The following is a 288358-nucleotide window of genomic DNA, read 5'->3' as shown; positions in this document are numbered from 1 at the left end:
ACAATGTTGATTCTACTGAACCAGCCGAAGCAGGGTTTGTGCCACTTTTGTAGGTCTAGATTGATTTCTGTAATTAATTTATGGAAGTTTAATTCATATAGGAGCTTTAGTGTGTGTGGGATGTGAACCCCCAAGTATTTAATGGAGGTTTGTTGCCATGTAAATTGAAACCTATTCTTAAGTTGGGTGTTTAGAAATTTAGTAGAGTATAGAGGCATAAGGTCACATTTTGTAATATTTGCTTGGAAGTTGGATATTTTGCCATAGAGCTCCATTTCTGAAATGATATGTGGTATTGTGGAAAGTGGGTTGGTGATCGTAAAGAGTAGGTCATCGGCAAATGCCATGACCTTGTATTCCTGGTTGTCTACTTTGAGGCCCTTGATCTTTGAGTTATCTCTTATGCCCTGAAGAAATGGTTCTAGGATGAGTATGAACAAGAGGGGCGAGAGGGGACAACCTTGTCTTGTCCCATTTGTGATTGAGACTGGTTGTGAGAGTTGGCCATTTATACGAATGCGCGCTGTTGGTTTGGAGTAGATAGCTGCTATCCACTCCATCCAGCGAGGCCCAAAACCCAAAGCGAGCATTGTGTGTGTGAGTAGGGACCAATTGACCCTATCAAAGGCCTTCTCGGCGTCTATTGCTAGTATGGAACTGTGTATCTTATGTGTATGGGCCCAGTGGATTAGATTGATTACTTTCATAGTATTGTTTTTTGCCTCCCTACCTGGAACGAAGCCTGCTTGATCCTGGTGTATCAAGTTCGGAAGGAATGCTTTGAGTCTGGTCGCCATGATCTTTGTTAGTATTTTTAAATCAATGTTTATTAGGGAGATGGGTCTATAGTTGCCACACATAGTTGGGTCTTTGCCCGTTTTTGGGATGAGTGTAATAGTGGCTTCCAGAGCTGCTCTGGGTATTTGGTGAGAGAGGCTTTGAGTATTGAATGCCTCTGTATAGGGGCGCGCTAGTTCTGCGGCAAATGTTTTATAATATTTCCCTGTATAACCGTCTGGGCCTGGGCTCTTACCTAGTGGTAAGGATTTGACTATCCTGTGAAATTCCTCGGGTGTAATAGGTTCGTCTAGAAAAGCAACTTCGTTAGGTGGGATTGTTTTCTTGATTCTAGTATGTAAATATGCGAGGATTTCCTCTTTGGATGGTTGGACCTTGGATATGTTATATAGGTTGGTGTAAAATTTCTGAAATTCCCCCATTATGTCAGGCATTTTTTTGGACAGAATCCCTGATTCCATTTTAATTTCGGGGATAAAAGTGGATTGTTTGATAGGTTTCAATGATTGTGCAAGTAATTTACCCGCTTTCCCTCCTTTTTCGTAAAAGAGATGTTTTGTTAAAGAGATTTTGCGTTTGGCGTGGAGTTGTAGTGTAGTCGTGAGTTCTGATCGTTTATGAATGATTGATTTGTATGTGTCGAGGGATAAATTGTTGTCTTGATGTAAAGATTCTAGAGATTTAAGTTCTTTTGTCAATTGTGCTATTTTTTTTCCTCTATTGCGTTTGGCTGCGGAAGCAATTCTGATAAGTTCACCTCTCATTACGGCTTTATGGGCTTCCCAGGTGAGAGGAGGAGCTATGTCATGTCTGGTGTTCTCATTGAAGTAAACACTTGCAGCCTTTTTTATATGAGTAATATTGTCTGTGTCGTTTAGTAATAGGTCGTTTAGTTTCCATTGGGCTGATGGGTTTTGTAGATGTGGGAGCTTTAGCGAGAGTGTCAACGGTGCATGGTCCGACCAAGTGATTGGGCCATATGCAGCTGCTGAAACTAGTGTTAAGTATCTGTGTTGTAAAAATATCGAGTCAATCCTAGAGTAGGTGTGCGCCGGAGGGGAGTAAAAGGAATAATCTTTCCGTGTGGGGTGTAGCAACCTCCAACAGTCAAACAGTTGTGCTTCGTGTAGTGTAGAGTTTATTTGTTTCCTAATTTGAGTTGTGTGAGGTTGCAGTTTGGCCGTGGAGTCCAGCTCCCCGTCCAGAGAGACATTTATGTCCCCTCCAACTATTAGGATACCCTCTTGAAAGTCAGATAGCTTACTTAGTACTTTTTTCAAGAATTGGTTTTGTTTCCTGTTGGGTGCGTAGAGATTGGCTAAAGTTACTGTGACTGTGCCCAGGACTCCCTTAAGAAACAGGAATCTGCCCGAATCATCTGTTAGTTGTTCCTGAAAGGTGAAAGGGGTGTGTTTACCTATAATTATCGCTACTCCTCTTGATTTAGATTCTGAGTAGTGGCCATAGTATCCCTGTGGGTAATCTTTATTCCGTATATTTGTGGTTGTTCCCTTACGTAGGTGTGTTTCCTGAATGAAAACTATATCTGCTTTCTGTCTGTGAAAGTCAGATAGTGCTATTGTTCTTTTTTCTGGAGTATTGAGGCCTTTGGCATTTTGAGTAAGTATAACGATCGAAGCCATCATCTAATGTCAGGTCTAATTTGTTTGACGAAAAGTGTAATAAGTCCTATCAAGAGACAAAAGTATAATGGTGGGGTGTATATCTTTCCTGCAGGGGGGTGTAATCGCAAGAAAGTGATTGATGTGAATATAGTATCAGTATGGGGTTTTTCTTGTTCTTTCGAGTGCTATAACGTTATTTATCCACTTGGAATATTGTTTTGATAGATATTATTATATACAGCACCTGTAGTTTGTTGGATGGTCACACTCTTATGCAAATAACATACAATTTTATCGAAAAATAGGAATATTAATAATTAAGATAAAAAGAATGTACATAGACAAAACCTGTCGTATACAACTGTTTGCAAAATATTACTCCTATTACTGGGCAGTAAAGCACTCCTCAAATAATTGCGTTGCTTGAATCTGAAAAATGAACGTAAACAAGTGGTCAGGTTGCTATGGAGTACTAGCAATGAAGTCCTGTCACTCGAATATGGGCTATGCCTCAACCCTAGGTAAAAGGGGGGAAGTCGTAAAGGGTATATATGGGGCTGCGGGGGAGAGGGAGACGGAGGTGGGGAGAGGGGAGAAGACAGTTAATGCACAGAAGGGTGGAGAAGGGTCGTTGATTCGGAAAGTGGGGATAGAAAGGAGTTATTCTTCCCTGTGGTGGGAAGTCTCTCTCAGTCAATGAGAGATAAGGTAATCTATCTAGACGCTACCGATAGATACCTATTTGTGAATGGGGGATCGGTGTGCCAATACTAAGGGTGAGGATCCCTGGCACTCATATCCTTAAACGATTAGTGAATTAGTAGTCTTACGGAGACTTGTGTTTAGATCTAGCGCTAGATATCATGACCATTTGGAGAAATGGGTTGCACAGCTGTGAATACCAACCGCGAGGTAATTGGGTAGTATGAGAATGGAGTAATGAGCGTGATGAGAGTGGGAGGAAAGGAGGTCGGCCTATACAATATAAGAAATATAACATTTCCTTAACCTTAACTGAACCTAGGTTATAAACAGCTGGCATTCAGGGATCTTCGATATGACATTTTGCTGTAGTCTCAACAAATCGTATAATACCAAATAAAAGATTGAAAATAACAATTTTTCAATAAACATCGTTTAACATACAACCTGTCCTCAGTTGTGAGGTATAAGTGGTTCGATTACGTGGGATGTTCTTAGTAGTCAATAATATAGTTCCACGTAAATTCAGGACTGATATCTTCAATGTTAAAGGGGTGCGCTGTGTGGTAGGTTCGAGAGAAGAGTTTATTGAAGAGTTGATTGGAGATGGTGGGTGGAATTGGCTGATTATACGTGAATACTCCAGCAGATGTAGGAGTAGAGGTTGTGGAAAAGTGTAGTTATTCTAGTCTGGACGTATATTGTCGAGAGTTCTTTTATGGTCGTCTGACATGGTATTGTAGATAATAGCGCGGGGCTTCCGAGTAGTATATGAGACGTGGGTAAAATCATAGTTCCCTTATGGAGGGGAGTGCATGTTACGGAGGTTGATGTTGTCTGTTGGAATTCTTGGTCTTTGTTGCGGTGATATAAACTGTTGGTCGTTTCTTCGTTTTTTGGCAGGTGTGACCCAGCGTTGTCTTTGGGGAAGGATTGTGGTATCCTGTTGATGCTGTATCCCATTCCAGTCCATAACGTTGGTGACAGGTAAATCGAGAGCTTGAAGGAATGGAGGGACATCCAATATAGATGCGATTGACAGTATGTTGCCTTTGTGGTTCACTATTAGAGCAAAGGGAAATCCCCACCGGTATTTGATGTTTCTGTTCCGGAGATGTTCCGTTATCGGTTTTAAGGCTCTGCGTGCTTGAAGGGTATATCGGGAAAGGTCCGGGTATATCTGCACTGGGTGCCCGTGGAATAGGAGTGGTTGAGAAGTGTCCCTTAGAGATTTTAAAATATTCTCCTTTATGGAGAAATAATGTACCCTGCAAATTGCGTCTCTTGGTGTATCAGGCGACAGGCCCCTAGGGCGCAGAGAGCGATGAGCCCTATCCAGTAAAATTCTATTGTCACCTTGTTCTCCCAATATAAGGTTAAAGAGCTCGGATAGGATATCCTCTAGGTTCTCACCTTGGGATTCCGGTAGGCCTCTGATTCGAAGATTGTTTCTTCTCCCGCGATTGTCTAAATCATCTAGGTGCCTCTGTGTAGAGGCCAAATGCAGGGCATGGGAGTCTATAGTTGTTGAAATATTAGTTAATTGAGCTTGGATCACATCTCTTTCTTCCTCCAGATCAACCACTCTGAGATTAAGCTGACGGACCTCCGTGCCAATCGCTTCCATTTTCGTGTGAAACGTGGTTTCCAGATTTTTCATTGAGGTTTGTAGGTCATTTTTCATACCTTGTAGGTCCGATTTCGAGGGCAAGTTCTTCAGTAAAGTTCGAATATCGGCCTCCTGTGTTGTGTCGTATGAGATATGCGATACTTCTGAGGCTGAGGGGCTGCTCGGTGGCGGGTCTGTGTCCGCCATTACTAGAGGGGACGCTGCGGCCTCCTCTCCACGATCCGGATTTTCTTTGAAATAACGGGTCAACGTACCCGATTTCGTGGATGGTGTTCTCCCTGTATGCCCCTGAGTAGTACCTTGTTTCTTATGGTTGCCCATTTCGCTTTTTAGTCTCCGATTGCAACGGATTAGTGCCCGGGTCCTTTGGAGCTAATTCAGCAAGCGTCCATTAGGCTCCGCAGTCGGCCACGCCCCCCTTATATTTAAATTCTATGTGTATATTTATGTCATATTTTTAAATAATTAAGTAATTTTGTTAATTGCAATTTAAGAGACCCGACTGACAACCCAGGCAGAAAGTCCAGAGAATTTAGTTTGCAAGACCTATATTTAATCCTGTGACTTTCCAAGACTCCATAAAACCTGTACATGAGGGGGTATTGTTGTACTTGGGAGACTCTGCTGAACACAAATATGAATCTTTTAAAACGGTAAAACATATAATGACAATGATATCATCAGTGAAAGTGAAAATTGTGTGTGAAACACACCCATTTTCAATATCTTGGGTTGTCTACTTTTGCATGATGGGGGTAATTCTCTTCCTGGACTGTCATACAGTCTCAAAGGCAAAATAACCAACCTGGTAAATTTCAATGTGTAAAACCGAAATGGTCAAGCCTTATATTTGACCCTATAACTTTGGGGGATAATGCTGTACTCATGAGACATCACTAAACACTAATATATGTGCATTTTATTTCAGTAAAAGCTAACAGTATTATGACATTGACAGTTAAATTGCCATGCAGAACCATTGAAATAACAAAAATGTCTAATTTCTCACACAATTTTAGATTTATTTTCCTATAAAATTATGATTCATACCTAAATATTTGGTGTGAAATGAAAGTCGTGTTTCTCCTGAACAAAATGAGATATCATAAGTGTTGGTATGTAATATGAAAGAGATAAATTATGGTTGAACACACACACATATAGCTCAAATTCTAGGTCTTGTTTGATCAGCACTTGTACAATTGCCTCCAGCCTTAAGAGGTTAAAGAGTTGTAAAAAATAAAATATGCTTTTTAAACTACAAAATACAGATTAAGGAACACCACACACAAAATTACAGTTTAAAATTTTACACGTTTACTCAAAATCACCTATTTTAGCAGACACATATTTGGATACGTATCATGCTAAAGGAACACTATATATAATATTAGGAATACAAAACTGAATTCCTAACACTAAAGTGTCCCTCTGTCTAAGCGGCCCCTCCCGGCCATGAAAGAGTTAAATAACCCTTTAAATACTTATAAATTAAATACTTGTTTCATGGAGTTAAACTCTGTGTAAATGCAGCCACGAGAGGCAGTCTTAACCCTGCAATATTAATATTGCAGGGCTAAGGGGACAGGGACACTGCACCCAGACCACAGTGAGAGAGCCTATATTGTCCCTTTAAGCCCACTACTATGTCACAGTACCCAGATATTGGTGGATCCTACACTAATTTGAACATGGGTTGCAAACATGCTAACTACCATACTTACTACTTAAATAGTGCTGCTGCTAAATAACTATAACTTAAACTGAAGTGCATTTAATAAATCCAATGTAGGTGCATTGTCAATATATGTCATTCTAAATATATGTGAGCAAAAACACAATTAAAAAAATAACGTGCCAAAACTGAAAAATTCAAGTGACATTGCTTGTATGTACAGGCATATATTAACAATACATACAATTTGGCCAAATGGTAGAAATGCATCCCCGTAGCATGTTTGCTACGATAGGTTATTTTAGGTATCTTTGTAAAATGTAAAACTGTATGTGTGTGTGTCACTTAATCTGTATTTTGTATAAATGTTTGTCTTTACAGCAGCACGCCCAATTCCACTTTTTTTCTAAATATGAGTCCAAACCAGATTCCTTATGGGTTGAGCATCCCACACCACCCATCTTCTTCTGATGCCCCTTTGGAGGTGAGTTCAGGAAAGTATTGATTTGATTAGGTGTTGGATAGCAGTGTCACCTTTGTTTGACACAGAATAGATTTACTATATGCATTGATTACTCTAATGGACAAGGAGCTCCCAGTGCCAGGACTGCCACCACAACTACATACAAATCTATAGGGCTCACAGTGCCTGGACTGCCACCACAACCACTTACACAACTATAGGGCTCCCACTGCCCGGAATGCCACCACAACCACTAACACATCTATAGGGCCCCCTGTACCAGGACTGCCACCACAACCACTTACACATCTATAGGGCTCCCAGTGCCAGGATTGACACCACTTACACATCTATAGGGCTCCCAGTGCCCGGACTGCCACCACAACAACTAACACATCTGTAGGGCTCCCAGTGCCAGGATTACCAACACAACCACATTAATAGGGCTCCCAGTGCCAGGAATTAGCTTGTTGGTCAAGATTCCTGTCATCATTCACGTGATTTTCTCTCCCTCTCTCTTGTTTTACCACTTTTAAGAAATCCGAAGCACTTTGAAACTTCGGCACTTCGGACATTTGTAAGCATCCGAATGTCCGAATTGCACGAAATTCGTCCAAATTTACATTCTGAACGAAATGAATTGCACATGTCTAATTATTATAGGTTACAACTGTCACATATTTAGTTAAGTTTACTTATTGCCTAAATTACTAAAATAGAGGGGTATACAATGGCAGTGACTTTTTTAACAGCAAAAAAACCCACCTGAAACATATCAGGAAAACAAGGTTTTTTTGTTATGCTAAAATGTGGTGATGGTGATTTGTGCGTTTTCTATAGTGACTGCATTTATTGATACCACATTGTAACAGAACTATGCTTTATGCCTGGACTTATAATGTAACAGAACACAGTTGGATTTATCCAAATACCTATTTCAAGAGAAATTCCATTACCGGAGAATGCAGCCCAGACTACCGAACATTGGACCACCCAGGGGAACAGTTAAGTGATATTTTACCTCCCAGCATTGTTGCTGCCGTTCGTATGATTTCACACAAATTCTTTGTGCTCTGAATAGATGGCCGCCATTTTGGGACTTTACACGTGTTCGCGGCCATCTTACGCACAAACAGTGGTGTTTGCCCGTGAACGCATGGAACTAAAAACGGATACGCAAACAGGCGAACACTGCTGAGACCTCCATGAGCCCATAACTTCGTGCTGGAACTACCGAACAACCGGCCGTTCGGTAGTTATACTTAAGCTTACATAGGGATTCCAGCTAACACCAGGAATACTATGGATGGCAAGGAGTTCGTGGGGTTTTAATGCACGAACAGGGACCGACCGCAGGGCCAAAACTTATGGAACTCTTTTCGGCTAGAGAATCTGTGCGGTCGGTCAAAACTTCAAAGACCCATAACTCCCGAACCCCTCAACCGAATGAGCTGGAATTTGGATATGTTGTTCCCCTGAATGAGAGCTACCAAGCGGTGTACCCCCTGTTTTCGGGGCACATCCAGAACTTGAGTAACATTGTGTATGTTTTAATTGTGTTACATGTTTATCTGAGGGGAGGAGACGTGGGGGTTGTACCATGTATGTGATTGGTTATTGTAGTTGTAGCCCTTCCCAGGGCAGTATTGCATAAAAGGAGACCCCTGTCAATAAATCTCAGTTCTACTTGACCCTTCAAAACGTAGCCTTGTCTCATTCTTGAAAGGGAATTATATTGGATTATTACCTTGCTCTTTTTACAGCTGAACCTGACTCTCTCTCTGGATCTGGTGGATGGGACTATACCAGCTCTACTTTTATACAGCAACTTGCCAGGGAAAAGGACATCTTCAATGGCTGATACCCTCTCACTACCTGGGTAGCCGTTACACACACATTTTATACAGTATACCGTCTTTCTCTTAAAATAAGACAGGATCTTATATTATTTTGGGGAAAAACATGTGCTAGAAAGCCGGTCTATGTTTGGGGGAATTCCCCCTAACATAGACTAGTTCACTAGGGCATAGAAACCTGCAAATCTATGTTTAGGGAAATTTAGCCAAACACAGCTTACTCGCTAATGGAATCCCGCAAATCCATGTTTGAGGAAAATTCCCCGAACATAGATTAGCGAATGACTAGGTCTTATTTTCGGGGTAGGGCTTATTTTCCAGGAAACATGGTAATTACTGCTTTGTAAAACATGCAATCCAGGTATAATGGGGGGAGGGGGGGGAGGCATATCACATGGAGAGATACAATTGCTTTGATTAGAATAAGACTCTACTAATCTCATGATGGCAAAAGTTTTGGATTACAGCATTTACAACTGCATTTTGGATCTTTTTTTTCTTTCCTGTGTTTTTCTGTCATGTGCTGTATACAGTTATACTGAAAAAAACAAGAAAAAAAAATAATGACAAAATTTTGTGTTCTAAAATATATTTGCTGTTATACTGCGTACATCTGTATAAAATCTATTTTTCTTGTCAGTAATCAAAGAAAACTGTCAACATGTCCATATATCTGTAAGTCAACTTACAAGAATGGAAACAATAAAAACTCAAACCCGCCTGACAGATTCTGTTCAGTGAGAGAAAACTAGAAACAAAGGGCCAAGAAAAAATACAATGAAAAAGAGAAAAGTATTAATGTGTATTATCATTATAATTATTATTATGTTATTAGTTATTATTGTGAATATCCAGCATAGTCTATTTATCGTTTCCATATAAATGATGAAGATGTCCTAATGGATTTATCCTCTGAAACAAGAACTGGTAGCAACTGGCCAAGAATTTCACAAACTAGGACAATATAAAAGTATGTGATAGTTACCTATATATGTGCTTCATGTAGATGTGCTAGTTTTTTATATTTTAGGTTTTAAATAGGATTTTGTTCTTTCTGACCAACCACTTGTCTTTTGCCACAACCTTTGCCATTACTCACCATGAAGTCCAGATAGAAAATTGAAAGAAAATAGCTACACATGTGACCATTAGTGATGTACTGAACTGTTCGTCCGCCACGGCGGGCGAACACATGCGTTGTTCGATTCGCCCCCTATTCATCATCATTGAGTAAACTTTGACCCTGTGCCTCACGGTCAGCAGACACATTCCAGCAAATTAGCAGCAGACCCTCCCTTCCAGACCCTCCCACCTCCTGTACAGCATCCATTTTAGATTCATTCTGAAGCTGCGTTCTTAGATAGAGGAGGGAAAGTGTAGCTGCTGCTCATTTGATAGGGAAATGGATAGCTGGGCTAGAGTATTCAGTGTCCACTACAGTCCTGAAGGACTCACCTGATCTCTGCTGTAAGGACAGCAACCCAAAAAGCCCTTTTTAGGGCTAGAACATCAGTCTGCTTTTTTTTTTTTTTTTTTGGTGCAATGTAATTGCAGTTGCCTGCCTGCCATCTTCTGTGTCAGGCTCACAGTGGATACTGTGCCCACTTGCCCAGTGCCACCACTCATATCTGGTGTCACAATAGCTTGCATTTAAAAACAAAACATTTGTTTTCACTGTAAAAGATTGAATAGCAGTTAGTTGTCTGCAAGCGTCTGGGTGTCAGGCCTTCAGCGTGTACTCTGCCAACTTCTGCCAGTCCACTTTGCCACTCATATCTGGTGTCACAATAGCGTGCCTTTAAAAAGAAAAAAAGGTTTTCACTGTAAGCTAATAGCAGTCAGTGTCCTTAAAGCGGGTGTCAGGCCTTCAGCGTGTACTCTGCCAACCTCTGCCAGTTTAATTTGCCACTCATATCTGGTGTCACAATAGCGTGACTTTAAAAAGAAAAAAATGTTTTTCACTGTAAGCTAATAGCAGTCAGTGTCCTTCAAGCGGGTGTCAGGCCTTCAGCGTGTACTCTGCCAACTTCTACCAGTCCACTTTGCCACTCATATCTGGTGTCACAATAGCGTGCCTTTAAAAAGAAAAAACGTTTTTCACTGTAAGCTAATAGCAGTCAGTGTCCTTCAAGCGGGTGTCAGGCCTTCAGCGTGTACTCTGCCAACCTCTGCAAGTGCACATTGCCACTCATATCTGGTGTCACTATAGCGTGCATTTAAAACCCAAAAACTTTTTTCACTGTTATAGATTGAATAGCAGTTACTTGTCTTCAAGCGGGTGTCAGGCCTACAGCGTGTACTCTGCCAACCTCTGCCAGTGCACATTGCCACTCATATCTGGTCTCACAGTAGCTTGCACGCATAGTACCACTAATCCCCCAAAAAATGACAGGCAGAGGCAGGCCACCCCGCAGGGGCCATCGTGGTCGTGGTGCTGTGATTCCCTTTTGCCCTAGAATAATGCCCAGTTTTCAGAAGCCACGTACCCTGAACTTGAAAAGTTCTGAGGACATAGTTGACTGGCTAACACAGGACACCGAATCTTCTACAGCTTCCGCTCGGAACCTTGACACACCATCCTCCTCCAGCTTAGCTTTGGGCACCTCTCAAGATACCACTCACCCGCCTGCCGCCACCACCAACACTAGCACCACAGCCGCTTCACTTTATCTGTCAGAGGAGTTATTTACACATCCGTTTGAAGAAATGAGTGATGCGCAACCATTATTGCCAGAGGATGTAGATAACAGGGATATGTCTCAGTCAGGCAGCATTACACACATGGATGTACGGTGTGATGATGATGATGTTGTACCCGCTGCTGCTTCCTTTGCTGAGTTGACAGATACAAGTGAAGCGGTTGATGATGACGATGCGTCCATGGATGTCACGTGGGTGCTCGCTCGGCAAGAAGAAGAACAGGGCGAAAGTTCAGATGGGGAGACAGAGAGGAGGAGGAGACGAGTTGGAAGCAGGGGGAGGTCATCGCAAGGAGCTAGTGGCACAATCAGACAGCATGCATCGGCACCCGGGGTCAGCCCGACAGCACGCCAATCAACGCATGCTGTGTCCACCACCAGAATGCCGTCATTGCAGAGCTCAGCAGTGTGGCATTTTTTTTGTGTGTCTGCCTCTGACAACAGCGATGCCATTTGCAACCTGTGCCAAAAGAAACTGAGTCGTGGGAAGTCCAACACCCACCTAGGTACAACTGCTTTGCATAGGCACATGATCGCACATCACAAACGCCTATGGGATCAACACATGAGTACAAGCAGCACACAAACTCAAAGCCGCCATCCTCCTCCTGGTCCAGCGTCAACCACTGCTGTCCTCCTTGCCCCCTCTCAACCATCCGCCACTCCGTCTCTCGCCTTGAGCAGTTCCCGCTCATCTGCCCACACTCAGGTGTCTGTCAAGAACATGTTTGAGCGTAAGAAGCCAATGTCAGAAAGTCACCCCCTTGCCCAGCGTCTGACAGCTGGCTTGTCTGAACTATTAGCCCACCAGCTTTTACCATACAAACTGGTGGAGTCTGAGGCGTTCAAAAAATTTGTGGTTATTGGGATACCGCAGTGGAAGGTACCCGGACGAAATTTCTTTGCACAAAAGGCAATCCCCAACCTGTACTCGATTGTGCAAAAGGAAGTAATGGCATGTCTGGCACACAGTGTTGGGGCAAGGGTCCATCTGACCACTGATACCAGGTCTGCAAAGCATGGTCAGGGCAGGTATATCACCTACACTGCACATTGGGTAAACCTGCTGACGGCTGCCAAGCATGGAATGCGTGGCTCTGCAGAGGAGTTGGTGACACCGCCACTACTTGCAGGCAGGCCTGCTGCCACCTCCTCTACTCCTCCTACTCCATCCTCTTCCATAACCTCCTCGGCTGAGTCCTCTTCTGCTGCTGCATCTTGCTCCACATCAACGGCACCCCCCAGCTCCCCAGGTACTATTCCACATCCCGGATACGGCAGTGTCACGCCGTCTTGGGTTTGACTTGCTTGAAAGCAGAGAGTCACACCGGACAAGCACTCCTGTCCACCCTGAACGCACAGGTGGAAAAGTGGCTGACTCCGCACCAACTGGATATCGGCAAAGTGGTTTGTGACAACGGAACAAATTTGTTGGCGGCATTGAAGTTGGGCAAGTTGACACATGTGCCGTGCATGGCACATGTGTGTAATCTGATCATACGCTTTGTGCAGAAGTACACAGGCTTACAGGACATCCTGAAGCAGGCCAGGAAGGTGTGTGGCCATTTCAGGTGTTCCTACAGGGCCATGGCGCACTTTGCAGATATCCAGCGGCGAAACAACATGCCAGTGAGGCGCTTGATTTGCGACAGCCCGACATGTTGGAATTCAACACTCCTAATGTTCGACCGCCTGCTCCAACAAGAAAAAGCCGTTAATGAATATTTGTATGACCGGGGTGCTAGGACAGCCTCTGGGGAGCTGGGAATTTTTTTGCCACGTTACTGGATGCTCATGCGCAATGCCTGTAGGCTCATGCGTCCTTTTGAGAAGGTGACAAACCTAGTCAGTCACACCGAAGGCACCATCAGTGACATCATACCATTTGTTTTCTTCCTGGAGCGTGCCCTGCGAAGAGTGCTGGATCAGGCAGAAGATGAGCGTGAAGAGGAAGAGGAAGAGTTGTGGTCACCATCACCACCAGAAACAGCCTTATCAGCATCGCTTGCTGGACCTGCGGCAACGCTGGAAGAGGATTGTGAGGAAGAGGAGTCAGAGGAGGATTGTGGCTTTGAGTAGGAGGAGGAAGACCAACCACAACAGGCATCCCAGGGTGCTCGTTGTCACCTATCTGGTACCCGTGGTGTTGTACGTGGCTGGGGGGAAGAACATACCTTCATTGAGATCACTGAGGAGGAGGAACGGGAAATGAGTAGCTCAGCATCCAACCTTGTGCAAATGGGGTCTTTCATGCTGTCGTGCCTGTTGAGGGACCCTCGTATAAAAAGGCTGAAGGAGAACGACCTGTACTGGGTGTCCACGTTACTAGACCCCTGGTATAAGCAGAAAGTGGCTGAAATGTTACCAAATTACAACAAGTCGGAAAGGATGCAGCATTTGCAAAATAAATTAAAAAGTATGCTTTACACGGCGTATAAGGGTGATGTCACAGCAGAACGGGAATCTAACAGGGGAAGAGGTGAAAGTCATCCTCCTTCTCCCACGACCACGCCGGCAATGACAGGACGCTTTAAAGACGTGTTGTTGATGGAGGACATGCAGAGCTTTTTAAGTCCTATTTATCGCCACAGCCCTTCGGGATCCACCCTCAGAGAATGACTCGACCGACAGGTAGCAGACTACCTCGCCTTAAATGCAGATATCGACACTCTGAGGAGCGATGAACCCCTTGACTACTGGGTGTGCAGGCTTGACCTGTGGCCTGAGCTATCCCAATTTGCGATAGAACTTCTGGCCTGCCCCGCTTCAAGTGTCCTGTCAGAAAGAACCTTCAGTGCAGCAGGAGGTAATGTCACTGAGAAGAGAAGTCGCCTAGGTAAAAAAGTCTAGATTACCTCACCTTTATTAAGATGACAGTGGGCGATACATTTGACTAAAAATGGCCTGATGAGATGAGCTGCCTTGGGCTAAAAATGGTCCACACACTGCTGTATTTTAGCTCTGAATGCCAGTTGACTTGCGTGACTTATCCGCCACCAACTAGGGTTCAAGCAGAAATGTTTTAGGGCACTTTCTGCCTGGGAAACAAACATCAATTTTTCTGGCCACTGCTCCAGCAGCGGCTGCAACAATACCTAAATTTTCAGGCATGTGTACATGCCTAATTTTTCGGGCCTCTGGTGCTGCACTGTGGCTTCAAAAACCAAACCAAAAAAAAGGCACATAACAGGGACTAAACTGATAGGAATAGTACTACTTAACACACCACTCCTATCTGGTGGCACTTTAGATTGCACGCGCAGTGCCCCAAATTTGAAGTAGGAGGACCGACCAAGCATCTTTTTCCATTTCCCGCTTCCTAAAATCGATGCCACATACACGTCCCCTGATAGGGTGCCAGCTCGTTATTCTCTTGGGCGCCAGCTCGTTATTCTCCATACTCTCTGCCTATACTCATCTATTTAGAGTGAATTTCCTTGCCCCTGTCAATATTATATAATAGGTAATAGTATTACCATTATTACACAATTAGCCACTATAGGGGAATGAGTATAGTATCCCTTTGTTATTTATAAATGATACAATAAAGACTTTTGTCCATTACTCAATTTACTTTAACAAAGGGTACTAACCACGGTATTAGGAAGCATTACTCTGCTTTCCCTTTCTCCCTCTATTATACACCTGTGCTCACTAGGATTTGTAGGTATCACTTTTTTATAGTTGTCTAACCTTTTCCTATGCCAGTTTTAGATCTCCTTCTTGGGAGATTTTTTTTTCTTTTTTCAGTTTATTAGCATACTTTCAGGGACCCTTGGTGTTGTACGTGGCTGGGTGGAGGAAGAGACCTTCAATGACATCAGTGAGGACAAAGAACGGACATGGCTAGCTTGGTATCCAACTTTGTGCAAATGGGGAGTTTGCGGTTGTGCAAATGGACTGTTTGCGGTTGTTTGCGGTGCGTTAAACGGGGAGTTTGGTCTGTCACTGTGAAGCGGGCGTAACCCTTACACTACCTGATCGATACAACATCATACAGTAGGTCCCCCACTCATTATTTTTATGGCCCCCACCCACCGCTCACGGGTGGGGGCGGGCGGGAGGACAGTAGGTCCCCCATTGTGATTTATGGCCCCCACCCACCGCGCAGGGGTGGGGTCTGGGGGGGCGGCAGTAGCCCCCCCCCTGATCCTTATTTACTGAATATTCCCCTGTATAACAATGTTTGGCATTTAGTGAATATTCCCTATTCTGCTCTGTGTCAGTGTGTATTAGGGTCTCTGAGGACAGGTTTCAATCCATATCTGCCAAGTGACCCTATGTAGGGGGAACAGTCCCTATTCTGCTCTGTATCAGTGTGTACCAGGGTCCCTGAGGACAGGTGTCAATCCATATCTGCCAAGTGACCCTATGTAGGGGGAACAGTCCTATTCTGCTCTGTGTCAGTGTATATCAGGGTCCCTGAGGACAGGTGTCAATCCATATCTGCCAAGTGACCCTATGTAGGGGGAACAGTCCCTATTCTGCTCTGTGTCAGTGTATATCAGGGTCCCTGAGGACAGGTGTCAATCCATATCTGCCAAGTGACCCTGTGTAGGGGGAACAGTCCCTATTCTGCTCTGTGTCAGTGTATATCAGGGTCCCTGAGGACAGGTGTCAATCCATATCTGCCAAGTGACCCTATGTAGGGGGAACAGTCCTATTCTGCTCTGTGTCAGTGTATATCAGGGTCCCTGAGGACAGGTGTCAATCCATATCTGTCAAGTGACCCTATGTAGGGGGAACAGTCCCTATTCTGCTCTGTGTCAGTGTGTATCAGGGATCCTTAGGATAGTTGTCAATCCATATCTGGCAAGTGGCCCTATGTAGGGGGAACAGTCCCTATTCTGCTCTGTGTCAGTGTGTATCAGGGATCCTTAGGATAGGTGTCAATCCATATCTGGCAAGTGGCCCTATGTAGGGGGAACAGTCCCTATTCTGCTCTGTGTCAGTGTGTATCAGGGATCCTTAGGATAGGTGTCAATCTATATGTGGCTATTTAGCATCACCTTCTGTTGCTGATGAGTATTGGGCTCTCTGTCTCGCTGTAGTAGCAATCTATTTGATATTGCTCTCTAATCAGAGTTGCACCCTGCTATATCAGCATCTAATGCAATCTTATACCTCATCAGGTAGACTGTGTTGCCACCAAGGTACCCCCTAGGCAGCATCGCTTCATTATTTTACCCATTTAGGGATTTACACTTTTTCACTTAGGTGTGTCTCACCTCACTCTCCCTTTTCCCGTTTACATGGTTTAAGTTTTTCTCTTTATATATTGATTTATCGATTCATTTATTAATTGATTTATTTAATAAAGTCTAAGATTTTAACTGGTTTAATTTGCATATCCCGTATAATTGTATATGCGCTATAGGACAGATTTCTCTCTTGTTTCTCTCATTCATACTATTAGGGTTACCCCCTGTTCTGTCCTCGAACAATCTATTTTGGCTCCTTTTCTCTTTATTAACCATATGAACTCTAACTTGTTTCTCTGTGTGTATTGTAACAATGTAAGTGCTTGTATTTTTGCTGAATAATGTATAATCTACCTTATCATCTATAACGTTTACTAATTATAAGTATACCTCGAGAAATGGACATTACCATTCATTATAATATAATGGAGCTGTTACTCTAACTGTATTCAAAGCTTAAACTTAGTCAACAATTAATACTTTTATGTCTCTAAGTCCCATACGAACCAAACAACCTTAGACAGTATGTTTCTTACGTGAAGTGCCTTCATGATAACGTACATTTTTAATTAATTACAATATGATGTTAAATTTAAAAGCATTGTGTGCATTTATCCCTGTTTTAGATGCTGCAAAGGCACTTGTTTGCATCATTTCCCAAATCAACTAATGCAACTCTCTTCTAACTGGTCCTTCCAAAGCCCATGCTACCCTGCCATAGTCTATAATGAATGTTGCTACCCATCACTACTCCAACACCTCATCTATTTGCTAATCACTACAAATTAATTATTTAACCTTTAGAAATTATCATCCTTATATTACTTAACTTCCAGTTCAAAGCTCTTTAAAAATTAAACCTCTTATTACATTTCTATAATTAAAAACAATACAATTAATTTTAGTCACTTTGCTTTTCCAGCAACCTTCTCATGCACTCAGTTCCTGCTACATCCAAATGTAACATCTTGCTTCCTCTCATCAAACCTTATCATAGTTGGGATGGAGCTCCAGTACTCCGACAAAGTACATCCGCCAAATCTGCTTCCTCGTAGCTATCAGGGACCCTAGAGCACTTCAGACCCAGTCACCAAGGCCTGACTGGGATCACTGAGAGCCTTTTCCACCCTGGACCAGGCTACAGTGTTTATAGCTCTGGACCAACTTTCCATCTGCAGATTTTCCCAAACGCCAAATTAAATTTGGTGATGGTTAAAACAACAACTAACTTTAATAGACATAGCACACATATTTTAGGCCCCCAACAGCCACATTAACATACAATAGTGAGAATAGAGCACTATAGTACAAGGAAAGGTGGAGTCAGACAATAGCAAGTGCTGATAGGAGATTGAGAAGGGACAAGGCAGCTAGTTTAAAATGGTCTGGCAGTGTCCCTGGGACAACACCCTGCTGGGGAAACAATAAGACAGGAAAAATGGGGAGGGGGAGAGGCATAGACAAGCAATACATTCAGCATACCCTGCACCAATAATGGGTATAGGGTGACCAAAACACAAAAGGAATCTGGGGACCCACACATAGTGTCTGGCTTCCATCCCCAGTGACAGTGACTACTGTCACAATAGTCTTCCACTTTATAATTTTCATGGGTCATTTTCTTTTTTATGCCTGCGTACCTTGTGTTTCCTAACACAATTAGTGACATACTTGTGAATAAACCTGCACTAAATGAGAAATGTGATAGGTGTATTGTGTTTTTTGTAATGTGTGGTTGTTATTTTTAACTTTTTTCATAAGTAAATAATTGGAATATATATATGCTTTACATATATAGAGAGTGCCGTCCATGCTGTTTTATTTCACAAATTTAACACATACCCAGGTGTAATGACAGGACCTTGGATGTCTAGATAAGAAAACAAACAAGTTGGTTTTGTTTTTATTGCGTTTGTAAGAGGGCACATGTATTGATTGTTTATTTTTTTGTTTTGTTTTTTTAATGTATTTCTATATAACATACTTAACAAAACTTTCCTAGCTAACTACTGCACTTTTTTCCCTACAGTAATCAATAACTAGCTTCTTTCTTAAACAAACATACAGTAAGTACTATGAAAGTACTTTCAATTACAGCAGTGTTACTACACGTTTCCTCTATTATTCTCAATGTACTTGAATTTGGAGCAAGCATTTAAGTCCAGTGAAAATGAGACCAAATAACAAAGTATTTCAGTATCTCGTAATAGCTTTTTGTTGGACAAAAAGTATTTTACAGTGAATGGTATTTGGAAGAAGTGTCCTTTTAGTTCATTGCTTTGTTTGATTTGAGCAATGATGCTCCTTACACAACCTTTCTAAAATGCTATTAGTCCAACAAAATGATATCACCAGATACTGAAATATTTCTCATGGTTAAAGACATTCCTATTTACAATATCCCTAGACATTTATAACTAGAATACATTTTTTAATTCATTGCTGCAATGACACAATATGCTAGCTAATCTGTTTCGGCCAGATGTTTCACACACAGATGCAGGTAAACAATACATTTTTTTTTTAATAATTGGCACTTACTCAATATTATTTGATACTATTCATGGAACATTTTTGCATTGCCAGTTTTTTATTTTAGTTTCAATTAAGCATATTACTGAACTGTTTTTCATGAATCTCAAACTTTTTTGTCTGACTGTTTATTTAATTTATTTGTTTCTCTTCTGAAAATATACAGGTTTGTTTGCCCAAAAGTTGGACTGAAACATGGATGGAATTCAACAATTTATGGATTGCTGCTGGACAGCTGATATCTGGACCCAGAGGCTTCTACTATGGACCGAGATTGGAAAAAAATAAAATAAATAAATAATTGGCCGCTAGCAGCACTAGCAGCCAGTGACCAAACCGTTACAAATCCTTTGCCCTGATGCTACTGTTCTTTAACCCCCAATAATGTCAAATTGAGATCCATAATAACCATTGCCACTAATTTTTTTTAGAAATGCCCTCACCTGACACATAGCAGATGGGAGGGTATATGGAGGTTAAATACCTCCATTATAGTAATATGGGGGTCTTAGTGACCCTTGTGTCACCAAGAGATTTTTAATTCATCACAGAGGATTATGATATTAAGTCTGTGTATGTGGGGCTGATGTGCCTCCAGCCTCATCATTCCACCTCTAGCAGACACAGCTCAGCTCCAAAAAAGGACTCCAGCAAGTATGAAATATAAAAAGTGGCTTTATGAAAATGAAATCTATAAACAAAGGGCCTATGCATTTCCTTCTGTGTAGGACTTCCTCAGGGACTAAACAATAAAATAGCTTACACAATAAAACAATGACAATAAAATATATCACCATATCATGCCCCCCATACATTGGGGGAGACACCCTTATGTTCCTAATATCATCATCCTCTGTGAGTGCAGTCAGATTCATAGTAGGGGTTGCATATTTTTAACTATATTACACCATGTTTTTCCATTTTTAGGTTTCAATTCTATCCATTTGTATTTGTGGTAAATGTTTTCTAACTATTTGCCTATTGACTACTAGCACTTCAGGCAGGGAAAGAGTACTTCACATTATCATTCACTTGCAAAAAGAAAGTGAATGATAATTTGTGAATGTGCATCCTGCCAGATGTCATCGGTTTATCTTCCACCAACATGCGGTTGTTGATTAATCTCTGCTTCCTGTGCCTTATATTGTTTCCGATGCGGATATTTCCGAACACTGTAACAAATTTTACAGAATTGTTTATACAGACCGAATCCTGATTCGGTCATTATTATAAGACCTTGTCCATTTGGACAAAATTCAGGGAATAATCCTAATAATAGACTTGTTTTTGTACCTACATTGCAACTGGCATGATGAACTGTCATGACTTGTGTAACCACAGAACAATCCATATCACAGGGGTAATTCTACATCATAATTCATTAAAAGTGTTTTTTTATATTTTGTCCATGTTTTTTTAAAAACACCATGGCCTTGATTTAATTTTAATGGCGAAAAGTCAATAAATATCAATTGTTTTCAGCCAATATTTATTTTTTCAATCTGTTTTTTATTGAGATGGTTGCAAATAACAGACGATGCATAAAACCAGCATAAGACTTATTCAACTTGGATATAGGTACAACATGCAGTGAAGGCTAGCTGGCACAATAAACATCTCTTTTTATAAGTAAGTCGAGCCGTGAGTTGCATGAGTATAATGTGAGAATAATAGAGAGTATTATGCAAGGTTGAAGAACAGGTTATTGCAAATCCACAGCATCTAAATACAGGTTGGCTATGGTGGCTCATTGTAGTACTGCACTTTCTTTTTAGAATACTCAAGGCAGAAGTAAATAGTCTATATGCCAATATTTTTTTTTAAATGATGACTGTATTTAATGCCAGCAGCCAAACACAAGAAACAAGTCAACTGCTCACGAAAAATCCAACAAAAAATGTGATTCATAAGCGCATAGGCTTTTTAAAAAAAAACTATTTGCAATATTAACTCAGGTGCGTATTCCCGTTGACAAATGCTGGGAGACAGTTTTATGAGATCACTTCCTCTTAAGTGCTGCAATATGTAAATTGATGATTGTCCCTCACCAACTGCAATCACCAATCAGGTTGCACTAGCAGATATCTGAACTCCCATTTGGACTCCTTAAAGGCCAGAGTTAGTTTTGCCTTGATTGCCGTGCATAAAAATTGGTGGGGCACTGCCAAAAGTGTCCCTGTGGAGGAGCCTTGACTGGATGAACCTCCAAGTCTTTGTCTCGTTGTCGTCATTTCTGATGTCACTGGACATTTCCTCCTGGAGGTGTCTGGATAGGATACAATTAAATCTCCCTGTAAGGCCTTGCAACACAATCACCAGCTGCAGAGGGTGGTCAGTACTGGGCTATGCAGATTGCCTAGCGCTATTCAAAGTGAGAGGTCGCTGCTGTCGGAGGGAATTATATCATATCATGACAAATTGTCATGATATGATTTAGCAGCAGACATGGAAAAATTATCCCTCTCAAATTCTAAAATCGTCACACAAAAATTGTATTATACTCCTTGTAATTTGTGATTTGTAACTACCAAAATAAACTGAAATCTTAGACATCTGATGTACCCTTTAAATTGAGGCAAATTTATTAATTTATTTAGAATTACTTTTCTTAAGCTGCACTATACAAATTATTTGCCAAAAAAGTAAAACGATTTTTTTGCATTTATTTGTATTTTTTTTTTATATATATATATAATGAATGAGCACTTAAATAAGTGTATGCCAAACCAAATTAAAGCTCTTTTTGTGTTTTAAAAGACGGCGCATAATATGTGCTGGTGCAAGAAATGAGAATGATGTAAGTTGCTGTTCAACATACATATAGCAAAAACGCCAAAATTGATTTTGTCTTTAAGTACAAAACAAGCAAGCTGAAGCTGCGTAATGAAGGGGTTAAAAATGCTTCTCTCTTTTAGTTCATTTGTTCAAGTATAGCTATTAGCACTTGAATATGATTGAACAGTAAATTGCACCCTGAAAATGTGTGTACCAAAAGATAGAACTAAAATAATATATTTTATAAAGAATTTTTCTTACAGTAAAAAAAACAAAAACATATTGCAATAAAGAAAGAAACAGGAAAACATTCTGAAATAGTTAAAGTTATTGATCTCATACAATCTGCGTTTGCCATGCCAGCCAAAATAATCAAAACACTGGTTGCATACAAATGACATATTGTGTTTGCATGTTTTTTGAGTAAGTAAGTACAATATCTGTGTAATTATTTAACCTGCAGATTATTACAGCACTGATTTTGCTTCTCCTTGAAATTAATGGCAATAAAAAATCACTGAATAGGTATAATGGTTCCAATACAATACACACATAACACAAACCGTTGCATATACAAAAGTATAAATAGTGGCCATGAAAGTGAAATATATTGCTAAAATATGCTACAGTTATTTCCGTGCATTTCTTGCATTCTTCAAGCTTTATTATAAGTCATCCATTATTTTATTGAAAGCAATGTATATAGCAAGTGGAATGCCATTCCATAGCAACACAATAATAATAATGTGAAATAATGTTTCATGTATAATCACTATGAAACCTTTTCAACTTGACTTATTCATCAAATATTATTACATCTTTAGATGTGTTAGTTAAGAAAATAGTTCATCTATGAACTAACAGATATCTATCAGGGACTATTATAAAAAGCCAGATAAACAGATAGACACGAACAGACAGACTGGATGATAAACAGGGGGATAAATAGATACAGTAGATCGATAGAAAGATAGATAGATAGATCACCATGGATAGGGGTTGTTTCTGGAAGGGACAGCTGACACGTGAACTGGGGTGCAATTGTCCCCAGGTCTCTAGAATACAGGAATTGTGGGCTATAGTCTCACATCATTCTTCTGCTCACCATACAGGAATTGTCCGGGGCCTTTTCAAACCAAACACTTTAATGGTTTGTGATAGGGATAGTAGTCAGCCATTTCTGTGTTCTCTAGGTCCACTGTTATTTTACCTGGTGGACTGTAGGATTTCAGATTATGAGGGAGATGCTTGTTTGAAAAGCTGAAGATTTTTAAATTAACCACTGTAGACAAACAGACAGATGGTAGCTTTTGCAACAGACAGCCAGGTAGACAGACTGTATATAATATATCAAAGGAAGTATGAACTATACATAAAGAAAGGGCTGCTACAGCTAGATCGAGAGAGAAAAGAGAGAGAGAGAGAGAGAGAGAGAGAGATAACAAAAGAGAGATAGATGATAAAATCCCCAGAACAGAAACTTTAGCACATAAAATAGAAAACAATATGAACAAACAGTAGATATTGCAGCATACAATCTTATTCTGTCATGTATTACTTGAAATAATGGAAACCTAGTGAACCAACACAATCTAAACGAAGTGCAGGCAAGTTGCATAAAGAAATTCCTGTTTGCACACACTTTTAAAACATCTTCTTGTTCTTTAACTAAAATCTATTTTCTATAACTTTTGGGCATCAGTAATCATATTCTAAATGGTATTCAGTACACACATTGTTGCTTTTTGTTTCGTAATACTGGTTAGATTCCATGTATTTTAAATATTTGGTTTTAGGTTAAAAATAAATAATGTTTAAAGGAATAAACAGATATAAGCACATCATTTGGTTTAAGGGAAAATAAGTCATTAAGGGAAAATGTTCTACAACATTTTAAGTAGGACCAAGTCATGTATGCATCCTAAGTCAACAATAACATGTTATTAATAAAAAATATAATAATAAAGGAGACGTACTCAGTGGCGTACACACAACCCATGGGGCCCCGGTGCGAAAACTGATCCGTGGGCCCCCCCCCCCCACGCGCGCGCGCTTACTCTGCGCGCGCTGGGGCCGCAACACATGGCGGCGGGCACCTGGTCGCAGGGCTGCGACCCCTGCGACCACATTATGTACGCCAGTGCATGCATAAACACATACACTTAAAGGACCACTACAGACACCCAGATCACATCAGCTCAATGAAGTGGTCTGGGTGCCAGGTCTCTCTAGTTTTAACCCTGCAGCTGAAAACATAGCAGTTTCAGAGAAACTGCTATGTTTCACTGAGGGTTAATCCAGCCTCTAGAGGCTGTCTCATTGACAGCCGCTAGAGGATTTTCTGCGTTTCTCACTGTGAAAATCACAGTGAGAAGACGCTGAACGTCCATAGGAAAGCATTGAGTAATGCTTTCCTATGGGCGGTTTGAATGCGCGCGTGGCTCTTGCCACGCATGCGCATTCGGAGCTGAGAGGCGGATCGGGGCGGAGAGATCCCCAGCGCCAATGGAGTCCGGCGCTGGAGAAAGGTAAGTGCTTAAGACACACACGCACACATTAACTGACAGACACACACTCAGTGACAAACATACATACACACTCACTAACAGACACACACTCTAACACTAACACGCACACTCCAACACACACTCTAATACTAACACACACACACACACACACTCTAACACTAAGACAAACACTCTAACACTTACACACACACACTCTAACACACTCACACACACACACTCACTAACATACACTCACACACTAACACACACTCACTAACATACACTCACACACACACACACTAACACACACTCACACACACTCACTAACATACACTCACACACTAACACACACTCACACTAACACACTCACACACACTCACACTAACATACACTCACACTAACATACACTCACACTAACATACACTCACACTAACACACACACACACTAACGAACATACACTAACACACTCACACACTAACACACACTCACTAACATACACTCACACACACACTAACTAACATACACTAACATACACTCACAAACATACACTCACTAACATACACTCACTAACATACACTCACTAACATACACTCACACTAACACACACTCACACTAACACACACTCACACTAACACACACTCACTAACACACACTCACTAACACACACTCACTAACACACACTCACTAACACACACTCACACTAACATACACTCACACTAACACACACTCACACTAACACACACTCACACTAACACACACTCACTAACATACACTCTCACACACACACGTTTTTTTTTGTTTTTTTTCTATTTAATCCCCCCAGCCTCCTTACCTGTGGGAGAGCTGAGGGGATTCCCTGGGGTCCAGTGGTGTCACCCGGCGGGCAGTCAGGCTGGTGGGCGCGCGAGGGAGCACTCTCCCCTGAGTGCTCCCTCTTCAGCTCCCTCGCGCGCCGCGTACTGATGCCGGAGCCGGAAGATGACGTCATCTTCCGGCTCCGGTTTCAGTGCGGTGCGCGAGGGAGCTGAAGAGGGAGCACTCAGGGGAGAGTGCTCCCTCGCGCGCCCGCCAGCCTGACTGCCTGCCGGGTGTAAGCAGGGCCAGCCTCGGGGGGCCCGGAGGTGGCCGGCTCCTGGGCCCCCCAGGAGAAGAGGCTGGCCCAGTGAGTACATACCTGGGTCGCAGGGCGGCCGGGCCCCCTGGTGGGCCGGGCCCGGTCGCAGCCGCGACCCCTGCGACCCCGGTATGTACGCCACTGGACGTACTGAAGATAGGGACATAGGAAGAATTCAATTCGGAAATAAATAAATATTTGCTTTGCTATTTATTTATATTAAATTAAGTATTTGAATTTTTTTTTTTCCAGTAATCAATGTTTGTCCTTTTTTAACCTTAAAGAAAATGGAGAGTTTAGTAAGGTATCATGCTAACAGATATTAATGTAAAGTAATAATTCAATCATAAACATTGTCTTTTTTCCATTTTGTAGCATGTATAAACTCTACCAGTATGAACTCCATTGCACAAAGAAGCATGTACAGATAATTATTTGAAATCAACATTCACTCTATTGTTCTTTACTGTTGCTATCAGTGACAACAGGTGTGTGTTATAAATGCCTTTAGCGCTTTGTCACTGCTTCCTGTGACCACCTCAAAACCCTTCAGGGATACCAGATGTGCTTATCAGTTGATCAGTCTAGGAAATGTTTCTGTGGGACTGTCCATGCCAGAAGATAGTAGGTCAGAACCCCAAGTTTAAATCCCTGGTGCTGGGCATGCAAGAGCCCTGTCTCCCACTTTACTCCTGAAATATTGTGACAATAGACATCCCAATTGCATTTACATAACCTTTGTTTGTTAATGGAATAATAGAATAGAGGCAATTGCCTCGGTGCAAAACTGATCCATACCCCCCTTTCCTCCCTCTCCCCCACTCCTTATTCCCCCTCCCTATTCCCCCCTTTTGCTCCCCGACAGACACACACACACATACACACTTACACATACATACATAGACACACACACACAGACACATACAGACAGACAGATACATACATACACATACACACAGACAGACACACACAAGACACACATGCATACATACATACATACATACATACATACATACATAGAGACAGACACACATACATAGACACATACATACAGACAGATACACACAAGACACACACGAGACACGCATACATACCTACAAACAGACAGGCACACATGCATACAGACAGACAGACACACACACACAGACACATACATACAGACAGACACACACACAGACACATACACACATACAAACAGACCCCCCCACACACACAAGACACATACATACAAAGACACACATACATACAAAGACACATATATACAGACAGACAGGCACACATACATACAGACACACACATACACAGACACACACATACACAGACAGACACACACAGACAGACACACACATACACAAACACACACACATATACAAAATGTTTAAGTCACCCTCCTGTTTCCTACCTTTTAGGTGCAGGAGGGTGACTTTCCCTAGGGTCCAGTGGTGGCTCAGGTTGATGGAAGTCAGAGTTCCCACTCTGACTCCCTCCTCTACTTCCTCCCGCGCAGGCTCTGTGTGATTGCTGGGAAGAGTGACCGGGGTAGTCACTTCCTCCCAGCATGTGATGTCATCCCAGGATGCCCAGTCGCGCTGTTAAAGCGCTACAATGCTGACTGGGCCCTTCGAAAATCCATAGCCATCGGGTGGCCCTAACAGCCCTTGAACGGCGGCCCGGCGGTTTGCTGCGTAGGCTGTGGCCGCAAAACATGACGACATGTGAAAACCTGTACGCCACTGGCACCACCGTTGTAAGCCTTCCCATGGTTGGGGAGCACCATGACTCCTTTACTGAGAATTAAATAAAACTGATATTAGCTTCTACCCTCTCCTCACCTCCACATGCACTCTGCTAGATCAGAGTAAATCAGAAAAACTGTTGCAGTTCAAGCCAATCAGGTTATTGCATGTGAGCTATAGAAAGACATATCAAACTAATTACAACAGTTTATTTCACTGTTGTCAGGGAGTACAGGCTGAGAGATTGTGAATAAGCTACATGAGCCCCAAAAGGAACCAGCAAACAGAGATTATGATAGCCCCATTATTCAACTTGTGACATACAGGTGGATCAACCTCAAGACCTCTTGTGTTTGTGGGACAAGATAGCTTTCATTTCACATTTTTAAATGCTTTGGTTAATTTATTTCAAATAGCTCTGAAATTGCAGAGAGGTAAGAGAGGAGCTGTTTAAAAACCAAATCTTACAACAAAGGTTAATTGTACAATTAAACTGTAGTTCAAAAAATATATCCCCACGGCTGAGGCTTTCACAGTGTATAATAGAGGAATGAAGTTAGATAAGGAGGAATGAAAAGAATATCTGTTATGACACATGCAGTAGGCCCTTTGCTTAGCTTATTAAGATATGGTCCCTTGTATTTCTGTAAGCGAATTATTCAAATTAAACTTTTGTACTTTTTATTTGGTTTCTTACAGAAGATCATTTTTATTTTTCTTAGCTTCAATTTGATTTTTCTCCAGAACCTATTGTTCTAAAACTTAAATGTTCATCTCATGCTTTTCGGATCCCAGAAATTCCATGGTAGAATAGACATCATCTTGGCTAAGATTTTGTACTGCAGCATTTGGTCAATGTTGTTTTTTTGTTTTTATATATATATATATATATATATATATATTGTCTAACCGTTAGACTGCTGCTTGGTGAAAATAAATCTACACTGTGTAGACTGAATAATGTTGATATATTTATTGTTAAAGCAGTCAAACTTGGTTCTAGATCACAACCACCATTCCCCTGTATGTCCATGGGTGGGGGCTGGGGAGACTCTAAGTCCTCCACATTCATTTTGATTATAGCCCCCTACTCACTGGCCAAAGGTGGGGGACACTATGTTATTATTACTATATTATTATTTAATTAGAGGCCCTGTGTGTGCATGGGGGTGGGAGGCATTATGTTCCCTGTGCTTTCATTTTTTTTTAACCTTTCTATGACTTGAGGCTGCCACCTGATGCTCATATTTGGGGGCACATGGTAGTATAAATTATGAATGAATTGGCAACAGTGAGCAGGCACTGGTTGTTTACTGTTTAGCAGACATGACTCCACATAGTGAGTGGGAGTAAGGAGGAGAAATAAAACCACCCTCATATTAATGTAGCGGTTATAGTGACCCCCACAGGCAGTTTATAACTATTTACCCACTGCCAGCTAGCTCCACCAATGTCCAGCTCGAATGATGGCTATTTCAGTTGCTTTGGGACTAGGGCCAGTGGTGTATCCTGGTTTTGTGCTTCCCACACACACACACTGATACTGACACACTACACACACTAACAGACACACACACACACATTAACAGACACACACACGCTAACAGACACACGCACACATATTAACAGACACACACTAACAGGCACACACACATTAACAGACACACACTAACATGCACACACACACACACACATTAACAGGCACAACCCCAGTGGTCACTGCTGATTTAACCCCGTAAAAACCGTGAGACCAACGTGTGAACACACGTCCCAAGCCTGCGGGACTGACACAGAGAAAATCATCCAAGTAGTGTATCCTGGTTTTGTGCTTCCCACACACACACACTGATACTGACACACTACACACACTAACAGACACACACACACACATTAACAGACACACACACGCTAACAGACACACGCACACATATTAACAGACACACACTAACAGGCACACACACATTAACAGACACACACTAACATGCACACACACACACACACATTAACAGGCACAACCCCAGTGGTCACTGCTGATTTAACCCCGTAAAAACCGTGAGACCAACGTGTGAACACACGTCCCAAGCCTGCGGGACTGACACAGAGAAAATCATCCAAGTAGTGTAGCAGCGAGTTACAAACCGCTTCCTCCCACACCAACCACTCCAGGAAAACATTCAAAATAAAAACAGGCGATCGAGCATCCGAAAAAAAATCCGAGCAGATGGTGGTAGTCCGGGTGCACTGGAAGCAGCCTAAAGTCCGCTTCAAAATCCGCTTTCGCCATAAGAGCCCCCATACCCGTAGCTCAGACCATCCGAACCGCTGCACAGCTACGCATCAATATCATCATTCACAGATCCCCCAAATGAGTAGGACAAGTGATGAATCAGCCGAAACCTGCCCGGCTCTGTCTTGGGCACCACGCCCAATGGGAAAACCAATGACAGCTCCTTGTTGAGCTTGTCTGCTACCACTTCAGGGTGATCCTGAACCTACTTGAGGTTCTGGCAGACCCGAGGAGAATCCCTAGCCCGATGGGGAATCCAAAACTCATTGCGGAAACCCCCAAGCAGCAGCTCTGCTGCCTTGTGGTTCCTATAACAGTTTAGCAATGGGAGCATCGAGCCGATGTCCGCCGGTGTCCTCGCCCTTCAGGACCTTAAAGCAGCAGGCTGCAGAGTGAGAACCCCCACACCCAGAACATTCCTGCTTAAACTTGCATCTGGCCCCCCACTTGCAATGGCTTTCAATGAACTGTCAGCAGCAACTCACTTGCCTGGGCAAGGCCAATGCAGAGGAGCATCCCACCGCGCCGCCACCCCCCCCAAGAAAGGACGACATACCCCCTGGATGTGAGGTCGGGCAAGTCATAATCACTAACCACAATCCAATATCCATCTGATCCCAACCAATGGATGGGCGACTGGAAATGGGCTGCAGTGGACTGCCCTGCTGCCCAGGTATTAACCATAGCCCATGGGGGAATTGAAGCAAGCCTCGCGGCCGCAGACAAGCAGTTTCGCGAGGTCGGGCCTTCGCTCCTGAGCCCAGGCGAGCCTATAGCCTGTTCACCAGGGGTGAAACATTCAGGTGGCCGAGCTCACCTCTGGGAACCCCCTGACCGCCGGGTGGGGAGGCAGCAATCATCCACAGATGAGCCAGAAAGGACAGCCTTGATGTTCATACTCAGACCTTGACCGAAACAGCACTAGGCAAGCAGGTACACAAGGTAGCAACTATCACGTAATTACTAAGCTGTTACCAACTGATAATTAAGATGGCTGCAATCCTGTAAGCTGCCTACCTATATATACTAACCCACTCCTTTGCCCCTTAATACTCCTCCCACCATTAAAGATCTCCTTACCATTCTATGTATACACTCCCCCTCACACTTACATGTCCCTGTTCTGTCTAGGCCTTGCCTGACTCCTCAGGGTCTTTACTGCAGTTGCTCTTTTTTCGTGGGTCTTTCTGCCTTACATTTTGTCTTCAGCAAGTGAAATGTATTCTTGATCAGGTTGAGATTCAATTTCTTTGCCTTAAAAAACTCCTGGGTAGCTTTTGCAGTATGTTTTGGGTCATTGCCCATCAGCAAAGTGCAGTTCAATAAACTTTGCAAAATGTTGCTGAATCTGAGCAGACAATATATCCGTATACACTTCAGAATTTATCCGGCTGCTATTGTCTTCTGCCACTAGTGACCCAGTGCCACACTACCTCCAACATGTTTTACAGATGATATGGTATTCTTTGGATCACGAGCCATTACAAGCCTTCTCCATACTTTTTTCTTCCCATAATTCTGGTACAGGTTTATCTTAGTTGTGTCTGTCCAAAGAACGCTGTCCCTGAGAGTGTTTGGGTGGGTAATGGGGAAGTGCTAATACTTACTGAAAAGTTTCTCTGTCACTGAAATACTTATGAAGATGACCAGGCAGTCTGGTTCTATCATTGGCGGATCCAGGGGGGGGGCAACGGGGCAATTGCCCCCCCCGAGATTCTCCCCTGCCGGCTAGTGCAGGGCTGGCATTGCCCAAGCGCCAGCCCTGCAATGTGCCTGCGGACCGGGAGGGAGATCAGTGATCTCCCTCCCCGGTCCGCAGGCACATTACTGACAGCCGACCGGAAGGGGAGGGAGAGAGGACCCGGGAGCTGTTACCAGCAGCTCCTCCGGGTCCTCCTCTCGCGAGATTTGGAGCGTTGCCGCGGTTACCACGGCAACGCTCCAAATCTCGCGAGAGTGAACTCTAGCCCTGGAGCGCGGGCTAGAGTTCACTGGAACCACTGGACCACCAGGGATTCCCCACTGGGACCACCAGGGATCCAGAAATGTCCCCCCTCCTCCTCAATAAAGGTAAGAAGGGAGGGGGGACATAAATATGTTTTATTAAATACATTTTTATTTTTTATTTTATTTTTTTAATTAAAAAGCCTCCCTTCCCTCCTCCCCTCCCCCCATACACACTGACCCCATACACACACTACACACACTGACCCCATGCACACACTGACCCCATGCACACACTGACCCCATGCACACACTGACCCCATGCACACACTGACCCCATGCACACACTGACCCCATACACACACTGACCCCATACACACACTACACACACTGACCCCATGCACACACTGACCCCATACACACACTACACACACTGACCCCATGCACACACTGACCCCATACACACACTACACACACTGACCCCATACACACACTGACCCCATACACACACTACACACACTACACACACTGACCCCATACACACACTACACACACTACACACACTGACCCCATACACACACTACACACACTGACCCCATACACACACTGACCCCATACACACACTACACACACTGACCCCACACACACACACACTGCCCCCATACACACAAACACTGCCCCCATACACACAAACACTGCCCCCATACACACAAACACTGCCCCCATACACACAAACACTGCCCCCATATACACACTGTCCCCATATACACACTGTCCCCATATACACACTGTCCCCATATACACACCGTCCCCATATACATACCGTCCCCATATACACACTGTCCCCATTCACACACTGTCCCCATACACACACTGCCCCACACACACTGCCCCACAAACACTGCCTCCATACACACACTGCCCCACAAACACTGTCCCCATACAACACTGTCCCACAAACACTGTCCCCATACAACACTGTCCCACAAACACTGTCCCCATACACACTGCCCCACACACATACTGCCCCGCACACACTGCACACCTATACACACACAGTGCCCTACACACCCTGCTGCCCCCCCATACACACATTGCCCCAAACACACACACACGACCCCCCCATACACACAGTGCCCCCCATACACACACTGCCCCACACAGACATACAGTGCCCCCATACACACACTGCCCCCTAACACACACACTGCCACCCTTACGCACTCACACTCACTTCACCGCTCACACACACACTGCACCTTTCACACACACTTCACCCCTAACACACACCACTTCTCCTATGCCCTATATCCCAGCAGACCCCAGGTAAGTTGTCAAACTGTTCTTAAACGGTATGACTACTTACTCCGGGGTGGGATCCTGGCACTACTGGCACCATAACTACTACACTGAGCTGTAGTGGTTATTGTGCTAGGATTATTTTTTTTAAATAATCTACAAGTGCCCCTCCCGAGATCAGGCTCTGGATCCGCCACTGGGTTCTATCCACAAGAAAGTTTATTGGATATCACAGCAGGGGCAGATCTAGAACCAAATCTCGGGAGGGGCACTGGTGGTGGGCTGTAGGGGGGTGAAAAGGGCTGCAGTAGAGAGATAGGGGGCTCTAGTGTAGGGGATCGGAAGCTGTACACATATGCGGTCACACACAGTGAAACACAAAAACACACAGATACACACATGTACCCACACTGACACATACTCACAGATACACACATACATACTGACATACAAAGATACACACACATACTCACAGATACACTCTGACACATAGCTAAACATACACACTGTCACAGACACAAATTGCAGTTTACATATTGTTAACCACCCCCTGATTCCATACCTTTTGATTGGGATGGCTGTTGCTGATGGGGGTCTGAGCTGACTGCTCTCTCCTCCCTCCTTCTCTCTAAATTTCTTCTTCCTCATTCTTCTCCGTCTGCGCAGTCTGTATTCTGGGAGGAAGTAATTTAACATTGAAGGGGCCCAGTCTGCAGCACCCAACTGAACCCCTGATGAGGTAGTTCCCCTATGGGATCTGCACTATTTCTCAGGGGTGGGAGGGAGGCAATTGCCCCGTTGCTCCCCACCTCCAGCCTTGGTTCCACCATTGGTGGAATGGGGGTGGGAGGATAGAGACAGTTGTACAATATGCAAGTGCATGTAGGGCTTATAGATTATTGGTCTCATTATAAGTAGGTGTTATTAACAATGTCACTTAACCCCTTAACGACCGAGGACGGTTCAGGACCGTCATCTGCATTTTAGCGTTGCTGACCGCTGACGGTCCTGAACCGTCCTAACGGTGTAATGTACTTACCCGATCGCCGTCATTCCCCCGACGGCGATCGGCGGTGCTCCCGGTGTGGGGAGACAGCCTGCAGCCCAGGCAGTCTCCCCTTGGCGGAGTAGGACCCATGGGGCCATAAGATCGCTCAACAGAATGATCACATGGTCACAATAGGTGTCCATGTGTCTGCCTGCAGGGGGACTGCCTATGCTGCTAGTGTAAAATAAAAAATAAAAAATTAAAGGTACATGTTAATAAAAAAAAATATATATGTGTGTTTATATATGGTATATAGACATATATTATATCTATATATCATATATATAATGTCATACTAAGTATATTTTTATATTAATATGTACATATATTTATATAAAAATACACTTATAATTAAATTACACACGTATATATATATATATATATATATATAATATATATATATAATAACTATATATATTGAATATTGTAACGGATCCTTACAAGTTCCTGGTGTCTGTTAGAATAATCAAGGGAATTGCAGTTTATATCCTCTGTTCGTTCCATTTCGTCCGTTCGTATGGGTTTGCACGAATCCACAGTGTAAAGTATAGGTGGCCGCCATTTCGGGACTTTGCACGTGTTCGCGGCCATCTTGCGCACGAACAGCGGTGTTTGCCAGCCATCGTCTGGAACTAAAATCGGCTACGCAAACAGGCGAACACCGCTGAGACCTCCATAGCACCGGGGATTCGTGCCAAAGCTACCGAACGCCCTGCTGTTCGGTAGAAAGACTTAACAAACTATGGGGATTCTAGCGACCACCGAGATTCGACTGGATGGCACGAATTTCATATCTTTTCACCATACGAACGGAGACCGACCGCAAGGTCTGTGCGGTCGGTCAAAACTTTGGAACCTTATAACTCCCGACTAAGGCTGTATCCCCTGTTTTTGGGGTACATACAGAACTTAGATAAATTACTGTACATGTTAATTATGTTAAATGGTTATCTGAGGGGAGGGGACGTGGGGGTTGTACCATGGATATGATTGGTGATGTAACTTTTGCATGTAACTGTAATAAAAATCAGGCTGGGTGTTCCAGTCCTCAGTTCTTCTTGACCCTTCAAAACGTAGCCTCGTCTCATTCTTGGAAGGGGATCATTTGGGAATATTACTCTGCTCTTTTTACAGCTGAACCTGACTCTCCCTCTGGATATCCTGAATGGGATTATACCAGCGTTACTTCGACACAGCAGCTTGCCAGGGAAAAGGACATCTCCAACGGCTGATACCCTCTCACTACCTGGGTAGCCATTACAAATATATATATATATATATATATATATATATATATATATATATAGAAAAGTAATGAAGGGAGCACACTAGGTCTTAAAAGATAGTGCAAAATTATTTACTGCATTCCAAAGAATACATCGCTGTGGTATACAAACAAATCAACGTTTCGACCCTGCTGGGTCTTTATCAAGATCACAGTGCAAAATAAAAATTACTTACAATTTATACATAACCGTGTGTTAAGCTTACCAGTAAGATGATCGGACAGCCTGCAGACTGAAAACCCGGAAGTGAGAACCACCTCGTGACTTCATGCGTGTGACGTAATACGTATTGCGTGGATAGCGTAGTTGCTAGGTAACTACGTTCATAGAGTAAAAACAAACGCCCGATAGAGGCAAAGCGGAGAAGAAGAGGCTACACCAGCCTACAGACATGTGCAAATAGGAAAACTACATCCATCTCCCCAGAATCTGCATATGTGCATCTATATGCGTGCTAAAACTAAGTGCAGTGAGAAAAAGTGCATACAAAACGTCAAAGTGGAAAACTTACAGTGTGCAAACTGTGTAGATAAAATATCATATGCAGACTAGGATCGGGTTGAGTCACATATTAAAGATTAGTTAAAAGGTCACGTTGTAATATATACCAATACAAGGTATATGGGCGTTGTAATATATACCAATACAAGGTATATGGGTTTAATCTTTACTACTGTACCATATTGTGGGCCTTTGAGCTGGAAGCATGAAGTTATAATGTGGCTGAACCTACTCTACTCATATGAGTATGTACAATTGTATCCCACATTCACATTTATTCTGTGGAGATCTAAACCTATTTTCACTCTGTCTTATCTGTTATTTATACCCTGTATACTAGGGATTCTTTAACGACTCAAATTTAGATCTATTCCGTGTATGTAGCACGTCACGGAGCAGACTATAATAGCTGATTTGCTTATTGCAGAATAGACTGTGTGGGTTTGTACATTATGGAGAAAATAACGTAAAGTGGTAGACTATTCTATAATTTAGAGATCGGGAATTGCAGCTTAGTTGACAAGTCTAACAAGAAGTGTACTATGGAGCTGCAGACATTATTTTCGGAATACTAGATGATGTCCTATTGGGGCATAATTCAATTTACAGCTATAGGAATCCTAATTTAAAGAAACATGGACAATACAAGATGTTCATTAAGTCCATTTGGAGTCACTGTGTTGAGGTGATGAATCCAATGGGCCTCGCGTTGTAGGAGCAACTTGGATCTGTCCCCTCCTCTCGGTTGTGCAGGGACATGGTCGATTGTAATGAACCGTAATGAAGGTAAATGATGGTGACTGGCCAAAAAATGTTTCGCAACGGGTTTTTCGGTCCGTTGGTCTCTAAACGCCGTCATTATTCCGGACCGGTGTCCCCTGATTTGGTCTCTCAAAGTCATATCGGTTTTACCGACGTACGAAAGTCCACAGGGGCATGTAATCATATATATGACGTGTGTGGTCATACATGTAATATAGTGTTTGATTGCCATTCTTTTACCACTATGGGGATGGGCGAATGTCGATCCTGTCAGCATATGGCTGCAGGTAACGCATCCGCTACATTTAAAACAGCCTTTTTTATGGATAAGGGGTGGTTTGGCATAGCAGTGCCGAGGATCGTTCCGAACCAATAAGTCCCTTAGGTTACGGCCACGTCTGTAGCTAATCATAGGGCTCTGTTTGAATTTTTTAGGAAGACTTGGGTCCGATTGGAATATATTCCAATTTTTATATATGGATTTTTTAAGCGACGAGGTTGCCGTGTTGTATGTCAGAGGAAGAAAAAGCTTATCCTTTATGTTGGACTTTGTAGTTTTAATCTGTTTGAATTTACTCAGAGCTTTATCTTGTGCAGTATCCAGTGTCCTGGGATGGAATCCCCTTGCTAAGAAGCGGTCGCGGACTTCTTGTAATTGCTCTTCGCATTTACTCGAGTTACTATGAACCTTAGCACTCGTAGAAACTGTGATATGGGTAGAGAGTCCTTAATATGTTGAGGATGGAAGCTGGTAGCCGATAATAGTGTATTACGGTCAGTCACCTTTCTGTATAAGGTGAAACCCAACCGGTTCTCTTCCTTAAAGATGGGTTGCGAAACATTTTTTGGCCAGTCACCATCATTTACCTTCATTACGGTTCATTGCAATCGACCATGTCCCTGCACAACCGAGAGGAGGGGACAGATCCAAGTTGCTCCTACAACGCGAGGCCCATTGGATTCATCACCTCAACACAGTGACTCCAAATGGACTTAATGAACATCTTGTATTGTCCATGTTTCTTTAAATTAGGATTCCTATAGCTGTAAATTGAATTATGCCCCAATAGGACATCATCTAGTATTCCGAAAATAATGTCTGCAGCTCCATAGTACACTTCTTGTTAGACTTGTCAACTAAGCTGCAATTCCCGATCTCTAAATTATAGAATAGTCTACCACTTTACGTTATTTTCTCCATAATGTACAAACCCACACAGTCTATTCTGCAATAAGCAAATCAGCTATTATAGTCTGCTCCGTGACGTGCTACATACACGGAATAGATCTAAATTTGAGTCGTTAAAGAATCCCTAGTATACAGGGTATAAATAACAGATAAGACAGAGTGAAAATAGGTTTAGATCTCCACAGAATAAATGTGAATGTGGGATACAATTGTACATACTCATATGAGTAGAGTAGGTTCAGCCACATTATAACTTCATGCTTCCAGCTCAAAGGCCCACAATATGGTACAGTAGTAAAGATTAAACCCATATACCTTGTATTGGTATATATTACAACGCCCATATACCTTGTATTGGTATATATTACAACGTGACCTTTTAACTAATCTTTAATATGTGACTCAACCCGATCCTAGTCTGCATATGATATTTTATCTACACAGTTTGCACACTGTAAGTTTTCCACTTTGACGTTTTGTATGCACTTTTTCTCACTGCACTTAGTTTTAGCACGCATATAGATGCACATATGCAGATTCTGGGGAGATGGATGTAGTTTTCCTATTTGCACATGTCTGTAGGCTGGTGTAGCCTCTTCTTCTCCGCTTTGCCTCTATCGGGCGTTTGTTTTTACTCTATGAACGTAGTTACCTAGCAACTACGCTATCCACGCAATACGTATTACGTCACACGCATGAAGTCACGAGGTGGTTCTCACTTCCGGGTTTTCAGTCTGCAGGCTGTCCGATCATCTTACTGGTAAGCTTAACACACGGTTATGTATAAATTGTAAGTAATTTTTATTTTGCACTGTGATCTTGATAAAGACCCAGCAGGGTCGAAACGTTGATTTGTTTGTATACCACAGCGATGTATTCTTTGGAATGCAGTAAATAATTTTGCACTATCTTTTAAGACCTAGTGTGCTCCCTTCATTACTTTTCTATATATATAACGCGGGACTGCACCTAGGCTTATAATACTTGAAAGCTATTTGAAAGGAGGAGTGCCTGGCTTTGGAATTTTTTCTATATAATAAAATACAAATAATAAGTAATTTAAATTAAATAAAAAAATTAAAAATAATAATGAAAATTAAATATATATATCTATATGAAATGTTATTCTAACTGTATTTTGATATTAATATATATATATATATATATATATATATATATGTGTGTGTATATATAAATAAATAAAAATAATACAAAATATACATATGTCCATATACAAAATTACATAAATAATTATATAAATATACACGTAGACTTCAAATATATAAATATGCATATATATTTAAATTCTACGTGCGTATTTATGTAATATTTTTACATAATTAAGTAATTTTATTGATTGCAATTTGAGGGACCTGCCTGCCAACCCAGGCCGAAAGTCCAGAGAATTTAATTTGCTAGCACTGTATTTTACCCTGTAACTTTCTATGACACCCTAAAACCTGTTTTAATTGGGAGACTTCACTGAACACAAATATTAGTGATTCAAAACAGTAAAACATATCACAGCGATGAGATTGTCAGTGAAAGGTGTTTTTTTTTGCATTTTCCACACACAAACAGCACTTTTACCGCTGATATAATTGTTGTGATATGTTTTCCTGTTTTGAAACACTAATATTTGTGTTCAGCAAAGTCTCCCGAGTATAACAGTATCCCCCATGTACATGTTTTATAGCGTTTTTGAAAGTTACAGGGTCAAATATGTGGGTCAAATATTTTTACATTGAAAATGGCCAGGTTGGTTAGGCTGTCTTTGAGAGCGTATGGTAGCCCAGGAATGAGAATAACCCCCATGATGGCATACCATTTGCAAAAGAAGACAATCCAAGGTATTGCAAATAGGGTATGTCCAGTCCTTTTTAGTAGCCACTTAGTCACAAACATTGGCCAAAATTAGCGTTCAATTTCGTTTTTTTCTTTTTTCACACACAAACAAATATGAACGCTAACTTTGGCCAGTGGTTGCGACTAAGTGGCTACTAAAAAAGACTGGACATACCCCATATTGAATACCCTGGGTTGTCTACTTTAAAAAAATATGTACATGTGGGGTGTTATTCAGAGATTTATTGCAGGTAATAGTGTTAAAATGTCACTATTGATAAATTAAAAAAATGTATGTTTTTAAACCGCAATATCCTACTTATAGCCCTATAACTTGCAAAAAAAAAGCAAAAAAGCATGTAAACACTGGGTATTTTTAAACTCGTTTTTTTCATTCGCTTTTGTAGATGAGTAAAAGATTTTTCAAGTAAAAGTAAAAAAACATGTATTTTTTTAAATTTTTCATCATATTTTATATTTAATATTTCTTTATTGTTGGAAAAAATTCCTTTTCAATTACACTTATTTTTTTTTTTTTAACATACATAGACAGTACCATCAGATATTTCATATAAATGTATACATACTTCTACAAAAGATTATGATATGATCTAGGTAGCCTACATCATATCCCTTACCCTGATGGCATCCAAATTTAACATAACATGACAAACATTACAATACTTGGGAGCAGGAAGTAGTAGAAATTAGTTAGTTGTCTAGGACGATCTTAAACTTAGATATCATATTATCAAAAATGCTGAATGTATTTTCTATGATTAATATGAAGCTCAGCTCATCTTTACAGTTCAACTTCTGGTTATCATACGAAAGCTATATCCTATGTCCCTGTAGATAGCGTTAAACAATATTTAGATAAGACAAGAGAGGAAGAGGGAATCAGATCAGGTGAAACAGTCTTTAATTTTCGATAACCACTTTTCTAGGTGGTGTATATGTTTGCTGTTATTATTAGAGAAAGCAACCCCTCTTTCCATTTCAAGCTGATATAATAATTGGGTTATAAACTGTCTATTATCGGGTGTATAAGTTTGTTTCCAAGATCTTGCTATTAATATCTTCGCCGCTATAAAAGAATGTATAATTAATATTAGTTGGTCTTTTGGGAATCTATTCCATCTCAGGTGGAGTAACCCCGTATATGGGTACTTTTTAACTTTAATATTAAAGAACTCTAAAAAAGAGTAGATTGAATCCCATAAGTTCGAAATTTTTGGGCAACTCCACCATATATGTAACATGTCCCCTTCATATTTTTGACATCTCCAACATAGAGACGAATTTAATGTAGATATTTTGGCTAGTCTCGTTGGTACTAAATACCACCTATGATAAACTTTAAAGAAAGTTTCTATTAAGTTTAAACAGTGTATATATTTTCTTAGAACTTTCATGGGTATACACCAGACCTTATCAGTCAAAACTATATTGAGATCTTTCTCCCATTGTTTTTTCGCCGTAGGGTGGATATCTGAGTAAACTTGTCTGATCAAATCTGTGGCCAGGGAACATATTGATTTTGTTGTTTCTTTCTCAAAGATCTTATACACTAAGTTGTTTAAATCGCTCTCTCTTTTTAATAAAGATTCGTTTATAAATCCTCTAACTCTAAAATAAGAGAATATCTCTGTATCAGGGAGGTTTAATTTTAATTTAAGATCGTTAAATGGCATCAACTTTTTATTTTGAAGGAGATCTTTGACATAAATCTCTCTTTGCGATCTCCATTTAGAGAGATTCATATCAGGGATAATCCTTTCAATAACTCTTATATTTGCTCCTTCAATTATCTTAGTTGATATCTTGAGTAATTTTTTAATTCGGTGCCATTCTCCGATCAAGTGGGATACAATCATAGAATTAACTTGCATTAAGTGTATATTATAATTAGTTCTATCGTCCCAAATCATAAGCGAGAGATCTTTCTCAGTTATCCTTGTCGATTCTATCTGATACCATGGTTGTTTTCTTGAATCAATGCTCCGAAACTTGTATATATGGGAAATTATACTAGCAGCATATATGTCTTTTATTAATGGGAGGGCCATTCCTCCTTGATTTATTTTTTTTGTTAAAATTTGGGATTTTATTCTTGGTGTTTTCCCTCTCCAAATGAAATTGGAAAAAGAGTGTTGGAGCATATCCAACCATGGTTTCGGAACTTTCAGTGGGATCATGTTGAACAAATAAGTCCATTTGGGAATAACATATGCTTTTACTGTGTTAACTCTTCCCCACCAAGAAATTTCTAAGGGACGCCAACTCCTTAGAATCATATTAGTATGTTTAAGTAGTTTTAGAAAATTAGTTTCTAATATATTCTTAGGATTCGCCGTAATCATAATTCCCAGATATTGAAATTCCTTTTTAGTCCAGTGAAATTTATATTTTTCTTGGAGAGAGGCTAAAACACGGAGATTTATATTGATTGATAAAGCTATTGTTTTTTGGAGGTTTATCTTATAGTTAGAGACATCCTCATATTTCTCAATTTCCTTCATTAAGTTAAAAAGTGAAGTCTTCGGGTCTGTTATTGAGATCAATACATCATCTGCGTATAGGCATATCTTAGCTTCTACGTCTTCAATTATCACTCCTCTTATTCCCTGATTTTCTCTAATAGATAAAGCTAGTGGTTCGATTGAGAGAACGTACAACAGGGGTGACAATGGGCATCCCTGTCGTGTTCCATTGTTGATATCGAACCATTCAGAGCATATATCGTAACCTATTATTCTCGCAGATGGACCTCCATATAAAGCCTTGATCGCCTGTGCGATCCATCCCTCAAAGCCAAATGCACTCAAAACCCTGTTCATATATCCCCATCCGACCCTGTCGAAAGCCTTTTCTGCGTCAATCGACAGGGTCAGAAGGGGCGTGCCTGTTAAATGGGCATATTCAAATAAATCAATAATTCTGCGAGAATTATCACTTGCATGGTGACCTCTAACAAATCCTATTTGATCTATGTGTATTAATTCAGGGAGTATTAAATTAATTCTATTTGCCAATATTGCTGCATACAATTTAATATCTATGTTTATCAAAGAGATAGGCCTATAGTTTGTTATTTCTGTTGGTGATTTATTAGGTTTCAAAATAGGTTTTATATTGGCTCTCAATAATTCCTGGGTTATTTTGCCAGAAAAGGCCATCTCATTAAACGTTGCAGTCATATTACGAACTATAGTTTTTTTAAATAATTTGAAAAACAGGTTTGAAAACCCGTCCGGGCCCGGAGCTTTTGATGATTGTAAATTATTTATAGCTTCTTCTACTTCTAACTGTGTTATTTTTTGATTTAATTTTTCTTTTTGAGTCAAAGTAATTTTAGGAATTTTTATTTTATTTAAATAGCTTTCTATTGCCTGCTCTGTAGGTGTATGTTGGAGATTGTATAATTTTCCATAATATTTCTTAAATGAGTTACCTATATCTTCTGGGGACAACAAGACTTTACCGTCATCTATAATTTTATATATCTTATTTTCCATTTTGTTTTTTTTAAGTTGATCAGTCAGTAATTTGTTTATTTTATTGCTTCGATAGTAGAATTTAGTTTTAAGTCGTTTTAAATTAAGTTCTATTCTTTCAAGGATCTTTTGATTTATCATATTTTTGTATTTTTTTATCTGATTAATTATGTCTTCTGAAGATTTTTTTATTATTTTGCGCTTGTAATTTATATAATTGTAGATAAAGTTCCGATATTGGTGCCCCCCTCATTTTTTTTTCATAGCTCGCGAGCTTTATGAAATATCCTCTGGTGACAGCTTTATATGTACACCATACATTTTGATTAGATGTTGTTTCAGGGAGATTTTCCTTGAAAAACAAATCTGAAAGATTCTTTATGTATTCAATATTTTGTTTTTTTGCTAATAGGAAATCATTCAGTTTCCATGGCGAAAAGTCTTTCTTCCCATTTTCTTTAAATTCTAAAATGAGAAGATCATGATCTGACCATGTATTAATTTCAATTTTGATTGTTTCTAATCGTTTTAAAAGATCAAGATCTCCCCAGCACATGTCTATCCTTGCTGAGGTTTTATGTGCCGATGAAGTATGGGTATAGTTATACGAAGAAACGAATGATGAATAGGGTAGATCCAATAATTCACATAGCTATATGCAAACCATTGAAAAAGACCCCATTCATTGCCTACCTCAAAGCTGCAAAGTAGGGGGTAACCCAGAGAAAATACACAGAAAAGGAGACCCTTGAAACAAGGGGATCCTGAGAAGCAACTTTGGACACGGAAAAGGCACTTGAATGCCCGGTAACAGGAAAGAGAGAGAGAGTAATAGGAGAATGAACAGGTGAGAGATAATGAATCATAACCTGTACCCCCAACTTGCTTGATATATCATACTAGTACAAAATAATAGTAAAACTAGATGAATAGCCCCGCACGAGGGCTATAGAGGAGTAACAAACAAGAGAACCCCCAAAAATATCTCTCCAATAGCTGCCTAGTATAATATGTGGATACAACCACCTTAACTAGGGCAAACACACTAAATGCCTGCTACCGTTGGCAAACCGAAAAGTCACCTAATAAAAAACTATAAAGTGCTACCTAAAAGTGTGAGACAAACATAAGAAAAATAAAGTAAAGGAAACGCTCGACGCGCGTTTCAGCGTGTATGCACGCCGTCGTCAGGAGCTAGTCGTTTACTTTATTTTTCTTATGTTTGTCTCACACTTTTAGGTAGCACTTTATAGTTTTTTATTAGGTGACTTTTCGGTTTGCCAACGGTAGCAGGCATTTAGTGTGTTTGCCCTAGTTAAGGTGGTTGTATCCACATATTATACTAGGCAGCTATTGGAGAGATATTTTTGGGGGTTCTCTTGTTTGTTACTCCTCTATAGCCCTCGTGCGGGGCTATTCATCTAGTTTTACTATTATTTTGTACTAGTATGATATATCAAGCAAGTTGGGGGTACAGGTTATGATTCATTATCTCTCACCTGTTCATTCTCCTATTACTCTCTCTCTCTTTCCTGTTACCGGGCATTCAAGTGCCTTTTCCGTGTCCAAAGTTGCTTCTCAGGATCCCCTTGTTTCAAGGGTCTCCTTTTCTGTGTATGGGTATAGTTACGTTCATTAGGATGAAAAATTCTCCATAGATCAAATATATCATTTTTTTTTGCCAAATTGTTTAAGCAAGCTGCTTGGTTAGCTAGACTTCCATCTATACGTTGCCCAAATTTTACTTGTTTATCTAGTTTAGGGTCTGATACACAGTTAAAATCACCCGCTATCAATAGTATTCCTTTACGAATTGTTTCTACTCTTCTCATTATTTTCGATAGATATCTAATTGGAGCTTTATTTGGCAAATAGATGTTCAGTAAAGTATATTGGATCTCGTTTATCTTACCTATCCATATAATAAATCTCCCTTCTGTATCGCTTTCAGAATAATCACATGAATAATTGATCAGACTGGAAAACAATATTGCATCCCCTTTTTTTTTTTATTTGATCCGATGCTTCCGCAATAATTTAAAATTTTTTATAGTTCCAATAGTGATTATCTTGTTTTTTCCAATGGGTTTCTTGAATAAAGGAAATTTGAGCTTTTTCCTTTATTAGGGTATTATATAGATATGCTCTTTTATTTGGGGAGTTGAGTCCTTGAGCATTTATTGATATCAATTTTAGCATTTTTATTGATTAATTTCTAATCGATCCCCTGTAAACTAGCGATTCCCACAAACCCTTCCATTTTCAGCCAAGTATATGTACAAATACATTTAGGAGAACACGACCCCAACCTTGGCATAATAAATCAACACGCTATCTGCAGAGTTGCTCCCGCTGTGCTGAACGCTCCTGGAGGAAGTCCCGCACCCAGGCAGACTATCTTCATTATAGATTCATGTTGCTTTCGTACAGCGCAGCCCTTGCCCTCGCCAAACAGTCCTACTTTTCCTCTCTCATTAGTTCATGCTCCCGCAATCCCAGACGTCTCTTTGACACTTTTAATTCCCTTCTCCGCCCTGCTGTGGCCCCCCCTCAAACTAACCTTACAGCTGATAGCTTTGCATATTACTTTACTGACAAGATTGAACAGCTAAGGAAACAATTCTCCCCTCCTTGCCGTTCTCTTTCTCAACCACACATAAATCATGCTTTCCCTACCCTTCAGACTTTCTCCCCAGCTACTGAACAAGAGGTGGCTGCACTTCTCCATTCCTCTCGCCCCACCACTTGCCCACTTGATCCTGTCCCATCTCACCTCATCAGATCTCTCTCCCCTTGTCTTGTGCCTATCCTAACACACATCTTTAACTGCTCTCTCTCTTCTGGCACTGTTCCTGCTGACCTTAAACATGCCACTGTAATACCTATCCTGAAAAAAACATCTCTTGACCCGTCCTCCCCCTCGAACTATCGTCCCATATCCCTGCTCCCTTACTCATCAAAGCTTTTGGAAAGACTTGTCTTTACCCGTGTGTCTCACTTCCTTAATTCCAACTCTCTCCTTGACCCTCTTCAGTCTGGCTTCCGCCCTCTCCACTCTACTGAGACCGCTCTTATCAAAGTGACTAATGACCTAATCTCCGCTAAATCCAAAGGTCACTACTCCATATTAATTCTCCTTGACCTCTCTGCTGCCTTTGACACAGTTGATCATTCTCTCCTCCTTCAAACTCTTCAATCACTCGGTCTCTGTGACTCTGTCCTCTCTTGGTTTTCCTCCTATCTCTCCCAACGCTCATTTAGTGTCTCCTTTTCCAAGGATACCTCCTCCCCTCGCCCTGTCTCGGTTGGAGTTCCCCAAGGCTCTGTCCTTGGTCCCCTTCTATTTTCTCTTTATACTGCCTCTCTTGGAAAACTTATTGCCTCTTTTGGATTCAACTACCACCTGTACGCTGATGACACTCAGATATACCTCTCCTCACCAGACCTCTCCCCGGCCGTCCTGCAACGTGTCACTGCTTGCCTCTCTTCCATCTCTGACTGGATGTCGTCACGCTTTCTCAAACTTAACCTCTCTAAAACTGAACTCCTTGTCTTTCCTCCTCCTAATACTGATCCTCCTCTCTCACTCTCCCTTCAAGTCAGTGATATCCACATAAGTCCATCCCTACAAGCGCGCTGTCTTGGCGTCATACTTGACACTGGTCTCACCTTTGAGTCTCACATCCAGTTTGTTGCCAAGTCCTGTAGGTTCCAACTCAAAAACATAGCCCGCATCCGCCCCTTTCTTACGCAAGATGCTACCAAGGAGCTTGTCCATGCTCTAGTAATTTCCCGCATGGATTACTGTAACCCTCTCCTGATTGGTCTCCCCAAAAGCCGTACTGCCCCGCTACAGTCTGTAATGAATGCTGCAGCTAGACTGATTTTCCTATCCAGTCGGTCCTCTCACACCTCGCCCTCTGCCAGTCCTTACATTGGCTCCCTGTATCCTATAGGAGTCAATTCAAAGTGCTAACCCATACATTTAAAGCACTGAACAATTCCAGCCCCTCTTATATCTCTTCACTGATCCAGAGGTATGCCCCTCCTCGTACCCTCCGCTCTGCCCGCGACCACCTCCTGACCGCTGCTCGCACCCGTACGGCCAACTCACGCTTGCAGGACTTCTCACGGGCGGCTCCTCTCCTATGGAATAACTGTCCTACTGCCATCAGACTCTCCCCTAGTCTTCAATCATTTAAGAAGGGCCTTAAATCCCATCTCTTCAGGAAAGCGTATGGCCTCCCAGAGTAATCTCTCCCTTACATACCTGTCTCTTGCTCTCCTATGGGATAGTGCTTTGCTCTCTCCTCCAGCTCTGCTCACTCCTACTTGATATTTCCTATCCTAATGTTTCTAATACCCCACCTCCTATAGACTGTAAGCTCATTTGAGCAGGGTCCTCTTCAACCTATTATTCCTGTAAGTTTTCTTGTAATTGTCTTATTTATTGTTACATCCCCCCTCTCAAAATATTGTAAAGCGCTACGGAATCTGTTGGCGCTATATAAATGGCAATAATAATAATAATAATAATAATAATAATAATAATTTAAAAACAAACAACAAATAACTCAAGATGCTAAAAAGCATCAAACCTGTATAGCTCCTGCCGGTTATGCAGCACCTATATATTGGAATACAACAAGATTCCAACATCAAAGTATCATATAGATACCCACAGGGAGGGAGTCCTAATTGGAGATAATAGGGGACAGTATATAAAACTAGGGAGAAGAGGAGTAACCTTATCTTTAAATATTTTCATAGACTGTATTTTGTAATCTTATCCTACAACGTTTCCAATGGCATAGCCCAATAGCTTCTAGTGCCTAATTACTTCAAAGCATTTTTTTTTTTTTTTTTTATCATACCATGGATAATTTCTGTGCTATAGTACTTTAACATATCTTAATTTCAAATGCCCTTTTCTTGTGCTTACAGTGCGTGATATCTAAGAAATGGATAATTCCTCTTTACATACATATTTCCTAGTGGTTTCTTACATACATTGCCTGTGCATAATTTCATGTGATAAATTACACTATGTTCCGTGTTCAATTTCTCAAATACCTTATATCTACTATATATATCATGCTATATTATATACTACTATTACGTACTCTTATAATCCTTAATATCTCGCACTATGTTCCACAACTTCGCCATGATCAATTTACAGTGCTCAATTCACCGTGCAAAATTCTTGTGTTATATCTTATACTATTACGTTCCACTGTAATATGTGATTACTGTGAGGATACCCCCTAAATATTTTCAACAAAACAATACTTGAAGTAATTAATACTTAATGATCAATTACACTAAGTCCAATAGGTCTATAAAGACTTTGGTGCATGCTTTTTTTTTTAGTGTCTTTCCAAGACCATCTTATTAATCTATTATGGGATTGATAGTCCTATTGAAGTAGTAAACCACTTGTAGTCTATGACTGATGTTCTGATTTTACAGTCTCTTATTTTATTTCCCCCCTTTTTTTTTTCCTTTTCATTTCTCTTCTTTCTTTTTTTATTTTCTTCAATTTTCCTTTTTCCCCCTTTCTCTTCTTGCCCATTTTCTTTTCATTCTTTTCCTTTTCTTTTCATTTCTTTTCATTTCACCATGTATCTTCTTTTTTTTTTTCTCTCTCTTTTCTCTTTCTCTTTTCTTTCTCCTTTCCCTCTTGCTCTTTTATTCCTGGTCTTGTCTTCCACTTTAGTTTCGCTTTACTTCTCTATATGTTGTGACAGCCATTCATTGGCTTTCTCGAATGTTGTGAATGAAATCCATTCATTATGGTAATATATTTGCAAGAAAGCAGGATGTCGCCATCTAAACCTCATATTGTGCTTTATTAACGTTTGAAATATTGGTGAAAAATTTCTTCTTTTAGCTCTTGTGTGGTAAGAGATATCAGGAACGGCGAATATCCCTTTAAATTTTTCTTCTGTTGATCTGTTGTTTTTTAAGGCAAACAAAATTTGGTTTTTCGTGTCATATGAATGAAACGCCACTATTACGTCTCTTGGGGAGTCATTCTTGATACTTGTAGGCTTAAAGATTCTATGGCATCGGTCCATTATTAATTAATGAGGACCTAGTGATAATTTGAGGGATATAAACAGCTCCTTCAGAAAGTCTTTCAATTTATCGTTTGTTATATCTTCTGGAATATTTCTGAATTTTAAATTTGTTCTGCGGGCCCGGTCTTCTAAGTCTGCTATTTTAGGTTCCAGTTGCTCCAATTTGAGCTCCATTTCTTTGTGGGACTCTCCAAAGGATTGAATCTGAAGCTCTGTGTGATCTTGCTTATCTTCTATTGTTTGTATTCTAGTTAATACTTTAGAGATGTCATTTTTAAGGTCACTGGAATTTTCCTGGATCTCTTTTTTTATCTGTTTTAAAGCATCATCCAATAATGATTTTATAATTTCTATAGTAATTGTCGATGTTTCTGTAAGCGGCAAAGTTGTATCAATAAAGGAATCTAAGGAGAGGTCTTCGTTGATACCTTGAGTTTTTTGAGGAGAAAAAAATGTAGAAAGTCTCTTTTCTTGATTTGAAGATTTCTTTTCCATTTTTGATGTTGCTTTGAGATCCTGTGATCGTTTGGAAGCCATTTTTTTTTTTTTTTTTTTAAATGAGAAATAGAGGGGTTATCCTTTAGATTCGGGGTTTGTTTTCCACGCTTATATATATATTTTTTTTCCCCCTTTATTTATTTGTTTGATATTTGTTTGTTTGAAGCCAGGCTGCTTTTCTAACTTAGTTTTTTTTTTTTTGCCCCTTTAATTTCTGCTTCAGCGATCTCAATAAGATAAGCGGTATGCAGCCAGATCAGACCCGATATGCTGGAGTATACTGGGAGCTTTTATCACTGCTCCTCCGTCGGTGGTAAAAGAAAACTCCGTCTCTTACCACGCGGTCTCACCGGAACAGCCACACCGAAACAGCCACTCAGATATCCAGGTATCGCCAGACAGACAAACAGAATAAGAGGTAAGTAGAGATTATTTAGAAGCTGGTTGAACCGAACACCATTGGAAATGGTTTTATCCCGGGCAGTGTTTTGAGCGGTATCATGCTTAGTTTAGCGTGGTCTCAAGCAGCAGCTACCTCGCGCTGATCATCTCCGACGGCTCCCTCCCCCTTACGGTTCGTACACCTTCCGGTCTACGTCATCACGTCCTCCTTGTATTTTTTTAAATTAAATTACATGAGATTATATAAATAATGGTATGTAAAGAAATCCCTTTTTGTCCTGAAAAAAACTATATACAATTTGTATAGGAACAGTAAATGAGAGAGCGGAAAATTACAGCTAAACACAAACACCACAAAAGTGTAAAAAGAGGCCTGGTCGCAAATGTACAACTTCACAAAAACAGTCCGGTCCTTAAGGGGTTAAAGGGACTCTGTAGGCACCAGAACAAATACAGCTTATTGTATTTGATTTGATGAGTAGAATTATTCCCTTCAGGCTTTTTGAAATAAACACTGTCTTTTTTAGAGAAAATGCAATGTTTACAGGCTAGTGACAACTGAACTGGCAACTCCTCAGATGTCTACTAGAGGTGCTGTTTGGGGCAGTGCTGCACACAGTACAGTACTGTCATTCAGTGTCTCCACCCTCTGCATACAGACACATAACTTTCCTCATAGATGCATTGATTTAATTCATCTCTATGAGGAGATGCTGATTTACCAGGGCTGTGTTTGACTTCTGCTACTCTGCCACTGGTCTGCCTCCTTGAAAGTCTCAGCCAATCCTATGGGGAAGCATTGTGATTGGCTCAGACCACCAATTCTGATGATGTCAGCAGACAGCAGGCAGTTCAGGCAGAGGCAGCAGTGCATACTTGAATACAAGTAAGATGTAACTATATGTAGGGAGGCAAGAGGAGGCAAGGGGGAGCCGGTGGGGGTGGAGGGTCAGTAGCCTCTACTGACTAAGTGTCACCAGCAAGTGGATTGCTGAAAATACTCCATACCAGCAAATGCTGAGGAGAGGCTAAATCTGAAAATAACAGTTTGTGCTGTGGTGCTGCCCCCCTGACGTGTTGGGTCTATCCACTTAACCCCATGAGATGCCATGCTCTTTTCTTCAATGCTTATGGTATGGGTACACCACTGGTCATTCTTGAACATGTTTTGTGACATGATATGAAGGGGTTAAATATTGCAGCTAATCAGCTTGCATATCTTCTAGTCCCCCCAGGATGTCAGCTGTGGTACCTAGGTGTACTATACAATTTATGTCTTGTGAGTTCATACTTACCTGAATTATTTTGTTTAAATGTTATCACACAGTTTTATATAGGTATCTTTTATAGGTTTGAGTTGTATCAACACTGATGTATGTCTTTTTTACTTCTCCATTTATTTTTGTAAGTGGCATTTTGAAAAGTCCTGCTGAAGCATGTAGACCTCCATATTTTAAAAACAGAAGAATATTGCTTGCATCAAATATAGGCATCAAATCAGCTTTAGCTTAATGAAGATGTTTTGGTGTATACAACATGCCCTGCAGTATTACTGCTCAATTCTCTGCTATTTAGGTGCTAAATCACGTTTGTCTCTATGTATGCAGCCTTAGCAATACCTCCACAGGCTGTCATATAAAATCAGATGCTAACTTGTTTTGTAAGTTTTTATCTCCTGCTCTGCAAATTGAGCTTCAATCATTCACAGAAAGCTCATGCAGGATCTAGAAGGCTATTAACAGATTAGGAGATAAGACATTCTTAATAAAACATAATTTGTAATAAAGGAAGTTTAAACATTAGATCTTTCTAAACAAGAAGTGTTTATGGAAGGCTGTACAAGTCACATGCAGGGTGGTGTGACCATGGCTTTATAAACCAAGTGATTTAACTTCTAAATGGCAGAGAATTGAGAAATAAGACTCCAGGAGAATGATTTACACACTAAAATCGCTTCATAAAGCTATCATTTTCATGGCTATAGTGTCCCTTTAACTAAAAACACACTAATGCAGACATGATTGTTTTTACATTTCCTTATCTGAAGAAATTATGAGGAAAATGGTTATTTAAAAAAAAAAAACATATATTGTGCAGCAGTGAAATTTTATTTTAAAGGTAAATGAAAGTCTTAAATGCTATTGAGGCAAATATTAATTGTTCATACCACTATTATTTCTACAATTTGGAAAGACCAAATTGCAAACATATCTGGCTTAAGTCAAATACATAAAAATAAAGCATTATAAAATCTTCAGTCAACCTGATGAAAGAGTCATTTTTCATGCAGTACATTTATAGTTGGATGATGATAATATTAATAATGATAATGGCCTATAAATAGGAACAGATATTTCTATTGGGGATCAAAACTGTAAAATCTTGAGAAGTCGACCATTGCACCAGTCGCATAAACCTTTAGATAGAACTGTACCTAGTTCAGTCTACAATTCTTATTGCACTTAAAAAATCAACTCCCAAGTGAACATTACAGTTTAATGATTCCTATTTCCCCTTCTTGCTTCGTCTAAAAGACTTCATTCTTTATAACCAAGGCTGATCTATGAGCACTATCCACAATAGATGCTCCATAAATTAAGTATTATATGAGGAGGTGTTTTTTTCCCCCTCTCTACCTCCCTTAGTGAGAACCTGTTTTTATATATTCTTCTTTTTTCAAAATAAAATTTACAGCTTCTTTCCTCTACATCTTGCAGTATTCGAGACTGTAGGCAAAAGTTTGCAGCTTACAATAGCTGCCATGAATCAGTTATTTAAACATGACATGCAGTGAAAAATTAGAAGTTGTTGAGCAGTAAGGGGGCCGGGGAGGAGAAAAATACAAAAGCAAATAAATAACAAAAATATAAATAAAATGTGTCTGGGAAGAAAGGAAATAAGTAACAGTGTTATAAAGGAGAACATTTTGAGAAAAGAAAAGACCAGAATAAGCACAACATCCTTGTAGTGGACATGTACTTCATAGTTAAAAAAAAAAAGTGGATCTTGGTCCTGAATGTTCAATACTAATTATATATATATAATTCCGTGCTTATTTGGTGTCTATCATCAGCATGCGTAGTATGCTGGAGACAAATGAACAATGGTGGCAAGGCCCCCCTCTGTACAGTCCTCTCTCTGCCCATTCTCAGGGAAGTCCCTCCTCTTCTTGCAAAAAGTTTTTTTTTTTCTTTTATGGGAGGAGCCTTCTTTTAAGGCTTAGTCCATCCCAAAACAGTTGTTTATTGAAATACTGTTTTTGGTTGAAGTCACCCTTTAAAGTTGGATGTTTTTTTTCTACTGATGACGTGTTTCAGAACGGTTTCATAACAGTTGGTGTACTGTATTTATGTTCAAACTTTATTTGTGACACATTGTCCATATATTTGTTTCATGTGTTTGTTATCATTGAGAAGCATTGGATTGGACTTTTTCAAGCACTGAAGTGATTTCGCAAGAGGACATTGAGCAGCTGCAAGGACTTAATGTTGGCTGTAAAATGTGGCTGTTAATTAATATTACCAATTAGACTCTTACATTTATACATAAAAGTGAAAGCATAGCACTAGTAATCTACTAGTATATGGTACTACATCTCTTCTTTACGAATGTTTCAGGTGAATACCTGGTTGTAAAGCAAGCACCTTTACTGGTCAAACTTTGTCGGAGATATAGTCCAGTTTATGGTCCCTAGTATGAACTGTCAGGCAATGTTTCTAGTCAATAGAAACATTGCATACAGCTCACACTGAGCACTATAAACTGACTTCTTCTCAGATGAAGTTTGATCAAAAAAGGTACCTGCTTTGCAATGAGGTATCCAGCTGCAACATGAAGGAGAGGTGTAGTACCACACACTACTTACATAGTTACATAGTTAGATAGCTGAAAAGAGACTTGCGTCCATCAAGTTCAGCCTTCCTCACACCTGTTTTTTGCTGTTGATCCAAAAGAGAGAGAAAAAAAAAAAAAAAAAAAAACCCCAGTTTGAAGCACAATTTTGCAACAAGCTAGGACAAAAAATTCCTTATTGACCCCAGAATGGCAGTCAGATTTATCCTTGAATCAAGCAGTTATTACCCTACATTGAAAGATTATATCCTTGAATATTCTGTCTTTGCAAGTATGCATCTAGTAGCTGTTTGAACATCTGTATGGACTCTGATAAAACCACTTCTTCAGGCAGAGAATTCCACATCCTGATTGTTCTTACAGTAAAAAAACCCTTTCCTTTGCCTTAGACGAAATCTTCTTTCTTCCAGTCTAAACGCATGGCCTCGTGTCCTATGTAAAGTCCGGTTTGTGAATAGATTTCCACACAATGGTTTGTATTGGCCCCGAATATATTTGTATAATGTTATCATATCCCCTCTCAGGCGACGTTTTTCTAAACTAAATAGGTTTAAATTTGTTAACCTTTCTTCATAGCTGATATGTTCCATTCCTTTTATTAATTTTGTAGCCCGCCTCTGCACTTTTTCTAGTGCCATGATATCCTTCTTTAGAACAGGTGCCCAAAATTGCACAGCATATTCAATATGTGGTCTTACCAGTGATTTATAGAGAGGCAAAATGATATTCTCGTCCCGAGAATGAATGCCCTTTTTCATGCATGACAATACCTTACTGGCCTTGGCCACTGCTGATTGACATTGCACATTGTTGCATAGTTTACTGGATTACTAGTGTTATTCTGTCACTTTCACAAGTAACACTGAGGGTTAACAATTTAGACCTGGTTTCACCTCATTAGTCTGTCTCATGTAAGTGTTTCCACTGTGTTCTACATGTATCAATAGCTGTACAAGAACTGGAGACCTTCCAATTGGTCGGCTTTGGTCTATGATTGACTAAAAGAGTTTAATTACAATTATTTTAAAATAAAACACACAAATATTTATTGTGCTTCTGCAATCTCATAACAAGTTGAAAGATAAAAGATCCAAACAATAGAGACTGATGTAACACATTAGCCCTCACGCAGCTATTTCTAGAACTCAGATTTACATTGAGGAAAAAAAAGCACTAACTTTTAAACCAGTCTCGTTTTACAATGAAATCCAAGGGGGAACATGAGGGAACATTAAGCACAAAAAGATAGACCACACAGCAATTAAACAGCTATCATAAGAAGACAAAAGGAATAGTGTATTATGTGTTACACCTTGCAGCCATGCAAGATCCCAAAGGAAGTTTCACTACTAAGACCTTCTCTCACCGGAGTTTGCAGGAGTCAGCCTGTAGCACTGCTACATCAAGCTTCTAATGGAATCCAGGGGGAACATGATGTCTTTAATCTAAAAGGAAGACAGAAAGAAAAAAGGTTTGCCTGTGTTCACATTTTTCACATACAATGGGCAAAAATAGAATCACACAATAAAAAGCTAAAAGCTTCCTGACTCTTTTACCCTTTAATGAGTAGGAGTCACATTGATGACAAATTCTTGTGTATTTCACATAATAATTCCCAAGTCAGGATGAATGACATTCATATTTTGAATAAATGTGTGTTGGTAAAAAATAGTGAAGGTCATATCCATAAATAGTAGATTAGTTCTAATGTTGAAAGCAGAAATGACTTTAAAAGGTTGATAAAAGATAATTTTTTAGTTCATAAAATTTGTGTTTTGATTGCATCGAAATGTTGTGCTAAAGTCTAGAAATAAGTGTTTTTTTATCTTTGAAACATTAATGATGTGTGTATGTGAATGTTGTATTAACACTAAGAAGCAATATTTTGTCCTTGGATGAGTCTTGAAAAATATTTACACATTCGTAAATATGATTCAGATATTCTTAACAAATAAATGTCACATTAAGATAAAAATATTTTTGTTCCGACATATAAACATAACTAAGACACGCCTTTTTTATTTATAGATATATAGCTCAATTTCTATTAATTATTTTTTCTTTTAATATGCTTTACATGTCAACTGCAATGCATCAGCTTATATTCCATGATTCACCCCTCACGTTCCAGACTTCATTCTATGCCTTCACTTTTATTTCGTTTTCATTAGGTTTTTTGACAGCATACTTTAATTTGGGGGTCGTAGACACACAGACAAGCTTCTAAAACATCCTCATTATTTTTAGGCACTCATTTTGTGATTGGAATTCTGTGACAGAATTGTAGCTATGTATAAAAATGATGATTAACAGAAGTAATAGCTACATTTACGCTGGATTAACAAATAGATTCCATGTTACTACGAAAAATAAATCCTGATAAATATTGTAGCACTCCATGAGCAAATACCTCTCATTTTGCCTAGAGAAGCAGGTTACATTTCAATTAAAGGCTTTAATACTTGCTTTAAAACAAGACTCCACGCATCCAAACATCATAGTCCCTCCTGTGTGGTTATTTTGCTTTGGAGAGTTCCTTTAAAATTATAAATACATAATGTGTCCTTATATATATTTAGGTGGATCTTGTTACAGAGAAGCTCCCAATCAATGCAACCAAATAACAGTCAGAAAAATAAAATGTGCTACCAATTAACTGCAGTTGTTTGCAAGCTCAGTACCAAATCACTGTATAAGTCACATCATTGACACAATAACTTGCTTGTATAACACATTCACTGAGCTAAAATATGAGGAGGGTTTAAAAAGAGAATTCCAGAGAGCACCAGAAGGAGAGCTTGTCTACTTCCTTGTGTATTAGGTGGTTTAAAGAGGGGTAGGGTGTGGGGGTCTGTGTGGCTTTCCTGACCGTTTTCAGTTAGCGGCCACATTTTTTTTTTTTGCTGAACCAGCTTTCCTCCACTTTTTCAGAGGTACCCATGGCGAGATTATAATGTAATGCTTAGTGTTGTATTTTTTTTTTCTTGGGTGTAATAAATGAGGAGTGTTAGCTAATCTTTGTCTTCTGATGGAGTTTTCTGCAATGCGCAATGCAGTACTGTAAAGATTTGGAGGTAAATTAATCTACTTTTAGCTCTAAGTATTCTTACCACATGTGGAAAGCTTGTTGGAAGTGTTTCCTGAGTTCGAACTGATGGGCTATTGTTTTTTCGTAGCTCCAGTTCAGATTTATTTGGTCGAGCAGTTGGGTAAGGCTGATGTAGATTTCCTTGGCCTGACTATGAGAAGGTTTGCGGAAACTATACATGGTATAGGATTGCTAGTTGTGGCTTAGAGAGATCTTGTGGTGGCAGGAATAGAATGCATGTCTCTGGTTATGACGGTATTGGGAGTTAAGTAGCTTCTGTAGCTAATCTAACCAATTTCTCCTAGAATTGTTTAGTCCTCTCTCATGTCCACCATACATGTAGCATTGTTCCATTTTTTGTTCCCCATCTCCAACACTTGTCGGAAGAGTTTGGTCAAATAGGATAAAGTTTCTTGGGTACTAAGTACCATCAATAAAGTATCTTAGATTGCAGTTCAAATCTCTTATGTGCTGTGTATATACGCTCCCATTCTTCCCCTGAGAGGGGGTGTCACAATTTGTTGTGCCAGGAGTGAACATATGATCTATGTTTGTGTTGTAGCATTTCATTAAGAATTTTGTATATTCATTTTATTTTTTTACTTGCATAGGAGAGAAAATGTAACTTATGCAAAACATTAACTAGTTGGGTAGAGCTATGCCCAGGGGGCTCCGGCCACTGGAGTAGCAGAAAGATATCTCCTTGCAATTGTGTAGCTGGATATGTTCATTAAAAACCAGGGAACTGCAAGGGAGGTGGTCTCAAAAAAGAGGGATCACAGCACAGAGAGGAGGGGAGAAAGAAGCAACAAGGGCCTCCCTCAGCCTCAGATACCAGCAGTTCCCAGGGTAGCCACCCTAAAATTATAAAATTGATCATATGTATAAATGTATCTGTGTGTGTTAGTGTTTATGTTTCAATGTGTCAAGACAACCAAGAGCAATATACGAGGGTGCATTAGTTTGCCTAGGCTGTGTGACGTGTGGACATATTATTCCATCTAAAAGATTCAATCATCCACATATGAATAGAGTATATGACATCAAGCACACCATTACTTGCAGAACCCCCTTCGTGATATATAAGCTCATGTGCCCTTGCGGCCTTTATTACGTGGGGAAAAATGTAGACACCCCTGCATAAGCGTATCTGAGGCCACCGCTCTAGTATTAGGTTAGCTTATAGAGATGGGCAATCCGACAAACCTGTGGCCAAACATTTTTTGCAAAAGGGGCATCCGTAATCCTCTCTTAAGTTCGTGGGCATAGACCACATTCCCTTCCCTAAGAGGGGATGTAACAGAGCTAAAATGTTGCTCCAGAAGGAAGCATTTTGGATACGACAGCATCTCCCAAAGGGCTCAATGAGACCATCCCATATCATTCATTTATTTAACCCAGTTAGCTTAAACTTTTGTGTTTGGTTTTATTGAATATAGTATATGGGAACACACCGTAGTGAGATAGATTTATTTTATAGTTTCTAGATTTATGACATATTATGTGGATATCTCAATGTTTATTATATTTTGCAATTATGGTTTTGTCATAGATTTATGACATTTTATGTGGATATCTCAATGTTTTATTTTATTTTGCAATTATGGGTTTGCATGGTTGCATGGCACTGCACTTTATTATATTGCACTTTACCACTTTAATACAGCTCTTACACTGTATATGTCATTGTGAGTATCCTATCACTTTAATGTTGAATCTCATTGCTCTCATATACTATCTTTTAACTGGTTTCCCAGTATTTCACAGGCATTCAGCCTTAATATTTACATTTATTTGTTCATCATAAGCACTATTTATCATATTCACCAGAATTTTATATGTATCAACCTATCACCCTTCTGCACATTAGTGTCTATATACTTCTTTCATAGACACAGCCTCTAGGTGCCTGTGGTTGTCTAGGAATCACACACTCTCAGTCGGCTACCATCATGGCACATATCACGTGCAAGTCAGGGGGCGGAGCATAGAGTTGCGTGTGCGCGCATACGTGGAAGTATGCACGGCGGTACCAACGATCGGTGCACTACACCTGGGTGAGTTTTTCTAATTAGGATTATAGCTATATATTGTCACTGCATGCATGTCTTTTTTGTTGTCCTGTTACTTGACCCTGAGGAAAGTCCCGAGCGGGGACTGAAATGTTGGTCACTGATTTTGTCTTGACTTAATAAAGAATTTGTATTTTAAAGACCGGTGAGAAGCTTTTTTTTTGGCATTATTTATATGACAACCACTTCAGATCTGAGGAACAACAATGGTACCTTCAAGTGGCAGGACATCTATGGGGTCTGCGGTAGCCCGTATATATGCCATACATATATAAAATAATAAATAAAGAAATTGAAAAAAAATTATATACCGATTTAAATTTGTTCTAATTGTATTTTGATATATGAATACATATAAATGTAAAATTACATTTAGAATGACATTATAAATACATATATAAAAGAAACACTGACTGTTCCGTGCTTGCACATTTGCACAGCACACTCTAGACTGAACACACACATAAAAAACAGGACTTTTTTCAAACAGTTAAAAAACAATACCCTTAACAACTGGAAATTGGTAAATTAGTCTTACAGGAGGATAAATGATAAAATTGCTATTTCTTATCTCCTTCTCAAAATTATCTCAACTGCCATTAGTAGTAACTAGAAAACAAGCTACAACAGTAAGGTAAACCAAGTCTCACACTAGAATCAATGACCCAGCCTTTTTCTCCCTTTTTTTTTTTACTGAACACCAAATTCCACACAAAAAAAAATAGTTTTCTGCAAACAGTTAATGGTTGTGCTAGTAGCCTAATTCCAGCATATTTTATTAAGGTAAGCAAGGAACCTTAACAAAACAATAATATTAATTTAATATATATATACACACTTTTTATCTTGTTATACAAATGGTATATAATATTGTGTATTCCAATCAATTATGTGGTAAGAAATGCTAGGAGCCACTGTGATCTGCACTAAAATAGTTTACTATTAATAGCAATGTTTCTAAATAATATTGTAATAACACATTATAATTATGCAATGAAAACGGTATGAGTTACACTTATAACAAAAAATAAATACTTTTCTTTCGGTACTGTTACTTCTTGAAGTAATAGTCTTCTGTCTCTGGTTCCTGGCACAGACACAGCTCTGGATACAGTTCTCTGGTTAGGTGCACATATAGCAAATGTCTCTGTTTCCAAGCCACATACAGCAAATGTCTCTATCTCTAAGCCTATGTAGCCCAGGAGTTATAATTGTAGATTATACTAGCTTTAGTGTAAGTATAATCTATAATGACAGGAGGCGAATATTTGCTTAAGTCTCTCTTTACTAGAACTCCGCAGCAGCACATTAACATAGAGAGAAAACAACCAATCAGAAAAAAGTAAGGAACAATAAAAGTACCCTCCCAACCAACTCTTTCAAGCTGCGACAAAAACAAAGAACAGGAACAAACATATCCATATACTAGTAGTAGTAGAATCCAAACAAAGCCAACCGATGACTCTCATCCAGAAGAAGAAACTGAACATGGATCCGTAGATGAACCATTAAACTGAAACGAGATAAACAGAGTCGAAAGCTCCAGTTAGTGATTGAAATGTACTGTGAAAACATGAAGCCCCCATAATCAACTAAAGACAGTACAATATCCATTAAACCTCACCCCGACTTCCCTCAGGAAGGAAGAAAACATGTGAAATGCCTATCTACCTAGACTAATCATGAGTCTGAAGAACAAACTATCAACCAGAGGCGGTCAAATAAAATGATCAAAAAAGTAACAAGGGTAGGGTGAAACTGGGAGGGAAATATTTGCCTAATGTCATTAATAAAATTGAGATTGTAGTTCCCCTAAACCTAGTATAATCTACAATTTTATAACATGACAGGTAGCTTCATATTTGCTGTTTTAAAGGACCACTATAGTGCCAGGAAAACATACTCGTTTTCGTGGCACTATAGTGCCCTGAGGGTGCCCCCACCCTCAGGGTCCCACTCTCGCCCATCTCTGGAAAGGGGAAAAGGGGTAAAACTTACCTTTTTCCAGCGCTGGGCCTCCGATTCTCCTCCGTTCCGCCCTGTCGGCTGAATGCGCACGTGCGGCAAGAGCTGCGCGCTCATTTAGCCGGTCGCATAGGAAAGCATTTACAATGCTTTCCTATGGACGCTAGCGTGCTCTCACTGTGATTTTCACCGTGAGAATCACGCAAGCGCCTCTAGCGGCTGTCAATGAGACAGCCACTAGAGGATTTGGGGGAAGGCTTAACCCATTAATAAACATAGCAGTTTCTCTGAAACTGCTATGTTTATAAAAAAAATGGGTTAACCCTAGCTGGACCTGTCACCCAGACCACTTAATTAAGCTGAAGTGGTCTGGGTGCCTAGAGTGGTCCTTTAACGCTCAGACAACAAGGCAAAACAAGCATGATCCGCTGATCTGAAATAAAATTGACGGAAGGTGTCTTCCCGGGACCAGTCAGCCGAACGTAGGATGTCCTAGAGAGAGGTGCCCGCGAGGAAGGTGCCAGAGGCCGCCACACCTCTAACCAAATGCGCTCCAAAGGTCGAATTCACACCCGCCAAGGACAACAACCATTGACCAGCTTGTGAGGTCTAACATAAGAAATCAATAATTGACCGGAACTGGAAGGGCGAAGTGGAAGTAAGAAGTAAGCGTCACATAATGAGACAGAGCGGTTGCCACACAGAGTTTTGGTGAGTCGTGGAAATACGGGTAGAAGATAGCCATCGAGTCCGACTTAGTACGTCAAGACATCGCGAAGGTATCGACATTGAAAGTGCGGACGTCGGAGACCCGTCGGAAAGAAATTAGACATAGTAGGAGAGTGAATTTAGCCAAAAGCTGATGGAGGGAAAGGTCCTGATTATCAGGCCAATCCTGGAGGAACGACAATACCGTGCATATGTCCCAGAGTGAGGCCGTGATAGTCTCATGCCCCAGAGAAGTCTGCAAACCAACAGGTCCTGACCAATGGGGGAACCTCAGAGTGGTACGTTAACTGAACGATACAAGTGCCCCAGGTCAAACAAGTGTGAGGAAGTTCAGAACCTGTGTCGGTGGCGATTGAAAATCTATGACATAGGCCTGAACAGTCTGAAGCACCCATGCATCCGAGGACACTCACCACTACCTGTCCCTGCAGTGAAACAATCTGCCCACGTACAACAGAGATGGAGGAGAACTGGTAGTAACTGTTCTCACCTGTAGACATCCTTGCTCCCCCGCGGGCTCGGCTCCCTCGGTCCGACCTTTGAGAGTTGGAGGACCGTGAGTGGTAGGACGAGAAGAAGGACGGTCCATGGAATCCTCAGTGACCAGATGGCCAGAAACGGCTGGCGTCATGACCCTGCTGTCGTCCAGCCCTGCCAAAAACCCGTGATCTCTGCGGGCAGATAACCCTGTTCATTGAGGTCTGGGCTTTGCTCAGGGAGGTGAATAAATTCACATGTTTGTGAAGATCTTTGATGATGTGTTCCCCAGTTCCTTCGACCCCAAGTGCAAGAGTTTTGCATCCATATGAAGGAGGACCGCCTTTCTACGTTCAGTGCAGAGCACAACGTTAGTATTGCCCAGCAGGCAGATATAGCGCAGAGCCTAGTCCCGTATGGAAGCTGGGTCTAGGGCAGCACCTTGTAAGAAAGCCTCATTCACAAGCATGAGAATCTTGGCCAGAGGGGCTAGCATGTCTAGCAGTTTATCCTGTTCCAGTCGGTGGCTGTGCTCAACCCCTTTTTTAGGATCCTGCCCGATACGCGTCATGTATGTGGAAACCATGGGAATGAATTCCGGGGTTCTTCGCCCCAACTGTCCTCCTCATCCGAGGGTGACTGGTCCGCCTGCAATTCATCCAGGATGGCCATGGGTGGGGGGAGTGGTGTCTTCCTCCCCTTCGTCCGAGAGGTGTCTACGCTGGGTAGGTGAGTCGGAGAGCACCGGCCCCTGTCACTTCACCGGGGCCTTACTCTTTCAATAGCACTTGTGCGCCCTTGCCTGATCTCTCCTTGGAGAGTCTGGCTCAGCTGAGTCATCTGCCATGTGAGAGGTCCCTCTAGAGCCCCAATCTTGCAGTGCTTGCGGCTTTTTCCACGGAGGCGGACACCCTCGCATTGATCATAGCCTGCAAGCTCTGCTCTTGTGTAGAGGGCTCCATAGCCAGGGAGTCGTAAGTAATTGATACCAAGGAGGCACAGAGGACAAGTGTCACCAGTAGAATAACTGGGGAAGCACCCCAATATAGGGGCAGAGGCAAGCTGCACAGCGCATGCAAGTCACAAGCGTGTGTATGTAAATAGCCATGCCTGGCGTCCAGAGGTAATGGCACAGACAGCGCAGGCCAAATTAAGGGGCACAGACAAAAGCAGGCCAATCAAGAGGGCACAGACAAAGCAGGCCAATCAGTGGGGCACAGACAAAGCAGGCCAATCAGTGGGCACAGACAAAGCAGGTCAAAAGTTGGCACAGTTAAGGGTAGGCCAGACCCCTGGGATGGGCAGCAGATAGGTGTTAATTTCTGTAGCAATATGGTATATATGTCATACGAAAACCAGAAGGCTGGCAGGCAAGGGAAGGCCCAAGTGTTAGTGGAGATGGCTACCCCCTGGGTGGGCCTCCCACTTTTAAATCAGATGTACAAAAACTACTCTCAACAAAGTGGATACAACAGTACACCCAAAGGTTGGAAAACAAATCCCCCCAGGTACCCGGGGCGCATGGGAAGGAGAGAGGGGGTCGGAGTACACAGCTCCCACACGGCGGTGCGATGCCGACGAGCGGGAACTTACACGTGGGGCCGCCGGAGACGTACTCCGTGGTCCAGGCGGTCGAGAGACCGGGGAGGCGATTAATTGAACATCTCCCCGGCGACTGCATGGGGTAGAAAAATACCTCAGGCAAACCCTAGACAGGAAGGGTGGCAGAGGGAGAAGGACAGTGGAAAGAAAGTGAAAAAAACACAGGCCCCAAATAAAGGAGGGAAATACAGCCCAGCCAAAAACGTATTGTAATACAAATAATGAAATAAAGAATAGTATATATAAAAAATACATAAAATCAAATGATAGATAATATCCCACAGCCACCTATAAGGGAACCGAAGGCAGTGGTACTCTGCCCTGTGCTTGATGTGGAGCAGCAAAGAAAGAGGAAGTAGTTGGTTGGGAGGGGACTTTTATTGTTCCTTACTTTCTTCTGATTGGTTTTTTCTCTCTATGTTAATGTGCTGCTGTGGAGTTCTAGTAAAGAGAGACTTAAGCAAATATGAAGCCTCCTGTCATGTTATAAATTGTTACAAAGATCAAGAATCACTTCCACCGACCAAGAGTCTATTATCTTGCAAAGGCCTACACATCCACAAAAACTTTGCAGAGGCCAAATGTACTATATACTATCTTTTCTGTATACGACTCAGGTTGCCATGTTATTTAAACATATTTATTAGTAGAACCAGATGAATCCAGAAATTTGCAGTAAAATACTAAATGGAGTAATAGTTATGTAGAAAACAGGGAATACTGCTGATAGCGTAGTAAAGTTTTTAAACACTCAGGTGCACGTTACCTTTAGGAAATGCAGCCCACGCTCCTTCTTAGTGCCGCTCTGCTTTGGAGTGAATCCGGTGATTTCCAGGGGTCACTATTCACTACCCAAAGCAAGAGATGGTAACAGTGAGGTGAACGTGACAAAGGTTATACTGTCATAGAAAGAGTGAAGATAAATACAATTACCAAAACAAAAAAACATATAAGCCATGTAAATCATTTATTTCAAGCAAATTGGTCAAACAAAGACTGAATATGAAGAAGTGAGAATTTAAATTATGTTTATTTTGTGTACAACTACTGTTACCAAACAAAATATTGTGGTACACCCAATAACAATCTTCCATGGCCAACAGTGAATAAATCATATGCAAGTGATTGCTTTCCTATCAGCCACAAAGGGATGAGGTGGGTGATAATCCCACATTTTCAAATTTTACAGTAATGCCAGCTGGGAGAATGGTAACTTGCAAATCATATCCCCCTAAATGAAGTAGAAAATAAATTTTACAAATATGTATGTAATATGTCTAAAGCCTGCATATGAATGTATATATATAATATACACTTTTACATTTTCTATAATATATAATTTTCATCAAATACAGTAACATAAATGATTTTATATTGAGAACAATGTACTGGCAAAACCAACTGTGCCTCATACTATGCTTTTGTATTTCTGCTGTGCATTGACTTGTGTGAACCTCCAGCAACACTAAAATCAACACAATACTTATTTAATGAAAACCTTGTATATGTAGAGACTAGGAAAAAATAATCAAGAGGGCAATACAATCTTGTTCTATATCAATGTACAGACCTAAATGTCAAGTTCGGCCTTGAAAAGATGTTGTGCCCCAGTAGAAAAATATGACTTAGAGATGTCATTTTCATTCTGTATTTTTTCAAGTCAGTTTTCCTGTGAGGATTTATTTTAATTGAAGTGTTCAATATAAAATGAACTATACTACAACTGTGTGAATCACAATATGGAAATCACAGGGCATGCTTTTAAAATTGTTATTTAATAGAGTTGCATATGTTGACAACATTTATTCCACGACATTTTGCTTTGTAGAAGAATAAAATGACTTCACCGGACATGTTGTGTGTTTATTGAAGATATGGTTTAGAGATTGTGATATACAGTATAAACATTAAAAAATCTGCTTTTGTGCTGTAGGGGTAAGTCCTACGCTATTAATTCACCTTGCTGCTTTCACCTAAAAGGTAAAATCGGAAATGAGACAGAGGGGAGTATTTTTAAAAACCTCTATTCACTTGTTAACCTTCAACCCCTATACAATATTACAATATTTCCGTCATGTGTCCTTAACGGGTTAATAGGGGTGGGTAGCAGCACTGTAACATGGTTGTATAAGACAAATACAACCATACAAAATTAAGTCCTGCGCTTATACTCCTTCTACTCCTGAACAGCCGCAAAGACTATAGTACACATCAGATGAGGCTAACGTACTATGGTCATTGCTGCCACCGAGGAGTAGTCGGAGTTTGAGCGCATCGCTTATTTTTGTGTGGTTGTATTTGTTTTGCAAATAACTTTTTTTCTTTGGGTTTTTTTTGTGATACACAGAATATTTTGTTTTTTGAGATCAGGAAATGTGTTTACATTTTTAACATTGTAATAGTTTTTTTAAAAAAAGCTTTTTTTCCCCACAACAAACATAACCAACCTGTAACTCTTTAGCCTCTGTTGGACTACAATTACTATAATCATTCATTATCCATGTCCTCATCAAAGGAGAACCCTTCAGGAATTAGACAGTCTGTTCAAACCTTAAGATTATTACGTTATTTTTCTAGTAGAGAGTTTTATTTCATGGTTTTAGTTGCCCATATTTTTTTGGCTAATGACAAGAGTTAGCTCTTCAGATAAGTATACAATATATTTTGCTTTATTAGGTACTTGCACAAACAAAGTTAAAAAACCCTAACCTCAAGAAGAGGAAAGTAGTTGTCCAATAGAGGTCTCGCTGCCCTACTTCCCTAAAAAGTGTACATAACCAAACAAAAGCATAAAACCTTAGACCTAAAAGGTATTGATTCCATTTTTTCCTGCATTGTGCATACGGTCCCTTAGGTACAGGTTTGCATTCCTAATGCTATGGTGTTCCTTTAATTTAGCATTTGTTCAAGAAGTAATACTAACCAAGGTAAGCCCAGCTTGTGGGTGAAACCATTTATGGAAATGGCGTCAAATGTGTTCTGGCTAATTATTTATAAATTGTCTACCCTTATAAATTTTAGGTCTGGAATAATGTCTGTATCAAACCATTAAGTGACAGTCATGGCTATAGCGATATAATAAAGTAAAGGAATTCAAATTAATAAGACACCATGATCTATTAGGGCTTTATAAGAATGGATAAAGATTTGCATGCTGTCATAAACTGTGGAAAATGTCTTTGATATCCTCTTAAACTTGTTTATAATGAGTTTTTAAAAAATATGCCGTTATTTGTAAGCATTCCCAGGTTAAAAAAAAATATTTTTTTGCACTGCATTCACTTAAAGGAGCAATATTCAAGCATAGTTATGTCATTTATAATATACTTAAAAAAGAAAAGCAATCAATCACATTATTATTACTCTGACAGAGCAACACATCAGAACAGGGTTATCACTTGATAACCTAACCCTGAGGGCCTTCATGATTTAATACGTTCAGCCTGGGTATATCCGTAAAGTATATTACTGTGAAACCCTCTCTGTCAAAATCATAAAAAATGTCCAATTATGTGTTGATGAGACAGCAGCCTCCTTATTTCCCTCATGCCACTAATCCTTATAGGCTTAAGATAGAACTAGGTAATATTGGAAGTGTTCATACACAGTGTAGAACCATGCGTTACATTTTCTAGCGAGCTGTCAATCCCACCATCGCACTTTTATTTTTTGGTACAGAAAATGGGTACTGTATGTTTTCTGAATCAATATGATACAAAAGCAGTGGATTGTTTCAAAAACAATCTGTATCTCAGTAGTAAAATATAGGATTTCTAAAATGAATGACAATTGTTTAAAGAAGGCAGAAGAGAGGCAGAAAGGACCTTATACACAATCAGTTTTAACTGATTAAAGAGAATTGCATACTAGATCTTAAACATTTAGATGATATTTCAGATAACTGTCCACAACAGCCCTGACAGTATATTTTACTCCTTTTAAACATTGCCATTAGTGGTTATATTTTTGCCTAAATTTGTATTCATTTAACTTTGCTGTGATGTCATAACTGTCTTCTGAAATGCACAGACAGGGTCTTCCGTTTTCAATTAAATTGAGTCCTTGGGCATAATTTGCCATTGATGAGTCCTCATTGACTTCACTTCAATTTATGATGTTAGTGAAGTGCTCACAAACGGAGCCCTTATTGATGGCGTTGGGGACTCAATGTTGGCAATTTGCAAATGCAAGCAAAAAGTAAATTATGGATTGCCAGCGAATTTCCAGAAAGTTAGCTTTTTAGCTGACTCCATATTTAAGTCAAGCAGGATTCTTCAACAGCAAACTTGTGAAAGTTATTACGATGTCATTAAGGATTTAATGCATTTATTGACATGTGTGTGTGTGTATATCTATCTATATATATATATATATATATATAAGTAATAAACCCGAGGGGGCGTGGCCAGCAGAGCAACCGACTAGACGTGCCTGTGCAGAGCTCCTGCTAAACAGACCACAAAAACAACCAAAAAGCCATCAAAACAAGCATAATTGGAGACAAATTGCCACTCACACCTCCATCATAAAGATGGGGCACAAACAACGAAAGCTTACCCACACAAAGGGCTTCTGTCAGACCGATATTGACAGGTCCTTTGATGGGCCACGGCCCCAGGCCCGGACCAAGATGGCCCCCGACACAGCACGAGGCTCAGTAACTCGGATGACTCCATGGAGGAGGAAGATATGGAGGCCTCGCAGACAAAGAGTGGAGTACACCAGAGGGCAGAATCAGACGCAGACGCTTCCCCATCCACTAAAGGGGACATTAAACAACTACTGCTGGACCTACTGGCGGTATAGAAGGCGGACCTCGCGGGGGTCCAGACAGAGATTACCACCCTGACTCACCGCGTAGAAGAAGTGGAATCCAAAGAGGGAGAAAGAGACGGCTTAATAGCAGAATCTCAAACTCATATACATGCCATGTCCCTGAAGATGGAATACCGGAGTCTGTGAATACGGAGGCCCTGATGGACTTTGCTACCAAAGTGGCTGGAGCATTGGAGGTGAAGGCAGAAAATGGAGCACAGCCCTTGATGTCGGCATTCCGAGTCCGGAAGGCCCCCACTGCCCCTGCAGATGCCCCCCGAGACACCATCGTAATTACATGAGATATCTCTGTCAAGACAGCCCTCCTGTCCCGCTCCAGAAACCAGGACTCTGTGGCAGTGGAAAACAGCCAAATAAGACTCTTCGACGACTTACCATTTTTGGTGCTGGCGGAGCGGCGCAGATTCAACCAATCACCAGGGCCCTCAGAGACCACGGAATCCAATACAGATGGGGAGCGTCCGGAACACTGGTGGTGCCCCACGACGACTCCGTGCTGGTCCTGTCAGCAGGGGAAGACCCAACCAAGCTTCTCAACACTCTGGGGCTGCCTGCCACAACGCTGCAACCATGGGGAACAACGGCAGGGACAACCAACCCGGTACCTAGCCAGAACGGACCAGCCCAAGGCAGGGACAAGAACCCTCCTTAACCGAACAGCAGACTGCAGTGACCAACCTAGGCTACCCATCAGGCGGTACCAAATTACCACCGAACACTTGCTTGAACTGCAAAGAACAGCTAGAGCTTGCTCCCAAATAACTTACAGCTTAGCCCCTCTGCCCTCGTAATATCTCATCACTAGCCAGTACCGCAGACAAGTTAAACATGTATTCTCTAATGTGACAGTTTAGCCATGTAAATCCTGCATCTAGACTGACCTGTTAGTACCGTCCCTGCTTACACCTTCCATATATTGAGGGCAAGCCCTAAAATGGTGGGAATATTTGCACTACAGAGTAATCCTCACTTTTGTTATATAACACTCAATACAGGCAGAATAATGCCTAACAGTTAAAGTTAACCTTTCAGGCAGTGTGATTCTCCATCTGCTCCCCCAGACCAGGCACAAAGCAGCCGAGCAATATGGTTAAGGACGCCAGCGTGCTTAACCTGTGCCCATAAATGCGGGCACCCAGAGCAGTACCTAACCGTCGCACCACAGTCAACCTGCTAACTACAGATATCATTACCCGAGACAGAATCTCCTAGACATCTCTCGATATTTGCTTTGCTGTAAGTAAGCTTGTTTTGCGATATTACTTTAGAAGACAATAAACCTCTGGCGACTAGGTCTCTAGCGATGTGTGTGTCCCGGAGGTGGAAGCAGGCTTATAGCCCTTACCAGATAGCTGCAAGTATCCTACTATGCCCACCAATAAGCAATGATTAGGCTATCATGGCTGGTCTCACTACACTTACCTTTTGCATATTTGGTATTATTATTGGTACATATTATTTGGTCTAACTTGTGGCAGTATAATTTGATGTATACTCAGATATGTTAGCTTGAAACGCTTTAATTGTGTAGTACCACAACAAAAGAGAGACTGTACATTTCAGAGCCAAATGCCATGTGCATACCAACTATACCTCTGCCAAACACACATCAGTTATGACTAACGTTCCGCACTTCTATATAGCTTTTATATTGCCACAAACAGAGTGAAATGATGTGTCTTTTCATAACGCCAGTAAGCCACTTGACCCCACACGGATATATGGACCACCCTGTCTATAGTTTAGCATGATTTTAGTTTACAATTGTGCAATTACTTCATACACTATATATATCTCACACTCATTTACCTTACTTTATGTTCTGACATTAATCGGCACGTAAAATGCCTAATAATTTAGCTTATTTTCATTTTCATTTTCCTTTTAAAAATGTGCACAGCTATCTCCATGCCATGTTGAATACTGTTATCCAATGGTTTCCTACAGCTGTTGTGGTGTAGCAAGCCAAACTGTTATTTCATGCACTAACAAAAATAAAGAATTAAAAAAAAAAAAAGTAATAAACCCTTGCACTCCAACTCAAAAAAATAATGATGCCTGGTGCTCGGGTAGCTAAACACTATATACAAAAAAATACCGGCACTCCAAGGTTTTCCAAAGGATAATCTTCTTTATTCTTAATGACATCAACGTTTCAGCTCCCTTACAGAGCTTTCATCAGGATATAGTGTATCCTGATGAAAGCTCTGTAAGGGAGCTGAAACGTTGTTCTCATGAAGAATAAATAAGATTATCCTTTGGAACACCTTGTTGGGGTGCCGGTATTTTTTTGTATATATATATATATATATATATATATCCAAAAAATCATTAAAAATTCTGTTAGTCCGGGGGGGCGTGGCCTACGGCGCTAGTGAACAGACGCATCTCCCTAAAGCTCCGTTAGAGCCAGGGGGAAAATCGACGAAAAAGCCGAAAAAACGAGCAATCACAACGACCACAACGACACCCTCCACTTACAGAAGTTATGGGGCGCAAACATAAGAAGTCTCACCTCCAAGGAGCTCCCCTACAGCCAGATATTCGGCTCTCATTTGAGAGGCCGGCAGCGCGGCATCTGCCCAAAATGGCGCCGGAGGAGCATGGGACACCGGAGCCATCAGGGGCCTCCCAGGACGAGGACGACCCGATGAGCTCCCCCTGCTCAGGAGCGGAATCGGAGCGGTCAGAAACAGACGAGGATGCGACGCCCTCTACAAAAGGGGATATCAGGAGGCTACTGACAGACCTCCGGAAAGTATGGAAGGAAGACCTCCGAGCAGCCCAGGCAGAAATAGGAGAGATCAGTCACAGGGTACAGGAGTTAGAAAGCAGAGAGGCCTCCAGAAATGAGCATATACAAGCCACTGACACCAGACTGGACAGCCTCTCTTCTCAGGTGCTACAACTGACCCAAAAGGTGACTACTCTAGAAACACGTCACAGAAGAAAAAACCTGCGCCTCAGGGGCATATCAGAACAGATACCTGATGAGACGATACTCACCTTTGTGAGGGACCTAATAGACACCATGGGCATTAGGGACAACGCTTCCCAGCCCCTTATCACCTCAACATTCAGAGTGAGAAAGTCAGCTGCGGCCCCAAAAGACGCGCCCAGAGACATAATTGCCATGACCCGCGATATTGCAGTGAAGGCGGCGGTTATGCAGCGATCCAGAGAACAGGGATCGGTACTATATAAAGGTCAGACGATCTCTATCTATGCGGACATACCATTCTCTGCCCTAGCGGAGAGGAGGAAGCTAGCCTCCACTGCCCGGCAGCTCCGAGAACACTCTATAAGGTACCGCTGGGGGCCAGGGGGGTCCCTAGTGATAACCAGCGGAGACACGACAGCAATGCTGACGTCAACAGAAGACCCAGAACCATTGATACAGAAACTCGGAATCCCGACCCGCACACGTGTAAACACATCAGAGACACCCCTAGGGACACCCAAAAGAGATCGGGAGTCTACACCCAACAACGCCTTTGAGTCTAAACAGCAGGCTACATCCCCGAACCAAAAGGCACAGCCTTCGCGGAGAAATAAAGAGACGAGCACAAACGCACCCAGGCACTCAGTTGGACACCTCAAAATCCAGAGACTCGCTAAAAGGGACTAGAACCAAATTGGTTAATATGCTGGGTGTAATATGGGAGATAGAGGGAGAAGCAGACACGAGACTGCCATCAAACGCACATTAGAGTGTTTTGCTGCATCTAAGCTCTCCCCTGCTCTGCACCCCCCATACACATACATATTCATACTGTTTTCCCTCTGACATATTGTTTTCCTTATGTAATATTGCTTCTTTACGCACTATTGTTTCCTTATGCGATAATGTTCCCATGACTTACTTAAGCTAACACTGGTTCTACAGACAATGCTTATTAACCCATGTTCAGCTAAACCGTGTTAAAATGATGTAATATAACTCCATTACTTATACATTGGAAAAGCTATTTTCAAGAAAAATTTCAATAAAATTTAAATTGAAAAAAAAAAAAAAATTCTGTTAGTCCAATAAAAAAGGTATTACAAGATACAAATTGTATCTGTTTTTTACATCTACATCACTGGACTAATACGGCTACAATCTCTACTTGAACACTATGGAAGATACCGCATACAGCCGCCTAAAAAAGCAAATCTACAAGATGACCACAAAAGAAGTACAGCTCAACAGCGACATACACTTTCTATCCATCTGCAAGAAAAGACAGCTGATCCCCAAAGGCCTAAAAATCAAAAATCCACTGGCTAATACGCACAAAACACAGTATACTGAAAACCTGTGTAAACGCAGTAGTGAGAAACTAAGGAACCATCTCATCCACCAGCTCTACAACAAGAAATATAGCATACAACATAAGAAACAATATCTACTCCAAAATCTACGTGAGGAGAATACATATATTGCTAAACAACTAGAACATGATCTACAATATTTTTACAAAAAGCAACAAAGGGACCTTTTTAAGAAGAAAAATAATAAACTCATCAGACTACAGCAGGATTATCACAAACATTTGGCAGAGAAAGAGAAATGGCAAGAGAAATCTGGTATTGTTAACATTTCAGATTACAAACTATCTGACCCAGAAGCATCAGTTCTCTCCAAAGGATTATCATTTTGCCGTAGCACAAAACTTGATGACATTGGGCTCTACTCTGACGTGGAAGAATTTTTCAGAAGGATGCGACTTAAGGAATACTTCCATGACAAAGAGAGCACTGAAACCACAATGGATTACAACAACAGGAAAAAAAAACACAAATTTCACTCCAGCACCAGGACGAAATGCCAAACTGGACAGTTACATTGAAAGTTTCCGTCTAAGAACAGTATCCTTGACAACCAAGCAAAACCAAAATAAAATGTTTTGTAATCTCTCAGTACAGGAACAAATAGCTATAAATGACCTGAAAAATAATCATGCTATCACCATCAAACCAGCAGACAAGGGAGGAGCAGTAGTGATAATGAACACCCAGGACTACATAAAAGAGGGGGCAGGCAATTGTCAGATGACAAATACTATAGAAAACTAAATGAAGACCCCACCAAGGAATATACATCACAACTTAGGGAGCTCATTAAATCCTTCCCTGAGAACTTACACCAGGAACTGCAATCACTACCAACTAGTCCCTGCATGGGCACTTTCTATATGCTTCCCAAAATCCACAAAGCAGGTAATCCTGGAAGACCCATAATTACAGGAATGGGAACTCTCACAGAACAGGTCTCAGGACTGGTAGAAAATACACTAAAACCTCTAGTCACCAACACTAACAGCTTCATAAAAGACACAACCGACTTCCTCAACAAACTCAGCCAAATCACCAATCTCCCTGCTAACACAATCCTTGTAACCATGGATGTGGAATCTCTATACAGCAACATTCCACATACAGATGGCATCAATGCTTGCTTCCATTTTCTCTCTCATGTCAACAACCAAAAATACAGCCCCCGAATTATCACAGAACTGGCACTATTTATCCTCACACATAACTACTTCAGTTTTAACAATGAGGTTTACCTACAAACCATGGGCACTGCTATGGGCACTAAGATGGCACCCCAATATGCTAATCTGTTTATGGCAGATCTTGAACAGAGATTCCTAGAAATTCAACACACCAAACCATACAAATATTATCGCTATATCGATGATATCTTCATAATTTGGACTGAAAGCGAAGAAAAACTGATACAGTTCCATGACTCTTTCAACACATTCCATCCATCAATCAAACTAAAAATGGAATATTCCACTAGATCTGTGAATTTTCTGGACACCACTGTGACATGTAACAATGGCACAATCCACACCTCGGTTTACAGAAAACCCACAGACAGGTGCAGTTACCTACACAGCTCCAGCTTCCACCCCTCCCACACTAAACAGGGCATCATCTACAGCCAAGCCACTAGGTACCATTGCATATGCTCTGATCCTAATGACCGTAATTCCCATCTAAATGTACTCTCCCAATCTATGAGACAGAAAGGCTACAAACCAAAGACTATTACCAAACAAATCAACTCTGCTGTAAAAACGCCACGCACGCGCCTGCAACAGTACAGAGAGAAAAACATATCCACACGAGTGCCACTTGTGGTCACCTACAACCCAGCTCTTGAGGAAATACGGAAAATCATCAGAGACCTACAACCAATATTAACAGAAGATGAGACTCTGAAAAACATTTTCCCTGAAACACCCATTTTGGCCTTCAGACAACCACCAAACCTCCAACAAAAATTAATCAACAGGAAGCTGCCCACTGATGGTAAGAATGAAGAAAATGGGACCAGTCAATGCAAAAAACCTCGCTGCAAACTGTGTCAGCACATATGCACACACAACAATAAAACCCACAGCATTATAGGTTCATACTCCTGCACATCCAGCAATGTGGTATACATGATTCAATGCATAAAATGCCACCTAGGATGCTACATTGGGGAAACCACCCAGCCATTAAATGGCAGCATGAATATGCACAGACACTCTATTAAACACCACAAAGAAGAATCCTACTGCACTCCTGTGGGACACCACTTTACCCAGCCTGGTCACTCACTGAAGGACCTAAAAATCAAAGTACTGAAGGGGTTTTTTAAAAATATCCAGGAAAGAAAAGCCTTTGAAGCCAGAATGATTAAATGCTTTAACAGCAAGAATAGAGGACTAAATATTGATTTGGGATTCCTGTCCCACTACCAACACTTTACATGAACACTCTCCCAGCATTATCTTACTATTCTGTCATATGTACCAACACTTTAAAATGAATTCCTATATGTTTATTCTATCTATATAGCAAGTACTATGTGTTAACCTATGCTTTCCCATACTCATACACATGTACGCTTATATATATATATTTCTGTGCATTTATATTTGTGTATATGAGTTCATGTGCATGTATGTATATGTGTTTATGTATATGTGCATGTGTTTATGCGTTCACATATACACATTTATGTGTGTGTGCATGTATAAAGTGTACCATCCTCTGCACTGTCTGCTTGTTTGTTTTTCTTTTCCCTCTCTCCCCCCTCACTCTGCTCTTCAGAAAGATATTTATGACCCTCTACAAAGATGATGTCTATTTTCTACCAAATCTGTGTCTTATCTACACTCATGTCGCTTTAACCCCTATATCACAACTCAACTTTGAATTCTATGTGTCGTCTTGCTCAGAAATGCTTCAGACTTGAGAAAGGGAGGTTATCCCGAAAGCTTGTCATTAAAAAATTCTGTTAGTCCAATAAAAAAGGTATTACAAGATACAAATTGTATCTGTTTTTTACATATATATGTAAAATTGTGGGAGGGGCGTATGACTCACCTTCTCCCTACTTAAGGGACACCCCTTACCTGGCTCCATACCGTTCGAGGTCAGCGCTGCATCCTGAATCCACTTCCGGTTCACGGACGGCGCCATCTTGCTTTCGGAAACTCCGCGTTTTTCTTCGGTGTTAGCTCTGTCCTGAAACTCCTTACAGGTCTTTCCACGGCCAGCCACGCACAAAAAACCCGGTCTTCTTCGCTGATTGAGTCCTCAGGACTTCTAAAACGTAAGTCCGTCGCCCGGATCACTTCCCACGGCGTCGCAATCATTATTCAGCCTTACTTTACGGCCACACGCTTTACGGCCAAGTCTCAGGCGAATTAACCCTCTGGTTTCCGTAAACCAATGTACTGAGTATGTAGCATTCGTATGCTTTGCTCTTCTCCCTCCTTCATTTCAGTTTGTTGCTATTTACCATATTACAAGATTTTAGTACCTGATATTAGGATTATCCGTTTTTAATATGCAGATTATAGTTCATTGAGTACCACAGACTGTATTTTATATACATATAATGATCATAGCATATACTTCCTAATTTATGCTTTCACATTAATTATACTTAGGTTAGGGCTCTATGTATTATTAGATCATGATATATTAATCCTGGTATACATATACATAGTTTTGCTTGAATAAACTTTACATTATTTTGTGTACCTCCCATCAGCACTTAGAGAATTTGTTTTAAACAAACGGGTTTTGTCCTGTTTAAACACACCATGTACACTTTTCATTACATGGCACGTTTCATATGCTGACTTTTTCTTTATGTACTCAAATTACATACACAAGAACTCGGTCTTAGAATATTTCATGCACTTTCGGGTTAAATCACACGCCTTGATTCAACCACTCATACGTCAATATTTCGGTGTTTTATAATAAAATTACATGATTACTTTCTTCTTCTTACATACTTTCTGTAGAAGTTATATTTAAACACCCTAAATTAAACTACATGATCACAATACTACACCATATTAGACTACAAACACTAGCAAGCATACTCATTACTCTTATCGCCATAGAGACACATTACACATACCATATACCCACGGTCAGATTTTACCACATAACATGACCAGTTAGGTAACCACCATTCATAAACATTTCCCTTACATATGTATATATAAACGCACTACAGTTTTAGTCTTTGGTTTCAAGGATCCAAATCTCACACTTTGCGTATCTTGTTTCCAACCTCTAGGTTTTCCAGGTTTTTTCTATACCTGTCGCTTATCAATCACTTGCATACTATCAGGTACGTTAAGCCTGCTCACACCGTATATCACATACGGTTCAATCTCAACATAGGACTTAGAGTACTGGCAAATGGTAGGGGTGATAGGCCCAAATAGGTATCTCCCCTCTGGGCTTTTGCCTATCGATTAGTGGTCCACGAGGCCAACACCCCGCCTCAACGTTTCGGAGGTTACGCCCCCCGGGCCACACGTAAGTTAGCCGCCTCGCAAAATTATAGAGAGGGCGTCACCTGTCACTCCCTTCCCCTGTTTTTCTTTTATTGTCACCGAGAGGCCTACGAACTCCTGCCACTACGTCAGGCGGCCTCAATAACCCCTCGCGCCAACGCATAGATAGAGCCTCTCACAGCCACTTGGCAACTAGCAGGGCCTCACCTGTCACCAAATAACAAGATTAATGTTTCGCCTTATCCGGCATATTTAGCTTGCCAGTACATCCCCTGGGGTTTTTCACGCTAACCATATATTTTCTCATCTAGTATGTCTCAAGAAGGGGTAGAGGATTTTTCCATCCCAAGTACTCCGGCCAGAGAAAACACCCCATCACAGGAGGAGGATATGGCTAGCCCAGCTTCTTTCAGGTCGTGGACTATCCCTCACATCACTAGCGAACTCAAGAGACGACATATCCCTTTCCCAGCAACGGCAAGGAAAGCAGAACTTTACAAATTACTGCACACCTCAACCGATAATAGGGACGCCGGGGACGGATCTAGCCAGTCCAACCCAGGAGACATACATGGCATGCTCACATCCCTCATGGCCTCTATGAGCAAGGTCAATTCTAGGCTGGAGTCACTTGAATCGGTCACTACAGCCCTCACCATGGCTGGAAGGACCGCGGCAATCCCTACGGCAGTGGCTGGATTGCAATCAGTCTCCACAGCCATCACCTCGGACGACAATGATGTTCACCTTGCCCACATGATACCCGAACACCTCAAAAAAGATATCCTGGAAGGTAAAGATGTCAATCTGGCCTCACTACTCATTGCCACCCAGGATATAGTGGAACATAAAACATACGCTTATGACGATGTTTCTGTGGTGATAAAAGCTAGGGATGCACGTTTAAATAGGAAACTTACTATTCCAGAATTTGTTTTAGCTTTCGGTATTTATCGTGATGTGATGTGTACTGTATATCCCTACAGACGTGAGAGTTTGACTTGTATATGCACAGGCTGGTGGACCTGGGCAACAAATATGGTGGGTCAGCTTTCTATGACTACCATAGATCTTTTTCTGCCAAAGTGTCTGGTGCCTTCTCTCAGTACGGGAAAAGATCCAACTGGAGTAAGATCGATACGGTCATTTTCTGCAGACACTTTGCAGGTCTAAGAGCACCGGCCTGTGCATACTGCTCCTCCATGGCCCATATGGCCAAATTTTTTCCTACCACTGCAAACAAACCTACTACTTCACAGGGCACTGGTCCCGTTGGTTCAGCAGAGAGAACGCCCAAAGATAAACTGGGACGTCCTATTAAGTTTTGGGGGAAATCCCAAATATGTAATAATTTCAATGTCGGTGCTTGTAATTACAGCGGATGTAGGTTATTGCACATATGTTCAAAATGTTTTAGGGCACATGCGAAAACTATGTGTCCGAATAAAATGTACCCTAAGCAATACTTAACAGATATAAATATTTCTGTACTCACGGCACTACTGTCACTACATCCATCTAGACACCTGGTAGACTTCATCATCACTGGTCTATCACATGGATTCCATACTGGTCTAATACACATGCCTACAGGAATCCTTGAATGCCCTAATCTGCAATCTGCCCAACAAAACCCTACAGCGGTTAGCACTCTTATAGCCAAAGAAGTGGCAGAGGGCTTCTTATTAGGACCCTTTCAGTCCTCTCCTTTTACCACATGGAGGACAAATCCCATTGGTATTGTCACGGGGAAGTCTTCCCACAAACAAAGACTTATCCTCGATCTGTCTGCACCTCACACCTCTGCCACACCAAGTCTGAACTCCCTTATCCCCTCTGAGGAATTTTCCCTTCAATACTCCACCATAGATCACGCCATTACGGCTATCATGCAGGCAGGGGTCGGAGCATGGCTCAGCAAGACTGACATAACCAATGCTTTCAAATTATTGCCTATCCACCCTACACTATGGCACCTGCATGGCATTAAGTGGGCCGGGTACTACTACTTTTTCTCACGCTTAACGTTTGGTTCAAAAAGTAGTCCGGCCATTTTCGACGTATTCGCCGAAACACTATGCTGGTTATTGTTAAATGTAGCCAGATGCCCTACAGTTATACACTACCTGGATGATTTCTTACTGATCGAAGAGAATATTTCCCCACCCAGTAGCCTCATAGAAACCATCAGTCTGTTTAAACAAGTGGGCGTCCCAGTTTCCCCCACCAAATCCAAAGGACCAGATACAGTCATCACTTTCCTAGGAATCATACTAGACTCAGCCAACATGCAAGCCAGCCTGCCACACACCAAGATAGAAAACATTCTTACCAACATCAATCATTACTTACACCTCGGTACTTGCAACCGCAAAGAATTACAATGTCTACTTGGGTCACTAAATTTTGCCATGCGCATTATACCTCAAGGCCGGGCTTTCATCTCACGGCTCCTACACATGTTCCCATTGTTTGGCAATGATGCACACAGGTTACCCCTGGATACCCAGGCCACGGCAGACCTACTTATGTGGAGAAATGTTTTAACCACCTGGAATGGGATAAGCATGTTCCTCCCTGAACTGTCTGACTCTTCACCTACCATCTGGTCAGACGCGGCGTCTACCACAGGTTTTGCAGCAATTTACGGGAATGAATGGCTTTGGGGTAGTTGGCCTCCAGAGGTTCAGGACCTGGAGAATTTTTCAACGACCTCAGCTCTATTCGAGATATATCCCATTGTGGCAGCTGCCGTGCCATGGGGTCATCTATGGGCAGGTGCGTCAGTACGTTGCTACTCAGACAACCAAGCAACATGTCACATCATCAACAAAGGTCGATCCAAATCACTGACCATTATGAGGTTCTTGAGGAAACTCACCTGGCTGGCTGCGTGTCACAATTTTTTCTTGGTTTGTGTGCATGTCCCAGGTGTATGCAACACGGCTGCTGACCATTTGTCTCGTTTCAATTTACAGGCTTTTCGACAAATACTTCCATCAGCTGCACGCACAGCCATGACCACTCCACCTTTCCAACAACTAGTAATGGATTAGACGCTATCATGCAACACAGCCGGACATTGTCACAATTAGCACTATCCTCCAATACCTGGAAGACCTATGACAGGGCTTTCCTTCTATTCAAAAGATTTCTGTCATCACACAATATCACACAACCTTTCATTATGACATCCTTGTTGGGTTTTGCTTCCTTTTGCCACCTCAAACTCAAATTATCATACAACACAATCAAGCTATATCTAACAGGCGTACAACATCACATGTTAACATTACAACCAAACAACACTAGGTTCATGTCCTCCTACCAGATCAAAAACATCCTTAGGGGTATTCAGAGATCCGAACCCCCACGTACTGCACAAAGGCTACCCATAGACGTCAATATTTTCAAAGATCTATCCAAACTACTAGACTTAAAACCCTTTGCCAACAACACAAACCTTGTTATTAAAACCGCTATCTATTTGGCTTTTTACGGGTTTTTAAGACCAAGAGAATTTACCGCCATCAATACAACCCAGTCCACTCACATTCTGCTTCACTCACACTTAACAAAACACATGGATTACTATATCCTGGCTCTGCATCACTCTAAAACCAATCAACACGCACCTCCGGTAGAGGTTAGATACTATCCTACCCACAACGAATGGCGCCCCGTCACATTACTAGACACATATACCCAGGTTTTACTAGCATCACCATCTCAACCACTTTTCTGTCTACAAGGTTCTGTACTCACTACCACCACCTTCATGACCCACGTCAGGTCATTACTTACACAACTAGGCCTAAAAGCAACTAACTATTCGGGCCACTCCTTCCGCATAGATGCAGCCACTACAGCATCCAGTGCAAACATTACGGTACATGTTATCAAGTCACTAGGACGCTGGAAGTCTTCTGCATACTCTAGATACATACCTAACCCAGTACAAGAAGTTAGAAATGCCTTTCAAGATATGTCTGGGTAAAGTATGTATATTGCTCGTTTCGTAATAAATGTGATTTTCTACTTTTGCCCTCTTTATTTACAGGCCTACCTCATCGTCGGTTTCGGCACACCACAACCGACTTGCTCTTTTAATACCATCCCACACCTAACAGTGTTTGCATCTTCTGTACTATCATGAGCCCTTAACACAAGTATTAAGGCCTTTTGGCCTGTAATTGTGGGAGGGGCGTATGACTCAGCTTCTCCCTACTTAAGGGACACCCCTTACCTGGCTCCATACCGTTCGAGGTCAGCGCTGCATCACCCTCCCACCCACTCCTCATTATTAACTCCTTCTTCTTACATTTCTTCTTGGTGGGCCCTCTTTATTTACAGGCCTACCTCATTGTCGGTTTTGGCACACCACAACCGACTTGCTCTTTTAATACCATCCCACACCTAACGGTGTTTGTATCTTCTGTACTATCATGAGCCCTTAACACAAATATATATATATATATATATATATATATATATATATATTTATATATATCTATCTCTGTCTCAGGTGCCTCATTCCAGGACCCTATTTAGCCTTGACTTGCAGAGAGTCCTAGTAAGGAAGTATTTCCCAAGTAAGTGGATTAATCTCATAAGAGCAAGCATTAGGCTGCTACGATAGGACCTGCCGAATATGGGGTACTTTGACGTAGTTGGCAGACTTATGCATGTATGATCATATAATGTAACTAAACCCCATTATTTTTTGCCTAGGTGAGGTGTTTTTAAATAAAACTATTACAATCTCTAAGATTTAAAATCATTGTTTATTGAATAAGCAAGTGCACTGGATTCTGTATTTTGTATATATATATATATATTCTACTATAAGATTTTGTTTAAATTAGGGTTAGGTCTCAGTGTTAGAATTAAGGCTGCGGTTCGATGATCATGGTTTAAATTTGTTATTATTTAGTTTCATGAGATCTGTTTTCATCCATTTATGATTTGATATAATAAAAAAAAAAACATACACCTGTTATAGCAAATAAGGGCAACGTGTTTTATTAATGTTATATTTTCAAAACAATAAAAATAATCGTTTGGCACAAATATGTGCCAAATATGCTACCTAAAGTGCAAGACAGATTATATACAGTGGAAAATAATGAATGAAAATTAAAATAGATTGCCCATGGAGTTATGAGACTACCCTTCACACTATTACTATTCATGCTCTTTTAACACATTGCAAAAGTGTAAAGTACTATTTTGTTAGCAGTTTCTCTGAATTATGAAAGTATCTCAAAAGTGTTACATTTAATTCTCTTGTATTGATTCCCAATATTCATATACAGAAATCCCAACAATTCCATATAGTTGCAAAACATATTATGCTTAATGGAATGGTTGCACCAAATGCAATTATATATTATCCACAGTACAGGTAAAATTATCCCAAATGTCCTAAAATGCTTGTAAACCTGAAAAAAAACCAATGCAAAAAACAACAAATAAATCGTAAAACATTCATCTTTTTTTTTTTTTTAAAGAGTCATTGAAGGTACACCACACCCACAAGTGGGGCAAATCTTGTAATACATCTTTTCATTTGGATTGACAATAGTTTGTCATTTGTTTACATTTTTTCAAAGAGTGGATACTGATACTTTTAGCAAAATGCTTCTGTTGCAATTAATCATAAGCATTAGTTACAAAATACATTTAGGATAAAAATTGTCCTGTAAAATACAATAATTAGATGGGTCTCATCTAAGCTCGGGAACCAGGGCTGACTCGACTTGTTTGTGATGATTGTTCCAATTCTCTGGTGGCTCCATGTGTCTCCTAGGCTGTGAGGTTCCGGGACGGCAAGTGTCAAATAGGCCCAAAAACAGCATATGAGTCCAATTATGGAGATCCCTCCAAAAGATAAAATAATTGTATTAGACTGTGCAACAATTAGAAAAATTAAAATAAGAGACAGTACATATGCACATTAAAAATCCATGAGACTGTGTTGCATGATGGGGACTTAAATTTAAGAAGGTACATTTAAACCAAACATTTCACAGAAGGATCAATTCAACAGGGTCAATTCAGGCAGGGATAACCCCTGATGCAGCAAAGAGTCAGACACAAAGTCTCACAAAAATTGATTTTAAACTTATTTGAAAAAACACTAGAGATCACTCTTCTGGTAATATACCAGGTGGAAGTGGTGGGGTGAAAAAATATAAACCCTTTTTAGGCATAGTTGTCTATTTTGTAATCTAATTGAATTGTTGTGGGTTACCTCCACTTGGAGCCTTTTGGCATGATTATTTGGTTCCCTAGTGATACCTTTTTGTTATTTTCTTAAAATGTATCTAGTACTACAGAAAAAAGTCAACCAGCACATGACAATTATACTACAGATATTTTTTCAAGTCCTGACAACAAAAAAATATTTTTCTTTTCCTAACGTGACACTTGTGCACATTAGTAATCATAACCAAATATTTAACCTGACTAGTTTTTTAGTCATTTTCAAGTATGCCATGAGGTCTAAATGTTATTATTACCCATTACATGTTATTGACCTAGAAATTGTAAAACTCTGAGTTGATTTTGTTAAACTATAAATTCAACTCTGAAACATTGTATTTTGAGTTTTTCCATCTTGTCCAAGTCTCTTTCATCAACATAACACTAAAGCATATGTTTTATAGGAAAAAATTTCAAAGGTAGGTCGATGATTTAAAGCTTATTCATTTTTCTTTAAATGTTAACAAATTAAAAGAAAAGTAAATACAATCAATTTATCAATGTCAATTTTAGTCATTTCCATTCTACACTGAAGCATTCATCATTAAGACATTAAGCTACTTAGTGCATTATCAAAATAAGCCTTGATGTTTACCAACCTAGTTTACATCAGGCATTGATGTGATCATGTAAAATTGGGATTTTATTTCCACTACCATTTTATACAGCTTAATGCTCATTTAAAAATGATCTAACTCCTGTTAATGCAAAGCCCAACACTGATGATTCAAATAATTGCATTTTGAATTGCTGCAAGCTGCCTCTTTGTGTAATTAAAGGAACACTATAGCTTTAGAAAAACAAACATGTACTCCTAAACCTATATTTTTACACCACAACCGCTGGAAGGGTTTAAAAGGTAAGTTTTAATTACCTTTTCTTCAGTGCTGTGCTGGTCTCGTCATAGCTGCCCTGCCTCCCTGGCTATGACCATCAAGATTGTTGATTTAATCAGACCAATTGAATAACCTAGGAAAGCTTTGGGAGACCAGTGTGAATGCAAAGCAAATCACAGAGATGTGCCAATCAAATGCTTCTAACAAGAGAAGTGCCTTTTTAACTACTTCATAGACCACTTCATAGACATAGAGTCGTCTGAGTGCCTTAACATGTCCTTTAAATTATATGTTGAATGTCACTAACTCACACAGCATTAATTAAACAAATCCTTGCACAAATAACATTGTAATTACTGCAAATTCAGCTATAGATTTGGCCATTTTGTATGTTTATGTTTCAATCACCTGCCTTGTTGTGTCTGATAATTGTCACTCTCTGATAAAACCAACCTGGACGTAGTGTAGTTACATAAGTCTTGTAGTCAACATTTCAGAGTGATATAGTTCTTAAAGTCTCACATCTGTTTGAGGGTTTCCCCTGTTTAGGGAGGGTAACTATATCAGCTTCAGTCTTGTGTGGCAGAGAGCCAAAAGGTCCACAGCTATTGAATTGGTCATGCAGGTAGGGGACTAAAAGTAATGAAACTCTCTTATAGTAATGTGTCACCTTAAGGACCTGGGATTTCCCTTGTGGCATGGAAGTTATGGTTTTCCAAATCTCCTCTGCAGTGAATGGGGCTAATAACACCTCAGCCTTGTTTTGGGAAGTAGAAAGAATTTGCTCAGAAAATAATCGATCCCTACTAAACTAGACTGATGGGGCAAATGTGAATCTTTTAAATTGTATAAGTACCTGTAATAGCGAGTGCATAAATTAGCTATGACTTGTGGGTTCTCCCAGTGTCATCTATCAAAAAGTGTCTAAGCTTCCTGTCTTCCTCATCTTATAAGAATCCACAAATGGGGATAGTACCACTCACACTCATAGAAGTGGAGCTTTCAAGAGCTCCTAAAATATGTAAGTGCATTTCTTACTTATCCCTTCATTGTGCAAAGAATACTACACAATAAAATTTTCCATCTCCTTATTTTATGTAACATATATCACAGAGAAATACTGTGAGGTGTTATTCCTCTCCATCATTACCATCACTGCGTGAGGTTTAACTGCATTGTGACCTAATCCTTGTGTCTATGGCCAGTATTATCATTATTGGGTCTGCCTGTGTGGCCCAGACAGACCCATATACCCTTATAGCATAATGCTTATAACGGCTAAAATATGCTAATATAGTCAGCTAGTCCACATACGTGTTGTTCCCCTACATCTGTCCTATATCCCCATATATAATTCCCACTGCCCTAAATAGGAGGGTGTGAAGAGGGTGTGAAGAGTTCTAATATATATATTATTTATCTATTTTTTTGGGATCAATGGGCCAATTCTATAAGCATGGGCCTGGAACTTCAGCTTCATCAGGACCTATGTTAATCTGGCAATGAATATCATTATGAAAAAGTAGAAAAGTAGTGCAAAAGCTCACTAATCATGTCACCTTACAAATATGGATATGCACATGCTTAACCCCTTAAGGACACATGACATGTGTGACATGTCATGATTCCCTTTTATTCCAGATGTTTGGTCCTTAAGGGGTTAAACTAACATTAAATAATATTGTAACACAAGATCCCACAAGTAAACTGGATTTATAGGTAGAGTCTATTGGAGCAGTGTTGTATTCATATGAGTCACAGGAACAGTGTGTCTTAGATTAGCCATTTATAGAATGTACCATGCTACAAATTTTATATTGTACTGTAAGTGACCTAACAATAGGTAGTTAACATTCATTGCTTAGATCTTTATATCTGAAAAGGATAATCTATGTAGTGGTATAAGTTTTAAGCAAAGAGCATTTTTAAAGCAGCAGCGTGAAAATATTAAATATTTTAGTATGAGTTGTGTGCACTAAACAGTCATCTTCATATATAACATTTATCAGTGAACTATACAAATGTTGAAATGACAACAGATTGAAATCTTTTCTGACAATGAAAAGGGAGGCTAGATAATCTCTGGCAAAGCAAAGTGTAGATAAGGCATATTTGAATTTGCAAGGAATGAAATTGTGGTGGCCTAGATGGAAAGATACAATGGGAACTAGAGAATATAGTTTTTATATAAAAGACGTTGCTTACAATGCACAGAGTTCCATGTAAATTCAGTGAGATATCATTGTACAATTGTAAGATTTACAGATATGGAATATATAATACAATACATACATGTTATACTATATAAAAATACAATATAAACTCTATTTCCCATCATATTAATATACATAAATTGGCACTCAGCATCCACACAACTGTGGTGTTTTTCATTGGTCATCTTATAATCGCTTTTAAGTCGCTTTTAAGTCAATGCAGCATTTGTTTCTTCTTGCTCCAAAAATAATCATGTGCCCCTCCCACCCACACATCCTAAGAAACACCTTATGGATCAACTGCACAAAAATCCTGATAGAATTCATGATAGAAGGTGTGCAAGGACTAACATGGTATTTAAAAAAGTTGTCTTATTGTTCTAAAAGGATCCACATAAAAGAAGCGTGGGTAAAAAAAAACATGCCGTCTTCCCACTTAAGGGCAAGCGCTGATGCTACCATAAGTGGCATAGGCGACCACCTTAGTTCGCACCGGCTCAGGGTGCAAATGTCCGGGTGGCCAGCATGAGGGAAGCGCACATCGCTTCTCTCCTGACGGTCACTTCTCGTAGCATGGCCATACTTATCAGTATGGGAGGAAATTCCAGGCTGTCACTTCCTCCCAACTAGACTGGTTCTGTGTAGGAGAAAAGAGAAAGTGCAGGAGAGGAGAGCCAGCCCCTAACTATCAACACTGATACTCACACTGGATTCCAGGAAAGCCACCCTCCTGCACCCAAGAGGTAGGAAACAGGAGGGTGGCTATAAAATTGTATATATTGATCAGCATGTGTGTGTATGTATCTGTAAGTCTGTTAGTGTGACTGTGTGTGTATCTGTATGTCTGTCAGTGTGTATGTGTTTGTAGCTATGTGTCTGTATGTCACTGTACGTATATCTGTATGTCGGTCAGTGTGTATGTGTTTGCATTTGTGTGTCTGTATGTCACTGTATGTGTGTATCTGTATGGCTATGACTCTGTGTGTATCTGTGTTTCTGTATGTCTGTGTGTGTATGTGTGTGTGTGTACATATGTGTGTGCATCTGTGTATCGGTATGTCAGTGTGTGTGAGTGTATCTGTACGACTGTCAGTGTGTGTCTTTGTGTATGTCAGTGTGTGTGTATCTGTATGTTGTCAGTATGTGTAGCTGTCTATCTGTATGTGTATCAGTTTCCATATATACATGTCTGTGTATCGGCATGTGTGTCTGTGTGTGTATCACAGTGTGTGTGTGGCAATGTATGTGTATATGTGTATACATCGCAGCAGTTAAATGCCAACACTACACACAAATACACCCCTGCATTCAAATACACTCCATATTACATATAAAGCATGCTTACATTCAAACACACAAACACCTTTGTGACCGTGTGCCTGTATGATTGTGTGTCTGTATGTTTGTGTCTTTCAGCATCTTGTGTATTTCTGTTTCTCTTTCTTTGTCTCTTTCTCTCATATAGACATAAATACCGTATATACTCGAGTATAAGCCGAGTTTTTCAGCCCATTTTTTGTGCTGAAAAACCCCAACTCGGCTTATACTCGAGTCATAGTCTGTATTATGGCAATTTGCATTGCCATAATACAGAGAGGGGGGCTGGCAGAGCTGTACTTACCTTTCCTGCAGCTCCTGTCAGCTCCCTCCTCCTCCGCGCCGTCCGTTCAGCACCTCGGTCAGCTCCCAGTGTAAGTCTCGCGAGAGCCGCGGCTCTCGCGAGACTTAGACTGGGAGCTGACAGAGGGAGCTGCACAGACCGCGCGGAGGAGGAGGGAGCTGACAGGAGCTGCAGGAGAGGTAAGTACAGCTCTGCCAGCCCCCCTCTCCCCCCCACTGAACTACCAATGACACTGGACCACCAGGGAAGGAGCCCCCCTCCCTGCCATGTATCAAGCAGGGAGGGGGGACGAAAAAAAAATATAATAAAAAAAAAATAATAATAATAATACAAAAAAAAATAATAATATAAAAAAAATTAAAAAAAATAATAATTAAATAATAAATAATAATATAAAAAAATAATAATATAAAAAAATTAAAAAAATTATAATTAATAATATATTAAATGCCCACCCCCACCAACACATACACAAACACACACTGCATCACACACACACTCACACTTCATTCATATACACACACTGCACTCACACACACTGCATTCATACACACACTGCATTCATACACACACTGCATTCATACACACACTGCACTCACACACACTGCACTCACACACACTGCATTCATACACACTGCACTCACACACACTGCACTCATACACACTGCACTCACACACACTGCATTCATACACACTGCACTCACACACACTGCACTCATACACACTGCACTCACACACACTGCATTCATACACACACTGCACTCACACACACTGCATTCATACACACACTGCACTCACACACACACTGCACTCATACACACTGCACTCATACACACACACTGCATTCATTATATACACACACTGGAAATAAATATTCAATTAATATATACGCACACACACTGCACTCATACACACACGCACTGCACTCATACATGCACTGCACTCATACACGCACTGCACTCATACGCGCACTGCACTCATACGCACACACTGCATTCATTATATACACACACTGTAAATAAATATTCAATTAATATAATTTTTTTAGGATCTAATTTTATTTAGAAATTTACCAGTAGCTGCTGCATTTCCCACCCTAGTCTTATACTCGAGTCAATAAGTTTTCCCAGTTTTTTGGGGTAAAATTAGGGGCCTCGGCTTATATTCGGGTCGGCTTATACTCGAGTATATACGGTATGTATTTTTGGCTATATATCTTGTTTTTTATGTTTTTTTGGGAGAAAGAGACACAGAAAGGGGCTGAATGGGAAGTATAAATATACAACCCGGGTTGTAAAAGACACACTAAAGGAGGGTGTAAGACACAAATAGGCAAAATAAGTAAGACCTTCAAGAGAGGGGATATGAAACACTAAAGGGGCTAAGAAATTCAAAAAGGGGGCTATGAAACGCCTGTGTAATGATCAATCCTTGCACCAGGCCTGAGGAGGGCTTGGATGATACCAACCCTCCAGATTCCCGATATGTTAAGGAAACTTTTGTGGGTGAGCCCCAACAAGTCACTACTCATGACTTCCAGGTCTTGATCTCCCAGGCGAAAGTGGACGCCATTCTAAATTTAATGGGCCGTTGGATGTTTTACCATTGAAAATTCTGTCATCCCCATTCAGGAGACTGGTTTATTATGCACGTTGTACATATGTGGCTATGGAAACCTCTAGAAAAAGAGGATTGCAACCACCTTCAGGCAGAATGTCCACACTCCACATTGCTAGACAAAGAGACATGAGACATGAATTGAGCATCACATTCATGTCTCGTAGTGACAGTCATCTGGTTTTCGGATTTTCTTAATGGAGAAGTTGAATGGATTAGTTCTTGTTGGCGCTGTACTTTGTCACTAAAGAAAGGGGAGGATGCTTCCAATGGAGAGTTTTTATATAACCTCCTATTCTGTGTTGGGTTAGTTGTTGTTTTTCTTTATTAATCTTTGCTGCTATGGAATTATAGTAAAGGACGTTTAGCAAAATATTCACCTTTTGTCAATATTTGCCTTCACTAAAGCCAGGATAATCTACAATTAACTCCTAAATGGCAGAAAATGTAGCAGTGAGACTGCAGAGGCATGATCTAGACACTAAAATAGTTTCATTAAAGTTGTTATGATGTATATAGTATACCTTTACATTTGAAAAAATACCTTTGGTTATTATTAAACCTGGAGCTTATATTGTATTAATTAAAGACATATATTACCTGTGTAAAAAGTGCCCTGAATAACTACGTCTGTACACCTCTCGACTGAACCTGACAGAACCTTCCAATGTAGTTGTTGAGACATTTTAAGAACTTACCTCATTTATTTTATGTTTGTCACCATATTATTATTTTTACTATAACAATGTTCTTGCTTACTATAATAGTATGTGATCTGTACAATGATATATCCAGTTAATAATTGCATTTTATAGTGGTTATGGGTTAATGTTCTTGTGCTTTTATAGATTAAAAGACAGACACTATTGACTTTTTATGATATTTTTATTTTTATTTTGCTGGTACGACCTTGAGAATGTTACCTTATCTGGTGTGCTTCAGAGGCATCGGTTAAAAGAACACTCATTGCCTTGGCAATTCAGTCTCATTAGTGAGCAATTAAAGTAAACAAAGCCCTCCAGTGAGCTTGAGAAGAGTGCTATTGTTTGTTGCATTGCCCTGATTCATACATCTGACTAATGCATGTTGAATACAAAGGATACATAATAATTTAGTGAACTCTGACATGGAGGAATATGAAAGTAATATAAAGAAACAAAATATGGCTGCCAAATTCATGACAATGGTAATAAAATGTTGAGTGTAATTTAGAGATGCTGATATGATGCTTCATTAAAGGGATACTCCACTGCCAAAATACTTAATAAATAAAAATCAGTTTTTAGTAGATATACCCCAAAATGAAAATGTTCATGCAATTAATTATACCTTTTTTTTCATCTAAAAACAACTTGCATAAAGCAAATGCCGCAGTTCTCTTGTCTGAAACCTTTGCAATCCCTCCTGCCCAGACTTCCTGTGGCTGTCCAATCACAGACTCCCCAATGCAGCTAAATAAGAAGTCATTGCAAGGCAGGTGCTCTGGGCAATTGCTGCCTCATGAGTTTAGATTCACTGAGTTAACCAAACCAGGAAGTCAAGGAACCTGTTGTCTGCTTTAACCCCTTAAGGACCAAATGTCTGGAATAAAAGGGAATCATGACATGTCACACATGTCATGTGTCCTTAAGGGGTTAAAGTCAGGTGGGTGTAACCAATTTATTTTATAAAAGTGTTAACTTATATTAGAATTTGCACTTTTTGCCAAATTAAAAATATAGAACACACTTTGCACACAAAATGTTTTCAGCAAGCTAAAGTGCTTTAGGGGGCTGGAGTGTAACTTTAATAAGAACACAGTATTGTTTTTAAGGCATGATTAATACTTTTACATTTGAATTTACAACTGTAATGTTATGTTATAATTGGGGGCTGATGATGTTTTATTTTTTTAATGTTCACTGTTGTGGGGATCGCAGTTAGGGAATTTTGGATAGCAAAGAATGTTTGGATTTATAGTCCACAGCATCCTGAAGCTATCAATCTCCTCTCAATAAGACATTTTGAACGTCATCCTTTGTATTCCTAAATCTTTTCATCTGTAATGATATGAGGTTTTGTTATAAACAGTATACGTTTCACATCCATAAATGTATTCTCTTTAATAGAAAAGACAATCATGGTTTGCCGAATTTGCTGAACGTTCACAAAATGATTTAGATCTATCTAACCATTTTTTGAACTCTCACTAGATCTATCAGATTCTGTCACACTCCTTGCCGGCACTTACCTTCCCATCAGCTCCAGCGCATCCTAGAGATCCTCGGGTGCTCTCAGATTTGTCCCACTGGAATCCTACTGTAGCTCCCTTGGCTTTCCTTGCTGCCTGGTGCTGGGCCCCGCTTGGGTACTGCCACCACAGCAAGATGGCGGAGGCCACTTGGATGCCATCATGACATGTGGGAGGGATTGGGGAAGGTCGGGATAGACAGATGGAAGGAACTAGAGAATAACCATTATGACACCCGTTCGTTCCCCTCCTTTATATGCACTGGGTCTGCACCTGCCGCATGATGGGAGCCAATTATGTGAATGTTTGGTTGCTCTGGTGCTTACTCCAGTCTCATAGCACCCTTGGTTTCTGAACCTGGTCCTTGTTCCTGATCCTGGTCTTTGTTCCTGATCCTGAGTCTCACAGAGAGAGAAAAGAAATAGAACTTTGTTCCTAATGTTATAGTAACATACTGTCATAATAAATGATACATATTTACATATAACAATCTGGAAGATACTTTATTAATAGAACCAAAGAAACGAAAAAACAAAATTAAACATACATAAACCCTGGCAATGTCTGCCTGACTCCATATAAAGAGTCAATTGTGGCAGTACAGGTAAAAAAAAGGGGGGGGGAGGGGGGAGAAAGGGGAAAAAGAAAGAATCAGAATATAATACAAAATAAAGTATAAAAAATATGGAAGACTAAGTGGAAAAAGGCGCCGTAGCGATATCTAGCGGATAACCTCAAAATGTGCACACGCTAAGTTCACTGCTATGTAAGGAAAATCATCATAGCAATGTCTAGCGGGCAGTCTCTGAATGTGCAGCATGTGTCATATGAGAAGTAACCGAAAGGAAACAGAACCGATACAATGTTATATCTAGGACTGTATCCGCTACAATATAAAGTTGCCGTGCACAATTCTCCGGAGGGAATACTATTACAATACGCAATCCACCATGCACTTGTCTATATTATGAGCATATATATGACTTAACTGCTAATAGTCATATTGTCCTGGACATTACAAATAACCTCAGAATGTGCATACAAAAAAATTGCACTGGGTCTGCACCTGCCGCATGATGGGAGCCAATTATGTGAATGTTTGGTTGTTCTGGTGCTTACTCCAGTCTCCTAGCACCCTTGGTTTCTGAACCCGGTCCTTGTTCCTGATCCTGAGTCTCAACCTATTTCCTGATTTCTGGTTCTTGGTTCCTGTTAATACTTCTTGGCTACTGACCTTTAGCTTTGACTCTGATCACGCTTCTTGTTTCCGACCCTTGGCTTCTGACATCCTGCTCTCTACTCATGGATCTTCTTGATCTCCTTTGCTGCCAGCCCTGATTAGTTAAAAAAAAAAAAAAACTAATCCAGGTAAAAAAATAATGGGTTTAATTACATTATATGATCATACATTGCATATGCCTGCCACAACCTCAATGTACCCCATCTTTGGCAGGTCCCACACTACCAGCCTAGTGTCTGCTTCATGAGCTACTTACTTGGGGAAAAAAAATAAATCTAGAGTTATCTGCATTACAAGGCTAAATAGGGCCCTGGGATGAGGCACCTGTGCCAAGGAGTTGCCAAAAGATGGGGTACCTTGATGTTGTGGCAGGCTTATGTATGTGTGTGTCTGTGTGTGTCTATGTGAGTGTTTGTGAGTGTGTGTATGTCTGTCAGTGTATGTCACTTCCTGTGAAAGTGTGTGTCTGTTAGTGAAAGTGTGTGTGTCTGTTAGTGAATGTGTGTGTATGTCATTCATTATCAAATCAGTGAGAGTCTGTGTCTGTCATTGACATCTGTGTGTTTGGCATTTAGTTTATATGACTGTCAGTGTGTGTCTGTCAGTGAGTGTTTGTGTGTGTGTGTGTCTGTCAGTGTATGTCAATCCAAGAGAATGTATGTCTGTTAATGCATGTGTGTGTGTGTGTATGTGTGTGTGTGTGTATTTGTTAGTGAGTGTGTCTGAGTGTATGTGTGTGTGTGTCTGTCAGCGAGTGTCAAATCAGTGAGAGTGTGTCTGTCAGTAACATCTGTGTGTTTTCCATTGAGGGTGTGACTGTCATTGTGTGTCTTTCAGTGAATGTGTGTCTGTGAGTGTATTTGTGTGTCTGTGCGTGTGTGTCTGTCTATCAGTGTGTGCCAATCGGTGAGAATGTGTGTCTATTATTTGCGTATCTATGTCTGCCAGTAAGCGTGTCAATGAATGTGTTGTCAATAAAAGTGTTAGAGTATGTCAAGTCGGTGAGTGTCTGTGGCTTTTAGTGAGTGTATATGTGTCTGAGAGTGTGTTTCTGTCGGTGTGTGGTTGTGTTAGTGTGTGTCTATCACTGAAAGGGAACCAGTCAGTGTATGGCAGTGTATATGTATCAGTGAGGGTGTGTTGTTAGTCAGTGAAAGTGTGTGCTAGTTACAGAAACAGTGTATGTGTGTCAATAAGTGTGTGTATGGGTCAGCGAGAATGTGTGTGCTTAAAAGGAAGAGCCACAAAGTGGTTTAGTTCTAAGAAGAAAAGGTGGGGCTTAAAGCGGAACAGATGGGTCTTAATTAGAGGTGATGTCTTGACCGGAAGAGATGGGTCAGATTTAGATTACGGGGGTGCCCAAGTATCACAAAACCAAAACCAAAATACACCACTGCTTGAAAACACATAATATTCAGGAATACCATTTTTAATTTGTGGGGTAATAGCTTTTTGATCAAAGGAGAGATGTGTTTTCAATTCTGGGGTCTATAAGAAATTTTGTTTAGTTTGTTGTAAAATTGGAAAGCTCTTCAAACTATGTTTTTGTTTGCCTTCTTTTTTGATCAAAAACAAAAACAGATATAAGAAAGGCTGAACTTGATGGGCATATGTCTCTTTTCAGCATGTACTAGACTGATTGTAGACACTACTAAAATTCATTGTGGGAGTATTCTCAGTTTTGTAAGAGACAGCATGATTACTTTTTGATGACTGCTGAATTGATATATACCTATTAGAAGCAGAATTAGATTTTTAGTTGTAGAATGGAGCACCTGATGTGCACACATGATAGTCAGCCTTCTAAATTGGTTATAATGAATTTCAGGCCACTACAACTATCACTTGTACCTCCAACTCCGAATGGCCAAGTAGAAAAATATGTAGCTGTTGAAATAAAATCACATCCCATAGCCATCTTATTGGAGAGTGTTATAGAATAAAATCAACACAAATCAGTTCCAACATACCTGAAAAACAACAGCTTTGTTACTCTACAGTCTGGATTTTGATGTAAACACAGCACAGAAACGGTGCAGATGGGATGATATACCATTATTTTTATATGAGGGTATGATTGTCACTGTCATTTTACAAAAACGTTCTACATCCTTTGACACCATGAAGTAGCAAAGGAAGTAACAGGCCTAGGAGGAATAGCACCTAAGGGGATTTACTATTTTCTTCCCAACTGCACCCAACAAGTGAACATGTGTGACAAAACAGATGCAGCTATTAAAATAACATTTGGTGTCCCACAAGAATCATCACTATCACAACTGCTGTTTTAACATCTGTATAAAATCAGTTGCAAAACACCTGAGAGATAGAGACCTACACTTTCACCTATACACTGATGACACATAGCTAGACATTCAAGCATCTATGGATCATAAAAGACATGCAGCTATTATCACAGCTGCACTCAATGATATATCATCATTATATTTTATTGTATGGGGCAATTCTTTAAGGGGTTGACCATGATATCAGAAGTACTAGATCCAGATTAAGGTTGCCTACAGCAGGCCCTAGACAAGGTGCCATATTGGGGGCTCTTCCTAGAGGACTGGGCTTTTCTTCTATGTATGGTGTGTTTAAAATTGTGTGTGTGAGGAGGAGAGTTGTACGATGGGAGGTGAGTGTGTCTGTCTGTGTCTATCATTATGTACCTGTGTGTGTCTGAGAGTGTATGTGCATTTCTAACTGAGTGTGTGCCAGTGTCTCTTGCATTGTTCACCTGTGTATGTGCCTGGGCATCCTTGTGTGTGAATGTGCAGCTGTGATTGTATTGTGTGTGTGGTAGTTTCTTGTGTTGTGTTGTGTGTAGGGGGGCTGCTTGTAGTCTTTGTGTGTTGTGTTTATGGTGAGGTTATGTTCAGGGGGTAAGTATGATAGGGGGAGTAGAGGGTGACCATGGCAGAGGGAGGGAGGTATGGGTGGTAGAATGAGGGGCATGAATGTGGCAGACTGATCGGTCGAGTGTGACAGGGTTTGGATGCAGGTGTGAGGGGGTTACTGTGATAGTGTGGTGAGTGTGACAAGGTTGGGGGTGAGTGTATTAGAGGGAGGGGGAGCGATTGCAAGATTATGAGGTATTGTGAGGGTGACTAGGATGGGGAGTAAGTGATTGTGACAGAGTGAGTGGGAGGGTGACAGGTTATGGGGGCTCAATTTGTGTGGGTGAGTAAAAGAATGCAGGAAGGTTGTGTGAAACAGTCTCCACATATAATAATGCCTTTTAGTGATGTACCGAACTGTTCGCCGGCGAATAGTTCCCGGCGAACTTAGCTTGTTCGCGTTCGCCACGGCGGGCGAACATATGCGATGTTCGGTCCGCCCCCTATTAATTTACTAATACTAAGTAAAAATTACTTAGTATTAGTAAATTGTGCCACTACTCGCAATACCGCGAGTAGGGGCATGTCTATTAAACAGTGAGCAGCCTGTGTAAGCCTTCCCCCGCCCTGCAGAGCTCAGTCTGCGCGGAGCCCTCCATGGCTTAAACCAATCAGAGTGTTCTTAGCCTAATTGCAGGGCGTGGCAAGGCTTTATAAGCCTTCCCCCGCCCTGCAGAGCTTAGTCTGCGCGGAGCCCTCCATGGGTGAAGATGGATTATTTTTTAATCCAAAAAGAGAGAATGGTTAAATTTTTATCGTTAAATTCTCAGGGTTTAAATTCTCCCAGTAAGAGAGCGATCTTGTTCGACTATATTAAGAAAGAAAAAGCTCAAATAGTTTTCTTACAGGAGACGCATTGGAGAAGAGATGATTGGTTAAGATTTATCCCCCAGGGGTTTCCAGTAGTGGCATGTGCCTCATTAGACAAGCAGAGGAAAAGAGGGGTAGCCATTATGATAACTGAGGATATTGATGCTAAAATTATTTATCAAGAAACAGATGAAGAAGCCAGATTTATTATAATGATAATTAAAATTCAAACAGAAATTTATACGCTAGTTTATGTATATGCGCCTAATATTCCCTCAAATAAGTACTTTTATGATCTTTTGGACAAAGTAGAAAAAATAAAACAGGGAAAATTACTTCTATCGGGGGATTTTAACCGTATATTAGTAAATTTGTAAATTAGTAAATTTGTAAATTTGGACAGGAAATCATTAAATCCCGCTGGGCAAAACAAAGCTGCAATAGCCCAGGCAGCACAATTCCAAAAGATAATTAAAAAATATGGCCTACTGGATATTCCATCCACTGGAGAGGGATTATACATGCTTCTCCAGATCATATCTCTCATATTCGAGAATTGATCTATTTCTGGGTAATGACGCTCTGGCCAATAGCACTAACAAAGTCCTTATAGACGAAGTTACATGGTCAGACCATAATGCTATGATTTTGGAGGTGGATATAGTGAATAACAGGGTAAGAAGAACAAACTGGAGATTAAATGATAACATCCTTTCTAGTAAAGAAAATAGAAAATATATTGAGGAGATGTCAGATAAGTTTTTTCTCGAAAATGAGACCGGAGAAGGGTCGACCCCAGTGATATGGAACACATATAAATGTGTTATAAGAGGGTACTTAATTAAACTAGGCACAATTGATAAAAAGAAAAAGGGGAAACCTCTGAGGGATCTTTATGTGGATTATTATAAATTATCCAGTGAAAACAAAATCTCACCAACACAGGAGATTAGCGTAAAAATGCTGTCAGTGCAAAACCGTATAAATGAACTATTATGGGAGGAGAAAACAAAAACTTTACATTCCTTAAAGATTGACTGGTACTACAAGAGCAATAGGGCAGACAGGTTGCTTACAAATAAATTAAAAAATAAAAAAATAATGAGGAGGATTCATAAAATTGAGACGGGTAAAAAAACGTTATTATGCCCCAAAAAGATAGGGTCAGCTTTTAATAATTATTATAGTCGATTATATAATTTAGACTCGGTGGGACAACAACTCCCTTCATCAGAATACTTTATAAATAGGAAAATGCCAAAAGTAACTAGAGAACAACTGAATGAGATAAATAAACCAATAACCTCAGAGGACATTATAGTAGCAATAAATAAGTTACAGATGAATAAAGCCCCTGGCCCTGATGGCTATTCTAATAAATTTTATAAGATATTTAGGGACACTCTATCGGTACGCCTCGCTGGGGTATTTAATTCGATAGTGGAAAATCTGGCTTTTCCTAGTGAGATGCTTCAAGCCAACATAGTTCCAATTCTGAAGCCAGACAAAGACCCAGCCAAATTAGAGAACTATCGACCAATATCTCTTCTGAACGGGGATGTAAAAATCTATGCCTCAATTATAGCAGACCGTTTAAAAATCTGTATTCCTGCCTTGATACATCAGGATCAGGCTGGATTTATCCCGGGCAGAGCAGCTTCAGGCGGACTTAGAAGAATTTTGGATGTGCACGAAGTAGCGATCAAGAAGAAAGTCTCCCTTCTGACCCTGTCATTGGATGCTGAAAAAGCGTTTGACAGGGTCAGATGGGATTTTCTGGGAGACACACTGAAGTCGTTTGGTATAATTGGAGCAGTCTATGACGCCATAATGGCGTTATATACAGCTCCCTCTGCCAGGACAATAGGTCCAGGAATAGAAGCAGACTGGTTTAACATCAAGAATGGTACTAGGCAGGGTTGCCCTCTGTCCCTGTTACTTTATGTTTTAACCATCGAGCCTCTGGCAGAAGATATAAGGCAGAACGCGCAGATTAAGGGTTTCTGGTTTAATAATTCAGAACATAAGATTAATCTATATGCGGATGATGTTCTGCTTATGTTGCAGAACCCTAGAACATCAGTCCCGGAATTGATAAAAACATTAGACCAATATAGTGAATATTCAAACTATAAAATTAACACTAATAAGACTACAATAATGGCAACAAACCTAGTAAGAGAGGACAAGGAATATATAAAAACATCTTATGATTTCGTTTGGACAAAGAGATATATATCGTTTCTTGGCATTAAAATACCAAGAAACATAAATAAAGTTATAGAGGTCAATTTTCTTCCTCTTATAAAAAATACTAATAAGATTCTAAAAGAATGGGTGAGTAAAGAGATTTCCTGGATCGGGCGTATAAACACCATTCGTTCATATATTTTGCCCAAGTGGAATTATCTATTTAGAATGGTACCAATACAGGTTCCAAACCCTTGGTTAAAAATGATACAGGCAGCTTTTTCAAAATTCATTTGGAAGGGAAAAAAAACGAGAATAAGCTTCCAGCTACTATCTAAGAAAAGAAAAGATGGGGGACTAGCCGCCCCAAATATAATAGATTATCATAACGCCTGTATGTTGGCACATACGGTTAATACCCTAAGTACAGACCAAAAGGATCAAGCATGGTATCAAATTGAGCAATCACTAGTAGAGACAAGTAGCCTGTCTGCTCTGTTTTGGTCAACAAGGAAAAAGGGGAAAAAAAAATTAGTTCGTCCAGAAAACTCAAAGATTATTGATAGCATTTGGAGTTTCTGGAATAAAATTAAGAAAAACTGCAAAATATAATATAGATTATTCCCATTTTTACCTATAGAGGTGATTAAAAGTAACATTGAAGATATTAATATCAATGGATGGACACAAAAGGGAATTAAGTATATACAAGAGCTTATCGATACAAAGGAAATAAAGCCATTTAACCAGTTACAATCAGAGTTTGGGATAGACAATAAGGAGATATTTACATATCTAAGAATTAAGTATTATCTGGCGAAATTTTTGGATTTCCAGCTCAGCAGAAATATTAGTATCCTTAAAAAGATTATGGAAAATTATAGAGCTAAAGGTCACATTTCCAGATGCTATGAATTTTTAAAGGACTCCCAGAAATTCTCGGACTGGAAAGCTAGGATTAAGTGGGAAAAAGATCTGCATATTGGGATCCCTGAGCAAGATATGATAAATGCAATAGTTAAAGTTAACAAATCGGTACATTGCCTAAATATAGTAGAAAACTTCTATAAACTCCTAAACAGATGGTATATGGTCCCAGTAAAATTGGCTAAAATGTATAAAGATCAGAAATCGGTGTGTTGGCGATGTGAGGAAGGCTTGGGAAATTATCTCCATATCTGGTGGTACTGCAAATCTCTAAGTAACATATGGAAGTGTGTATACCATCAGATTCAAAGTATGAGTCAGGAAGATATACCCTTTACACCACAAAGTTTTTTGTTACATTTGGGTTGGCCTTCTATGCCAAAAGAGATAAGTAAGCTGATAACACATATTTTACTGGCAGTTAAGATAACAATAGCCAGATATTGGAAAAGTAATAAGGTATTAGAGTGGAGAGAAATCAAAATACAAGCTATATATCAATGCAAAATGGAAACGGGGATAATCCAAGGTAATTCTGTAGGTCTGAAGGAACCCAGTGAATGGGAAAATTTAGTTGAGAAGTTTACTGCTAGTAAGGATAAGGTATAACGCAGAGTCTTCTAACCGCCCCGAAGTGTGTGTATGTTCCCGGAGGAATACCAGCTTTACTGTACTTAATAAAAAGGGTTGAGAACAATCGAAAGGTACATGCTCGATTCCTCCGGTGGTGCGGATGAGTATGGTATGAGTTTTTATTAACTTCAATCTTTATATTGGAGCTAAATAGGGATATGGTTTCCCAAACTTGGTTAACATTGGTAAAACTGCTAGTTTTTGTTTGTTTTATCCTACTATTACGGGTTTTTAGTAAATTGTTTATAGGGAAACATATCCACTGACATAAAGAATAGATATTGAGGTTATTGTATGTCTTGATAATTGTAAAATAAAATTTTTTTTGAAGAAATAAAAATATATATAAAAAAAAAAATTAAAAAAAATTATTGAATACCATGTTATTATGGAATACAAGTGGCAGCATATCTCATGGATAATAGCCATAAGATGGAGAAAAGCGTGTTAATAGAAACATTAAACAAAAATTGAACATATTTTACAATTATTGAATACTGAGATTAAAGGAACATTCGAGGACTCCCACATTTACGAAACACCACTATTTAGTAAATATATTCCTAATGAAAACATGCATGCATTTAATTTTTTTTATTTTTTTTATTTTTTCTAAAAATAGCTTGCAAAAGCTGAAGATATCTTGTCTGCAGCTTTTGTAAGCCTTCCCCATGCTCTCCCCTCTCAGTCTGTGCTAGAGAATATTTTAATCAGAGGCTTCTCATTGGGCAGCCTATGTGCTGGCGCTGTGAGTTTGTGGGCACACTCAGGTGATTGCGACTTTCAATACTTCTCAATGAGTTGTAATACAGTTCCTTGAGAACAGGAGAAGGCATGTGGGGTCGAGCTCAGTGTACCTGTCACTTCCATTAGCTCTGTGGAGCTAACAGTAGCAGAATAAATACCTCTGGGTACTTGATTGACAGGTGTTTCTGTCTCCAATTATAAAAGTATACATTGGCACTTGTATAAACTGTCATGAATGTGACTGGCTCCAGACACTCCAGAGAGCTGAAGTGCTTTATGTGTGTGAGTGTTACTTTAAAGAATGCAATTAGAGAATAAACAGACAGTGTTCATGATTGGCATTACACTCTGTCAAAGGTAAATACTACAAAAAGTTTTTTTTTGTTTTTTTTTAACGAGAACCTTGTAGCACAGGGATATAATAGTGCTATTACAAAAAAAAATGTGTAAAAAAAATGAAAATATATGAACCTTACATTGCACAGATCACAGACTTTTCTAAAACAAAATCTAGCGGTAATGCTAATTAAATGAAAACAAAGATGACAGGCAATTCATCAGACAATGAATACATATTTGCTCATGACATATTTTATACAGGAACAATTCAGTTCAGAATAGGAGATTCGGTGTAGCAAATGGTTATTGAGTATTGGGCCACCTGTAATATAATTGCCGAACAGTCTTGACAGTGTTTGAAAGAATGAAATGAAATATGTTCAGTATTCATATGGCTCAGACACACTATTAAAAAGAGGGAACAAGAAAGTTGGAAATGGATTAAAATGTGTGTTACAATTTCTGTCTCCCTGAAAATTGCTATGCATCAGTAGAAAGCACAAGTGAGTATTGATATTCAAATTGATGAAATTCTTCAGTTTGACAAAGATGTAAAAAAATGACAGTGAAACAAAATCATGCAATTATTTAACACCACCTGGCACCTGCTTATTCATCTAATATCTAAACTAGTTTAGTGTTTTTCGAGGTTAGCAGTGACACCACTAAGTCTCTTAAATGTTCATTATGACCTAGGTGAGAGTCTTAGTATCAGCCTTTGCATTTTGATAATAGCTGAAATAAAATTCTTATAACAATGACAGCGTGTAAATGTGCAGCTGTAGTTATAAAACAAAGGATATGTCACAGTGTTTACTTCTTATTTGAGATATCATATTTATATCTCAGACACCCTCCAGATAAATATATGAGAGACATCACAACACATCATAGAATTAATGTTTAAATTCATTCATGCATAGTTGAGATGGATTGGAGGCATAGTCATCTTCTGAGTTAGTCATGCCCAATGCTTATAACACCTGCAGTTGTGATTGTGACTATGCTAAACATTTATCTTAAATAATGTACTAGTCCACACAATAACATTTATGTACACTACTTAGGTGTAATTGTATCTCAATGTTTTAACACTTGGATACATACACTCTAGTACGCATATTAAATTGTAAAGCTTAAACAGTTGAATTCATAATAACAAAGTTAATGAATTTAAAGAAATGTTTTGTGGACATATGCTTTCTTGACAGAAATGAGATGTTATTTTTATGTCATTTTTTTACCCACTGTACTATGCTGCTAAATAAAATGTTTAATTGAAAATAACATGGTTCATTACCAATAATTACGGAAAATGTATTCCGTAATTTTCTTTTCCTGGACAGGAAACACAAACAATTAAACAATTAAGCATACCTTTCCCTGGTATAATATGGACCCCAGTAGCAACCACTTCTCAGTAGTGATGTCGCGAACATAACATTTTCCGTTCGTGAATGGCGAACACAAACTTCTGCAAAGTTCGCGAACGGGCGAACCGGGAGAACCGCCATAGACTTCAATAGGCAGGCAAATTTTAAAACCCACAGGGACTCTTTCTGGCCACAATGGTGATGGAAAAGTTGTTTCAAGGGGAAAATTACATAGTTGATGCAGAGTCTGGTTTTAATCCATAAAGGGCATAAATCACCTAACATTCCTAAATTGTTTGGAATAACGTGCTTTAAAACATCAGGTATGATGTTGTATCGACCAGGTAGTGTAAGGGTTACGCCCGCTTCACAGTGACAGACCAAACTCCCCGTTTAACGCATCGCAAACAACCGCAAACAGTCAATTTGCACAACCGCAAACTCCCCATTTGCACAAGGTTGGATACCAAGCTAGCCATGTCCCGTTCCTTGTCCTCACTGATGTCATTGAAGGTATCTTCCTCCACCCAGCCACATCCAACACCAAGGGTCCGTGAAAGGTGACAACAAGCCCCCTGTATTTTTTTTTTTAAATGTACACTACTGTTACACCAGATATGAGTTGCACTGGTGTGACACTCTGCCCTGGCAGGCCCTGAAACGCACACGTGTGAAGGAAACTGACTGCTATTATATTACAGTCAAAAAAGTATATTTTTTTTAAATGCAAGCTATTGTGACACCAGATATGAGTGCTGGCACTGGGCAAGTGTGCACAGTATACGCTGTGAGCCTGACACACACGCTGGCAGACAGGTAACTGCAATTAGATTACACAGGAAAAAAAAAGCAGACTGATGTTCTAGCCCTAAAAATTGCTTTTTGGGGTGCTGTCCTAACAGCAGAGATCAGATGAGTCCTTCAGGACTGTAGTGGACACTGAATACACTAGCCTAGCTATCGATTTCCTATTAAATCAGCAGCAGCTACACTGTCCCTCCTCTCACTAAGAATGCAGCTTCCGGGGGGCGGGGCCTAGCTGTCATGGAGGAAAGATGCACTTCGTGTGAGCTCCCTCAATATCTCACTTTAAGCAGCTATCAGCAAGTGAATTTCACCCCAGAAGGGGATGACCCAGCAATGTTGCTTCTACCTGACCGACCCGACATGCTTAATAGCGGTCAGCAACTCAACAGAGTCTTACTTACCTCCACGTGGCAAGTGTGGCCTGGTGCTCACCGGGCGGGAGAGGTGGCTGATCTCCCGATCCTGGGATGCCCACGAGCAGCTACTTCCCGGCAGGAGCTCCGTTACCCCCCCCCCTCCTCGGACCGGTGGGGGTTATCCCGGTCCACCTCTGAGAGGCTGTCTGGAGCTAATGGATGCACAGAGCACAGCCGCCCAGGCTGACATACTCATCTGCGACTCTCCCAATATGGCGGTAGCCGCGTGTCCTCCTGGTAATAGCAAAGCATGGCAGGATATTGAGTCTAAGCTGGACAGACTCTTTAATGAATTTTGGAAGCAAATAACAAGCAGGAAGCCCCAACAAGCTCCACCACAGCCCCAACAAGCTCCACCACAGCTAAGCGAAGCAGTCCCCATTAAAATCGACCAACGCAAAAGGCGTCGAAGACGGGACCGGAGGCACAAACAGAAATGCAGAGCCTGCCCCACGTCAAGCACTCGCCTCCACCTTAAGCCACCACAATCCGCACCGGGCGTGAAGCACCACCGGGACAGATCCGACCACCCGACAAAACAAGCTTCCACCACCTCAAGCCGCGAACCCGGCACTCAGCCAGAGACTTGCCTTTGTTGTTCCAGGTATCAGGGACTCCCAGGGTCTGCACCTGGCGCCTAGAAGGGATCGGATGTGCACAAGCAGTAAACAGCAGCCTGCCAAGCATGTCCCACTATAGCCGATCCTCCACACCATGCCTTTGATCACATGAACTGCTCTCTGCACATTAACTAATTGTAAAGTAGCAAGCATTTAAACATGTCATTATTACACCTCCTAAAGTGTTTATTGTCGTAGTTCCTTACATGCCTTTACCTTAACCATTCATGTATTATGTTATTCACTAGTCTCATCTCATGGGGCGACTCACACTTGATATATAACTAGTGGAGCTGATGATATAAATACACAGTTGATAATGTGCAAGCTACACCCTAAACATGACAGTCATCTTTCACAGCAATGTACTGCTATATACTCATACCCTCAGTGCAACTAGCCATGATATACGCACGTTCAGCCTAGCATGCTCAAATATAACACACTTCTGTCTAAAAAAAAAAAAAAGAATGCAGCTTCCGAATGAATCTAAAATGGATGCTGTCCAGGAGGTGGGAGGGTCTGCTGCTGATTGGCTGGAATGTGTCTGCTGACTGTGAGGTACAGGTTCAAAGTTTACTCAATGATGACGAATAGGGAGCGGACCGAACATCGCATATGTTCACCGTGGCGAACGCGAACAAGCTATGTTCGCAAGGAACTATTCGCCAGCGAACTATTCGGGACATCTCTAGTCAAGATAGATGCCTCTGGAATGGGAGGTACGGGTTGAGATGGTACGCATACCAGTGTCTCAGGGGCCAAATAAGCATTTCTGGCAAAAGTGTCTGATGTGCCTGGGCAATCTGGTCCATACGGTGATCCTGTTCTTAAAATCTTGCCTCATAGGAGGCCATTTGCTGTCCTAAACCTGCAGGGCCCATGGTCCTATCATAATGTCATGATGTAATACCACAACACGCAGAGTTTAGGATAGCAATGGACAAGACTAGGTTATAACTTATAAATGGCCAAACTAAACGTCATAACTTAGAATGGCCAAACTAAACGTCAGACATAGATAAAGCGTAATCAGATACGAGACGAGGTCATGGTAACAGAAAGACTACGAAAACGAGAACAAGCCAGAGTCAGGTAGATGGTAATCAGTCACACAGGCAAACAAGACAGGAAAGGGTTATAGATAAATTCAGAGTCAAGAACAAAGCCATGGTCAACACCAAAATAAACAAAATAGATCAAGGAACGCACTAAAGGGTACTGACACAGAAACCATGATAAGACAAAGTGGATAGGGCTAGGGAAGTTTAAATATCCTTTAACATGTGATTGGCCCACGTCATGCCTACGCCCCCAAAACGTTCGTGTGTGGGGGTGCTGGAGTGACGTGGGCCAATGGGAGCCTGAATCAACTTTTAGCTCCCACTGCCCCTTTAAGAGCAAGCTTGTGACTCGAGCCGTGCTCCTAGTGCCAGGCGGGCCATGTGACCGATCACTGCGGTCAGTGCACGCGGCTAAGTCAGAAGAGGAGATCAAGCCGCATGCGGCTCGTGTGGAGGCAGGAGTGATCCAGCCATGCGCGGCTCAAGCTTAGGAGCCAGGTCAGTCCCAAGATAAGGTAAATACAGCCACAACCACTAATCCCAATCACACACCTTTCCTAACGTCCTATCCCATTAAAATATTACCGCGTATTTACTCTCTGATTTACTGTACACGACTATTCGATATTCCCACAAATTTTATATAGCATTTTATGTTTGATTGAGACCACCTTAAAAATATTGGATATCGCTAAAAATCATGTCATATCACTATATACTTTCTCTACAAACCTCTAAAACGAATCAAACTACTCATCCAATCGGCTATACCACTTTATCCCACCTAGAACTAGTGCCCAGTTAAAATACTTGACTCTTACTTACCCACACTCAGTCATGCCACACACATTTCACCACTACTCTCACTGAATCCCTCTGACTACGGCTAAATTCATCTTCTACATCAGAACACTACTCCTAAGATTGGGTTGTATCCATGTCTCGGGTCTTTCATTTAGAATAGGGGCAGCTTCGGTCTCCTTCAACACTGACACTCCAGTGCACATTATTAAAAGATTGGGCAGATGGAAATCCTCAGTCTACAACCGATATATTCCTCATCCCGAGAAAGAAATTAGGAAAGCTTTTAAAAGTTTGGCTTTGTAACTTTGATGCAATAAGTGTGTTTTTCTTTAATACCTTTTCACCCTCTTGCATGAACCCGATTTACATATATTACTAATATGTTTCTGAACATATATATTATATTATTCACTCACTCACTCACTCACTCTCTTGGCCGGCCTAAGACATCATGCTGCCTAGGTCCAACAATAAATGACTATGGGGGATAATGTATAATAAACACAGGTTATTGGCTATGGGGGGGGGGGGATAATGTATAATAAACACAGGTTACTGGCTATGGGAGGGATAATGTATGATAAACATAGGTTACTGTCTATGGGAGGATAATGTATAATAAACACAGGTTACTGGCTATGGGGGGATAATGTATAATAAACACAGGTTACTGGCTATGGGGGGATAATGTATAATAAGCACAGGTTACTGGCTATGGGAGGATACTGTATAATAAACACAGGTTACTGGCTATGAGTGGGATAATGTATAATAAACACAGGTTACTGGCAATGGGAGGAATAATGTATAATAAACACAGGTTACTGGCTATGGGGGGATAATGTATAATAAGCACAGGTTACTGGCTATGGGGGGATAATGTATAATAAACACAGGTTACTGGCTATGGGAGGATACTGTATAATAAACACAGGTTACTGGCTATGGGTGGGATAATGTATAATAAACACAGGTTACTGGCAATGGGAGGGATACTGTATAATAAGCACAGGTTACTGACTATGGGGGATAATGTATAATAAACACAGGTTACTGGCTATGGGAGGAATAATGTATAATAAACACAGGTTACTGGCTATGGGAGGATAATGTATAATAAGCACAGGCTACTGGCTATGGGAGGATAATGTATAATAAACACAGGTTACTGGCTATAGGTGGGATAATGTATAATAAACACAGGTTACTGGCAATGGGAGGCATACTGTATAATAAACACAGGTTACTGGCTATGGGGGGATAATGTATAATAAACACAGGTTACTGGCTATGGGGGATAATGTATAATAAGCACAGGTTACTAGCTATGGGAGGATAATGTATAATAAACACAGGTTACTGGCTATGGGGGGATAATGTGTAATAAGCACAGGTTACTGGATATGGGAGGGATAATGTATAATAAACACAGGTTACTGGCTATGGGAGGGATAATGTATAATAAGCACAGGTTACTGGCTATGGGGGATAATGTATAATAAACACAGGTTACTTGCTATGGGAGGATAATGTATAATAAACACAGGCTACTGGCTATGGGAGGATAATGTATAATAAACACAGGTTACTGGCTATGGGGAGGATAATGTATAATAAACACAGGTTACTGGCTATGGGAGGATAATGTATAATAAACACAGGTTACTGGCTATGGGGGGATAATGTATAATAAGCACAGGTTAATAGCTATGGGAGGATAATGTATAATAAACACAGGTTACTGGCTATGGGGGGATAATGTATAATAAACACAGGTTACTGGCTATGGAGGATAATGTATAATAAACAGGGGCGGACTGACCGGTCGGGCACTTCGGACATGGTCCGAGGGCCGGCCGGGAGGGGGGCCCGCCATCATGGGGCCCGGCCGCCCCTTTAAATGCTGCAGCCGCCTGAGCGCTCTGTTAAGAGCATCAGGCGGCTGCAGTTTCTCACCTCCCCTCCCTGTAGCGTGGCCGAGCTGCTGTGCGGTCCGCGCGCCCGGCCGGAGTGATAGGAAGGTGCTCAGTGTGCACCTTCCTGTCAGTCCGGCTGGGTACAGGAAACAGAAACTCCTGTTCCGCGCGGAACAGGAGTTTCTGTTTCCTGTACCCGGCCGGACTGACAGGAAGGTGCACACTCAGTGTGCACCTTCCTATCCCTCCGACCGGGCACCGGACCGCACAGCAGCTCGGCCACGCTACATAGGAGTGGTGGGTAAGAACAGAGAGGGAGGGGGTGGGGGGGAAAATGAACAGAGAGGGAGGGGTTGGGAGGGAATGAACAGAGAGGGATGGGGGAATGAACAGAGAGGGAGGGGGGGAAATGAACAGAGAGGGGGGGAATGAACAGAGAGGGGGGAATGAACAGAGGGGGGTGAACAGAGAGGGGGGGGAATGAACAGAGAGGGGGGGAATGAACAGAGAGGGGGGATGAACAGAGAGGGGGAAGATGAACAGAGAGGGGGGAATGAACAGGGAGGGGGGAATAAACAGGGAGGGGGGGAATAAACAGGGAGGGGGGAATAAACAGGGAGGGGGGAATGAACAGGGAGGGGGGGAATGAACAGGGAGGGGGGAAATGAACAGAGAGGGGGGAATGAACAGAGAGGGGGGGGAGGGGGGTAAGAAGAGAGAGGGAGGGGGGTAAGAACAGAGAGGGTGAGGGGGAGAAGAGAAAGGGAGGGGGTAAGAAGAGAAAGGGAGGGGGGTAAGAAGAGAAAGGGAGGGGGGTAAGAAGAGAGAGGAAGGGGGTAAGAAGAGAGAGGGAGGGGGTAGGAAGAGAGAGGGAGGGGCATAAGAAGAGAGAGGGGGTTAGGAGAAGAGAGGGAGGGGGTAAGAAGAGAGAGGAAGGGGGGTAAGAAGAGAGGGAGGGGGTAAGAAGAGGGGGGATGGGGGTAAGAAGAGGTGGGAGGGGAGTAATAAGAGGGAGGAGTAAGAAGAGGTGGGAGTAAGAAGAGGGGGAGGGGGGTAAGAAGAGGGGGAGAGTAAGAAGGGGGGTAAGAAGCAAGTGAGGGGGGAGTAAGAAGAGGGGGAGGGGGGTGAGTAAGAGGAGGGCAATTGCCCCCTCCCCTGTCCGCAAGCACCGTGCGGGCAACCGGCAGGGGAGGGAGGAAGATAGGACCCGGGAGCTCAGCCTGCAGCTCCTCTGGGTCCTTCTTGCACGAGCACAGATCGTTGCCGCGGTTACCACGGCAACGTTACGGCTCTTGCGAGAGTAAACTCTAGCCCTGGAGCTACGGGCTAGAGTTCACTCTCAACACTGTGACCACCAGGGATTCCTGGTGGTCGCAGTGGTGAGAGTGAACTCTAGCCCCATAAACACACTGCCCCCACACACCATACACATTCACACACTGCCCACCATACACCCACACACACCATACACATTTACACACATTGCCACACACACACATACACTGCCCACCCATACACACACAGCCCCCCATACTAACATTGCCACACACATACACAGCCCCCTCATACACACATTGCCCCACACACCCTACACATTCACACACTACACCCCCTCACACACACTGAACCTTTCACACACACTGCACCCCTTACACATTGCACCACTGCTCCTATACCCTACTACAGCCTCATATCCCAGCAGACCCCAGGTAAGTTGTCAAACTGTTCTTAAACGGTTTGACTACTTACTCTGAAAGGGGGGTCCGGCCCTCCTGGCACCATAACGACTACACAGAGCAGTAGTGGTTACTGTGCATGGATTATTTCTTTAAATAATCTACAAGTGCCCCAGTAGCCAGCAAGCCAGCCAGCCCACAGGCCGGCCAGCCAGCCAGCCAGCCCACAGGCCGGCCAGCCAGCCCACAGGCCACCAGTTAGGCTTACAGCCAGCAAGCCCACAGCCTGCCAACCGCAGCCAGCAAGCCACAGCCAGCAAGCCAACAGCCTGCCAGCCGAGCCAGCAAGCCAACAGCCTGCCAGCCACAGCCAGCAAGCCCACAGCCTGCCGGCAGTAGCCAGCAAGCCCACAGCCTGCCAGCAAGCCCACAGCCTGCCAGCAAGCCCACAGCCTGCCAGCCGCAGCCAGTAAGCCCACAGCCTGCCAGCAAGCCCACAGACTGCCAGCCAGCAACAGTAATTAAGGTAAGAGGAGCTAACTTGGCCTAGGTATCAGCGAGCTATGTTGTGTTGCTATATTGTGAATAGGAACCAGAGTGTTGGAGAGACCCCCCTCCAGGCCCCATTAGACTCCATTGTAGTCTCTAATGGGACCTGGAGGAAATTCTTTCTAACACACTCTCTAAAGGACACTGAGATAGCCTCTGCTAGAATGCTCCCCCCCTCCATGGCCCATTAGCCCTCAAATGTAGTCTCTACTGGGGCCTGGAGGCGACTGTTTCCAGCAGAGACACTGAGATGGCCTCTGTTAGAAAGACCCCCTTCCAAGCCTATTAGACTCCATTGTAGTCTCTAATAGGGCTTGGAGGGGATTCTTTCTAACACACTCTCTAAAGGACACTGAGATAGCCTCTGCTAGAAAGACTCCCCTCCATGGCCCATTAGCCCTCAATTGTAGTCTCTACTGGGGCCTCGAAGGGATTATTGCACTTTTGTTCCTTGTGTCTAAAGATTGTGTAGGGTGTGGCTGGAGGCGGTGCATGGAGGCGAAACATGGGTGGCGCTTGCTGCGGAGTATGGGTGGGGCCTGTAAGGGGGCCCTTGATTTATTTTGCCCGGGGGCCCTGAGGGTTCTCAGTCCGCCCCTGATAATAAACACAGGTTACTGGCTATGGGGAGGATAATGTATAATAAACACAGGTTACTGGCTATGGGAGGATAATGTATAATAAACACAGGTTACTGGCTATGGGGGATAATGTATAATAAACACAGGTTACTGGCTATGGGGGGATAATGTATAATAAACACAGGTTACTGGCTATGGGGGGATAATGTATAATAAACACAGGTTACTGGCTATGGGGGATAATGTATAATAAACACAGGTTACTGGCTATGGAGAATAAACACAAACACAAAAAAAAAAAAAAAAAAAAGAATGCAGCTTCAGAATTAATCTAAATTGTATGCTGTCTAGGAGGTGGGAACTTCTGGGAGGGAGGGTCTGCTGCTGATTGGCTGGCATGTGTCTGCTGACTGTGAGGTACAGGGTCAAAGTTTACTCAATGATGACGAATATGGGCGGACCGAACATCGCATGTGTTCGCCATCCGTGGCGAACGCGAACACGCTATGTTCACCAGGAACTATTTGCCAGCGAACCGTTTGGGACATCACTACTTCTCAGTCAAGTAACAAGAAGAAATCCAATAGAGGGTGGGAAAACCAAATGCTGCCATGAATAATAGCTAGGAAAAGAAAATTACGGTAAGTATGAATACATTTTCCATATTCCTGGCTAATTATGGCAGCATTATGGCATCATTTAACATATGGGATTCCCCCAGCAATAGTTATTATTATTATTATTTTATTATTTAAATAGCGCCAACAAATTCTGCACCGCTTTACAGTGGGTGGACAAACAAACATGAAGTTCTAACCAGACAAGTTGGACACACAGGAACAGAGGGGTTGAGGGCCCTGCTCAATGAGCTTACATGCTAGAGAGAGTGGGGTAAAGTGACACAAAAGTTAAGGATAGAATTAGACTAATGATAGTGGAATCAGTTGGGAGCTATTAACAGTTTAATTGTTACGCTTTTAGGAAGCGGTGGGTTTTTAATGATTTTTTGAATGAGTGGAGACTGGGTGAGCATCTAACGGAGAAGGGAAGTGAGTTCCACAGGAACGGTGCAACCCGGGTGAAGTCTTGAAGGGAAGCATCAGATGCTGGAGTATGGCCAGAAGATAGACGTAAGTCTTCAGCAGAGCTTAAGGGCCTATACAGGACATACTTGTGTATTAGTGAGGATAGATAGGTGTGAGCAGCATTATGTAGAGATTTGAAAACAAGAACCAGAATTTTAATTGAGCCCTATATCTTACAGGAAGCCAATGTAGGGACTGACAAAAGGGTGAGGCGTGGGCGGACAAGAAGATGAGGACAATGGAATGGACCAGCACCTTAGTTGCATCTGGCGTCAAGTAGGGTCGGATGCGCGCAATATTTTTGAGATGTAAGCAACAGGATTGTAACGAGTATATACCCCTACACGCAGGATCCAGCCAAACAGAAGACAGCACAGAGGAAAGATACGTCTACCGGACCTTAGAGTGGCCAGACTCGACGTAATAGGAGAAGTACAGAGTCAGGAACGATCCGAGGTCAAGGGCACAAAGAGACAGCGTAAACGAGAACTAGCCGGGGTCTGGTACACAGGAATCAGCAAGCCGGCAAACGGTACAGACAAGGATAAAGCGAAAACGAAGTCAGAATACAAAGCCAAGGTCAAATACGGAGAAACACAACTGAACACAACAAGCACTAAAGGGAACTGTAGCATAAACCACGATAGGGCAAGGAACTAAGGGAAAAGGGTGAGTATAAGTAGCCTTTAAACTAATGTGATTGGCTCCTGTCACTTCCACACCCCCAACAGGTAAGTGTATGGGGTGATTGGCATGACAGGAGCCAATGGGAGCCTTTTTGCAATTTAGGCTCCCACTGTCTCTTTAAGAGCGCGCCCGAGACTTGCGGCGCGCTCTTAGCTGCAGGCGGGACACGTGACCGCATCTCGCGGTCACTGCCCGTCCTTCTGTCAGGAGAGTCGGATGAGCCGCGCGCGGCTCGTGCAGCCGCAGGACCGCGCGCGGCTTGAAGAGAGGACCGCGGCCGGCCCCCGGATAAGGTAAGTAACGCTACAAGGATTTGGCGATAGACTGAACATGAGGGGTGAAGGAGAGGTCAGAGTCAAAGAGAACACCTAGGCAGCGGGCCTGCATGGTGGAGCTGATGGTAGCACCGTTGACTTGGAGGGAGACAGACACAGGAGTAGCAACACTTGAGGGAGGAAAGACTAGAATTTCAGTTTTGGTAAATATGAGTTTAAGGAAGTGGGCAGCCATCCAGTTAGAAATAGCAGAGGCAGTCAGAGACACTAGTCAAGAGGGACGGGAGAGATCAGGAGAGAACAGGTAGATTTGCGTGTGATCTACAAAGAAATTATATTGAAAGCCAAAGGAGTTAAAGATTTTACCAAGGGTGGCAGTATAGATAGAGAACAGCAGGGGACCAAGGACTGAACCTGGGGGACACAAACAGAGAGGAGTTGGGGAGAAGAAGCAGAGTCAGAGAAAGAAACACTCAAAGAGCACTGGGAGAGGTAGGAGGAGCACCCGGAGCGAGCAATGTCTTGTAGACCGATATTGCAGAGGATGAGAAGAAGCTGCTGATGCTCAGGTCAAGTAGAATTAGGATAGAGTAGTGACCACGAGATTTTGGATACTTTGGTCAGTGCCGTTTACACAGAGTGCTTAGCATGGAAACAAGACTGAGGCGGGTCTAGCAGAGAGTTAGACTCGAAGAAGTCTGTCAATCTTGCTGTCACGTTCCGTTCCTGGCTGCGGATCATTCTGGTAATGGCTTCTGGTATCCAGTACTCCTTTTGCTATTCTTGTTTAATGTTTTTGGTTTTCTATTCTGTGTCTGGTTTTCTTTATGCTGGGATTTCTGGGTTCATTCCTATAGTTCGTCCCTGGATTTCCCAGTCTCCAGGTTTCCTTTAAATGTTTGTTTTATTTGCCACACCCTTATGTTTCCAGCTTTCATTATGTGTTAGAGTTCCTGCAGGCAGCAGCTCAAAGCTTCTGTCCTTTCTTGCAGGTAAGTGCCATATATGTGTTCTTAATCTGTGGTTGTTTTAGCATACATTAGGCAGTGTAGGACCTGCCAGATATGGGGTACATTGGCGTTGTTGGCAGGCTTATGCAATGTATGATCATATAGTGTGACTAAACCCCCATGATTTCCATATGTAGTACTTAGTTATTTCTCCTCTTGTTTTGCCTATGTTATCTTGTCGTGTCTTAGTTTGTATTTACCTGTCCATGTTTAGTCCTGTCCAGTCATGCCCATGTTTAGTTAATGTTCCCTTATGTATTGTGTCATGTTCTGGGTTTAGCTTCCTATCCTTCTCTGGTTCTGGGTTCTACTAGTTATGACTTGTTTTCATGTTTGGTGCCTATCTCTAGTCTTGCCTTGTTTCTAGTACTGGATACAATCTTGCTGCAGAGCCTCCCAATTCAGCTCCTGGGAGGTCTGCTAATTTCCTATTTCCTAGTTCCTTGGATCCGCAGAAGCTGAATCAGGGTTCTGGTTGTGGCTGCACAAACGCTGGTGCTCAACACCAGGGGGCGTGCGGTTACCCTGCACCAGACCCTGCTAATCCACCTCCACGCTGAAGACTCCCACTTAACATCAGGCATATTAGTTCCCGGTCCATGCGCCGCCACCTGGACACTGTGTCTGCGTCCCGGGCACCGGACCGCCACCCTGACACTTGCATACATAACTCTTTCAAGGATCTTGGATGCAAAAGGCAGTAGAAGATAGGTAGTTGGACGGGGAGTTAGGGTCAAGGTTGGGCTTCTTTAGAATTGGGGTTACAGTTGCATGTTTGAAGGGCGATGGAAATATGCCAGAGGAGAGAGAGAGATTGAGAATTTTAGTGAGAGGTGGAGAAAGAGAAGAAGACAGAGTACGGATGAGATGCAAAGGGAATTGGATCTAGGGAGCAGGTGGTGGGGTGGGACGACTGGAGCACAGCAGAAACCTCTTCCACTGTAGCGGGTGGATATGAACATAGAACAGCAGAGGGAGTGAGGTTAGGGGAAGTATTGTAAAGAGAAGAAGAAAGATAAGAGATCTCTTCCCTGATTGTAGAGATCTTGTCAGTGAAGTGAGTTTCAAAGTCTGAGGTGGTCAAGATAACAGAGGGAGGGAAATACATGCTACAAAAAATTATTTACTATAAATCAGCTATGTGGATTATAGGAGTTCAGGACAGACAGGCCAAACTCCGAATCTGAGCGAGAAGACACATCAACCTTGTAGTGTTTCACAAAGGTCTTTAGAGATGACCAATTGGCAGCCTTACAGATACTCTCTGCAGCCCATGACATAGCAATTGACCTTGTAGAATGAGCCCTGATGTCTTTGGGAACAGGTATATTCTACGCCTTATATGCCTTTGAAATAGCAGAAATTGTCCAGGAGAGTGGAGACTGATGCAGCTTCACCTTTGCAAGAACCCCATGGGATCACAAACAATTGAGAAGACCTTCTCCAAGCAGCAGAACACTCAATATACATAGATAAACACCTCTGAAGTTCTAGCATGTGACACCTTGCCTCTTCAGGGGTAGATGAATTCTGAAAATAGGCAGGCAAAACAATTTCCTGTTGGACATGGAAAGATGTAACTACCTTGGGGAGAAATTCAGGTCTTGGCCGAAGAACAACCCTATCATCGAAGAAGGAAGTGTAAGGTTCCTCGGCAGATAGAACCCTGATGTCAGACATTCTCCTCGCTGAGACCAGAGCCAGTAACAACAGTCTTCTGGGAAAGGACCTGCATACGAATTTCAGTAATAGGCTCAAAGGGAAGATCCGTCAGAGCCTGTAGCACCAGAGGTAAATTCCATGGAGCAGCAAATTTCCTGATAGGAGGCCTAATACCTAAAATGGCTTTGAAAAAACAAGCCACCATAGGATGAAGGGCCCAACGAATTGCAGACAGAACAGATATAGGTGAACAGTGCACTTTAAGGGTGTTAAGCTTAAGACCCTTCTCCAGGCCAGCTTGCAGGAAACCCAGAACTTGAGAGATGGTAGGAGTACCTAAGTCCTGCACAGAGGAATTTTTCCATGATGCAAAGGCTTTCCAGATTTTGTGATAAGTAGAGGAAGTAGATTTTTTCCTGGAACATAAAAGGCTTGAGACCACCTGGTCTGATAAGCCTTGTTCAATTAGCTGCCTTTCAGAAACTATGCCTGAAGCCTGAGCTTGTGAGGTTCCGGATTAAATACAGGGCTTTGGGTCAGCAGATCCTCGGAAACTGGGCTTTGCAACATTTCCTGGAAATCTTCCTCAGAACAGCGTGATTAAGAGGAATGGGGGGGGGGGGCAGAGACGTAAGCCACCTTCGAAAGATGCCATTCTGTTGCCTCCACTTGGTGTCTGCTGGGAGGTGTCTGCTGGGAGACTGCATGCAAGCCTTCCACATGTAGCTGGTCCCAGTTCATGATCGCCGTCACCTCTCTCATCAGTGAGACACTCCTGGTACCCCATTGATGATTGATATAAGCGGCAGCCACCATGTTGTCCACTCTCAATTTGATCCAGGCATCCCGGAGATGGTGTTGGAATTGGAGAAGTGCCAGAAATGTTGCTCTCAGCTCCCGTATATTCAAAGGCAGGTTCTGAGTCCTCGGAGGACATTTTGCTTGGAAGAATAATTTTCCCAGATGTGCTCCCCATCTGTACTGACTGGCATCTGTCGTAATGACCACCCAATGTATTTCCATCAAAGGAAAACCTCTGGAAATGTTTTCCCAAGATAGCCATCAAATAAGCTTATTTTTCAGAGCAAGAGGAATGTGGGTCAGCCTTTCCCAGTCCCCTGAGCTGGATTTGAAATTCCTCAGGAAATAATGTTGAAGTGAACGAAGATTCCACTGCACCCATCTGACAATGTCTATGGTTGAGGTAAAGGTACATAGGAGCCTCATAAATTGCCTTGCGGGAGCTGAAGTTTTTTGATTGCAGCGCCGTATACGATCTTGCTGGACAATTTTCCTTCCACTGTGAGGGTATTGAAGTTGGCTCCCAAGAACACCAGTTCCCTTGTAAGATCTAATTGACTCTTCTCGTGGTTGATGAGCCACCTGAACTGGGAGAGAGTCAAGGACCAGATGTCTGTGCTGAAGCATGATGTCGAAGTCTGGTGCCACTACTAATATGCCGTTGAGGTAGTGAAAAACTGCAACCTCCTTCCTTCCTAGAAGAGCAATAACGGTGACCAGAATCAATTGAGAATGTCCTTAGGGCTGTACTTATCCCAAAGGAAAGAGCCTGACACTGGAAGTGATCTTTCTTGACATAAAATCGGAGAAACTTCTGATGTCTTGCAGTGACAGGAACATGGTAATAGGCATCCCTTAGATGGACCGATATTAACCAGTCCCTGTGGTGGACCACTGGAATGATGGATTGGATGGATTCCATGCAAAACCTTCTTACCCTCAAGGAAAGATTGAGCTGATTAAAGTCTAGGATAGGTCTCCATTTTCCACCTGGTTTCTTGACCAAAAATAGGGGAGAATAAAACCCTTGGAACCTTTCTTTCACAGGTACAGGAATAATGACGTGTTCCAGTAGCAGATTGTCTATATAAAGAGTCAAGATCTTGGTGGAGGGGAAGAATCTTCGAACTCCAGACAATAACCTCTGGTGATTATGGATTTTACCCAAGCATCCGGAATCACTCTCCAGGTCCTCTGGAAGAACGAAAGACGTGCTCCTACATGAGGGGCCTGGTGTAAGCCACCTTCAGCATTGCTTGTTAGGGCAGAAGGAAGAGTTTTGAGTCATGGGCCTGGAAGACTTGGACTTTTGACCTCTCTTCTAATTGGAGTTCTCTGTCGGGTCTATAGGTTTTGTTATCTCTATAACCACCTTGAACCCTGTATGGACGATGGTCCTGTTGCGGTCTCTTCGGTCGCCTGTCTTGTGGAAGCATCACCTGTTTGACTTCAGCTGCTTTTTTAATAGCTTCTTCCAGTGGTCTGCCAAAAAGTACCTCACCCAAAAAAGGCAGGGTACACAAATTATATTTGGAAGAGAGGTCCACCCCCCAGGATTGTAACCACAGTGCCCTTCTGGCAGTAACGGAATGTGCCAGGACAGGATGGACAGGATGCTAATGAGATCGGTGGAATATTCTAATAGCCAGTTACTGGCAAGTCTGATATCCTTTATAGCAAGTCTGATATCCTTTATAGATTCTAATAGCCAGTCACTGGCAATTCTGATATCCATCTGACATCTACTCATGCCTCTCCATGTCTTTTTCCAAATCAAGGATCCAGGAACGCAGTGCACTGGACAAATCAGAAATAAAAACAGCTGGATGGCATCCCAGACCTGCTGTCATAAGGACTTTAGAAAGATCTGCATTAATTATTTTATCCATGGGTTCCTTCAGTGAAGCATTGCTGTCAATAGGAAGCATGGATCTCTTTGCAACCTTAATAATTGGAGCATCAATCTTTGGGACCACCGTCCATATTCTTGAATCCTCCTCCTTTATTGGGTACAACTTGGAGAGTCTGCCCTGACTAGTAATCCTTTTTCACGGATTATTTAATTCTGAGCGAATCAGCTTCTTAATAGATCTGTGAACCGGGAAAGAAGGTCTTCTTTTGTGAAGGTCTCCGAAGTGCCTGTCAGAAGCTGAAACTTCTGGCAAGTCCAATGTTCTCCTAACTGCCATGATCAAATGCTCTATGGGTTTTGATTCTAAGGAGCAAGGTTGTTCCATGAACTCTTCCTCACTAAATGAGATGGGTTCAAATTCCAAGGAACCAGCGGTGTGTCTGAAGTCCTCTTCAGATAAGTCAGAATCCTGGCCAAAGCTCTCACATCTGGATATTTTACCTCTTTGGATTCTGAGATCCCCTCAACCAATAACCTATGTCCTGGGCTGAAATGGTAGAAGCTTGGGGAGACCTCTGATGTTCCGACTCTCCTGCAATCATGGATAAGCACTTACATCATAGCCTGCAGTTATCCAAAGGCCTTGCACCACATCCTAGGCAGGCCGCCAGTCATGAGGGCAGCAAAACACAGAAATCATATGATTTTACCCTGCACAAGTTTTACAGCTGTTTTCAAATTTCCCCTCTGTGCATTTATGGAAGAGCGCATGTGCCGATTGGCTGCAAGTCCGCGGCTCCGCCATCTTGGAAGAGGGCAAATGTGCAGAAATCCGGTCACGTCTGATCGGGATCTGGAAGTTCCATCTTGGCTTGCACAGGGTCCAGATCCCAGGGGTTCCCAACAAGAGATTAGGCTACATGTGCCTGGGCTTCCTGTGGAGGGAGGCTGACCTCGACAAAGGAGAAGACCATATAACATGATCAAGTGAGCATAAAAAAAAAATCTTAAACTGAAAGGGAAAAAAAAATAACTGTCCTAGGGCTATGAGGACAAGAAAAAGACTGAGGAGTGGTTGCTATTCGGGTCTCTATTATACCAGGGGAAGGTATGCTAAATTGTTTGATTGTGTTTCCTGTCCTGAGGAAGGAGCTAAACCCATATGTTAAATGCTGCCATGATTAGAAAAAAATTAAATAATAAAAATAATAACATATAGATTATACACCATGTTATCAATAAAATTAAAAGTCCAGAGTTCAGAAACGTTAGTGGAGTAATAGACATTTTAATACACATTGCCATTTCATACCTTCTAAATATATTTAGTTTAGGATCTTCCTTACTTTCTCCTTGATATTTTTATATCTGCAAATCTCACATTTATTCTAGGAAGATTGATGTTTTTATGGTGGACCATAATGATTAAGAGAATATGTATTTAATGAGAAACTGCAATCATTACATTGCAGGATTAAGACTGCCTCTAGTGGTTGTCATTTAGACAGCCACTAGAGATGATTCCTGGTTGCTAATGGACTTTTGGTTGCCTAAATGATACTGGACATTCTCAAGCTCTGCCTGAGGACATCCAGTGTCAGGAAAATCCCATAGAAAAGCATTGAAGCATAACACAGAAATCATATGATTGTACCCTGCACAAGTTTTACAGCTGTTTTCAAAGCAATACTTTCCTATAGCATTATCGCACATGGACATCCCTCCCCCCCCCCCCCCCCCCGCCGAATCAATTCATAGAAGGTGGACCGCCAATTCAGCACTGGAGAGGTGTAAGGGACTTAAGTGTTTTTTAACCCTTCAGCTGCATGGTTGTGGGGGAGGGGGGTAAGGGAGAGGATGAGACCAAAGGGCTCTATAGTATTTGGAATACATATTTGTATTCCTAATACTATAGAATCCCTTTAAGTAGCAACTGCTAGCATTACCAGAAGTATAATCTTCCTTTCACACTGTAGTACACTGAGAAGGAATTTACCTCTATCCATAATCTTTCACCTGTGCACTTGAGTTGTCAACATGTAAGGGATATGGTACACAAATAAAGAACATGACATGGGCTGTAGCTATCACATTATATCCAAACAGATCACTAACCTCAGAGAAGCCGTGATTGAAGCCATGCCTAATCAAGTTTGAATGTGCGTAGGTACAGTCACAGAAAGGGTAAATAGATGTCCCGCTAATATAAGTATGCTTTTTTTAAAAGCTGCACTGAATCGATGTATCATCAATGGTCTTTTTTTTAATAAGAATTACAAATTAGATCGGAGGTCTGGAAATTAATGCATATGATATTTATAGAACACGTTAACTGAATACAGCAAATGAATTCAGAGAACATAAAAGTCAATTCTGTATTAAGCAGCTGAATGATGTGTTTTTTGGGCTGTTAAAACTGTTTTGCAGAAATAAATTACTGCTGCAACTGCTGAACCCTGCAGCTGTTTAACAGAAAACCAAGTGAGGAGGATTTGGTTTGCTGCTGAGTTGCATTATTTTAATGAGTTAAGGAGCAATTTATTTGTGCCAAGATATGCACGTATTTTCTTTTGCCAAAATTTCCCAGCTTAGGTGATTATGGACGCAAGCCCAGTAAGGCGATGTGCCACATATGCTCAGACACATCAGTCTTTTTAAGAATACACTTGTTTAAACTAATGTATATTTCTGTTTGATTATAGGGTGACAGAAATGTTGTCCATGGTGTTCACAGCTTTAAGTGATGCTATAATGGTATTGTAGTTAGGTTAAGATTTAGTTTTTTTACCCATTCCATAAAATTGATTATCAAAACGTTAACCATATGCTACTTACTTGATAATTTTTTACAGATCAATGAACTTTAACCCCTTAAGGACCAAACTTCTGGAATAAAAGGGAATCATGACATGTCACACATGTCATGTGTCCTTAAGGGGTTAAATCTGAGTTGTATGTTCTTAGAATATAGTAAGTAAAATGCATGATGTTTTGGACTTATTTATCAAATGTTAACAACTACATAAAAAAAAAGACCAATCTTAGGATTGAAACATTGTTCTGTATGTTTTTGAGTACCCAAATAAAGAGTCCAGGACACAATTGTTTTTTGAGTCAGTGGTGGACTATCTTTCTTTTTTTTCAAAATTGCAAAACATTAACAGGTCAGTCTACTGTTTTAAAAATATATAATAAAATAACAGATATCTAAAACATATAAAAAATGCAATGTTGGTTGGTATTTAAGGGAATGATATATTTATTTTTTTGTAAATTAGTAGCAGGGACGCAGGGAAGTTTTGAACCACTTTTCGAGTAAAAAATGTTTGCCAGTGTGCCCCAAATCTAACGGTTCAAGACTACCAAACAAAAAGTAAAAAAAAAAAATAATCTACTTATGTCAACTAATTTACATAATGTCAATCATTAACCAACTCTACATGATGCATAATGATTTATTTAAAAATGCAAAAGTGAATGTGCTGGCATTTGGCATGGATCATATCTGGCTCTATACAGACTAGAGCAAAAAAGGTTTTCAATAATTATGACTGTGCAGGTGAATACCTAAATAAATGAATTATTTTTAATGTGGGTTAAAAGGAGTTTGACTGGTTCAAATTAATGTTTGCAGAGGTTTACTCTATTCTATGTCACCTCGAGCAATCAAAAACAACTCCACAGTCAACAAAACACTTACAAATCTATATGACATGTATCTAATTGTCCACCATGCTTCCTTTTGATCTCATGCTAAGAGTGAAGCTGCCTGGAATGCTGCTTTTGCCAACATTATGTATATCCACATTGCAACAGCAAATGTGGATATACCAGGAATCTTGCTTTCCTACCACCAGTACGCAAGGAAAGGGACAACAGTAGGAGTAGGAGATTTCAGATGTACTACTGAAGAGACAACCTATATAAGAATCAAGAATCTTGAATAGAGTATTGGAGAAATAAACAAAGCCATTGCAAGATAACGTCAAATTTCCACACCACTGCATTGGCTTAACAGTAAAGGAAATTTGTGTTATTTTTTTGCATTCTATCTGGAGGTTGGCTATTGATTAGGTATGTATACCTGGTTATCTGTGATATCAATATGAATAAATGGTAATAAAGGAACCTCTGTGTACATTACTAACCATTATTATTGTCTCTACAACATTACTGTTGACTAATTGGGTGGACACAGTGTTGTTGGACCCACACAAGATCCCTATGATGGAGCAGACAGAGGAAGAGTGAGTGATAACAGGATGTTTTACAAATACCTCACCTATGAAATGTAAGCATATTTCATTACAGTACAATGTTATGCTTATGAGAATATTTCCTAAGAAAATCATAATCCCATATGTTCTTTGTTTTTATGTTTTTTTTATCTGATGTCATAATCTTTTTGTTTAAGTATTTGAGCATTGTTTGTCTTGTTTGGTTTGCAGATTATGGTAATCATTTTTGAGTTATTGAAGCAAGTTGTGGAGTTGCAAAGCAGAGATGCTATATAGGTTAATATGAGGATGAAGTAACTGTTCAGTTGGCTGTGGTGAACGTACTGAGAAAGTAAGGACAGGCGACTACACTTTTTTATAGTTTGAGACTGTTATGGACATGTCTGAACTGCTCCTAGAGTCGAATGTTCTGGTGGGTGCATAGTTGTAGGAATTGCCTCCGACTTTATTGTCTCTGTATCTAATCTGTTGCTTCCTGTTAAAGTTATAGTCATTCATGAAACGTTAATTGTTGTTGCAACCACTACTGTGGGACAATGGTTTTGGATGAGTAAGCAAGAACCTTATACACAGGAAAGATTGGTGAAAAGCACAAAATCCAATAAAAGAATAGACAAGAAATGTTGCTGAGCAGGACAATAGTGAAGTTTATGAATATGAATGGGACAGCAGGAGTAAAAATCATGAAGTTAATTTAGCGCTGGAGACTATGATTACTGAATACATTTCTATGCACAATAGGATAGATTCCCTTAGCAGAGAAAGGGTTTACTCTACTTACCAATATCATTTTAAAGTTTACTCTGCATTCTGAATGGCAATTTCTCCATTGAAGTATATGGGAAAATTGCTGTTAAGTAAGCAATGTAAACCCTTACTTTGCCATAGGAATCTAGCCCTCTCTGTTCATATGTTTACCTAACGCAGTGTACATCTGCCTTTCAGAGAGTATATTTTTGTTGTCTAATCCAGACGTGGACCCCATGCTCACTGTACTTTAAAGGGGTGATGAGGCCCAAAGAAAGCCAAAATTATTGTCTGGGATTGCTGTATCTCTTGCACTTATGGGTGGGATTAGTCTGGTATGCCTTGTAATTGGTTTTCTCTGTAATTGCACAAGTGAACAAAAACAATTTTGAGACTTGAACAGGGATTGACCGAAGTGCAAGCTACTAAGTGTTATGAACGCTGGTATTTCAGATACCCGTTCGCTTTTGGCTCCTCCCGAACTGCTAAAAGCTGAGTGATTATAGCTCGCAGTTTGGGTGTTGATTCGCACGTTCTCCAGATGAACATACATCATCCAAATAAATTCTCCAAGCAATCAGACTTATACCCAAACATTAGCCTAAACTAGATGAAGTGTACTACAGGAATGAATTTTATATGGAAGACCTCATGCAAGGAGTTTACGTGACATTCCCCACTGGACCTGAGAGTACACACTGTAACTACATTGGCTCTCAGGTCCAGGATACTCCCACACAAAACAAGATAATCCTTCCCCTCCCCGGGACCAACATATCCAAAAATCACCCAGATCGGTTTAGGGGTTCAGGATTTCCATGGAAGTAATAATTTTACCGACCGCACACAAAGTCTTATGCCCAAAACAGTTCCAGAGTAGTAGTAGTTTCAGAGGTAGCGGTCCGTCTATTTCGGGGAGTTCTAAAACCGAACAAATCCATAAACTGTTCCCCTGGCTCATGGATAGCGTTTGTTCCCCTAGTTCGTGGGAACAATACTACCGAATAGTGCTCTCCTGGCTGGTTGGTGAAAAGAAGCAGGCGTTCACGAAGTTGACCGGTGTTCGGGAAGTCAAGTGTCCGATTTTAGTTCTAGACACTCAACGACCATGTCCCACTGCCTCTTTTAGTGTGACAAGTTTTCTTCAGCACCTGGCATTCGGCCATATGAACGGCGGCCACACAGGGAGAGCCTTTAATCTGCAGTTTGCTTTGTAGTTAATAAGCCAGGGGGGTGGTTGGTGTTCGGTAGTTTTATCTAAAAAAAATCAAAGTCAACAAAACAAAAGGTGTAGTTTCTTCACACTAAGATCTTCTAACCTTTTGTCCATTCTCAGAGTTCTCATAGTCTCTGTTTTTGTTGCATAGTATTTTTATATATGAATTGATAATTGCACAAGGTTTGATTTCCTGTTGGTAATTGGTAAGGCATTTGATTAGCTAGGTGTTTTCTATTGATTGTTGGTTAATTAGCTATTGTTTGCAAATAAGCATAGGCCTACCCAGGTTTTAAGCATTACTAGTGGGTGGTGCTTTTAGGAGTTATGTAAGGGGTGTGGTCATTAGCTTGGCTAATATACCTTGGTTGCTACATCTAAGTGCTGCTTCTAAGTGTGTGATTGGAGATATTCTGGAAATAAACTGGAGGTAATCTGAGGTATACAGGAGGACAAAAAAAAGTTAAGATTTGTTTGATTTAAATTATTCACCTCATTAAAATGGCAGACTTAGTTCAGTGTAATAGTTGTTATGCATTTGTTTCACGTTACACTTTTTGGAGATTTGGATGCTGTCTAATCTGTAGACAGTTCTCTACATTGTGGCAGGAGATTGTATTTTTTTTTTTTTAAGTCTGAGATTTGTAAATTTGTAATTATTCTGAAAAGTAATACAATGTGAGCAAGATACAAAAAAAAAGATTCCTCAAGAGATAAAAAGAGTAAAGGGCAACTTGCTGTTCCTCTAAAAATCCCCCCAGGTATACCCACAGCAGTAATAGCAACTCATGGGGCAGAGTATAGAATATAAGCTAAAATAAAACGTATCTTTATTGAATTATACTTGAAAAAGTTAATGGATACATCTACACGAAAAAATAGTGAAATAATAATAATGGTGTAACACAAAATCAAAAGTGCTAGTGTGGTTAAAAAAGGAATAACTCGATGCAGCCTAAATAATCTCTAATATATATATATATATGTGAATGACTGACTGTAAGTCGTAGGTTAATCTATACAGTCAGCACATTGGCCCAGTGCCGTCTACTTAGGAGCTTAGGAGCAGGTGATAGTATCTAGTAATAAACCAATATAATAATAATATCCTCAATGGATATTTTTGTTCAGTATTTACAGATGAAAATGAAGGAAAGGGGCTTCAGCTAGGAAAAATTACAAATGAGCCATTTGTTACATGTGAGTTTATAGAGGAAGAGGTTCTATTTCAACTGTCAAAAGTAAAAACAAATAAGACTTGATGGAATACACCCAAAGTTTTTAAAAGAGCTTAGTGGTGTACTAGCAAAACCATTATCAGATTTATTTAACCAATCATTGTTAACAGGATTAGTGTAACGGGTTAACAGGAATAGTTGTGCCCATCTGCACCCATGCACCCGGATACCTGATAAACCCAGCATGTCTAGGTGACGCCGGCCACTGCGGATCTATACCATTTTATAGCCCCATGGCCGCCCACGTTGATGATGATGTTGACATGCGTGTGACATGACGTGCAAGCACGTTTTGTGGTCAAAGGCCGGTTACAGCCAATTGGAATAACAGGAGGGTTATTTAAACTACTTTTTACATTCTCTCATTGCCCTGTCGTGGTTTCTGCCTGATGGTAATCCGAGAGTGCGTTCCTGATCTTGATTATTTGGAATTTGACGTTGGCTTTGTTCTGACTTTCCTGATTTATGGTATCCTTGACTTTTGGCTTTTTCTCATGGCTGTGTCTGATTCTCTATCCCTGACCTCGGCAAGTATTCTGACTATTCTTGGATACGTTAAGTCTGGCCATTCTAAGGTCCGGTTAGGCATTATCCTTAGTCCTAGGTGTGATACAATTCTGCGTGTGGGATCAATTAGTAATCCCAAGAGACAACATGGGTTTACTTCAGGGAGATCATGCCAAATTAATCTTATTGTTTTTTTGGGGTTTTTTTTCATAACTAAATAATAGATCAGGGTGGTGCAGTAGACATTGCTTACCTAGATTTCAGTAAAGCTTTTGACACTGTTGAATATAGCAGGCTTATCAATAAACTGCAATCTTTAAGTTTGGATCCCAATATTGTTAAATGGGTTAGGCAGTGGCTGAGTGACAGGCAACAGAAGGTTGTAGTCAATGGAGTATATTCAAAGCATGGGCTTGTCACTAGTGGGGTACCTCAGGGATCTGTACCCTTTCTCTTTAATATTTTTCTTAGTGATATTGCAGAAGGTCTTGATGGTAAGGTAAATCTTTTTGCTGATGATACAAAAATATGTAACAGGGTTGATGGTCCAGGAGGGATAAGCCAAATGGCAAATGATTTAGGTAAACTAGAAAAATGGTCAGAGTTGTGGCAACTGTAATTTAATGTGGATAAGTGCACGATAATGCATCTTGGATGTAAAAACCCAAGGGCAGAGTACAGAATATTTGATATATTTGAGTCCTAACCTCAACATCTGAGGAAAGGGATTTAGGGGTGATTATTTCTGATGACTTAAAGGTAGGCAGACAATGTAATAGAGCGGCAGGAAATGCTAGCAGAATGCTTCGTTTTATAGATAGAAATATTAGCAGTAGAAAGAGGGAAGTGCTCATGCCATTGTATCTTAATGGAGTATTGTACGCAGTATTGGAGACCGTATCTCTAGAAGGATATTGATACTTTAGAGAGAGTCCAGAGAAGGGCTACTAAACTGGTTCATGGATTGCAGGATAAAACTTACAAGGAAAGGTTAAAGGAACTTAACATCTTTGGAGGAAAGACGAGACAGGGACAATATGATAGAAACATTTAAATACATAAAGGGAATCAACACAGTAAAGGAGGAGACTATATTTAAAAGAAAAAAAAAACTACTACAACAAGAGGTCATAGTCTTAAATTAGAGGGGCAAAGGTTTAAAAATAATATCAGGAAGTATTGCTTTACGGAGAGGGTAGTGGATGCATGGAATAGCTTTCCAGCTGAAGTGGTAGAGGTTAACACAGTAAAGAGGTTTAAGCATGCATGGGATAGTCATAAGTCTATCCTAGCTATAAGATAAGGCCAGGGACTAATACAAGTATTTAGAAAATGTGGCAGACTAGAAGGGCAAAATGGTTCTTATATGCCGTCACATTCTATGTTTCTAATGGAGGATTCCACAAGAAATTCCAGGACCAAGAGACTGTACACCTGCCGGAAGGAAGGAGGTCGGGGCCAGATATGTGTCAAGGCCACAGTCCTGGATGAAACACAGAGCATCCACAAGTCCATCACAAAGATGGTTCACAAAGATGAACTAATAAGGGAATGCCTGAGACTTCATCAGATAGAGGATGAAGAAAAAGAGAAGGTTCCTTTGCTCAAAACAGTAGTTCGCTCACTAGATTAATACTTATATGTTGGTGAATGTCACATAGCATATTTTGTTAGGATGGTTGACTGGTGGAAAGTCTTAAATCTGCGAAAAATATATAGTATGTTTTACCTTAATATGCTTCCAATTATTAACCTTGAAATTTACCTTGAAAAAAAAACATTTGTCCATACAAGCATTTGTGTCACTTTTTATCAAAATCTTCAGTTTTTTAAGGTATACTTTAAGCACCCTAAGTACTACTTAATGCTAATCTACATTGAACAACACAAAATGTGGATATTGTTCACTGGTTGAAAATGTCATCTGGCAGTCAATAAATAATTGTATATCTAGAACATAAAAAGCAATAATAGTGTAACACTGTTGAATAAGTACAAATGCACTATAATGAGTAACACTCACAAGATAGATGAAAATATATCCCCTGCTGGAGCTGAGGTGCCAAATCAACTTCTCCTGCCTTCAGAGATGATGAAATCAGTATGTATACTGCTTGCTCTGATTATATTTTGATATTATTGCTGCTGTTATTCCAGTTTGGTAATTTTTAATACCAGGAGATCCCTGAGAAAGTCTTGAGTAAGTCCTTAAAGGACAAAATCGCATAGGACCGAACACCACTTTTATGTTTTTACATTTATTTTTTACAATAAAACAGAATTTTACTCATCTACCCTGAGTCCGATTTCATCATCTCTGAAGGCAGGAGAAGTAGATTTGGCACCCTTGGGTGATATATTTTCATCTATCTTGTGAGTGTTACTCATTATAGTGCATTTCTACTTATTCAACAGTGTTACACTATTATTTGCTTTTTATGTTGTAGATCTACAGCTGTATCCTCTCTTGTTTGTATCCATATGGTATTTTAAATGATATTGCTGGGATATCCCTGGAGGAAACTGTCACCACTATCCACTGAGATGTGTTTTTTTTTTTTTTTTACTTCCCTATAACTTTTAGGTGTTAGTGACTATATTTGTTTTATATAGTCAATAAATAATGCCCAAAGTTCCACAAATTTAATATTCACTAAATTATGAACTTCCACTTTAGAATATCAGTGCAGAATGGAAGGAAAGCAGGCACCCAAAAAAACAGATAAGGACAAAACAAAAGTGGAACAGAAATATATACTTATCAGTAAAGTAAATGACTTGTATATCCTCATCAGGAACAAATATACATAAATGCACATGTGAAAGAAGAAAAAAAGAAAAATAAATACTAGTGTAGCCTGTTACATTAACAAAACATACATAGGAGGTAAAAGAAAACATATATAGAGAAAAAATGTAGCATTGTAAGTGCATTGAAACTGTGATGAAATACTAGGGTGACTTACAGACTATAGAGCCCACCCTCGGCTCTATGAAGTGGTGTACCCTGGTTTTATGCTGCCCTAGGCATTACAAAGCTCAGTCGCCCCCCTGCCTTCTAAATACACATGCACACTCACTGACAGACAAATATACACTCAGTGTCAGACACACATTAACTGACACACACATACACTAGCTAACAGACATACACACTCACTGACAGACACACACACTAACACACATACACACACACACACACACACACTAACAGACACACATACACTCTCACTAACAGACATGCATACACACTCACTAACAGACACACATACTAACACACTCACTAACAGACAAACACATACTAACACACTCACTAACAGACACACACACACACACACTAACAGACACACACATAGTAACACACTCACTAACAGACACACACACACACACACACTCACTAACAGACATGCATACACTCTCACTAAAAGATATGCATACACACACACTAACATATGTACATACACACTAACAGACACACACACTAACACAATTTCTAACAGACACATGCACACACACACTAACACACTCATTAACAGACACACATACACTAACACACTCTCTAACAGACCCACACACTAACACAATCACTAACAGATACACATACTAACACAGTCACTAACAGACACACACATACACTAACAGACACACATAGCAACACACTCCCTAACAAACACACACACTAACAGACACACACACTCACTAACAGACAAACACATACACACACACACTAACAGACACACAGACACACACATAGTAACACACAACCTAACAGACACACACACTAACAGACACACACACACACTAACAGACACACACATAGCAACACACTCCCTAACAAACACACACACTAACAGACACACACACACACACACACTCACTAACAGACAAACACATCCACACACTAACAGACACACAGACACACACATAGTAACACACAACCTAACAGACACACACACTAACAGACACACACACACACTAACAGACACACACACTCACTTTTTAAAAATTGTTTTTAAAATTCAATCCCCACAGCCTCCCTACCTTTGGGAGTGCTGGGGTGTATTCTCGCTTTCCCTGGGGTCCAGTGGGGCTGCAGTCGGCGAGGGACTGCAGTCGACGAGGGAGCACTGATCCTCCTGTTCAGCTCCCTCTCGTGCCGCGTAGTGATGCCAGAGCCGGAGTGATGTCATATGCACTGCGGTGCACGCAAGGGAGCTGAACATGAGGATCAATGCTCGTTCGCCCGGAAAATGCCGCCGCTGCCACCCTGAGGTGGCCAGCCAGCCAGCTCCTGGACCCCCAGGACAAGAGGCTGGCAAGCCAACATTTTTGGCTTTTTTTGCCGCCCCCGCCAGAAAGTGCCGCCCAAGGCACTTGTCAGCCTTGAGGTAAATACACCCCTCGGTCTATGTACAACATTCAGCAATGGATATGGTGACAGATCGCTTTCAGGTTGATGCATTCAAGTTCCCACAGGAGACTCTAGGCACCAGGGGAGGTAATGTAAGTGGCACAAATTGTGATGAAAAATATATAAATATATATATTAGAAAAAATATTTAAAACTTAACAACAAAATCAACTAAATGAATAAAAGAAAGGCGGCAGAGTATAAATGAACAGCCACAGAGAAATCAAAAGTCCCAAGTCCTAGGGTAATTGTCCAAACAAAAAATGTACCTGAACCAATCAGCAAGTCCCGAGTAAGGGAATGTTCAAGACCTATGGATGTTGTGTTCCACTTGTCTAATGAAAAGGAGCTCCGCCTCTGTGCTGCCGACCATGAAACATTTCACAATAATTGCTTCTTCAGATTGATGAGCTATACTACCTGCAAGAAGAATAAAAACACCTCTATGACAAAGGCCCTCCCATAAGAGAGATGCGTCATTAGTTGTCCGGTTGGAAGATGGACATATGTAGAAAATGCCAGTATTAAGGGATGTTTAATTACACAGCATGACATATCCACAAAAATAGAAAAAATTAGGGCAGCGCAAACAATTGCAAATGTGCACACCAAGTGCTACAAAAATATTTATTTACAAGGACAAAAACTAATCCTTTCCGCTGTTTTCATTTTTTTTTTCTGTTTTTGAGGATTACTTTACCCTGCTTGGAGCTGCAGAGCGAAGTATCAGCAGGACAATAGGAAAGGTTTGTATTTTTTTTCTTGGTACTGCAGTAACCCTTACCTCAGCTATATACTGGTCATAACAGAATGACATATAATAGAAGAGAATTAAATTTACAAATAAAACATGTTTTTCTACCACAGTTAAAGTAACCAAGACCTATCAAGGATAGGATATAAAACTATAAGAAATATATTCTGCTTTCATATTTAACGATACAAAGGACCGCAGAGCAGGACACAACTCTTCATGTGCTTATACTACACGGAAAATGGAAAAAACGAACAACCTTTCATTGAAAACATATGAAAAAGATTAAAGAAAATGACAAATTCAACTTCTGAATTCAATCCATTGGGTAGAAGTGTCTCTAATTTGTATATCTAGCACAGGCTTCCCCAAACTCCGGCCCACCAGATGTTGCTGAACTACAACTCCCATTGATTCTCAGCCTATCTATTTCATTCATAGAATCATAAGAGTTGTAGGTCAGCAACATTGGAGGGCCGGAGTTTGCGAAAGCCTGATCTAGCACATTTCCAGCTTGACCAACTCTTTTTTAAACCAGTTCATGTAAAAGGCCCTGGGGAGATGGCACAGCTAAGCGGACAAGGGCACATGTAGGAGTGTGGGGATAGATGCATGGGATTGGTTGAGAGAGTGTGTGGGTGGGATTATGTTCTGTGTAAGTTAGTGTGGGGGAGGTCTTACCTCAGTGCCACTTGGGATTCGGGCCAGAAAACAGCTTCCCTCCCGCCCACCCTATTGGTATATTTAGTCACAGCTAGCCGGTGGTATGTCCTTGCCAATTGAGTTTGAGGGGTTATGTTTAAGTATATGGAATGAGATGAACAAGTTTTTAAGGTCTCAACCTCCCCTGCTTTAAAGGTTTAACATTAGGTTGCCTGAGGTCTCTTGCCCATCGAGCGTGGATAAGGTCGGCTGATGGGGGGCATTGGAATGATATGTTTTTATGACGAGGGGGGAGGTGAGAGGAAGTGGTGATTAGGAACCACTGTATGTTTATTAGCAAGGACGGTTGGGTCACTGTATAACACTATGTGTGGAGTTATATATGTATATATGTTAATTCATGCTTATTTATGTCTAACGTTTTGGTTACAGAAAAAGAAGAGATTTAATAAATAAAGTTATGGATGTGTTATGCAGTAATTTAGTTTGTGATAATAAATGCTGTGGCCTGTTTTCATCCATACTAAGTGGTCTGTCGTTATTGGGGGGTTGAATGGGGTTAGCTTTTGTTCTAGGCTGCATCGCGATTCCCCACTACGTACATACATGGGTTAATCAATTTTTCACATTGCCACTATAGCCCATGGTTGAAGAACATGATTAAAGTGGATCTGCAAATGCAATGAAGATTTTATTTTACAGGCAGAAATACGCAAAAGGGAACTTCATAGAGAAGGATTACCCTTACATATGTTTATGAGGCCCTTCCTTCCCTTAAGAAAGATAGGACAATGTTTTTAACACCTACCTTACCCTTGATTTTGGATCATTCAGGGTATGGCAGAGCAGCAAAGAATGTTGTTAAGAAAAAATGGTTTATTTTATAGCAGGATGAACCCCTGAAATATTTTTTCCCATCAAATCCTAGATTTATTTTTCGAGGTACTAAGAACTTGAAGTTGGCTTTTAATAATATAGGCAACAAGAGAAAACCTGAACATGTTTTAAATATTGTTTTAAACATTGATAAGGGCTTCCACCATTGAGGCACCTCTTTAGCATATAGAGACCATGTAGACACCAGTACCAAGAAAAATATAGTAAGTGAATTCAGCCATGGTGATAAAATATATATATATTCTAATAATGTTATATATGCCTTAGCTTGTCCTTGTAATCTTTTTTACACAGGAAGAACCACTCGCGCTCTCCACACTCATGTAGAAGAACACATTAGAAACATGTAAAACCAATTTTCTTACCATAGTGTTCCTGTTAAAGAAAAGAATAAAAGTACCTCTAAGTAAGTTACTTTTATGGCTCTGAAGAAAGTAAATAGTAATTGAGCCAGCAGGAAATGTGCTAGATATACAAATTAGGGACACATATACCCAAGGGACTGAATGTGGACATTGGGTTGCCATTTTCTTTAAATTTAATAATTTAGTTTTTTATAGCTTTGCCATGAAAGGTTGTTCCTTTTTTTACAATGTTTTTCATCAAAGGAAATGCAGCAACCTGAAATGGATCTGCCACCATATGCATTACTTAGGGTTGTATATATGTAACAGGTTACACCATTATGTATTTTTTTTTCTTCTTTCACATGTGTTTATGTATTATTGAGACTGGTTGTACCTGTGAGGGAAAAACCTCTGAGAATTTATGCAGCTTTGCCCTCATCTTCCACATCCACATGTTATATTGGATGTATATGTGCCCCTGTGCATTCAGAGATAACATGATACCCATGTGTCCTGCAATGATGCCTGCTTTGTTTTTTTGATAGGCAATGCACATACTCCATGCCACAGGTACACAAAATAAATTCCCATGATCTTCGGACACTGTATATTCTGATATACCCTATACCTAAACCTTTTCCTGCAAATGTTAACTCTAACTTTGGATACCACTTTTTTCTTGCTCCAGTTGCTTTCTTCCACTGTTTTTTGATCTGTTTTTCCATCTCATCTGTGTGTTTCAAGGGTATGCATGTCCCGACACCAGGTTCCTAAAACACTTTTGAAAATATACCCATATACATGTGAGATGGCTGTATAAATTAATTGTAATTTCTCTATAAACTGAAAAATAGAATAAAAGTTTAATTTAAAAAGTTAGTGTGCCTAATCTATATACTGCTTATCTTAAATTGATTACAAAATACATTATCTTATTGTCCATATATTTCCAGTACAAAAATACTTTTGAGCATTGCTATGTACTGTAAATGTGATCAAGTGTGTCTAGACTGTAGTTTTTATCTCTTCATGACACTCTCTCCTTTATTCTTCATTCTGTCCAGCACAGACACATTCCTATCAATCAGTGTATTCTCAATGTACAGCCAATTACATTTCCATTACTCACTTCCCAAAATACGTTTCTTTCCAGATCACTTCATGACCAACCATTGTAATTTCCTCTTTTCACAAACCACTCCTCGGGCATGGCAGTTACTTGGCTGAAGGATATGAGGAAACCAACTCAATCCACTAGAGAAGTAAGATATTTAATGCTCCATTGACACCAATTTCTTCTTTGTTTGCAAGTGATAAGACTGTATTGATGAACAAAAAGGAACATGCTATCTAGAATTTCTCTATTTGGCATGAAAGTAGATTTAAGAGTAACCTGCAGTGAATTAAACCCTTCGAACAGTAAGGCACAGAGCAGATGAGTAGAACATAATTAGTTCTGAATAGTTTACACCGAGTCCAAAAGCAATATCCATCAGCAAGCACACTGAAACTATTATTTAATAGATTTGTTCTAACATTGAGCAAATTCTTTCATGTATTTTGAAAGATCTTTTAGGTGGTCTGTGGGTTTTATAAAATTATATATAAAGGTTTTATATTGTCTGTAACACAAGTTAAAAAAAAATAAAAGCATTAAGAAATAAAAAAAGAGAAGAAAATACATTTTTTGCATAAGGATTAGAGACATTTTCCAGTAAATAAAAAAAATGCAATGTCTAGCTATTAAATTATAATATCCATTAACAAATGCTAATGGTCAAACACTTAAATGGCTATTAACGTTTCCTAACAGCTGATGCACTCTAAGGAACATCCTTCTAAAATACATTGCGAGTGTGCTTCTATTGCCATTGGTAGAGCATAATGAAATAATTGTGGTTTAAATTAGAGCCTTTTATATACAAGAAAAAAATAAGAGAAAATAAAGAGTAAATAATATTGTCTCACATTTGTGAAATATATTGGTGTCTGTATTTTCTATGTTCAGCATAGTAACCAGATTTCTGCAGGACTAAAAAAAAAAATATATATATATATATTCACTTCATAAAACATTTTGACAAAAAATGATTGTTCCCAAAAAATGCGACAAGGCCATTAGAAAAGCCAGAATAACAGGAAAAATGCTGCCTATGACTGTGCTGGCATGCAAAAATGGCTGCAATAGTGTCAGTACCTAAATTACACAATTCTCACCTATCCATCAAAACAAATTCAAATAGCACACTGACCGCAGTCTACTCTTTCAAATACCTTGAAAAACTTGCACCTAAACTTTATCCAAAACTAGGTGCCCTGTACAGAAACAAATCCTGCCTAAGCCCTACAGTAAAGGAAAAGATTGGACAGTTGATGCCAATCATTGATTATGGGGATGTAGTATATGCACCTGCACCACAATCTCACATTAATAAACTCAATACACTGTATAACTCGTTCTGCCGATTTGTGCTACAATGTAATTACAGGACCCACCATTGTGACATGCTAAAATAATTAAACTGGTTGTCACGGGAATCCAGACACACCCTTCATCTTTCCAGCCTTGTGTTTAAGATCTTTTCTGGGAAGCTCGCACCCTACCTGAGCAGAATGCTCTCCTCGGCTGTTTCCACCTCCTGTAACCTCCGATTCAGTACCATCACTTTATTTAGTCTACCTCAATACAAAAAGAAAGCAGCCCGATCCCCCTTTTCGTACAGAGCACCGCAGTTATGGAACGACCTGCCGCACACTTTAAAATCTTCTCCAGGCCTAAAGTCCTTTAAGAGATCCCTCTCTACATCCCTCTCTACATACAAACAGAATGCACGTGTTATGGTTGATTATATATTTCCTGCCTGTTCTAAGTTAAATTTTGTGTGTATTAATATTGTTTTTGTACCCTATCGTATCAATGCAATATTTTGTGGACCTAGGACATACTTGAAAATGAGAGAAATCTCAATGTATCTTTGCTGGTAAAATATTTTATAAATAAATACAATAAATAAATACATTTCTAGAATTCTGAAAGTCTGAGTTGACAAAATTAGTTCAAATTAAAATATATCTGGATTAATTCAAAATAGGATGTGAGAAAACGTTTATTGATTGATTTATTGCTATCTTTTCTCCTTGTGCTATCTTGAATTATGAAAAATGGGGAGCATGCATCATTTCAAGTAAAAAATAGAGAATTTATCATAAAAACGAAAGGAAAAAGTGGGAAATTTACCTCCCCTTACCACACTAACAAGAACAAAGCTACCCCACACATCCAGTCTGTAGTGTCAGTGACCATCATTCAATTAAAAAAACCTAAATATATAAAAACAAAAACGATGTCCTAAGAGCAGCAGGAGTTATTTGGAAAAAGGAGATTTTAAAAGATTTTTTTTACTCATGGAACAAGTGAGTGGGTCATTAGCTGCCTACTCACTTTAATCCCCTGTTTTCAAACTAAATCACTCCTGTTGCAGATGATCACACGTATTTCTAACACATTTCATTGTTGTGGATTTGCCCTGCCTGAGTCTTGTGGTGATTGCTACCTATGCAGTCACAAATGGTATATGCTGATAATAAACCTGAAAGCCAATCACACTAGAAACTGGATGTGTGAGAAAGCTTTGTTTATCTCAGGGTGGAAAGGCTGAGTGCAGGGCTGGACTGGGAAAAAAAATTTGGCCTGTGCATTTTTTAATCACAGCGGCCCACTGAAAGTGAGCATGTTGGTTCAATACTCTTTAAGGGCAGACCATGCACAGAGCTCTGGAGCTCTAGCATAAGAAAAAGGCATTGTATTTATTCTGCACAGCACAAGCAAATTTATTAACATGCTTGCGTTGTGTTTGCTTGAAACTTGTCTCTGGTGTCTCCATAAATGGGATACCAGGAGACAAAAATGCCAGGAAAGAGTACTGTGCATGTGTTTGGAGCCTGCTTATAGGATTGCCTGGGTGTAGAGTGAGCTGATTGTGATGTGCTTTTGTGTTAATAGGTTGGTTTTAGTCATGTTGTGTTTGTGGTATTATGTAATATATGTGTGTCTAGGTGCTGTAGAGAGTGTGTGTATAGAGGCCATATTGTGTATAGGGGATGTAGCGAGCAGGGCCGCCACCAGAAAGCACAAGGTCTGGGCCCCCCCCCCCCTCCCTGCCCGGCCTGCTTCCCCTCTCCCCCCCCCCCCCAATGAATGCAGTATGTGTGTTAGAGTAGTGGATGAAGAGTGTGTGTTAGTGCAGTGGATGCAGTGTGTGTGTTAGTGCAGTGGATGCAGTGTGTGTGTGTTAGGGCAGTGTGTGTCAGTGCAGTGTGTGTGTTAGTGCAGTGGATGCAGTGTGTGTGTTAGTGCAGTGGATGCAGTGTGTGTGTTAGGGCAGTGTGTGTCAGTGTAGTGAATGCAGGGTGTGTGTCAGTGTAGTGAATGCAGTGTGTGTGTTAGTGCAGTGGATGCAGTGTGTGTGTGTTAGTGCAGTGTGTGTCAGTGTAGTGAATGCAGAGTGTGTGTCAGTGTAGTGAATGCAGTGTGTGTTAGTGCAGTGGATGCAGTGTGTGTTAGTGCAGTGGATGCAGTGTGTGTGTTAGTGCAGTGGATGCAGTGTGTGTGTAATGAATGCAGTGAATGCAGTGTGTGTATGTGTTTAGTAGTGTATGCATGTAAATGTAGTACTAGTAATGTAAATGTATTTTTGTTCCCCCCCCCCCCCCCCGGCTCCCTGTTTCTTACCAGGGAGGGGGGAAGATCCTTCGATCCCTGGTGGTCCGGTGCCATTGTAGCCCCCCCCCCCCCCCCCCGGCTCCCTATACTTGCAGAGGGGGCCCAGCAGACTGTAGCTGTACTTTACAGCATTTCCTGCTCTCACTCCCGCGAGGTGTGGTGTGCGCGCCATGGAGTTAGAGCGAGGGAAATGCTGTAAAGTACAGCTACAGTCCGCTGGGCCCCCTCTGAAAGTATAGGGAGCCGGGGGGGGGGGGGGGCGCGGCTGCACATATATATAGCGATGATCGCTATATATATGTGCAGAAAGTAATTGTGGGGCCCTGGACTGCCAAAGCAGTCCGGGCCCCCCAGGACCGCCAGGACCGCCGGGCCCGTGATAACCGTCATGGTTGTCACCCCCTGATGGCGGCCCTGGTAGCGAGTGTGTGCATATGAGCTGCAGTGTGTGTGTATAGGTGATGTAGTGTGTGCAGGGGTTGTAGAGAGTGTGTGTTTAGGGAATGTTCTGTGAGGGGTGTAGTGTGTGTGTGAGGAGTACAGTGTGTGTGTGTGAGGAGTATAGTGTGTGTGTGAGGAGTACAATGTGTGTGAGGAGTTTAGTGTGTGTGTGTGTGTGTGAGGGGTGCAGTGTGTGTGTGTGGGGGGGGAGGATGCTGTGCGTGTGTGTGGGGGTGCAGTGTGTGAGGGTGCTGTGTGTGTGTGAGGGTTCTATGTGTGAGGTGTGCAGTGTGTGTGTGATTGAGGGTGCTGTGTGTGAGGTGTGCAGTGCCTGAGGGAGCTGTGTCTGTGTGTGAGGTGCACAGTGTGTTTGTGTGTGTGAGTGAGGATGCTCTGTATGAGGGTGCTGTGTGTGTGTGTGTGTGTGTGAGGTGTGCAGTGTGTGTGTGTGTGTGTGAGTGAGGATGCTGTTTATGAGGGTGCTGTGTGTGTGTGAGGGTGTTGTGTGTGAGGTGTACAATGTGTGTGTGAGGTATGCAGTGTGTGTGATTGAGGGTGATGTGTGTGTTTGGAGGGAATGTGTGTTGGGGGGGCAGGTTAATGCCAATATGGATGTATTTTTTTTTAATAATAAAATAATAATAAAACAACTGACATTGTATCCCCCCCACCCCCCCATCTTACCTTTTTTTCTGGGAAGGGAGACCGTGCTGCAATCCCTGGTGGTCCTAGTGGTGAGTGACACTATGTGTCTCGAGAGAGGAACTCGGCGGAGCTGCAAGATAGAGCTCCTCCGGGTCCTCTACTGTCTCCCACCCTCCCATCTTTGATCTCCCCACCAGCCCATCATGGAATACAGCAGGGATAGCACGGGCCCTGAATGGACCGGCCGGGGAGATCTTGTGACCTCCCTTGCCAGCCTCGGCCCATGGTCATTGCGGCCCACTGGGCACAGTTCGAGCTTGGCTGAGTGGACCATTGACTGTCTCTATCCACTGAATTGTTCCTTAGAAAAAGTGCCTGTCCTTTAGTGTGGAATTAAACAGTGCCCTGTCAGTTTCTCACAAGAGTTTCTTACTGCAAGACTCAGTCATGCAAGGCAAGAACTAGACTTAAAGGCATTTTAAAAAGAGGGGATCACGGATCCTAAAATAAATTGTTGTGGACAGCGGGCCCGCACACTAAGGGGGCCCATTGGGTGGCCCATGCAGTTTGGGTCCACCCGGTGGGCATTTGAAAGCAAGGGCCCGGAGCCCTTTCAAAGCGTGCCTGGGCCCCTTGCTTTTCGGCACTATGTGGGAGGAAGTGACGGTCACTTCCTCCCAGTTAGTGCAGAGCCGCGCAGGAGGGACAACCCAGAAGAAGCATGTATGTACGTAGTGGGGAATTACGATGCAGCATAATCATAACTCAACCCCCCAATAATGACAGACAACTTAGTATGGATGAACAGGCCACAGCATTTATTATAACATAAATAAATTACTGCATAACACATCCATAACTTTATTTATTAAATCTCTTCTTTTTCTGTAACCAAAACGTTAGACATAAATAAGCATGAATTAACATATATACATATATAACTCCACACATAGTGTTATACAGTGACCCAACCGTCCTTGCCAATAAACATATAGTGGTTCCTAATCACCACTTCCTCTCACCTCCCCCCTCGTCATAAATCATATCCTTCCAATGCCCGCCATCAGCCGACCTTATCCACGCTCGATGGGCACGACACCTCAGGCAACCTAAAGTTAAACCTTTCAAGCAGGGGAGGTTGAAACCTGCAAACATAATGAAACTTACTCCATCCTTAAACATAACCCCTCAAACTTAATTGGCAAGGACATACCCCCGGCTCGTGTGACTAACTAATCCTACTAGGGGTGGGCGGGCGGGAAGCTGTTTGCTGGCCCGAATCCCAAGTGGCACTGAGACCTCCCCCACACTAACTCACATTGAACCTAACCCCACACACACTTCCCAAGACACTCCCACGCATCTATCCCCACACTCCTACATGTGCCCTTGTCCGCTTAGCTGCGCTATCTCCCCAGGGCCTGTGCGGAGGGGGCCAGGACGGGATAACTGGACCCCAACTCCCAGCCACCACAGCCAGCACACTGGACCCATGTGAAGCCACCCTCCAGCAATAGGTTAGAATCTGGAGGGTGGCTCTGAAAGTGTAGATTTTGCATGTGTGTCTGAGTGTGTGTTAGTATGCCTATCAGTGTATGTGTGTGACTGCCTGTGTGTGTGTGTGTCAGTATATCTGTCAGTATGTGTGTGTGTGTGTGTGTCTGAGTGTGTATGCCAGTATGTCAGTGTTAGTGTGTCAGTATGTTTGTCAATGTATGTGTCTGTATGTGTTTGTGTGGATCAGTATGTGTCTGTGTGAGTGTGTGTGTCAGTGTCTGTGTGTGTTATATATGTATGTGTTAGTGTGTATGTGTGGGTTAGTGTGTCAGTATGTCTGTCAATGTATGTGTGTGTGTCAGTGTATGTGCGTGTTAGTGTGTCTGAGTGTGTGTGTCAGTATGTCTGTGAGTGTGTCTGCCAATGTATGCGTCTGTGTGTGTCGGTATATGTGCCTGTGTGTCAGCATGTCTGTTAATATATGTGTCAGTATGTGTTTGTATATCTGTATGTTGTCAGTGTGTGTGTATCTGTGTATGTGTAGGTGCCAGTGTGTATATTTGTGCATCTGTATATAGTCAGTGTGTGTATCTGTGTATCTGCATGTGTGTCAGTGTGTGTATCTGTGTGTCTAAATATCAACATGTATGTCAGTGTTTGTATCTGTGTGTCTGTGTATCTGTATGTGTGTCAGGTTGTGTATCTGTATGTGTGTCAGTGTGTGTATCCCTTTGGTGTCATTGTGTGTATCTGTGTATCTATCTATACGTAGTTAGTGTGTGTGTCAGTGTATATGTGTGTCTGCATGTGCATCAAGTTGTATATCTGTTTGTCTGTATGTATGTCATTGTATCTGTATGTTGTCATTGTGTGTATCTGTGTATCTATATGTAATCACTGTGTGTATCTGCTTGTATGTTAGTATGTGTATCTTTGTGTCTGTGTCTGCATGAGTGTTAAGCTGTGTGTATCTGTCTGTATATATATATGCATGTGTATTAGTGGTTGTGTGTGTGAGTGTGTGTGTGTATGTCACAGTGTGTGTGTGTGGCAGTGTATATGAATACACCTCAGCATTCAAACACCAACACTACACACAAATACAACCCTGCATTCAAACTCCAACACCACATACAAACACACCTCTGTGTTAAACATCAACATTAAATATAAACACACCCCTGCATTCAAAAACAAACACTACACATAAATGTTTGCTTGCATTCAAACGCCAACACCACATACAAACACACCCCTACATTCACACAAACAGACTCCATACAAAAATATGCTTGCATTCAAACATACAAATACTGCTCGGTGCAAAAGACAACCTTGCAAGCATGGGAAAATGGTAGAGCCCTAACTGTCAAAGCATTGTTGGAGTTGCATGACAAATGGGGATCTACTTTTTGGCCACCCTTGCAATGGCAGGGCCCAAAATAAGTCTTGAACCAGGGCCCTCTTTACTTTAGTTCTACCACTGTGTCAGGGAGTGGGTGGGAAGGGTCCATGGGGCCCAAACAAATGCTTGCCCAGGGTCCAACCATTCTTAAAGCCCTGATCACGGTAGTGGATCTCAACATGGTCTGACAGGAAGTGTGTTCATCGCTCTCAGTGAGCAGTTTCCTGTCAGACCAACAGGATACAGAAGCATGGCCACTTTACACGTAACTGGCAGGAAGAAAAGCGCTGCCCTAAGATGGCCCCCTGTGCTGCCTTATGGTTGTACTGGCCCTGAATACACTACTGCCCTCTGCACAATACTGTTAATTTTATTACTGTGGATCCCTGTAATATACTGATGTACTCTGCACATTAATGTGAGTTTTATTGCTAAGGAGCTATTTAATACACTGATGTGGTACGGGGGACTTTTTTCCTGGCAGGTGTGTGGGGGGTGCTTACCATTTTTTGCACTGGAGTCCTGGGGTTTTGGTTACGTCAATGCTCTTCAGCCATCTCTGCACAATGTGCCTTTCTCCCCCGTCATCTCATTAGATTTATCTACCTCCCAACCATTTCCATAGCTTTGCTTTCCATGTCTTTGCTCTGTCATTTCTATAGATGTAAATCACTTATTAATATCAATTATAATATGTGACTTTTGTTCAATAAAACCAGTTAAATGGGAACTTGAAATAATTGCTCATTTCCAATGTTATTCTAAGAAAACAGTAGCAATACAATGTATGCTTACACTGAATCATGCTTTAAAATCATACATTTTTGAATAATGAGTTGCAGATGAAAAAAATGTGAACTGATGGAATACAGTAATCATATTCTCTTGTAAGTGACAGTTTTCTAATGCAAATAAAAGATAATTGCTGTGTTAACTCAAATATATATGTTTTTGTCTATTTTACTCTATTAAAACTGGCAACTCGGTATACTATATTAACCTCATCATAGAGGTCAAGTCCAGTTTTTCACATTAATTGCTACTAGCAAAAACAAACACAATAACTAATAATATGATGTAATTATTTTATCATAATATTTAATATTCTACATATCAACAGTTTGGATTTGATGATGTTAAGAAAGATGATGAAAACTTTGCCACATCGGCAATAGCATGATTTCTTCATTGAGATTCTGGTAATACAAACGATATCATTTTCAAAGCTCTAGTTTCACTGATCACTATTACATTTTCCATGACATTTGCAAACTTGTTGGAAATATAATGAGTGCTTCATTAGTGCAGTACAGGTGCTCTAGAACAGGGGTTCCCAACCCAGTCCTCAAGAACTCCCTACCAGTCCAGGCTTTAGGGATTACCATGTTGTGACTAAAGTGTTTTTTTGTTTTTTTTTTTTCCTAAAAAAAAACCTTAGACACAGCTGGGTTAGGGGCTACTTGAGGACTGGGTTTGTTAAGCACTGCTCTAGAACATATTTAGATTTGGGTAATTTAGGCTTTCACTAAAGTGAGAATTGGCAGTAATTCAGAGTGAATTTCAAAATTTAGGATACAATAGCTGAACAAGAATGTCAATTCTGCTTTCAGTTTGGCTATTTTGGCTTTAAATTTAACATTCAGTTTGTATTTCCAGCAATCCTTACTTTAGTAAATAAGCCAGGAGAGGTACAGCTAGGGCTGCATGGACAGAAACAATAGCGATCAAACTCCTAAATGGCAGAGAATTGAGCAGTGAGACTGCAAAGGCATGATCTATACACTGCTTCATTAAGCTAAAGTTGTTTTGGTGACTATAGTGTCCCTTTAAAAAACGAAATCTGCCTGCTAAGGAAGCTATATAAACTGAGGCTGGAAAAAGTGCAGAAATTGCATAAGTATGTAAAAACAATAAATAGTGAAAAGCCCAGGAGCTATTGGGGATGATATGAAATACAATCATGTAGTCACATTATTGTTGTTTAGTTTTCATGAATCATATGGTTCCCTATTAATTACCCTATAAAATAGGCCTATGTTAAAGCTTAGAGTATGTTAAGGGCAAATAAACTGGTGAATACAAAATAAGAAAGTAAAATGTGTGTTTTTACTTAAAAAAAATGTTTTGACATTGGAAAACATTGAATGCCTGGATTATTTATTAGATATTGCAAAACTACAAAGGATGCACCAATATTATGTTTAGCTAGCAACAGATAATACATTATATAGTTAACTCAGAAGAAGCTATCCTAGCGATAGACCATCTATAAGAACATGTTCAAACTTGCCAGAACTAGTCTGCAAGAGACTGTTGCCCAGCAAATAGGGTCTATGGGAAACAAATTACCTAGGATGGGGTCAAATAAGTTATGGGAGACCGCTACTCATGATACATTGGACCAGCAAGGATGAATTAATCTAGGTGGGGTTAATAGTGCCATCAGCATTGAAATCAAATGACATATTAAATATATTGGACAGAAACTGGAAAACTTGAGTGATTTGAGGATGTTGCAGGACAGCCTGGAGGATATCCTTTAAAAAGAAGAAAGCAGCAGCAAAAAAGGTAAAATAATTTAATAAAATTGAAGATTATGCTAGCTTTAGTGTACTTATCTTAATTTTAGTAATGACAGGAGGTGAGTATTTTGCATAATCTCTCTTTACTAATTCCACAGATAGAGAAGAAAAAATGTGTATAACCAGAACCAATCAAAATGCAATTGGAAGTATAGTATCCACTGTGAATAGGCTCATCCTCCTCTTTCAGCTAGCGACATCACAGACGGAAAAGTTACAACATAATGAACAAAGATATTCTTCAACATCACAGACGGAAAGTTCAACATAGCGAACAACAGATATTCCTTTTAAAACGAAGAATAATCTCAGTATGCCATCTCTGGAAGGAATTTGAGTCCCGCCTGGAATTAAACTGAAACGAGAATGTAGAAATAGGTTAGGCACTAGTCTCAAAACTAGAAAAAACTAGGTATTAAACCATCAAATGAATGAAGAATAAAACCACCTGTGTACTAACACTTCCACGTAACTTTGTAAAGTCAAGACTACACACAGCGGAGGGTCCGCAATAAAAAAACGATAAAAGATAGATGTTGAATTAGACCTGGAAGGTGACCCCATCAGGGGAGACCAAAAAAGCATGGACCTCAAAGGCCCACACGTACAAAACTCGACAGAAGGAGATGAGGCAAAGTAGAACCGTAAATTTAGCCAAGAGTTGGCGAAGAGACTGTCTGTCATTGGGAGGCCAGTCTCTTATAAAAACGGAGGACGACCTTGACGTCCCACAAACGCGAATATTTGGGATCCAGGGGCCGTTGCAGGCAAACGGCCTTCAGTAGACAACACACTAGAGGGTCTTTACCCACAGGGATCCCCTGAATCGGGATGTGAGCTGCCGAAATTGCTGAACGTACCACGTTAATCGAGTGGTAGAATCGACCAGAGGTGACCAGTGATGATAGGAAGTTTAAAATGGATGGCATAGGGGCCGTAAAGGAATCAAAGTCTCGTTCCACTCATCAATTGAACCAGGAGGCCCATGCAGAGAGATAAAATTGTCTCGTCCCCGGTGCCCACGAGTCCCATAAGAGGTCCCTAGCAGCCTGTGATAGTTCGCCGATATGCCAGATACCCCGGAAAGAGTCCAGGCCACCAGGGGTAGACAATCGTCTAATAGTAATGGGTGAGGGTTCCCATTCGGATCCGTAAGGAGTGTCGGATAGGATGGCAGTAGGAGCGGGTCCATGTAGGACAATGCTAGTAGGTCAGGGAACCATGGTTGACTTTGCCTTAGGGAAGTGATGAGTAGCAGAGATACCTGACGAGTCTTCAGATAATGGAGCATCCTTCCTATCACAGTGAAGGGAGGAAAACACGTATGCTCCGGTGTGCGGCCACGGTTGTAGGAAAGCTTCCACCACCTTGCACTCCGGGTCTGAGAGCAAGCTGAAGAAATCCAGGGTCTGTCTGATGTTGCGCGATGCAAATAGATATCCAATAGAAATGGGCCTCTCAGGTCCGAGAGGATGTTAAAAATAAGGGGATCCAGCATCCAGTCGCTGCCGTCTCACCAATGTCGGGAGAACCAGTCTGCCTTGAGGTTCGTTTCTCCAGGGAGGTACTCCGCCTTGGGGGAGATGTTGTGGGGAAGGCAGAAATTTAAGTTCTCCTTTGTTATTTTTGACAAGAGTCTGGATCGGCTCCGCCCAGGCGGTTGATATAGTGGACTGCTGAGATGTTGTCTGAGGAGGATGCAACAATTGGTCCTGTTCCTCACTAGACTGCGTATGGCGAAATATCCTGCCAGGAGCTCAAGGCAGTTGATATATAGGTTAAGTTACTGTGAAATGTAAACAACAAAAAGGTGTGACAATGATTGGCGCTTAGTGAAATATTATATGGTAGCAGTAGTTTCAGCTGCTGTAAACACTCTGTGGGTATTCCCAATATCCCACCATAGAAAGACACCAAAATGAACGAATAACTTGGGACCTGGTTAGTGTTTCCACTCACCAGGCCTCAGGTTAGAGTGCAGCGCTTATACAATCTAATTTATAATACAAGTGACTCACCCCGGTTATAATGACTTGTAGGGGTGTACATGAAAAATAAAAGAGAGATATACAGAATAATAGTGCAATATTGTATATACACAGTATTTTGTATTTAGTGTGAGTAAAAATTACTCACATTTTTTAGAGCCTTTTTAGTTTTTAGGCTCTAAACTTCCAGGCTGCCGTGTCTTTAAGGTAGACAGCTTAAACCCCTTTTTTCTCTCTTGGTTCTTTTTCCTATATGTCTTGCCACCATATGGGTATAAAAAGAGAGAGAGACGGGATTATAGGTGTAGTATTTTAGAGGGAATTTCCTTTAAGTAGATTTATAGTGAAAGCAGATGTGCTCACCTTTTTTAGAGCCTATTTGTCCTCGGCTCTAAGTTTGCAGGCTTAGTGTCAAATTGGGGTGATACCTCCCCTTACCGGACAAAGTGGGGCTCTTCTGTGTATGATTCTTGGGATATCTGGTAATATTGTGTGTAACATAGGATCTTTTCTTAAAATAGGCCAGTGTTTGTATATGATTTGTTTAATCTGTCGGCTGTAATCTGTCGGCTGTTTTGATTGTAGTTGCAAATAAAAGGGATATTTTGGATTTCCTTCTTATCTTTTGGTTTATATTTTAAAAGTCGAGATCTATCTGTTTTTTGTACGGTTTCCAATATCTTTTGTAGGTGGTCTTCCTCATACCCCTTCTCTATGAATTGTTTCTTTATTCTTGTGGCTTGGTCTTGGAAAGTGCTAATATCTGTACAATTCCTCCGCATTCTGAGGAATTGGAATCTAGGGATATTCTTCAGCCATGGGGAGAAATGGCAACTATTAAGATAGATATAATTGTTACATAGTTACATAGTTACATAGCTGAAAAGAGACTTGCGTCCATCAAGTTCAGCCTTCCTCACATATGTTTTTTGCTGTTGATCCAAAAGAAGGCAAAAAACCCAGTTTGAAGCACTTCCAATTCTGCAACAAGGTAGGAAAAAAAAATCCTTCTTGACCCCAGAATGGCAGTCAGATTTCTCCTTGGATCAAGCAGTTATTACCCTACATTGAAAGATTATATTCTTGAATATTCTGTTTTTGCAAGTATGCATCTAGTAGCTGTTTGAACATCTGTATGGACTCTGATAAAACCACTTCTTCAGACAGAGAATTCCACATCCTGATTGTTATTACAGTAAAAAAACCTTTCCTTTGCCTTAGACGAAATCTTCTTTCTTCTAGTCTAAACGCATGACCTCGTGTCCTATGTAAAGTCCGGTTTGTGAATAGATTTCCACACAATGGTTTGTATTGGCCTCGAATATATTTGTATAATGTTATCATATCCCCTCTCAGGCGTCGTTTTTCTAAACTAAATAGGTTTACATTTGTTAACCTTTCTTCATAGCTGATATGTTCCATTCCTTTTATTAATTTTGTAGCCCGCCTCTGCACTTTTTCTAGTGCCATAATATCCTTTTTTAGAACAGGTGCCCAAAATTGCACAGCATATTCAATGTGTGGTCTTACCAGTGATTTATAAAGAGGCAAAATGATATTCTCGTCCCGAGAATGAATGCCCTTTTTCATGCATGACAATACCCTACTGGCCTTGGCCACTGCTGAGGTGTTGCATAGTTTGTTGTCTATAACAATTCCCAAGTCCTTTTCGTGTGTTGTTATCCCTAATTCGCTTCCATTAAGGGTATACGTTGCTTGTGTATTCTTTACGCCGAAGTGCATAACTTTGCATTTTTCAACATTAAATTTCATCTGCCATTTGAGTGCCCAGTCCCCCAGTCTAAATCCCTCTGCAGCAAAGTAATATCTTGCTCACATTGTATTATTTTACAAAGTTTTGTGTCATTTGCAAACACTGAAACATGACTTCCAATGCTGACATCCACTAATTTAAAATAAGATTTAGTTTTAATTTGGTCCTGGTCTATATATATAGTGAGATCTAAAAAATGTACACTCTTACTACTGTATTCTGTAGTTAAACGAATACCCCAGTCATTTGAGTTTATAAAAGCTAAAATAGATGTTAGACTTTCTTCACTGCCTTTCCAAATAAAAAAGATGTTGTCTATATATCTTTTATAGGTTACCAGGTTCACTTCCCAGTGGGTGTTGGATAAAATAAAGTTATGCTCCCAGAATGCCATGAACAGGTTGGCATAACTGGGAGCGAACCTGGTCCCCATCGCTGTACCGACTTTTTGAAGATAAAAATTATCATTGAACCAAAAGTAGTTATTTGATCAAATTAATTCTATTCCTTCCAATATAAAGTGTATTTGTTCTAGGGGATATGCACTTGTTTAATTTAGAAAGAATCTAACTGCCTCTATGCCTTTCGAATGTGTAATAATAGGGTATAGAGAGCTGACATCTGCAGTTACTAGAAAGAAGGTGGACTCCCAATTTATTTCTTGTAGTATTTGTATGATATTTAGGGTGTCTTTTAAGTAGCTTTTTGTTTTTTGAACTGTAGGCTGCAGGCATCTGTCCAGGTATTCCAACAGTCTACTTGATACCGACCCTATGCCTGAGACTATCGGTCTACCTGGACGATTGATCAGATCCTTATGTATTTTTGGAAGATGGTAGAATACAGGTTTTTTTTTGGTACAGAGATATTTAAATATCTGTATTCATCATCATTAAGAATATCCTCCTCTTTTCCTTTATCTATCAGGCTTTTAAATTTCTGTTTTATATCTCTCGTGGGGTCGCTTTTTAGTTTTTGGTATGTGTCAGGATCATCCACCAGTCTTTTTCCTTCCTGTATATACCTTGCTGTTTCCATGATAACTATACAACCTCCCTTATCAGCTGGCTTTATTACTATATCTGTATTCTTTTGTAAAGTTTTTAATGCTAGCCATTCCTCTCTGGTGAGGTTCATCTGTCTTTTATTTATTGGTTTGATGTTATTTATATCCTTCATGACAGATTGTTCGAATGTAGTTATTTCCTTAGATACAAAATTTTGTGGAAAAAAAAATGATTTTTCTTTAAGATTAGTGTGGTTATATTTTAGGTTAACTTCTTGTTCTAAATGTCTGTCTACTCACATAAAGCATTTTTTTAGGCATAATTGTCTTTTGAATTTATTTAAATCTATAAACAGCTCAAATTTATCTAATGGTTTGGTTGGGACAAATTTCAGTCCTTTATTTAGTACTTTCTGTTGTGCTGATGTGAGGTTGTTTTTGGTCAAGTTGAAAATCATTGATTTTGTTTGGGATATATTTTTTATTCTGTTCAGTTTCTTTCCTCCTCTAACTCCCCTCCTCTTAAATTCCATTGTCGTTTGTGTGGGGACCTGTGTGGTGGAGTGATATCGTGAGGGTATTGATTTGTTTTGTATTTGCCTTTCTGTCGGCCCTCCTGAAAAAAATCATTGTTGCCTCTTTGAGTGTCTGTCAAAATATTAAATCTATTGTATGTTGAGGTGTAGTTGTTATGGGATTCCTTTCTATTTCTAGTGATTATGGGTGATCTTTCACTTCTTTTTCCTCCCCTCTTATTTTCCTCTTCTCTATTTGTTTGTGTTTGTCTGACAGGTCTATATTCGTTTCTTAGAAACCTAGCAGGTGATGATTTGCTGTTTGAGAGATATCTTTCTCTTAAGGGTACTTGTCTTTTATTGGAGGGTGTTCTGTCTTTTTTTTTTGTACATTATCCTTCCTGACTATATCTGCATAACTTTTTGGTTGTGTGAAAGTATGATTCTGTCTAAAGTGTACTGGATATTGGGTATCTGATCGGTTATACTTGGTCTCATATGTTCTCACTTGGTGATTATCATAATCATATCTATCTCTTTTGTATTTATTTCTTTTTATCTCTATAGTTTCTGTTTCAACTTTCTCTATTTGTTTCTGTATATTTTTGGTTATTGTCTCATACTCCTCAGGGGATGTATGGTTCAATAATTCATTTTGTGTATCATTAATTTCTTTGTCCAATGATTGTAATGTAATTTTCCTTCTTTTTATTATTTTATCCATAGTTATGAATGAGAAGGATTCTAGCATTTATTGCCACTCTTCCATGAATCCCTCTTCCCCTTTATCAAAGGTGGGATATTTATTGTATCTCAAACCTCTTGGAGTAATTTTTTCCCTTATATATTTTTCGAGTGTCGCTACCTCCCATATTATAAGTACTTCTTTACTCATTGATCTTGTCAATTTGATTTGGCATTCTTGTAAATCATAATTATTAGGTCTACTGTCTGGGTGTAGGTTCATGGAAGAGGTGTCAAACATAGCATCAATATTAGTGCAATAGTTCTTTCTTTTTTCAAAAAGTGACATATCCTCAGCTGCCCCGCACACCAAAAAGGGAATAAAATACAAAAAGAAATGTAAACAACAAAAAGGTATGACAATGATTGGCACTTAGTGAAAGATTATATGGTAGCAGTAGTTTCAGCTGCTGTAAACACTCTGTGGGTATTCCCAATATCCCACTATTAGTGATGTCGCGAACACAAAATTTTCGGTTCGCGAACGGGAACTTCCGCAAACGTTCACGAACCGGCGAACCGGACGAACCGCCAATGACTTCAAAGGGCAGGCGAATAGTGATGTCGCGAACATAAAATTTTCGGTTCGCGAACGGCGGACGCAAACGTCCGCAAATGTTCGCGAACCAGCGAACCGTGCGAACCGCCATAGCCTTCAATAGGCAGGCGAATTTTAAAACCCACAATAGTGGTTGAAGGGGGGGGGGAGGAGACCTACTCTCCTCCCCCCCCGGCCCCCACCCCTGGGTTCGGGTGGGGGCCATAATGATAATGAGGGGGGGGGACCTGCTGTCCTCCGCCCCCCGGCCCCCACCCCTGTGCGGCGGGTGGGGGCCATAATGATAATGAGGGGGGGGCTACTGTCCCCCCCCGGCCCCCACCCCTGGGCGGCGGGTGGGGGCCATAAAGATAATGAGGGGGGACCTACTGTCCTCCCCCTCTCCGGCCCCCACCACTGTGCGGCGGGTGGGGGCCCTAAAATTAACAATAGGGGGGGACCTATTGTCTCCCCCCGGCCCCCACCCACCCCTGAGCGGTGGGTGGGGGCCCTAAAATTAACAATAAGGGGGGGACCTATTGTCCCCCCCGGCCCCCACCCCTGAGCGGTGGGTGGGGGCCCTAAAATTAACAATAAGGGGGGGACCTATTGTCCCCCCCGGCCCCCACCCCTGAGCGGTGGGTGGGGGCCCTAAAATTAACAATAAGGGGGGACCTATTGTCCCCCCCGGCCCCCACCCCTGAGCGGTGGGTGGGGGCCCTAAAATTAACAATAGGGGGACCTATTGTCCCCCCCCGGCCCCCACCCCTGAGCGGTGGGTGGGGGCACTAAAATTAACAATAAGGGGGACCTATTGTCCCCCCCTGCCCCCACCCCTGAGCGGTGGGTGGGGGCCCTTAAATTAACCTATTGTGGGGGCCCTAAATACAAAGGGAGGGGGGTGCCCTTGTTAACCCTCCCCCCCCAAAAAATGATCTACCTACCTACCCCCCTCACCCTAAAAATAATGAGGGGAGACCTTTAACTAAAACCCTGTAAAAAAAATAGATAAAAACAACTTACCATTTGATGTTTTCTTTCTTCTACAATCTTCTATTTTCAGCCACAAAAAAGGCCAAAAAAAAAAACCATAATAACCGACGCAATAAAAAAAAACAAAAAAAAAACGACCGCACAAAAAAATAATCCATCTTCACCGATGGAGGGCTCCGCGCAGACTGAGCTCTGCAGGGGGGGGGGAGGCTTATAAAGCCTTGCCACGCCCTGCAGTTAGGCTAAGAACACTCTGATTGGCTGGTTTAAGCCAATCAGAGTGCTCTTTGTCATTTTACACAGTGTGGGAAAATTCCAAAGAACTTTCCCACGCTGTGTAAAATGACACAGAGCACTGTGATTGGATGGCTTGAAATCCATCCAAAATTACATGGAAAATTACACAGTTGATGCAGAGACTGGTTTTAATCCATAAAGGGCAGAAATCACCTAACATTCCTAAATCACAATGGATATGGATTGACACCTGACATATTGACACCTCGACATATGGATTGACACCTGTCCTCAGAGACTCTGATACACACTGACACAGAGCAGAATAGGGACTGTTACCCCTACATAGGGTCACTTGGCAGGTATGGATTGACACCTATCCTAAGGATCCCTGATACACACTGACACAGAGCAGAATAGAGACTGTTCCCCCTACATAGGGTCACTTGGCAGATATGGATTGACACCTGTCCTCAGAGACCATGATACACACTGACATAGAGCAGAATAGAGACTGTTCCCCCTACATAGGATCACTTGGCAGGTATGGATTGACACCTGTCCTCAGAGACCATGATACACACTGACATAGAGCAGAATAGAGACTGTTCCCCCTACATAGGGTCACTTGGCAGATATGGATTGACAACTATCCTAATGATCCCTGATACCCACTGACACAGAGCAGAATAGAGACTGTTCCCCCTACATAGGGTCACTTGGCAGATATGGATGCAAACCTATCCTAAGGATCCCTGATACACACTGACACAGAGCAGAATATAGACTGTTCCCCCTACATAGGGTCACTTGGCAGATATGGATTGACACCTATCCTCGGAGACCATGATACACATTGACACAGAGCAGAATAGAGACTGTTACCCCTAGATAGGGTCACTTGGCAGATATGGATTGACACCTATCCTAAGGATCCCTGAAACAGAGCAGAATAGAGACTGTTCCCCCTACATAGGGTCACTTGGCAGATATGGATTGACACCTTTCCTAAGGATCCCTGAAACACACTGACACAGAGCATAATAGAGACTGTTCCCCCTACATAGGGTCACTTGGCAGGTATGGATTGACACCTTTCCTAAGGATCCCTGAAACACACTGACACAGAGCAGAATAGAGACTGTTCTCCCTACATAGGGTCACTTGGCAGACATGGATTGACACCTATCGTAAGGATCCCTTATACACACTGACACAGAGCAGAATAGGGACTGTTTCCCCTACATAGGGTCACTTGGCAGATATGGATTGACACCTATCCTAAGGATCCCTGAAACACACTGACACAGAGCAGAATAGAGACTGTTCCTCCTACATAGGGTCACTTGGCAGATATGGATTGACACATGTCCTCAGAGACCATGATACACACTGAAACAGAGCAAGATAGAGACTGTTCCCCCGACATAGGGTCACTTGGCAGATATGGATTGACACCTGTCCTCAGAGACCATGATACACACTGAAACAGAGCAGGATAGAGACTGTTCCCCCGACATAGGGTCACTTGGCAGATATGGATTGAAACCTATCCTAAGGATCCCTGATACACACTGACACAGAGCAGAATAGAGACTGTTCCCCCTACATAGGGTCACTTGGCAGATATGGATTAACAACTGTCCTCAGAGACCATGATACACACTGACACAGAGCAGAATAGAGACTGTTACCCCTACATAGGGTAACTTGGCAGATATGGATTGACACCTGTCCTCAGAGACCATGATACACACTGACACAGAGCAGAATAGAGACTGTTCCCCCTACATAGGGTCACTTGGCAGATATGGATTAACACCTGTCCTCAGAGACCATGATACACACTGACACAGAGTAGAATAGGGATGTGGAATAGCACCTGGGGAGCTGGGGGGGTGCCGTTGATGTAGAGCAAGACGCAGCAGCAGAAGAGGACTCAGCCAAGGAGGTTATGGAAGAGGATGGAGTAGGAGGAGTAGAGGAGTTGGCAGCAGGCCTGCCTGCAAGTCGTGGCGATGTCACCAACTCCTCTGCAGAGCCACGCATTCAATGCTTGGCAGCCGTCAGCAGGTTTACCCAATGCGCAGTGTAGGTGATATACCTGCTCTGACCATGCTTTGCAGACCAGGTATCAGTGGTCAGATGGACCCTTGCCCCAACACTGTGTGCCAGACATGCCATTACTTCCTTTTGCACAATCGAGTACAGGTTGGGGATTTCCTGTTTTGAAAATAAATTTCGGCCGGGTACCTTCCACTGCGGTGTCCCAATAGCTACAAATTGTTTGAACGCCTCAGACTCCACCAGCTTGTATGGTAAAAGCTGGCGGGCTAGGGGGGCGTGTCCTAACTACTGAAGTGAGAAGTCGCCATGCGTACGCCAGGCATACCGTACGCAACATGCAGGAGGCAGAGGGAATCCTGGGGCAACTGGGTCTCCCCCCGGACTCGCTACTCACATCGAAGCCTCCAACAAACTCCACGCTCCCTCCATATTGGGGCAACGCCGAGGCTCCAACATTTGTCCCTAGAAACCTAGCCGGGACATCATGTGCAACTTGAATTGAAAACGGGACTTACAGGTCAACCCTGCTTACGAAGACTCAGAGGTCATTGATCGTGTCAAGAGGAGGGGAACAACTTCAAAAATAGATTCCTGGCAAATTCTGAAAAAAAACGTGCAAACATGAATCCTGAAAGTACAGAAAGACAAAACCACAAGAATAATTTTTTGAATACGACAAATAGCTGTGTGATATAATGTAGAAACATTTTATTCCCCAGATAAAAAGAAAACAACCGACTTAATACAGTTTTTGACAACTGTGGTAGTTTTGCATTGAATTTTTTAGCCAGTACTTCCTTTAGATATTGCACTGAATATAGTAAACTCTGTAGTATGTTACTTTTAGTTGCCAGAAAAGCTAAATAATAGTTTTCACATTTGGTAGATAGCTTGTGTGTGCTAATATTCATACTTGCATTTTGAATTTTAAGGCAGTATTTCTTTTTTATAAGCAGATTTTGACATTTTTGTATCTTTTAAAACATATATTTTCTCAAGCCGCTTTGATAGATTAACATTTCTTTATTTTATTAATCAACGTGCTTAATCGTATTGGTGTACTAATTTCCAGTATATCTAAAAATGTTTTACATATTTTCTGATTTTAATTGCCATGTGTACCTTTCGTATGCCCATGTGAAACGTTTTACCGTTTAGGGCCCAGAGTGGGGTCATTTAAACAGATCATACCTCGAGTGCAGAGTGCGTTTAATCCGACTCGTGAATGTTAGTTATTCACTAAGCTTAGTGAAAACATAGTTCGCTTAAAGATGTTTTCGATTCAAGTTCTTGTGCCCCACAGTTCAAATTAACACTTGCTGAGGTTGGCAGAGTACACGCTAAAGGCCTGACACCCGCTTGAAGGACACAGACTGCTATTAGCTTACAGTGAAAAACTTTTTTGCTTTTTAAAGGCACGCTACAGTCACACCAGATATGAGTGGCAAAGTGCACTTGCTGAGGTTGGCAGAGTACACGCTGAAGGCCTGACACCCGCTTGAAGACAACTAACTGCTATTCAATCTATAACGTGAAAAACGTTTTTGTTTTTAAATGTCAAGCTTAAAGGGACTCTATAGTCACCATATAAAAGCAAGAAAGACAGGTCCCCCAGCCTTCCTTCTTGCTTTTATATGAACTTTCATTAATTAAAAAAAAAAATTCGGTGGTTTTATATTAAAAACTTACCTCCGTTCCAGCGCCGAGCTCCCCGCTAGGCCGCGCCCCCTTTTTCGTCAAAATGACGAAATCGCGGGGCCCAATGGGACGGCTTCGCGCTGGACCAATCGCGTTCTTCATAGAGCGGCATTGAATGCCGCCCTATGAAGAACCTGAGCGCTTTACCGCGCATGTGCGCGGAATGCGCGTTCGCGAGCTGAGCTGTCTGACTGACAGCTCAGCTCGCTTTCTAAAATTATCAATAAGGGGGGGGACCTACTGTCCCCCCCCGGCCCCCACCCCTGTGCGGCGGGTGGGGGCCCTAAAATTATCAATGAGGGGGGGACCTACTGTCCCCCCCCGGCCCCCACCCCTGAGCGGCGGGTGGGGGCCCTACAATTATCAATAAGGGGGGGACCTACTGTCCCCCCCCGGCCCCCACCCCTGTGCGGCGGGTGGGGGCCCTAAAAATATCAATGAGGGGGGGACCTACTGTCCCCCCCCCGGCCCCCACCCCTGAGCGGCGGGTGGGGGCCCTACAATTATCAATAAGGGGGGGACCTACTGTCCCCCCCCCGGCCCCCACCCCTGAGCGGCGGGTGGGGGCCCTACAATTATCAATAAGGGGGGGACCTACTGTCCCCCCCCGGCCCCCACCCCTGTGCGGCGGGTGGGGGCCCTAAAATGATCAATAAGGGGGGGACCTACTGTCCCCCCCGGCCCCCACCCCTGAGCGGTGGGTGGGGGCCCTAAATACAAAGGGGGGGGACCCTAGTTAACCCTCCCCCCCCCCAAAAAAAAATTATCTCCCTACCTACCCCCCTCACCCTAAAAATAATGAGGGGGGAACATTAACTAAAAACCTGTAAAAAAATAAATAAATAAAAAGAGATAAAAAAAACTTACCATTCGATGTTTTCTTTCTTCTAAAATCTTCTTTCTTCAGCCCAAAAAAGGCCAAATAAAAATCCATAATAACCGACGCAATTAAAAAAAAAAAAAAAAAAAAACGAGCGCAAAAAAAATAATCCATCTTCACCCATGGAGGGCTCCGCGCAGACTGAGCTCCGCAGGGTGGGGAAGGCTTATAAAGCCTTGCCCCGCCCTGCAATTAGGCTAAGAACACTCTGATTGGTGGGTTTGAGCCAATCAGAGTGCTCTTTGTCATTTTACAAGCGTGGGAAAGTTCTTTGGAATTTTCCCACGCTTGTAAAATGACACAGAGCACTGTGATTGGATGGATTTTAAGCCATCCAATCACAGTGCTCTGTGTCATTTTACAAGCGTGGGAAAGTACTTTGGAATTTTCCCACGCTTGTAAAATGACACAGAGCACTGTGATTGGAGCGCAGGTAACATTTTCTTTTCTTTGGTTTTTACTATATATTGGGGCTGATGTGTGTTGTAGTCCTTGCAGCTTAAGCGCAGAACTTCTCTTTTTGTATTTGTATTTACTTTGTATCACACAGCCTGGTTACAATGCTGCTACCCATCCCATGTGTTCCCTATTAAGGGTTAATAAGTAAAGGGGTGTATATAAAAAATACCCCTTTCTGTCTCATTAGAGATATCTTTGCCAGAAGCCCAAGGAAGCAGGCTGAAGGGTCAGTGTTAGGACCCGCTTAGGGGGGGTCTGCCTTGACGTTGGCAGGCGGGCATCCCTCCAATGGCCATTGGAGCAACTAAATGACCTCCATTTGTCTAAATATACATAGGGATTAAGGAAAAAGCGCAGGTAACATTTTCTTTTCTTTGGTTTTTACATATCACACTAAGTCATAACAAGTTGTCCAATAAACACCTTCCAAGTATTATAGCAACAATCATACAACATTCATACATTCAGATTGAGAAAATAGATAAGTCAATACAACTTTACAATTCAAAGAAATTATAGAGAGACACATAAAGTCCTAATATGATATACGCAATAAGCAGTCCGAAAAAAGACTCTAGGGCCCAAGCAGGGCCCAAGCGGGGCCTAAACAGAGTTATTGATCATAGTAATCGTCTGAGATGGTCGCATTTCTAAATATATTGCATTATGGGGGTTTCCAAAATGACATCAACAATAATCGGGTCTAATATATTGGCTGTAGACCTCAAATGATCTTATGTATTCTGTCTATTTTCAACCATATATTGATGTAAATCTGTCTAGCCATATTTTGTATATACCTTTCTTATGCATTAAATTTGAGGTGTTATTTATAAGATTATTTTCCATCGAAAGTTGGAATTTAATTTGGTTAATGAGATGCCTTTTTTTGAAAGGAAATAGATGATTTCCAGTTTCTGGCAATTATGATTTTGGCAGCCACAAAACAATGTGATGCTATACATCTAATCTCTAGTGGTTGATAATTGTAGATTATGCTAGCTTTAGTGTACCTATAATCTTAATTTTATTAATGACAGGAGGCGAGTATTTGCTTAAGTCTCTCTTTACTAGAACTCCACAGCAGCACAGAAAAAACAACCAATCAGAAAAAAGTTAGATACTATAAAACTCCCCTCCCCATGCATCATTTCCTCTTTCAAGCTGCGACAAAAACAGAATAAAAGGCAGAGAACATCATGGGGAAGAAACGAAGTCCTAGACACGATGAATATAATGACGTCCACCATCCGAGAGTAACCGTCAAACTAGATAGTGTTGATGGACTGTAAGCTGAAACGAGAGAAAAACAGAATCGAACAGGTTGATTATCCAATGAAATGTACTCTGAATAAACATGTGTGCACCCATGTAGCAACCAAAATGACCTTAAATTCTAGATATCCCAACCCTACTTATGAAAGAAAAGACATAAGAGCATGCAACAGGTAGCAGAGACAACAAGCAGAGTTGCATACGTACCTGATCAAACCAAACTATAAACATAGAACAAGGGAGGGATAAAAATGGGTGGGAAATACTCGCCTCCTGTCATTAATAAAATTAAGATTATAGGTACACTAAAGCTAGCATAATCTACAATTTTATAACATGACAGGAGGCTTCGTATTTGCTGTTTCAACGCTCAGATCACCAATCCAACACTGGTTGTGTCGCTGGTACCTATTCCAGGAGATAGCGGAGTAATCCTAATTGCACTTACCAACTGCGAAAAACGACAGTAGACGGATCAATGAAGATGTCAGCCGATGAAGCATCTCAAAACACAGAAAAAACACCATCTGCTGATAGATCCAACAAACTTGTTGTTGTCACCCGCTTCCTAGCGGTTGGGACCTGAGCTTGCAAACTGACCTATCAGCTATATTCCTGTAATTGTAAAAATAACGAAGGCCTTTTGCGGATGCAAGGCCGCGAGAAGAAATTGCCACCTTGTCTCAACTCTTGATCTGTAGGGTGGTTCCTTCGATCGTGTCAGGGTCATCCGGCGACGCGATCTTGCAGGTAGATCCCCAATCACAAGGAATGTGTCTAAGTCCACCACCAAGACGCAATATAACCGAGTATGATCCTTCGTTCACTCCTGGTCTACCTGGTGAGATGTCTCATCCGAGAATAAACTGTAGTGTTGTCAATTAGCCGTATCCTAAGTGATTCCGACATTCCAAATGGACTGTGTAATCCTCGGACTCTGTAGAGAAAAGATTCCAAAAGGACGTCCAGTCATGGTTTCCGAACTGAACTCGTGTGGAGGAACAGTGGTCGACTAATTTCTGGAATAGAGAATCCCAGAAACATTCAAAGGGATGGAGAGTGCAAACCGGAGTGCAGATTTCCATCCAGGTATGTCCTCGCCTAAGAGTGAAAGGCGTCTGTGTAGGAGTCGGGGTACCCCAGGTACTCTCCCAAGGTCCGTAGGTCTCCTCGACGGTAGTTGAAGAGTAGGTTAGCGTGAATCAAAAGGCAGAATGGCTCCCGCGAGGGGTAAATAGCTAATAGACGGAGAACCCACCAACTCCGAATCCTGTTCGCCAGGTAAGCGTTCCGAGGAGATGGGGCCGTCCTGCCCCCTTCTCCCAAGATCGTATGAGCAGGGAACTCAAGCCAACCGGGATGTCCGGTCTTACCATGTGAACCATGTGTGCGGTTACCTAGGGGCCGGATAACTGGCCTTCCTTGATCTTGGTACCCGAGCAAGGCAGTGTCCTTTCGCTCCATGAAGGTTTCCGTAGCTCCTGTCATCTTGACATGGGAGAAACGGTCTGTGCGGTTGGTCCGCAATAGTCTGGATATCCAAAAACAGAAAGCAGGTTTCCGATTTATAAGGTGCAGAAAAAACCAAAAACCTGCACTCTCGTAATACCTGAGGCCATCCGTTAGCCGTACTATCTCCAGTAGTGTGTGTACCTAAGTGATCCAGACCCAGTAGAGCCCTCACAGGAGATAGAATAGAGGGATCCAGACTAAATTTATATCTTGTATGACTAGGCAGTCCTCTATAACGAAATCAGTAGTACGGGCGTCAGATCTAATCGAATGCAGGAGGGACGCCCCGCTATGCAGTCACCGATGTCTTGCACAGGTACAAGCCTGTGTAGAGTGTCGAGTGTACGAGAGAGCCGCGTTCTCATCTAATGAGATCGACTAACGTGATAGCGTCCGGCCGATAGCCTGAGCGGCCGCGCCTGTTAACAACCAAAACAGTAGGGTTTACATCCGTGACCGGTTCCTTCTATGAGAACGTGTCCTCCGAAAATGTACTCTGTATCCAGCCCAGTATTCGGCCGAGGTTGAGGGAGGGCTGTGCCCTCCAATAACAAATCAGTGTCCGTCCTGTATCTGAGAGGGTACGCTCTCTGTTCCTGAAAATAAAGTATTCTTGAATCGGGATGATGGAGGGCCGCACCCTCCTGTGGTCCAAACTAGAGTCCCTAGAGAATCAGGGTGACCAATTGTAGGGTACACCCAATACCAATATCAGTATAAGGCTGATGCCAATCCACGGAAGAAAACAACAATGGAAAAGAAAAAAAAAAAAAAAAAAAAAAAAAAAAAAAACTACCAACTGTCCGCCCGGATCCCGTGCGCGCGCTCGGGGTCCAGGACGACCGTTGGTAGCCGGAGGAAAGCTGGAGACGTTCTCCGCAATCCACAAGCACCCGGGAGGTCGGGGGAGGTCAAGTCAGGCCTCTCGACGACCCGAGCGAAAGGAAAAAGAAGTTACGAAAACGAAAAAATTAACGCAGATAAGAGAAAAATACATAAATTCTTGAGCACCGATCCTTGCCCGTGCGAAGTCTTCCTTGGAGATGTATGACCGGGTACCTTATAAAAAACCCTGCCCTTCAGGCATGAGGTTTAGGGCCTTCACCCTAACCACCGTATTCAGATGGCCGTATACTTGTTTCCTCTTGGATAGGTTGGCAAAGATGCCAGTCTGGACACCTGCCTATTTCCATGTCACTGGTGGGCACCGGCATTTCCCAGTGATATTCCCCCAGGTCTGCGGCCTAGCAGGGGTACGGCACCCAGACATAACAGGCCATCTTAATAGGTACCGACATTCTTAATAGGCACAGACGTAGTCGGCCGTACTTATGGGCACAGACATAGCAGGTCGTACTTATGGGCACAGACATAGCAGGCCGTTCTTATGGACACAGACATTGCAGGCCAATCTTATGGGCACAGACATAGCAGGCCAATCTTATGGGCACAGACATAGCAGGCCAATCTTATGGGCACAGACATAGCAGGCCAATCTTATGGGCACAGATATAGCAGGCCAATCTTATGGGCACAGACATAGCAGGCCAATCTTATGGGCACAGACATAGCAGGCCGATCTAATGAGCACAGACCTAGCAGGTCGATCCTATGGTCACCGCCATAGCGGGCCGTTCTTATGGCACAGACATAGCAGGCCGTTCTTATAGGCGCAGACATAGCAGGCCGGTCTTATGGGCACAGACATAGCAGGCCGGTCTTATGGGCACAGACATAGCAGGCCGTTCTTATGGGCACAGACATAGCAGGCCGTTCTTATGGGCACAGACATAGCAGGCCAGTCTTATGGGCACAGACATAGCAGGCCATTCTTATGGGCACCGACATAGCAGGCCGTTCTTATGGGCACAGACATAGCAGGCCAATCCTGAATTGTGTATTATTGTTATATTATGATAACCTGTTATTCATATAGCGCTCTCCGATTCCGTAGCGCGTTCCTATGGGTATGGAGTGAGCAATGGGGACCTCCGAATTTCAGCAGAGGTCCCTAAAAAAGCAGAGCCTCAGAGCATCCTGTGACATAGGACCTCTAGACGCCAACCCATAGGCAGCGTAACGCCGTATGAATAACCTGAACCGGGACTCGCAGTCCCTCAATGCCCAGCAGGCAAATAGTGGTATTCCATCCGTATAGGGTATAAGCGGAAGTTGTTCCAGTGACTACCATGTCCATGAATGTAAGATGCACTGAGCAATACTCTCCGTAAACAGCGAATTGGTATGGAGTAGGGCTAACGATAGCCAACTCAATGAATTCCCCCGGGAAACTGGTAAAAAATTATGGTATCAGCGTAGACTGGTCTCCCTTACCAGTTTGAGTCAGAGCCAGGTCTGTAAGCGAGAAAAATATGCCAGGGACAGAGAAATCATACCAGAGTAGTCTCACAGAGACTTCCAGCTGGGCAGAAAAAATATATACTGAGACGGAGATGAATCCTAGAGCTAACTGGCACTGTAAACACCCTGTACAGAGTCTGTGTAACTGAGTTCATATATATCTGCAACTCACAATAACCTGTGACGTATCCCATCAGGCACTCACAGAAACCTGTAGATATACACTGACAGTAAAACTCACAGCGATCCGTGACATACACCGTCAGCAAAACCCACATCAATCTGCGATGTACACAATCAACAGAAACACTAGCAATCCGCGCTATACACCGACAACAAACCCACAGTAAACCGTGATACACACTGTCGGTAAAACTCACAGAATCTGTGATATACACTGTCCGCAGAGCAAACTAACATGTGATATCCACTGTCAGTAAAACTAATGTGTGATCTACACTGTCAGTAAACCAATATGTGATATACACTGTCAGAAAACTAATATGTGATATACGCTGTCAGTAAACTAATATGTGCTATACGACGTCGGTAAAACTAATATGTGATATACATAGACAGCAAAGCAAAGCTAAAAAGTGAGCTCCACTGTCAGAAAAACTAAATGTGATATACACTGTCAGTGAGACTAATGTGATATACACTGTCGGAAAGACTAATGTGATATACACCGTCAGAAAACTAAAATGTGATATACACTATCAGAAAACTAAAATGTGGTATACCCTGTCAGTAAAACTAATGTGTGACGTACACTGTCAGTAAAAACTAATGTGACATACACTGACAGCAAAACTAATATGTGAAAAAACACTGGCAGAAAAACTATGGGATATATGCTGTCAGAAAAACTAATAAGTGGTTGTCAGAGAAAAACCAGAGCAAGACAGAATATCCAATAAAAACTCACAATATACAATATATCTGAAGAAGTGAAAAAATGCCCTAAGACACACAGTAATCTGTGAGATATATGCTGCAAATACATAGTACATGGGAGGAAGGCATGGGATGCAGCACAGAGCCCTCCGTTCCACACAAAACGGAAGGCAATCCGCCGGGGAAAAAGCAGGGCAGCGATAGCCGCGATCCGACCACCGTGGGCGGAGGAGAGGCCGCGGGTAGGTGCACACTCCTCCACCCGGTCGGCCGCCTGCGGCTCTGTGAAGAAGTTGAGCGCGGCGGTCGGCCATGTGGTGGACGGGGCGGCCACGTGTGTGAGTGGAACGGCCGGCGGGTACTCGCGTCCGACCGCGAGCACCTCGGTCGCAGGAATGGAACTAGGGGAACGGGGAAATCAGGAGGCAGCCAGAGGCTAGTCTCCTGAAACCCCTATACCGCGCAGGCAGCCCGCGGAAAATGGCGGGCAAAGAGAGTGGGCAGTGAGGGGAGGGAGGGAAGACATGCGAAACAGGGAAGACCCCCAAGAACTCCCCTAAAACTACCACATGGAAGGGAAGAAATCCCTAAGACGACAGGGGAAGCAAAGGCAAGGGAAGAAATATATGTAAGCAGACAATGACACAAAAAATAACCTAATATATAGAAGTACAGAACACATGGTACTAAATAAAGGTACAGATAACAAATAAGTAAATATCCTAAGAAATCAAATATAAATCCTAATAAATCATAATACAACCCAAAGCCACCCACATAAGCAGGAAGCAGTGGTACTCTGACCTGTACTGATGCGGAGCAGCAAAGAAAGAGGAAATGATGCATGGGGAGGGGAGTTTTATAGTATCTAACTTTTTTCTGATTGGTTGTTTTTTCTGTGCTGCTGTGGAGTTCTAGTAAAGAGAGACTTAAGCAAATACGAAGCCTCCTGTCATGTTATAAAATTCAGTTTGCAATGCATTTTAGCCAAAGCTGGATTTGGAGCTAATTTGTTATCTGTCAATTTATACAAAATCTCAAAGGTCGAGGACCACATTATTTTGACAACCGGACATTTCCACCATATATGTATATATGACCCTACATAGGAGCCACATCTCCAACATGTATTCTGCAGGTGTGGGAACATCTTAGCTATTCTAGAAGGAGTATAGTACCATTTATATATCAGTTTAAAATGACATTCAACCAAGTGTAGGCCGTGCATGGATTTTGTCAAATGTGAAATTGAAGAACACCATTCCCTTTCTGATATTTCTATATCTAGTTCTTGTTCCCAAAATTCTATTATTTTAATGGGTATTTTAATTGATTCTTTTAACATAGAGTTTGATTGTGATGTAACTTTTTTTATAGATCTATAACAAAACATTGTTTCCAAATGTTTAGAAATTAAAGAAAAACCATCAATAATAGATGATTGTATATAATGTTTTATTCGTAGATATGTAAAGATTTCTCTAAGAGATAATTTATAAGTGTCTACAATCTGTTGAAAAGACATCAATCTTTTATCGAGTAAAATATCAGATATACATTTTATACCGTGATTATTCCATCTTTTTAATGATAGATCCATTACATTTTGTTCAATTACATCCAAAGAGCAAGTCTTTGGAATCTTGTTTGTATAGCCCAGAATTTTTTTTAATTTCGTGCCAAGTGGTTAATAATTGGGTAAGTACAGTTGATTTAATCTGGGTAAAAAATTTAGATTTGTCATGAAGTTCTTTCCACATCAGAACTTGCAATTTGTTAGGCATTACGGCCTGACACTCTAGTATAAACCAAGGTTCATCTATAAATTGTGGGTCTTGCAAGAGATAAATGTGTCTTATAATAATTGCAAAATATGTATTAATTATACTGGGGAAGTTTAAACCCCCATTCGTCAATCTTCTTGTCAATATTTTTGTACTGATTCTGGTTTTTTTATTTTTCCATATAAATTTGGAGAAAGAGGACTGAATCATATTTAACCAAATCTTTGGTACTTTTAGAGGTACCATAGAGAAAAAGTAGGACCACTGAGGTAGTATATATGAATTTATAATATTTATTCGACCTAACCAAGTGGACTCCATATTTTTCCATTTTTGTAATTTGTAATTCATATCTTTAATCAGTCTAAGGACATGTGTCTCCATTATATTATCTATACATACAGGAATGACAATCCCTAGATAGTCTATTTCCTTACTATTCCAAATAAAATTATATGAGTCCGACAATTTCTTAACCAAATTTTCTGATAGATTAGTATACATAGCAACAGATTTTGAGATATTTAGCTTAAAATTAGAAACCAAACTATATGATTCGATTTCCCGCATAAGGAAAGGCAAAGTGTAATCAAAGCATCATCCGCATAAAGAGATATTTTTGTTTCGATAAATTATACCTAATCCTTTGATGTTAGGGTTATTTCTTATACTGATAGCCAGAGGCTCCAAGGTAAGAACGTATAGAAGAGGGGATAGTGGACACCCTGTCTAGTACCATTTCCCAAGGGAAACCATCCCGCTAGGATATTCGGACCTACTGTCCTAGCAGATGGGTTAGAATATAGTGACATAATTGCATTACTAATTCTGCCTTCAAAACCAAAAGCCTTTAACACTTCCTTAAGAAATCCCCACCTGACCCTGTCGAACGCTTTCTCGGCATCCAAAGACAGGGTCAGGAGGGGAATGTCATGTCTACAGGCCATGTCCAATATGTTTATAAGTCTTCTAGTATTGTTAGAAGGCGTACGGCCAGGTACAAACCCAATTTGGTCTTGGTGTATCAGTTTATCAATGACAGCTTTAATTCTAGAAGCAATTATTGCAGAATAAATCTACATGTCCACATTTATTAGAGCTATGGGTCTATAATTTTTTGGGTCGTTAGGGTCTTTGGGCTTCAAGATAGGAACTATATTAGACTGGAGTAGTTCACCGGGGTTGAGTTATTTTCAATAATCTCATTAAACATATCTTTTAAGGGATTGACCAATACAGAGATCATATGTTTGTAAAATGCATTTGTAAAACCATCCGGTCCGGGGGTTTTATTCCAAGGTAATTTTTCAATTTGATGTTTAACTTCATCGTATGTAAATGGGGCGTTTAAAGACGTTAATTCTTGATGTGAAATTTTTGGGATTGACATATTTTCAAGATATTTTTGGACCTCTATATTAGAGGGACTATCCTTAAGATTATATAATTGTTGGTAATATGAGTTCAATTTTTGTGTAGGTGTTGAGTATATATTGTCTCCATCAATTAATTTTTCCACTCTATTTTTCGCCTGATGTATTTGTAATCTTTTTGTAAGCTTTTTAGAGGCTCTATTTCCCGTATGGTAATGGTTTAATTTTAGTTTGTTAATATTTATTTTTATTCTCTGTTCTTCTTTAAAGTTTATTAAATTTTGTATTTGTTTTAATAAAGCTCTTGATTCAACGGTAGTTTGTTTTTTATTTATATTAGAAAGTCTATAAAATTCTATGTATAAGTCTGCCAGAGAATCACCGTTATTACTCTTGAAAATATGTCCCATTTTAATCAAGTAACCTCGTCACAACTTTTTGTGTGCACCAATTAATCGCACAAGAAGTGTCCTGAGAGAGAATTTCTTCAAAGAAGTAAGTTATTAGAGATGTCAGATCTGTTCTGTTCTTTTCATTTTCAATTAGTAAATCGTTAAGTCGCCAGGTGGAAGTTCCTGGGTAAATTGTGCCCCCTAGTTCGAATATTAAAAAGCTATGATCGGCCCATAAATGATCCTTAATTTTGACTGTTTGAACAGTTTTCAAGGAATCCGCATTGGTCAAACATAGATCTATCCTAAAATAGGAACTGTGAATATTAGAGTAATGGGTATAATCTCTCTCCAGGGGATTAAAAGTGCGCCACACATCAAAAAGATTGTGTAATTTACATAAATTATTAAATCTTTTAGCTTGTTTATATGTTCTTTTATCTATACTGGTCGATATTTGGGAGTATTTATCTAAACTAGGATTTAATACACAATTAAAGTCTCCAGCAATAATCAATATTCCTTTGGAGATTGTATTTACCTTAGCCATAATCTGTGAGAAAGTAGTCATTGGATTTACATTAGGCAAATATATGTTCACCAAGGTGTATATCTTATTATATCTTATTATTAATATTACAAATTAGTATAATATAAGCCAAACTTTTAAAAGCTTTCCTCATTTCTTTCTCGGGATGAGGAATATATCGGTTGTAGACTGAGGATTTCCATCTGCCCAATCTTTTAATAATATGCACTGGAGTGTTAGTGTTGAAGGAGACCGAAGCTGCCCCTATTCTAAATGAAAGACCCGAGACATGGATACAACCCAATCTTAGGAGTAGTGTTCTGATATAGAAGATGAATTTAGCCATAGTCAGAGGGATTCAGTGAGAGTAGTGGTGAAATGTGTGTGGCATGACTGAGTGTGGGTAAGTAAGAGTCAAGTATTTTAACTGGGCACTAGTTCTAGGTGGGATAAAGTGGTATAGTGGATGGATGAGTAGTTTGGTTCGTTTTAGAGGTTTGTAGAGAAAGTATATAGTGATCATAATTTTTAGCAATATCCAATATTTTTAAGGTGGTCCCAGTGCCACCACTCATATCTGGTGTCACAATAGCTTGCATTTAAAAAAACAAAAACTTTTTTGACTGTAATATAATAGCAGTCAGTTTCCTTCACATGTGTGCGTTTCAGAGCCTGCCAGGACACAGTGGCAGTGCAACTCATATCTGGTGTAACCAGTGCAACTCATATCTGGTGTAACAGCAGTGTACATTAAAAAAAAACAAAAAACTAGAAATTTGATTGTGAAATAATAGCAGTCAGTTTCCTTCACACGTGTGCATTTCAGGGACTGCCAGGGCATAGTGTCACACCAGTGCAACTCATATCTGGTGTAACAGTAGTGTACATTTAAAAAAAAAAAATACAGGGGCTTGTTGTCACCTTTCGGGAACCCTTGGTGTTGTACGTGGCTGGGTGGAGGAAGAGACCTTCAATGACATCAGTGAGGACAAGGAACGGGACATGGCTAGCTTTGTATCCAACCTTGTGCAAATGGGGAGTTTGCGGTTGTGCAAATGGACTGTTTGCGGTTGTCTGCGGTGCGTTAAACGGGGAGTTTGGTCTGTCACTGTGAACCGGGCGTAACCCTTACACTACCTGATCGATACAACATCATACCTGATGTTTTAAAGCACGTTATTCCAAACAATTTAGGAATGTTAGGTAATTTATGCCCTCTACGGATTAAAACCAGACTCTGCATCAACTATGTAATTTTCCATGGGAGTTTTGCCATGGATCCCCCTCCGGCATGCCACAGTCCAGGTGTTAGTCCCCTTGAAACAACTTTTCCATCACTATTGTGGCCAGAAAGAGTCCCTGTGGGTTTTAAAATTTGCCTGCCTATTGAAGTCTATGGCGGTTCGCCGGGTTCGCCCGTTCGCGAACATTTGCGGAAGTTCGCGAACGGAAAATTTCATGTTCGCGACATCACTAATCTCAAAGTACACTTATAATGAAATCATATTATAAAATGCTTTCATTATTTTATAATACATTATACAAATATAATATACAAATATTATATTTATTTTATTATTATTTTTTTTTTATTTTTTTTACATTTTAGCAGCCTGGGGGACTGATCACATGGCCCTGGAGGGCCGGGGTGGCCGGAGCTGCTGCAGGGGGATTGCTGGGGTCTCTGGCAGTCCCTCCCAACCATGATCGTCGCAGGTACGTGTCAGGATTACAAGTTTATCCAGCATGCAGTAATGTGTCACACCTAGGACTATAACCGGACCTTAGAATGGCCGGACTTAACGTCTCCAAAATACTTGCCGAGGTCAGGGACACCGAATAAGACACAAAGATGAGGGAAAGCCTAAAGTCAAGGATACCGGATATCAGGAAAGTCAAAACAAAGCCAAAGTCAAATACCAGAAAATCAAGATCAGGAATGCACTCTCTGATAACCATAGGCACGAAATCACGACAGGGCAATGAGCAAGAGGAGAGTTCTGTTTAAGTACCCCTCCTCTGGATCCAATTGGCTGTAACCGGCCTTTGACCCCAAAGGCAATTACCAGGTTTCTATGTGCATGATTGCTGCTCAGCACAAACTCTCCTGGGGATTTGATTGGCCATGACCGGCCTTGGACCCCAAAGGCAATTACCAGGTTTCTATGTGCATGATTGCTGCTCAGCACAAACTCTCCTGGGGATTTGATTGGCCATGACCGGCCTTGGACCCCAAAAGTAATTACCAGGTTTCCAAGTGCATGATCGCTGCTTGGCACAACTTTTCCTGTCAGGACAGTAATGTTGCTCGGCACAGCTTTTCCTGTCAGGACGGTAATGTTGCTCGGATAACTCTTCCTGTCAGGACAGAAATGTTGCTCGGCACTACTTTTCCTGTCAGGACGGTAATGTTGCTCTACACAACTTTTCCTGTCGGGACAGTAAATGCCATTAACCACATTTTTTTTTTTTAATTCTTTATTTTTGTGTGCTTGAGTGAACATAATCATCTCACAATGCCACAATAGCATTTGCAAGATTGGTGATATGACAACGTTACACAATTATGACATTTAGGTTTTAGCACATTTTTAGGTAAAGAGTAAATCATGCAGTACATTCACGTCTAACGATTTTGCACCAAGATTAAAGAAAAACGCTTAAACAAGATGTGGTGAGTGACAGGTAAATTATAACAATGTGAATAATTGTACTTTGCTTCAATAGTATAGTTAGGTGAGTAAAGCTGTGTTACGTCTAGACTTAGGAATCACTTTTTATTGTAAGAAAAGCAGTTTTTCATCAGCAAATTCCTCTCTTAGTGTGAGTAAACTGTCTTCGCCTGTGTGGCAAGAAGGGGAAGACAGAGGAGTGACAAAGGACATGAAAAACATGGCTTGCACATTTGTGTTTATATAATAGATATTGAGACTATGTGCGCTTTATGGCTTTGCTATATACCTTAGCTAGGTGTTGTGTGGGTAGGTACTCTGTCTGCCAATGAACAAGTGCTGCTGGGACACTTTGCTTGCTATATTAACACGTTTGACTTGCTGTGGAACTGCACATGTTAATGAAGTTAGACTAAACAGGCATAAACAAACAAAGAATTACAGACCTTCTAGTACCTTGCCAAATATTTGTTAACATGAACAATTGTAAAGTATGCATCTGACTAAAAGCTGGCTCATCAATCAGGTTATAGGGCAATTATAGCTTAATCGCTTTAGGTTACATGCTCTGTGCACTCCCACAGAAAATAACGTAGTGCAGATTACATTAACCACATTTTTATGTTTGAATGAATACGTGACAGTACGTTTTGTCGGAAGTACCTAGTACGTCCGCGGCCGTTAAGGGGATGTGTATTTATAACGTCATTCTAAATGTATTTTGATTTAAATATATATGTATATAAATACCAAAATACAGTTAGAAAAAATTTAACCCAATATATCATATTTTTTAATTTAATTTTATCTATTATTTTATTTTATTTTTTTCAACGTATTTGTTGATTATTTTTATTTTTTATATATAATTAACATATTGTAAGTGTATTTAAAAATTAATATATATCTATATCTATATCTATATCTATATAAATAGTGAGGGCTTGCACTCCTGGTGTAATCCTGTGGTGCTGCCCGGTGCTGGTCTGGCAAGGATCATGTAGACATAGCAGAAATGACCGCACTCCAAGGACTTTATAGAGATTTTCAATTTTTTTTTTAACTCTTATTCAATCCATTTAAAAAGTCAACGTTTCAGCTCCCACATGGAGCTTTCATCAGGACAAAAACATGTCCTGATGAAAGCTCCATGTGGAAGCTGAAACGTTGACTTTTTAAAACAATCACAAAACAGAAAAGTGCTGGTGCGCATACATATGTATAGAACCCCTCAAGTGTTGAGAAGTATTTACAAACAGATGATACAGTACAAGCAAGTGTGATCCCTTATAGGGTGTCTACAAGTCCATGTGTATATGTGTGTATACTTATAGCCTGATACACTGTACAGTTGATATCTGTAGTTAAGGAGACAAAAGTAGGGGGGAGGGAACAGAGAAAGCACTCCTGGTGCAATACAATTATTAAAATTTAAACTAAGCTGTCTCTTTAAGAATGCAACGCACAAATGTAGAGTGGTATGAGCCCCACTCTAAGCTATCCTGGATGCATTGCTATCATTGAAGGAACAATGAATTCCCAAGTTTATCAAGACATTTTGCAGGAGAACTTAAGGCCATCTGTCTACCAGCTGAAGCTCAACAGAAGATGGGTTTTGCAACAGGACAATGACCCAAAGCATGGAAGTAAATCAACAACAGAATGGCTTAAGCAGAAGAAAATACGCCTTCTGAAGTGGCCCAGTCAGAGTCCTGACCTCAACCCGATTGATTGTGGCATGACCTCAAGAAAGCGATTCACACCAGACATCCCAAGAATATTGCTGAACTGAAACAGTTCTGTAAAGAGGAATGGTCAATAATTACTCCTGACCATTTTGCACGTCTGATCTGCAACTACAGGAAACGTTTGATTGAAGTTATTGCTGCCAAAGGAGGTTCAACCAGTTATTAAATCCAAGGGTTCACATACTTTTTCCACCTGCACTGTGAATGTTTACATGGTGTGTTCAATAAAAACATGGCAACATTTCATTATTTGTGTGCTATTAGTTTAAGCAGACTGTGATTGTCTATTGTTGTATGATGATCAGATCACATTTTATGACCAATTTGTGCAGAAATCCATATCATTCCAAAGGGTTCACATACTTTTTCTTGCAACTGTATGTGTATATAAAAGTACTTAGATTATAGATAGATAGGTAGATAGATAGTTAGATATAAATATATGTGATCCAAGTACTTTTATTTACTTTTTTAAACTTTATTTAAGTTTTACAAACTTTGTAAAACTTTTCTGCAGGCATTAGGGGGACTGCCTGAGAGTTCAGGTAGGCCCCCTGCAGGCACTGCACAAGCCAACTATTCCAGCCATCTGATCGCGAGGACCCTATGATCACATGGCACGAGGAGTGAGTCCCTGCTTCCCCAACTACAGCACAGGAGCCAGAGGGACTGAATCCACTCCCCCTCCAGCCCAAGCTTACTGTAAGTGAGAGAGTGTGTGCTGTGTGTAACTGTGATTGTGACTGTCTTTGACTGTGTGTGTGATTGCCTGTGTGTGTGTGTGTGTGACTGTCTGCCTGTGATTGTCTGTGTGACTGTGTGTGATTGTCTATGTGACTGTGTGTGTGACTGTCTTTGACTGTGTGTGTGCTGTGTGTGACTGTCTGTGACTGTGTGAGTGACTGTCTGTGACTGTGTGAGTGACTGTCTGCCTGTGATTGTCTGAGTGACTCTGCATGTGTGTGTGTGTGTGTGTGAATGTCTGTGACTGTGTGTGTGTGCGTGTGACTGTTTTCCTATGATTGTGTTTGTGTATATCTGTGATTATGTGTATCTCTGTGTATGTGTTTAGTAGATAGCTCCCTTATTTGGTGACTGTCTGTGACTGTGTGTGTGACTGCCTGTGTGTGTGTGTGAGAGACCGTCTGCCTGTGATGGTGTGTGTGTGACTGTCTGTGACTGTGTGTATGTATGTGTGATTGCCTGCCTCTGTGTGTGTGTGTGTGTGTGTGTGTGTGTGACTGTCTGCCTGTGATGGTGTGTGTGTGTGTGTGACTGTCTGCCTGTGATTGTGTGTGACTGTCTGTGACTGTGTGTGTATGTGTGACTATCTGCCTGTGATTGCGTGCGCATGTGTGTGACTGTCTGCCTGTAACTGTGTGTGAGTGACTGTGCGTGAGACTGTGTGCATCTGACTGTGTCTTCTCCCTGCAGTGAGACGGCAGCCGGGATATGGTGTCATCACGGCCTCGGCGTCATTACAGGGCGTGCGAGGAGCCTGTGCAGGAAGAGCACAGAGATCCCAGCAGCAACCACTGACCACCAGGGACTGAGGATCCACTCCAGCCCTTCTAGAGCAAGGTAGGAGGCTGGGTGGACCTCTTATTTATTAAATGTGTGTATGTATGTAATGTTTGTGTGTGTATGTGATTGTGTGTCTGTGATTGTATGTGTGTGGGTCTGTGATTGTGTTTGTGTTTAGTAGATAGCTCCCTTATTTGGTGTCCTTAAATATTGCAATCTAATATAAGGATAACAAATAAGGGATTTATCTACTAAACAACTGAAAATAAGAAAAGGGCTTTTTTAATTTTAATCCTTGAGCTGTTTAGTAGATAATTCCCTGAATTAGTGCCCGTATGCGAGATTTCCATATTTAAATATACCAAATGAGGGTGCGGTTTAGCAAATAGTTCCCTTATTTGGTGTCCTTAAATATGGCAAGCTCACATAAGGATAGCAAATAGGGAAGTTAACTTCGATCATTGTTTAGCAGATAAGAGGTGTCAGCCAGCCCACAACAAGAAATCTGGGTAGCTAATGTGAATTATATGCAAATGTGCAGGGGTCAAGTCCTGGGGGAAAAAGTGTGGGAACTCACCCAAGATCCCCCCCCCCCATCTCCTATGCATATAGTGCAGTGTGTGTATAATGAATGTAGTGTGTTTGTAGTAAATGCAGAGTATGAATAATAAATGTAGTGTGTTTGTAGTGAGTGCAAAGTGTGTATAATGAATGCAGTGTGTTTGTAGTGAGTGCAGTGTGTATAATAAATGTACTGTGTTTGTAGTGAGTGCAGTGTGTATAATGAATGTAATGTTTTTGTATTGAATGCAGAGTTTGTATAATGAATGTAGTGTGTTTGTAGTGAGTGCAGAGTGTGTATAATGAATGTAGTGTGTTTGTAGTGAGTATAATAAATGTAGTGTGTTTGTAGTGAGTGCAGAGTGTGTATAGTGAATGTAGTGAGTGCAGAGTGTGTATAGTGAATGTAGTGTGTGTAGTGAGTGCAGAGTGTGTACAATGAACGCAGTGTGTGTAGTGAATGTAGTGTGTTTGTAGTGAGTGCAGTGTGCATAATGAATGCAGAGTGTGTATTTTGAATGTAGTGAGTGCAGAGTGCGTATAGTGAAAGTAGTGTGTTTGTAGTGAGTGCAGAGTGTGTAGTGAGTGCAGAGTGTGTATATTGAATTTACTGTGTTTGTAATGAGTGCAGTATGTGTAGTGAATGTAGTGTGTTTGTAGTGAGTGCAGTGTGCATAATGAATGCAGAGTGTGTATTGTGAATGTAGTGAGTGCAGAGTGCGTATAGTGAAAGTAGTGTGTTTGTAGTGAGTGCAGAGTGTGTAGTGAATGTAGTGTGTTTGTAGTGTTTGTAGTGAGTGCAGAGTGTGCATAATGAATGCAGAGTTTGCATTGTGAATGTAGTGAGTGCAGAGTGTATATAGTGAATGTAGTGTTTGTAGTGAGTGCAGAGTGTGTAGTGAGTGCAGAGTGTGTATATTGAATGTACTGTGTTTGTAATGAGTGCAGAGTGTGTAAAATTAATGTAGTGTGTTTGTAGTAAGTGCAGTGTGTGTGTGCTGAATGATGTGTGTGTGTGTGTGTGTGCTGGATGAAGTGTGTGTGTGTGTGCTGGATGATAGGGGGGGAAGCATTTTTTTTTTAATTTGTGTTTATATTCTTACCTTGCCAGGGAGGGGGGAGATCGCCTGGTGGTCCGGTGGTATGGTGGAGAGAGCCAGCCGCTGCACACGGGGGCCCAGCAAACTCTGTGTTCGCTCTCCAGGCCCTTGTATATCTCTTTCTTCCTACCTTTGTGTTTCTCTTACTTCCTCATCAGCCCCTTTTGTGTGTCTCTTTTCTCCTCACAGCCCTTTTGTGTCTCTTTCTTCCCCCCAGCCCCTTTGTGTGTCTCTTTCTTTCCCCCCGGCCACTTTCTGTGTCTCTTTCTCCCCTTAGCCCCTTTCTGTGTCTGTTTCTCCCACCACGAGCCTCTTTGCCTGGCTTTTTCCTCCCAAACCATACAGACATAGATATACAGGTACAAATACATACATGCACAAAGGCACAACCATACAGGCACGTAGTCATAAAAGGAACACAAACAAACACAGTCATACAAGCAACCAGTCATGCACAGACACACAGACAGTCATACAGAGACACACAGACGGTCATACAGAGACACGCAGACAGTCATACAGAGACATGAAGACACAGTCATACAGTGACAAAGATACAGTCATACAGTGACATACAGAACAAGGCATACAGACACAGTTATACAGAGACATACAGACGCAGTCATACAGAGATTTACACACAGTCATAAAGAGACAAACAGACGAAAGGCATACAGAGACATACATAAACAGACATATACTGCTAGTGATGAGAGGAGGAGAGGGATGGCTGCTAGTGATGGGAGGGAGAGTGGGGGATGGCTGCAAGTGATGGGAGGGAGAGATGATGATAGCTACTAGTAACAGAGAGAGGAGGATTGCTGTTAGTGATAGGGGTGAGAGTAATGGCGGCTAGTGATGGGGAGCATGTGTGGCTGCTAGTGATGGGGAGAAGGGGATGGCTGCTAGTAATAGGGGTGAGTGAGGTATTGCTGCTAGTGATGGGGGAGAAGGGGATGGCTGCTAGTGATAGGGGTGAGTGAGGTATTGCTGCTAGTGATGAGGGAGAGGCGGATGGCTGCTAATGATAGGGGAGAGGAGGATGGCTGCTAGTGATGGGCAAAAGGGGATGGCTGCTAGTGATGGGGGAGAGGGGATGGCTGCTAGTGATGGGGGAAAGGGGATGGCTGCTAGTGATTGGGAATAAGGGGATAGCTGCTAGTGATTGGGAATAAGGGGATAGCTGCTAGTGATAGGGGTGAGTGAGGGATGGCTGCTAGTGATGGGGAGAAGGGGTGGCTGCTAATGATAGGGGAGAGGAGGATGGCTGTTAGTGATGGGGGAAAGGGGGTGGCTGCTAGTGATGAGGGAAAGGGGGTGGCTGCTAGTGATGAGGGAAAGGGGGTGGCTGCTAGTGATGAGGGAAAGGGGATGGCCGCTAGTCATGTAGAGAAGGAGATGGCTGCTAGTGATAGGGGTGAGTGAGGGATGGCTGCTAGTGATGGGAAGGAGGAGGATGGCTGCTGGTGGGGAGAAGGGGTGGCTGCTAATGATAGGGGAGAGGAGGATGGCTGTTAGTGATGGGGGAAAGGGGATGGCTGCTAGTGATGAGGGTAAGGGGATGGCTGCTAGTCATGTAGAGAAGGAGATGGCTGCTAGTGATAGGGGTGAGAGAGGGGTGGCTGCTAGTGATGGGAGAAGGGGATGGCTGCTAGGGATGGGAAGAAAGGGATGGCTGCTAGTGATAGGGGTGAGTGAGGGATGGCTGCTAGTGATAGGGGTGAGTGAGGGATGGCTGCTAGTGATAGGGGTGAGTGAGGGATGGCTGCTAGTGATAGGGGTGAGTGAGGGATGGCTGCTAGTGATAGGGGTGAGTGAGGGATGGCTGCTAGTGATAGGGGTGAGTGAGGGATGGCTGCTAGTGATAGGGGATGGGCGGCTGCTAGTGATGGTGAGATTGGATGGCTGCTAGTGATTAGGGTGAGAGAAAGCATAAGAGGAATAAAAGTGAGGTGGCACTGTTGGACCAATAAAACACAGAGCTCCACATGAACTACAAGATTTAGCTCTGTGGAGCTCTGTGCTAGGTACATTATTATTGCATGAAAAAATAAATAAAACATTGCTGCTTGCCGTTGGTGGTGTAAGTAGCTGAAGAGAGATGTTCTTCCTCCTCCCTGTTCGGTAATCCTCTAGCAGGGCCTGACAGGAAGTGAAGTAAAACGCCCCGCCCACTGCAGGCTTCACTCCTCAGTAAACTACCGCAGGGGAGAGTAGTGTGAGCAGGCACATCTCCTGCATCTTGACAGCCATCAGACCACCAACAGCAGACAGTGCATTGTGCTGGGTACGGGGAGAAATGAGCACAGCGACATTGCGCCCCCTGGGCAGGTCCTGCAGGATCAATAGCGGGAACGGCGTTCCTGCTTTGGAAAAAGTGCAGTAACGCCGTTCCCATGCGTTCCTGCAGGACTCGAGCCCTGCAAATGTGTTGCCAGATCCAAGCATGCAGAGCACAGTGTTTCTGCGTGTGTGTATATGTATCTGCATGTGTGTATGTCCGTGTATGTGTATATGTGCAGACATCTCAAAATCTCCCCAACACTACACACAAATACACTCATGCATTTCAACGTCAACACTACATACAAACCACACCATTATATATAACCACATCACTGCATTCAAATACCACACAACACACAAATGCATGCTTGCATTCAAACACCAACACTACATACAAACACACACACACCTACATTCACTCACTCATACTCCATACAAAAACATGCATTCATTCACACACAAACACTGCTCAGTGCTAAATAGATTAAAACATTTTTGGTTGCTTTTTACATTTAAAGTTGAGGGGGGGGAGGTGCCAAAAATAGGACCCGCCCCGGGTGCCAAATGCTCTAGGTACGCCCCTGGATATGGCATATACCCAGCTTATCCTAATATGCAATATATACAAGATAAAAGCAAAGCACCTTAACCTGTAAACTACTTAAACACCATATGCAATAATGGTTATGAACATGTACCAATCTTAACCTATTATGTGCAGCATGTACAAGTGGCAGAGCAAAGTGCTCTGTCAAAATTCTTGTATGCTGTATGTCCCCCTTCTAGGGAGACTGTATCATTATTGTAAGCCAAGCGCTCTCTGTATATGTGTTCATACGATGGACTGAAGAAAGAAGCTGGTCGAATGGAAAAGCCTGCGGCTTGATTCCTGGATGCAGCACAGAGTAGGAGACCTCGTGGAGCAAAAGGTATCCCCAAAATGGAGTCTGATTGAACCGGAAGTGGATCTCATTCAAATGCTGACCTTGAACGGTATGGAGCCAGGTAAGGGGTGTTCCTTAAATAGATAAGTGTATAATCATAAGCCCCTCTAACAATTACAGGCCAAACGGCCTAAATACATATAAAACCAAGACAACTGCACTCACCTGAACATACATACATTATATGGTGCTGCTGGGGCCAAAATATACAAAGTACACAATCCAGCACACTCACTTATTCACTAAACAACAATTTCAAATCTTAGAGATTATAATAGTTTTATTTAAAAAAAACCTAAAATCTAAGATTTGAAATCATTGTTTAGTGAAGAAGCGAGTGCGCTGGATTGTGTACTTTGTATATTTAGGCTGCTAGAGTAGGATAGGACCTGCCAAGAATGGGGTACATTGACGTTGTAGCAGGCTTGTGCAATATATGATCATATAATGTAACTAAACCCCCATTATTTTTTATTTTTTTTACCTAGGTGAGGTGTTTTTAAATAAAACTATTATAATCTCTAAGGTTTGAAATCATTGTTTAGTGAATAAGCGAGTGCTCTGGATTGTGTACTTTGTGTGTATATATATATATATATATATATATATATATATATATATATATATGAAAACAGGGTGCTGGCTGCACTCACCTAAACATGCATAAATAGGGTGATGCTGGGAGCCAATTTATGCAATAAAAAATAAAATCCAGTGCACTCCCTTATCCACTAAACAGCAACTTCGATGCTGACAGATTTTGTTTGTTTTTTAAAAACACCTAATCTAGGCAAAAACAATGGTGGTTTAGTTACATTATATGATCATACATTGCATAAGCCTGCCACAACATCTATGTACGTCTTTCTTTGGCAGGTCCTACTCTAACAGCCTAATGTCTGCTTCATATGCTAGGTACTTGGGGAAAAAATTCCATCTACAGTCTTTTTTATTTGTCACCCCCTGATGGCAGCCCTGCTCAAGGGAGAAGTAAGGCCAGATGGAACATAGAGAAATCTCAGTCTCGGTGCAGCAGCCTGGAATAGCACCACAGACAGGTAGTGGCACTGTGAGGTACTGCACCAGACTGGGAATAAACCGAATCATGAGTAAAAAACAATCTTCAATGTCTGTGCATATAACCATTAACCTACCAATTAAAGCTGGGTAAGGTACCTCATATTTTTTAGGTTGGGTAACTCCTTAGAGCACCCTTTGAAATATTTTGTATTATGAATTTATCCTACCACATGTGACCCATAATATATAAAAACTGATTCAATACACTGGTGATTCCCATGAATGGGTCTGTGAAGAAATAATGTTAAGTTGTATCCATTTTCCACCTCTTAGAGTTTCCTTTACTTTCTCCTCCTTTATCTACTGTAACTACTCATTGTCTTTCCCTTATTTTCTTGCCTAATTTTCTTCTCATTCCTTTTTTCTAATCCATTTTCCATAATGTGTGCCCTCTATATTTATTTTCATCCATCTCTTCCTCCAGTTTCTCTTTCAAAGCCAATAGTAGTTCAAGGTTCCAGATCATTTTCCAAGAAGCGGAGACTTGGAAAATTGGGAACTCTTATGCATTTTCTGTATGTAATCTGAATGTAATCTCACAAGTAGAGTATGACATGTTCCCCTTAAAAAAAAAAGTATAATTAATTTAGGTTGTGCATTGTGTACAATTATAAAAGTATTGGACTATTTTAAACATTAAAATTCCAGTTTTTTTTTGTTTGTTTGTTTTGCAATGGACATTCTGTATTACCTTATTTTAAAGTACTTGGATTTTTCAAAGAACCCAGTTGCATAGAAAAGTTCATAAATTCTGCATGTGACAACTGATTAGTATTCTTGTGTTGGTGTCTGAAATCGTGAACATATTCAATATACTGTAGGAAGTTTGAGTATATTTTAATTAAAGCTAGAATGAAGAAAAGAAAATCGATGTGACAGGTTTTGAAGGCAACATTTGGTTTACTTCATAGCAATTTTATGTTGACAAGAATTCCCTTGTAATATAAACTAATATATGCTTATTTCACACATTGCAAAAATCTGTTATTTGAACTTAATGTTAAGCTGGGAGATGTGTGAAGCACTCCCAAAATAGTTGCTTAAAAATACATATTGATATATTAGAAAATTCCACAGGGATTTGCCTGTTTGGACTGATTTTCCTAAAAACTACAGATTTTAACTAAAACTGACTGTTTGAAAGAGAAAAAACAAGTTGATGCATATTGAATAAACATGTTGTTTTTAACCAGACATATCATTGTTGCTTTTTGAGGATATAGGACCATCTTGCACACTTATCCTCTTTAGGATTCTACTTGCACATTGGTGTACGTTTTGCTTGCACATTGTTGGTTTGAAACTCTAGGATGTGTAAATATATAAGTACAATTTATTAGGTTTCATGCTTTCATTTGAATAAAGAGTAAAATAATTGTTATATATCTCTGATTTTTTAATAAATGTTCACCTTTTATGAAAACAAAACATCAAATGCATATCCTAATGCAATCAACGGGTCAAAAACATCTGCTGCCTGCAACCCTTCTTTTAAATACTTGCTTGACCAGGTATTTATTTAATATCTTATTAGACCAAGACTTATTTATAGAGTTGCCATACGTTTTTTTTTTCTTAATACTGTCATTGACACAGACAAATGCTTTAAAAATTAATGTCTCTAAGTAAACACTTCTTTTTTCAAAATAAAAGAAGCTGTAATGCCAGACAAGTATATTAAATCGGTTTCTCAGCATTGCTTAGAAACTACCATTTGCATATTGTTTTCTAAGATTAAAACTCACGAGTAAGTAATGTTTTTTTTTTTTGTTGTAAATATCTGTTTATTTTGGCATGAGGTTTCCCCATCATACCGTTTTTTTTTGTTTTTTGTTTTTTAAATCAAGCATAACATAGAACGGTGGAATACACGACACGCGGGTCTGTGTCAATGAAGCGTAAAACCATGGAACTTGGAGGTTCCTTAAACATTTAGGTAACTTGTGAGACACTCAGGTCTCCATTGTTGTTGGGTTATTAGTTGTCAGATGGTTACTAGTCAGTGGTCAGTTGCAGTTACTGTTTAACATCAAACAAAGCCAATGATTCAATAACAGTGTCTGTGTGAGGTTGGTAAGTAATGTTTAGTGAATGGATTTAACTAGTATATTTTCAGCAGCAGTTCTCAAATTCTTTTGGTTCTAGAAAATTAAAAGAGAAATAAAGAATTTACACATTTCATATTAAGCATTTAAGTAATGTACTTCCATTCTTTCCGCAGAGGCACAGATCTCTCTCTGCTTACATTATTTTATGGAACCTATATATTAAAGTGTATAGCAAAAATCTACTAGAGTTGAATTCTTGTCTACATGTGATGTCATAGAGTTTAGGTATGTTAAAAAAGCTTAGGGATATAAAAGTTAGAAACTTTAGAATAAAATCATCAAGAATATCACAGAGAATTATTAGTGTCCTATATTGTTTTTCATGGCATCATGAAAAAACAAGGGGAGGAGAGATTAAAAAACTAAATTAAGTCCATGGACCCAAAAATTAACAAGGCCTGGTGAACTGTTTCAACCTTTTATTCTAGTTGGCAGTGAGGTAGAGAATAATGCTACAATTGGTCATGGTCTATTGAATATTCCCGCAATCCTGCACTCTGCCCCCCAGTTACCGGGAACAGGTTCCTATCCCATGCCCCTCACCCGCTGTTGCAGATGAGTTTTTTAACAATTATAAGGCCAGCACTAGAATTGGAGATGGGGAAATTAGTATAATAATGCCATAGGTGACGGGGTTACATTTTGCCTGCTTGGTTCAGGAGATAGAAAAGTGATTAACAATTGGAAATGAAGGCATCATAGAGAATCATATTCTACACATGAAGTATAAGCTAGGTTAAAAAGATTGTCATTCTTATTACTTAGTACATTAAAAATACATGGTTATTCAATAATGTGAAAATTTAAAGTGAATTTCAAACCCAGCATTATTGGATCTCCCAGCTTCATGGACTTGACTTTGTTTACCCATTCATGGACCTTTGTTGCCTACCCTGACTTGGGATCGTCTAACCTTGTGTTTGCCTGCTCCTCTTGGACATTTTCCTTGGACTTTGTTTATTTTTTTCTTAAATGCATTAATAAAGCCCCACAGCCACTACAACCACCCAGGATAATATCCTCACCTTCAGGTTCCCCAATATGATGTTCTTGTAAAGGTGTGCTGTATCACAGCTGTTGGCTTCCAACTCCTTATTGGGTTACCAGGTCACTGACAGTGACTGTCCTTTAATATGGAAAGATCAGTGCCTATCAGCTTATACTTTGCATAATAACCACCAGTAAGTATGCACATGCATCAATTTTGAACAGCGTGTGCCATTCTGGATACACCTTTGTGACCTCGTGTCTTTGTCTGCTGTGTCAATTTTTTTTGTAAGTGCCTTGTCTTGTTTTATTTTATCTTGTATTCCCAGTTCATGTACAGTCATGTCCTGTTCTTGTTTTTCTCATGTCTTGTGTACATGTTCTGTGTTCTGCTTTCTATCCTGCTCCAGTTCTGGGTTCTACTAGTTATGTCTTGTTTTCATGTTTGGTGCCTTTCCGAGCCTTGCCTTGTTTCTAGTACTGGATACACTCCTGCTGCAGAGCCTCCCTATTCAGCTCTGGGAGGTCTGCTTAATTCCTGCTCCTAGTTCCTGGGATCCGCTGAATCAGGATTCTGGTTTGTGGCTGCACAAACGCTGGTGCTCAACACCAGGGGGCGTGCGGTTACCCTGCAACAGACCCTGCTAATCCATCTCCACACTGTGACTCCTACTCTGTACATCAGGCATACTGGGTCCCGGTCCACGTACTGCCGCCCGGGCACCAGACCGCCACCCTGACAGGGTCATTGTCATGCTGGAAAGTCAAAGAGCATCCCATGCGCTGCCTTTGTGCAGAAGAATGCAAATTGTCTGCCAATATTTTCTGATAACATGCTGCATTCATCTTGCCATCAAATCCCCCATGCCTTTAGGGCTCCCCCCTCCCCTTTCCTCCCCCCAAAACAGTGAGCCACCAACATGTTTCACAGTAGGGATGGTATTGTTTTCATGGTTGACTCATCTCCAAACATAGCTCTTATGGTTGTGATGTTAATGCTCTATTTTGGTCTCTTCATTCCAAACTGCAGTGTGCCAGGAGCTGTTTCATGTCAAGGTGTTGTCAGGCATATTGTAACCAGGGTTTTTTGTGGCATTGGCACAGTAAAGGCTTCTTACAGGCAACTCGACCATGCAGCTGATTTTTGTTCAAGCATCATCATATTGTGCTCCTTGAAACGACCACATCATCGTTTTCCAGAGCAGCTTGTATTTCTCCTGAGGTTACCTATGCGTTTTTCTTTGTATGGTGAATAATTCTTCTGGCAGTTGGGGCTGAAATCCTGTCTTGGTATCAAGAGTGTGGCGAAAGGACCTCGCTACTGGTTTTTTTAGGGGCCTGTTTGCTTGCCTCCTACCGTGTGACTATGGGCCCTACAATATACCTTGCCCAATACACTTTAAAAGGCTACATTTAGGTAATGTAGGTACTTTTGTAATCCATAAAGAGAGACCCACTGTGGCGGAAACAACCTCGCCACTGGGCATTGGAGAAGCCTGTTTGCCTGCCTCCTGCCTGCCTCCTGCCTATGGCCCCTAGGAGATTTAACCCTTTAAGAAGTATATTTGGGCATATTGGATTTGTATAATGCTGTTCCTGGCCCTTTAAATACTTTGGAGCAGTGTTACCATTTTTAAACTGGCACTTCGGATGCAGTCGAAGTGCCGAAGTCGTCAAAGTGCCGAAGTTGTCGAAGTGGCCGCCATTCGACAAACGAACACGTGGCGGCGGCTATTTTAACTTATTCGAACGCGTTCAGCGGCGTGTGCAGCCAAATCTATGGAACTGTTTCTGGCTACCCAATTGCACGAACACCGCTGACCCGTACCGACTTCGACACCGCGGCTGGAGAATGGGACTTAGTCATTTTCTCGTTGTAAAATAGACCGACCGCACAGCCCAAATCCATGGAACTGTTTTGGGCATGAAAATGTGCTTGTGGCCGGTCATAAAGGACTTCCAGCTAACTCTTTAACCCCTGGATGGAATTGGCTGAATTTTGGATATATGTGTAAGTAAAGTAAGCTGATTATTAATAGTTTTTTATGAAGATTGAATGTATAGTTTTAAAGTTATAAAAATTTATAAATAGTATACGTTTTTAGCTTGGAGATAATTGAGTAGATACAGTAAGAAACTCAATTATCTCCCAAGCAGAGGGGAGGGAATATGTGGGATGTAACCAGGGGAGCACTGCATAAAAGCAGAGTACCTGTCATTAAACATGAGTTCTACTTCACCCTCAATTTGGAGTCCTGTCTCTTATTGGGGGAATCTGCTACAAGGGATTGCTATGCTTGACATATTCCCTTGCTAAATCACTGCTAAGCTCTTGGAATAGCTGGTTCCTGTTTTGCTCTCTGGAGGAGTCTACAGTGGCTATGGTGTCTGCTGCAGTTCTTGGAGTCCTCAGGAAGCGCTAGGAGCATCCTTCAATGGAGGTACCCAGTCGGGGTGCCAGGTGATCCGTTACACCGACCGTTGGCCCTAATTCCCTGCAACTGTTTTGGGCATAGGATCATGTGCACGGTCGGTCAAAATTATGATTCCCAGGAAATTCCTGAACCTCTGAACCAATCTGAGTGATTTTTGGATATGTTGTTCACCCAGATCGGTGGCTATCAGGGGGTATGTTGTGTTTTGGGTACTTATTGGACTTTGTAAAAATGTGTGCTTTTTCTGCCTGTGGATAATTAAGTTAATGCATTATCTGCCTTAATTATATCACAGGCAGAGGGGAGGGATTGTTTAGTGTATGTGGGAGTGTTATTCATTGTTACATTGTTTTGATTGGCTTGTATATTTTGTGTCCTGTGCCCCACAAGGTCCACCTGGGCGTCAACCTTGTTGGGAAAATTGTATAAAAGGCCAGTGTGTCCCATTAAACTTTGAGTTCCTGTTTTACCCTCAACATAGAGTCTCGTCTCATGTGTGGGGGGAAATGCTGCATCCACCCTGAGGATTGCTAATTCACAATACTCCACAGGGATTATAATCACTAAGCTCTTTTAAGAGCTGTTCCTGCTTGACTCTCTGGAGGAAGAGAGGTTTACCCATGCGAACCTGGAGCCTTGTTGTAGGTCCAGGGTGGGTAGGAGACGGCGAGTTCCCAGCCAAGCTGTAACGCTGGACGTGGGGACTGCAGGGCTGATGGTGTCTGGTGGAGTACTTGGAGTCCTTAGTGAGCACTAGGAGCATCCGTCCGCGGAGGTACCCAACCGGGGTACAGGAAGCTCCGTTACAAAGAGCTCCCCGAATTTTCCACTTTTTAAATAAGTGATTGAACAGTAGTGACAGGCATTTTAAAGGCTTTGAATAACTTTTTATATACTTTCCATCTTTATAAAGTTCCATTATCTTGTTACACAGTTCGTTTCTGCTCTCCATGGCTCAGTATCTAGCCTGCTCAGTGTATCCACATGGGAGCTAACAAAAGGCATTTTATTTGTATGATCAGTCATATTTTTCAAAATCAATGGCAACATTTCACAATTTATGCCAGGGTATGCAAACTATTGAGCAAAACTGTAACACTCCTTATAAGTGCCAACCTTCAAAAGAATACAATAACACTATGTGAACACTACAGATATTAGGTAAAACCAAAAAAGCTATAATTAAATATTTGCCAAGGCTTGAAATACACAAATATAAAAATATAAGAGAATATTAACAACTATTTTATCACAAAAACCTCTATAACAATAAGCTAATATGCAGGTGTACAAACTTTTATAAATACAGAATAACGTTCAGTGAATATGAACATGTGAAAAGTTAAACAGAATGCAACTATTTAGTTAAACAAGTCTCATCAATTGTATCAAACCAGGGATAAATGTATTTTTTATATCCATATTGCAAATCGTCTTAGATTGTTTTGTTATTAGAAAATGGCACCAGAACATACAATGCACCTGAAATAAAATTGAATAAAAGTGCTAGCTCATAGCGTAACACAGTTCTTTTTATAAGACAAATAAAAAAGATTATTAAAACCCCCACACTACATATTGGTTGGTTACTTACTCATAACACCCTCAAACAGGCATAAGTTTATCGATATTCACAAAAGAAAATTCAGTCAGATTATCAGTCCTTTTCAAACAAGGTCAGTTAAAGGACCACTATAGGCACACAGACCTTTTCAAACAAGGTCAGTTAAAGGACCACTATAGGCACCCAGACCACTTCAGCTTAATGAAGTGGTCTGGGTGTCTGGTCCAGCTAGGGTTAACCCTTTTTTTTATAAACATAGCAGTTTCTGAAAAGTTAGAAGATGCCAGCCGATGACGTCGCGAGGAAGGAGGAGAGGAGGAGGAAAGCTCCCCACCCGGCGCTGGCGAAAGGTAAGATTTTAACCCCTTCCTCTCTCCAGAGCCCGGCGGGAGGGGGTCCCTGAGGATGGGGTCACCCTCAGGGCACTATAGTGCCAGGAAAACGAGTGTTTTCCTGGCACTATAGTGGTCATTTAATGTGGTGCTGTTATCAAGTTCCACAATGGTTATTCGCTGACCGACAGGACTTTAAAGACACACTGCTGAATCTATATGACAAAATATACTGCAGCAACATGCTCTAAAACTTGAGCTCTTGAAGAAACACTGCAACATTGCTGGTGCAGCAGATTGTATAGAACAAAGATTTTCTTTATAAAACAAAAAACACTTTCACACTATTTCACTCTTTCAAACAGGCAGGGTTCAATAGTGCAGTAAACTGCCACACACTGTACTGCAATTTCTAAAGCAGAAACATACAACATATTCAATTATCTGCCAGTAATACCTCAAATGAAATTGCAGCAATCATTAGGTTGCATTCAGTGGAGATATGCATTGGATTAGCATCCACAGGGCCGGCCTTAGGCATTTAGACGCCCTGTGCGAAAAATCTTCACAGCGCCCCCCCCCCCCGTCATCCATGTATGCTGTTATGTTTGTGTTGTCTGTGTATGTAATAGTACGTGTGATGACTGTGTGTGATATGTAGGCTATGTGTGATAATTGTAATGGGTATATTAACAGTGTGTGATATGCGTGTATTGGTTGTATGTGACACACACACACACAGACACACACACAGAGTCAGACGGCCATACACACACAGGAAGACATCCACACACACACAAGCAGACAGTCATACACACACACACAGACACACACAGGCAGGCAGTCACACACACACACACACAGGCAGACAGTCAGTCATACACACAGACACACACAGACAGTAATACACACAGACACACACAGAGGCAGACAGTCATATACACACACACACACACACAGGCAGACAGTCATACACACAGACACACACAGGCAGACAGTCATACACACAGAGGCAGTCATACACAGTCACACACACAGAGGCAGACAGTAATACACACAGACAAACACACAGATGCAGACAGTAACACACACAGACACACAGTGGCAGACAGTCATATACACACACACACACAGAGGCAGACAGTCATACACACAGACACACAGAGGCAGACAGTCATACACACAGACACACAGAGGCAGACAGTCATACACACAGACACACAGAGGCAGACAGTCATACACACAGAGGCAGACAGTCATACACACAGAGGCAGACAGTCATACACACAGAGGCAGTCATGCACAGTCACACACACAGAGGGCAGACAGTAATACACACAGACAAACACACAGAGGCAGACAGTAATACACACAGACACACAGTGGCAGACAGTCATATACACACACACACACACACAGACACACAGAGGCAGACAGTCATACACACAGACACACACACAGAGGCAGACAGTAATACACACAGACACAGTGGCAGACAGTCATATACACACACATACAGTCATACACACACACACAGGCAGACAGTCATACATACACACACACACACAGAGACACACACAGGCAGACAGTCATACACACAGACATACAGAGGCAGACAGTCATATACACACACACACACACACACACACACACATAGGCAGACAGTCATACACACAGGCAGAGAGTTACACTCACCTGACAATCACACAGTTACCTGTGGAGTTCATTGTTGAGGCAGTGCAGCTCCTGGTGACTGTTTGGTGGGGAAGCAGGGACTCCTTCCTGCTTCCCCTGCAGCCGTTTTCCGGCGCTTTTAGCTCCGCCCCCGCCGCACGGTAAGCTCCGCCCCCGCTGCAAATTTAAAAAAAAAAAAAAAAAATTTTTTTTTTTTTTTTTTTTTTTTAATCGGCTGTGCGGCCGCACGGCGCCCCCTGCTCCATGGCGCCCTGTGCGGCCGCACAGCTCGCACACCCCTAAGGCCGGCCCTGAGCATCCAAATCCTATACAAAGTGTAAGATTCAGAAGATTCACAAATCTCTGATTTAACTAAAATTTGGGATCAAATGCTTCTGGTAGGAAAGCAAGTGGTAATTATTATTCACTTGCTTTCTTGCAAGTGAATGATGACTTAAAGTACTATTTGCCCACTGGTTAGCAGACATCAGGCAAATAGTTAAAGTCTTGATGGTACATGGGTTAATTATGTAGAGGTTGGCCAGCACTTGCTAGTCAGCCACCAATTAAAAAAAATAAAAAAAATAAAAATAACAAGAACCCCATATTACTATAAGGGAGTTTTAAAACCTCCCTATGCTTCCAGGACTGGGGGTGGGAGGGGATAAATAGGTGCACAGAAGGATTGGGGGACACATAGAGGGCTGGGAACCACAGTGAGAAACATAGAGGAGCTGGAGGAAAAGAGAAACACAATAGGGTTGTGGTCGGAAGAGACATACAGAGGGGTTCGAAAAAGCGAAAACGAGACACAGAAAGGGGCTGGGGTACAAATATATTCCTTTGATTTTCATTATCCTTCAAACTCTACAAAGGCAAAAAGTGACACCAAATTAACCCCACAATACTACCTAGAACACCCTAGATTAACTTTTCTGCCAACACACAAGTACTTTCTTTTCAAATAGTTTTTATGAAAAAGTTTAAAATTTTCCAACAAATTATACAAACATTCTATTCCGGGTAGGATAGGTAAGGGGAACTTGGAAGTGGGAAAGGGCATCCATCCATTTTAATAACAAACACAATAATGTATACGAACAGTAATTGTACAATAATAAAGTTTAACAATTAATTAATTTTATAAACAATAGGCTTTTTGAAAGTCTTCTTCCCATTTATCCCAATCATATTTTAGTTTTGTAAATTAATGCATATTATTCCTATGTGACAGTTTGTGTGCTTTGTTATCCAAGATTAAAGTCAAAACTTCTTCAAGTGATGGTACATTTTTAGATTTCCAATACCGTGGCAGGCATGAGGTAGCAGCAATCAGGATGTGGCATATTATTATTTTACCTGTTCTATTGATGGACTCATTGATGGACTATTGATGGAATTTTTTGAAAGTTCTGAGGTTAAGATACCAATAGATCTATCCACTTTAATAATTAGGTTGTGAATCATATTCCAATATCTAGTTATTTTAGGACAATACCACCATATAACCCATACCCCCACAATCTCTCCAACACCGGACAGAGTACCTGTTATTCATATTGTGAAGTCTACCAAGTCTGCCAGGTACCAGCGATATAAAATTTTGTAATGATTTTCAAAATGGTCAGTACAAAAAAAAAAAAATTCCTTTTAGTGCTTTAAAGGGACACTATTGTCACCAGAACAACTACAGCTTATTGAATTTGCTCTAGTGAGTAGAATCATTACCTTCAGGCTTTTTGCTGTAAACACTGTCTTTTCAGAAAAAAATGCAGTGTTTACATTACAGCCTAGTGATAACGTCACTGGCCACCCCTTAGATGGCTGTTAGAGATCCTTCCTGGGTCATGGCTGCCTCAAAGGCATCCACACATTCAGTGTCTCCTCCCTCTGCATGCAGACACTGAACTTTCCTCATAGAGATTCATTGATTCAATTCATCGATATGAGCAGATGCTGATTGGCCAGGGCTGTGTTTGAATCATGCTGGCTCTGCCCCTGATCTGCCTCCTTGTCAGTCTCAGTCTCAGCCAATCCTATGGGGAAGCATTGTTATTGGATAAGGCTTCCACTTCTGATGATGTCAGCAGACAGGTTTTGACTATTGACTATTCTGAGTCAAACAGCATGCAGAGCTACAGCTTCAGGCTTGAATAAAAGTAAGGTTTTGCTATTTTTAGGGAGGCATGAGGGGCCCATGGGGGTTAGATGGTGGTTGTAACACTATAGGGTCATGTATGTACAATACATGTTTGTGTTCCTGACCCTATAGTGATCCTTTAAAGAAACAACCATTCATCAAGCTCATATTGTGTACCTAACTCCATCTCCCATGACACCATATATTTCAATTTAACTATAGGTTTGGCGCTGTAAAGTGAATAACACATAGATATTGTACCATTTGTGTTTGGATTATATAAAAATACTTTTTCCAGTGTTGATATCTCTAGTGACCTATAGTTTTTGTCAGTTTCTGATACGTTATACAATTCTTTTAATTTTTCGATAATCAATATTGTGGCAGAAATGCATCTGCCACGTGTTCCTGGAGGGGCCTACTGGCTAGCCTCCTGCCCAAAGACATGTTAAAAAGAGACTTCCATGGAAAACCCAAATTCCTGAACCGATCTGGGTGATTTTTGAATATGTTGGTCACCCAGATAAGGGCTATCCGAGGATGTGACTCTTGTGGAGTTTCCATGGATCTTGGGGGTACTTTTGGGGTGTTTGTAAATTGTGTGTGTTTCTGTGCCTGGAGATAATTGAGTTTGTACATTTTCTGACTCAATTATCTCTCAGAGTGTATTGCTTGTCTGTGCCTCTTCCCCTCCAACTTTTTCTTGTCCTATTGTTTCCCCAGCAGGGTGTTGTCCCAGGGACACTGCCAGACCAGTTTAAACTAGCTGCTTTGTCCCTCCTCAATCAGCCATCAGCCCTTGCTATTGTCTGACCCCACCCTTCCTTGTACTATAGTGCTCTATGTAACCTATTGTATGTAAATGAGGCTGTTGGGGGGTTTAAATGTATGTATAAATTGTAAGTACTTGCTTGCATTAAACAGACTTACTTCACCCTCAAACTAGAGTCTTGTCTCTTATTGGGGGAAACTGCTATATCACTACAATGGATTGCTATAATCACTATACTCCCTTGGATTCCCTGAGCTCTTGTAAGGGCTATTCCTGCTTGACTCTCTGGAGGGAGAGTGGTTTACCCACTGGAACCTGGAGCCTTGTAGTAGGTCCAAGGTGGGTAGGAGACGGCGAGACCCCAACCAAGCTGCAGTGGTTCGTGGGGTCTGCAGTGCTGATGGTGTCTGGTGGAGTGCTTGGAGTCCTCGGGGAGCACTAGGAGCATCTGTCGGCGGAGGTACCCTACCGGGGTACAGGAAGCTCCGTTACAAATATACATTCAGATTCAGAGTCATTCATTAGTCCATACTTAAGTTTCAATTTTTCAAACAAAAGAATGGCATTGCCATGGAAAAAGCTATCTATATTTGTTATAGAATATTTTTTCCATAAATGTAAAGGGCTTGGCCTGCAGTTGTGGGAGGGGCATGTTACCCTATTTAAACCCCCGTACTCACCTTCCTCTATCCCGCACGTTTTTCAGCGACTCGCATGTCGCTATTCCCGGTCGCCTCTTTTCCTTGCCAGGTTTCTCGTGCTTCTCCTTACCTGGCCGTTCCCCCGCTGTTTCGTATGTCCACGGTCCTTTCTGGGGTCTGTTCCGGTTGGCTGTTGTCCAGATAACTCTTCTGATGTCGTAAGTTACTTACCCTACCGTCGCGCAACGGTCGCAGTCCCACGGCATCGTAACAGTCTGGGTCTATTCTCCCTTTTTCGTGTGTTTCGTTTCCTCGTGTTGTTTTGTTGCTAATCTCCCAAACGTGTTAGGCTCTCCGTTTGGAAGTTTTTCTCCTTCCTCATGTTCGTGACCATCACGCGATTCGCCTGTTTTTCCCCGCGAACGTCCCACTTTTTTTTTTGGTTTGTTTTTCAGGTACTCGTGCAGGCAGAGCCACGTGCAGGCAGACGCTCCGTGTGCAGCATTCTTCTCATAGTCTACAAACTACTGCTGTACTTTTTTTTTTTTCTCTTCCATGCCTGCAGCGCTGGGTAGGCAGCCTTAGCTCTACACATTTTGCTGACTACAACTCCCAGCATGCTTATCAAGTATGTGACTTTTTTTTTTTTTCAATTGTAAGTGAGAAATGACTGTACCTTTCATTTACCCAATATTTTAAAGCCTGGTGTCACCAGAGCAACAGTTCACATACATACAGGCACTCCCTGCAGGATTTGTCTGGACCCCACAGCTCGCACTCTATAAAGGCAGAGTATGCACAGGAAGAACCCGGGGCTGGTGTACTTACAGTTTGGGTTGGATGCTGGGGCCTGGGGCTGTATTTGACAGTAGTTCGCTTTAGAAAATGATAGATTGATGATAGTGATTGATGATAGTGCCACATACACATTTTTTGTAATGCAGCTCTCTCGCTCATTAATCCCTCTCGTGTCCCGTATACGTTTCCTCCATTCTAAACATCCCATTTGCCCATGGGATTTCATCTATTCCTCCACAGAAAAGAAGAGGTTTTGCACCTGGGTCCTTCTCATCTCAGTTCGCCAGTCCCGGGTAACAAAACCACAAGGCAGGGTTACAAAAGGTAACACAGTGCAGAGACACGCTTGTGTACATGTTAGAGTGGGTGCCCTATTACCAATTTTAGGTAGCTGCTATGTTATGCATGTACCCTGTCATCAGCTAGCGCAGTACAGCACAAATCTTTTGTATACAGCAGCCAGAATCCAGCGGTATTGCCACTGTGCTGCAACATCTCTGACTGTGTTTAGGGTGCAATTTTCTAATCATCAATTCAGGGAGTTGAATTTTAACTCCACGTAATGTCAAATTACACGGTGTGCAAAACGAGATTCACTTTTATGAATGTCTGAGGGTTATGGGAAAAAAAATAAAAAATAAAAAAAATTGCGGGGGTGTGGGGGAAGGGGAGAGCGCAAACGCACATCTCAGTCTTTAGCTGTTTTCGCTCTGATTTGCTATCAACCCAGTATGATTACAAATTACGTTTTCCCTGCTCGGCTGGGCCATGTCTGCCCGCCATACTCGCGCTACGTTATTTTCCATGTTTTTGTTACCGGACACGATCTGGCGTTTATGAGCCCCGTTGGGCTATATTCACATGTATGCGCATTCTATTTCCTATTTTATTTTTATTTTTATCTCCATGCGTACTCCTTACAGCCTGACCACCCGGACCCCGACAGGCTCACTCTGCCCTCCAGTTACGGTCGGCCTTACAGTTTTCTCATACCCCCCCCCCCCCTCATTTTCATCACACAGTACGCCCCTCTCTCACTCGTTACCCTCCCCTCTTAGTAAGCTGTTGCTGGCTGTCAGGGTTCTAGGTGTCCTCTAGTTGTAATTCCCCCCTGGCTTCTTCGCCTTTGGTTAGTGGTCCCGCGAGGCCAACACCCATCCTCATACTCAGAGGTACTATGCCCCTCGGGCCAAATCATAGTTAGTCGCCTCGCATTGTGGCATAGAGAGGGCCTCACCTGTCACTCCCATTCTATCTTATGGTTTAACTGTCACGAGAGGCCAACACCCCGCCACAACGTTCAGTGGCCACGTCATCCCCTCGCGCCAACGCATAGATAGTGCCTCTCACGCCGCTTCGCATCTAGCAGGGCCTCACCTGTCACCAAACCTAGTTTTTAATTGTTTCGCCTGTTGGCTTTAGCTTAGTATGCCAGCACTCACACGCACGCTCACACACTCACACACTCTCGCACTGGGTCTCGTGATCCCCGTGGGTTCACACCAACATGGATTCTACTACCTATTGCCGGGCTTGCTCCTTTTTCAGCCTGTCCGCCAGGCTTCGGGTGTGCGTTACTTCCTTGTTCACCCCTCACATTTTCGATACACGTTCACCAAATTCGTCCTCTCTCACGCTACCTTCCCTCCCCTCTTAGTTGGCGGCGGCTGGCTGTCAGGGTCCTAGGTGTCCACTAGTTGTAATTCCCCCTGGCTTCTTCGCCTTAGGTTAGTGGTCCCGCGAGGCCAACACCCATCCTCATACTCAGAGGTACTACGCCCCTCGGGCCAAATCATAGTTAGTCGCCTCGCATTGTGGCATAGAGAGGGCCTCACCTGTAACTCCCATTCTATCTTATGTTTAACTGTCACCGAGAGGCCGACACCCCGCCACAACATTTCAGTGGCCACGATACCCCCTTGCGCCAAAGCATAGATAGAGCCTCTCACGCCGCTTGGCATCTAGCAGGGCCTCACCTGTCACCAGACCTAGTTTTAATTGTTTCGCCTTTTTGGCTTTAGCTAGTATGCCAGCACGCACACATACATTCACCCACATGCGCTCATTGGGTCGATTATGCGCTGTTTATTTATCTCGTTTTTTTCTATTAGGTCTCTGCTGCTCGGCGACTGGCTTGGTTTTCTCCGCCTGAGCTCTCTGGCTAGGTCTGGTACTCATCGCACTGTGGCATTTCGGATACTCCTACTATCCCGTAGCTGCCGCCGTTCCCTGCATTTTAGAGCCTGACCACGGGCTGCCAGCCTTGTTGGCTCACGGTCGTCATCTTTTTCACGTCTGGCTCTTTTTCCACGCTCGCGGTGTTAGGGCCTTCTTCCCCTTTTTGAGGCTCCTTCTTCGCGTATACCGATAGTGTTCCTGTTGCTATGTTGTCTGCGTTTTTCAATTTTGCTTCTTTTGCCACCTCTAACTTGCATTAACTCTACCTATCCGGTTTACAACTCCACATGTTGTACAGGTTTACCATTCATACACAGTTTCATTACCTCATACTATACTCAAGGTGTTTAGGTCTAATTTACAGATTTCACATTAACATCCAAGTATCTCAACCACTATCAGACCTATTAAATGCCTGTCACCATGAACCGGGCATCAACTTTCAATGTAGGGCAATAGCTGCTTGATCCAAGTAATTTCTGAGTGCCATTATAGTGGTCAAGAAGGATTTTTTCCCCAGCTTGTTGCAAATTGGCAGTGCTTCAAACTGGGTTTTTCACCTTCTTTTGGATCAAGCGTTTTTTTTTTACAAACAAATGTCAGTAAGGCTGTACTTGGGGGGAACTAGTAACTTCAACTATGTAATCTAGGTTTTGAGCCGCTATACCTGCTTCCTCAGTTTTGTTTTTCTTTTGGATATCTCATACTTTCCCACAGCCACCTCGTCCTTCACGTAGCATTATCTCAGGAAGTCTCACCTATTCATGCAGTCTATCGTTTACTTTCTCTACCCCCACACTTAGTCTACCCTAGAGGGCCAACATGTTTACCATACCTTACTTCCTCTTGCACAATTAAGAGTGCCGGTTAAAGCGCCGGGCAACTATTTCCTTGCTTGGCATTTACCATATAGCTAGGCAATTATGTTTTGTTGATTGTTTTTGTTTCTGACAGGTATCCATTTTTTGCCCTCTTTTATTACAGGCCTACCACGACGTCGGTTCCGGCACACCCCAACCGACTTATTTTCCCTTTAATTCTTATACGGCCTTATTTTGCCCCTCACACAAATGTAAAGGGCTTGGCCTGCAGTTGTGGGAGGGGCATGTTACCCTTTTTAAACTCCCTACTCATATTCCTCCGTCCCGCACGTTTTTCAGCGACTCGCATGTCCCCACCCTCCACTCCCTCTATCTATACTTTCATTACACCTCATGGGTGGGCCCTCTTTTATTACAGGCCTACCACGACGTCGGTTCCGGCACACCCCAACCGACTTATTTCCCCTTTAATTCTTATACGGCCTTATTTTGCCCCTCACACAATTCTATGTTCAAAGATAGTATATGATCTGTCAATGATTCAATAGGCATTGCTCTATACAATATTATATTATGGCTATTATTTTTAAAAACAATGTACCAGGCCCTAAACGTAGTTTTAGTTGATAAAAATAATTTAGTAATTCTAGGTCTTTTTTCAGGACACACCCAAGGTATCTCCATGAGTTTAAATGGGAGAATGTTTGACTCTTCCATTTCCATCCATCTTGGCTTATTACCTTGACTATTAAAACTCACAACCACTGCAGCATTTGTAGCAAAATAATATTTGCGGATATCCGGTACATCAATACTGCCGTCAGATTTATGATGCTGCAGGGAAGTAAGTTTAATCCTGCTAAATTTATTCCCCCACTTTATCATTACCGAATGAACTTTATTGAAAAAAAGGTAACAGGATGGACAGTGGTATGGTCCTAAAATAATATAACATTTTGGGAAGGATTGTCATCTTAATAGATGCAACCCTCCCCAACAATGAGAGCTCCATCCTGCCCCATCTCTCCATCTCTCTTTGTAGGACTGGACACGCTTTTCCCAGATTATGGATATACATGTTTACTAGGTTTTTGCATAAATTGATGCCTAGGTATTCCAAATACTCGTTTCTCCAATTAAATGGATACAATCTCTTAAGGGTGATGATTTCTAAATGATTTATGTGGAATGAAAGGGCCTGAGTCTTGGACTCATTTGATTTATAATAAGATACTTCTTCAAACTGATTTAAGATATCTTTGAGATGTTTTAAGGATTCTTTCGGGTTTTTAATTGCCAAAATAATATCAGCGAACAAACCAATTTTATGAGTGGATTCTCTAATGTTTATTCCTTCAATTTCCAGAGTTGTTCTGATCAATTCAGCCAGGGGTTCTATAGCTAAAAAAAAATAAAAAAAAATATAGGGCACCCCTGTCTCGTACTATTAGTTAAAGAGAAAATTTGGTGTTTAAAGCCAGAAGCTGAGACATGGGCTGTAGGGGCACAGTATAGCGCCTTTATTGCATTAATAAAGGGTGATGGGATGTTTAATTTGCTCACTGTTTTCCACAAATAACCCTAGTGTATCCTGTCAAACGCCTTCTCCGCATCCAAAGAAGGCATTATGGTCAAGTTAATATGCTGGGTCAAATTAATAAATCTACTTGTTTCGTCTGGTGACTGTCTGCCTTTTACAAAACCCACATGATCATTATTGATTATCAAAGGAATTAATTTAGCTAATCTATTTGCAAGAACTTTGGAGTAAATTTTTGAGTCATTATTTATCAGAGAGATAGAAGTTTGTCAGGAGTTTTTCCCGGCTTTGGCAAGGTGACTATCTGTGCGCACAAGGACTCCTCCAGCATCTTCCCACCGGTCTTATAAGAGTTGAACAATTATACCATGTGGGGAATTAAGATTTCTGGAAAGGTTTTAAAATATAAAATGGTGAATCAATCAGGAGCAGGGGCCTTTCCAGATGGCATAAGTTTGATTTCCTCAGCTATCTCTTCAGCTGATATGTCACACTCTAAGCTTTCCAAATTGTCTGGTGACAGCCTAGGCAATGTCACTGTTTCCAAGGATTTATCGATTGTTACCTCAGAGGGTTGGGAAAGTTCCGAATTCAATTCTAGATTATAAAGTTTGCTGTAATATTCCACAAATAGGTCACTAATTTTGGTTGGGTTAAATATTTTTTGCCCCTGATTATTTAGTAAATATGCTATTTTTGACTGAGCATTCACATGCCAGAGTTTAGATGCCAGAAGAGTTGAGGCCCTGTTACCTTTTAAATAAAATGTTTTCTTAAGACGTCTCGGCTTAGAATTCACCTGGCCTGTGAGTCTGTGCACGGGGGCTGTGTAGGATATTGCTCCAAGATGCAGTACAGGTAAGGACACAAACAAGAGAATTCTCGATGGTAAGCCAAAAGTCAGAGGGTGCCAGAAGTCAGGATAAACAAGGGTAAGCCAAAGTCAGAGGATGCCAGAAGTCAGGAAACACACGATACAAAAGCCAAGGTCAGGAGCCAAATGGAGAACACTGGATCACGAATACAAACAGAGGAACCAGAGTCAATGAACTGACACTGCCCTCAGGGAGAGGCAGTGTCTTTTACCTGGCTAATCAGTGATGCTTTACAGCTGGAACTGTCACAGGGAAAGTCCAACCGCCTAGTGCTGGATGCAAGGCAAGATACATGAGCTGAATAGTGGCTGGTACATGAGCTGAATAGTGGCTGGTACATGAGCTGAATAGTGGCTCAGAAACAGCAGGCCCAGGACTGCAAAAAACCCAGGTTCAAATCCCCTGTTGGGCACTTCTGGGGTGACCACGCCTGGCCATCTTGATGTCACGGCGAGAACTGTGACAGTCTCACCATGAGAGATGTACGATCTAAATAAATGTTGTGTATTTTTGCCTTAATTTCTCCTATCATTGCTGATAGGTAAGCTGTTGGACTGAATTTATTTGCCTGATTCAAATTATATAGTTCGTTTTTTTTCCATTGTTCTCAGATTGTTATTATTGATTCTATTCAGGTGAAACGCTCTAGAAATAAAATGACCTCGTAACACAGCCCTATGTGCATAGTCACCTCACAAGGAACCTCATAATGAAGATATAGTTTTGTCTATATACATTATGACTGGAGCATGGTTGGACCAGTTCATATCTAAGATATGAGATTTCAAGATGAGTGGGATTAAACCATAAACCTGTCCTGCCTACAATACATGCTATTTGAAATAGAAAAATAAGTGAAATCTCTTTCACCCTCAATGCATAAGTCTCCAAGGATCATACAAACCACATTCAATCATGTATTTGGAACATTTATCCGCCAGTTTGTCACTGTCTTTCTTCTGAGATTGATCAAGGTCTTCCCTAACATTATCAAAATACCTCTCAAATTCTCAGTTACCAGATCCATAATTTTCCTAAAAAAAACTTAAGTGAACAGTGTTGGGAAAATACATATTCACAATTGTGTACTCAGCATTATTGATTTTATCTATCCACAGCAAATACCTCCAGGCATTGTACGTTAATACCTTATCTGTAAAGCATGCCACATTACTGTTGAAAAAAATTGATACACCTCTAGACTTAGCTTTATAGACAGTGTGAAATTGGGCTGGGGAAATGCTTTGACATGAGCTTGTAGGCTTTTCCATCCTTAAAATGTGTTTCCTGGACACAGATGATATCAGACTTGCAGGACTTAGCTTCTTTAAATAATAATCTTCTCTTGTGCGCAGTGTTCAGACCTCTCACAATGACAAAAACTTTAAAACCATGATTCATACTATAAACCGTAAATAGTAAAGAGAAAACACTCTCAATAATGTGAGTCCGAGCCTCCGCGCTCCAAGAAAGATATAAGCAAGTCCAGCAATACCAATCAAATTTCTTACATATGTGTACAAAGTTATTGTATGTGTGATTCTGTCAAACATTGTACACATTATAACATTAAACTGTATTTTGTGAGAGTTGTTGCATGTACCAAAAAAAAGGATGGATGCAAAAATAAAAATTAAAAAAAAGGGTATAAAAAACTTGGGTATAAACCTTTATGGGGGATAAAAAGGATAATTCTTTAAAAAAAAAAAGGGCCACGAGGGAGAATAAAAAAAGTTTCTCCATCTCAGGGTGTCAGGCCCAAACCCAGAAGTCAATCAAAAGAGAAAAAATAAAGCGTAATTTCAAATAATCCCGACATAATCCAAGACTGGAGCAGGACTCAGAAGTATGGTTCAAATATATAATTTTCTTAGAACAACACAATAAAACAAAAAAATACAGCTAAACAAAAATAAAAATAAGAATAAAAGCAAAAGAAGCAAAAATAGAGCCAGTAAAATGTGTCACACCTTAAATCAATCCATCAAGCAGCATGCGAACAAAAAATGCTTTGAAGACTGGAACTTGTAAATCAGGAACTCAGGAACAGCGTTGGTCATCATAAAGCATCTGGTTTACTCTTCTTCCTGGCCTGTACAGGGGTAGATGTTGAAAGCATATGGAATGGTACAGTGCGCACCCAAGAATTCCTGTTTTTTGTGATAATAGTGAAAAAGCACTATAACTTACTTGGGTGGAGCCGCAGGTGCACTGCTAGGCTTGGACAGCATATTGATAAGTTCCAGCAATAATTCAGAGTTAGTGGCATTTGGTTTAACTGTCCTTACCATATTTTGAAAAGATCCCTCTGATCCTTAAATTATTGTGCCTACTTCTATTCTCAGCATCCACCAACTACTCCGCCTGTTGGTTTACCTGTTTTTGAAGCGCTTTCACTGTGTCCAGCAAGTCCAGATGAGATTGTTCTTGGAAGTGCAATCTATTTTCCACTTCGTGCACTGGTTAATTCCATCCATAACTCTATAAGTTGTCTCAAAAGTCCTTTTTAGGTCCAGTCTTAAGTTTTGGATAAGTTCAATTAACATGCCAGCTGATGGTGGCAAATCTTCAGCCATTTCAAGTGGCATAGTGAGATTGTATGTTGCAGCTTTAAGAGTAGTGGAAGACATCTTGGATGTGGCAGCAGCCATCTTGGTAGTGGAAATAGCAAGTTGTGCAGAAGCAGACATCTTGGATGTGGCAAGTTTATCACAAAGTTTTGTAACAGCAACCATTTTGGTGGTGTCAGAAGACCCCACCGCTGGGGCCGACAGCTGTGAGGCTGAAGGCCCCGACAGGGAACATGCCCCCTCTCTGCTCTCCTTGTTATCAGCACTCCGATCGTTTGAATAAATGAGCGATTGGACCGCTCTAACATGAGACCGAATGTGGTATTTTATGCACTTTGCGCCGCTCACGAGAGCTCTCTCCACATGCTTCGAGTATGTCAGATGCTTGGAGCGTGTCTGCCCCCTTCACTCTCACGGGACTTGTTTGAAGATGCGAGCGGGCTGCGGCCGTGGTCGCATATGATTTGGGACCAGGGGAAGGGCGGGAGGTTTGTTGAATGCGGCAGAGTGTGGTGATAAGGCAGGTGGCGAAATATGCAGCGGACCCAGCAAAGAGGAGGGAGAGTGGTCATTCAAGCCCCTACTCACCCCTGAGGCAGGTCTTTCGATTTTTCCATAGTCTTCTCAGTCAGTTTTTGCTTCAGCATTTTAAACAGATGTTCTTAAAGCAATATTGATGGATTGGATTAAAGCTCTGGATTATAGTTTAGGAACATTAAAGTCCCAATGTCCCCAGAGCCTCTCTAAAAGGTGGCCATCTAAGATGGTGGCCAAGCTCTGCCCCCACCCAAGTACTTTTTGCAAGGGTGGCTTGGGGATACCTAAATTATACTCCAGTTATACTTAACAACCACATTTTACAAATGTACCAATATTGAATATACCAATATCCTACGCAGGTAAAAAATTGGTATTTGATAAAATTGGTACAACCTTGACTCTAAGGGTTTATGAATTCAGTTACTGGTGCCAAAAGGCAAAATTAGATTATTTATATTTTTTCTAATGTCTCGTTTTTATTGAATTGAAAAAAAACAACCTGTTATCATGTTATATGACCAACAAGGTGGGTACAGAAAAGAAAGCGGGAGAGGGGGACTGGAATAAAAACAAAGATGAGCACACGGATCGGCAATGGAGTTAGAAATTGTCATGCAGTGTACATCATTCAGGTAATACAGAAGGAAAAAAGAACAAATCATGTTTAGCATTCATACTACAACGTAACATGTGGGTTACAAAGTAAGTTGTCAAGTATCTTAACAGAGGCTCTCTAGCCTCGCTACACGGCTCTTTATGTTTGTTTGTGTTTTTTTTGTTCTTTTTTTCCATATTTCGCTTCTAAAGGAGTCATGTACATCTGAGAACTCAAGTAGGTTACATAGTTACATAGTTACATAGCTGAAAAGAGACTTGTGTCCATCAAGTTCAGCCTTCCTCACATATGCTTTTGCTGTTGATCCAATAAAGGCAAAAAACCCAGTCTGAAGCGCTTCCAATTTTGCAACAAACTAGGAAAAAATTCCTTCTTGACCCCAAAATAGCAGTCAGATGTCTCCTTGGATCAGGCAGCTATTTCTCCACTAATTAGAAATTGTATCCCTGTATGTCATGTTTTTGCAAGTATTTATCCAATTGCAGTTTAAACATCTGTATAGACTCTGACAAAACCACCTCTTCAGGCAGTGAATTCCATATTCTTATTGCTCTTACTGTAAAAAAAACCTTTTCTTTGCCTTAGATGAAATCTCCTTTCTTCAAGCCTAAATGTGTGACCTTGTGTCCTATGTATAGCCCTGTTCATGGATAGATTTCCAGATAATGGTTTGTACTGGCCCCAAATATATTTGTATAATGTTATCATATCCCCTCTCAGGCACCGTTTTTCCAAACTAAAGAGATTTAAATTTTTTAACCTTTCTTCATAACTAAAATGCTCCATTCCTTTTATCAATTTTGTAGCTTGTCTCTGCACTTTTTCTAGTGCCATGATATCTTTCTTTAGAACAGGTGCCCAAAATTGCACAGCATATTCAAGGTGTGGTCTTACCAGTGATTTATAAAGAGGCAAAATTATATTTTCATCTCGAGAATTTATGCCCCTATTTATACATGACAAAACCTTACTGGCCTTAGCAACAGCAGATTGACATTGCATATTGCTACCTAATTTGTTGTCTATAACAATTCCCAAATCCTTCTCGTGTGGTTATCCCTAGTTCACATTTAGGATGTAAATTGCTTGTGCATCATTTTTTTTTTTTTTAATTCTTTATTTTTGTTGTGCAGGTGAGTATATAACGTAGTCAAACGCCACAACAGCGTACATAGAAGTATACAGGTTAGACTGTGGCATGAGTAATTGCACATTTATTATTTTTTTTTTTTAAACAAGCTTAATATAACTGATGCGTTCAATTAAGTATTCTAGTATTCTAGTTTAAATTAACAGAAAATAGGTTTGTGACATAACAGAAAAGAACATTGCTGTGTTATCTTGACACACTAGGTTCATGCTTTGTAAGGTATAGCTAGGTTTGTGACATAACAGAAAAGAACATTGCTGTGTTTTCTAGACACACTAGGTTCATGCTTTGTAAGGTATAGCTAGGTTTGTGACATAACAGAAAAGAACATTGCTGTGTTATCTAGACACACTAGGTTCATGCTTTGTAAGGTATAGCTAGGTTTGTGACATAACAGAAAAGAACATTGCTGTGTTATTTAGACACGCTAGGTTAATGCTTTGAAAGGTATAGCTAGGTTTGTCACATAACAGAAAAGAACATTGCTGTGTTATCTAGACAAGCTAGGATCATGCTTTGTAAGGTATAGCTAGGTCTACTTGAATTCAACTTGATAAAACAGTAATACATGTCAATGGCCATTATAAGCATGCTTAATGAAAACTGAAGACTCCAGGTTAATATGAGCTTTACTGGTCAGTGACCTGATCACAGTCAGCCGATTCCCTTATCTGGGAAACTGAAACCCTAGAAGTGGGGGTTCAAGAAGGCAGCATAAGTCCAGGTTTCCCTCCAGTCCCAGGCTGAATCATTGGTCAGCCGTTGTGTGCCACGGATCCAAGCCCGCCAACGGTCCTTATCCTTCTCCAAACGAGAGGGGCGGAATGCCCGAGTGGTATATTGCCGCCGGTAATGGTAGCGCCTCCGTCTATGTGGACGCTGCTTCGAGGCCATGCTCCGCATGGCTTTTGGCTTGTGCGGGCTTGTCATGGTTGATGGTCGTTTAGGGGGTGGGGGATTGCCCGAAGATGGCTTTGTCCTCGCTAGGGACCCACTGCCACGACTCACAGCTCGGTGTTGAGGTTCAGCATACTGCAGACGTGCCTCCAAGGAAGCCCAGAAGCGTGCAAAATGACCCTCGAGCCATTGCAGCATGCGATCGGCTGGGTTTGAGTGCGCAAGGCAAGGTGGTGTAGGCCCGACTTCATAGGTGAGAGGCCCTGCCGCCATCTTGGGCTGTGATGCTGGGTGATTCGCTTGGGGTTCTGCCGTGTATCGGTCCGCATGCCAGTTGAGGCCGGGATATCCCCCCCCCGGCCCACTGGGGGGAAGACAGGGCTGTCTGGTGCATGTAGCTGGCTTGGCACTCCGTCCGGCAGGAGAGCGGACGTCTCTCCCGCCATGCAGCTCCCCTGGGTCTCGCCTAGGTAATAGTTAGTCCGTAGGTACTTTGATCTGAGTGCCTGATTCATGGCTCCCGGGTCGGGTAACATTGGCAGGTAGTCGCTAAGGTATGTTGAGGTATGCAGCTGTCGTATATGCTTGGTTGTAGGATTATTGAGCACGGAGCTCATGCAAGGTGCAACCAGCCGCCGTGCTGCTCAGGCCCCGCCCCACTTGTGCATTCTTAACCCCGAAGTGCATAACTTTGCATTTTTCCAGATTAAATTTCATCTGCCATTTTAGTGCCCAGTCCCCCAATCTATCCAAATCCGTCTGCAGCAAGGCAATATCCTGCTCACATTTTATTACTTTACAAAGTTTTGTGTCATCTGCAAACACTGATACATGGCTTTCAATGCCCATTTCAAGATCATTTATAAATATGTTAAATAGAAGCGGTCCCAAAACAGAAACCTGAGGGACACCACTTACCACTTTTGTCCAGCTTGAAAATTTACCATTTATGACAACTCGTTGTACTCTATCCTTAAGCCAATGTCCTACCCAAGAACAAGAATATTCATCTAGACCAATTTCTTTTAGTTTGAAGACTAACCTATTGTGAGGAACCGTATCAAACGCCTTGGCAAAAGTAGATCACATCCACTGCAACACCCTGATCTATATTTCTGCTTACTTCTTCGTAGAATGCAATTAGGTTAGTTTGACATGACCTATGTTTCATAAAACCATGCTGATTATTGCTAATAACACAGTTCTTCCCAATGAATTCCTGAATATTATCCCTTAATAGCCGTTCAAATAATTTCCCAGTCACAGAAGTTAAGCTCACAGGTCTATAATTTCCAGGCAAGGATTTTGAACCCTTTTTAAATATAGGAACAACATCTGCCTTCCTCCAATCCTCCGGTACAATACCTGAAACAAAAGAATCTTGAAAAATTAAATACAGAGGTTCACTTATTTCCCCACTTAGCTCCTTAAGTACTCGTGGGTGGATACCGTCAGGCCCTGGAGCTTTATTTACATTAATTTTCTTTAATAGTTGTCTCGAGTTATCCAATCACAAGTTATCTGCAAGTTTGTTGCAGCAATCATTTGCATATCTCTTGCCATAGGATCCTGATTAATATATACTGAAGAAAAATAGTTATTCAAAATTTCTGCCTTTTCCTGGTTGGTCTTCATTGACAAACAGACCCATCTCTGTTTTTTTGTTTTTTTAGAATTAATGTACTTGAAAACATTTTTGGGGTTGGTTTTGCATTCTTTGGCTATCAATTTTGGCTTTAATTGCCCTTTTGCAAGTATTATTGGCTTCCTTATATCTTATATAGGATGCCTCTGATTTGTCCTATTTAAATGCTTTGAAAGCCCTTTTCTTATTTTTAATCTCTTGTTTTACTTCTCTACTAAACCACATTGGTTTTAATTTGTGTCTTTTATATTTATTACCCAATGGTACATACTGTGAAATGTACCTTTCTAATATTTGTTTGAATAGTTTCCATTTATCCTCCGTGTTTTTATCACTAAGGAGTTTATGCCAGTTGATATGTTGTAGAGCTGCCATAAACTTATTAAAATTGGCTTTTTTAAAATTATACATTTTAATATACCCCACGTGCTTTTGCTTTTTTGAGTTTATTTAAAAAGTTACCATATTGTGATCACTATTTCCCAAATGCTCCCCTATTTGAATGTTGGTTAAAAGATTAACATTGTTTGCTATAACGAGATCCAGACAAGCATCCTTTCTAGGTAATGCTTGTACCAGTTGTGACATAAAGGTGTCATTTAACACATTCAAAAACCGGATTCCCCTAGCTGAAGTACTAGTCCCTCTATCTAGTGATGTCCCGAACGGTTCGCTGGCGAATAGTTCCTGGCGAACATAGCTTGTTCGCGTTCGCCACGGATGGCGAACATATGCGATGTTCAGTCCGTCCCCTATTCGTCATCATTGAGTAAACTTTGACCCTGTACCTCACAGTCAGCAGACACATCCCAACCAATCAGCAGCAGACCCTCCCTCCCAGACCCTCCTACCTCCTAGACAGCATACACTTTAGATTAATTCTGAAGCTGCATTCTTTTTATTTTTTTATTATTTTTTTTTTTTTACAGAAGTGTGTTATATTTGAGCATGCTAGGCTGAACATGCATATATCATGGCTAGTTGCACTAAGGGTATGAGTATATAGCAGTACATTGTTGTGAAAGATGGCTGTCATGTTTAGGGTGTAGCTTGCACGTTATCAACTGTGTATTTATATCAGCAGCTCCACCACTAGTTATAAATCAAGTGTGAGTCGCCCCATGAGATGAGACTAGTGAATAACATAATACATAAACGGTTAAGGGGTAAAGGCATGTAAGGGACTACGACAATAAACTCTTTAGGAGGGGAAATAATGACATGTTTAAACGCTTGCTACTTTACGATTAGTTAATGTGCAGAGAGCAGTTCATGCGATCAAAGGCATGGTGTGCAGGCTGCTGTTTACTGCTTGTGCTCATCCGATCCCTTCTGTGCACTAGGTGCAGACCCTGGGAGTCCCTGATACCTGGAACAACAAAGGCAAGTCTCTGGCTGAGTGCCGGGTTCGCGGCTTGAGGTGGTGGAAGCTTGTTTTGTCGGGTGGTCGGATCTGTCCCGGTGGTGCTTCACGTCCGGTGCAGGATTGTGGTGGCTTAAGGTGGAGGTGAGTGCTTGATGTGGGGCAGGCTCTGCATTTCTGTTTGTGCCTCCGGTCCCGTCTTCGAAACCTTTTGCGTTGGTGGATTTTAATGGGGACTGCTTTGCTTAGCTGTGGTGGGGTTTGTTGGGGCTGTGGTGGAGCTTGTTGGGGCTTCTTGCTTGTTATTTGCTTCCAAAATTGATTAAAGAGTCTGTCCAGCTTAGACTCAATATCCTGCCATACTTTGCTGGTACCAGGAGGACACGCGGCTGCCGCCATATTGGGAGAGTCGCAGATGAGTATGTCAGCCTTGGCGGCTGTGCTCTTTGCGTCCATTAGCTCCAGACAGCCTCTCAGGGGTGGACCGGGATAACTAAAACTGGTCCGAGGGGGGGGTAACAGAGCTCCTGCTGGGAAGTAGCTGCTCCTGGGCAGCCCAGGATCGGGAGATCGTCCGCCTCTCCCACCCGGTGTGCACCAGGCCTCACTTGCCACGTGGAGGTAAGTAAGACTCTGTCGAGTTGCTGACCGCTTTTAAGCATGTCGGGTCGGTCAGGTAGGAGCAACATTGCTGGGTCATCCCCTTCTGTGGTGAAATTCGCTTGTGCTGCTTAAAGTGAGATATTGAGGGAGCTCACACGAAGTGCGTCTTTCCTCCATGACAGCTAGGCCCCGCCCCCCGGAAGCTGCATTTTTAGTGAGAGGAGGGACAGTGTAGCTGCTGCTGATTTAATAGGGAAATCGATAGCTAGGCTAGTGTATTCAGTGTCCACTACAGTCCTGAAGGACTCATCTGATCTCTGCTGTAAGGACAGCACCCCAAAAAGCCCTTTTAGGGCTAGAACATCAGTCTGTTTGTCCACCAGACACAGATCAATGCGGGAGAATGTTAGGTGTACTTGGGAGAGAAAGGTATAATCTTTCTCAGAGGGGTACTAACTCCGCCAAGTGTCATATAGGTCATGTGTGAGCAACAATTTTGCCAAAGATTGGCTGTTCATCAGCGCGTTTGGAGTGGGGTATCTATCGTTTTCACGTTTGATATCTAGGTCTGGGTCTAAAGTACAGTTGAAGTCCTGCATACGATTATATGGTCTTGCTTCAGAGAGGCAATCTTTTTCAACACTTTCCACAGAAAGGGTATTTGGGAATCATTGGGGGCATAAAGGGAAACTAAAGTGACCAGGAACCCATGCAAAGCACCCACTAGTATCAACAGGCAGCCCATTTCATCCTTATATTATGTGCTCATTTGAAAAGCCCAATCTGAGTGAAAGAAAATGGATACACTCTTCGACTTATGTGGAGAGTAAGCTTGTGGGTAACATTTTGTAATCAATGAGGGTGGTTTATGGACACACCAGTGGGTTTCCTGGAAGCAAACCACCGCAGTGCGGGACTTATACATTTATTGAATAGCAAGTCTATGTTTGTGTGGGCTGCTTAAGCCGTGGACGTTTAATTAAATAATTTTAAAGATGAAATCCGACATTTTTGCAACTAAAATAGAGCTGTGACTCCAGTCTCCCTACCAGGGATAAAGACACTACTCTCACGTATCCTTGCAAGTGGGGATTGTATCACTGTATGCCTTTCATACTGGAGCTAGTTACTGCTCCATAAACGTGAGTAGGACTATATCTTATTACTTCTAGCTGTTTTCCGATAGAACATACTACCCTATTATTCCTTTTTTTTTTTTTACTCTTTTGTTTCATACGGATCTCATTGCTGAACTTATCCTGGTACTCCCATTGAGGAATCACGCAGACATTCTGTTGGAAAAGCACTCTTTGCAAGTGTATTCCCATACTATAACTGTGGACTTTCATATATTGGACTTTTTTGCTCCTCTTGGGACTTCATTATATATATATATATATATATATATATATATATATATATATATATATATATATATATATTTATTTATTTATTTGTGTGCTATACTATAGCTTCCTAATTGTTTCTATTTATTTGCTTATTCTTTATTTCTCTATATTGTAGCGCTACCCCTAACTTCCTCTGTTTTTTTTGGGAGTATATAAACATCGTATGGACAGTACAACAGTACAACAGCATCTAACGTAGATAACCGCTAAATTGGTCTATCAAAGAAGCGTGGCCTGTAACATAACATGAACTAGTATAGAACCAAACAGCCATAAAGAGTGGTAAACAGTAAGCAGTTGCAGCATTAGAGTTCATAATACTCAAGTGATATGTGGAGTATAGCTGCAGCACAGTCACTTCTTGACTTCCCTTCGTGACTTGGAGCCCAAGAGTGGGAACCTGCCATTTGCCCTTCAGGGTAGATCTTCCTGATGGAGTTCTGTTGATTGGAATAGGCCCCATTCTTTAAGCTTGGAGATATCAAATTCTGACTCCAGGATCACCACCAATCTCCCCCTTTACCACACCAACAGCTTTGTGGGGTATCCCCACCTGTAAGGCACTTCATGGTTGCGTAGAGTTTGGGTGACATTTATAAATTCATGTATCAGAGCCATTGTGGAGGCTGAAAGATCTGCATAGATGTTGATTCCCTGGTACAGGTCCGGGAGTGCAGCAAGTTTGCGTGCGGTGTTAAGTAGGAGATCTTTCAACGCAAAATAGTGAAACCTGGCAATTGTGTCCTGTGGAGTGTCCACAGTAAAACGATGAGGTCTGGGCAAGCGATGTACTCTATAAAAAGTCCAGGCGGACTCATCCAGGTGGGGCACAAGGGCCTTGCAGAGGGATGTTAGATACTGCGGCAGGGCTTCATTAGTCACTGTGTCGGCTATTCCTCAAAAGCGTATATTATTGTGCCGGGACCGATCCTCAATGTCAGCTAATTTGTGTTTGAAAGTTTTATGTTCCTCCTCAAGCCGCTGTAGCTTGTCCACCACCTCGTTATTTGCAGTGCAGATCTCCTCCGTTTTGCTTTCTATGTGGCTGGTTCTGCTCCCCAAATCAGCCATTTCTTTTCTCAGGTCTGTAGCCAGTTTTCTAAAATCTGCTTGTAGCATAGATTGTAACTCGTGCAGCATGGCCTGCAGGCTTCTGTCCGTTTCATCTGTCGTCAGTGGAGCAGCTTCAGGTTCCGAGGGACCCTCCGAAGCAGGTGAGTATGCCGCGTGGTTGTCAACAACTTAAATATATTTCACCCAGTCTTTTTTGCTATATGGCATTGGATCTGTCAATTTCACCTGTTTTGATGGTGCCATTATTCTCCCCCCCATCCGGTATATCATTGTTTTCAAGCAGGTTGAGATATTTTTGGTTGCTTAATTGTCCCTCTGTGCTCAGTGGAGAACAGAGCTATCACTTTGTGCGACTTGTCTATCCGCCAGTCAGTCACTGTAACGAGATTATACCCCAACACGCAGGATCCAGCTAAACAGAAGACAACACAGAGGGAAGATACTTCTACCGGTCCTTAGAGTGGCCGGACTCGACGTATATAGGAGAAGTACAGAGTCAGGAACGATCCGAGGTCAAGGGCACAAAGAGACAGCGTAAACTAGGACTAGCCGGGGTCTGGTACACAGTAAACAGCAAGCCGGCAAACAGAACAGATAAGGATAAAGAGTAAACAAAGTCAGAATACAAGGCCAAGGTCAAATACGAAGGAACACAACTGAACACCACAAGCGCTAAAGGGAACTGTAGCAGAAACCACGATAGGGCAAGGAACTAAGGGAAAGAGGTAAGTATAAATAGCTAAACATCTATTTTGATTGGTCCCTGTCATATCCACACCCCAAAAGGTAATTGTATGGGGAATGTGGCATGACAGGGGCCAATGGGAGACCTTTTCTAATTTAGGCTCCCACTGTCCCTTTAAGAGCACGCCCGAGACTCGCGGCGTGCTCTTAGAGTCAGGCGGGACACGTGACCGCTTCTCGCGGTCACTGCCCGCCCTCCAGTTCCAGCCGTCGGATGAGCCGCGCACGGCTCGTGCAGCAGCTGAGCCGCGCGCGGCTTGAATAGAGGACCCCGGCCGGCACCTGGGTAAGTACCACTACAGTCACATCCCCCCAGTTTATTAATATTTTAATAACAAAAAAGACAAATAAATGTTACACTGCGCCAAAATTATATAAAACATGATGACATACAAAAACAAAAATAGACACACGCAAAAACAGTTCCTAAAATAAAATGAGACTTAAACAAAACACAGAACCTAAACTTATACATATAGCACTGAGGAGCTTAAAGTTGGTCAGTGGGAATGCTTAGTTAAAGTGGCTCTGTCACCCTATACTTACTTAACTTTAATGTCTTCTTCTTCTCTTCCTTACTTCTAATATGTATTTTATCTCTGCTTGACAAAAGTTGGAACTACCTATGTCAAGTTTGTCACTAGTGGCCACTGGCATTGTATTGCTCATTATGAAACAATATCTAGGGAGGCTACAGTGTTATGGACAAAAATATATATATCACTAAAATGCCTATTTACTATATTCCGATATCACCTAAAATGGCCGCTGGAGACGATGAGATCACCACGTGTACAAAATGGCGATGGGCTGTAAAGGAATGTAGTAATGTGATGTTTAGGCCACGCCCAGTGGGATGGTGCTAAGACCCCGTTAAACTATGTAGCCAATTGTTGAACTATACTTTGTTATATTGTGTATGACTACGTCTGTGATGTATTATCTCTTTATAAGGGGCTTCCCTTGATCATCAATAAACCAGTTCCTGAAGTTTTTCATTGACCAGCAACTTGTGTCTGGTGTGAATTACTTGCAGGAAAAGCGTGCACGCATTTGGTGACGATTTGGAAGGGGCAAATATTCAGACTCTTGTTCTGATCCATTACAACTGCACATACCTTATGTGCACTTGTACATGTGCGAGAGTACAGCACTGATGTGGATTCCTGGCAGAACAAACATAGAAACATAGAAACATAGAATGTGATGGCAGATAAGAACCATTTGGCCCATCTAGTCTGCCCAATTTTCTAAACAATGCCAATAACTGATGATTAATAACTGATGATTCAATGGATTCAAGGGACAGCTTCATGTAATACCCACCTTCCCCTTCTCATGGCCAAAGGTTACCAAGCAGCAAAGTCACCAATGGAAATCTTTGCAAATCATGCCAAGACCCCAGAAGGTAACAGAGTCACTTTAAGTCCTTTCCCGTGTTAATCACAGTAGAATCCAAGAGAAGTTTAATTTGATATAGGCTGAGTATTTTTTTTTCTTAATCCATCAAAGACATCCCTCTGACCACATGGCCAGTTCATGATACCTGGTACTTAGATTGCTAACATGGACTCATCTCTTTGATCCAGATATGGAGTTTCCCTAAGTCTATAAGTCTGTAGTGTTTGCAAAATCCTGGCTGCAAGCACACAACAGGCATTGGCCATGGAGGTGTGAAATCATACATCCACAACAATGCTCTTTTTATTAGAGTCTCACTTCCTACCATGACAGACAAATATGCAAAACAAAAAGACAGACAATTCTGGTTTCTGATGCCCACTTCCCACTTGATCAGTGAATAAAATTAACATTTAGTGACTGATCTCTCGTCATCAGTCATCTGTTTTTTTTTTCATGCTTGATGCCATGGGTAGAATTTACAATCAAGAATCATAACAGACATGCTAGGTACGTATTTTTCTTTGTTTGTGATCTGGGTATTTTTCAAGTCAGAGTTTGAGAATCTGACTGATCACTTGTTCGGTGCAAAATTGGACAAATTGCAGTTCGGATCATAATTAATCTCTAATTCTAGTAGTTATTAAATTGCACCTTGGTAGATGCAACTACCTGTGATTCGTGGTCTTTTGTGCAAGGTCATAGGATACATTACAACACCTTTAGTATTTTGAGTCTTGCTACAGAGAGGGAAAAAGTATTTGATCCCCTGCTGATTTTGAACATTTGTCCACTGACAAAGAAATGATCCGTCTATAATGTTAATGGTAGGTGTATTTTAACAGTGAGAGGCAGAATAAAAATTTAAAATAAAAATTCAGAAATAAGTCTTTGATCCCATATCAATCACCAAGATATCCAGCTCTCAGGTGTCTTTTATACAGGTAAGAAGCTGAGATTAGGAGCACTATCTTAACCCCTTAAGGACACATGACATATGTGACATGTCATGATTCCCTTTCATTGCAGAAGTTTGGTCCTTAAGGGGTTAAAGGAAGTGCTCCTAATCTCAGCTCATTACCTGTATAAAAGACACCTGTCCACAGAAGCAATCAATCAGATTCCAAACTCTCCACCATGGCCAAGACCAAAGAGCTTTCCAAGGATGTCAGGGACAAGATTGTAGACCTACACAAGGTTGGAATGGGGTACAAGACCATTGCCAAGCAGCTTGGTGAGAAGGTGACAACAGCTGGTGCGATTATTCTCAAATGGAAGACACACAAAATAACTGTCAGTCTCCTTCGGTCTGGTTCTCCATGAGAGCTCTCACCTAGTGGAGTTTCATGATAACAGTGAGGAATCAGCCAGAACTACACAGGAGGATCTTATTAATGATCTCAAGACAGCTGGAACCATAGTCACCAAAAAAAAATTGGTAATGCACTACGCCGTGAAGTATTGAAATTCTGCAGCGCCCTCAAAGTCCCCCTGCTCAAGAAAGCACATGCACAGGCCAGTCTGAAAGTTTGCCAATGAACATCTGAATGATTCAGAGGAGAACTGGGTGGAAGTGTTGTGGTCAGATGAGACCAAAATCAAGCTCTTTGGCATCAGCTCAACTCGCTGTGTTTGGAGAAGGAGGAATGCTGCATATGACTCCAAGAACACCACCCCCACCATTAAACATGGAGGTGGAAACATTATGCTTTGGGGGTGTTTTTCTGTTAAGGACAGGACAACTGCACAGCATCAAAGGGACGATGGATGGGTCATGTACCGTCAAATCTTTGTTGAGAACCTCCTTCCCTCAGCTAGGGCATTGAAAATTGGTCGTGGACAGGGCCGGACTGGGAACTAAATGCAGCCCTGCAAAAATTCTATACCAGCCAGATAAATGCATTGAGCCAGCATAATGTGCTGATATAGAGGTGGAAAAGATAACTTAAAATTGAAAACTATTATTCTAACGAAAGAAAGCACTCATAGGGCTTCAAAATAAACAACAGACCAGTTTTATTTTAAGAAGACGTGCATTTGCATATAATCAATATTTCAGTCCAACTACCTAGACATATTAAGGAAAATTTGTTAATAGGACTGAAATGGTGAATGTATGCTGTTGCACAGCTGTAAAAAATTAAGTTATCTTGTTTATTTTGAAGTCCTATAGTGTGCTCTTCACTTTGAATATGTCATTGTGCTGGAGTATGCACCTTGCAACAAGACTGGGCCAACACGTGCTCATTACATATATGTTATAAATTAATGACATTTCTGTGTGTATTATGCATATATAAATGTACTTTAATATATGTGTATTATAGGTATACTTATATATATATATATATATATTACTAACACACACATTAATATACATGCATATAGTTTCAGAATCACATCCATTACATCTATCTGTACATTGTGTTAGCAAGTGTTAGCAAGTTAGGAAGTAAAACCTACTTAATAAGAGGTCTTTCTCTCACCTGTAAACTAGCTCTTCAGCATAAACTCTTGTGCTGAACAACTGAGTTTCATGGAGAGCAGGAGACACAGGCGAAAATGCATCCCCACCCCAAACACACACAAAAAAATGCAAACATTTATCTTAACTCCTTTTTGAATTTCTTGCTGTTTTTTGTGTTTCTTTTTCCCTCTTTTGATTTTTTTCCTCGTTTAGTGTATCTTGTCTTTAATTTTTCTCCTTTCAAATCCCCTTGTGTATCTTTTACTTCATCCCATCCCCTGTGTGTCTCTTTTTACCCTACTCCAACCCTCTGTATGTCTCTTTCCCCAACCCCTTTTGTGCATTTTTGTCCCCCCAACAAGCCTTCTGTGTGTCTCTTTGTCTCCCCAGTCCCTCTGTGTGCCTCTTTCTTTCCCAGCCCAGCTTTGCCCTCCAAAAACCTTCTGTGTATCACTTTGTCTCCTTTCCTTCTATATGTCTCTTTGTCCCACTACCAAACCCTTTGTGTGTCTCTATTTGTCTTCCCCCAGCCCCTCTGTGTGTCTATTTCTCCCCCTCACTGCTCCTCTGTGTCTCTCTCTTCCCATATGTCTCTTTCTCCCTCCTCCCCTTGTGTCTCCCTATTCCCCTGTCTCTTTCTCCCCCCTCTCCTGTCTCTCTCTCTCTTCCTCCTGTGTCTCTCTCCCCCTCTCTCTTTCATCCACTGTGTCTCTCTCTTCCCCCTGTCTCTTTCTCCCCCACTCCTCCTGTGTCTTTCTCCCCCTACCCTTGTCTCTCTCTTCCCCCTCTGTTTCTTTCTCCACCCTCCCACTGTCTCTCTCTTCCCCCTCTGTCTCTTTCTCCCCAACTCACCCTGTGTCTCTTTCTCCCCCTCTCCCTGTCTCTCTTCCCCATATGCCTCTTTCTCCCTCCTCCCCATCTCTCTCTGTCTGTCAGGATCGGGACAGGGATCCAACACGCAGAGTACAAACAGTAGCCAGATACGTATACCGGACCTTAGAATGGCCGGACTAACGTAAGTAGTACAGTATAGAATGGTCAAAGACAAGCCGAGGTCGAGGGTAACAGAAGACAGGTAAGCGAGAGACAAGTCGAATCAAGGGTAACAGAGATAAGCAGAGTAAGGTAAACAAGCCGGGTCAAAACCAAAAGGGATAATAGAATACACAAGCACTGAGTGACTAGAACAAGCTAGAACCACGACAGGGCAATGAGCTAATGAAAGAAGCTCTGTTAAATACCCTGTTTAGAGCAGTAACCACGCCTCCGAGGCGTCCTGATTGGTCCTGCAGCAATTGAGTGACAGGTCGTTCCGGAGGAGTGTCCTGATGACAACTTCCTGCCTAGATGCTGTAAAAGGCAGTCACTCCCTCGCGGCCGGCCTTGCATGACCGGATAGACCGTGGAGAAGGGAGCCATCAGGCCGTCTGGATGGAGGAACAGCTAAGTCTCTACCTCTTTCAGAGGTAGAGACCACAGGTACCCTGACAGTACCCCCCCTCTCAGATACGCCCACCGGGCGGAATACACCAGGGCGAGAAGGGAATCGAGAGTGAAACGCCCTGCGGAGACGGGGAGCATGCACCTCCTCCTGAGGTATCCAACTTCTCTCCTCAGGACCATAACCCTTCCAATCGACCAGATATTGCAGTTTCCCCCGGGAGATTCGGGAATCAACGATGGAATTGACCTCATACTCCTCCTGACCCTCCACCTGAACTGAGCGGGGAAGGGCGATCGTGGAGGAGAACCTGTTACATATTAATGGTTTCAGCAAGGAAACATGAAATGAATTAGGAATGCGTAAGGCATTAGGCAACGCTAAACGATACGCAACTGGGTTAATTTGAGACAGTACCCTGTACGGTCCAATATATCGAGGAGCAAATTTCATGGACGGCACTTTTAACCGAATGTTTCTAGTACTTAACCATACTCTATCGCCTGGAACAAACACCGGTGCTGCCCTTCTACGTTTGTCAGCGTGTTTTTTTAACCAGCGTAGAATTGTGCAGAAGGATTTGTCGAGTTTGATCCCACAACTTTCTTAAATTGGCAACATGAACATCCACCGACGGTATCCCTTGAGAAGAAGACTCCGAAGGAAGGATGGAAGGATGAAAGCCATAATTCAAGAAAAAAGGGCTAGAATGCGTAGAATCACAAATGAGATTGTTATGTGCAAACTCCGCCCAAGGAATTAAACCGACCCAATCGTCCTGGTGTTCTGAAACGAAACAACGTAAATATTGTTCAACTTTTTGGTTAGTGCGTTCAGCAGCTCCATTGGACTGAGGATGATAGGCAGAGGAGAAATTCAATTTGATGCCTGGTTGGAAGCAGAATGATCTCCAAAAACGGGAAACAAATTGGGAGCCTCTGTCAGAGACAATTTGGGAAGGTATCCCATGCAAACGGAAAATCTCCCTGGCGGATATCTCCGCTAACTCGGGCGAAGATGGGAGTTTAGGTAAGGGAATGAAGTGAGCCATTTTAGTAAATCTGTCTACCACAGTGAGGATGACAGTCTGCTTTTTAGAGATAGGCAAATCAACAATGAAGTCCATTGCCAGGCAGGACCAAGGCTTTTCAGGAACCTCTAAAGGGTGCAGAAATCCGCATGGAAGCGAATGGGGTAGCTTGGTCTTGGTACAAACTTGACATGCCCCGATGAATTCTTTAATATCCTTGCGTAAGTCAGGCCACCAAAAATCTTTAGAGACCAGCGCATAAGTCTTGCGGATGCCAGGATGCCCAGCCACCTTGCTGTTATGGAGACAGCGTAGCACCTCCAGTTGGAGAGCGGCAGGAACAAAGTGTCGATCCCCAGGGGTCTGTTTGGGTGCCAAATGCTGAAACTTCATGATCTCAGAAAGCAATGGAGAGTGAATCCTGAGATTCGTGTTCGCGATGATATTCCCCTTAGGAACTATGGAGGACAGAAGTGGTTCAGTTATAGTGGATGGTTCATATTGACGAGACAAAGCATCGGCTTTAGAGTTCTTAGAACCAGGTCTATACGTAAGTACATAATTAAAGTGAGTGAGGAACAAGGCCCAGCGAGCCTGCCTGGCGGACAAGCGCTTAGCCTCCCCAATATAAGACAAGTTCTTATGATCCGTTAGAATAGTAACAGGGTGTAGTGTCCCTTCCAGTAAATGTCTCCACTCCTTTAAAGCCTTAATGACCGCTAACAGTTCCCTTTCCCCGATGTCATATCTGCTCTCAGGCCCAGAAAATGTTTTAGAGAAGAAACCACAAGGGTGTAACGGTTTATCCACCCCTAACCTTTGAGACAGAACAGCCCCAACTCCTGTCTCAGAAGCATCGACCTCGAGCAAGAAAGGCAGAGTCGTATCAGGATGAACTAGAATGGGAGCTGAGGCAAAAAGTTCCTTGAGAGTCTTAAAAGCACCAAGAGCTTCCTCAGACCAGAACTTAGTATCAGCCCCTTGTTTGGTCATATTGGTAATAGGCGCAATGATAGAGGAGTAACCCTTAATGAAGCGCCTATAGTAGTTGGAAAAACCAATAAACCTTTGGATAGCCTTGAGTCCTTTGGGCAAAGGCCAGTCTAAAATAGATTGGAGTTTACCAGGATCCATTTTTAAACCTTCCCCAGAAATCACGTACCCAAGAAAGTCTACCTGAGACTGATCAAAACTGCACTTCTCCAATTTGCAGTATAGACCATGTTGCAGAAGTTTGTGTAACACCTTTCTGACCTGTCTATGGTGAGTCTCAATCTCCTTAGAGTGTATTAGTATGTCGTCCAGGTAAACAATAACACAATCATGCTGAAACTCCCTAAGTACCTCATTAATCAAATCTTGAAATACTGCAGGAGCATTGCATAGTCCAAATGGCATAACAGTGTATTCGTAATGGCCATACCGGGTATTGAATGCCGTCATCCACTCGTGACCTTGCTGGATTCTCACCAAATTGTAAGCCCCTCTGAGATCTAACTTGGTGAAGATTTTGGAGCCCTTAAGACGATCAAATAACTCGGTAATCAGTGGGATAGGATAGGCATTTCTGACAGTTATTTTATTCAAGCCTCGGTAATCGATACAAGGTCTCAGCGTGCCATCCTTCTTCTTAATGAAAAAGAACCCCGCCCCGGCCGGAGAAGAAGACCTCCTGATGAATCCCTTTTCTAAATTCTCCTGAATATACTCTTCTAGAACTGAGTTTTCCTGAACAGACAAAGGATATACATGGCCCCTCGGAGGCATAGTCCCGGGTAGAAGCTTAATTTTACAGTCAAATGACCTGTGTGGTGGCAAAGAATCGGCATTCTTCTTGTCAAACACTGCCCTTAAGTCTAGGTAAAGGTCTGGTATTTGTCTTTCTGTGGACTGAGTAGGATTCTCCTGTATGTTAATATTAGCTAATGGAGAAACCTTGCACAAACACCGATCCTGGCAGCCCTGGCCCCACGAGAGTATCTCCCCTAACTCCCAATTGATAATAGGGTTATGTTCTTTCAACCATGGATACCCCAGAACTATGGGAACGGAAGGAGACGAAATGAGCAGAAGAGATAACTTCTCCACGTGTAGGATACCAACATTTAAATCAATGGGTATGGTCTCACGAAAGATAACAGGGTCTAGTAGTGGTCTACCATCTATGGCCTCAACGGCCAAGGGTATCTCCCTTAGCTGGGATGGGAAATTGTTTTTACTAGCAAAGGCTTGGTCGATAAAATTCTCAGCAGCACCGGAATCTATCAAAGCCATAGCCCTTACTACTTCCCTCCCGCAAGTTAAGGAAACTGGTAGCAGAAGCCTGTGATCTTTATAATTAGGAGTAGAGGACAATATAGAAACACCCAAGGCCTGTCCTCTAGAGAGACTTAGGTGCGAGCGTTTCCCGGGCGGTTAGAACAGTCGAGAGTAAATGACCCTTAGCTCCACAATACATACACAAACCCTCTCTTCTCCTGTACTGTCTTTCCTCCTCAGAGAGGCGGGTATACCCTATCTGCATAGGTTCAGGAAGCAAAGATACCGTGGAGTCAGGACTTGGAAAAGCGGGGGCTAACCTAAAAGAAGGTCTCCGGTTCCTCTCTCGAGTGTTCTGTCTCTCTCTTAAACGTTCATCTATACGAGAGATGAACGAAATTAAATCCTCTAAATTCTCGGGGAGTTCTCTGGTAGCAACCTCATCAAGGATTACTTCAGATAAGCCATTCAAAAATACATCCATATACGCCTGCTCATTCCACTTGACCTCTGACGCCAGAGACCTGAACTCTAGTGCATAATCCACCAGTGTTCGGTTCTCCTGTTTCAGACGCAACAGTAATCTGGCTGCATTAACCTTTCTACCTGGAGGGTCAAATGTTCTTCTAAAAGCAGCTACAAAGGTGTTATAGTTATAAACTAATGGGTTATCGTTCTCCCATAATGGGTTGGCCCATCTCAGAGCTTTCTCAATAAGTAGGGTGATAATAAATCCTACCTTTGCCCTATCTGTAGGATAAGAGCGAGGTTGCAATTCAAAGTGGATACTAATTTGGTTTAAGAAACCACGACACTTCTCAGGAGCCCCACCATAGCGTACTGGGGGGGTAATGCGAGAAGAAGCACCCACTGTGGCTACCTCTAGACCTGAACCGACAGGAGAAACAGGGGTATTACGTCTCTCCTCTGGTGGGTTATTGGCACGAGATAATAGAGCCTGTAGCGCAAGCGCCATCTGATCCATTCTGTGATCCATGGCTTCGAACCTAGGATCAGGAGAAGCCAGCTGACTGTTTGTACTTGCAGGATCCATTGGCCCTGTCGTAATGTCAGGATCGGGACAGGGATCCAACACGCAGAGTACAAACAGTAGCCAGATACGTATACCGGACCTTAGAATGGCCGGACTAACGTAAGTAGTACAGTATAGAATGGTCAAAGACAAGCCGAGGTCGAGGGTAACAGAAGACAGGTAAGCGAGAGACAAGCCGAATCAAGGGTAACAGAGATAAGCAGAGTAAGGTAAACAAGCCGGGTCAAAACCAAAAGGGATAATAGAATACACAAGCACTGAGTGACTAGAACAAGCTAGAACCACGACAGGGCAATGAGCTAATGAAATAAGCTCTGTTAAATACCCTGTTTAGAGCAGTAACCACGCCTCCGAGGCGTCCTGATTGGTCCTGCAGCAATTGAGTGACAGGTCGTTCCGGAGGAGTGTCCTGATGACAACTTCCTGCCTAGATGCTGTAAAAGGCAGTCACTCCCTCGCGGCCGGCCTTGCATGACTGGATAGACCGTGGAGAAGGGAGCCATCAGGCCGTCTGGATGGAGGAACAGCTAAGTCTCTACCTCTTTCAGAGGTAGAGACCACAGGTACCCTGACACTGTCCCCTCTGTCTCTTTCTCCCCATCCCCATCTCTCTCTTCCACCTTTGTCTCTTTTTTCCTCTCTGTCTCTTTCTCCCCCCTCCCCTATGTCTCTCTCTTCCCCCTCTGTCTCCTTCTCCCCCTCTCCCTGTCTCTCTCTCTACCCCCTCTGTCTCCATATTCCCCTCCACCTGTGTCTCTTTCTCCCCTTCTGTCGCTTTCTCCCATCTCCCCCTGTGTCTATCTCTTCCCCCTCTGTCTCTTTGTCCCCTCTCCCCCGTGTCTCTCTCTTATCCCTCTGACTTTTTCTCCCCCTCCCCCTTTTCTCTCTCTTCCCCCTATGTCTCCCATCCCCTTTGTCTCTCTCTTCCCCCTCTATCTCCACCTCCCCTGTGTCTCTCTCTTCACCCTCTTTCCCCCCGTTTTTCTCCTCCCGTGTCTCACTCTTCCTCCTCGGTCTTCCCTTTCATCTCTCTTCTCAATCTGAGTCTTTCTTACCCTCTGTCTCTTTCTCCTCCCTCCCCTGTCTCTCTCTCTCTTCCCCCTCTTCTCCCTATTTTCCGCCCACTACCCTTCTGTCTCACTCTTCCTCTTCTGACTCTTTCTCCCCCTCCCCCTGTGTCTCTCTCTTCTCCCTATGTCTCTTTCACCCCCCCCCCTACTATTTCTCATCACCACCCCCTGAGGCTATCCTTGTCTGAAATTAGGTCTGGAGCTCTGGGAAAACAGCAATTGACTGTTGGCTCTGTCTCCATCATGCTCCTTCATGGTTCCCAAAATTCCCAGCATGGACACATCATAGAGTAATCACTACTCTATGATATGGGTGTGTTGGGAATTGTGGGAACCGCGACGGAACATGATATGTTTGCCCCTCCCTCAGTCCTCCTGTGCTATCTGATAGCTGCATGGTTGTCACTTATTGTGAGTGTGCCGCTGGACCGGCTTGGCAGCCACCCGGCCTGGTGGCATCTCCATGTGTTACATGGCCAGCCGCAAGGTAATAATTGAACGCGGCCGGCATACTCAGAGTGTGCCACCAGCCACCCGGCAGCACCCTTATGCAGCTGGTGGCCACAATGTTACTCAAGCTGGACACAGGGCTCTTTCTTTATGAGAGGGGAGAATGCACTGTGCAGCCCCCAGGGGCCGCAGCCCTGGTCATGGATAGGTACTCAAGCATGACAATGACCCAAAACTTACAGCCAAGGCAACAAAGGAGTAGCTCAAGAAGGAGCACATTAAGGTCCTAGAGTGGCCTAGCCAGTCTCCAGGCCTTAATCCCATAGAAAATCTATGGAGGGAGCTGAAGGTTCAAGTTGCCAAACGTCAGCTTCGAAACCTTAATGACTTAGAGAAGATGTGCAAAGAGAAGTAGAACAAAATACCTCCTGAGATGTGTGCAAACCTGGTGGCCAACTACAAAAAACATCTGACCTCTGTGATTGCCAACAAGGATTTTGCCACCAAGTACTGAGTCGAAGGGGTCAAATACTTATTCCACTCATTGACATGCAAATAAATGTATAACTTTTTTGACATGCATTTTTCTGGATTTTTTTGTTGTTATTCTGTCTTTTACTGTTAAAATACACCTACTATTAAAATTATAGGAAGGAAAGGAGGAGAAGGTTGTGCCTCAATAAAATGAACTGGAATATACCAAGTCTAAAGTGCCTGTAATAAAACAGAAAACTATATAAAATAAATTGTCAAGTACAATAACTTAGAAAAGGCTAAGTTCAATAGGTAAAAGTCCGATGGGTAAAAAGTCTTGGGAGGGAACAGCCAGACTTAGGTAAAATCAGAAATTATTGACGGTGGAGTGCTTGTGATTCCAGTAGTGCATGAAAAACATAAAAAGAAAAAACTCAAATGGTACAGTACGTTGAAAATATAATATAGAAAAAATATGCAAAGTCGGTTTAACTCACATTTACCAGAGCTATATTCAGCTCTGGCTTCTATGGCTTGAAATTGAATGATCCCCACTTCTGGGATATATGTGGTAGGTGAATTTGTCAAATGCTTTGACAATAGTAAGGATCTAAACCGAGAAAATAAAAGATGGCGACAATATAGTGCTCACTGTAGCTTTAAGACCGATAGATGATATACAATCTAAAAAATTTACTCACATTTTATTGAGCAGGAAGACTTCTAGATATTTAAGGCGTCGGTGGTATTATCCCCACCTCAGATTCTTTGGTCCTCTTTGGGATGGTGAATCAGGATGCCAAGCAAAAAAACATCAAAAAGAATATTGAAAAAAAATCCTTTATTTAATTTAGATAATAAAATAAATAATCAAAATGATCTACAATGCGTATCGCCTTGCAAGGCTTCTTCAAGTAGATAAAAATAACAGAATAATAAGCCTGGCATATAGGAGTTTTTTATAGGGAGCTAATAGCATGTAAGCTGTTTGAATTTGGTGCCATTATGACATCATGGGGGAGGAGCAACGTCAATTACACATATTAAAAGATTACAAACATATACACATTTAAATTAATCATTTCATACAATAAAATAAACATGAGTTTCATACAGTATGCTTTAAATATTAAAATGAGGCTCATTAAAATTATAGACTGATTATTTCTTTGTCAGTGGGCAAATGTTCAAAATCAGTAGGGGATCCAATACTTTTTTCCCTCAATGTATTCATGTGCAGGATCATTTACAAAATTACAGCCCTCCCTTTTTTACTCAAATGACCAGAAAGGTAGATTTAGACCTATGTTTTAAGGTGCACTGACGTTTTCCTAAAAAATTAGGTACATCAAGTATTGCACATAAAATGTTCTTACGATTTTGAAGTCCTCTTGCATATCATGCCTCCTGAACTGTGCCTGTGCTATGAATCCAAAGTGGGGAGAAAGAGGATTCAATGATTAGGTTTTGTCATACTGCTTCCTGGACCAAAAAATGACTTCACACCTTCTTTGGACCTCAAGCTGATACTTTTATAATTTTATTATAGAAATCAGAGAGTGGATTTCTTACTTTACCATTGCAGCCAAGGTGTCCTTTTGAAGCTCTTTGTTTAAACATGTGTATTTGAAAAGGCAGCTTTGTGTTAAAAATGCTGTTCAATTTAGTAGTTCACAGAATGTTGCATCCAAAAAATAAAATACACGTTTTTTTTCTTTTCTTTTCAATCTATGTGATCATATACTTTATTGTGTAATTTGGGAGTTTAATAAACAGCAGTCATTATGCACAGATGTCACAACTGTTTTTGTACCTTTTGAGGAAATGTGAATGGCTATTTGATGTTGAGTTCTGAAATTGACACATAAAATGAATGTATATTCACTAAAGAGACATCACATTTTGTGTGTCATATGGTATGTAATGGGGGCTGCATCTGGATTTCAGAGGAGCTGTTTATGAGTCAGCCCTATTCACAGTATTAGTGAACTTGCTAGAAAATATATTCTTTAGCTTGTCAATGGTTGCATTTGTTGCAAGTAGGATTGATTAATTCAAAAGGCCATGTGGACATCTAGAGATACCAATCAAAGGGAGCACCTGCAGCCAGATCCCAAACAGAATGAGAGTCTGCCGGTGGAAAGATAATAACTGGAAGGAATAACATAAATTGGGAGACTGAACCATAGCTAAAGGAGAAAATAATTATTCACCCTTTATCAAGCTTCATATTGAGCACATTTAAAGCTAACAATACATAATTAAGGTAAAACTATTGGGGATCGGTAAATAAAGTTTTAAAGATGGAATCTGAAGACTAATCATCAGCTTTTAAAATATCTGAAAGTGAACCAACCCCTGTTTGGGAAACTGTAAAGAACATGGCTCTCTTGAGAGAATGTGCATCAAATTTGGTAATAACAAATACCATGGATTGAACCCTGGGCAAGCATTTTCTTGGGTCTCCTGGATCCTGCTCCCCCCCCCCCCCCCCCCACACACACACACACCACCACCACACACACACACACTTCCACCCCCTGACATGCAATTACCCCCTCCACCCCAACATAGTGGCAGAACTAATAAAGAGAGGGCCCTGGTGCAAGGCTTTTTGGGGGCTTCACTCTAGAGCAAGAGTGGAGAAAAGATAAAACCTCATCTGCTGTACATTTCCCACGATGCTATGCCAGCTGGGGATCTACCATTTGGCCATTCTTGCAGGGCTGTATTTGTGAGCAGTGTTTGTGCATTTGAATGTGAGCATGTTGTTGTATAGAATATGTGTGTGTATTGGTGTCTGAGTGAAGGGGTGGGTTGCTATATACTTTTTCAGTTTCATGACCGGTGTATAGTCGCCATATGGGCAGTGGGAATCTAGGACGAAATCCCCCCCCACATACCTATTCCCAATAACACGCTGACACCAAGGTATATGGGTCAAATTGTCCACAGCTTTATTAAAACAATCTCCTTTAATAACGATAATAATAATAACGATCATATTAATGATAATAACAAATTAACATGTTAACATGGGTCATTGCCCCCCATGCTCGGCCCTCACATCCGTATCCTTCTTTTAATATAAAAGGCAATGACCCCACATAAATAACACATATACATATATATATATATAACATCTTCAACTTTACTCCAACATAAATGACTTAAAGTGCCAAACATAATTAACCATGGCAGGGGTATACCCGGATACCCCTAGCCCACCAGGTTCTGAGCCACCTACAGGACTCGAAACCTACCAACCACCAATGACCCTTGCGGCCCAGAAGACAAAGGAATGGCCCACGATCCATGCGACTCGGCCTGGGGAAGAAGGAGACAAAAGTGTCAATACCCAGTCTCCCTACCGCAGTCCCCCTGGCCCACCTTATAAATCCAACAAACCCAAACGTACATATGATCTGAACCGCGTTGATTTCCACCTACCGATCCATTTTACTAGATCGTCCCCTAGCCCCAGGCGCGTTGCCTCCATGGCTGCCCCGATGCGGAAGGAGTGTGTCCTGAAGCTATTAGCCCGCAGTCCCAACCTGTCCAGGCCCAAGCGGAATACCTTAGTGAACTGAAACCAAGAGAGGGAGGAGCTGTCCGCGTGCACCAATAACGGCCTCCCAATTACCGATCTCAGAGCCAAAAACCGCATCACCGCAGCCACCGGGCACAAAGCCGAGCCCAGCAGGGCACCCAAAGATACGTCGCGGCCCACACCCTTAATGTCTGTCTTTGATCTAGCCAGGTGTACCACCAGCCTCCCCTCCAGTACACGAACCCCCGACACCTGAAGGCCACCCGGATCCACCCGCGTGGCACTCACCAGTTCTCCTATGAGGAAAGCCCAGAAGAAAGCCAACAGGAAAGCTGCCTGAAACAAAGCCAACTCGAAAATATCGAAACAGATGTCGGGCAGCACCGTTATTAGGTCGCCCAACACCCGCACCGACATGGGGCGCCTGCTATCAGGCGTCCTACGACCCTTCCTGTACCCCTTAAGCGCTTGCCGAATGACAAAAGCCTTAGTAAGATCATCTTTCCCATGCAGCTTGAACCAAAAGACCATCGCCGCCATGGTCCTGTCAACCACCGCCGGGGACGCACCCCCGCCAAAAGTTGAAAGGTGAACCATAGGAAAGCGTCCACGGGCGGTTCGCCCAACAACCCTGGTGTCAACCCTTCCCAAGAACATTCCCATGCGCTCCCTCCAGACCTTACTGTAGGCGGCCCAAGTGGCCGGTGCCAGTGAAGCCTTCACGAGTCCTCCAAGCAGGACGCTCCCAGTTACCATATCTCATCCGGGCACGCCTGGCCCACATCTTGCGCCTCCGTAGCCACCATCTGAAATCGGGACCACTGAAAACGAGAGAGAGCGTCAGCCATTTCGTTCAAGTATCCTGGCACATGGCACGCGCAAAATACAATATTTCGAGAAATGCACAGCAGGATGAAGCACCATAGGAGCCTCACCACAGGTTTAGATGCCGCCAACTGATTGTTGACGGCATGCCCCACTGCCATATTGTCAGAGAAAAAGACCACCTTGCGGTCCCGAAGCCCTTCACCCAACAGGGCCAACGCGACCACCAACAGGAACTATTCCAGGAAGGCCAGATTACGCGTGAGGGGGCTCCGCCCCCACCCTTCTGGCCACCTTTCTGCGCACCACCTCCCTCCGAAGTATGCCCCAAAACCCACGCTACCCGACTCATCGGTGAACAGCTCCAGTTCAGCTGCCGACACGCCCCCTTGCTGGAAGAACACCGTCCCATTGAAGTCCCGTAGAAAGGCGTCCCATATCCCCAAATCAGCCCGCATGTGCGATGACACCTGTATGAAGTGGTGCGGGGAACACACCCCCGCCGTAGCCGCAGCCAGGCTGCGGCTGAACACCCTGCCCATAGGTATGAGCCTGCAGGCAAAATTGAGCATCCCAATTAGCGACTGCAACTGCCGTAGCATCACCTTGCGTGTCCAAGCCACCGTGACCACCGCGTCCCTCAGCCCCTCCAACTTAGCCAGCGGAAGCCGACACTACCCAAGCACCGAGTCTATTTCCAAACCCAGGAAGCTAAGACATTCGGTCGGGCCCTCGGTCTTGTCCGCTGCCAGCGGCACCCCAAAGTGGCACGTCACCCATTCCATGGTCCGCAACAAGTGCGAGCACCTGGGGGAGTCCGCCGGCCCTACGCAGAGGAAGTCGTCCAGGTAGTGCACTACCGCTTTGCACCCCGCCTCAACCCGGACTACCCATTCGAGAAATTAACTGAATTTCTCAAAGTAGGAGCACGAAATGGAACATCCCATCGGGAGACACAGGTCCACGAAGTATCGCCCCTCAAAGTAACAGCCCAGTAAATGGTGACAAGCCGGGTGTACTGGTAGCAGCCGAAAGGCAGCCTCGATGTCCAACTTGGCCATCAGAGCCCCATGCCCCGCCCGTCTCACCAGTTTGACTGCCTGGTCGAAAGATGCATAGGAGACTGAGCACAATTCTTTGTTGATGTCGTCATTCACCGATGTTCCTTTGGGGTAGGAGAGGTGGTGAATGAGCCGAAACGTCCCGGTTCCTTCTTAGGTACTACCCCGAGTGGCAAAACCCGAAGGCCCTCCAGCGGAGGTGCCCGGAATGGTCCCGCCATCCTGCCCAGCATCACTTATTTGACAAGCTTGTCCCGTACCACCCCCGGGAATTCCGCCACCGATTTCAAATTGCGCAAGTCCCGTGTACCGCCCCTGTCCTGAAAGGGGATGAAGAACCCCCGCCCAAAACCCTTCCCGGAGTAACTCGGCGTCCACCCTATTACCGTAGAGGCTTAGCCAAGCTTCCATCGCGACTAATTTCACCGGGGTTAGACCCAGGGGCAGGGGAAGCCCCCCGCCTCCGCTGTGGAAGGGGCCGTGGCTCCCCCCGACTTACCCTTTTTGAAACATCGCTGCAGTCCATGGGCACCTCCGCAACCCGAGCTCTCGTGCTTGAAGCGACATGACGCAACCCACTTGCACCGGCCTTCATTGAAAAGCCAGCATAAGCCCTTTTGCGAGGCGGCCGACTAGGCGGACTGACCATTTGCGCCAGCCGCGTGCTGAAAGGGCTGCGCCTTCTGGGCCATCATCAGCTTCATCCAGAGAGGCAGGTCCATTTGGTCCCACCTCATGCCCGGATTGGCCGCTAGCCGTTGCCTGAACTGTTCATCGTACCGCCACCAGGCCAGACCCCCGTAGGTGCGGTACGCTTCCCAAATCCCGTCCAAATAGCAGAACAGGGAGGAGCAGGATCCTGGCGATTTTTCGCCTATCACGCTGGCCAAAACGCAGAACGCCCTCAACCAGTTCCCGAAGGACTTTGGGATCTTGCGATAACGCTTCCGCTTTTCCTCCTCCTCCTTCTTTTCGTCCTTCTTATCCTCTTCCTTGAGGTCAGTATAGTCCTCCAAAGGAAGAACGGAAAAGATCTCACAGTACTTACCCTCCCAAATCTTGTCCTTAATCTCCTGCTTGAGGTGAACCCCCAGCGGACCCGCGAACGACACGTTGGCGTGCTGCCGTGCAGCATCCGGCACCCCACCTGTCAGCTCGGCCCGCTCGGTCCCCGTGTCCACTGCGCTGGTCGAATCCCCAGAGTCCCCGCTGACGCCTGACGCGGCCAAGACCCCTTTGCTCGCTCCCGGGACCGCCGCACCCTCCGCCCAAACTTGACCCATGCTATCCCCTGTGGCACCCCCCACTCCCAATGAGTGGAGTAGTGATTGTAGTGCGTGTACTAAAGCGTTGGGATGCATAGATCTGTTGGACTCACCGACCAAGCCCCTCGATCCAGAGGTACCCGGGGCTGCAACGCCATCCGCTGGTTGTCCTGGATGCGCGACATCCGCCCGTTTCCCGCCAACCGGGGAGCCTGCCCGGTGTCTCAAAAACACCGATGAGGAGCGGCTCCAAGACCTGAAATGAGGAGAAGAAGTCCTGGGCAAGGTGTACCGTTCCCGTGCCACCCGCCCGTCCCGCCCCAGGGAGCGCCTGCCCGCCACCAAGGCCTCCCGCCGCTTCCTGCCTTGCCGCTGTGCACCTAAGGCCTGGAACTTCACGCCTCGGGGACTGTGACTCCTTGATTCCCTCCTCGATGTCTGCCCCTGTGAACTATTCCTGGGGGTCCCTTCCCCTGCCAAGCTCCCTGACATGGACCGGCACCGCGACCCCCCACGCTCACCCCCGCTCCTGACTGACATGGGGCTAACATTGCTGGACCCCAAACAAGACCTAACTCTCGACCTACGCCCCCCGCCCCTACCCCTATCAGCATGGGACCATCCCCTATCCTCCCCAGACCGGGCCCCTGGGCTACCAGGGCCCCCTCGACAACCCCCTCCCCCAGGATGGAACCCACTTGCCCCCCAGGTACAGGTCTCCCCGCCACTCCGCTATCCCTCCTCAGACCGGCATTACCCCTGACTGCACCATCCAGCTCCCTACCCCCTCCTGCTGATACCAAGGACCCCTCAGATGCCCCCTGCCTGCTCAACAGGGCAGCCCTACCTGCAGAAGTGGCACTATCCCCCTCCACGTCCCCCCTAAAGCTGCCCGGGCCCACCCTTGACCCCCTGTCCTTCCCCACCCGTGACCCAGGGGAACACCGCTTACCCCCCACCCCCCCAGCCCTCTCACTTGGCCCTGACTGCCCCCCCACTCCCATGCTGCTCACCAAGGGGGGCCTGGGAAGGACTTGCCTGGCCTGGTGTCCCTGGGGTCTGCTCCGCGCAGGCCTGTCGGCATCCCTGCTGGGCACGGCCTCCGACGTTGGGGGCACCCTCCTGGGCCGCAACCCCTTCCCGCCGTCCTTCCATTTCCAAGATCTCCGAGCCTGGCGGGGCCCCGTCGGAACCGGGGGCCACGCCACCTCCGTCCTGGGCAACCGCCCGTCGCCCTGCACCTCGCCGAGGCCCCATCCGCTCACGGGGAGGCGGGGCCTCAACCACGCGGTCACCGGGCCTGCCGCGGCTACCATCAACCGCCGCACATCCACCGGCGGGTCATCACTGGGTCCTGCGCCCAGACTCAGACGCCTTGGTGTGCTTTGAGTTTTCAGCTGCAGGGTTAAAACTAGAGGGACCTGGCACCCAGACCACTTCATTGTGCTGAAGTGGTCCTTTAAGTGTATGTGTATCTGCATGCACTGGTGTAAATACCGTGGTCGCATGGGTCTCAGCCCTGCGACCAGGTGCCCACCGCCATGTGTTGTGGCCCCGTCTCGTGCAGTGTAAGCGCCGGGGGGGGGCACGGATCAGTTTTCGCACCGGGGTCCCATGTATCGTGTGTACGCCACTGATAATAGTACTCATGGACGGGTATTACTTTTGTTTGATTTTGTTTTGTGTATTTGTTTAATGTAAGTATTACTTCACTCATATTCCTGCATAAAATACATATAAATGTTTTTTAGTCAGATAGTCTTTCTTTGTAAAGCTGAAAACCAAAATAATAAAACTCGGCCCACACGACAAGGTAAAATATTGCATTCATTTTGAATAAGTACTTGTCTTTATTGAGGTTACTGTGGTTTATTGAACAAACTAATCATATTTTACACAAATGTAAATAAAAAGCAAAATGTCTTTAAGCATTGGATAGAAATAAATGGACGATTAATATTGTTAAAAAAAATATTGTATTCAGTTTTATTTTGCTGCGACGGTCTGTATCTTTGTGAATATTCCTTATTTAACTATTTCAGTTTTAGTAATGAATATTGAAGCTATATGTGTTTTTCATTGCATGTCATTTAGCATAAATGTATCTTCGTGGTGATTTTTTTTTTTCATTTAAAATTAATTGATATAATAAGAAATGATATAATAATATTTTCACTAAATGATGAACTATAGATTGCCTGGTCTCATTTTTTTCACAATAGGGGAATGGGATTCAGGACCACTGGAACCTTAACAACGAGCTTGTCATCTCCTCTGCAACATAGAGTCTGGCAATGTGATCAGCTCAACTGTGGTCCAGGTAACCTGCAAAAAAAAAAAAAAAATATTACACTCTGAAGCATTTTTCATTATGAGCAATCACTGAGGAATTGAATATAGTGATGTGAATTTATGGTAAAAACCTCTTCACTAAAATGAACACCTGTATCTCGATAATCAAATCTAAGTAAATTATGTGGCAGCAACTCATTGCAGAAATATCAGCAAATGTGGTCAAAATGGTCAGTACAAACCCCACCAGAATGGGGAAGTCACGTGACCCAAGTGACTGGAATGTTTTGTGATTGAATAGAATGGACAGACTATTAATTAAGTTAATACAAAGTTGACAATAACTAAAACAATTTTTTAAAAAGACAATGTCTTCCCATCTTTTAATAGTTATTTTTGCAAAAATAATCTGTTATGACACAAAATACCCATCATTTGAAGTTGATTCCGTAAACATGACAAGAAATTCAAAGTATCATAAAAGCTTCCAAGTCCCCAGATCTCAAGCCAGTTGAGACCTTTTGAGATGTGAAGAAACAGGAGGTTGTCAGCATGAATGTCAAGTTGACAATGCTTCAAGCTGACAAAGCTTGGGTGATGTTATCATACCAACATCAACCAGAATTTCAAGGCTTTTGAGGGGTCAAAGGGGATCTTGCATGGTACTAGAAAGGTGTATCTAATAAAGTGGCTGCTCTGTGTATTATGTGTGGAATTTTTAAATACAAACATATTTTGAGGTGATGGGGTAAAATGGTTGCAAAGTTGTATTCTTCAAAATTTGAATTGAGAACTGTTGCTTTGTGTTTAAATTAAGTGCTGACTGTAAGTAAGTCAGGGGTGTTGCTACGGTCAAAAAACAGCTGTGACTTGAGCAGAAAAACAATTTGTTGACCCCCTTTATAAAGCCTCAAACTCGACCCTTCACAATTTTGACTGCTGCCCATCCTCACTTCCATCACTTAACATACCTCTTGGCACACAGAAATTTACAAACACACACACAGATACACATACACTCACATAGACCTAGATGGGCAGACACACATAGACATGCAAAGCATATGAATACACAGACAAACACACATACAAAGTTACAGATAGGAACAGAGGCACAGACTGGCACAAATAATAAAAAATAGTGATGCTTTTATCCACTGCTGACAATGCCATTGTCATTATCAGACTGGAGCAATTTAAATGGAGTCCAAGAGAAATGGGATTATTTAAAAGTTGCACTGCTGAAGGCAACAGAAAAATTGCATTAGGCTTGTCAGTAAAAGCAAAACATTTAAGAAATCACTGTGGTACTCCGCAGATGTGGCCAAAATAGGAAAAAAACAAAAACTTAGCATTTAGTTATTATAAAAAAACAGAGTGAGGAAGATAAACAGATCTATAGGATTATACAGAAAGAGGCCATACAAGCTTCCAAATCACACACAGAAGGAAAAATAGCACAGTCCGTAAAAAAAGGGACACAATATTTTTAGATACATAAATGAGAAAAGGAAAGTAAAACAAGGATTAGTTAGATTAAAACCTAAAAGAAGGAAGGTATGTAGAAGAGGATAAAGGTCTAGCTGTCTGTCTCAATGAATATTTTTGTTCAGTGTTTACAGATGAAAATGAAGGAAAGGGGCCTAAGTTAGGAAAAAGGACAAATAAGTCATTTGTTACATGTGAGTTTACAGAGAAAGAGGTTATCTTTCAACTGTATAAACTAAAGACAAACAAGTCAATGGGACCTGATGGACTACACCCAGAGTTATTAAAAGAGCTTAGTGGTATACTAGCAAAACCATTAATAGATTTATTTAATCAATCATTGTTAACAGGAGTAGTCCCAGAAGATTGGAAGTTAGCAAATGTTGTGCCCATTCACAAGAAAGGTAGTAGGGAGGAATCAGGCAACTATAGACCAGTAAGCCTTACTTCCGTAGTGGAGAAAGTAATTGAAACCATGTTAAAGGATATGATTATTGAACATCTAAAAACACATGGGTTTCAAGATCAGAGACAACACAGGTTTACTTCAGGGAGATCATGCCAAACTAATCTTATTGATTTTTTTTGATTGTGTAACTAAAATAATAGATCAGGGTGGTGCAGTAGACATTGCTTACCTAGATTTCAGTAAAGCTTTTGACACAATTGCACATAGAAGGCTTATCAATAAACTGCAATCTTTACGTTTGGATTCCAATATTGTTGCATGGGTAAAGCAGTGGCTGAGTGACAGGCAACAGATGGTTGTAGTCAATGGAGTATGTTTGAAGCATGGGCTTGTCACCAGTGGGGTACCTCAGGGATCTGCACTTGGACCCATTCTCTTTAATATTTTTATTAGTGATATTGCAGGAGGTCTTCATGATAAGGTATGTCTTTTTGCTGATGATACTAAGATATGTAACAAGGTTGATGTTCCTGATCGTATAAGCCAAATGGCAAATGATTTAGGTAAACTAGAAAAATGGTCAGAGTTGTGGCAACTGACATTTAATGTGAATAAGTGCAAGATAATGCATTTTGGACATAAAAACCCAAGGGCAGAGTACAGAATATTTGATAGAGTCCTAACCTCAACATCTGAGGAAAGGGATTTAGGGGTGATTATTTCTGATGACTTAAAGGTAGGCAGACAATGTAATGGAGCAGCAGGAAATGCTAGCAGAATACTTGGCTGTATGCGTGGGATAGGCATAAGGCTATCCTAACTATAAGATAAGGCCAGGGACTAATGAAAGTATTTAGAGAATTGGGCAGACTAGATGGTTCTTATCTGCCGTCACATGTTTCTATGTTTCTAATTACAAAGCAAAAAGCACTATTTAGTGAGACCGCTGGGTTTGTACTTGCACAGCTGGAGCACTTGCTCTGAAGTGATCAGAAACCATGTAGAAACATGTAGTGTATGCCAGGGATGATTTGTGATAAAGTTCAGGCCTCCATATAAAACACATTGATGGTCATTGGTTGGTGTTTCAGATACATGGGCATCCAGGGGTCAGGAAGGAATAGAAAGGGGCAGCAAGAAGTAGGAAGGGGTAGGAAAGGTTTGCAAGGAGCAGGAGGCTAAAGTAGAAGGAGCAGAAATTAGCAGGAAGGGGCAGCAAGGAGCAAGAGGAGTCAGCAAGGAGAAAGAAGGGGCAGAAAGGAGAAGAAAGGGTCTGCAAGGAGCAAGAGGGGTCAGCAAGGAGAAAGAAGGGGTAGAAAGGAGCAAGAGGGGTCAGCAAGGGGCAGGAAGGAGCAGGAGGGGTCAGCAAGGAGCAGGAAGGGTCAGCAAGGAGTAGAAAAGGTCTGCAATGGGCAGACGTGTTCAGCAAAGAGTAGGAAGGGTCTGCAAGGAGCAAGAGGGGTCAGCAAGGAGTAGGAAGGGTCAGCAAGGAGCAAGAGGGGTCAGCAAGGAGTAGGAAGAAGCAGCAAGAAGCAGGAAGGGTCCTCAAGGAGCAGGAAGGGGCAGCAAGGAGAAAGAAGGGGCAGCAAGGAGCAGGAAGGGGCAGAAAGAATCATAAGGAGTACAAAGGTAAAGTAGGAGAAGGAACAAAAAGGGTCAGCAAGGGGCTGTAAGAAGCTGGAAGGGGCAGAAAAAAGCAGGAAGGGCAGCAAGAAGCTGGAAGGGGCAAAAAAAAAGCAGGAAGGGCAGCAAGAAGCAGGAAGGGCAGCAAGTAGCAGAAAGGGATCAGAAAGAGAAAGGAGCAGAAGGGTGCAAAATAGGCAGAAAGTAGCAGAAAGGTAAAGGAGCAGAAGGAGGCTCAGAAGAAAAAGAAGACTATGTCAAATGAAGGAGAAGAAAATGAGATTGGAGCACTTAATTCTGAACACAACATCATAAGGTGTTGGTACCTGGGCCTGGCAGGGAAACTTTGGACCTTCTCATCTCCCCAGGTAAAAAAAATATCAGTGTTAATGTGTTCACTTTTATTTACTGAGTGTCAGAAAACACAGAGTGCCGCTGGGTAGGGGTGCCACTGATTGGCTAGAGGGTCAGATGGCTCTCTAAGCCACTCAGTAGCTCCCCATTCATAAAAATGTAAAACATTTTTATGAATCAGGAACTAGCGATTGGCTTAGAGCGTCAGCTGACCCCTCTAGCCAATCAACGGCACCCATGCCTGACGTAAATCTGCACTTCCTGACACTCCGTTTAAGAAGCTGAATACCACTGAGCAACCTGGAGATCTGGAGCTGGAGGAAGCCTTTGGGGGGTAAACCATTTAACCCCTTAAAGGAAAGAGAGCACCCAGGGGCCTCCTTGCATCATAGTATTTTAATTTAGATGAAGTTCTTATGGTGACCAGAATGTTCCTTTAATTTGATTAAAGGAACACCATAGTGTCAGGAATACAAACATATATTCCTGACACCATAGTTGTGAAAACGCTATTCACCCTGGCTTTATGTGAAAATGACTATGCTCCTTCCCTTTCATGACACTGTCAAAAAGGGGCCAAGCATGAATGTCATTACAATTATGCCCCCCTCCCCCCCCCCCCCCCCACCCCGCCCCCCGGAAAAATTCATGCGGACGCCCATGTTCAGATATATTAATTTTGGCCTTCTCTGCTTGAAAGTATTTTTATGCTGTAACAAATATTCACTTTTCTATGTTGTATCTTGTTGGAGTGTCTGTTCTAATACGGTGTAGCTGGCATACACAAGATTTTTTTTATGCAGACTGGTACGGACAGGTACTGACAGGTACGAACAGACATAGCCAGGCAGAGGTAGGTACATGCATCCATGCGCACGTGCACACACACACACACACACATGTACAACAGATGCACACAGACATAAACAGACAGAGGTGGGCACAAACAAACAAGCACAAAGAGGCATAAATATAATAAAGATGGCCCTTTACATTGGTGGTTTTTAGCAGGGTCGGGGGCCATAAGCCTTCTGTAGGGAAGCACTCAAGGGTCATGCCTCTGGATCTGTGTTTTATTAGTCTCCCAAATCTCTTACCTGCCCATGCTGGTCTCCTCAGTTAGGCTCAGCCAGCTTCCATTCTCAGGTGGGTTAAGATTCTGCAGCAAGGCCAATTGGAAGTTTCACTTTTTGCCACCAAGGAGAGTAGAGATGTGACCCAAAGTTTTTCTTTGTTGTGAAGTGGCTGCAGGGGCAGGTCTTAGAGAGGGCACCAGGGTAAGTGTTGCCCTCCTCCATAGGATAGTTCCAGCAGGCACCCAGAAAATATATAAATAGATTCATATTTTCCTCCCCCTACCTCTCTTTATTAGCGAAGCCGAGCTGCATTGAAATTACAGTACACTGAGTGATTACATTGAGGATTGTTCCTCACCACCTGCAATCACTGCTTGATTTACACTAGCAGATATTTGACGTCCCACTGGGACCCTGATAGACCAGAGTCAGTTTTTCTCTGCAGCTTTGAGTGCCATGCATGGCGCATCTGCCATAGGTTGCTAGCCCCTGTCCTAGGATATGACATAACCATATCTCCGCCAGCAATATTCCTGAGTAAAGTATTTTTTTGCTGACATAACAGACAGATTTGGAAGTTTAACATCACCTCAGTACATGCATCAATACAGAAATGTTCTTTAACTAGTTAGTGAAGCACTGCTCTTCAAGTTAAAAAAAATAAATGAAAAAATATAAAAAAATAAAATATATATATATATATAGTAAGTTGAGAACAGGTATTCAGAGCCTAATTTTACTTTCATGGGATTTCTCTATTTAAAAGTTGCAAAGCAGCAAATCTCCTGAGATTTATTACAGTGACCTCCAGTAAGTGTTTCTAGAACTGGACACATGCTTAGGCAGAGAATTTAAGAAAATGAAGAGGAGCAGATGCTTTGCGTTCTCTGTATCAGCAATAAAATCCCATAGTTTATGCAAAGGTAAGCTTGCCTAATAATACCAGACAGTCATCACCATGGGTCACAGCTCTGTGCCTCTCTGTGCTGCTTGTATAATGAGACTTTGGGCTATTAACAGCGATTATTGGAGATGTATTAAACTCAACAGTCAGACATTTTTATTTTATCAGCTGATACAGGTCATGTGTCGTTTTCTATACAGTAGAAAAGCTATGTAGTGAATAGCCTGACAATGATTAATTTTGATGCATTCCTCTTATGGTTTATGATATTTTAAGTTATTTCCGATCTCATCTGGTGAGCCATATTTGCAGGCTTTTGTCTTGGGGGGATCTATTTACTAAACATAGTATTTTGGCCAGATGGAAAGAAATCTGTGAAAATTACCAGATTCTGACCAGACTGGCAATTCTTATCTTTACTAAAAACAAATCATATCACCCTATAGCTAGATCTTGACCTCATATGCTTTTATTTATTTATTTTTAACTTTGGCTAGCAAGTGCGGTCCAGCCACCACATAACTTAACCCATGCCCCCAAGGGGTTTTAACTATTTGCCAACTGACTGTTTGTGCTACCAGCAGCCAAGCAGTTTTAACTTTTAAAATAGGGTATATAAATAGGTTATATTGTAATGCTCAGATACAGATTTCAACTGTTCAGTCAGGCTGAAATCTAGATCAAACTGAGGAAATTTGGGGCCTGTACAACAAAATCCAAAAGTTAATAAATCTTATGAAAATGGCAAGTTTTTGCAGTCCAAATGGCTCTGTACAGAACAGGATGGTTTTGTAAATGGATCCTTTAGAGTTAAGGAAGGCTCTTTCATGACATTATGTTAACATTGCCATGTATAAGAGAGCCATACTGCACTTGCATAAATACAAAAAAATATAACATGTATTTACAATACTTTGCAAAAATAATAACTATTAAAACATAATCCAAAGTACTTGGATACATGTCATACAGAACATACATTGGAGTCTGTTTAATAAACAGAACAAAGGTTTTATAGTAACAGGCAATAAAGGGGGTGTCTAGTGGGAGTATCACTAATTACCAATAAAATATTGACAACTATTAACTGTCAGGGTGTTCATCTGTGTGTCAGTGTGCATGTGTGTGTATGTATCTGTGTCAGGGTGTGCATTTATGTGTGTATACATGTCAGTGTGTGTGCATCTGGGTGTCAGGGTATGCATCTGTGTGTTTGTCAGGGTGTGTATCTGTCTGTGTGTGTGTGTGTGTGTGTGTATATGCGTCACTGTGTGTGTCAGTGTGCATGTATCTGTGTGTCAGTGTGTGCACCTGGATATGTGTATATGTCAGTGAATATCTGTATGTCAGGGCGTGTGCATGTGTCAAAGTGTGTATTTGAATTTGTGTGTGTGTATCATTGTGTTTATATATGTATCTGTGTGTCAATATGTAGGCATATCTGTGTAAGTAGTGGCGGATCCAGAACCAAACTCGGGAGGGGCACTAGTAGATTTTTAAAGGCACAATTCAGGCACAATAACCACTACCACCCTATGTGTAAGAACAGTTTGACAACTTACCTGGGGTCTTCCGGGACAGGGCCTGTTGTAGGGGTAGGGGCAGTAGTGGGGGGTTAGGGGCTGTAATGTAGGGTGCAGTGTGTATGTTTGAGGGATTTAGTGTATGTGTGTGAAGGGTGCAGTGTATGTGAACGTGAGGGGTGCAGTGGGTGTGGGAGGCTCAGGGGAGCAGCACTTAATTTTTTTTTAATTCTTTATTTTTGCAGTGCATAAAAGGACGTACATGCCATTTTTGGTAGATTGCAAGGTATCAAAACAGTAGTTGCAACACATAGTATACTGAAACAGTAAATCAAAGTAGACATTGCACTTATTTTTATATTAAAGATGAGCAATTAAACTAAAGTTTTAGTGTCATGTCTAGTGTTGTTGTAAGACTAGTTGTGACTTACGTGTTGGGTGAGTATTGTCTCATAATGTAGATAGCACCCTGCTTACCTTTGTAACGTGACTGAAATTTTCTTGGCCTGATTTGGTGAGTGGCCTGATTTGGTGAGTGGCTTTGGCATCTGGTATCTCAGTGGTTTGCGATTTGTCCTGGTCTGACATGGTCTAGCTAGGGTACTTATCTGTGTGGGTCCTAAGAGGGAGCCACCTTCTTTCTTGGTTACCAGGGCAGGATGTGTGTTGTTTAGGAAACATACTGTTTAACTAACCATTTCTGACTGCTAACCAACGGGGGTCAAGGGGGGGAGGATTAAGATGCTCAGTCTAGAGCCGCAAGTGAGGAAGGTGGTGCCCCTTAGGCGGGCTTCTGGTGAGCAGCTTTTTAATTTTATATGTATGTTAATATTTGGTTTTAAGTTTTTACCCCCCCTAATGTTTCTTACCTGCATCCAGGGAGCAGGGGGGGCAGTGTAACGGATCACCTGGCACCCTGACTGGGTACCTCCATTGAAGGATGCTCCTAGCGCTTACAGAGGGCTCCAAGCACTCCAGCCGACACCATAACCACTGTAGACTCCTTCCGAGAGCAAGACAGGAACAAGCTCTTAAATGCAGAGCATAGCAATCCTTTGTAGTGATATAGCAATTCCCCCAATAAGAGACAAGACTCTAGATTGAGGGTGAAGAAGAACTCTGGTTTAATGAGACACACTCTGCTTTTATCTAATTCCCCCACATTTTCATGCCCAAAACAGTTCCATGGATTTGGGCTGTGCGGTCGGTCTATTTTACACTGAGAATCTTCGAACGGGACTTAGTCTCCAGCCGCAGTGTCGAAGTGGAGTAGAAGGTACAGGTCAGCGGTGTTCGTGCAATTGGGTAGCCGAAAACAGTTCCATAGATTTGGCTGCACACACCACTGACCACGTTCGAATGAGTCAAAATGGCCACCGACACGTGTTCGGTTTTCGAATGGAGGCCACTTCGACGACTTCGTCTGCATCCGAAGTGCCAGTTTAAAAGTATAAATCCTTTCTTTGGGAATTAAAATGCCAGAAACAGCATTCTAGAAATCCATTATGCCCAAATCAGTTCCAAGAAGGGCAATACATACCAGGGCCATAGTTGCAGGGCAGGAGGCTGGCAAACAGGCCCCTCCTTTCACCACAGGCAGTTCCCCGGTGGTCCGATGGCACTGTAGGAGCTCTTAACCCTCACCTTGCAGCTCTGTCAGGTGAAAGCTCTTCTTGCGAGTCCCGGCACAAAGTGGAATTGAGCATTACTGTGAAACCATGGCAACGCTCTAAAAGTTGGGACTCTGCTGCAGCCGTAAAGGTGAAGGCTGAGAAACTTCTGCCCCCTTCCTGCTGCACAGCTCTAGAAAGACACGGGAGAGAGATCTCAGATCTCCTCCCGGGTCACTGTGTATGTAAGTGGCCTGACATTGGGGGTCCGTTACAATTGAAAGAATTTGGCGGCTGATTTTCTTGGGGGGGGCAATTTCCCGTTGCCTCCCCCCCCTCCCCCTGGATTCGCCACTGTGTGTAAGTATGTAAGCGGCAGTGTATGTGCATATATCCAAGCAGTTGAACGCCAACACAACATGCAAACCTACTCCTGCAATGTAAAACAAACATTACATAAAAACACACCATTGCATTCAATCTCCAAAATTATATACAAACACTCCTTCAGGCCCAGACTGGCAATCAGGCATACCGGGCAAATGCCAACAGGGGAGGTCAGGGGAGATACCGGGCGATGGCCACGGGACAAGGCCGACAGGGGAGATCAGTGTACCACTCCTTCCGGGAGTGATTGAACTCTACCCCAGGAACTAGAGGGTAGAGTTCACTCCTCACTAGAACACCAGGACTGGCAACAAGGTCCCCCATCCCAGGCAAAGGTAAGAAGGGAGGTGGGACATAAACTATATATTTTTAATAATAATAAAAAATATACACACATGTTTTATTTTTATCCCACACCACCCCAAATACCACACCACACCCCACACACACAGCACCCCAAACACACAGTGCACCCCTCACACATGCAGCGGACCCTTCACACACTGCACCCCAAACACCACACATCACCCTTCACAAACACTGCATCTCAAACACACAGTGCTCCCCAAACACCACACTGCAACCCCTCCTCAAACACACAAACTGCACCCTTCACACACAGAGTGCACGCCTCACAGACCCTGCATCCCTTACACACACACTGCACCCCTACACACAATACATTCCAGACACACATCCTACATCCCTTATACACACGCCCTAGATCCCGTACTTAACTATGGATCCTCTACACCATGGGTTCCCAATGAAATTTTCCAGTGATACCCCTTGACATAATGTATCAACATTGTGGAACCCCACCTCCCCCCCCGGGAAAAAATAAAATAAAATTGCACAGTTTTCTGTATGTATCTGTGTGTCAATGTGTGTGAATGTATCTGAAACAGAAATGTATCTGCCATGCCGCCAGCCGGGTCCGCTCCTACCAGAGAGGGGACTGGGACCCGGCGGGCGTGCATCATTGCGGTGGCATTCCCACGTGGTAATGGGAATGCTGCCTATTGCTTACCTCCTCCTGCGACGCCCCCGGCCTCACTGACAGGCACTCCTCCTCTTACACAGCGGCCGGGTCTGTAAACATTAGAGACGATGGCTGCTGCAAGTTTGATCCTTTTAAGGGTTTTTTATTAACCCTTTAGTGCCTAACCATGTAGAATGTGTGGGTGATGCCACACACGTCCACTGTCACATGTTTTCCTGCAGCCAATCAGGGAGCATCTTAGGCTTTTTAAACTTTTTTTTGTCCATTCTCTGTGCCCTGTTGTGGTTTCCATTCTGGTTATCCAAGAGCGCTTTTCTGGTACTGTTTCTTGTGTATTTTGACCTTGGCTTTCCTACTGACTATCCGATCTCTGTATTCCTCGTGCATCTATGTGTCAAAATGTGTGTATCTGTATTTGTATGTGCCAGTGTGTGTCAAGTGGTGTATATCTGTGTTTGTATGTGCATCTCTGTGTCAGTGGTTACTGTGTGTGTACCTGACCAGTGGCACACAGATAGATACACACATCTTGACTCACAAATACACACACTCAGATACACACAGTGTCATATATACACACTGACACACTCAGATACACATACACACAGGCCCATGCAAACACACTGGCACATACACACACCTAGATGCACACAGTGACACATACACAAATCTTGACACATAGATACACACACTGATAAACTCAGACACACATACAAACACATATACACTCTCACTAACAAGCACATACACACTCACTGACAAACACACATATACTATTTGACAGACACACAAGCTCCTTAACAGACACATACAATTTACAATTTATTTATTTATTTTAAATTTTACTTCAACCACCCCCCTACATTTACTGGCATGGAGTCTCTATGTTCCATTGGTCCAGTGGGGCTGCTGGGCTGAACGTGTGGTCCCTGGGGTCCAGTGGGGCTCCTAAGCTTAGCGTGCGGTCCCTGGGGTCCAGTGGGGCTGCTGAGCAGCTGTCGTGCGGCCGGCAAGGGGGCAGTGATCTCACTGCTCAGCTCCTTCGTGTGCTTCTTAGTGATGCTGGAGCCGGAGTGATGTCATTCATTCTCCAGCATCACTGCTTTGCGAACGAGGAAGCTGAGCAGGGAGATCACTGACCACTGCTCCCTCACTGCCTGCGGTCATTTTATTTTAAAAAATGTTGGCGAACCCCAATTGCGTTCATCACCATTTGGGAAACGCTGCTCTACATACACTAGAATCCCTATACATACTCTGAATCCTCTACACACACACACTAAATTTCCTACACACACTCAGTCCTACGGTCTTCCAAACACACTAGATCCCCTACACACACACACAATAGATCCCCGAAAGGCACACACTGAACCACCTACACACACTACATTATTTACACTCTGAATCCTCTGTAAGCAAACACTTGCCCTAAACACACACTTTACAACCGCTACACACACACACTAGGGATGTGCATAATCCAAAAATTCAATTAGGAAATTCGGGTAAAAAAAAAAAGGAAAATCTCTAAATCCCTAAACCTAACTTTAACCCTACCATACCTGTCATCATTCGTGTAATTTTACCTCCCTCTCTTGTTTTGCCACTTTTCAGAAATCTGAAGCACTTCGGCACTTCGGTCATTTGTTCGGTTAAGCACTTCCAAAATTCAGGACTTTGGCAATTCGGACATTCTGAATCTGAATATACATTCGGACCGAAACAAATTGCACATGTCTAACACAAACTACATCATCTATACACACATAAACTACAACCCCCATACACACATTTGCTTCATCCCTTATACTCACACTCTCTCACTCTCTACAGCCCCTAGCCATACATATTACACCATAAACACAACAAAACCTAAACTGACATTTGCACAAAACACCACACCACTATTAACACACTCTAGAGCCTGCTTGTGGGATTATGTGTATAAACACATGTACAATATGCTTTCCTTACACTTTTGTCCTTTAGTATCCAACTTATGGAGACATGACACAAGCAAACACAGCGCAAGCATGTTAATACATGTTCTTGCGCTGCGTAGAAAAAATACAGGGCTTTTTTTCATGCGAGAGCTCTGCACATTGAACCAACATGCTCACTTTGAGTGATTGATAATGACAACCCCCCCCCCCCCCCACACCCCTCTAGTCCACCCCTTCTCAGTGGGCCACTGTGATTCAAAAATGCCAGGCTGAATTTTTTTTTCCCAGTCCAGCCCTGTACTCTTTCATTCACCAGTGCTACACCTTGATTATTTTCTCTTTCAGCCATTCTGTTGTAGATTTTCTGGTGCGCTTGGGATCATTGTCCTGTTGCGTGTCCCAATTTCCACCAAGCTTTACCTGTATGTAGTCGACTCAATGACTGCAAGGTCCAAGGCTACAAAACAAGTCCAAATCACCATGTGCTTGACAGTTTGTATGAGGTGTTTGTGTTGATATGCTATGTTTGGTTGTCATTATAGCCAAACATTTCTACTTTGGTATTGTCTGTCCAAAGACATGGTTCCAGAAGTCTTGTGATTTGCTACCATGTTCTTTTTTGACAAAAGTGTCTTTCTCCTGGCAACCCTTCCAAACAAACCATGCCTGTCTTTGTGATGTAACTCGTGGGTTTTTTGCAATTTCTCTGAGCACTGCTCAGTTTGACATAGAGGTGAATTTGGTGGGATGTCCACACATGGGAAGATTGGCAACTGTCTTAAATGTTTTCTACTTTTGGATAATCTTTCTCACTGTAGAATGATGGACTTTAAATTGTTTGGAAAATGGCCTTATAACTATTCCCAGTTTGATGGGAAAATACATTGCTGATGCTTACTCCTTGGCATTATATTAAGAGACACCTGAATGTTTGTGTCGGTATGTGAGGGGTGCAGTGTGTGTGTGTGTATGTGTGAGGGGTGCATTATATATGTGCAGTGCAGCGTGTGAATGCATAGCAAGTTATTGTGTGTGGGGGTAAAGGGGCAGATTACAGCATATTTATATACATTTTATTTTATTTAGTAAATTAAAATAAATATACATTATATCCCTCCAATTACCTTTGCCCAGGGAGGGGGACATAGTGGGGAGTGAACTCTAGCATGCAGCTCCTGAGGCCAGAGTTCACTCCCACAGGATTCAGAGTGTTGCCATGGTAACCGCGGCAATGCTGCAAGCTAGATCTCCCGGGTCCTCTCTCCCTCCCCTGCTGGCTGCCACACATCCACACATCAGTGTCAGCGGAACAGTGAGGTAGATCTCTGATCTCCCCTTTAGTCAGTTATGGTACACAGCATGGTCCGTGCTTGGATAGGCTGGTAATGGAGATGGATAGCGTCGTTGTTTTACCATTTTCTTAATTCTGTAGTCACAGAATTTCAAAAGTTTTCCGCAAATCAGGGGGTGGGGGCAGAGCTAAATATGCTGTAATTGTGTATGTGAATGTGACTGTCAACCTGTGACTTTTTTGCTTGTAACTGTGTGCGAGTGAGTGACTAGAACTGTGTGCATGTATTTGACAGTATATATGTATAACTGTGTGCAACTCACTGTGTGTCTCACTGTGGGACTGTGTGCATGTGACACTGCAAAAATACACATCAGTATTCACACGTAAGCCTATATGCGTTTTTTAAATCTGAGTGAAATACCCACCATAAATATCACGCACAGTCAATATGCAAAACAAGTATCACACACGGAGGCTGAGGCTTAAACTAGATTCCCAGCACACTGGACCACCAGAGATCAGCATGACCACCTCTCTACAAGGAAATAACAGAGAAGGCGGAATGAATATATATTTTTTTGGTTCTTTAATAATTATTAATTTAATAAACCCCCTATACAAGGTCTAAGACCATCCCTGCAAGGGCATTTCATTACCTGTCTGCACCTGTCTGCTACTTATCCTTTTAATTTCTTTGGAAACAGTAAATGTGTACTTAATTTTATACACATAGCTTCAGGGCTCGAGTCCTGCAGGAACGGCATTCCTGCACTTTTTCCACAGCAGGAACACCGTTGCTGTTAGTAGTCCTGTAGGACTTGCCCTTTGTTGGAAACCACTAAGGAAGTCACGAAATATATGCTTTTATTCTAAAGAACATTGGGGAAAAGAAAATACTATGTAGCAATTTAATCACTGGGGATACATCTTGAGTGTCCTGAGAGCCGTGTCCAATCACAGGCAAGGTAGAGGCAGACTGACTGTGAGATGAACCAATCAGAGAGTGTAACAGCTCTGATGCATGGTCTGATGGAAAGTGCAGAATAAAATGAGATGCCTATCTATTGTAGGACTGCAAATCCGTGTATGCTTTGGCAGCTTTAAGACTGACATAGCTTCTTAGTAGTGGTAGTTATACAACAGCTGGGGCTCTGCCTATTCACTATCCCTGGTTTAGAGCCTTGTGTGCATGGGTGAATGGATAATTTTAATCCAAATGGGGTTTATTTACTAAATTTAGGAAATGAGAACTGAATTGCACGATTTAGGTTAAATAAGCAAGCTGTGGTTATAGGTGAGTTGTAGATTTTGTTTTAATCCGCTACATTTTGCAATTCAGTTTTCAATTCATTGCAGTTTGCTGTTTAATCAATACTCACTTTATGAGTCACCTTTAAGTAGCCAGTGTTTTAGAGAAATATATATGCATACGAGTGTATAATTTTTTGTACAAATTTTTTGGCGAGGGTGGATCTTGGGTGAGTTCCCACATTTTTTTTTTCATCATAGATCATCATAGGGTTAGCTAACAGGCAGATACAACTCTGAGCTAAAGGAGTTGGATATATCTGAGGTGTGGAGATGGGTCACAGTGTAGTAGCTGGTGCTCGAAGTGATACAGCTTTGAGTCAAATGATACTGTCACTGAGAGTCACTGTCTGCCCGGGTAGTAGGCAGTACTCATCTTTAGTAGTGTAGTTTTCTCTCCGGTTGTTAGTCCATGCCGGCGCTCGGTCATGTGTGCGAGGCCTGTGTTCAGGTCACTGCATCAGCCGATGCCTTCATCGGGTCGTGAGGCTGTCGGAGCTTGGGTGCAGTGGACAGTGCTGAGTGGTTGCGAGGAAGGAGGGGCTTCTCCCCAGCCCCAGGCCCATGTTGGGTCGGCTTCTGTTTGCCACAGACTCGGTCACCTAACTCTTTCCCTGTGTGGGCACCGTGAGTGGACCCGGTAAGGACGTGAGCTTCTGAGGACGTCTCTGTGGGACCTCCGGCCTGGGTGGGTATACATTAGTCATAGCGGGAGTGGGAGAACAAGCTTTACCCCTCTGTTTCCTCCTCATCAGACCCCTCCGTTTCCTCCTCATCTTCTCCTCTGTCCCCACTCCGTGAGCCGGGGAGGACCCGGTTAGGTGTTGCTCCAGACAGGCCCAGAATTTCTAGAAAATTAAATCCAGACTGGTAGGCTGGGGCAGTGTGAGCACAGGCCTGAATATAGCATCCGCCATGTTGCTGGGTTCAGGATATTCAGAGGCCCAGTCCGGGTGGCCAGATGCAGTCCATGTAACTTTGCATGCCAGCTTGGTGGGGACTGGGATAACCCCCGCCGGTCCATAGGGGGGGGGGGGATGGTGGTCTGAGCTGTGCCTTTCAGTGCTGCGGAACAATGGGAGAGCGGCCGTCTCCCCCATGTGCGCCTCGTGTGTAGGGCTCAATGGCTGAGTGATCGGGACCCTGGTGTATAACCTCGGGAAGGGTGTCATCCTGTGGGTCTCGGTGTCCCGAGTCACTTAAAAAACAGAATGAGTCGGGTTACAGGTTCAGCTTAGTGGGATTCAGTTGTATGAGGCTGCAGGAGCTTCAGAAACACACGTCTGCTCTGTTCTGCAGTCAGGCCCCGCCCCTGAGTTCCCACCCTTTTTTTCCCAGGACTTGACCCCTGCATAGCTTGTCCATTGGCTTCTAAGTGGCTTTATTTGTGTTAAATAAATCATGACACTGTGTGCTATGTCATGTGTTGTTCATCTGAGGTTGTATTTACCTAATTTTAAGACCTTCTAAGGTACAGATTGTTTTATTATGTCCTGATATCTAAAACGAGTGTACTTTTAATAATTGCAATTTTTCTAATAATCTTTTCATATAATTATATGATATATTTTTGATATGTTAATATAAAAATTTATTTTTACATTTTATGCAAAAATATTAAATAATTTGAAAAGCGTATCCAACAATATCAATACAAGGGCATAATTATATAATTTTCTATGTTAGTGTTTTATAAAGGTGAACTAAGCATGAAACCCTTTTTGTTATTGGGATTTAGTTGTGCTTTACTCCTAAACCACTAAATGATCTTCAAAACGGCATCTTGAGACAAGACTCAAAACACTCAGCAGTGAATGGGTTAAGTAAGGATACACTGAAAGCTCTTTGGAGTTTTAGATTAAGAATACTGTCTAAAAAGATGGACTTCAAATGATTTAACATGTTTTTTGCCTAATGAAAAATATTATGAAAATTATATAAACTTCTAATTCTTAATTGTAAATATCTGAACTATCAAGTAGATTCCCCTCCTTAATATTCTGTATTAATAATCTTTGTCATAACAATGTTTTCTAGAACTCTGCTAAAAAGGCAGGTTCCAAATTATATTCGCAATATTTTCTAGAATCATGTGAACTAACCTGAACTAACTAAAGCATGACTTCATTTTTCCCCATCTGCTCTATTATTATCACACGTTCTTATAATTTGCCATTTTCACACATTTCTGCCGCACTCTTTAATCCTACTGTCTTGTTATATTACCAAAAAAGCACCAAGCAAAGATAATGATTGCAATATGACCCTTTTCCCATCTCATTAGACTGATAACCCCGTCAACTCAGACTCAAAAGGGTTTAATTATAAAGATTTCAACTGGTTGCTACAGAGAACAGGGGCAAAATAAAAATAAATTTAAAAAAAAAACATGCACAATGAATTAAACAAACCATCTGCTCATTGCCAGATTCATTAATTAGGTACTTCACACTTTTGGTTTAAAAATATACATATATTATAAGACTGAGAATTAAAGAACAAAAGCAAACTAAACAGACTAAAAACTACAGGAAAAAAAAAAAAAAGGTATTTAAAGGCTCACAATTTATAAGTTAAGAGCTTTTCTAAGGTACAGCTTGAATGTAAGTTGGTTACACGTCCAAATGTGTATGCTCATAGCTAATATTTTAGCATATATAAGTCATGGAAAAGGTTTAGCTGTCATACTATACCTTGGAATGACATGGGATACAGTTAATTATGTGCTATTTACAGTTATGACTCCTGTAATCTATGGATGTCAGCTATTTATAATGCTTTAGTTATTATATAAGCAATTTAATATTCTACTAAATTCTTGACCGGTGTATCGTCGCCATATGGGCATCTGGAACCTTGGACAAACCCCCACATACCTAACCCAATAAAACACGGACACTAGGGTATATGGGTAAAATTGTCCACAGCTTTATTAGATATATAAAGAATAATAACTTAACATAGAAACTTTTTGCGTCATTGCCCTATTCCCCGCCCCTTCTTCCGAATCCTTCCGCTAGATATAACAGGCAATGACCCCCTTAATAAATAACATATATATATATATATATATATATATATATAACATTGTACCAACATAACATCACTTAAAGTGCCAACCCTTATTTATAATTTAACCATGGTAGGGGTATACCCGGATACCCCCACCCCACCGGGTTCCGAGCCACCGACTCGAAACCTACCAACATACCAATAACTATCAGCATAACCTTCCTACTGGGGAGACTATTTCCTCTCCTAGAGATCCCTATCCCGCAGCTGTGACAAAACGGGAACCCCACTGCGGCCAAAAACCCAGGGAGGGAGGGTGGAACAAATACAGCCACGCATGCAAGTTAAAAGTGATTTTTTCCTAGGATGTCTGCCTACTTATATGATCCAGCCCTTTATCCTCTCCATTAACCATTAATCCCAGTAGCTTCCTCCTATGCCCACCTCCTAACCCCTGTCAAGACCCCTTTTCCACTAAGCTGGGTTTTTTGTTCCATGGGGCTACAATAACACTGGTTCTCTGATGATAATTCCTTTGTGGTTGCCAATGTGGCCCTAAGTGAAGTTTTAATGGCTATATTATAAAATTACAGTTTATGTACTAGTAGTTTGTTACATTACAAATATACACTTGTAAGAAAACAATTGCAAAAACCTTAAATGTTATCTGTATTTCTGTGATGTAAAATGTACTGTGATTCACATATAAGTCTGAATAATAGACAGGGCAAGAGGAGACTTGGAGGCCATAAAAGGAGGAATACCTCTTCTCGTATTCTGTTTTTTACGTCAGTGCATTTGCTTAGGGTCTGCCTAGCTAAAAAAAAAAAAAAAAAGTATACCGGATGTAGGCCCATGCTCATTGTGCCTAGAGGGATACAGCTACACCGCACTGACAAGGCCCAAACTAGGTTGAAACTATCAATTGGGGCTGGTGTATATCTCATGCAGATGGACCTTTCCATCATTTTAGATCTGGACTGCCTTATGGGATCAGTCTGATAAGCAAATTATATAGCTTCTCTCTGTAATGGCATAAGTAAGCTAAACCTATTTTGATTTACACAAGGACAAGCTGCTGAGTTCCTCTAAGCTTTAATCCATACTCATATTTTCTGTTTTTAATTATGTGTTCCCTAAGTTACAAGGGTAGTCCAGATGTGGACACTGTGAAAATCCAGATTGCAATTTAGCTAGTCTTGCAAGGTAGTGCACATAACAGTTGCAAGATTGTTCACAACCAACATATGGAGTTGCACAGACTCCACAACCAAATCCACCTAAATGGTACAGAGCATCAGCAGGAGAAGAGCACAGAAGACATTTAACAAATAACATTACAATCATACACTCCCAATGATGGACAAAAAGTGACTTACACATAAGAGACATCTTGGGAACCACATAAGGGGTCAGATATTTAAAATCCCACAGTACCATACCTTGCAACAGCAAACCCAGTCTCACATAATATCATCCCAAGGTGGCACAACAAGGAATAAGCAAGGCCAACCATAAGTAGTTGCCAGAGGGAAGGGCAAAATTCATAAGGTCCCAGTGATAGTGACTACCATCGCAACGCAATGTATCATATAATTTTTAAAAAAATAGCACATTTAAATCATAAAAATGGCACACCACATCAGTTTTACTCTGTTATCAAAATATGTCCTCACTTCACTATAGACAGGGGAGTGGCTTTAACTTCATCCATAATTTAATAAAGGATCCACCACTTTACATCTGTTTCTAAAAAAAAGACCTTACAGTGCGACAGCAATATTATTTAATATTGAAATGGGACTTGCCAAGATTGTCATCATTTTATCTTTGTATTGAGCCATTGCAGCCTGAATCCAGTTAAAGGAGGGTAGCAGGAGGCTTGTAGTTGGTACCCAGGACTTTCAAATGTGAATATTTGCAGTTTGTGTCATCTTAACCCTGTTGGTCTCAATGGTATGGCTTTGAATAAATTGGTTGGACAGAATAACTGTCACAGGTGGCGGTACAGAGACCCCCTATGTGCCTGAATGATGATAGGAGTCAACCACGTGGAAATGAACAATCAGGGCCTGGTGCAGGGTAACCACACGTCCCCTGGTGTTGAGCACCAGGGTTTGTGCAGCCACATACCAGGGCCCTGATGCAGCTTCTGCGGATCCCAGGAGCAAGGTAAAAATATGCAGACCTCCCAGGATCTGGATAGGAAGGCTCTGCAGCAGATATGTATCCAGTACTAGAAACAAGGCAAGACTAGAACAGGCACCAAACAAGATAAAACAAGACTAGACAAACCCATAACTGGAGGAGGACAGAAAGCAGAGTAAAGAACAAGGCATAGACGGGACAGGACTGTACATGAACTGGGAAGACAAAATAAAACAATACAAGAGATAAAAGGCAAAACAAGGAGACATAACTAAGTATTATATATGTAAAACATTGGAGATTTAGACATACATAAATAGCCAAGATGTATGTAGCCCAGCACTGCGCCAAAGTACTCCAATTACGGTGGGTCCTAACTGCCTAGATATGCATGACTAAATAAACAATGAAACATATACAGCACTTACCTGCTAAGAAAGAGCAGAGGTAATGAGACCACTGCTTGCAGGACCAGACTGAAACAAAAGGATCAATGGCAAAGGAACGGATGTGGCAACAAAAAAATAAAAACAAACATTTAAAGGAATCCAAGAGATTGGGAATTCCATGAACAGAATAAAGGAATGAACCCAGCATACAGAAGACCAGAAATAGAATAGAAAACCAGAAAAAACAAGAAAACCAAAACAAGAATTGTAAAAAGAGTACTGGATACCAGAAGCCACTGCCAGAAATGATCCGCAGCAGGAACAGGACGTGACAATAACTAATAAACTATCAACCTTTGTTTGGTGCACAATGATATCTTGTTAGAAAAAAAAATGATTTCACACAAAAACAACATGTACACAATAGATAGAACAAAAGACAACAAATACAGGGTGCGCTGGAGAAAATAAACAATAAATATTAATACTTTTATATTAAAGTATTTTTGTAACTACCTTTTACTTTGGGTTAGTTCATTTACTTTATATGTTGCTGTTTTATCCTGGCTGATTTTTATCATCATTTTTAACAAGATCCAGTACTGCAGATACCCCTGGTGGGGATTATTCCACCTACGCTTGGTTCATAGAGCAGTGTGACTGCTCTGAACACTGTAAGTACGTTTCTTTTTATCTCTTTGTCATTTTATATATGGAAAACACTATGGGCCCTCTCTTGTGATTTTATTTTCATAAGACCGGCACTGCAAGCATCACTAGAGGAATATCCTACACGTGGGGAGTTTAAATACCACTGTATGCTGTTTTACTCAGAGCTGGTCCTAGCTCTTTAAATTGTAAGTTGGCACTCTTAGGACCTCAGTGTTGTCTGCTGTTGCAGTATTACTTAAGTTATTGCACCATTGGGTTCTTCCCTCTTTTATATATTTTATATGCTGACGCCTGTCTCAGAAGTTTTAAAGAATCGTGTGGAGACACCTCCAATTGCCCAGTAATATCCTACATGTGGGGAGTATCAAATACCACTGTATGCTGTTTTACCTAGAGCTGGGCTTAGCTCTAAAAATTGTAAGTTGGCACTTCTCCACGTCTGTGTTGTTCGTGATCCTTTCAGCATTACGGTTTTGCACTATTGGTTTCCCCCTTCTCTGCTTTTGTATTCCATATCCGACTGCTGAGATTCCAAAGCAAGAATAGAAGAACAGTTACTCAAGGTCTACATTGTACTTATAGAGACTTTCCTTTTCGTGTTGTCATTTCGTTTATTTTCTCCAGCGCACCCTGTATTTGTTGTCTTTTGTTCTCTCCATCCTCTGAAGGGTTTGAGGGTTACCATTCCTCTCAGGTGTGCAGCTTTATCCCCCTTGTGATCAGTACTGTAGCGCTGTTCCCTCCCCACTTTTTCTCAACACAATAGATAGGCTTCATGTCAACACACATCCTAGATGGCACTGTACAGTTAAAAGATCCATTATTTATTTTCACTTTATACTTCAGCAGTAAGCCCCTAACTGTTGTGAAACACTGGAGATATCTGGGAATCTAGTATCAGGCCATTGGGATCATTTTTTGGGACCTGTGTAGAGATGGTGCTCGGTAGACTCTGTACACACTCTAAGTAATCAAACACATATACTAAAATTATGGAGAGCAAAAAATGGGTCGCAAGAATATTCTGAGAATGGACAGCAGCTGAAATAGCCTGCCCTTCGGTGGGTCTCCGCTCAGAACTCAAGCTGGTTTTAGCTCATCTTGTGCCATTACAGAGAGAACATATCTGAAGCATATCAGACTGGTCCCACCCATGCGGGCAGTCCAGATCCGAAATGCCAGCAAGTTCTCTCTGCACGAGAGATACAGCAACCCCAGATGATCATTTCAGCCTTGTTAGGCATCATCAGTGAGGCATATCTGATATCTCTCTAGGCACCGTGAGCAAGGGGTCCACGTCTGGATTACCCTTTAAACTTATGGAGAGCAAAAAACGTAGAGGTAGAGGATTGACAGGGGGATTTCAGTCCAGTCTAAATTAAATGAAAAAAAAAATATCTAGCTCCAACTTCTTTTCAAATTCAGCTAACTTGTCTTAAAACTATGTTGTCAACTCTAAACAATTCACTCTCAGAGTGCAAGTCATTACTTCCTAAAGATTACTTACAATCATTTCAGACAGACAGATTTACATTTACAGTATGACTGTGGATGTTTTAAATATATATTTTTTTGATATTAAAAAAGTATGATGTGAGTATACATTTATATAAATCAGAAGTGTGATTAAGTAAATATACATATAAATAATGGCCAATGTGTTTAGATATATCTATAGTTTAAATGTAATAATGAAAATGTTGCAAAGCAAGGCTTAAAAATTACCAAATAAACTAAAATGTCCTTTTATAAACCCCCTTATTTCCAGGTTCAGCACCTGGAACTTAGACATTTTCCATTAGATCACAGGCTTTCCACAAAGCACAACATATTTAATATATTCCCTTGTGTTTCATTCTTCTTTACATAATCAGTAACTAGAGCAGGTGCCTTGACCTTACCTGTCAGGTCATAAAAATACACTGAGCTAGCCAACTTCTTTAACATCCCAAGTAATCAAAAAAGCACATCTGCTTCGTCCCAACCTTTTCTACTCTACTTACAGAAAAATAAAAGAATTAGCATTATCTGAGCTGAAGAAGACAGCTACTACACATGGAGCCTTAACATTAACTTGTTCACTGCCATTTATCAGTTCTTGTTTTTTTTTTTCATAAGATTGATATTTTAAGTGAGAAAATAGAGAACAATACATAGGAAAGTTACAATAAATACTATGTTTTAAACATTTGAATAGAGGAAGTTTTTGACAGCCTTTTTTTACCAGTCTGTAGTTCAACTATGCGCCATGTCTACTTATCAGAAGTGATTTCCTTCAAATCCGATAATATTGACCTTTGTTGACCTTGCTTGCTTATAGAGTATGACAGTGACTAGCACAAAAACTTGTATTAGTTAACTCTTTAGATGCTAGATACATAGTAGTGCAGTTGTTCTTTACATTTCTTGCTGTATACACGCTGACAGATATTTAAATAACAACATGGTTCTGGTTGCTAAGAGGTTTAAACAGAATGAGATTAGATCTTTCAAAGAGCACCTTGCTAGTCTCATGATTAAGACTTTTTTTTCTGTTTTTCAATACTCATTCCTCATCTCAACCAGCAATTTGCTTTTTGTTGACCTTGCTGTATTAAAAAGGACAGAATCTTTCCAATATGCAGGTTTATTTGTGTCCGATACATTGTGAACATGCAGATTTAATAAAGGGTACTCAGAGAGCCTGAAGGGGACAATGTACTGTACATCACAATAATCCAGTTTTGGGATGTGCTTCTGTCAGATGGCATTTGTTTTATTTTATTTTTTTAGCCCAAGTCTGTGTATTTGTTGTACTCTTTCCACTGCACTGTAACTCTACCTTAGTCCTGGGTTTCTTATAATGCCTATACTCAGCTAAAGTAAGTGTTGCATTAAATATGCTAAAGAAGAGCTAATTAAAAAGGGATTACATCTTTAACATTTTCAGACAGTGCTTGTTAACTCAATTCTGTTTAAAAGTCTTGGTGCTAATAGTGCAACAGTTTGATTGTCACATGTCAAACATTTATTGGAAATGCCAAATATGAAATGCCAGCTATGCATGGATAAGTGAAAAGCATTAATAAGACACACTGAAAAAAGAGTAATAATAAAATAGTACAAACAACAGGTTGTGCCAATATAAAAATTCTAATAAAACAAATGACTGGATAAAAAAGGGAACAAAAAGTAGATAGTATGGAATATATAAAATAAAATAAAGTAAAATACAATACAATAAAATAAGTAGTAAAATAAAGTCCAGAAATGTTTCTTATGACTTGAGTTTTCTTGCAGTCTATTCTGTCCTCATTGGGTGTATATGTGAATAGAAGAGAGAGAAAGAGGAATACAGATAGTGTAGTATTTAATATACTGGGTTAATGACAAGCAACAAAGTGCTTAAATGCCCACTCACATTTTAGAAAACTTATGTACAAGCACAGATAATATCAGCATGTAGTGGAATTATCCTCAATATTGGATATAGAGTCAGTCTTATAGCCCCTAGTAGAACATGAAATGACAAATTAAAATCTAGTAGTGCAATATTATAACTACAGGGTACATAAAGTGCCAAATAATATATAATTTACACTCACCAGTGTATAGCTTTGTATTAAAGTTAAACATTTCAGATATAAGATGGTATAGTCCCCAGACAGGGAAATAGTTGATACAATTCACATATACACCTCACTTATATTAGAAAAAAGAGACAGAATGTAGTGTTATCTGCATAATATTATATATGAAGATAATTGAAAATGTACTCACAATTCTTTGACCAATAATTTGAAGGTAGTAATCCAGGAAGATGTACTTCAGTTAGTGCAAATAACAATCATAGAATAAAATAAATAAAAACAACAATAAAGTGGCTATATAAAAAAGTGGTATAAAAAGTATCTGATGCTCTTTAAGGAAAAGATCCATTCCCACACTGGATATATACACATAATAGGAGTAATAGTGATCCCAAGGCACACCAAAATTTGCACATAAAAAGCATTTATTCATGCATTAAAAGTACATCAAAATATCTTGACATAAAGAAAGGGCATAGAATAGTGCATAACTAATTTACAGTACCAAAACCACAATAATTATAAAGTGCTAAATGAAAACACCCATTAAAAAGGTATACCGACCAAGAGGAGGAGAAATGAAAACCCTGACATTTTGGCTATGAAGCCTTCTTCTGGGGGACCTCTCACTGACTGATCTATATTCCCACTTATATACCTTGTAGATTCAGACTAAAAAAACCTAAAAGCGACCAGCTGGATAAAGGGAGGTACTTGCTATTCATGTAATGTTGTGTGATATCTTCTGCAGAATACCGGTGTTCTATCAAAAAACCCTACCCCGTGAAAATTCCCTACCCTCGTCACTTCCGGTGACGCAGCCGCACCGGAAGTGACCCTCATCCAATGGAGGAGGAGGGTGTGCGCCGCCGCGCAAGCGCACACCAACTAGGTAGGGATTTTTCACGGGGTAGGGGAAATTAATGCAACAGTGCACATGCGCGGCAAAGCACTCCCGTCGGAGGTACAGCACGCGTGCGCACGAGTTGCAAGGGAGTGCTTCACAAACCGCGCATGCGCAGTATAGGGGTAGGGAAATTTGATGGCTATTAGCCCTGTGAAATCTCCCTACCCCTATACTGCGCATGCGCGGACTCATTATCAGATTAAAGCCTCTCCCTGCTCCCAACACTCTCAGCCATCCAAGATTGAGGGTGAATTATGGTGGGACGGTGGGTGTTTATGTGCATTATATTGGGGGGTCTGTGCAGACCCCCAATTCTGCACAGACCCCCCAATTCTGCGCAGACCCCCCCAATATAATGCACATAAACACCCACCGTACCACCATAATTCACCCTCAATCTTGGATGGCTGAGAGTGTTGGGAGCAGGGAGAGGCTTTAATCCGACGATCAGAGTTCGCGCATGCGCAGTATAGGGGCAGGGAGATCTCACAGGGCTAATAGCCATCAAAATTCCCTACCCCTATACTGCGCACGCGCGAACTCTGATCGTCGGATTAAAGCCTCTCTCCCTTGCCACTAGTGCGCACGCGCGCTGTACCTCCGATGGGAGTACTTTGCCGCGCGTGCGCACTGTGGCGTTAATTTCCCCTACCCCATGAAAAATCCCTACCTAGCCTAGTTGTTGTGCGCCTGCGCGGCGGCGCACACCCTCCTCCTCCATTGGATGAGGGTCACTTCCGGTGCGGCCGCGTCACCGGAAGTGACGAGGGTAGGGAATTTTCACGGGGTAGGGTTTTTTGATAGAACACCGGGAGTTACTTCCGGGTATCGATGACGTCACAACGCACGTGCATAAAATTATGTCATTATGTATGGGCGTGGTCATGTGTTCTGGTAGTGCGGAAAAACTACAGGAGAATGAAGTGGCCAAAATTGTTAGAAATCAAAGGAGAAAATAATTCTAATGCATAACGGCTATTTGTAGACTTATCAAATGGATGGTACATTCCATATCCACTGCAGCACACCATATGAGCATTGTGTATATGCAAATATAAGCTATACATAAAATCTATGCAATCTAAACCAGATTACACCAGAATGTAGGCAAGCGCTATTATACACAATACCCCACATTATAACAGATCCATAGTATACAGTGTTAGACAATATGATACATAACATGGTTTCAGCAAATTACATGTTATACATACACCATTCCATAGTAAACCATTTCAGGAAATAGTGGAATAAACATTGTTAGCATGTAGTTATGTATATTTTCTCTTTTGATTTATAACAATTTTGGGCACTTCATTCTCCTGTAGTTTTTCTGCACTACCGGAACATGTAACCACGCCCTTACGTGACGACGTCATTTGAAGCACGTGCATCATGACATCATCGATACCCAGAAGTAACTCCCGGTATTCTGCAGAAGATATCAAACAACATTACATGAATAGCAAGTACCTCCCTTTATCCAGCTGATCGCTTTTAGGTTTATTAGTCTGAATCTACAAGGTATATAAGTGGGAATATAGATCAGTCAGTGAGAGGTCCTCCAGAAGAAGGCCTCATAGCAGAAATGTGAGGGTTTTCATTTCTCCTGCTCTTGGTCAGTATACCTTTTTAATGGGTGTTTGCATTTAGCACTTTATAATTATTGTCGTATTGGTACTATAAATTAGTTATGCACTATTCTATGCACTTTCTTTCTGTCAAGATATTTTGATGTACTTTCAATGCATTAATAAACGCTTTTTTATGTGCAAACTTTGGTGTGCCTTGGGATCACTATTACTCAAAATCATGTGTCGACATATAACCCCTGTTCCAAAATGGAATCTCACACATTTAGCCATGTTGAACATATGAAGAAAAAAAACGGGGTCACAGCCATAGAGAATGGAATTTGTTGCAGAGTTCTTACTATTTACTAGGTCTGTAAACATGCAAACAAATAACTTTTTTTTTCTACACAATGGAAGGTTTCTGTGATGGTCAAACAATAACCCCTATAATCAAGTCTCAAAGTTGTCAAAGCAACAGCATTCCATATTTACTAGTATTGTGGAATAAACAATTCAGAGGTACAAGTCCCCAACCCTGACATCGAATTTCTAACAAGGATGTATCTCTTAAAACAGCATTGAAACTGGTCAGTTGGAACCAGTTATACGGGAGTCACTCTTCAAAATAAGAAATACTTAATCAAAACTCAGCTATTTCCTGATCTGAACAAAGATGTATTAGTAAATGTCCATGATGATATAATATCTAATATGTATCATTAAAATTCTATAAGAATGATTGTGTACCATATATTCATGATTTCAATGGCCATTGCTTTGACCTCTCATGAAGTAGAAATAATCACACCTCATTTAATCTGATTGATTGAAAAATAATATAATATGTATTATATAAATACTAGCCCTATAACTATGAGGGGTATAGGTATAATGTCATATGAAATATATGTCTAAATAGAAATTATGAAATAATCACAAACAAGCTCAAATTAAACGGCTAGGTAAAAATTGATCAAGGTAAATTAGGTTAATAAGATACCAATTGATTCTCCTAAACATTTGACAAAATAAAATACAACTTAAAACTCCAAACTAGGAATTGCTGGGGACAGAGCGTTATCTGCTGGACAGGTAACAACAACACATAAACAAATATTGACATAATATATGAAAACCTCTAACAATCAGATGTCAGTAAATAACATTGACTACAATTTTTAGACTTGCTCATAGAGAATGAAAATTAGGATAAAAGGAGCATGATTTAGGCAGGGATAATCTCTGTCTCAGGACAATCCAGCTTGAACATCATCAGCAGGCTATTTTACCATCAGATGAGCAGATATTATTAGAGAATACAGAGCATTAGCATAGAGAATTCTTCAATTTAGCGGCCATTTCTGGACTTTTACTAGACATATTTTCCTCTCGTTACAAATACTAGTTATAAGATATGAATTTAATTGCTCTTGGACTATAACCATTTTCTGTAAGAAAATTTTAAATTTAACAATACCGAATGCCTTCCATTTTAGCATACTCTGAAATTGAAGATTATGCTAGCTTTAGTGTACTAATAATCTTAATTTTTTAATAATGATAGGAGGCGAGTATTTTGCATATCTCTCTTTACTAACTCCATACAGCAGTAAAGAAACACATAGAAAAAAGAACCAATCACAGGAGAGCAGAATGTACACAAGGCAATGTGACCTTATCATTTCCTCTTTCATAAAGCGACAACAAGCAGAAGTAAATATATAGCAAACAATAAAACTAATAACAACTCCAAGTTCCCATGTGCGAAGGAGCAAACTTCCAAAGAATTCTATTCGAACAACGAAAAAGAATTCAGGGTTGAGACAAATCCGAAGGATAAAATCTCCAATAGTTTCATGTGAACTGCCAATTATCTTCAAAGACGAATCATACTAAAAAGAGAATGTGTGACAGGTTTAGACATAGTCACGAACATGTAACTCCTATTAAAGTACCACCTAACATCCCATTGGAGAATATAGTAACTATAATCTGATAACTGAGTAATTGTAATGAGAACTCTAATGAGGATTTCATATTAATGGAAGTACGAACATATCATATAAGCACCAATGTGAGAGGCAAACCTACTTTAGCACCTGATATCTGCAAAGCAAACGAATAGAAAGGGTGGGCAGCGAAGCAGGGGGGAAAATACTCGCCTCCTGTCGTTATTAAAATTAAGATTATTAGTACACTAAAGCTAGCATAATCTTAAATTTTACCACATGACAGGAGGCTTTGTATTTTGCATTTTTAACGCTGAGAAAAGAGTATAGAACTAAATAAGAGTCCTACGGTGTGCCGAGAGACCCAGTATTCGGCGTTGTGGGGAGGTCTTCCCCGTTGAGCGCCCATGTATACACCATCTAACGGGAAATTATACAAGACCAAGTCTGACCGTTTGTCAGCAGGATGTTTAGTCCGATAGAGTGAAAGGAGAACGACCTCCACAACTCATAAGCTGGAGATGTATGACATTGGGTAGTTGGTATCCTAGAGGAACCTAGTCCCTTGGGCATCCTCAGGTAGTGATACGGGCTGCAGTTCCGTCTCTATCCTCACATAAGGGATCAAGGTGCAGGACCGAACCAGACAGGCTGGGAATGTCCATATGTAGGGGTAGGGTCGTCGCATCCCTGGGTTCCCAGATTCCCAAGAGGTCCCCGGCAGCGTGCGATCCTCCGCTGACCTGCCAAGAAACCCCCAAAGCGGGTCCAGGTCCCCAGGTAGCCGACCCTCCTGGGATAGAAGATGTGAGTACCCTATGGCTCTGTGAGGAATTGTTTGCCATTAATGTAGCAGGAGAAGATCCTCACCTGCTCGAGAATTACTGTAGACCTTGTAAGCATGAGAAGCATAAGTCCTCCGGGGAGGTCAGGTTGGACTAAGCGCGATCACCATCGTGCCTCGACTTATACTGTGACGAGTGGTAATATCCAAATCAGTTGGCCCCTATGAGATGTGTCTCCCCCGGGAGACGGGTTGATCTTCTGTGAAGAAGATGGGGATCGAAGGAGCCTACATGTTGTCTGATAAACGTGAGTTGGTCCATGCCGGTGGATGTGAAACCTGACCGCCTAATCTGTGGTTACCTGCAGTAGGGTGCAGCCGATCTAGTACTTCTTTATCAATCCATGTATTGTGAAGTATAGGACGAAGAAGTCTAGGTATACAACGTACAGGGTTACGGTGGTGCAGCGGAGAGTCGTACGAATATTCCCAAGTTGTGGAATAGTCTACAAATCCTCTGAGTGAATAGTCTTCTACAAGAGGTTCCAGCTGGTTCTCGGATGAATGTGGGTGTTGACGAGTTTTCAGTTCCCTGGAGTGATCTGAATGAAGAGAGTGTCTCGTCTTCCCCGCCTGTATTCATTACTTCTTTTGGTAGTTTATCAGGGCCCACCAGGCTCCGAGCTACTGGATCGGGAAGGAGAGGATGTCCCCTGAAAACTGGGTAAGGTGGTCGAGCGGGAAGCAAGAAGACCACCCTGACGTGTCTTTAGGTCCTGAAGGCAAGTCGGTTGACTACGTGAAAGTGGTCTTCCCCAGGATTGAGTGCCTTTCACCTAGATGTGGTGAAATCCCCTGTGGATGTAGTAGGAGGTATATTAATGGTATCTGTGTGTACCGTGTTCTCTGTCCGCTTATCTGGAGCACCATTGGTTGACTCTCGCTCTATATGGGTAATAGAGCTAGCGGTAGCAGATCTCGGGTCAGATGTCCCGAAGTGGTCGACGACCGGCTCTGTTGCCAACCGGTTCCAAAGAATCCTTTGTAAAGGTAATCGCATAACACCTCCTTCCTAGGGGTTTGTGCCCTTATGAAAGCCGTGGGACCCTCGCATCTCTAATAAGTTCCCTTCGGAACTTTGTGCCTTGTGCCTGGGGTTCCGACTATCTTGGCGCCCAGTACCGCCAACCATCCGTCAGTGCGGAGGTGTGCTGCTATGTGCATCCTATGGGAGAAGCCAACAGTGGGGTTTCCTGCGAGGAGTTTTTTGAGTCCATATACCCAAGTTGTATGCCCGTTCCTGGACGATGCTTGGCCCATGGTAAGGTCGTGAATCCTGAAAGACCTCCTCCGTTAGTCACTATAGTCGACTGAGCCATTCTGACCGGCATGGAAGGGCATGTGTTTGTCCGACTGTCAGCGGATATGGACATTCTAAGCAAGAGGCTGCAAAGCCACAAGCGCATAACGTTTTCAAGTAGGTTTATCGTAGTAAGGGATACCCCTGTGTAAGGCACAAACCAGTATTCAGGCACAGGATGCAGGGCAAACAAATCAGTCAACTATGACAGTAGGCAGTGTTCACGAAAACCCTTGCGGGTCTATTCCGAATTGTGGTCAAATAAAACAGACTGGGGATCACCCAGTACATAGAGGTTGCCATAGCATTGCCTCCGCTTAGCAGCACCGTGCAGCGCACGTATAGTGGGGGCTCACCCCGGGTGCACAGGGTATGAACCCTTAAGTGCTGGCCATCACCCTGATAGAGAGTGTCAGTCACCTCTTCCATTATTAAATTCACCTCAAGGGGAATATATATTGTTAAGTAGGCGGCTCGGAACTCCTGTTCAGCAATTGTAACCGCATGCCTCTGTTCGGCATTTTAGTGCAATGCATGCCTAGCCGGGCCCATGAGCCTATAACTGCAGGCCGCAGAATAGGTACAGGGCATAAACCCGTACTGTATCATGATTCATTATCAATGGAGGTATTCCTTCAGCTGTAGGTAGAGGCTGTTGCCGTAAGACTTCCTTCGGTCGGGTAGTGTGACTCGCCTATCGTAGGGGTCTCACCCCAAGAGCACCGGGTCTGAACCTGTAAGTGCTGGTCCCAGATCCAAAGTTCGGATTTTCAATCCTCGAGATCGCTCTTTGGAGGGGTAGGAGTAGAAGCAGCAGTGCTGTAGGGGGCTCACCCCGGTTGCACAGGGTATGAACCCATCAGTGCTGGCCCTCAGCCTGATAGAGAGTGTCCTACAGCTCTATCAATAATTAATGCACCGCCATGGGGGATATTCTGCGCTGAATTATTGCGACTCTACGCTGAATTCTTGCGACTCTGTCCTGTTTTTTGCCGAATAGATAGGCTTTTACCTAGTCAGAGATCACCTCAGGTGCGCGGGGTATGTACCCATCCAGCGTGGGTCGCGGCCAAATAAAACAGACTGAATGAGAGCACAATCCGTTTCATTGTGTGCAATGCACCATGCAGACCCCAGCAGGGTGTAGTAGTCTGCAATTTATTGTGTGCAATTTATTGTCTCAAAGTATCAAAACAACCCCAGCAGGGTGTGTGATATCCAGTAGTGTGCACTTATTGTGTGCAATTTATTGTCTCAAAGTACCAAAACAACCCCAGCAGGGTATCTGTTGTAGTGTAAATAATGCCAGTGGACCCCAGCAGGGTCTGTATAAATGACAGTAAGGTGTAATAACCCCGGCAGGGTATTCTGTATCTGTCACTTAGTGTTGTCAAATTGTCGCAGCAGGGCAAACACTCTGATTGGTGGGCTTGAAATCCATCCAATCACAGTGCTCTGTGTCATTTTACACAGCGTGGGAAAATTCCAAAGAACTTTCCCACGCTGTGTAAAATGACACAGAGCACTCTGATTGGGTGACTTGAAATCTAACCAATCACAGTGCTCTGTGTCATTTTACACAGCGTGGGAAAGTTCTATTTTCCCACGCTGTGTAAAATGACACAGAGCACTGTGATTGGATGGATTTCAAGCCCACCAATCACAGTGCTCTTTGTCATTTTACACAGCATGGGAAAATTCTTTGGAATTTTCCCATGCTCTGTAAAATGATAAAGAGCACTCTGATTGGCTTAAACCAACCAATCAGAGTGTTCTTAGCCTAAGTGCTGGTTGGGGCAAGGCTTTATAAGCCTTACCCCGCCCTGCAGAGCTCAGTCTGCGTGGAGCCCTCCATGGGTGAAGAGGGATTAATTTTTTTAGCGTCAGGGTTTTTCTTTTTCGTCTGGATTTTTTTTTTTGCGCTTGGGTTTTTTATTTTATTTTAAGTTCGACGGGTATGATGGCTTTTTATTTGGCCTTTTTTGGGGCTGAAAAATTACGATTTTAGAAAAAAGAAGACGCCAAATGCAAGTTTTTGTTTACAGGTTAGTTATTTTATCCCCCCTCACTATTTTTAGGGTGAGGGGGGTAGGTAGGGGATAGTTTTATTTGGGTGGTGGGTGACTAGGGGCTTGGGACCCCTAGTCACCTTGATTGGGGGGGGATTTTTATTTAGGGCCCCCACCCGCCGCTCAGGGGTTGGGGGCCGGGGGGGACAGTAGGTCCCCCCCTTATTGTTTTTTTGAGGGCCCCCACCCATCGCTCAGGGGTGGGGGCCGGGGGGAGGACAGTAGGTCCCCCTTTATTGTTTTTTAGGGCCCCCACCCACCACTCAGGGGTGGGGGCTGGGGGGAGGACATTAGGTCCCCCCTTATTGTTTTTTAGGGCCCCACCAACCGCTCAGGGGTCGGGGCCAGGGGGAGGACAGTAGGTCCCCCCCTTATTGTTTTTTAGGGCCCCCACCCACCGTCAGGGGTGGGGGCTGGGACAGTAGGTTTCCCCCCTTATCCTTATTTAGGGACCCCACCTGCCGCGCTGGGGTGGGGGCGGGGGTGGACAATAGGTCCCCCATTGTGATTTATAGCCCAAACCCACCGCGCAGGGGTGGGGGCAGGGGGAGGGGAGGACAGTAGCCCCCCATTGTCATTTAGGGTCCCACCCTATTTGGTGGCCAAGGCACCACCTTGAACTCTGTTTCATTTCATGTAATTAATATAAAAATAGAAACTGCTTAATTTAAACAGTTGTGGGCAAACCAAAATAGTAATCCCATAATATAACCAATAGGCCATCGGGAGGTGGAACTAGGGATCAAAATCACACGGAACTCGGAAGTTCCTTGCAAAACCCGGCGTTCATCACTGTTATTCATGTGTTTGTGGGATTACTATTTTAGTATGCCCACTGTTATGGATGTTATGTTTGGTTTACATGCTACTAACTCTGTGGTTTTTATTTTCTATTGCACGCTTCCTGTTGAGGTGTGTGCTTCCTTCCTGTATCTTCTGAAACATGGCTGCTATACACTAATACCTGGCAGTGTCTTTATTTATATCTCCTGAAACATGGTGTCAGAAGTATCTGAACCTGGTCTGCTCTCACACACTTGATGCCAGGAGCTTGCATGTCTTGCAGTAAGAGACTTTTTGAAAGTGATTGTGCCTGCTGTAGCAATTACAGCTACTATAGTCCTGCAAGCTGAGCATTGGAAGCAAGAAAACCAGCATCATGGCAGCTGCTAATAGCATCATTCCACTACCTGAGGCAGTGGCGTACACATGACCCATGGGGCCCAGGTGCGAAAATTGATCTGTGGGCCCCCCCCAACCCCCGCGCTTACTCTGGCGGACCGGGGCCGCAACACATTGCGGCGGGCACCTGGTCGCTGGGGTTGCAGGGCTGCGAACCCTGCGACCGCGGTATGTACGCCAGTGCATACAGATGCACACACTTAAAGGACCACTACAGACACCCAGATCACATCAGCTCAATGAAGTGGTCTGGGTGTCAGGTCCCTCTGGTTTTAACCCTGCAGCTGAAAACATAGCAGTTTCAGAGAAACTGCTATGTTTCACTGAGGGTTAATCCAGCCTCTAGTGGCTGTCTCACTGACAGCCGCTAGAGGCGCTTCCGCGATTCTAAGACACTGAACGTCCATAGAAAAGCATTGAGTAATGCTTTCCTATGGGCGGTTTGAATGCGTGCGCGGCTCTTGCCGCGCATGCGCATTCGGAGCTGAGAGGCGGAGGGTTCCCCTGCGCCAAGGGAGTCCGGCGCTGGAGAAAGGTATGTGCTGAAGACACACACACACTCTCACGAACAGACGCATACACACTAGCTAACAGACACACACATTTAATGACAGAGACACACTCAGCGACAGACATACATACACACTCACTTACAAAACATACACTCTCACTGACAAACACACACTCACTAACAGACATCAAACAGACTCACTAACACACACACAAACACACTCAGTAACAGACACACACAGTAACACAATCACTGACACTCACTAGCAGACACACACTCACTCACTGACACTAGCAGACACACACACGCTAACACACACGCAAACACACACACAAACACACACAGTAACATACACACACAGTAACACACTCACTGACACTCACTAGCAGACACAAACACTAACACTAACACACACTAACACTCACACACACACACACACACACACACACACACTAACACTCACACTCACACTAACACACACTAACACTTACACACACACACACACACACACACTAACACTCACACACTAACACACACTAACACACACTAACGTTTTTTTGTATTTAATCCCCCCAGCCTCCTTACCTTTTGGAGTGCTGAGGGGATTCCCTGGGGTCCAGTGGTGCTGCTGGGCTCCTGGGGGTCCGGTCACCCGGCGGGCAGTCAGGCTGGCGGGCGCGCGAGGGAGCACTCTCCCCTGAGTGCTTCCTCTTCAGCTCCCTCGCGCGCCGCGTACTGATACCGGCGCCGGAAGATGACGTCATCTTCCGGCGCCGGCATCCCTACGCGGTGCGCGAGGGAGCTGAAGAGGAAGCACTCAGGGGAGAGTGCTCCCTCGCGCGCCCGCAGGACTGGCCAGCCGGGTGGCAGCAGGGCCAGCCTCGGGGGGGCCCGGAGGTGGCCGGCTCTAGGGCCCCCCAGGAGAAGAGGCTGGCCCAGTGGCTACATACCGGGTCGCAGGGGCGGCCGGGTATGTACGCCACTGACCTGAGGCAATGAGGGTGAGTGGGGATTGCAGCAGTAACTGGGATAACTTCAGAGTTGAGTTTGAGGATTACTCCTTAGCTACAGGGCTGAATGAGAAGCCTGCAGCAGTGCAAACAGCCACACTGAGGAGGGTGATGGGCAGTGAGTGCTACCATGTTTACAAGCATAATTTGAACCTTGCCGAGGAGCAAAAAAAATAACACTAAAGCCATCCTTTAGAAGCTTTCTTCAGACCTGCAAAAAATGTAATGTATGAAAAATATATATTTGGCAGCTACAAGCAAGAAGAAGGTGAATCAATAGACAACTTTGAAAAAGCTGCAAGCTGTGAGTATGGCTCCTTGAGAGATGAACTTATTTATGACAAAATAGTTCTAGGTATTAATACTGAAAGTACCCGCTGCCGCCTATTGATGGAACATGATTTAAACCTACATGTGGCAATTGAGATATGTCGCACTGCAGAACTTACTGACAAACATATGAGAGCTATGGAGCAGGATAAACAGACTGACAGCATCCATGCAGCCTTCATCTTACATCAGTATCAGAGCCAACTGATTGGATAAGCAACATGGTAGTTATTAGGAATCCTGAAAAGATTAGAATTTGCATTGATCCTAAGCAGAGCTACAATGGAACATGTGGCACTTAGAAGTCAATCAAGCAGACTATCTTAATGTCACAGATCAGCGGCTACATCAGCTCATACAGCACACAGAAAGTTATGCAACTTTGCATGCACTGAAGTCTATAGTTCTGATGGAGTGGCCAGATGAAAAGGATGCAGCGCATGCAATTGTCAAGGTATATTGGTCCTTCAGAGTTGAGATCAGCATACAAAATGGTATCTTGTACAGAGATCCAAGGGTCATAGTGCCGAAGTCACTAAGAGCAGATATGTAATTGTGCATGCACTCAAGCCACATCGGATACTCTTTACTGGCCCAACATGCAAGATGAAATCAACGAATTTGTCAGCAGTTGCTCCACTTGCAATGAATATGCATACTTACAACAAAAAGAAACCACAATGTCAGATTGTCAGATTGTCAGCATGGACTTATTCAACTATGCTGGAAAAGAGTACCTTCTTTTAGTTTATCATTACTCAGACTTCTGGGAAATCGAACTGCTTCCTGATCTGTCCACTGAAACAATTGAAACAATTAAGCGATGCAAGGCGCAATTTGCATGTCATGGACAACCAGCAAAAGTGATTTCTGTTAATGGTCCTCAGTTTGCAAGTTTACAGTTCAGGAAATGTCCTACTGAATAGGAATTTAAGCATGTGACTTCTTCACCACGTCATCCACAAGCTAATGTCAAATTCGAATCCGCTATGAAAATAGTGAAGAATGTATGCAAAAAAGCTAAAAGTTATGGTAAAGACCCGTGGAAAGCCCTCTTACATTGGAGAAACATTCCAAACAAGTGTATGGATAGTAGTCTGGCACAGAGACTGATGCCAAGGAGATTAAAGACCTCCTTACTAGTAACCAACAAGCTACTTTAACCCTCTGTGTTACAAGGTGTATCACAAACGTTACAACTTAAGACTTCAAGGCAAGATTTGACTCATCTGTTCTGGATTTACCTGAACTAAATATTGGGGAACAACTCTGTATGAAACCACTTCCTGGAGATCGAACAAATCGCTGGAGAATGGGAACCTGTCTGCAAAAGGTTGCACCACGCTCATATCTTGTGGATATCGAAGGAACTCTCTACCAACGCAATCATGTGGATCTGAGAGTGGCCGAGAAGCAAGATTCACAATATCTAGTTGACAAGCCAGACACATCTGGTATTATGGTATTACAAGGACAGACTCACACTCATGTCGACAGTAAAGTGTGTACAGAAGTGATACCATGGACTCAGGGCCATCATCAGGGGGTGACAACCATGACGGATGTCACGGCCCCCACGTGTAGTGGCGGAATTGCCGCCGGTGCAGTTGCACCGGGGCCCGCGCGCTGATGGGGCCCATCGGGTGGCCCACGCACTTAGGGCCACCTGATGGGCCTTATTTCTTCAGGGGCCCTATATCTTCAAGGGCACAGTCAGCGCTGTGGCCGTCTTATAGCGCGACCGGGCCCCTATAAAAAAAAAGGAAAGCCGTAGCGCAAGGTCTGCTGGGAGAGCGTGTGGGTCTTGAAGAGGGAGAGCCGCGCCGACTCCTATCAGCCCCAGCCACCCTCCTGCAAAGAAAAGGTAAGAGACAGGAGGGTGGCTGAAAAATGAGCTCTGTGTGTATGTCTGTATGCATGCATGTATGTCTGTCAGTATGTATGAATGTATATATGTATGTATGCCAGTATCAATGAATGTCATTATGAATGTATGTCTGTGTATGCATGTCTGTCTGTATGTATGCGTGTATGTCAGTATGCATGAATGTATGTCAGTATGAATGTATGTATGTGTGTGTATGGATGTCAGTATATGCATGTATGTTTGTCTGTATGAATGTATGTATGTCTGTATGTCATTAAGAATGTATGCATGTGTGTGTATGGATGTCAGTGTCGGTATGCATGTATGTCTGTCTGTATGTATGTCTGTATGCGTGTATATATGTTGGTGTCTGTATGTATGTCAGTATGTGTCTGTATGTCCTTATGCATGTGTGTCTGTATGTATGCTAGTATGTGTCTGTCTGTCACTAAGTATGCCTGTGTGTCTGTATATGTGTGTATGTCTCAGTATATGTGTGTCAGTAAAATGCCTATATGCGTGTATGTCTGCCTCAGTATGTGTGTCTGTTAGTATGTATCTGTGTGTGTGTGTGTGTATCTGTGTCATTTTTGTATCAGTGTGTGTGTGTGTCTGTGTGTGTATTCCTGTGGGTGGGATTTGGAGGTGGACCCTGTGGGCGGGTTTGGAGGCGGGCCCCCGGGGCCCAGACCCTGAGCTGAGTTAGGGGCCCCAAAATTTCTGGTGGTGGCCCTGCATGGACTAGTACTAATGACAGCCCTGAGCAAGCAGGACCTGACAGCAGTTAAGTTCAAAGCATGCCAGCAAGTTGTAGGAAGAGTCCAGTAAACTCAGAGAGGGCCAAAAGACTATTTTCCCAAACTGGATCCGTCTTCACTCGTAGTAGCAGACATTCACAACCACCTGAGAGACTTAAGCTCTAGAATGTTATTACAAGGAAAGTGATTTGGACTCTAAATTTCACAAACTTGATTTGTTAATACTAAAAGAGGGAGATGTTATGGATGTTATGTTTGGTTTACATATAACTAACTTTATGGTTTATTTTCTATTGCACGTGTTTCCTGTTGGGGTGTGTGCTGCTATACACTAATAGCTTGCAGTGCCTTTATTTATATCACGTGAAACACCCACCACTGTTTAAAGTTAGCAATGTTTATTTGTATATTAACATTTGATGTGATACTGTGCCATTGGGGGTTCCTGGTTTCATCTCCCTATATAGTTTATGCTCAAGAAGATTACATTAATAAAGCGTGGGTATCAAGTTGTGGAATCCATTCCCTCTCAAAATGAGCTTCACAATATATTTTTATTAACTTAGTTATAGTTAAAGATGTGGAGAACGCCAGTTTGCCAACTGTTATATGAGATATTCTAGTATTTGTTGAATAAATGGCACATTTTGTATCGTGATAATATTGTGTTATATTATTTGCCTTTTTCAAAAATACTTTTCAGGGTGTTTTTTTTTGTTCAATAGTATCTATTTTTACAGTGATAAAATATAGATAGAATAAGGCTATTGACTACATCCTTGTCTACATTCTTACTTGTTTTTTTTAAGCTGCAGACCCATAGCTTATGGTACTTTGATCTAATAATGTTATTGTAGTGCTTAGTACACTATCTCCAGATTTACTGCTCTAGTCGGCAGTACAGCTAAGTATAACAGTAAAAAAGACCTTCCTAGTGTCCTATCAGCCAAATACTCTCAAGTTCAAGTACTGATTCTATGTTTACACATCTACAGTTATGTTCAGGTTGGCTTCTTTAATATTATTGGTGGTTCTCTGTAAAGTCGTGGTAGCTGAAAATACGTTTTATTCCATCTATTTAGTAACACACCATGATTTTATTTGAAGTTTAGGTCTGTCTTTTTCTCATGGAATTCATAAGGAATAATTGATGCATTTTGTGTACAAATTATTTCTCAACCAGACAATAGGTCAATTATTCTAGCTTATAAAATTACCCACAGTAAACCAATATATTGAATTTGCCAATACATGTTTTGAGGCCATATTTGTTATCTATATCAACCATATTTAAAAATAGATCCAACATTTTTTTTTTTTTTTCTATTTTAAAAGCCAGTCAGCCATTGAAACATGACTGTCCAAATAGAGCTAGACTCACACAGGCGAGTGACAATTTTGTGTTACCTCTGTTTTCCTTCTGTTGCCTCTATTGTGCTCACTGATCAGTCAGTAGTTATCCACCTCACTGTCTACACATGGTATCTGACTAAATCATGATCTTGTTTAGATGGTTGACTGACTCAGTAACTTTCCACAGTAACATTGCATATGATTCTATAGGCTGAGCACTCATAGCGTAACATTCAATAATATTGACAAACTGAATATTACCAAGATAGAAGGACAAATAAGACATATATGGTCACTAAAAAGTTTTGTACTGTAGACATAAAAAATAAATTTGCAGCATGTATGTACGTAGTGGGGACTCGCGATGCAGCCTAGAACAAATTCTAACCCCATTAAACCCCCCAATAACGACAGACCACTTAGTATGGATGAAACAGGCCACAGCATTTATTATCACAACTAAATTACTGCATAACACATCCATAACTTTATTTATTGAATCTCTTCTTTTCTGTAACCAAAACATTAGACATAAATAAGCATAAATTAACATATATACATATATAACTCCACCCATATATATTATATGGGTGGTTATACAGTGACCCAACCGTCCTTGCCAATAAAAACATGGAGTGGTTCCTAATCACCACTCCCTCTCACCTCCCCCCTCGTCATAAAAAATCCTTCCAATGCCTGCCATCAGCCGACCTTATCCACGCTCGATGGGCACGAGACCTCAGGCAACCTAAAGTTAAACCTTTAGAGCAGGGGAGGTTTGAGACCTTAAAAAGCTTGTTCATCTCATTCCATCTACTTAAACGTAACCTCAAACTCAATTGGCAAGGACATACCCCCGCCACAACCCCGCTGTTTTACGCCTAAATCAGCGGGGGACCCCACCACAACCAGCCATGGCCTGTTCCACCACTTCACGCAGCGCTAGAGTAACAGAGGTCAAGTCCGACCTCCAGCAAGCGCACCCTTCCCTTGAGATAACTAAACCACATGTAGCCAAACCCAAAAGGCGAACTGGAAGTGTTTATGTTTTTATATATTCATTTCGTCAGTTATGTGCTTAGTCATTTTGTTATGGCCACGACAACTTAGAAACCCATCTAGTCCGATGACCGATGGCAGCGCACCAGGGCACTCACATTGCGGAGTGTACTGCCAACAGGAAAGGGCGATACGCGCAGCCGAGCCCCTGAGAACCTCGGGAAGAAACATAATGCGAAACATGTCCAGGTCGAAGAGCACCCAAGTCCTAAAACACCACCGACCCAAGTCATTCCACCCAGGGATGACAAACCCCTGGTACCCCATGAGGCGGGGCAGCTGGCCCCGTATGAGGAGGAGCCACACCCCCTTCACGTAACCGGAGCCAGACCACCGAACCTCGACCCCAGAAGGCGGAAGATCCAACCACTCGCCCCTGCCTCCTTTCCCAAATTACCCACGAGAAAAACCCCGCCCTCCCCGGTCCGGCGGGGGGGACCGTAAATGCGGCAATAAAACCAAGCAGAGACCAACAAGGCGACCCAAGGACCCACCACCTGAGCCCTCTGAACCATCGGCGCAGGCACGCCCAGCCTGGCGGTGTCCGTAGCCGCCCCCAACCCAAATAAATGCCCCTTGAATTCCCCACCATCCTTATCCAGGAAGTTGAGCCCCCAAGAGGAACAACCCAACTAAATGGACGCGGGGGTGAAAAAACAAAAAAACCCATCTCCGAGAACCAAACCGGGGAGGAGGCCGAACAATCCCAGGGACGGAACAGTACTCCCAACGAAAACAGGCAAATGACGGAACCCTGCACCGCCCCCCGATCGGAACGGTATATTACAGACCAACCTGGAAACCCATTACAGCTTGGTAGGAGCCCAACCATTACCCCGTGCATCCCACCCACCCCAGGAGGATGCGGAAAGTCAACCCTGCAACATCCACGAATCGCACAGATTCTATCGATGAAACAGCCAATCGCAACCAACCTACCCTTCCCGACAACAGCCATCGAGCTGCGAAACCTGAAGGAAGTCCATTCCAACACTTAGTCAACTCCACCAAAACACCCTCCCACTTGCCGACGACCGTAACATGAACGGGAAGCCCGAGCCCCGCTAATCGCAGAAGTCGCCCCCAACAGACGGAACCAAACATGTAGATGAGCAGTCCAATCCCGGAACCCAAAAGGAAAACATACCCATCCGTCCCGAACACTCCAACCTTACTGGAGCGGGCCCCACGCCGCCCCATAGACAGCCTACAGACCAGCTTCAGCAGACCGTTGGACCAAGCGACCACACCTCCACTGCCATACAAATCGACTCCGTGACACCTCCACCCGAAGTACGCTCTATAATGAACAAGACAGAGCATCGGCCATCATCGGTAACAACCGGACAAAACCCCGACCAGCCGCCCCTAGACTCAAACAGCACCGAGCCAGAGTACCAGAGTACCTCCGGGGTATAGGGTACTGTAACATGTGAAAGACAGCCAGCATCACCCCACGATGGTCCCCCAGGAAAACCCACCCACCTGCTCGTGAGCTGGGCACCACAAGCCTACCATGCCACCAGAAAGGAGACCTCCAAGAACACCAGAGTCCGCCAGAGCCAGCGTAGTGGGCAAGAGGCAGCACACCCCCGAGAGCCCAAATGGCCCAAAACCCCAAACCTCCTGCGGCGGCGAAACAGTTGGAAGTCAGCAGAAAAGACACAGGGGGCCAGATTGCACAAGCCAACATTAGAGGAGGCCCAGCAGGAACCCCATACAGTCCCAAAGGCAACCCCAACAGGCAAAGCCCAGCGTAACCCGGAGAGCCCACGGGTTGCGCAGCCGAAACCCACAACGCCCCTCCGGCGTTCCCCTTACAGGAATTGATCCCACTATCCAGGAGACAAGAGCACACATCCCGACCCACGGATAAGGCCTTGGCCACGGAACTCAGAAACTCCAAAACACTATCCCAAGAAAAACACCGCAACAGCAGAGTGCGTACATGCGACACTGACAGCCCCACACATAAGCGACATTGGGAGCAACTTACGTGGAGGCACATGGCCACCTAATCTTGACCGTCAGAAACACAGCCCAGAAAACAACAACTCGACGGACGTACCGGCAGCAGCCGGAAGAACGATTCCACCGCCGCCTGCGTCAGCAAGGCCCCAGGGCCCCGCAGCCCCACCCACGCAGACCGCTGCGCCGAGCCACCAACTCAAACCCAGCCCCCGGAAGGAAACGATAGATGAGTAAATAAGGAACCAGGCGATATCAACCCCGCTCCACCATGGGTACCACCTCCCAAAAGGGGGGGGGGGGCCCGCAGAGCGAACTCCAGGGGCACCTGCAACGATTGGGAAATAAGCTGATCGACCATTCTTGGGAAACAGGCCCCACACCACCCGAAGGAGCTCTCACATGGACTGAGGGTCCAGCACCGAGAGCACCCACGTCCCCATCCCGACAGATCGCAGAGAGGACGAAAACAACGCACCGTGCTGAGGCACCAGGCGAGACCTAAGTAAACCAGAGGCCGAAGCCCACCCGGCCCCAGGCCAAGAAGGGTTGCCCGCCAACTAAAGTGCAAAACGTATCCCCACCAACCCAGCTCCTCCCAGGGTCGATACGCGTCCCGAAAGTGTCCTGACCGCAGAACCACGCAGTGCATCCCCGGGGAGCCCTTCTCCCCGACCATGATATCCAGAAACAGGGTGCATTCAAACATGTGCCATGGGGCGTAACCGACTAGAGCATGCTCCCCACGACCCACCCGGAGCCCCTAATGTCCCTCTTAGTCAAGGGACCCCCACGTGGCAGGAGGGAACGTCCCTGCGATAAAAGCCCCTCCCCCCCATCTGCTCCCTAGCATTGCGCGCAAGCCAAGCGGGCCATATAAGCTCAGCAACACCCAGAGTCATGCGAACCCAGGACGCCGCAGGAAAGCGCACTTAAACATACGATGCATACTGAAAATTAAGGGGGAGGGGGAAGCGGCGTCCATGCACTTAATGTACTTGTAATCCATGTCAGTTGTTTTCTACCGTTTTCGTCTTTTGTTTTTTTTTTTTTTTTTTTTTCGTGTTGTTTTTTATTGTTGTTTTTCTTTTTCTCTTGATTGTTTTTTATTTTTTATTTTTTATTTTATTTTTTTTTTTTTTTTATTGTATGTTAACGTTCAATCTTCTTGTATATGTCATAGTATGCACTTTTTTTTTTTTTTTTTTTTAATTTATTCCATTTGGCAATTTACAGTGTAGTCTTTTTTTTTTTTTTTTTTTGTGTGTGCAAGAGGACTAGACTGAATAAGGGAAGGAACAACGTATGCACGCAAAGCGCTAACAAAGAAGGGGGAAAAGTACTCACCGTTTGCAGCCTGGCGATCCAAGCCCGGCACTGCGCTCACAGAAGGCTGAGGCAAAGAAACATCAGTAACAGCAACCACAGAAGACATCAGCCGGGATCCAGGCGCCACCTGCTGGACGGGTCCAGGAGCTGCAGCAGAGTCCGGAGAAGAGAGCAGTGGAGAAGAGGAGAGCCCACGCCCCAGAGGAGATGGCCGAGGTAAGTGACCAACAGGGGGCCCAGACAAGACAGAGGGGGGATGGGATAAAGGAGAGGGGGCAGACAGGGAGGGATGGGGACCAGCAGGGGGAGGAAGCGAAGCACAGAGGGGGAGAAAAGAAAAAACAGGAGGGAAAGGGGCAACAGAGGGAGGGAAAGGGGCAACAGAGGGAGGGAAAGGGGCACCAGAGAGGGGAAGGGGCACCAGATAGGGGTAAGGGGCACCAGATAGGGGTAAGGGGCACCAGATAGGGGTAAGGGGCACCAGAAAGGGGGAAGGGGCACCAGAGAGGGGTAAGGGGCACCAGAGAGGGGTAAGGGGCACCAGAGAGGGGGAAGGGGCACCAGAGAGGGGGAAGGGGCAAAGAGAGAGGGGGCTGGGAACAAACTGAGAAGGAGGAAGGGGGACCAGGGGGCCCAGGACCGGGTAAGCAGGGCCCCCTGGGAGAAGCAGAGTGGGAAGGGGAGACAGAGCCCTGGGAGCCTTCCTCACTGGCAGAGGAGGCTCCCGACGGGCAGGGGGACCCCCCACTGACCCCAACGGCGGTACCAGGGTACCCCGCGCGGCCCGCGGGGGGCCTACTCACCGCCCCAACCCCCCGCCGGCCGCGGGGGGGGACCATGATCGTTGCCGGGTGGCCACCCGCCGCCCGGATCGCTGCATCCGCCGCCCACCGCCCCTGGCCCGCAATCCACACCGGCGGCCGGGGCGGATGGTGCCGGATACAGAAACAGCACATGCAGGCCGCGCGGCAGCCGCACCAGGGGGCCGCGCGGCAGTAGGAGGCTGCACTCCCGGCCTAGTAGTAGGAGGCCGCATCCCCGGCCTGGGAGTACCAGGCCGGGCGGCAACGGAGGCGGCTGGCCGCGCGGCGGTGGCAGGCCTCGTGGCAGAAGGCCGTGCCATGCGCGCGGCCGCAGCAGGCCGCAAATCCAGGCCCCTGTTGGTAGGCCGCGTGACTGGAGCCCCCAGACACGCGGCCTATTGAGGCCTCGGGCCCGGGCTCCACCTCATCAACCGGGCCCGAAGAGGGGGAACAGGGGAGAGCCTGGCAGGCGGGTGGGAATGCCTGCCAGGGCTGGTGCGGCCCCCAGGGGCAGGGACCGCATGGGAGGCAGCAGGGGAGACCACAGGGGGTGCTCCAGGGGGAGGTAGACCGCGGGGGGGGCCCACACCGGTAGCCATACCTCTCTTAATGTGCCCAAATCTCTCCACAGGTGCCGGCCACCATCCACGCTGCAGCAGCCCTGAGGGAAGCCAGAAGCCTCAACCATCAGGCTGTGTCAATCTGCAGGCCCAGGCAAACAGGAGCAGGAGGACAGGAAGCTGTTTGCTGGCCCGAATCCCAAGTGGCACTGAGGTAAGACCTCCCCCACACTGTCTTACACAGAACATAATCACACCCACAGACTCTTCCCAACCAATCCCATGCATCTATCCCCACACTCCTACATGTGCCCTTGTCCGCTTAGCTGCGCTATCTCCCCAGGGCCTGATCCTTTAAATGGTCAATTTAACCCTTTGGAGCGGGGCACCTTTTCTGTGTAAAATTCCCTATTGGGTACCATGGATATGTTTTTACTTACTTTGAATCCAGCGCCTGCCTATTATGCCCTGCCCTCACTTCACAGGGGGGCTTTCATGGTCCAATCACAGTCTGTGATTAAACCAATTGCCCACTCAGAGCGCATGTGCTTGATCCAGGTCGGTGAGGGGAGTGAAGCTGAGGGAATGTAAAAAAAAAAAAATTGCAATGGACAGAGGTGGAAAGGATTACCCACACAGAGTGTTGTGAATCATGATACTCATGTATAATGATACAAGGTCATACTTTTTGTTGACTCAATAAAGGTACATGTCTACAGTAAAAACTATGGTTGGTCATCAATCTTATTGTCATTAATACTAGAGTATCACCGACTGTGGTTTAACATCTCTGCAAACCTGTATCCTACAGGACTTAAAAGAGGGAAAGAAAGAGAACTAACTTATGTCCCAGTAAACTGAAAAAAAAACTAAATATTTTGAATATATAAATTAAGATGTATCCACGGCCAGTCAGGCTATTAGTGGCATACACAAGCACAAAGAGTGGCACAATCCCAGATTAATTTTGTCATGAGTTAATCTGATAGGTGTACAATCATGCCCTTAAAGGGACACTATAGTCACCTGAACAACTTTAGCTTAATGAAGCAGTTTTGGTGTATAGAACATGCCCCTGCAGCCTCACTGCTCAATCCTCTGCCATTTATGAGTTAAATCCCTTTGTTTATGAACCCTAGTCACACCTCCCTGCATGTGACTTGCACAGCCTTCCATAAACACTTCATGTAAAGAGAGCCCTATTTAGGCTTTCTTTATTGCAAGTTCTGATTAATTAAGATTGTATTATCCTCTGCTATGTTAATAGCTTGCTAGACCCTGCAAAAGCCTCCTGTATATGATTAAAGTTCAATTTAGATATTGAGATGCAATCATTTAAGGTAAATTACATCTGTGTGAAAGTGAAACCAGTTGTTTTTTTCATGCAGGCTCTGTCAATCATAGCCAGGGGAGGTGTGGCTAGGGCTGCATAAACAGAAACAAAGTGATTTAACTCCTAAATGACAGAAAATTGAGCAGTGAAATTGCAGGGGAATGATCTATACACTAAAATTGCTGTAGTGAGTGCAGAGTGTATATAATGAATGTTGTGTGTTTGTAGTGAGTGCAGAGTGTGTATAATGAATGACGTGTGTTTGTAGTGAGTGCAGAGTGTGTATAATGAATGTTGTGTGTTTGTAGTGAGTGCAGAGTGTGTATAATGAATGTAGTGTGTGTAGTGAGTACAGTGTGTATAGTGAATGTAGTGTGTTTGTAGTGAGTGCAATGTATGTATAATGAATGTAGTGTGTTTGTAGTGAGTGCAATGTGTGTATAATGAATGCAGTGTGTATAATGAATGTAGTGTGCTTGTAGTGAGTGCAGAGTGTTTATAATGAATGTAGTGTGCTTGTAGTGAATGCAGAGTGTGTATAGTGAATGTAGTTGTGTAGTGAGCACAGTGTGTATAGTGAATGTAGTGTGTTTGTAGTGAGTGCAATGTGTGTGTAGTGAATGTAGTGTGTTTGTAGTGAGTGCAGAGTGTGTATGATGAATGCAGTGTGTGTGCTGGATGATGTGTGTGTATGTGTGTGCTGGATGATGTGTGTGTGTGTTGGATGATGTGTGTGTGTGCGTGCTGGATGATGTGTGTGTGTGTGTTGGATGATGTGTGTGTGTGTGTTGGATGATGTGTGTGTTGGATGATGTGTGTGTGTGTGTTGGATGATGTGTGTGTGTGTGTGTGTGTTGGATGATGTGTGTGTGTTGGATTGTGTGTGTGCGTTGGATGATGTGTGTGTGTGTGTTGGATTGTGTGTTGGACTGTGTGTGTGTGTGCTGGATGATGGGGGAAGCATTTTTTTTTTTACTTTATGTGTCTATATATTTTTTGTTTTATTCCCCCCTCCCTGCTTCTTACCTTGTCAGGGAGGGGGAGATCGCCTGGTGGAGGGAGGCTGCCGCTGCACACAGGGGCCATCACACACTGTGTTCCCTCTCCAGCTCTAACTCTCACGAGACTCCCCTGTGCGGAGCGTTGCCATGGTAACCCGTGGCAACGCTCTGACAGCCACGGGTCTCGCAAGAGTTAGTGCTGGAGAGGGAACACAGCGTGTGATGGCCCCTGTGTGCAGGTAACACGGCAGGTCCTGCAGGATCACTAGCGGGAACGGCGTTCCTGCTTTGGAAAAAGTGCAGGAACGCCGTTCCCATGCGTTCCTGCAGGACTCGAGCCCTGTAAAAATCTATAAGAAAAGGCACTGATAGCACTTCACATTTACATCAGATTCATAATATTTATAACTGTGAATAGGAAGCTATGCATTGCAAAATACTTTTTAGCATATTTCTTTACATAATGTGCTGTTTACTTCGGATGGGAGGCAATAATTCATTGCAGGATCACCAGCTTTTTGGAGTTTAATAAATTCTTTTATTCTGTTTTTTTTTTTTTTGGATTGAACTCTGCACAGCAATTTTGTGTTAACTAAATGAAATAGTTTATCATCCTTTCATGATTTTTCTAGACAGTAATTTACAAACTGAAAAAATGCATTTTTTATGTATAAAAAGTTTACTTTGTATGCTCGTTTTATTCAATTCACAACGTAATAAATGACCTTTCATTTGTGTATTTTCTAGCAATTAACCACAAGGTAGAAAATATGTTTCATATACAAAACAGAGAAAGAAACCACAACAAATGAATGATATCTGTGTTTTGCTTATTACAAACAACTCTCCCAGCTGATCCAATTCCCAACTGTCAATGGTTCATTCTTGCTATTTCTGGATCAACCTGAAAGTTAAGACAACATTTTATTTTTATGTTTTTTATTTTTTGCTAGAATTTATGCTTACCACACAGTTAATGACCAAAAATATTATTTTTTGCACAAAAATAAATAGAAAACATTATATATTATACTAGGGCAGGGGTAGGCAACCTTTTAGCAGCACTGTGAAATAGAATTGTGATGTCCCGTAGCATGCCCTTCCAATTTTTTTTTAAATTGAGGTGTGCATGTTGCCGTATTTTGCTTGTGTTATTTATACTGCAGTTGCTTTCTATTGTGTTATTTGTGCGTATGTGAGCTATTATATTGTATATGTTCATGAGTAGTTTGTGGTATTGTGTATGATACATATAATTGTAATCTGTGTATGGCGGCTGCTTGTGGAATTGTCACACCCTGTACTAGAGGGATAAACAAGGACAAGGATAAACATAGAGAGCCAAGGAAAGTATCTTCTGTAGCCTAATCTGTGCACCTATATCAACATTGCATTTGGAATACAAATGTGAAAGAGACCAAAATAACAGATTATCAAATCATTTATTAGCTAAACGGTAATACTGCATTCAATTTAAATATAGGATTGTTTAAGAATTTAGGATTCATGAACAATAGTGTAAATGTAAATCTATTCTCTACCAAAATGTAGTATCAACATTTTTATTTTATATATTTTGCAGTATGACATTTAGTATATAAAGACTCACTCACCTTCATTCATTCTCTAGAATTAACCAACCAGTACTGGAAGAATTTTCTCTCCTAGAAGCCACTAGTCACGGATATAATTTATGCAAGTTTGCTGAAAGAGTACGCTCGCCAGGGCCGGATTAACATAGGGGCTGATGGAGCTGCAGCTCCAGGCCCAGGGCCATGGAATAGGCCCATTGTAAAAAAAAAAAAATCTTTTTTTTTTTTTTTTTTTTTTTTACAGACTACTCTTAGGTTTACCACCTGACTGGTATTTTAAGGCACAGCTGGTATTGGAGGCTGCCTGGTCATGACGGTATTGCAGTAATACCGGCAATACAAATGCAAATATTTTTCTCCGTATAAACGGAGATAACTCTGCAATACCAGCACCGGCCAGTAGGGGTCACTGTGTGTGGAGAGAGGCAGGGATAGGAAGTTACAGCATCTCCCTGCCTCTCTCTTCTCACTGATCTGCGAGAGTCCAGACAGCAGCTCCCAGCCTGCAGAGACAGACTACAGCTCAGGTATGTGAAGGATGGGGGGGAAAGGCAGCAGGGAGACATGTGGACACATGTCTCTCAGTGTCCCCATATATCTCAGTGTCCCCATGACTCCCAGCCAGTGTCTGTGTCCCCATGTCTCCCAGTGTACCTATGTCTCCCAGCCAGTGTCTCAGTGTCCCCATGTCTCCCAGCCAGTGTCTCAGTGTCCCCATGTCTCCCAGTGTCTGTGTCCCCATGTATCTGTGTCCTTAGTGTTCCAATGCCTCCCAGTGTCCCCAAATGTCTCAGTGTCCCCATGTCTATGTCCACAAGTGCCCCATGTCTGCCAGTGTCCCTAGTGTCTGTGCCCCTATGTCTTTCAGTGTCCCTAGTGTCTTAGTTTCCCCAAATGTCTGTGTCACCATGGCTCCCAGTGTCCCCTAGTCTCCCAGTATCTGTGTCCCCATGTCTCTGTGTCCCCATGTCTCTGTGTCCCCATGTCTCTGTGTCCCCATGTCTCTCAGTGTCCCCTAGTCTCCCAGTTTCTGTGCCCCCTTGTCTCTGTGTCCCCTTGTCTCTCAATGTCCCCATGTCTCCCAGTGTCCCCATGACTCCCAGCCACTGTCCCCATGTCTCCCAGTGTCTCTATGTTTCCCAGCCAGTGTCCATAGTGTATCAGTGTTCCCATGTCTCCCAGTGTCTGTGTCCCCATGTCTCTATGTCCTTAGTGTCCCCATGTCTCCCAGTGTCCCCATGTCTCTGTGTCCCCATGTCTCTGTGTCCCCATGTCTCTCAATGTCCCCATGACTCCCAGCTAGTGTCTGTGTCCCCATGTCTCTGTGTCCCCATGTCTCTCAGTGTCCCCATGACTCCAAGCTAGTGTCTGTGTCCCCATGTCTCCCAGTGTCCCTATGTCTCCCAGCCAGTGTCCCTAGTGTCTCAGTGTCCCCATGTCTCCCAGTGTCTGTGTCCCCATGTCTCTGTGTCCTTAGTGTCCCCAAATATCTCAATGTCCTCATGCCTCCCAGTGTCCCCATGTCTATGTCCACAAGTGCCCCATGTCTCTCAGTGTCCCCAAGTGTCTGTGTCCCCATGCCTACCAGCCATTGTCCCTAGTGTCTGTGTCCCCATGTCTCCTAGTGTCTGTGTCCCCATGTCTGTGTCCCTAGTGTCTGTCTCCTCATTTCTCAAAGTGTCCCCATATGTCTGTGTCCTCATGTCTCCCAGTGTCCCCATGTCTCTCAGTGTTCCCGGGTCTCTCATTGTCCCCATGACTCTCAGTGTCCCCTAGTATCCTAGTGACACAGGACACACTGAGACATGGGGACACTGGGAGAAATGGGGACACAGACACTGGGAGACTAGGGGGGACTGGGCGACATGGGGACACTGACACTGTGATACATAGGGACACTGATGCCAGGCTGGCCTTCCAATTCTTTGGACAGACATGCCCCCTTTCTAGGCATGTTTGCCCCTTTTGGCAGTTCTGGTCACGTGATTCGCGTCAATGGTGCACCCTTTTACCCCGCCCATGGACACTGCTGTTATGGGGTATGGATTTACTTGAAAGATGAAATCATTAATTAGATAAAGAGATTAGCATAGAGTATGTGTTTTCTTATAGCTGCATCTTTGAGTTTCCCTCCAACACCAACTCCATCAGATACATGACTCTTGGGAGGTATGACTGTTTTAGTGTTTTTGGTCGATAAGATTCTGTAATTAGGCCACATCATAATCACTCTACCATTTCACTGTTAACAGTACATTAGCATTCCAGAGATTGATAAATATGTAATGAAGGGGTGCTGCCCTGCGACAGCACTGTCCCTTTAAATGTGGGAACCAACTTAGAGAAATAATGCAAGGACACGATGAATGGAGCAATCAAGAAAATGTATTAAAGAAAACCAAAGGATATAATATACAAAACAAATTATGTACAATGCCACAAATATAAATAAATATATATTTTCAAGAAATCAATATAAATACAATAGAGCAGGCAGAGTACACGTGATAATCCTTAGGCAAAAGTAAAGGCCTTAGGCAGGATAGTGCAGCCACCACAGAATATAAGTGGGGCACAGATCCTAAGCCACCAAGCACTAAATAAAAAATACCAAGGAGCAAAGCCCAAAGCAGGTCACACGAACATAAGGCAGCAAGGTCAGAATCACTGGAAATGGAGTTTAGGCAGGAACACTGCAAGCGAACACTGGAACGGGAGGCACAGGACACAGGACCAGGCAGAGACGAGAACACAGGACCATAAGGACATCGGAACAGGAACACAGGATCATGATACACAGGATACACAGGATACAAGGAGTCAGAATCACAGGAACCAGGAGACAGCAGGTACAGGATGAAGGATAATGATCTGACAGGGAGTGAGGGGAGAAACCAGAATATATAGGTGCTAAACAAGGGCCAGGTGTAGTGCTTAACGAAAAGAAATGAGAAACAGTGCCAAACACGAGGGCATATTAACTAAGGAGTGTCGTGACAAAATATTGCTGTAGCAGTTTTAATATTTTCTAAATATATGATTAAAATGTTTTTACTGTATGTGGGCTCCATGCTTAAAGGATTTTTACATTTTGTTGTCATTTTCAGTAAGGCAATATCCTAGCAATGCCTTCAGTGTCCTTTCAAATACCTATTAAGAAGGTTTTTGACCATTTTTATTTATTTATTTTCATCACACCTACAGAAGGTGGGAAAATTGTTATTTTGCTTTTATACTAACATTTCTGAGTCTAAATACTTTTATAAAGCATAAAACGTTAACAATAGCAATTGTGTACATTCACATAATTGTAATGTTCAAGTTTGTCTGCAAAGTTATGCATCTCTTGCTTCACATAATGTAATGTAATAAATGTGATGTTAATATTTTTTTTTTCAATCGTAAGTACTCAGTTGTGAAGGGGTTAAATTAATTAAAACAAAAATGGGAACAACTGAGTACCGAATAAAGAAGCATTAAATACGTTATTGTTAATTTAAATAAAACCATCATAAACAGACAATGGCAGAATTCACTAAAAATGTTATAGGTACACAGTCTGTAATTAATAACATTAACACGATCTAACATTTTAGTAATTACCTCCATGGTCAAACATAAGTGGACATAAGGTTGTAGATTTCGGAAACATGTTCTGTATCATTATCTAACCAATAAATCCTACTAATAACATCACAATTATAAAATCTAAAGCACAGCCAGAAAATAATATGATGTTTAAAAAAGTTTATTTATTTATATACAAAATATTATATATTTTATATATTAACCCCTTAACACCGCAGCCAAATGTACAAGTGAACGAAACAAAATGTAAACAAAACCTGGCATTTGCGCTATATGTCTGTCCAACCGTAATTCACCTCTTTCATATTAAATGCACCCCCCTTATTATATATCATTTTATTCAGGGGAAACAGGGCTTTCATTTAATATCAAATGTTTAGCTATGAAAAATAATTTAATATGAAGAAAATGGGAGAAAATAAGATTTATTTTTATTTTTTTAGTTCTACATGACATTTTAACTGCCAATGTCATAATACTGTTTGCTTTTACTGCAATAAAATACACATATTTGTATTCAGCAAAGTCTCGTGTGTAAAACAGTACCCCCTATGTACAGGTTTTATGGTGTTTTGGGAACTTACAGGGTCAAATATAGCGTGTTACATTTGAAATTGAAATTCGCCAGATTGGTTACGTTGCATTTGAGACTGTATAGTAGCCCAGGAAATAAATTTACATCCATAATGGCATACCATTTGCAATAGTAGATGACCCAAGGTATTGCAAATGGGGTATGTCCAGTCTTTTTTAGTAGCCATTTGGTCACAAACACTGGCCAAAGTTAGCGTTAGTATTTGTTTGTGTGTGAAAAAGGCAAAAGACGCCAATTTTGTCCAGTGTTTGTGACTAAGTGCCTACTAAAAAAGACTGGACATACCCCATTTGCAATACCTTGGGTTGTCTACTATTGCAAATAGTATGCCATCATAGGGGTAATTTTCATTCTTGGGCTACCATAGGGTCATAAAGGCAACGTAAGCAATCAGGCAAATTTTAATGTGAAAAAAATGAAACACAAGCCTTATAGTTGACGCTGTAATTTTTGAAAACACCATAAAACCTGTACATGAGGGGTACACTTATTTTAATTAATTTGAATTTGATTTCCAGCCAGCAGGGGGACTAACTGTCATTACAGTTAGTCCCCCTGCTGGCATTGCTGCAGCCAGCTATCCCGGCCATGTGATTGTGAGGTCCTCGCAAGGACCTCACTCTCACATGGCCCGGGGGGGCTGAAGAGAGCAGACGTGGGACTCCCTGGGAGTCCCCCCAACCGCGATCGCCGGCGTGGGATCGCCGGCGACCGGGTAAGTTACAAAAAAACGGAGGGCGTACTATTACGTCCTGCGGCGTTTAGAGCCACTTTTAAAAGGACGTAATAGTAGGCCCTCCGGTCTTAAGGGGTTAAGTATTACTTATTGGTATGTAAATAATAAAAAAAAATAGCTCAAGACTTTTCCAAGATTTACAATAGTATTTTTTCTTCTCAATTAGAGAGCAAAATCACTTGATTTGACGGACTGCTCTATAAATCAAAAAACACTTCACTTAAAAACACATAGGACATATATTATTACAGTCAGTCTAAAACAATTACAAAGGGTTATAGCTGTCTCTATCTCCTCCAACAAGCCCAAGTGGCTTTTTCATTAACACAGGTACAGTATTCTGAATAATATGTACAGACATTAGCTTAGTTTGCGTTACTGCTGTAAACCCAGATACCTTTGTGGCCATTTTTTAAGATCCCATGAATCAGTAAAATGCCATTTTGTTTGTTTGTTTTAAAGAGCACAAATAATTGATTTTATCCTTGAAAAAACAAGTCCAAACAAGTGTTTCTATTACATTCACTTTCATGTGCAAACATATTTCTTAAAGTCAAATTCCTACCCTTAAAAGAAGCATTTGAAATTTTCTGTATTTATACCTTAGACCAGGCTTCCCCAAACTCTGGCCCTCACGATGTTGCTGAACTACAACTCCCATGATTCTATGAATGAAATAGATAGGTTGAGAATCATGGGAGTTGTAGTTCAGCAACATCTGGAGGTCCGGAGTTTGGGGAAACCTGCCTTAGATCATGGGTAGGCAACCTTTGAAGCTCCAGATGTTGTGGACTACATCTCCACTGATGCTTTGCCAATATTATGGATGTAAGAGCGTTATGCAAAATGTAATCCACAACATCTGGAGTGCCAAAGGTTGCCTAACGCTGAATTTGATACTTTGCAATGATTAGTGTTATTATATATTGTTTCA

Source organism: Pelobates fuscus, chromosome 3 (genome assembly GCF_036172605.1).
Source record: "Pelobates fuscus isolate aPelFus1 chromosome 3, aPelFus1.pri, whole genome shotgun sequence".
NCBI classification, from domain to species: Eukaryota; Metazoa; Chordata; class Amphibia; order Anura; family Pelobatidae; genus Pelobates; species Pelobates fuscus.
The sequence above is the reverse complement of the archived record's forward strand: the minus strand, read 5'-3'. Positions refer to the sequence as shown.